Source organism: Tympanuchus pallidicinctus, unplaced genomic scaffold, assembly GCF_026119805.1.
Source record: "Tympanuchus pallidicinctus isolate F22 unplaced genomic scaffold, pur_lepc_1.0 scaffold13, whole genome shotgun sequence".
In the NCBI taxonomy this organism is placed as follows: Eukaryota; Metazoa; Chordata; class Aves; order Galliformes; family Phasianidae; genus Tympanuchus; species Tympanuchus pallidicinctus.
In genome coordinates this window covers 6,660,112-6,902,655 of record NW_026294648.1, presented here as the reverse complement: position 1 = coordinate 6,902,655, position 242,544 = coordinate 6,660,112, and the positions used below count along the sequence as shown (strand labels likewise).

Below are 242,544 nucleotides of genomic sequence, written 5' to 3'. Positions count from 1 at the left end.
CTATCAACCAAGAGCCACGGGGGCCATTTCGTGTTACCTCACAGTTACCACCCGTACGAGCCGTAGTGGGTGAAGGTGCCAGCAGCGAGGCTGGAGGTGGCCAGCGTTTCCTAGCTCTTAAAGAAAAAAACGTCAGCAAGGCTGTTGTCAACAGCATTCACCCTCCTCGCCTTGCTAGCAGGGTTTCCTTCGCACACTGGCTACACTGCCCCAGTGTTGTATGCTGAAGATGAGTCACACTGCAGAAAAGCCAGATGTTCCTATTTGACAGTGTAAGCTTAAATTAAGCACTACAATTCCTCAGTTCTGTAGGCCTGCTTTTAGGTTAAATGTGACTGTAGTTCTGCTTTCTCTAAAACTGTGTTCCACTTGTGTTACCTGTAGGGTCAGTGCATCTCCCTTCTGGCAGGTTTGTGGAGGAGCAGGATCAGGAATCAATAAGGTGCAGAAGGAAAACTGTGACTGAAAAGATGAGAGAGGTAGGAGAGAGAAAAACACAAGCTTGATTTTGAACCCACAGGGGCTGGGGTGCCAGGCTGAGTACTAGCTTAAGGAAAAGGAAAGGTTAAAGCTTTGCAGAGGATGCAAGGGATTCCTGCAGAAGCTGGAAAAGATCCCATGTTACTGTCTTAGAAGTATTTATTGAAAATGACGTTAGAAAAAGTAAAGTTCCTTGGAAGTCATCTTCACAGAATCAAGAAATGCTAAGGTTGGAAATGACCTACAAGATCATCCAGTCCAACCATCCACCCATCACCAATAGCTCTCACTGAATCATGTCCCTCAACACAACATCCAAACATTCCTTGAACACCTTCAGGGTCGGTGACTCCACCACATCCCTGGGCAGCCCATTCCAGTGCCTGACCGCTCTTTCAGAGAAGTAGTACTTCCTAACGTCCAGCCTAAATCTCCCCTGGTGCAGTTTGAAGCCATTTCCTCTAGTTCTATCACCAGTTACACGAGAGAAGAGGCCAACCTCCAACTCACTATAACCTCCTTTGGGTATTTATAGAGGCTCCCCTGAGCCTCCTCTTCTCCAGATTGAACTTTCCCAGCTCCTTCAGCAGCTCCTCATATGCCCTGTGCTCCAGACCCCTCACCAGCTTTGTTGCCCTTCTTTGAACCCGCTCCAGGGCCTCAATGTCTTTCTTGCAGTGAGGGGCCTGAAACTGGACACAGTACTCGAGGTGAGGCCTCACCAGAGCTGAGTACAGGGGGACAATCACTTTCCTGTTCCTGCTGGCAACACTGTTTCTGATGCAAGCCAGGATGCCATTGACTGCCTTGGCCACCTGGGCACACTGCTGGCTCATGTTCAGCATCAATCAGCACTCCCAGGTCCATTTCCTCTACGCAGTCTTCCAGCCACTCTGCCCCAAGCCTGTAGTGTTGCTTGGTGTTGTTGTGGCCGAAGTGCAGGACCTGGCATTTGGCTTTGTTGAACATCTTTGTTGTCTTCCCTTGGAATATAACAACTCAAAGGCAGCTGTAGTGTTTGAGCAGGAGAGAATGGAGTGGTCAGTTGCAGGTTTTTTTTCTTATCAGTTTTACTTGCTACAGGATGGGAGCACGAAAGGAAATTGATTGGAAGCTAGATAGAACTAAGGCCATGATGTCAAAACTATTACTAAAGGAGCAATCTCAGTTCAATCAGATTAGATGTGCATCCCCAACTATATTTTTTTGTTGAATTAGAGCATAAAACATGGAAGCTTATTCCAGCTGCAGGTAGAGGGATCATATCTGATATAGATGACATGATGGATTGGTGATGCCTACTTCAGCATAAAACTTGCCTATAGAAGGTTAACTTGTTATGTTTTATTTAAAGCAAATGGGAGTTGAGAGACTAAGTTTAAATCACTTTGGTACTTTGCAGTATAGCTGCCATGTGGATTGTGCAATACCGTAGGATTTACTGTAAGGTCGAATATTAATCACATTAATCAATGTGAATAAAATTGGAGGAAAAAAAAAAAAGTAGAAAAAAAGGGGAGGAATAAGAGTGAATTCAATGTAAAAAAAACAATTTTACAATTTCTAATGCACTGAAATGTTGGTCGTTGGGAGAACTACACCACAATTTTGCTATAGGTTTGGGATTTTTTTCCCAGTACTGCAAAGTTCTCAATGCAAATATATTTTCCCCTACAATCTTTACACTACACTGATCTATCTTCATATGGTGAATAGATCTTTTCATGTAGATAGACTCCAGGGTTTATAGAAAATATTGTCTGAAGAGAGAAAGACCCCGTGGTTCGGTATGTAAGCTTTCTTTATTTGGCAGCCATCTAGGCAAAAAATCATTCCAATGTAAAACATCAGTAATTCAGGGAGCAGATGATCAGTGCACAATTGATCCATTTTTATCACGGAAAGCTTTGTGCTGTCAATTGATAAGCCCCTGAGTGTCAGCACTGGCAATCGGTAAATCAGCAGGACATCCATCAGAGTACTCCAGTGATGGACCTTAAAGAACTGAAGCAGGCAGTGATGGGACTACAGCAGTGACTTATGCATGAACATGAACCTAGTATTTGCTCCCTAACTTTTCTGAATACGAGGCAACATCAGAGCAGGATAAAAGTGGCTTTGTTATACACTGGTAACCTAAGCAGCAAAATGTTAGAATTATTCAACAAATGGGAAGTGGAGCATATTCTTCCATTTGAAACAAGAGATAAAATAATGCTCCTGGAGTAGTCTCAGAGTACTTGATAACGGTATTTTATGGCATTTGTTTATGACAAACAAATTGTGTTTGTCTCTTTCTTTTCCCCTCAGTAATGTGCTTTGAGTAACCAGCTGAAAGTGTAGAACATTATCAAATGGACAGCACCAGAGGAATGAAAAATACTATACTTTACTTCCATGAGTTCCTACTCTTACAGCAGTTTGCTGGAAGATGAATGTGCAGTGATGTGCAGAGATGGCAGCTGAGTTCTGCTGATCCATGGTTCATTTCTGAGGTAAAATCTTGTAGCAGAGGACTGGGGCAGATGACTGGGGACAAGCACCTGCACCCCGTCTGCAGTAAGACTGAGTGGAGATGATACACAACTACCCTCACAGGGTCCATCAGATGCAGAATAAGCTCTGATTTTTCAAAACCACTTAGTGGATTTCAGTGCCCATTTGACATTAATAACAATTAATGGTCTGTGCATGCATATCTCCTTGTCAGCTTCAAAAAAAAAAATAGGATCAGGGTAGCACTGGATTTCAAACACATTGTAAGGGAAAATATATTTGCATTGAGAACTTTGCAGCAATAAGGAAAAAATCCCAAACCTATAGCAAAATCTTGGTGTAATTCATCCTTAAGTGTTTTCAGTTTGGTAATGTATGTACAGCAAAGGAGAATTACAGCACTTTTCCATGGTAAGTTTAATGTCGTTTCCTTCAATGAGGGTAAATAAATTTGCTTTAAATCCCCTAGGGTCTTAAAAACTGGTTATTTGGTATGCAGTGATAGATGAGGAAAAATGCTTGCTTTTTTTTTTTTGCTTTTTTTTTTTTTTCCTCTAGAAACGTATTAAAATAATTTATTCACAATATAGATAAGTAATAATCCACATGCAGTGAGGTGAGAAAAATCAAAATCTCTTGGGAGCAAAAAAGCAAAAAAGCAAAAAAGAAAAAGAAAAAAATGAAAAAAAAAAGAAAAAAAAGGACCTAAAATCCTTCTATATTCCAAGTGTTAGCAGAGCCAGGTACTGAGCAGGCAAATGAATCCAATTTACACTAATATACCAGCCCAGAATAAATCTGAACGGAAATCAAAGATTATAACAATTCCTATCAGGCTAACTTTGCTATTTTCCACCTCAGTATTACCTACATTTCTTTATGGTGCTGGTTACAGGCCTTCTTTGTTAGGCAAGCAGAGGAAAGTTCTGTGCTTATGTCTTGCACAACAAAATATTCCCATTCAAACAATATCTCAAGCTGGTCACTTTTTAATCAGCATCAAAGAGATTTAAAGTGCCGGAGGAGGAGAATTTTGCACTTTAAAGAGGCATTTTCAGTAATTTGCTAGACTTAAATGAATTCTGATTGGAGATCTTTTTATTAGACAATGCTGCTCTCTCAAGAGAGGTTATGTATTCACGTGGGTACCATCCCTCCACGTGCTATCTTCTTAATTCTCTGTCTGTCTGGGTGACAGGCAGAAAAGGACAAGCCTGTCTGCATAAGACATGGTGGAGGTATTACTTCTTGCAATAAAGCAGGGACCTGTGGGGGAAAATATGACTTTTATCTGAGCAAATGAGATAGCAATTCCAAGCAAAATAACACAGGACTGTTAAAAAGCCTCATTGATAAACCATTTCAAAAGATACTGCAACGTTAGGAAAACTAGGCTTTGTCAATTTAACTAAATATCATGATTTTCAAGTAGTACTGCTGAAACAATAAACCTTCAGTTGGTAAGACAGCTGATCTTGTCTTTCACAATATTTTGACTGAGAAAGAGGAACAATGTAAGTCATATGACAAGTATTAATTGGACTGAAAACTAACCGACAGGTCTCAGAGTGCAATTGTAAGCAGACTCATCACTGAGCACAGCACAGTTTCCTTGCTATGGGTTCTTGACCCTGCACCACTTAATGTGTGATCAATGACCTAAAAGAAAGCACAGAATCATTACTGGTGGTTTGCAGGCAAGCCAAAGTTTGAGACAGGTCACTGATACAAAACCTCATCTGGATCACTTAATGAGCTAAGCCTAAGCACACAACATGTTTTTAAATGCCACCAGATGTAAAGTCATCCACCTAAGAATAGAATGGCAGCTGGACTGCAGGACAGGAGAGAAAGTCCTAGAAAACAGGGATTCCCAAGAGGAATAATCAGGTGTGATAACAGATTCTATCTCTTCCACAGAAGCCAAAAGTAAGCACACCAAGGAAGATGACAGAGGTTTGTACCTCTGTTGTAGGCATGGCTGTGAGTGCTGCTGGGATCCCACTGCCCCTTTGTGGAAAGGAACAGAGGAAGACTTCCAAGGGGCTGGGCAGCAACACCTGTGTAAGAAACACCCAAGAAGCACAGTTCATTAAGAAAAAAAAGGTTAGTGGACACTTCACATGCAGCCTCAGTGAGTGTGCATGAGAAATTTAACATAAAGCCTTCTTTATCTGGCTGAGCGATGTTTGGTAGCTGGGTATCAACACTCCATTGCAGTGTATACACTAGAAAACTTTTAGCATTGGAGTGAGTTGTCCACTGAAATAGCTCACCAGTCATTTGCCTGTTATGCCGGTGTCCATCATTGGTAATATTTAACAATATGTGTGCACTCTCAGGTGCATGAAAGGGCCGTTCCCAGTTCTCTCACCTCCACTTGTAGTTGTAGGCAGTGGTCATCACTGGCTACAGCTTTTCAACACTTTGTCTCACCTTGTCAGCATGAGTCATAGCTGCTCTGAGCAACACAAGGTATGGGGCAATCAGCATTTGCAAATATAAAAAAAAAACCAAACAGCTACCAGAACAGCTTTATTGCTCTAACTGTGTGCTGTAAGAACCGTATCAGCTGCAGAGAAACATAAGCATGTTATGATGCAAGGGTACCTCCAAATAACACCAGCTTATTGCTGCCCCTTGGCATTTTGAAAGCACTGGGTGCCTGCTGGGCTGTAGCTGTTTGTCCAGGGAATAAGGACTCTGGGCAGGTTTTATGTTTTCATTTGTGTTGATAAGTTAGAGTGGAGGATTTGTAAAGTGGTTTTTTTTTTCCTTTTTTTTTTTCTTTTCTCAATATTTTACTTATTGTCCTTAGGAGAAAAATGGGAAGAATAAAAAAGGGGAAACACAGGACAGGGCTGGGGGAAGAGAAATCTTCTGGGTGCCTCTCTCCACTGCCATCTGGTTAATCACACGAGTAGCAGGGGGTCCCACAAAAAGCTGATGCCTCTTCCTTTTTGCAGCTGTTTCAACAGCAAATGATAATTCCTCTCTCAATGTTTTGCTCTTTCTGAGAATTTAAAAATAACTTGCCTAATGAAGCAGTGCTGAGCAGCTCATGTGTCCAGACAGATAGGAGTGAAATGCTTTGGTTTAAAATGCAAAGTCGTCTGTGGCGGCAGTGCCTTTGAACAAGTTCCCCAAGGCCATTTTACAAATAATCCCAAGACCAGCTGAAATTAATGCAGAAAGAAATTCAGAGAATTGCAGGAGAATCATGTTGGAGGGCCTGGGATTGGGGAAGACAGTCCTGGATGAGCAGTTATCAGGCCCATCCTCCAACACCCCATTAGCAGAGCTGCTTAATTACTCTGTTGTGGACAGAGTTTCAAGTAAGTGTTCTGTTGCAGGGACATCAGGAACATGAAAGAAAAGTGTTCCTTGTTCTGAACATTTCATGAAAATCAGTTTATCTGTCCTGCTGATCCCCAGTTAGAGCAATGAGAAGCCAGAGGCTGCAAGCTGAGGCATCTCAGAAGAGCCTCACATGAAGGAAAAAACAACCTGGAGATGTAGGTGCTCCACTGCAGCAGGACACGTCTGTTTGGCCAGGAAGGCAGCATTGAGCATGTCTATTCAAAAGGACAGGGCATGTGAGAGCTGTGAAGAATGAACAACTGTGCATTTCCAAAAGTAGCTGTAGAAGTGACTAGAAAAATTAGCTGGGCATGGTATTTTGATGATCTTAAAGGATTCTTGCAACACAAGCCATTATGAGATTCTATGATATGCTGGGAGGCAACCTAATGCTATGAAGAGACAGGCACAAGTCTGGGAGATACTTGGTTTCTTAGCCTGTGCCAAGACTGGACACGGAAACCCCTCCCCTGCCCCTTTCTCATTTTTTTAGCTGCTTGGATTGATTTTCAGCATATTGTTTTCTTGTTCTTCAGAATCAAATCATTTACAGTGTGAGTCCTCGTAGTTTCAGGCTTGCTTGTGTGGGTACCATAATGTTTATTAGAGAGCATATGTTATTCTTTCTAATATATCAATGATATAATCTTTTTTTTTTTCTTTTTTTCTTTTTTTTTCCCAGCTAGTTGAATGATTATTACATTCTTCAAACCAATTCTCCTTTTTCTTTAATTGCTTCTGATGCCCTTGGCCCTGTGAAACGACAGAGTCTGTTGTTCAGTGAGTTACGAGATCATTGATCCTAGAAGCTGGTGGTTTTATTTGGGCCAGAGAGGATTTGGGAAGCAACTGCCAAACAAATTTTCCAGACAGAAACTCATGCTACTGCCTATGAGAGCCTATAAGTCCTATATGATGAGCAGCGTGTCTGCATGTTTTTATTGAGTTTTCTTTAGGAAATGCCAGCTCTAGAGTGTAATTTGTCATTCCATTGAATCATGTGTCAAATATTCTGTAGTATAAAAGATTAACTGAAGCCAAAACAAAAGGATTGTGTGTTTCTTCGACTCTGTGCTCGTAAAAATAACACAAAGCAAAGGAAGTCCAGGGACTTCTGTCACTAAGATGCAGCTGCTCAAAGACTGGGAGTTTTCTCCCTCTGTTCAGAGTAATGAATCACCATCACCTCAGCCTGGACCTCTGAGGACACTGTTCATAGCTATTGCCCAGGCACTGAGTGTCACAACTTCATGTGCAAATTCTTTATGCACGAGCACACACATCTGTGCAAGGTTGAGGCTTCTCTCTGCGGGCTTACAAATTACAGCACAGCTCCTTAGGACAAATGGAGGTCCAGCTCACAGGGAGATTTTCCATTAGCAGCTGCAACTGACCTTTTGTCTCCTCAGGGGGGAGAAATCCCAGAAGCTGTGTCTGCACTGTGGCCTCCAACAGCTGCTGATCACCACTGCTGATCCTTGCCCCCAGCAGCCGACTCAACATACCACTGCTGTAGCAGTTGCTTACCATCAAAACGTACCCCTTATCTCTCAGCCTGCAGTTTGTGCTCTTTCTCTTTATTGTCCTCATGTAATCATCAGACATTTCTGGGTTTCATCATGATAAATACCAGACTGTTGAATCTCTAGAGCTGCCAAGAAATGCATTTCAGCATAGCAGAAATAGAGCTGCTTTTTTTTTTTTTTTTTTTTTTCAATTGCTTCCTTTAGTTTAACATTTATTCCTGGTATTGTTGTCCCTAAAAGGATAAATAGGGCTGCATCTTGCTAGCAAGTTACTCCAAATAACATGATGTACCAAAGGCTATGAAGACTAACTATATTACATAGAGATAATAATGTAAAGGGTATAATAACATGCTATTATCATACAGGTGCACTGCAGATTTAAATTAGATTGACTCATCTGCTGGTTTTGCACCTTTCACTGCTCAAAATTGGCAGATATTTTCCTCTGTACCATCAGTGCACCGAAATAGGAGCATGTCAATCACAGCCCTGCATACTGCATGGTAAAGGCTTTATGATCACACTACTCTGCATGATGTAAGGCATGAGAGATCCTGGTCATCTTTGGTAAAACATCTGAAGGTGTCTTTTCTATCTCCAACTTTCTAAATGCCATGGGCTTCTCTTTCCGTCTTCACAAAGAAGACAGGAGATGTGCAATGTGCGAGCAGATAAGAAATACACGGCACGTGATAGACAGGTTGGTAAGTCAGGCATTACTCAGGTTATTTGCTCTAGATCATCATCTGAGGGAGCATTCAGCAATGCTGAGTGACTCTCTGAAGTGGGGATGCTTTGATAGACAAAACCAACTCCCACAGACAATTGCTGTTTGCTGCTGCAACAACTTGTACTGCAGTTTCAGACAGCAGGACAGACAGTGCTCAGTCAAGCTCAGTTTCCTCTTTTCCTCAATTCCAGTCCCCACTTTGCCAGCCTCCAGTCAGCGTTCCCAAGCCACTTCTGCCACACAACCTAGCTATAACAATTCTTGTCCTCCAGAGAACATGTTCCTCAGATAATTTTCACTGTTGTCTGCAGCTGCATTTATAGTCACCCACTCCAATTGTTATTTCCACTGAAAGGCTAGAAGCCTAATCTTGCATAATCATGCAGTCTAGAAGATCTCTAAGTGAATTTTAATGGTAAAGGGAAAAAACAGTGCAGGTATATAAAGGAATTAGAAATAGCTCTTATACTTCATGTGGGAAAAAAAAAAAAAAAAAAATAGTAGAAAAAACCCCGTGATGCATAATGGAGCAGAAACTCACCTACACTTGTCTCTCTGTGGCACAGAGGCCATGCCCAGGATCAGACCATGCTGTCCTTTGGCTGCTGGGGGAGCCTTGGGATGGCTCACCCCAGGAAAGTTTCCTGAGCCCTTCTGGCTCTGGTGGCCCTTCCCTCTCCAGGTGTCAAATTGCTCCCCTTTATCCACGTTAAGACAGCTCAATATATGAACTTGAAAAGGAAAATCTAATCAACACAGCGTATGGTATCTCATGGTACCAGAGACAGAAAGACTTTGATTTTAGCACACCATTTCTTCCTCCGAGTTGCATTCATGCACACTGCAGTAAAACAAGTAACAATAGTAAAGCAACAGTAAAGCAAAGGACAATCTAAGACCTGGATTCAGTTTTCTCATGAAAACCTGCACTTCCTTTCAAGATCATCCCTACAGCCCAGAGGAGCAGGAAATGATCCTCTTTCCTGCCAGTATGTATGAAATAAGTTATTATCCAGAGTCCAATCTCCTGTTCTTGAGCCATTCCCAGGGGCCATGTTAGCCTCAACACCGAACACCTCTGCAGCTAGTGACAGTTCCTATGCTGACCATACAGCTCTGCTATCCCAACCCAGCTACGGAGCCAAGACCATCCCGAGATTGTTTCTGTGAGGCTGCTTTGAATGCTGTGGCACCTTTGATCTCCATCTCGAGTACCTTCCCAGAGCAGACCTACCCTTTCATTCCTCCACAGGCAGAAGCTGTGGGTAACATACATCTCAACTTGTTTGACTTCTGCCAGCAAAACGACAGAGGCATTGCTATAGGATTCCAAATGGCATGAAACCTGTCTATGTCCTTAAATGTAGGGATAGAGACACTCTTGAGCAGAGCTGGAGGGATAAAACAGCAATGTGTGGCAGAAAGCAGTGGGTTCAAGGAGACCCCAATTTTCAGCTGCTGTCCCAGGACTTGGGATGATGATTCCTGACCAGCGCTCATGGAGGAAGTTGGGAAGAAGGGATTGAGGTTGTTCAGGAATAGCATAGGGAGTGCAAAATGAAAGGACAGCAGAGGGTGGCAGACAAGAAATGTTTGCCTTGATAATGCGGAACAGAGGCTGTGGGAAAGCATTCTGGGGAGGAGGAAGAGCACAGATGTTCCTTTCTTTTGGAAGGAACCAGAAAGATGCTGTGCAGAGACAGAAGCACAGAAGGAGGGGAGTGTTTGAGATATAGTTTTTTAGGTGGTAAGAGATAAAAATGGAGGGGGTATTCAATGAAATGAGAAAAATAAGGATTTTGCAGCTTGGCAGATAATGAAACCAAAAGAGAAGAGGAATAAGCTGGCCTCCCCAGTTACTTCCTCACACCCAGGACACAGGCAACAGGGACATAATGACTCTTATGGTCTGGGAGACATGGTGCAGAATGCCACCAAACACTGCTAGAATACTTCTCTTGCATTGTGAGGATTTAGACATTTTCCCTTTTTTTCAGTTTCTTCCAAACATTCTGAGTCTCATTTCTTTCTCTCACATCTGCAAGAGTTTATGTCTTCCAAAACCTTATAGACAGCTACCACATCTTCCCTCGCATCATTTACTATGTAACTTCAGCAAGGAACAGTAAAATGACAAAAACCCAAAGAAGCAGAAAGGCAAAGAAGCAACACAGACGTTTCACTGCATTTGGCAGTAAATCAGTGACTCCTGTAGTTCAGACTGGTATCACTGTTGTGCATTTAAATTACACGCACTTTCCAGGCATGCAATAAAATAAATGTCACAGCAGATATCTCAGACCTATGTGTATTCAGAGCTTTAGAGCATCCCAAACCATCAGCAGTGCAGGAAAGCAGAAGTGAAATTTCAGCCCCACAGCATGGTGGTCCCAGTGCTGGTGGGAGCAAACTGCTCTATGGCACCGATGCTCCTGCAGAAGCAGAAGACCAGCTGCTTGCTGGTGTCAAACCTGTTGGAGCTCTGTGTCTCTGGAATCTCCTTTTTCCCCAATTAAGAGAAATTTATCAGGGAATTCAAAAGCTATGGAAGTGACCCAAAGGCAGGCTGATGATGCAAATTGTTGAAGCTCTCCTTCCTTAGGAAATCAGCTTAAAACACTAATGACTGGAGAAACTGCTTCACAGCCCATTATTTGGTGGCCATTTACATTTCAAGGTCTCTATCTCCAGTGAGAGAGCATGTGTGAATCTTTCCTTTCTCGTAATTAAAGCTTATGAGCTGGAGACTCATTTTTAAAGTGCCTTGTTCTATTGATCTGTAATGCCACTTTAGAGGTGAAAACTAATTATATTAGATTTTAATCAACTCAGATTTGGTCATGGATAATGCTTTCAGCTGGAGGAATCGAGTTAACTGTCTCTTGGATTTTCCTATTTACATTTTAACTGCATTGTGCAAGAATAATGTAGCATTTTCATTCCAGAGGAATTAGTCACTTTCTGTATGTAGAAATCTTCAGCATGGAGTAATCTCACACATATTCAGCCAAACAGGTAAGCACATACTGAAGTCTACAATTAAAATCCTTAATTAAATCCCTAAATTAAGCACATACTTAAATGCTCTGCTAAAGAGCGATATAATCTCTAACATGCTTAAGATAAAGTGCATGTTTAAGTGTTTTACTGAACCAGTGCAACACAAAGATGTTTGTGAAGTAATACTGCTATAGGTGTAACCCCCACTGAAACACCTGCGACTTGTCTGTGAAAGCCTGCGTGCCCTCATCAACACCAACTCCACACGGCTTGCGCTGCTGTTCCCACCTGCAGTTTGGGACCTGTAAAAGCCTATGTGGCTGTGGCTGGGTTGGAGGGAGTTTGGTGGTCCCTGCAGAGCTGGAACCTGTCTTAGCATGGCTGCCAGCATCCCTCCTTGCCTCCAGGAGGCTGACATGAAGCAAGTCTTATCTCCTGTAATTGCTACAGCACATGTGTTTTCTCTGTCAGATCCCAGTGCTGCTGTGTGTGCAAAGCGCAGCATATTCCCACTTCCCACTTTACCAATGCAGCATGCTGGTAAACACATGAATTGGTTGTTTTTTTATCATGTGTTCATGGTATAAGCATTAGGTTTTGGAGGCGGGACTGCTGGAAACAAGCTGCAAAAGCCTGTTTGGGTACAACTGTGTGTGAAACTGGCCTTTAAAAATGTGCTTTACCCCTCAGCTGTTCAATGGGCTTACAACATCATTCGTTCTGTTTGCACACAACTACTTTGGTAGACCCCCCCCTCCAATCTCTATAATACAGTCCATGAAAGCATAGCAAAGGAACTACTAAAACAACATACTGACTTTGAGGAGCACCCTAAACATTGTCAGGTTCAGCTTCAAACATCGATGGGAGGCAGTGAGGTTCCCACAGGTGCTGCCTTATGTATGCAGGAGGAACTGCATCTGGAGAAAAGGCCAAGAAATTGGATGTTTCCTAACAAATACAATTCCATTGAGATTTAGGGGTCAGAAACTGAAAGAACTTTAGGACTGGGGCTGGAGGAAGCAGTAGGGAAGTCAGAGCAACGCTTTTAATTCCAGTGAGCAGTTTGATTTGGCTGTGCAGCATTTCGTGGGTGTTGTGCTTGGCAGCACCTCAGCACATCCCATCCTGTGACTTCCCCTTGTGGAGTGGCCCCTCCATGCCCACAGTGAGAGCCCAAGTCCAGCAGCCACACTGGCGCTGTTGGCCATGAATCACAGCAAATCCAAAACTCTCAGTCGCCTTGGCCTGATGCTGCTCAGGATTTGGAAAGCATTTGCATTCTCTCTCTTGCACCTTGATGCCATTAACACTGTCAGGCACATTGCTGCATGCACAATGTCTGTTTTCTGTGCAGGACTTGCACTCGTGCTGGAACTATCTCCAGAGTGGTAGCACTTGTCCCGCTCAGGCCAGTAGCCCCACCACCTTGCACTCATCAGAGAGCAGAGACCAGCCAACAGTTCCGACTCACCACTCTGCATCTGGCATCCCAGCATTGGCACCACACAACGTGGGAAACATCAAGATCTTGTGCCATCACTTTGGGCTGCGCTTCAGAGGCAGTGCTTGTCTGCGGCTGTCCATGAATCCAGGCAGCTGTCTGCTCGTGGAGGTGCCAGGTCTGACTGGTAGCTTCTCATTCCCACGTCGACAGACCCGAGAACCCGGTGAGTGCTCCCTGCCCACAGCACTGTACCCAGCTTTCTTCCAGCAGAAAGAGACAGCTCACCTCATCATTCCATCAATGTGAAGTGCTAATGAAAGGAATGGCAATTTAAAAAAGTGTTTTCCAAGAGACAAAGAAGCCCAGGCAGCCTGTGCTGCAGGGAACCACTGTGCCCTGGGCAGAGCTGCCCCAGGAGGCAGATCCCTACTGCTTCCAGCTCCTGCCCAAGGTTCCATTTTCAGTGCAGAAAGCCTCAGGTGGAGAAGCAAAAGCCATCCGAGCAATTTTTCCCATTTCTTGCAGTCCTCTGTTGCACCCCTGTTTCCAACGTGATTTATAGTAATTAATGTGAGCCCAATTAAACCAAAGGGCTGAAACCACGAGTGCGTGTGTGAGCGGCAGTAGGGCAGTTATTGATTTGTTTCTGAGGGCAGCAGTTTGTTTAAAGAAACAATTTCTAATATTCAATAAACGGCAGTTTTAATTTCTTCTTCATACATGATCTTAAAATGAGATTTTAATTTTTTTTATTTATTCCATAAACAATATAACAAAACTCAGCAAGTTAACAATATGACATTTTCACCATACAGAGTCAGTCACAAATATTTAAAACCTTTGCAACAAGAACAACAAAACCAAAAATATTACAAGAATAATTTACAAGAGGATCTATAAAACAGCAAAGCGCTCACAAATTTTCCAGTTTCCTTTACACAATATCACTACACTCTTTCACAACATTTCTTTTTATTACAAAATTTCCAACAAAAGTTTAATTTTTTCTTTGTATTTTGGTTTTTAAAACCAGAAACTTTTAAGTATACATCCTTTTATTAACACCCGAAGGTGCAAAAAAAGGGAAACCTCACACATACAAACACTTCACAGCACTTTTCTAAGAAAAATATACACTTACAAAATATTTTACAAATTGGCACACTTAAAAATATACAAGATTTTGTAGGCGTCTTAGAGTGATCCTTAAGAATTATACTTCAATTGACTCTACAGAATATTTATAAAGCTTATTCTAAAAGAAAAAAGGCAAATAATTTCCAAACATGTTAAAATTGCAGTGTAAAATGTTAAACAGAAATGGATATGTTACATTCATAAAAAGGGCCATTTAATATTTCTTAAATGCTCGAGGGGGATAAAAGTTTTCTTTAGCACCATAAAACAGTAGCAACTTACTCGCGAGGTGCCTCTAGTTCTATGGAAGTTAACTCAAGGAGCAGTACATTCAAATCTCTGTAGGCAGCAGTCAGAACAGCCGCAGCCGGCGCTGTGGGATGTGAAACAGAGCATCTCCTTCAATTCCTACCCTGCTTCCCACGGGGAGTAAAAGACAAAAGGAGTTTAACCAGAATCCTTTTTTTTTTTTTTTTCCTTTTTCTATTTTATTTTAAAGTCTTCCCTTTGTGCTTTTGAAACGTTCCTTTTTTTTTTCTTTTTCTTTTTTTTTCTATCTATCGAAGGGTAACGGTGAATACAAATTTTATTTCTTGTTTCCTTTTGCACCAAGTGTTCAAAGGCTCAGTAAACGTGTCTGGCAACCCAAGTGTCCTGTGGGAAGGAGGATATCCTCCTTTTCTAGATCTGAATTCCCTTAGATGGCTCTTACTCCACTGTCATTAGTGTCACTTGTTTACCTGAGAAACAGATTTGAAAAGCCTTGCTTCTACCACAGACATTGTACTTTGTTTACTCTATATATTCTTTTTTGCATTATTTTACACGCTGAAGAGATAAAGAGGCACATTCTCAAATAGATGTCAGCGCCTTGAACCATGCAGCTGCCACCGGACTGTGGGAGCTGCACAGGCAAACTCCAACACGCTCAGTTGAGAAAGTAAGACCAAGGGCCTGATCCTGCACCGACTGAAGTCCGTACACCTGATCCTTTTCTCACTTACGCTGACTTCAGTGGAGCTTTCTCTTGGCTCACGCCAGAGCAGACTGCGGTCCAGGAAAGCACTCGGGTGAGCAGTGGCCATTTGCTGCACGTGCTTCTTGCCCAAGTACTTTGCTAGACTGGGACCTCACAGAAGGAATAACGTGGTCCAACAGGCATGGGATTAAAACTCTTAGAACGTCTTGATTTTGGTTCCTGGCTCATTTGAGCTGTAATGCCAAAAACACAACAGTGATCTTGATTTATTTAAAAACCCAGCTGCACGGCATCTGCTGCACAAGTGACTGCACTTGGCTTTGCTCTCCATGCGGGGCTGGGCTCAGCAGGACAGAACCGTGCGGCATGGCTCACCTCCCTCCATCAGATACCTTGCTAAACCTGGTCTGTAATTCACAACTCTCCGTTTTTCAAGAAAACCTCTTATGCTTCGAAATTAAAAACAAAAAGCGAGATGTAAACCTGTTGGTTTTTTGTTGTTGTTTTTTTAATGATTACTTGAATCCCCATTGTTGATATTTTTATATTTACAAAACCTCTATATGCAAGTACCTCCAGCAAAACTGTGGCTATCAAGGGTAAGCTGGCTGCTCTCAGCTTGCTGTAGGGTTTCTCGTGGAAGGACATTGTCCTTGCTACGTATTCCCCAAAGGAGAATGGCTGCTTTCTCTGTCCTGTGGGAGACACGCTCCATTGAGGATCGTGTTAAACTGCCCCGCTTGGTCTCAACCCACTTTTACAGTCATTTTTTGTAAGCAGCCACTTTCTTTCTAATTTTGCTGCTGACTACAGTTTGCCCAGCTGCCGTGGTCCAGCACGGCACCGTTCAAGAGCAAAGCACTACACATCAGGGTCCCTTCACACGATGCCTCTAAAGCAGGGGTCGAACAAGATCAAGTAGAACAGACATCCTAAGGGATGATGCAGAATAAACATCTTTGTGTAGCTTGAATTAATCACCCTGAACAGCCAGGAGCCTGACCAAAGATGGCTGGAAGTGCATGGGGGTCAGCCAAGACAACAAGTTTTGGATGGGAAAGCCAAAGCGAATGAGCCTGAGGGGTGCACAGAAAGAGGGTGGAGGAAAGATGGGACAAATATCCCATGGCTGCAAGCAGCACGTGGAGAAATGAAAATTGAACAATCCTGACAAGGGCAAAGGGAAAAACTGAAGTTCTGCGACAAGGAATGAGGCAAAGGTGGGAGTGATTAAAATCCTGAGGTAGTGATAGGCAGGTGGAGATCAAAACCAAAAGGGAGAAGGACAAATGTTTGGCTTGTGGCAATTGCCCAGATTTGGTAATTTTGGAGCATGTTGACAGGGGTACAACCTTCAGACACAGAGAAGGCATCAGGGGTCTTGAAAATTTCCGTGGTCAGGTATGTGGGATGGCAACCAAAGATGGCAGAGAAAAAAAGGAGTGAAGGGAGAGCAGCAAGGAAGGCAGCAGGCATTTGTAACTAACACTGTCCTGAAATGTCTGGCAGCTGTGTTATTCCTTGGTTTTCCGTATTTTGGAGCACCTCTCTTAAGAATAAATGCTGAGGCAGATGGGCTTGTTCACCTTGGAGAAGAGAAGCCTCTGGAGAGACCTCATTGTGGCCTTCCAGTACTTAAACAGAGCTTATAATCAGGAAGGAGACCAACTTTTTACACACTTTTTACAAAGGGGAATGGTTTTAAACTAAAAGAGGGGAAATTTAAATTACATGTGAGAAGGAAATTCTTCACTTGGAGCTTGGTTAGGCCCTGGCACTGCTACCAAGAGAGCTGTGGGTGCCCCATCCCTGGAGGTACTCAAGGCCAGGTGGGATGGGGCCCTGGGCAGCCTGAGCTGGTGGACGGCAGCCAGCCCATGGCAGAGGGCTGTACGATGGGCTCTGAGTTTCCTTCCAACCAAAGCTATTCTATGATATACAATAAAATACCCGATATGTCTTATGATTCATATTCGTGCCCTAGTGCACATTTCTCAAATGCAATAAATACTGCTGCCTGTTCCAGTACAACTTACTTTGTTATGGATCACACAGCTTAAACGTTCATCATGAAGAACACAGTGTTGTCCAGTGGCCAGTGCTCTCAAAGCATGGTTCTGGATCGAAAAGAAGGGAGATGCCACAGCCTCACTGCAAGCCTGATCTGTCTCCACGGGAGCAGTGGCTGCAATACACCAAAGAATGGAGCCAGGGGTCCTTCAGTGCGCAGGACGAACACATTGAGGGCTTGGATCCAGAATGACTGCATGGATAGAAAAGACAGCTACAGGGGAATGCAGGAGAAAGCACTGCGGCACAAGTAAGCCAAACACCCAGGGCTGGAGCCCTTGCACAGTGCTTGTCTCCAAGATTCCAAGCACCTTCCAAACTCCAGAGGCAGGGCAGGATCAACACTCACTCCTGCCTGCACCACCTGTTTTTTCATTAAATAGAATGTAATGTGATCGTTGTGCTCTCTTGTTGAGGGTGACAGAACACTGGAACAGGCTGTCCAGAGAGATTGTGGGGTCTCCGTATCTGGAGACATCTAAAACCCTCTTGGATGTGTTTCTGTGTGACCTGATCTAGGTGTTCCTGCTCCAGCAGGGGAACTGGACTAGATGATTTTTCAAGGTCCCTTCCAATCCCTGATATTCTGTGATTCTGTGAATTGCTATACCTCAAGATCTGAGAATCCGCAACTACTGGAAACACTTTGATGCCAGTTTGACACTTTGCATCTCCAAGTGTTCAGTGAGGAACAGTCCATGTTTTCGCTAAATCAACCCAAATCTTCTGTTCAGCCACTCCTGATGCTTTGGCTTTCAGCATGGGCTTGTACAGAGAACTGAGTCTAGTCCTGTGATATGTGCAACACCACCTCTATGCTTGTGAAGCATGAGAGTGATCTGTCGGCTACATTAAGGCTCCATTTCCTCACCCCTTTCTATTGCGTGTGTCTGAGCCTCACACCCCTCTGCTTCCAACAGCTCCCAGCTAGCAGGTCTCTTGCATATCAAGGTTTCATAAGAAATCAGCAGCAAAATGCACAGGCTCTCAGTTGCACAAGGAAGAGATTGTTTGTTTGTTTGCTTGTTTTTGTTACTTTCTTGATGGGCGAGGGTGCAGTGAGTAGGGTTACAGATAAGGCCTTTCAATAATACATTTAGCATTCAATACTTAATGCTGTCGAACAAAGTCCAGTCACGTATGAACCGGCCCTGATCAGCGAGATCACCAATAGTTCTGATTTCCTCCCTACGTTATGAATTGAATCAAAGGAAAGGCTCAGAGTGGCATTTAAACCAATGATTCTGATTTCAAAATGTCAAACTATACTGGCATTGCAAGGTTAGACATTTAGGAAACACCAAAGATATGAAATGAGAGCGCTTTGGACAGGCTCTGCATCAAAAATATTTAAGAAACTACTCAAAGTAAAAGTAAGTAGCAATAAATGTATGAAACATATTAGTTCCGTTTTTATAATTATTTTAGAATTTATCCCAGGTTATTATAAAATATATAAAACTGAGATACAAAGAATTAGCAATGTAACTTTGCATTTCAAATGCTCTTCAGCTACAGGTTTTGCTTTAAGAAAACAGACACTTGAAAAGCAGCTGTTTCGTAGTCTCTAGATGCAGACACTCGAGTTCCTGTCAAACTTACCTGGAGTGTTTTCTGAACTCCTTCACCATTTCAACTCTCTCCTATAATGAAACTCAACATTTCACCATTATGTTTTTCTGCTCATGGTTTTAAAGAGAGGACATTACAATTTCCCAGCATCAGTTTCAAAGTTCCTTGTTTCTTTTTTTTTTCCTTTTTTTTTTTCCTTTTTTTTCTTTTTCTTTATGAGCTTTAAACCACAGGGTGAATCCATGAAATGAGGTAAGTAAATTTGGCACACTTTTAGTTATGTCCATAAAACTTTTGGTAAGTTGTATAAGTGAACAATATTGTTTTCATTGTGAGTTACAGGTGCTTTCAAAGGGGGTGGTTAGTACTTAATAACTGGAATGTATCTAGTAAAATCAAAAGGCATAGCTGCAGAAAACACTCACAACCCAATGTTGATAGAGAAGTAAAAATATATACAATACAGTCACTTGTTCATAGTTTGGCACAATTTTTTGTTGTTGTGGGTAATAGTGCATAAACTACTGTACAACAGTATGACTTTTAAAACAGTCTTTCACAGAGAATACCAGATTAGGTTTGCTTTCAAATAATAAATTCCCACAATTTCAAACTCTTCGCTTCAGCACTTACATCTCAACATACCACAAGGCATATTTTGAAAGGAGCGAACGAAAAAAAACCAAATGAAAAAAAGAAACATCAAACGTCTTTTTTCTAGAAAAGGGAGTCTCTTCTTCAAATACAGGAAAAACCAAAAATGTTGTTTCTGCTTTAAGAAGAATGGAGTCTGATTCCCTGCAGAAAAACCAAACATTTTATGCCATCTTAGTTAGCTTGTGTGGAGTCACCACGACAGGATCAAATGTGCTAAACTCTGACACAGGAGATGAAGCTTTATGATGCAGGTTAGGAGATAAACAGCAGAGGGGGCTAGAAAGCACTCAAAATTGCCACATGAAGCTCAATTATGAATGAGTTTTCATTTTCAAACTAAAGAGCCTTTAGTTTAGAGATCTTGGCTTTTGGATGCATAACCTCTTTTTTTTGTGTTTTGTTTTTTACAAAATGTTCAAAAAAAAGTCTTTCCTTTTCAAAATCATTAAAAAGATCGCGTCATCTTCCCCCCTCCCCCCCAATAAATAAGGAATTAAAAACTGAAGAAGCCAAACAGCAGAAAAGAGTAGCCTTGTTAGTGTTTTGTGGTTTTTTTTTTATAACCCCAGCCAAGCCAGAAATTGGTCATTCTTTTAGGTAGCTTGCAAGTAATAAGTATTTTCATGCATTTAAAAAAAGAAAAAAAGAAAAAAAGAAAAAAAACAACGGAAAAAAAAAAAAGAAAAAAAAAACCAAAATCTGTAAAAGGGGAATGTCTTTTTCATGCAACTTTTGCTTTCAGGAAGGAAAAAATGAGGAACAGCGGGCTTAGCAGGTAGTAGGAAAGTTAAAGGGGCATTCCAGCCAGTTTGGTGCAGCATTACCTCAGTTTCTCAAAAGAAGCTGTCACAGGTGGGTCCTTATGGGTCTGTTCCCGGTCTGTTCGCTTTATCTTACAGTTCTCATCCCTCAGCGATTTAGAACTTGATTTATGACGGTACAGTTTTTTATGGGTAGGTCCGTTATTGCCTAAAGTGCTCAGGTTACTATAGTTTTTATCAAAAAAGGGAGAGTGAACGTCTGTATTGTACCCAGCTGAACAGTTGGGGCGACCAGGGTCGCAGGTGGCTGCTTTGCCGCTTTTACTCGAGCCCTTGTTGTTCGACTTGTGGTTCTTTGCCACTCCCGGCGAGCTGCTGTTCGCCTTCTTCTTAGACTCTTGGGGCGTCCCTGCTAAAATTTTAAGAGTTTTCAGTTTCAGGCTGTTCGACTCCGGCGATCGGAATATGTCCGGCACGCTGTTATGGTTGACAGGTCCCCACAGGGGCTCGATGGAGGCCATCATGAACCTCTGGACGTCTGCCATTCCCGAGGCGATGTTGGACAGGATGTTGGAGGGCTCCTCGAACTCCCTCTGGTCATCATCCAGCAGGCCTGTGGTGCTCCCAAGGCTTGTTTCTGACCAGGCGCTGCCACCGTCCTTCCCCAGTGCCCATTCTCCAGCCAGGCCGTTGTGCTTGCCCAGCTTGCCCGTGGCGGGGCTGCTGTGCTGAATGCCGTCAGCCAGCCCCTTGGGCGCCGAGGCTGGGCTGGCCAGCTGGCTGACGGCCCTGCTGCCACCCACTTGGGCCTTCTCGCTGCTGAGGCTCGCCGCGTTCTTCCCCTTCCTGGTGGATTTGGGTGCCTGCCTGGAGTTCTTCCCTTGCGGCTTATCCGTGCCTTTGTTGGTTTTGGGAGATTTTTTCCTAGTGGTTTTCTGGGAAGAGCTTTGGTTTGTACCCACATTCTTGCTGGATGAACTTTTCCTCTTAGATTTCGACACTTTGCTATTGGTGCTAATTTGACCAGATGGCTCATTAAATGTTGACAAGCATGGTCTTTTTTCAAGAAGGCTGACAGAATCTTCATCGTTGAACATATGGAACTGAAACTGGTGATTATTTAAAGTAAACCCATTATCTGCCTGCTCCTCGGTCTGCAGGACCCCGCAGTTCCACTTGACCTTCTCGGAGCTGCTCAGAGCAGCCTGGGCACTGTCCGGGAAGCCCTTAAGGGTGCCCAAGGGCTTGGTGTCGGAGCCAGCTATCTGTGGGGAAAGGTTGGGAGTGTCTGGAGGGGACATCTCCGAGAGCGATGACTGGCGGAACTTATCGGGTGTGAAGTTGGAGATGTCTAAAAGGTCCGTGGACTCCTTCAAAGGGGTTATTTCATCTATGCTTTGCTGGATCACTAGCTTGGGACTGCAGTGGGCCAAGAAATCGTCATTAATATCATCGTCACCATCCTTTTCGCAGGACTTTAAAGAGCTGTAATTGCTAGAACTAACTGACAATGAACCCACTGAATCAAAGCTAATGAGTCTGCCATCATCTGTACTTAGTGTACCTCGCTGGAAATGAAAGCGCCCCTCTCCATTATTAAAATGACACGACTGATAAGAATCATCAGGCTGCACTTGCTGGCTATCTGGCATGTAATTTTTTTGGTAGAGCAACTTGCTGCTATTCAGATTGACTTGAGGGTAGCTAGAGGCCGGGAGGCCATCAGTGCCTGCTGCACCACCAAACTCGCCTGTCAGTGCTGCGGTATCCTGCAGCTCGCCAGCGAATTCCTGCCGGTTGCCCCCAGCAGCCTTGCTGGCCGGCCACACGCTGCCAAAGGTGCTCTGCTCCATCTCCAGGTGGCCAGGAGACTGCTGCAGCTCAGACTCAGACGGCGGGGACAGCACACAGCTCTGCGACGGCTGCAGGGCAGTGAATGGTTTGTCTGCTGGGATGATGCTGGGGAGTGGGTGCTGCTGCTCAGAGGGATGCTGTGCGAAGTATGAGATGCCGGTGCTGCTCGACAAATCCGAAGCGTCCAATAGTGTCTGCAGATACCCTCCGGGGATCAGGGGTACATTGGTAGTGATATTAGCAGATGGCAGAGGCTTGTCTGAAGAGGAGGTGGATGGTAGGAAAGGAGAATTTTTAGCAATCTTATCCTCATGGCACTCTGAGAGATGGGAGCTGTCTGAAGCACAAGGAACGTTTTCATCCTTCAGATGCACTGCAGAGTCCTGGTTTCCCAGAGCTGGGCAACCCTCCGCCACACTGGCAGCAGCTTTGATTTTCTTACATTTCAACCTGGCTTCACTTTTGAATTTGATCCGGCGGAGCACTTTCCTCTCCGTCCCCTTGTATTCTCGTTCCTGCGATTTGCATTTCACAGCAGCGATGTCCGTGATGTCATTTACGTGTAATCCATTTGCACAGCTGGGGGTGGCAATGGCTAACGCCTGCAGCCCTTTCAGGCCTGCATCCTCCTTACTGCTGCAAGGCTGCTTGTGATCAGAGGAGCAGGAGCCCAGCTTGTTCACTGACTGCTCAATGGCTTTAATTCTTTGAATCCTGTGCCTGTTTGCTAGCTTGCATTTTCGCTTCCGTGGGTGAGGGAGGAACGAAGCATCTGAACCGTTAAGATAGAAATTCTGCTTGTGGTAGAGAGATGATCTGAGCAAATCCAGCCGGCTCTGCTGCCTCTCCTGCCAGAAGCCCTTCAATGGGGCCAGCTTTTCGTATTTACTGAGCAGCTCCTCGTTCAGGGTAACAGTTGTCTCGTTGGCATCCACTTTGCTGAGCTTCACCAGCATATGCTTCTCCCCTTTAAACCTGTTAATGATGATGTACTTGATGATAACAGGGGGTTCCTTGCGAGAGACTTTTCGCCGTTTCTTGGGGCACCACTCGTCGTCATCCTCCTCCTTGGGCCCGTCCGGCAGCCACTCCTTCTTGTCCAGGATCTTCTCGTTCTCAATGGAGTCCACGTCATACAGGTAGTCGTCACTGTATCGCACTTTCCTCTTTGCCCGCAGCCCATAGTTCTGCTGGATGAAGGAGCTGGAGTGGTCCCGGGACAGGTACCGGCTGCAGTCCTTTATATCCCGCAGCACATCGTAGGAGGACTCTGTGCATGTGCTGTCGTCGCTGAACTCCCCAGAGTCCTCTGTGGAATTCACAGAGTCCAAGAAGTGGCTCCTTTTAGGGCCCACGTACTGCACCACCTCCGTGCTGTTGCAAGATTTATTTAAGGCAGCTTTCTCCTCCTCCTCACCATCCTCTTCCTCGCCGTCCTCCTCCTCTTCCCCCCAGATGATGCCTTCTTCGGACTTGAACTGAGAAGGGTCGGTGGCACCACCGGGTCCCCTTTTCAGGGTGCTCCTGCTGTCCCTTTTGGTGCAGTTGCCGAAGACGCTGGGGAAGAAGTTGAACTGGGCATCCTCTTGTAGGGCGGTGGTCTTCTCCCGCACGTTGTCCTGGAACGACTCGTATCTGATCTTTAAGGAGCAGACGTCGCTTCCCAAGGTCGAATCGTCATCATCAAACATGTAGTTATCCACATCTTCCTCAGAAAACAGATTTACAGAAAGCTCATTTTTGGAGCATAGGTCAAGCAGCTCAATTTTACTTTCACTAATGAAAGATTCAAAATAGCCCCATTCCTGGTTGGGATTTGTTAGTAAGGGTTCCTCACCATTGCATTTGTCTAATAGTAATCCCTCGTAATAATTTTTCTGAGTGGGGTCCTCTGAATCACTGTCAGATTTTTCTGCATCTCTTTTGTCCGCTGCCCTCGATTTATGCATAGGGAAGCTTAAAAGCTGGTCTGAAAGCAGTTGATCCCCATATCTCATGGTTTCTCCTGTGCTCATGCAGTGAATTCCTATATCAGAGACCGAACAGGTGTCATAATCCCTATTTATATCCCCCACTTTCAAGCTTATTCCCGGCTCCGCATCAATGCCGTCCTTTGATTCAATGAAGCAGCCCAGGCAGGTCCTGCTCGGCTGCATCAGGCAGTCTCCGGTCAGGGCGGACATGCCTCCAGGCTCCATCATGCTGAAGGGAGCCTTCTCACAGTCGCCCGGCAGAGACCAGGAGCTCATGCCCTTCGTCACGCAGGACGTGAGGGAGATGGCGTGTGCCGAGGAGTCGTCTGAGGTGTGCTCAGGGACATCGGTGAGCCGCAGTGGGGACGGCGGGCTCAACGAGCAGGGCTTCTTGGCAGGCAGGGCTGGCAGCACACGGTGGCACGCCTGGGTTTCCTTTGGGGCTGCTGTCAGGGCTGGGAAGGCGTCGGTGGTGTCGGCAATACTGTATGGCCTCTCCTCGCCGTCCGAGGTTCGTAGCTCTGGAGCAGTGGGAGGAGAGGAAGGGAGAAAAAGAAGAGTTTACAGATCTTGCAGCCCCGTCACCATGCTCCCCCTCTAGCTGGGTTCAGGGGGGACCTGTCCCCCTCTGCAGGGTTGCAGGCTCCTTCCCCCAAGATCACACTCTCAGAGCTAATTAATTTCATGATGTACAAAAACCAAAGAGGTAAACAATCTGCCCCCCACAGCCAGCTGGAAGAGGTACAAGATTATGTTTAAAAAACGGAAACCATCCGTTCTTTCCTCCTAATATACATACTGTTACCTGGATACTCCCTTTCAAATCTGACAAGGTTATTAAAAAACAAAACAACTCTAATAAAAACGTTCCCATTAACATTTACAAAACTAACAGAAAAGTGAGATTCTTAAAGAAACAAAGCATCCTCCTGGCAGTGCCTGCAGCTGAAACGCACCTGAGCTGCTGCAGGGTCACAGAGTTAGGGCTGCTTTAAATCCAGAAGCCTTCCTGCCACTGTCCGTGCGCAGGGAAAGCAGGCGGCGGTGGAGAGCTTAAAGCAATTATTAGAATTACTGCTGGTTTTGCAATTCTTTCCATTTTACCTAATCTTTAAAATGTCTTTTGCGTTCTGTAAGGTGTTTTGTTTGTTTTTTTTTTAGCTTAAGGATTTTTATTTTCTTTGCCTGATAGTAGATTTTTATGGCAAAGTAAAATCATTTATCTGGCTTCTGGCTCAGCAGATGGTACGACCCTTGAAATGGAAATGTCTTTTCATCCATGAACATGCTCTGATATCTCCATATTAAAAAAATACACAAATGTGTAATTCATAATAACCAGAGACCTCTGCTACCCTCAAGGTGACTCCCAGTGCTCACATCACGGCACGTCTTACCTGTTAGGCCATTTCATGGAAAGCTGCAGGTCTGTGTGGCAGGGCCCTGCTCTTTGTGAGCAGAGGAGCACTGAAAAGAATGTGGAGGGGCATGGCCTGGCCCCACCAGGAAGAAACAGCAGCCTCTCCAGCACAGCTGGGACTGGGATGCTCACACAGAGCTGGCAAACATGGGAAGGAGCTCCTCGCTACACAGTACGGAGCTGCTCTGCTGCACGTGTTCCCCAGAATCCCACCGATGTGGCCCCGAAAGCTGCCGCTACTTCTGGGCTCCTGGTAGCCTCAGGAATGGAGCCACTACTGAAGACTTAAGTCAGGACAAGGAAGCTACAGAATAGGCTTGAACAACTTTAAAAATGCTAAGCAAACCAAATCAGAAATCCAATGCAATGCCTGTATGCATCCTGAAGAGACAGACTTGCTGGAAACTGGTGCTGTCTCCCTCCCTCAAAAAGGGTTAAAAACCAAAATAAAGCTCATTTCGGGTTCCTCCCACCATTTTTAGATTAGAAATGCAGAGGTGGTATCTTTTTCCTTAAGTAGCAAAACAAATTAACCAATGCACTTCCACCTTACAAGTGAAAAAAAATAAGAATCAGCTTGGAGCTGAGAGGAAGCATGGAAAATTTGAGGATAAAAGAAGACTATGAATGCTGCAGCACTTGAAGAAAGGGGGAGGCGGAGAGCTGAAATTCAGTCTTACACAGAGATGCTATAATATAAAATATACTGTCTGTAGGTGTGTTTTTTTAAGGTTTATACTTGTAGAAGTGAACTTAACTCTTGTGAAATACAAATACCAAAACTTGATTTTGTAGAGGTTTTATTGTTCCAAAATCAGGCATGCAATCAGTGAAACTCCAAAGTAAATAACACTCCAAGAAGACTGCAATTAAAAAAGAAAAACACTGGAACACCAAAAAACTTTTTCAGCTTTAACTCAACAACTGCCCAAAATCAGACAGTCAGCCTTAGCAGAGGAATGCTGATCATCCCACTATGAATCAGCCCCAAAAGGAGGCCCATCCCTGAGCGTGCATTACAGCATCCTACGGGCTGCTCTGGATTAAGCCCAAGCAGTGCAGTGAGCACCAACTTACAGTGAGGGTGAGATGATTCAAGAAGCAACACCCCTATGTCATCAATAGGGAGGTGGTGGCATTAGAGCAACTCGCTGCTTGGGATTCAGCAGCAACTCCTACACGACAATGTTTAATTAAGATCTGTTTAATTGAATTTCATAGAAATGGTGTCAGGTTCTAGAAATCACCTCAGTCTTTAATGAGGAGGTACTGTCTGCCAGATGAGACGAGGGGAGCGTGGCTAGAAAACCTCCTTGTAGCTCCTGCAGGTGCCACAAGCTGTGGCTGTGGCTTTACATCCTGCCTCCATGTGTGAGGCATTTCTGAATGCGATGGGCTGGTGAAGATAGAGATCTTCAGAACTGCATCGTACAGGAAAGTGCAGGCGTACTCTTCACCTGCCTCCAGCACGTGTTGTGGGGACCTCAGGGCACCTGTGTGTCTGGAGTTGCTCCAGGTTTTAGTAATGAATGAGAACAATGTTTGCTTCTGTGCATTCTCACTGAGTAAACCTCACGTTGACAAGACAGAAGGATTTGAACGCACACGGCGCTGGAGAACAGAGTACTAGATATCTTACAGGGACCAATTTACACACAGTGCAAGATTTGTAGGTCAATACAAATTCTGAAAAGCCATGAAAGTAACCACAAAAACACAAAGAACTGAAAACACTGAGTTCTGCTTCAACACCAGACTGCTGCTGCACTTACTGCGGCTAGTGACAGGAAGGCCAAATAAACGACACAAAGAAAATGCTCTGAGGAATTTTATTTCAATCGGGTTTTCAGGCAACACAGCCCCTGCTGCTCCAACCAACCTGGTGTTTTTGAAAGCAAGTAAGGAATAGATTACGCCAACATTAGTCAGATAGTTGGGGCAGGCAGCTAGAAGAGGCTGGTTGGTCCCAGCAGTGCTGCAGAGGCTCCCAGGATGGTGACCATGACCAGCAGTACGACTCCTGCACACAGGTGTTACAGGCCAAGCGATGGGCTGCAGAACAAAGGTAGCACTGAGCTCCCAGGTCTGACCTTCCCTACCGGTCACTGCTAACCCAGCTCTCTTACTTCTGCCCAAGCTCCAACTTGCCCTAAATTTGTAGGAACCGAAAATCCTCCATCAAATCTGCCTGAGAGTGGCTTATGTAATTGCGAAGAGGGGGAAAGATTCCCAACAGAGGGGATACATAATCTCATAAGACTTTTTTCCCTAGGAAACCAAACTAAAATCTATAATTCAAACTGCGTGTGCACAAAAACATTTCCAACCATGCATATGCATGGGCAAAAGCAGTACTTGTTGAGACCTAAAAAGCTGTACATCCATAGCTGGAGTACAGAAAATATCCATTTCCTGTACGGCTCCGCATTGTAGAGATACCTGCAAACCACTAGAATTAAATACATGAAAGGAATTAGAAAAATAAGTTGGCTTGTGAGTTGTCACTGCTCCCTCACGTGCTGTAATTAAGTTCCTTACCATTTTCTTTCACCCCATTAATCAGGATAGTTTCTTGGTCTTCTGAGGCACAATCCTGCTCTTGTTGGTCATCCATCAATTTAACCTCTTTCTGTTCATTCCATGCCCCACTGCATCTGGCCAACCTGCACATTTCCAGAAACATAACCACAGTCAGTACAATTCCCAAAATCAGCTCAAGGAACCGTGAATAAAAAATAACGACAATAAAAATAAACACACAACATTACATGCTGCCCTTGCCCTGCTTAAGAGGACAAATGCTATTTATTTAGGCTATCGTATTTTCATTTTTCTACTCCAAAAGCCAAGTCCAACACATTTCAGCAGGGTTAAAATGATATATATCCCAATTTCCTTCCTCAAAGTCCCGCTTTAGAAGGTGGAGTGGTGTTCTACACTTCCAAAGCGCCTTTCATGTCACCTGAAATTGCTTTGCAAAAGCAGGCAAGCGTTATTATCCCTGTTTGGCAGACAGGTTAGCAGACACACAGAGAGGAGGGGACTCGCCCCAGGTCTGACAACAGCAATTCTATGGCAGAGTTGGAAGAAAAACTCAGATGTCCCAAGTAATAACAGCTCCGCAAGCTGCCAGATAGTACTCTCCTCATCCAGGCACTGCCAGGCACGAGAAATTTCACCTAAGGAGCTTTCTGGAATAAGTATCTCCAGTCTCATTTGTCACTGAAAACACTTCTTCACCATCAGAACTCCTTCCTCAGAGAGCTGCTCTCGTTCCCATGCCACCTACCAGCACTCACAGTCCATAACCATATTAAAATTCCTCTTGGTCCCATTTGCATCCATCATTTCTTGGAGGCATCAAACCTAGGATCCAGATCAGGACCAGGTCCTCTCCATTCCTCTGCTGAAAATGCCCCATGTTGAAATCGCTGCTGCCCAAGGAGAGGAACATGGTGTAGTGGAGACACAGCTGAGTCCTGGCACAGGCAGCAGGGAACAACCAGATGAGCGGGGACTGGACCACTTCAACCAGAAATCACAGACTGAATCTGCCTGTAACTTCTGGCAACCTGAACTCAACTTTCACTCTCTCACAACAGATAATAGATGGAAGCACTGGGCTTTTTTTTGTTTTTAAATCAACATTTGTCAATGCCTCATCTTCCCACAGTACTCACTGCCCTGGGTTCAGCAGCCAAACTTCATTGATATTCAGATTTGCAGTGAAGCCCTCTTAATTAATGTGAAATCTTTACAACCGTCTTAGTAAGCAAAACCTTCACTGAACTTAAAGATGTTGTGACACCAAGAGTAAGATAAGAATAACAAGCATCAGTAACCCAATTCCTTTGCATATTTAGAAGAATATTTAACTAACCCGCCGAGTTTTACTGCGATGCAAATCCATATTTCAAAGCTCACGACAAATCGCTGGCTCCAGTAAGCCTTCTCTCCCTCGCTGGCACCCTGGGCTGCCACCAAGGCTGACAAAAGGCAGCTGAGCTCAGCTGAGGAGCTCCAAGCTCCAAACCACACACCAGGCTGGAGAACTTACGTGTAACTTGAAGTAGATTAACTTTTAAGTATGAAAGCTGCTCAGTGTTTTTGAGAAACGGCCTATAACATCATGCCTCCTTAGTAACACCGGCCTGTTGAATGGGAGGCTGAAGCAATAGGTGGGCCAGCAAGGCTTCTGGGAGCTGCTGTTAGTGGCACGAGAAAGCTTTGTGAGAAGGAAAAGCTGAGTTATTATTTACGGATACCCAACAGACTGTAATTTGCTAGATGGGTTTTGTACATCTTCATAGTTTGCGAGGTGCAAGAAACCTTCCATGTGAACTGACTGTAGGTGGGTCAGGCTGGAGTCCAGAGTACTCGGCTATGGATGCTCACACATCTCAACCTGCTGCTCACGGGTTCGCCTCAAAGCACTCAAAGAGCATTTGTGGATGATCAGACTGGCATCTTTACAACACAAACAGATCAGCATTCCTGTCTACTCTGATCTCTGCTGCCTTTCTGAAGCACAGAGGTAATGCTCCAAGAGAGTTTCATCTGTGCCAGCTCATGCTGGGGCATTCTTCCTTCCCCAGGGAGCAGGACACGGCACCCAGCAGGCACCCACTGTGACTGCAGTCCCTCTGCTGGGCCCCAGCTGTGGGGCTGGCTGCACTGTGGCACGCTGATAATTCTGCTCGTGGTTTTTCCTGATGGTCACTGGCAGATGCAAAGTGAAATGGAGAGGCCATGCTGTAGCACTTCACTGGTGACACTCTGTACCTGAGGAATTTCCACACTTTCCCAGATTATTTTTTACCTTACTGACATGCTGGCCTCCCATGCACCTTGTAGTAATGCACGTGGTACCTTCTGTGCTGTATAAAATGAACCACCTTTTGCTCAGTTTCAGCCTGCAGTCCTAAAAGGATGGGCTCAGAAATATGGCCTCAGTCCTAGACAGGACTCTGAGTATGGCTGCTATATAGATATTTAATAATAATAACATTCATCAAGAGAGTCACGGCAATATTTCACGTGATCCAAATACACAATGTAGATGAGGATACTACCAACCCTTTCTCACTGTTCACTGTGTAACCTATAGGAACCAGGCTGAAGGACAAGAGATGATCCAGAACTTGCTGCAGAAAGATTAATTCTGCACATCAAGTCTTTGCTTAGCAGCAAAACAAGATGAGGCCTATGGCCACATCTTCCCTCTACCCACATCACTCAGAAGCACAAGCATCATCTCTGCACCGGTTTGCTGACCTGATTTTTTGCCAGGGTTTATCTGTTTATAGCAATTTGGTGTAAAATGCCACATGTGGCCTGTTTTCAACTGGTAACATAATCATATTAAAATAAGAGCTTGCGATGAATAAAACATAATACAAAAGCAAAAACAATGATTCTCCAATAATGTGGATTTGTCTTTTGCAGTGCACAAAAGATGTCCAGAGAGAAAACTAATGTGGACATAAAACACCAGCAGGCTTACAAAGAAGGATCCCAGGCACTATTAGGAAGGCATCATCCTATTGCCACTGGGACTTCTTGAAGGAGACAGGAGCAAGGTCTTACGTGTGTGTTTGCAGATGCGTCCCTGCCTGCTGGCTGCTTGCTGCTGGGGTGTGACTGTGGTTCGTGCTGCCCTGGGGCTGCCTGCCAGCTGCGCATGTTGGAGGTGGGATCTGCAAGCGAGATGTGAGGGTAGCTTTGCTTTCTGACCCTCATCACTTCTCACCACGTGTCACAGGCAAACCTCATGGAGACAGCGGGACTCGCTGTGCAAAAGCCAAGCTACAAGCAAGCAGGCAGTTGGACAGTCAGAGACAGAAAAAGACAGCCTATAGGTGGGGAACCTGGGTGATTTTTCATCCCCTGTTGTAATTTTTTGGGATGCAAGTGCACAGGAGGGAGGGAAACGCAGAAGGAAAGTTTCTGGTGGATGTAAACCAAAGACTGGAGAAGACAAAAAGGATGATGATATGCAAGAACGAAGGAGCTGTGCCTGCAGACAACTGCTTGCTCGACTGAAGTACCTTGAGCGTAGAGCTGAGTTCTAGAAACGAGCTGGAAAGAATTGAAAGGAATTCAGAGAGGGGATCTTCAGATATGGCTGAAGAGAGATGAAGTGTAAATGAAACAGACAATTTAAGGTTTGCAGGGACCTGCTGAACAAGAGGACCTCTCCAGAGCACTGTGACAACAGGTCAGCTCCCAAGGTGGACAGGGAGAAACGCCAGCAACTGTGAAATAAAACTGACAAAGGGGCTTGACGCAAAGCAGAACAAGAAGAAACCGAAGACTGGGAATAACAAAGTGGAGAAGAACAGCTGGGTCTCCGGTAAGAAAAGCTAAACCAACAGAGAGCTGGGGTATAAAGGTGATCGGCAGAGAATATAGTGGGTAGCAGGAGAGCTGAACAGAGCCATATGCAGACAGAAGAACAAAGGGGAGAGGCTTCGGCTTGCAGACACCATCCAGCCATTGAAGACACACACAACTGAGGTCACACTATTATGAAGAAGCAGCAGGAGGAAATTCAGTCACTAGCTTGAAGTTTATGAACTTGACTGGAGCTGGAGTGGATGGAGGAAGATGATGGTGAAAGCCATGGTGTCGGACAAACTCCAGCTCTCTGGAGGAGGAGAGCAGGAGCACGGCATGCCAGGCTGGGCTTCAAGGGCAGGCAGGGTGGTTCAGTCACAAGGAAGAGTTCCTAAGGACAGCCGCGTCCTGACTGCACCGTGTACTTTGGGATCTGCTAAGATCACAGCTGGCATAACTGAAAAATGTGCTGGCTATGAAAGGAGATGGAAAGAAAGGAGTTGCAGAAAGCAAGCACTGGAGCTGGAAAATAATCCAACTTGCTTTCAGCAAGAGATGGACAAATTAATGGGCAGAAGGACAGGAAACAATTGCCTGTGATAGCAGCACACAGAACTCCGTGACCTGGAGAAATCCCTTTCAGTCATGCAGCTGATGTCAGCGGAAGGACTGCAAGTGCCTCAGAAAAAACTTCACCACCACAGCTGAGAAAATTCTCCCCTTCTCACGTCTTCTGTACATTTTCCCACTACTCATGATAACAGGGTTGTGCAAAAGCTGTTAGCAACAAGATCGTGTGCAGATGTCTGGCAGAACACCAACAAACACCGAAAGTGGATCCTCCCATTTACCTCCTGTCACTTTGGGAGCAGGTCCGTGGCCTTGGAGCATGTGCTCTTCAGCTCAGCTGGCCACATAACCCAACACTTTTTTGCATTTTTCTTTAAAAACCCACCTGATGATTGAGAAGCCTCATGGGCGTCACTACTGCTGGAGCATCTGTCTCAGAAGACAAACGCGGTCAGAGTAATGCCCAAGCTGAGGCTCCGTGAGCCCCCTCTGCTCCTGGTGACATGGCAACAGCCCAAGCACACTCAATATGACACATCTTGTCAGTTAGCTGGAGTAAAATGAATGTATTTCTTTGGCTATGAATTCAACAGAGTAAGTATGCAAAGCAACAACAACACGAACAACACTCCCTACAGGAAACAAAACTGAGGGGTGCCAATTATTTACCTACAACAGAGGAGGAAATGCTCGAATTACAAAGCTAAAACATCTGGGCATGTTTCCATGTTCAAGTCAAGCAAAGGACAGGCTTTATGTGCACTTAGAACAGACACATTTTTATACAGCCTGGATTTAAGCACTTTCTTACTGTATCCGTTTTACAAGGGTGAAAGGTTTACACAACTGCGAGGGAAAAATGCCTCGGCTCAAAGCTTGTCCTCTACAAAGACAGCACCAAGCTGCTTTGCTTCTTTCTCACCCCAAAAACACCTTTTTCCCCAGCAGGGGAATCCTGAAGGCTGTCTGCACAGTGCACATGTGAGGGTCCACCCTTTGCTGCTGCCGGAGGTGCTGTGGGGTGAGGACGTGCCCAGGGGCTGCCATGGAGCAGCCCTGCAGAAAGCCTTCCTCCTGCATGTGCTCTCCCTCGAGTGGCAGTGGGCTCTGGCTCCTGAACTCCTGCAGCAGCAATGGGTCAGCAGTAGCCTGGAGGCACTCAGAGCTGGCCATGCCTGCCATGGAACCAGTGCCTGGTGGCGTGGATGATGCCCATGGCTGTGAGCATCTCCTCGTTCAGATGTCCCCAGCACCAGCATCATCCTGTTGGAGCTTAATATACACCCGAGCAGAGAAAAAAAAATCCACCAGGTAAAAATAAACAGCCTACTAGACTGACTGAAAGCCCACCTACACAAATGGGAATTGTATTAGCTGGACTAGATTATGGGTTAATGATAGCTGTTCCATAATTAAAGTTGTGAGAGTGTTTCAGCTTGAAGCTGAATAAACAAAAGGTCACAAGCATCCAGACAAAGCCCAGCGTGCCAATTCCTATTTGCACACACCTTTAACAAACCAAGAGCTTTTATCTGTTGTAGATCATGAGGGTGGATGAAGAGGGAGCATCCACAGTGCAGGAAAATCTTTTTACGGAGAAGTGGGGGAAGAAGCGAAGCAGAAGATGTGGCTTTTTTCTGCGGAGTTGTGAATAAGCGCAGGTGTTGGAACGAGTTCTATATATGCGGTTAGATCGTTCAGAAAAAGAGCTTTAGAGAAATTAATTACATGTCAGAGCCTCTGACAGGTCTTTTAAGAATTATGATACTTTTGAATGAAAACATTATATACTTAAAAAGAAATACCATGTAAATGTCTCTGAGATATTTACATTCAGTGGAGTAATAGTAGAAAAGAATTCAGCTCTCTCCGCAGTACAAATGGATGCTGAACATGCTGCGCTTCTCCTAACAACATCTTCTGCCCTTGGTGGACTTCATTAACTCTCAGGCAGAATTAAAAGATCGAGTTCAGGGCCATCTGCCACGAATCAGATGCAAACAGCAGTAATGCTCTCTCAGAGTGCTCCCCGGGCTGCAGCCCTGACCAAAGCAAGGCCACTGTGCTGCACGCTTCCTCTGCGCTCACCAGGGCAGCGAGGCCTGCAGAGAAAAATATCTTCTTGATATTTCTCTTTTCCCCATTCTTTTTGTCCCAATAAAATCTGTGCACACCATACGACAGAGGAAAAAAACCCAACGCACTATACATGAGGTTTCCAGAACCAGTATGGTTCAAAAGGTGATGTTCCAAAGGAAAGATACTGTGGGAAATGATCCTCCCACTCTGCTCATCATGGTGCCCATCGTGGCCACCATCCCCAGGCTATGGATGATGCCAAATTTCAGGGTCCCAGTTTCAAAGCTAGAAAATTCTCATGAGGAAATCAATCTCCGTGTAGTTTTATCCACTTCTGTCCTATCAATGATGATGACCATGGGAGAAAAGGCCGAGTGAAGGAGAAAGGCAAGACTGAGGTCTTAGAGAGTTCATTCCGGCAGCAAGACATCTAAAGCCTGCAGAGGTAGGGTTCAACAGAGTAAATGCTAGCTGCGAATACGTTCGGCAGTCTAGATATAAATATGGATAAAAGCCTCCAATTAGGAAAAAAATGGGAAAAAATGAAGTTGATAAAAAAAGAGCTTGCAGAGAAAATGGAGAACACAAAAATCATGAGAAGAAGAAACAATTTAAGAACTCGTGTGTTCCCAGAAGGTGTAAAGGATGGATGGCTTGTTAATATTCATAGCAAGCCTCCACTTTCTTCTCAGCTGAAAGCAGATGCAACAATTATCACAGAGCCCGAGCCCCAACTCCAGCAGACCCTGAGACACGATATTAAGAGCTGACTATTTTAGAGGAGATTCTGAAATAAATGGCAGTTTCTGACCTTACTCTGGGAGGACTTGAGGTGCAAGTGTTTCAAGACCTGTCACAAACAACTTTAAGGAAAAGGGAAGGAAGTGAACAAAATTATAGCCTTCCTGACACAGCACACATAAAATACAGAAGAAGCTTTCTCTGTAAATGTATTCTCACACATCATGAACAGCAGTATATCATAAAGGGAAAAAGGCAGCAATTAAAAGCCTCAAGAAGCTGAAACGCATGAAGGAATGTCTGAAATACAGCGCGTTTCAGCTTAATGGTAGAGAAGGGATTGCTGCTAAACCCAGAAGTACCAGGAGATGAGAGCGGGCTGAAAGGGTGGTACAGTGTGGGTGTGCAAGGGGATGGGGTGAGGCTGACGGGAACTGGGGAAAGCTGGAACCGTGTGGGTAGAGGAACATGCAAGCAGCAACATGGAGACTGGAAGAGGCTGAAAAAATGGGAGCAGCAAAGACAGCCTGCGCCCAGCAACAAACAGCAAGGAGCAAGGGGGATGGAAAGGCAATAGGGAAGTGCAGACCTGCCCTCAGAGCAGGGCAGTGCTGTGGAAGAGGAGACCGCTGACCCAGCCCAGAGAATGCAAGCGAGCAGTGGGAAAGCTCATGATTTAGGTAAGCAGCAAAGTGTGAGGCTGAATGCATCCGCAAGAGAACCCAGACACCCTGCACCATGGTGCAGGCACACAGTATTGAGCTGATTTGCTCAGTAGCTCCATGAAGGTCACAAATAACCTGGGCTCATTATTTTCTAGCAGACCCAATTTTAGGAATTAGGAAATCAAAATGGAGCCAATGCTGAGGAAAAGCACAGCTCTGCACTACACTGTCCCGCACTACAACATCCGCACAAAGATTGTCAGAAGTATCTAAGAGCAAATTGCTAGGAAATGCTTATGGGAGGCTGGCAGGGCCAGGACAAGAGGGACTGACTACACACAGCTTCAAACCGCAAACCGCAGCCGCCAGCAATAAGCCACAAAGCACAACGTGGGCCAGAACGGGGAGAGGCCCTTTGTGAAGCACCTCTGCCTCACTGCCTGCATTTCCCTGCTTGTGCTCAGCCTGCTGGAGCCCTGGCCATCTCCGTATGGCCACACACAGACCACAACATCACTCCTCTCCTTAAAAGCAACAGATTTCTGAACATGTGGTTCTCACTCAATCGCCGGATCTAAAGTTAAGATGAATCAGAAAAGTTAAGGGCCCACATTTCTGAGAAAACGAGGCTAGAATGATTAAAAACTCCAGCTCCTGTAAACCTGCAGGGGTTGAGAATGCAGTGAGATGTGGGGGGGTTAACATTACAAAAACACACGGACCTCTCCAAAGCTAATTATGTACCAGTCTAGCCTAAAACAACAAAAGCCATTAAGGAATAGTTCAGGGAGGAGCTTTGTTGATGGGAAAAATTGCTTCAGTTAAATAATATTATTTTACCAAAATTCTCATTCTACTGCAGTATTTATGTATAGGTCTACAAGACAGTATCTTAAAAGCTTAGCAAAGCCTTCCTGTGAACCTAATCAGGAAATACGAGCGACCAAGGTCAAGTACATTAATATTACTGAAGGCTTTCTAAGAAAAGAGATGCTTCACGGTTCCCTGCACACTGATATTATCAAATAACTCAACTGAAGAACGGTGTGTAAAATGTTGTTTAAAGACATGGATTAATACAGAGCCAGAACAGCACGAGGAAACACATTTCACAGAGGTATGCTGAAGAAAAGGCTCCGTTCTAAACGTCAGGATTCCCTGCTAGAAAAGTTTCTTCTTGCTGTTAACAACCTGTTTAAAAAAAAAAGAAAAAAAAAAGAGAGAGAGAGAGAGAAAAAAAATCTGTATGAATTTGTAATACATTGAAGTTTGGACTAAAGAGGGCAATTAAGCTGGCTGGTGTTGGAGGAGGATAGGAAAGCTCATCAGGACAGCTGCAGTAACCCTAGCGAGGTAAACGTCTCTTTTCCAATACTTTCAAATTAGAAATTTTATAGTGAAAAAGAAATCTTAGAAGAGCTCATTTTTTCTCTTATTAGCAATTAACACACATGGACGTGGGATAAAAAGTGCTCGTTTATAAAGTCCACAGAATTTTCCTAAAAGCATGGGTAGCAGGACCACAAAACTGAGTGCTTGGATGAGGCAGGGAAGGAACAGAGTTGCCACGAGGCGTGGAAGGGCTCCTTCTTACTACGGTCACACAGGGACCATTCAGTGCACATGGAGACCCTTTTCTGTGTGGATGCTGTGCCCATGTGTACCCAAATGCATCATCTGTGCCCAGCTGTGCCACACTCACAGCACCATCCAGGCTGCAGGGCTGCGGGTCACAGCAGCCCTCGAGAATCCAGGAGAGCCAAGCTGCTAGGGGACAGGCAAAGGCAACAGTGGTCCCCAGAATGGTTTCACTTCCCTCCTTCACACGGAACCCCTCAGATATTAAAGCTGATTTCTTAGCCAGTCCTACTGGGTCCCGCAGACGAGGTGAATGCAGGAGGGACGTGCACACAGCCCTGTGCAGCACCCACTGACCTGAGTGTGTTTCATGGCAGAGCAAGTGGGCTCAGCCAGCTTGCACAGCTGGAGCACCTCGTCCTACAGGGAAAACAGCTTCAAAGTCTCATCCCGTGATGTGCATCTGAAGGAGCTAATGCTTCTGACTAAAAAGAGAATAGGGGTAGGTAGGAAAAGCAAATGATCAAAACACTTATCACACAGTGAAAAGAAGTTATCGGGCCTGATAAGGTGTCTGAATTGATGATGATTATAAGATACCATCCATTTTTAGCTAATAATTCAGAAAAAGGATGAATTATTTGAGGAATAATATGTGATCATTTATTTAAAGACTTATTATAATGTATATGTTCTAGGAAGCAGAGTTAGGGCTGCATGAGCACATTAACACTTACTCGTCTGGACTGCTGTATGTTTAACCAAAGGCAGAGATTTCATAGCCCTGTATGAGGCTTTAAAACCAAGTGGCTGGTTTAGTTTATAGGGCTCCTGCATTTATAAAACAGCAAGTGATTTTACAAGGCTGTTTTATACACACTCTAGTTTTCCTCCACTTCTCTATTCACATTCAATAAATGTGCCAGCATTCGCCTTTGAGAACTGGTTCATTTATTTAAAATTCCCAAACAACCCCATCCACAACTCCGCATGCCTTAGCGGTTCACCCAATTAGTTGAGAGTGTCAACTAAATATGAAGATACGTCTCTTAATTTTCACTCAGAAAGATGTTGGGTTCAGCCCAGCACTGGGGGCGATTTCTGAAGGCAAAATCCTGCCTTGGGAGAGCCTGCAGCTCCTAAGATATCGGTCCAAATCCCCGTCTGTATCCAGGTAACAATTCGGAATGCTGATATTTAAGAGGAGAACTATCTGGACAGCTGCCCCAACTCCCTAGGAAGCAATGTTTAGTTAAAGTCTTGGATATCACTGAAAGAATATGTGGAGATGTCACACTGCGGCTGAAGCGTTTTTTCAAGTGCTGAATTATTCACCCGTGAATCTCTGATGTGAAATCCAAATGCTCCGGTACTGCCCTGGCTTTAGACAATGTCTAATTCCTTTCTGTGTCACGGCGGGGTCCCTTCATCAGCCTTCTTTCATCTCTAATCACAGTGAGGTCATGGATTATTACTCATATTCACCACACAGCTCAAGTCGCCGGGCCCAGGACTCTCAGTGCTCCGCCTGCTCCAGCCCAACAGCACCAGCAGCGTGCAGCACCCCGTCCGGCCACCCTTCTGCAGCCAGGAGGATGTCAATATGTTTCCCTGCTCTTTCCCTGTGAAAGCATAGCGGGAGGAAAAATCATAAACAAAAGCATTTATCAGCTTTTGCTGGAGGTGTTGCTCTGCATATCGAGTTGAGCGGCTGCGATTGTTTCATTAGGAGGAGCTGGGTTACGTCTGCGACGTTAACGAGTCTTGGAGAACAGAGGGAAAGAGTACTACAGGCATTGCCACAGAGAAGATAAATAGGTACGCATCCTGTCCCTGACACTAGTCAATACATCACAGCTTTATTCACTTAAGGCAGCCACGAAATCAATTCTTCAGTAAAAATATAAAATTTGTATCCAAATCTGTGCTCACTGCATTAGTGAGGCACGAAATGATGGAACAGGAGGAAATCCACGTCTATGCAGCAAGCTTTAGGTCCGCTGGTTTGCCTTTGCCTCATGCAAAGCCCCACTAAGTACTTTGTTTTCCACGAACCATCACCTTTTTTCTTCATTTTTTCTGAAAACCAAATAATTCATCTCTGTTCAGGTTCCTCACACAGCCACGTTCTCAGCCCCTCGAGGACAGTACCCACTGTGGCTGTGAAAAGATCTCAGGCCAACCAGCAGCACTGATACAAACCACAGGAACTACTAGAAGTAAAAAACCCTTCTCTTTGAAAATGCTAACAAAGAATTAACAGAACACATTCTAAACCAGTCAAAATCCCAGCTTCATTCTGGATAAAATTCTGAGCCTTGCACCCTAGAGAGTGAGACAAGGACAAAGCCAAAAAACAACAGTCAGTTCAAGTGTAACCCCAAGGGTGAAGTCACAGACCCTTTCAGGCTGAGGTTCTTATTCCCCAGTCTGCAGTTAAAAGATTGCAAGGAGATCTTGGGGATCCCATGCTTTGTGCAAACAACTTGAATCCCGTTTCAGATTTTCCAAACTGTGTAGTGCTTTTTGGACAGCAGCCGTCAATTACATGGGAGCTTTCAACTATTTCAAGCTAAAATTGATCAGCAATTTTTGAAGAACGCACTGCAAATTGCTCTGCTAATCACAGCAACTCAAGCCATGCAACTGTATTAAAATAACATCACTGCTAAGCCAGAAGCCAAAGGCAGCAAAGAAATGCTGAGTACAAGTTTCCTGCTCCGGGTTCTTCATCTTGCCCACTTGTATCTGCATGCTGTCACCTCCGTGGCTTTTTCTTGGTGATATTTCGAGATTCCAGATGGCTGCTCACCAATTCAGTGCTAACACCACTTTGTGTTTCAATGATGCTTTAGTGGGGCATGCTTTCAGAGGATGGCCTTGGTTTGGAGCACTGAGTACTGACCTCCCCGGGCTGCCGGCACGTGGCACTTACCAATAAGGATCTGCAGCCATACATTTTTACAGCGCAAGCATCAGCTGCACCTGGAAAAGACTCAGCTGAAAAACAACAGGTCCCTTCAAGGAAACATTGCCGTGCAGAATAAGGAGAAGATATTAAATTCCTTTCATGCTAACTTGCCTCCAAGCCCTTTAATGGAGACCAGGAGAGATGGAGACACCACAGGTACACGGGTGGTTTGCTCCTGGGTGATGATGTCTGCTCTGCCTCCCTCCCAGTACTCCAACCCTGAACTCCAAGAGCACTGCAGAGACGAACAATCGAAGCACCCAGCCTACAGCGTGCTCTAAAAGCACCTTCTTCTTTCTCTGTGTATTATTTTCCAGCTATGCAGTTAAGAGGAGAAAGAAATCAAGATGCAGAGCTTCATCCAGACAAAGCAAACATCGGCCAGATGTGAACCCAAAGCCAGTTCCGGTCATGCCATGCATCCTCATCACTGGGTACCCCCATCTCTGAGCATCCCTGTCACTGGACATGCCCATCACCAACTGTCCCTGTCACCGAACCAATCACTGCCTGTCCCCATCACCCAGTGCCCTCACCAGCAGGCACGGGCAGGAGAACAATTCCCTTGCCACCAAGGTGACAAAGAGAAAGGTGGCGAAGGAAGGAATAATCACCCAGCACTCCCCTGCATTTCACTTACGCTGGTGGAAAAGTCTCCACAATGGATTAAATCAAAGTCCGTTGCCAAGTTCAAGAACACGTTTAATGCAGATCTATTCATTTCAAGGAGGGTCTGCACAATGGATAGCTTTCCCCTTCAAAAATTATTCAGACCTGCACGCTTCCTTTTCATTCTTCTGTATCTTAACATTTAAAAGAGAAATACAGCATATTTGTAACTGGAGAAACATTGCACAAATCATAGCTTGCTGTGAAAGTGTATTTCACAAAGACTTTACATGGTAAAGGGACAAGGACTACTTGTTGATAAATTACTTTCACTCAGAGAGGAGTGGCATATTTGTGTGCACTTAAGTGGTGCCACTGTGGAGCAATTTGATGGAAGTCCAGTAAAATGTGGTGTGCAAGTTCCATTTAACCTCACTTACATCAAATCAATGGACAGGGATGGTGTTGGTGGACAAAGCAGAGCACAGTGTATGCATGCACCAAAGCACCCAAACACCCATCCTGAACCATCCCCTATCGCTCCCCTCATCCCTTTGGACCTGCCCACAGAATGAGGAAGCAAGCAGCTGCATACTGGGGACAAAGTGATGCCCCACAAGGGAAACTTATCAACCAGCAACACAGAAATTCAGTACTGAAGTGGAGCCCGAGCTGTATCCACAGCTCTCGTTTAAGGCAATGTTAGCACAACATCCTAAAGTCACTGAGGGGATTCCTGTCCGTCACCACAGAGAGATGATGCTGTGAACGACACAGCAGGCAGTGCCTGATTTTTCAACCTGGATCTTAAAAATGGGGATTGGCACGTCGAAGTCCATCCAAAGGACGGAGAAAGGCTGCTTTCACAGCAGGACAAGGCTTGCAGCAATTTAAAGTGATGGCTTTTGGCATGCCACATTTGAGAGGTTAATGGAGAAGGTATTGGATGGCATGTCTCAGCCAGTTTGTTAAACCTACATGATGTCCCGGTGCACGCTAAAAATCTCTGAGCAGGAACCGGTAAATGGGCTGCAGCAAGCTCCGGGCTGCAGTGCTGAAAGCAGACCCAAAGAGATGTGAGCTGTTTCAGAAAGAGCCAATTTACCCCAGGCACGGCAAGGCAGAGCTGGCAGCACCAGGTGCAGCAGCAGCTGCGGCCGGTCAGCCCCGTGCATGGGGACATGCAGAGCTCAGAAGGGCTCAGGTCAGGTTATCTGGCCTTATTTGAGGGTTTGTTGATATTTCACATCAGGTATGAACTGCCTGAGAAAACAGAATGGTTTCAATGGCAAGCAGAGTGTGACTTCCACCCTGCAAGTGACAGCTGGGCTCACCTCCAGTTTGATATGCTTTCATAGGACTCTGTGGGATGGCAAGTTTGGGGATCATGGGTCAGGTTCACCCTTACCTAGAAAAACAACAGTCTTGACAGAGGAGTGGCTTATTATAGCAAAAACTGATTAAATAAACCACCTGGTGAATAATCTGCAACACATCCTCATTGCTATTTGGCTGGGAATAACCTTCTGGAAATGACAGAGCACCCCAATGCACAACAGGTTCAGGAAGCTCCAGAAATCCCAGATGGCAGCATGATGGCTCTACAAAGCCCAGGGCTCCCATGCGTCTGCATAGACTCTGTGGCTGTAAATCCTGCTCCAAGGGAAAGGGCACAGGGAAGAAGTGTGCACAGAAAGATCCCTGAATGATGGAAACCTGCATTAAGAAGCGATGCAGCCCAAATGCAGATAGCTAGAGGGCTTTGGCTGAGTGGTACTTTTGCAGAGGGACACATATGCAGCATCAGTGAAGGAAGCCCACCCCAAGCAAGCAGGGAACCACAGCTAGAAGCTTAAGCTAACTAAAGGCATCTCCAAAAGCTGACATCACAGAACATGGCCTGGTGTTTCGGTGTGTACCAAGGACATGCCCTGCCAGCACAAAGTGGCTCTCCTTTAGGGTCAGGCACAGGACCAGGTGCTGTGGGCACAGTGCTGTATCCGTCTGCCAGCTGACAAATGCCCACAGCTCCAAGAGCTGCTCCGAGAGCCCATCAGAAATCAAACCTCTTTAGCCTGAGGGAAATGACACATGTTTTGTTGCACAATCTCCATGCCCATTATGCCCATTACTGAACACAGGTGTCACTGCTGGTTACCTCCACCCGCTGACAGGCTGTGGTCCTCCCTGCTCTCAGCAAGCAGCACTTCCATGAATAGTGAGCAGATCTCTGGGTTGAATGCTGCCAGCAGGTCAGGTCACTGCTGCAACTCCTCTGCCTGCAGCACGCTGTTGCTTTTCTTGGTGTTGATTCGCCAATATTTCACTAATACATCCCTGATATGGGTTCTTTGTATAGCTCAGGAAGAAATGTCACAGTTACTCTTGCTCTTTAGATCCGATTGTGTGCGGGAGGTGAAGTGCCACTGAATTTATGCTAAGATTTTAAAGGATGCTATCAATTTGAAACTCACAAAGTACTTCAAGTTTTTTCATCTCAGTTAACAATCTCGCAGCACTGCAGAAGTGAAGGGTTTCAAACCATCTAAATATAGTGCTTCCCGCTCCCTGGCACCACCATCTTCACCTGCCTGGTGCTCTGCCAGCGCTTACGCTCCTGGAGTTGGCAACAAGGTGACAGCATCACCTGCAATGCAACACTGTGCCCGGCCCGCCGGGCTGCAAAGAAGCACTTAAAATGTGTCCCAGATATGGCCTGGAGGCTCAGACAGCAAAGTCACATAAACGGAATAAAGGTTTGCGGTCTTTTAAATGATGCAATTTAAGCCAGTCCTACAAGTGCTGCACACAGAGGGATCGGCCCCGTTCCTCCTGCAGCTCTCTGCCAGCCTGGCTGCACATCACCCCAGCTCATCCTCCCGAGGCTGTGCTAAGCACTGCTCATCTGCTCAGGATGCCCAGCTGCAGGGCACCGAATCATTCCCCCTTCTTACAGAGCTCCAAATGAAACAAAAAGTATTTTAGATGGCAAATGGACTTAGAACAGTGTGCAAATAGGTGTAGATTGCACCAGTCCATTATGCAGAGGTCCCTGACCTGTGCTGGTGCATGTCATCATGCTGCAAGATACAGGAAAGCCGAAGGAATGCAAGATTTTCTTTGGAAGTCTTGAAAATCTTACAACATGCAGATGTGCATCACCCATAAAAATATTCCACAGCAAGTTAAAAATCTCTCTTATAAAAACACAGCTCTAAAACGCTTCAATGGATGGAAACCATTTTTAGTTTTTTTTTTTTCTTAAATTGCATCTGGGCTGACAGCTTGAACACTGAGCTGCAGCCCGTGAGACAGAAATACCAACTCCGTGCTAACAGTAGAGCTGCTCCCATCGCTGTAATGATCTTAATCAAAGCGTATTGTGATAAAAAAGGGATTCTGGTTTGACTGCCTTCAGTGTGCTCTAGCTATCTGAGTGTCCAGATTCCATATTACTCAGGAAAGCTGCCTCAAAGGTTTTCCAGGAACGGCAGCGACAGCTTTTCAAGGTGCCAATGGCATATCTCAGTGCCGGGTGAAGAACAGCCCCTGTGCAGATCCTTGCTGCGTGCGGTCCCCAAGGCACACAGGCAGCACCCAGCCCTGTGGCAATGGCAACTGGAGCCCAAAGTAACAGCACAAACCATCCCTGCTGCGAACATGCTGTGCTCTAATTTGTGGCAAAATGCAACAGGTGCTACAACACAGGCGGGGGAATGTGAGGAGGAGGAGAGCAGCGCAAATGGGAACAAGCGCCTGGAAAATGAGACGTACCCAGGGAGATGCTCTATTTAAGTGCTATGCCAGCTAAAAGTTAAGCAAACAAGCTGATGAAACAAATAATGCATTGCTACCTCCCACCTGCTGCTAGATTCCATGGCAGAAGTGGGTCACACAAGTGCAGGTACTGATAGCAGGTAATAAAATACTCTGTGTCACGAGCTGCTCTGTGAGGCGTTACCTCTGCCACATTGCCAAGGAACAGGCTGGTTTGTGGCCAGGGCACCACATCTGGGTATTCAGCCAGGATATGAGCAAAAATTTCTTCTCAGAAAGAGTAGCGCTGCATTGGCACAGGGTGCCTGTGGTGGGGGGGTGACACTGCCCCTGGAGGTGTGCAAAACCGTACAGATGCAGCACTGAGGGATGTGGTTAATTAAATGGTAGTGATGGGTTGACAGCTAGACTTGATCTGAGATGTCTTTTCCAACCTTGATGATTCTACGATATCATCTCATGGGCTCCAGACACAAAGCAGCACTGCAATGCCAACAAGGTGCAGCTGGAAGGCACCGGGCATGCAGGCTACCCAGGCCTCCCCCTGGGGCCGAGGGCTGCATGCCCCATTTCCACGCTGACCTGCTCTCTTCTCACAGAACTGGTTTGCACTGGAGGGAGCCCAATTGTGGAATTGTGGAAATTTGGCTCCATGATGGCATTTCCCACATCCTGCTGTACAGCCAACTATGAAAAACAGGAGAAATTACAGAAATGGAGTTCCCTTCATGCTGTCTCTAAGCACTGACTAATTACCACGGTTTAGATAATAGCAACAGCTCCTGTGCAGAGACAGGAAGAAAGGTATTTATGGGCAGCCCTGAGACGTGGCTGGGCCATTACATTACAGCTGCAACCTGTGGCAGCTCTCCTCTCTTTGCAAGGCACAAACTCTATCCTTTCCTGATTTGCACACCAATCCACCTCAGTGCATGAAGCTGACCTTTATTTCACTGTACCACCAAAGGACCTAACAGGGTTCCGTTACCTGAGTGTGCAGGCACTAAAACAACTCTGAAGATTGCTGGTTGCAGAACAACTCGAAACAGAACTTACATTAGATTGCTGTGAACTAGTACAAAAAAAGAAAAAGAAAAAAAAAAAAAGAAGTAATTATGCTACTGCCTGGTAAGCTGTGATTCTGCGCTGTCTGGGCACAATCTTAGGATTTATTGTTAGGCACACGAGACCAAAGCAGAGAGCAGCAAAGGCGTGGAGGTGGGGTGGTCCACCTTTCAAGCCTCCACGTGAAAAGCAGGTTTCCTTAGAATTTCACAGCCTCGCAGACACAACCAGAGAGATTCAGGAGACACTCCTGCCCTTTCCCAGCAGCTTATGTATTATTCCTTAAAAATAAAATAAAAAAGGAGAAGAAAAAAAAAAAAAAAATCAGAGAAATGCAGTGCCTTCATTCCCTTGTGTTGTTTAAAGCTTTTCTCATGGCACCACACAATGAGCTTTCTTCAGGAAGTAGAGCAGCAGCCTTGCCTAACTGCAGCGACACAGTTCCAGCTTCAGTGCTTTGAGAAGGTGCTAGGTAAAAAAAAGAAAAAAAAGGAGAAGGAAAAGAAACTAAAAGAGAGAGAAAATGAATGAGAGCACAATAGGGAACATGAATTGCTGAGGGAGAGAGAAAAAAAAAAAAAAAAAGGAATCATGTGTAGGTATAATTGCAAAGCACCAGCACGCTTCTGGCGCTGGGGAAAAAAGGAATTGCGGGTGATTCGGGAGTATGACAAAGAATCCCTTCAACAAGTTGTCTTTTATCACAACTTTGCTGCTATATGGCTACACTGCAACAGGGAGAAATTGCATCATGTCAACAGCAAGTTTATAGAGATAAACTGACTGAAGACAGTAGCAATACGCTGGCAGTTACTTTGTGTTTTGCTTATCGCACCGCAATAAATTCACTGAGAACAGCATAAACAGGAGATTAGAAACAAAAATACGTCGTGCTCAGGAAAGCCAGCTCCTCCACAGTCTCCACTGCGGCCCAGCCATGGATGTGGGCTGCCCTCGGCTTCCAAACCTCAGGCCTGATGGAGCCTCTGGCCCCTCCAGTGCAGGCTGGGGCTGCAAAGGAGCCCCCCACTGCTTCAGCCCCTGCACTGCAGCTCCGCACTGCTGGGGCTTCTCCAGCATGGCTCCTGGTCCTTCTGGTCTGGACACAAATAGTGAGCATGCAGTCATCAGATTCTTTTGTTGCATTCTGAAAGCTGGGACTTCTAAGTTTATCTCAGAAGGACATTGGAAAGATGAATAGAGAGAAATTATGCAGAGAAAGAGAAAATATTCAAAGAGTAGAATTATGTATGCATAATTGCCTGGCTCCCTGGGGTGCATGGGCGAGTACACCAAGTCACTTTGTGAAATCATTCCCCACAACTCCTGTATCCTAATTATAGTGCTGCAAGTGGGGAGAAGCTAATTTTTCAACAGTCCTGACGGGGTAACTGGAAGAGCTGAGAGGACACAGTTAACCCCTCGTCTACCGCAGGCCTGCAAGCAGAGGTGCAAACACAGAGAAAAGCAGCGTGCAGGAAGCTCACACCCCAGGGCAGTAGGATCATGTAATGCTGTCAGCGCTCGGTTCAGCACTCTTGGAGCCCAGCCAGGCAGCCTGCATGACCAACCGAATCCTGGTGCCAGTTAGGGGCAGCAATGCAACCACGACGACACGTCGGACAGCTCGGCATCAGCCACGCGGCAGCTCTAGCAATCCCTGCTTGGAATCTGCTACCTCTTCTGCAGGAGGGGCCCCGTCCCCACGACAACCCAACCCAGCCACCCACTGCTGGGGCTGAGCCAGTGCAGAAACCAGCCGGCTGCTGGCACCGCTTAATGCACACTGCAGGTTTACACTCACTGAAAATACTCCTGGAAGTCCCTAAACTCCCCTATTTTGACTAAAGCTGTCACTACTATTTTGACCACAATCCCTCTAAATTTCTTGTGCTTGTTCTCATTTACTACAAATCCCTCAGAAGGTTGCAGTTAGGATTGTTTTTCCTTATCGGAACAGATGCAGGTACATAATATTAAGAAGAAAGATGCAACTGCACTCCATCTACCCATCTTGAGAAGGCAAGGACTGCTTTTCCTTGGCCAGCCTGTACACAGTACCACCAAAAGCATGGCAACGTCACGTCCAGCTTCCTTGCCAGGGCTGGCAGGGATGAGGCAGCAGGCTGGGTGACCACTCAATCCCTAGGAAAGCTGTCTCCAAACATTACAGATACTCACAGGATTTAAGACCAGAAGGGACCACCAGCTCATTTAGGACCTCCTACCATAATAGACAATTACATTTTGCCCGGTCACCTCCTCATTGAGGCCAATTATTCATTCAGAGGTTAATTTTCACAAAGACAGGTTTGACTTCAAGCACTGATCTCAGCACATGAAGAACTCTTAGTGCAGCCTTGTAAGTGATGAACCCTCTGCCAAGCCCATGTTAATATCTAACCCTTAAGTTCAAAAAATTAAATATTTGAGCCAAATTGAATAATTTTGTCTTTTTTGCCAAAGTAATAGACAACTTTATTACTTAATCCTCTAGCATTGTCTCAAGCTCTTTCAAATTACTGCCGTTTGAATGTGATCTGAGCTCTCCTGTGTTTAACAAACCTGTGAGAGCCAAACTTCCTAAATACTGAAATCCTTGTCTGGCCAAGAGCCACAAAGGAACAGCTCTGGGCATGCAAGGGATAGAAAGCAGCAAGAAGCAGACCTGGGTCCTGGGAGGGTGGCTTAGCCCCACATCTCCACCAGGCAGTATAATGTAGGGAAATGAATGACTACATTGTACTGAAAAAAACTAAAATCAATACAGACTGGAAAAGATTTTTATCCTCTTGCATATTTTCTGTTTCTTTGGAAAGATCTGTTCACTCTGGAGAAAAACCTCATTAGACATGCGGAGAACCAGACCTGCAAAGGACAGCAACGGCCACTGGACTTCTCAGATGAGGAGGTTCTGGTTCAGAGCCTTTCCTGGGGTGATGTGGATTTCACACTCTCCTCAAGTGATGCTGCCTTTGTTAACCTCAATGACAAGTGCTCCACCTGCCCAACTCAGGCAAGCACCTTGTGTCATCCACCCTCATGTCCTCCCCAGCAAGGGGAAGGCAACACGACCACGTAAACGACATCACCACATACAAGGAGCAGATTGGAGATGGCATCTAGCTGCAGCACACAAGGTCAGTGCTGCAAAATACAGATGCACAATACTGTCTACACAAATGTATCTCTCTTGCCCTTGGGAGAACTCCGAGGATAAGAGCATTTAAAAAACAGATGCAAAAAAGAATCAAAAGATGAGAAGTAGGGCTGGAACCACAACAGGGTAACAGGAGCAGCTCACCTCTCGCTCGGATCTGAGCTCAAAGCAGCAGCAAGGCAGGAATTTCCCGACAGATGGTTTATTGCTGAGCACGTTTCTGAGCCTGCCGTAAACATCAGCAGCACGATAGCCTCCTGCTTGATGGTGCAACATAAATGACAACACCTAAATGAAGACTTGAACTGCTGTCTGCATTGAAAAGTGGTCCTGTCTGAACCAAGACTTGTAACTCAATTGCTACAAATTTATTTAGGTTCTCTGGGTGAGCTTCAGGAGTGTCAATACAGGACCCATCAGCCAGGCTAACTTCCTATCTCTATTATTTGTCAAAGGCCCAAATATGTTCGCAAACTAAAGCACGTACATCACAATGATGTACTCTATATTCAGTTTGCTGCAGCACTATCAGCAGACAACGGGGAGGTTGGCTGGGCAGAGTGATTATAAGGGTGAGGCCACAGACCTCCATAATGCCAAACATGTGCACTCCTTGCTGATAAAGGGAAGAGCTTTAGGGAGGAGCTGTAGGTTTGGGAGACATTCCTGCACAAATCAGCTCAACCACTTTCAGCATAACACAGGAATGGGTGTGCAAATGTTAGAAGGACACAACCAGGGTATTTGCCACGACATGCATCATGGTGCAATGGAAAATGAAAAATGGGCAAAGAGGCTGTAACTGCAGGATGCAGGGAGCATTGGGCAAGGGTAGCAAAGAGGAACCCTGGAAGTGCACTGCAGGACCTCAGCAATACAACTGCAGTTACTGCAAAGTAAGACATTGAAAAATAAAAGCCATAATGGAAGACCAAATTCAGGCAAATGCCCCCCAGCTGGCCATGAGGATGTCAGGGCATTGAGAACAACACCTCTCCATTTGCTTAGCCAGACCCTTGGCACCTCCTGGGGACAGACCATGTGCAACAGGGCTTTACTGCACTGTTCACAGCTCTGAGATGCTCACCCTGTAAAGCGTGCTTCAGTTATGGCACATCCTCAGCCATAAGCACAGGGCAGGCCTGCAGGAAGGGAGGATGCATCACTCCTCAATACTTGGTGTTGCAGTTAGGCACGGATGATGTTCTGACCAAAAAAAAAATAAAAAAAAGGATCCAGATATAGCAGCACTTGATGTAAATGTTGCTTCAGAAGAGCTCTTGTATCAGTATCTGGAGCGATGAGGAGTTTTTGGGGGGGAAATGAGAAACAAGGAATATCATGAAGTACTGGAAGTGCTGTACCAGCATTTATATAATAAAGTGTTTCTCAAGGTGAGACTTAATACTATTATCTAGAAAGTTATTCACTTTTTCCGAATCTTCTTTCCATGGCACTTGCAAAGCCCTTTTCCTATCTGTGCAGAAAACTGCTGCGGATGCATACAAAGACAGTCCCTGTGTGTATCTCACTCATGGGCTCCACAGTGCCTTTAACTTCTGCAGCCAGGGCAGTGATGTGGCCATGGTCCTCCACCAAAAGCCTCATGTTCTTAAGAGGGATGCACTCCCAAATGCCACGACCACGCACTGCTGCCAGCCTCCCACTGGACACTGCAATGGTTACACACCTGTGCTCCCCAACACTGCCAACAGACCTGAAAGGGGCAGCTCTGGAACACCTCCAGTAAAGCACAACCACGTCACCAGGAAAACAGCCCTCTCAGGACAGGACAGAACTGCTGGGAAGGCAAAGCCATTGGTGAGCTACATACAACAGCAAACCCAAACTGCAGCACAGCAGCAGAGCTGGCGAGGAGCCGAGGCACACGAGCTCAGCTTTTGGACTGGGTGCACAATCTGGCACACATCAAAGATCTGATTCACACCATCACATAGTTCTTAATTTCTGCATTGAATTAAAAAAAAAACAAAACAAAAAAAAAAAAAAAAACACCAAGAAATTGACAATCTTCCCCTGCCTTTTGCCCAGCAGTGATCAGTGCAAGCTCCCAGTCCTGACTGGCACAACAGACAGTGCCACAAAGGGAAGGGATGTTTAGAAAACGTTTTTAAACAATTCAATTTTAAAGCAATTTGTGCGCAGTGGCATCCGGCATTCTTGACTGCAGAACAGACAGCAGGCTGGATCAATTGTGGGGTGGAGGTGGGTGCAGGAACGCAGGAGCAGCAGACTGTGGCATTGAGGCTAATAGCTTTGTAGCAATTTATTCAGTGAGAAATGCTGCACAGAGCAACGCGGGGGTCTGCCAGAACGCGGGCAGAGAGGACTGGGAGGGGCATAGGCCCCAGCTCCAGAGTGGCAGAGAGCAGAAGGGGTTGATACTGAGCACTCCAGGAAAAGCAGGCAGCTTACAAAACAAAAGGAGTGACAATTAATGGATCCAAGCAGGCCATTTGCAAAATAAAATCTCACTGAAGAAATGTCATGTGAAAAAAAACCAACACGAGAAAAGCTTCAGTGCTGTCATAGCATCACTTCATGTCCAGTGCTTCCTTATGGTTCCTGATTCAAGGCTGTGCCACCCCTAAGCAAAACCATGCTGCCAGCAGGGAGCAGGGCTCTACATTTTCATACCAATTGCAAGGGAAACAACACGGAGACATCTCCAGCCCTGCCCCAGCTTGGTCCCTGTCACCTCGTCAGCAGCAAAGCCCGACCTGCAGATGTGCCCCAATGCTTCCTCTCCTGCCTGGTAGCATTCATCCATGCTTTGCTGTTGTGTTTAAGGCATGGACAAGGAGAGGTAATTATGCAATAGAACAAAAGGAAATGGCTTTCTGGAACCTGGTTTTAACAAATGAGGAAAAAAAAAAAAATCATCAAAAATGCCCTGTGATGCAAGCTCGAGAGCTCTACATCTTGCAGACAAAATTTGCTTAGAATCGCTCCTGCTGGTGTTTGCAGCCCAAGGATAACGTGATGCTCTTTCCACATCGCGCTAGCTCCATGCCCAAGCACATATGGTCTGGCTAAATAAGAAGCCTTGGAAAGGCTGTCAACAAGACTAGGGGAAGGTGTGCATCTGCGCAGAAACATATGTGTGCCCCGGCACTGCATGCTGAGCCACACAGAGGCTACCATGCCCAGAGCCCCAGTGCCACCTGCCCAGCTGTGGCAGCAGCACGGCGCAGGAACACCGATTCTGCCGCCATCTGCCTCCACACTCCTTCCCTCGCTGCCATCGTGCAGCAGAGCAGTCTGCCTCTAAGGTCCCTCTTGCCATGGTATCTAAAGAGGATGCTCCTGCTAATGCCACCAATGTGGGCTTTCACAGCATAGCTGCTGTTGTCCTGATTGCGTACCTGCTGACACGACTGCCTGAAAGCTGTGTGTGTGCCTACGAAAATCTCCCCTGGTACTAAAAGCAATGGAATAATCTACTATTGCAACTTGCATCTCTTAGAGAATTCTGCAGTTAAAAAAAAAAAGAAAAAAAGACTGGTTGAATTTGATTAAACCTTTGGAACCTCTCCAATATTTCCAGTTATTCCATCTGTAGAAACACTCTACTGGCACTTGGCACATTTATAGCATTAACTGCCTTCTAAATCAGCAGCAGTTCTGCCTAACAATTTGGCATTTGCACACTGCCTTGTAAATTACCCACCTTACATTTTTGGGTATGAGGACAGTCCCCTCCAAAAAGCCTATTACTGCTCCATAGAAATTCTTGAGGAAGAAAATATCTTATGGGCTTGTTTTCTAACCAAAAAAAAAAGGGGGGGGGAGGATGGCATTCAGTGGGCATGGTATTAATACTGTGGCTCATAGTGTTACTATGGCAGTAAAATGAAACCCAGTGCTACCAGCTGGTTGCTACACTGCTATTAGATCCTCTTTTCTGTTTTTGACCTTTCTAGAACACTCCGAAATACATTAATCTATTCAAAATCCATTTAGGATCTAAAGCACGATGCAAGGTGAAAGTGTTTGTGAAGCAGTCTTTCTATCAGGCAGTGCTTACAAAACAATTGCAATTCCACAGGCAAGGATTTGCTTGCTTTTGTATGCTACTACAACAGAAACAGGAACCAGGTTGGGAACAACGGCGGATCCAAATCAAGCCACAAAGCAGCAGGAAACCACTCAGCAGTATCAGCGGTGATTTGTGCATTTCTTGCTTGAAAACAAGAGCAGGGAAGGTCGGCGTTGTTACCTCTGCAGCTCCAAGCACTTCTCTTTTGTCTACCCAAGTCATCAGAGGCAAAAAAAATCCCCCTTCCCAAACAGCTCTCAGCCCCGAGCTCCTCCAAAAACCCCTTCTCCACATCTGTAACCACACCAGACCCGTTCTTCTTGCGCCTCCCTGTCAACACAGTGTAGGAGAGTCTCCAGAGGAAGGGCCCAGCTCCTGCAGAGCAGCCTCTCCCTGGCCCGCGCTTGGCTGCCTCCTGCCTAGCCAACATGCTGCTTCTTCATAATGGAGGGAAGATGGACAAGGCACAAGTAACCCTCCACTTGCCTTTTGCTTCTGAAATATGCCTTACTGATTTTTACACTGTATGACCCTATAGCTTTAGAAGCCCATTGTCACCTGAGGACTTCAAGATGGTCCCTGTGCCGTGCATCATGACTGCTTGGAATTTGACGCAGAGCTCAGACGCTGTTCAGATCTCTGTGTAAAGTAGTACTGGCTGCTATTGTTGGGGCTAAAAAGGAATTTCTTGCTTCCTACTTTGCAGGTTCATCTCTAACATGCAGAGCTGTACTGCTCTGATCCCATCCGCCACAAGAAGCAGTGACTCAAACTGCCTTACTCACTGCTGATCTTGAAATTAGCAACTTAGTTAATGCTCCCCATGCTAACATTAAAAAAAAATTGCATTTTTCTGTTCTTCCGTACTCTACCCTCTTCCCTCACTTGGCTTGTTTCCTATTGTAACTCCAGGAAGAACTGATTTCCCTTGGCTGCTCTTAACTTCTCACCTAACCACCAGCAGTCGCCTGCAGCACCGAGGACCCACCACCTCCTTACCCACTGTAGAGATCCCCCAACATAATGAGATCCCACTGCACATCTCAACCTGCACTGGCCCTATGCCCTGCTGGCACTGGGTGTCCTGGGGACACCAAGGGACACGCAGGCCCCTGAGCTCAGCCACAAGACCCAGTGTGCCCCTTGTGCCTGCCGCCAAGGTGCTGTCAGAGTGCTCCCACAGCACCACCAGCCATGCCCCCAGCACAGCAACAGGAAGGATCTAGGCCTTGAGGCAAGGAGATGGCCTGAGCTCAGCACTTCCACCAACAGGGCTGCTTGCCAAAAAAAGGACAACCACCAAGAAAGGGACAGCCCTACAGCCCCACTGCACTTGATGAAAATGTCTGCTCCCTCACAAAAAAAAGCCAAACAACAAACCTCTCCCTGCAGCCAGCAACGCATACTAGATGACTGCCTTCTCAACATGAGAGCAAAAGGGCAAATGAATCACATTACACTCCATGAATAAAAGCAGTCTTAATGCAACAGCTACTTAATGACTTTGTTTTCAACATGCCAGGCAGCGCAGCCTCATTTGCATGGGTGCTGAACACCCTGAGTCCCACTGCAGGTATGGGAACCACGAGTCCCACACCTCAAGGTTCCCCCTGGGCCCTCTTCTTGTTCAGGGGCCCCCCAGGAGAGTTTCCTAAGTTAAAAGCTGGCTCAGAGGCGGTTTTATGGGTATGGTGATGGGGTGACAGTTGAATTAGATTTTAGTGCCCTTTTCCAAGCTTCATGATTCTGGCTGTCCCCTTGCAGCTCAGCCAGCATGCAGGGCAAGGGGAGTCGCACCATGCTGTGGGACCAAGTGTCAGGCTTTCCGCCAGCAGGAACACTGCACCCTCCCCTGGAGGAGAGAAGGACCTGCAGAATGCTCTGATGTCTGTTGGTGAAATACATTGGAGGACAATCCTTCCAAAGCAATACCAGCAAATCCTCTGCCAAGTAAAAAAGTCCAGTGTAAACGATGCACTGCCAAAACCTCTTCCTTCGCTGTAAAGTACTGTTTAATTTCATCCCTTAGGCATCTATTATCTCACAACCCATTCTATTTTTCCACCTATTACTGCTTAATTTTCCCCATCCAAAAAGTACGTACAGACACAAGCCAACTTCTTTCACGGCACAACTGTTGATGAGAAACAGGCAGCTGTTTTGCCAGGGTCCTAATGACCAGTCCATGAAGCAATGCTCCCCAGCCCTTCACTACCCCCGTGCAGGAGGGCATAGAGAATCTGAAATCTCTCAAAGTAGAGAATCCGAAGCCCTCTTATGTTGGGGAATCAGCACTGTGACTGTTGGTGAGATGCACCCACAACAGACCCTGGGAAAGCCTGAGCTTTCCAAACATCAGCACAGGACAAATCACAGCACATAGACTCCAGAACTCAGGTCAAAAATGATTGAAACAGTCACAAAACATGCCTTAAGACAGCTGCAAAATATCGCAAAGGCAAAAATTAAGCCAGCCAGAGTGCCTAGTGAAAGCACAGGAGCGCAGTAAAAAAGAAAGCTAGGTGTTGATTCAGGGCTGTGTTCCTGTTCCTGCAGGTATTTTTCATTCAGAAATAATGCAGTCTACAAGCCCAGTTTGGGTTAAACATTTGCTTAAACATTGCTTCTCCTTTTTGCATGAGGCTGTTTACAGCAGCCTTGGGTGCTCAGTACTTGTAGGGCTCACGCTGCACTTCCCATCAGCAAAGCACCTGCACCTCCAAGGCCTTTGTATAATCAGCAAATATACAGATGTTATAATTAAGAAATATACAAGGAAGTTAAGCTAAACAGGTTATCACGCTAAAGAAGAATGGATGGAAAGGTTACCCTTGTCCTGGGCTCACTGAGAAGACTCCAAGAGGCGCAATCTCCGAAAGAGATCCTTCCCTGGTTGTAGTCAGCTCTTAAACGGAGTCAGGAGATGTGGAGCAAGGCTCCACCCTACCAATAGCACAGATGAAGGCAATTCACCTGTGCTCCAAGGGCTGACTCAGTGCTTGTCTCAGGTGGTCAATCGGAGGTTCAGGACATGATTCAGCAGTTCCCATACAGCCCCCCAGATAGCGGGCTGACGTGGGACAAAGGAAGGGCAAGGGAAGCATTTCCTAGAGACCAGCAAGTTCTGGAACTGGTCTGGTACCCCTGGCCTGGACCTAGCTGTGCAGATGACCACCTCCCATTGGGACCCCGCTGCAGCCCCTGGGGCTCTGCCCAGTGTGGTTCTTCTGCTTTGCCTTCACTGAATACTTCATTCGTACTTCCTACCACAGCAAAAGGCATCACTGCCGTTTTCCACTCTGTTGCTATCCTGCCTTTAGATGCTCAATTAAAAAAGAAGCTTAAAAAGCAGCTACAAGCATCAGCAAGCATCAGTGCTTTCAGGCACTCCTGTCTTGTCCAGGAGGTGTTACCGCAGCAAATAGAAATTGCAAGCAGAGGCTGCACGGCCATGAGTCAGGAAGGCAGAAAGGCGTGAAAGCAAAATGAATGGAAAGGCAACAAACCCGCAATATTTCAGTGCTGGCCCCAAGCTCCTGGCTGGCCTCCATCTATCAGCACCATCGGTGCCAGGGAGCTACTGGGGCTGTAATTACTGTATGCCAGGGGCAGCGCCAGGCTGTGGCCACGTGGCACTGCTGGGGTCACCATGAGTGACAGCAAGGGCAAGGGAAACCCACCTTCCTTGAGATCTCTGCGCACCTGTGGGAGTGGCTGACTCCCTTCGGCATTGTGGGGTGCTCAGCAGCCAGTGGGGAAAGGGCTTTTTAAAGAGATGTAAAAAGAGGATTTGGTATTGAAACACATGCCACAGATGGTGTAGCAGACGAGGATTAATTCATGAATCATATTTCTTAAGTGATACAATCTCTCTTTTCACTTCCATGCTTTCCCTTTTTGACTCAGAAGTGGGGATCTGAGATGCCCTGCCCAGATATGAATTTTGCATGAACAAACACTGCAGGGGAAAAAAAAAAAAAAAAAAAAAAGCAGCAATAAAACAGAAAACCCAGATGTGCAAAGTGAAGTCTTCAGATCCAAGCAAACGCATACCCTGTCTGTCTAGGGAAGAAGGTGAGTGGAAACACGATGCGTACAGGATACGTATCGAGTGCGCTGCTGGCACTGCATGGAGCAAAGGGCATCAGTCACACTGCATGGTGCAGGCGTCCACCATTCCCAGCTCACTCAGCTTTCTCCCCTGCAGAAGGTGCCGCTACTCCTGGCTTTCATCACCAATCCAGCTTTTTCAGTCAGTTTGACAGAGCAGTTCTGTATATGCTTAACAGCTTTGTTACGCCACCTCACTCTTACTGGTACAGCTTTACCCTGAGCACAAAGCTTTAAGTTAGAATAAGGGTGAAAAATTACTTACCCTTAAATTACTTCAACCTTTGTCTGCTTTGTGTGTGATGTGGGCTTCTCTTTTGGTTACTATTTCCAGATTTGGTCTTTGGGTAGGTGAATGGAGGAGGAGAATGAAAGGAGTTGTATTTGATGACGATGGAGACTGCAAAATAAAGAGAAGCACTTTAGTGCGGAACAGGCCTTTCCGTACACACACATCAGATTAAATTAAATTAGTGACACCTACAGAAATGCTTCCTGGTGTTTTTATGCACAAGTACAGACATCACAACCGCCAAAAAGCAGCATTTCCCAAATCACACAGACACTGCGCTCGGTTGTGGAAAGAACCGGGCTGGGGCTTCCACAGCGGGACGCAGAACCACGCGCTAACGCAGCAGAGTACCAACACAGCACCCAACAGTGCTTCCCATAAGCAGTGCAGTGTTCAGCCCCTGCCCACCGGCCTCGGCCAAACCCTAAGTGTGCTAACGAAGGCAGGAAGCTTTTCCATTCTGATTAGCAGAGAGGGGAAGGGAAAGCACAGATGAATAGAGCTGCTTGAGGCATGGAGGACAGTGCAGAAACAAGAAGCCGGGTCTGCTAACCCAGAGCCTCCACCTTGCCACGCTGGGAGCGCCCAGCAATGCATGTGTTATCGTTTCTTCCAGTGCTACAAAACGTGGCACCTGGTGAGAGGTTTGTCTGGAAACGCAGCTAATGCAAATTACTGGTGGGCAGCAGAAAACGACCATTTCCCATGTGTGTTTAACGTGTGTAGCAAGTATGTGAGCAACATTGGGAAGCAGAGGAACCTGGCACTAGAGGAGACACGACACATGGGATCTCTGCAGTGGGACTCCACCAAACACACAGCTTGTGTAGGAATAACTCCCCTGGTTCAAGCCAGCAGGTGGGCCCAGTGAGGGTATGGCCACAGGGCAGCACCCTGGAGACTGGGGCTGCTGGGGGCAACTCAGTGCAGCCCCGAGAGCACGTAGAGGGAAACCCGCAGGCAGGAGGATGCTCAGCCAGAGACCATGGATTCATACAGGGAACAGCAATCAGAGGCAGACATTGGTGTGCAAGACCACATCTGTGTACAGCGCCCTGTTTGTCACCAAACACAAGCGTAGGGAGAATGCAGAGGGTGTTTGATCTCCATACACACTGCTGCTTAGTGAGACAACTGCATGACCTCAGGTGGCCTTGGGCTGCCTTGGACAAAATACGATGGGTGGAGGCAAGCAGGGAGAAGAAATAGCTTCTCCTTTTTCATCATTGGAAGATTTTCTGTATAGCTAGCCCTTTACAGACTGGTATTTCAGATTGATCTTTAGGGTTTGTGGTGGGGAAAAGGAAGATGGAGGAGGATTTCAGCAGGCTCAAAGCCACGGGCACACTGCAATTTCCCCTGGCAAACTTCAGCTGCTGGCCCAGGCAGGTAAGAGTGCAGAGCATGCACCATCCCCGCTGTCACTGCAGGTATGTGCTGCCCAGAACGAGTGGCAACACTGAGAGATCTGGGTTTGGGATTTGAGTATAAATTACAGAGTAACATAAGAGAACTGAAGAGGCAGCTCCACTCTTTCCTGCATTGTCTCTTTCACATTTATAAGCCCATTCCATGCCTTCCCATTTAGCTGCTTCATTTTGGCTACTCGCTGCACCAAATTGTTCCACGTTCACAAAGCAATGAAACTGAATAAATAATCACAAACTCACATGCAAGAACTCTGAGAGCTGCAATGGAAAGAAGAGAGGGTATCAGCAGATAGAGACAACTCGGAGGCAACCTGAGGTTTGGTATTCTGTGTCAGCCTGACACACAGGGGAAATAACCCTTTAATCCAGTGCAGTGTATTTCATTTACTGTAGTGTTATCCAGTTCGAAGATGTTATGAAAGGAATCCCCAGAGAGACTTAAGACTTCAAAACCAGCCTGAGTTTGAACTTAATTCCACCGTTGCAAAGGCTGCAGTCGGGGAAGATGACCTTTTCTGTACCTTGCATGCCAGGAGCCATTCTGCCTCATAATGTCACGCCAAATTAGAATATTCCCTTCTTGTTTTATGCGGGATTTTGTTTTGTCTTTTCTTTTTAATTAAAAGCATCTGTCACTATTAATGAAACAGCAAAAAAAGAAGAAAAAAAAAGAGAGAGAGAGAGCGAATCAACCCAAGCAGGCGGCAGGTGGTGGGGCTGAGAGGTGGTGGGGTGGTGCTGGGGATCCTCCTGCCTGAGGAAGGACAAAGACACACTGAAGTGAGGGTCTCCAAGCTGCTGAGCTCCTACTGGCCTCACCTGCAGAGAAAGCTGAGGTGCATTTTCAAGATGACCTTAACTCTGGGACAGCAGAACAGAACGTGAGGAGGGGTTGCGTCCTGGGCTCCCCTGCAGCCCCTCGGTGTTGTGACCCTGCAACAGTGCTGAACCTTCCTCATGCACCAGGACCATGCCTAAAGCTTGCATCCACCACATCCATGGGCCTTCCTACTGCGAGGTGAAAGGCCAGCATGCACTCACTGCGGCTTAGCATTCAGATTTAGTGTGTAATTAAATGTAAATGTGTGTTTTTCAAAATCTGCTCTCACGCAGAACAGTAAATTAATTACAAAAAGTCTTCATAATGTGAAATTATTTAGCCCGCTATATGCAGTACAAATAGCTTTATTATATCATTAATAATTAGAAGTGTTCAGTCAGCACAGTTGAAAAAAATGTAAACGAAATATGTCAAGGATACGTTGCTTTCTATTCTTCCTGGTTTCTAATGCCTTATTTCATGGTAGATAAGTGAAAAATCTCTTTACCTGACTTAGTGAGAAGCTCATTTATTCATGCAAATTTAAAACTGAGTGTCATAATACAATGAAATTACAAAAACATATCAAGAAGAAGTTAGCGAGTCACTAAATTTAGCTCCTCGTGGAGCTCAGCTTGCCTTGCACTGCAGGTTAGGGACCAGCTACCATGCACACATACACGCAGTGCTCCAGAGCCCTGTGCAAGGGCAGGGATGGCACTGGGCAGGTGTGCTGCCTTCCCCTGCCGTGTGGCACTCCATGCTTCACCCCAGGATTGGAATACACCGAGCAAAACTCATTATGAAGCAGCACAGTGCTGCCCATGAGCAGCCCGCAGCCCAGGCAGGACCACTGGCTGTGCTGCGTTACCTGCAGGCAGAGCAGGGACACCGCAGCCCCATGCCAGGAGGGACCTGGGACATGGAGGAACCAGTAGGGGGCTGAAGGCTGGGACCCCAACCACTGCCCCCACAGCGCGATAGGAAGAGGAGATCCCCACGCTCCTGAGGCAGCAGAGAGACATGAAAATAAGACACCGTAATGAGAAGCAGGACGAGAACGAATGGAAAAACATCAAGTTCCATTAAGGGCTGTGTTAAAGCTTTGTAACAGTCTCCAGACAAGCCCGCTGATATTCCCGAACCTTTATCGATCCACAGGTCAAACCAGAAACAAAAATATCTATTTTAGAAAACAGTGTTTGGAGCTTTTCATGCATCTGCATCACGAAGGCATCCTTCCCTTCCTTGCTCTGGCACAGCAGCCCTTCCCCACACCTCACTGTCACTGCCCCGTCCTCCTCCCACAAAGCGCAGCCCCTTAGGAGGCAGGGAGACGTCCTGCACAAGGGCTGCAATTGAGGTGGTGCATCCTGCGCCCATGCGGGGTGCGTGACACGGTGCTCGCTGCATTTTGCTCTCTTAGATTGCCACAGTTGTCAATTTTATTTTTATCCTGAGTTAGATATGAATCAGGAATTGCAGAAGACAAAACAACACACTGCAATCATCCAGCGTGCCAATTAAGCTAAAAGATACCCGGGAAATCAAAATTAAATGCCATATCTATGAAAAGAAACAGACAGCTTCCTCAGAAACAAAAAAAGTCATATTCCAGGAATGCATTTGTGGCAGCCCAAAAATGGATCCGAAGCAGTTCTGCAACTTACTGTCATCCCTCACATCTGCATACTGTAGATCTTCATCAAATTGTGTATGTTTTTGCACATTAATCATCAAGATTTATTGAAGTTGATTCCATAAATTTCATTTAGTTGTTCAGTGCTGCTATTTGTTTCCAAGGCAACAAACGCACTTTGCCCAAGCTGCACAGTACATCATGGCTGTTTAGGATTTGGGGGTCCCTGCCCCTCGTGGCGCCCACCATCATCAGGGATGGTCTGGATCCACACGCTACTCCCAAGCAAAGGCAGCACCCAGCCAACAAAAGCCATGGGCTCTGCCAGCCAGGAGGCGGTTCGCTTGGCACATACAGGGCCATCCTGAGGAGGAAAGCAGTGTTGGCTTAGTGCTGCTCCCAGTGTGCTGGCGAACGTGAAACAACCTCATGCTGCCCCCTGAACCTGCACAGTGACAAGGAACACGCTTACTGCTGGCCTGGGATGCAATGATACTTCAGCTGTATAAACCCACTGCTCTTATTCTTGGGCACGCAAGTGTTATGCTCCACGCATGGCATCCTTTGCACAGCCAGGGATGTCACTGCAACTACAACAGCCACCAGGTCTGGGGGCCCAGGCTGGTAGGTTCACCGCTTTGCTCACAGCCATGGATTCTGATGTCTGCAAAGGAGCGCGGAAAGCAGCCTGTCCCAGTATTAGCTTACATGAGCACCAGTGAAAGGCACAGTAAAGATGTCACAGTGCACAGCACTGGAAGTGCATGGTCCTGCAATTGTCAGCCAGGGGATATTGTATCCTCTAACCAGCAGCAGGCAGAAGATATAACCAGCCACAGGTAACACCTGTGTATCATAAAAGCTGGTGTTTATACCAGGCTTTGCAAGCACTGCTGTGCTTCTCATAGAGCTCCCAGCAAGGCCACAGGGACCAGAGTGGGGTGCACTGAGCAGCAGCGTACAGGGCCAGGTTGCAGCATGCTCTCCCCAGCAGGAGCCAGGGAGCTGTGCTTGCTGCGTGCTGCTCCCTCTCTCCTCACAATAAACACTGCCTGTACTCTGAAGCACTGCTCGCGAGCTGCCAGCCAGGCAAAGCCACGTGAGTGACACAGCATAGGGGTATCTCGCTGCCCCTCGCACCTTCCTGCTTGTGGATTCCATTCCTATGAACTAGCAGAAGATAAAAAAGCTCAGAAAAAGGAATCCCCTCTGTGGCTATTTACTGGGGTGGCTGCAGCAAGGGCAGGCTTCTACCTATGCAGTGGCAGCCCTAGCCAAGCCTGCAGCCCAGCTCCATCACATTCAGCACTTTCCCTACTCCAGAACTCTCTGCAGGAGGAAGACTTCTGCTTCTCTCCCAAATGAAGGTGTCTGGACCTTGGTCACAGCCAACTGGGTGGCCAAGCAATGAGGTCACCTCCAACACAATGCCATGTGGGTTCTGGACCCACCGCCTCTCTATGGGCTGTGGGAGAAGGCCCAGCAGCAAGCTATAGCCCGTAGCATGCAGGTGGCAGCTCCCAGCCTTGCCAGCCTTTCTGTCCTCAGCTCCATGCCAGGCCCAGCTCTGCACAGCGCGGGGCCACGAGGCGGTCTAAGAGCTTCTGCTCCCTCCTGCACCCACCCATGTTTGTGGGAGAATGAAGAAGCTAACTCAGGGCTTTGGTGAGACGAAAGGAAAAGCCTTAATTAAAATCAGTTTTAAAACGCATAGAGATTTTTTTTTCACCTTGTTCAGATTAGCAGCCATCCTAAGAGTATGCTGTGAATTGAAATGCACTGCTTCTCCTCAGACACTGCTGGCTTTGCAACTACAGGAAACCCAGGCCAACCTAACAAAATATACGTGAGAGGAGAGTACACCTCACAGTAACCACAGTGATTCAGGCTTCCCCTAAAACACAAGTAGTGCCCCTCTTGTCCAAACTTCATCTCTATTAACCCAGCTCTGAGCAAGCCCTCCTGGAAGTGAACCACTGCTATTGCGGGGCACAAGCAGCATTTTTCCTTGCGCAAGAAAGCCAATGGTGAGGTCTGACAACAGAGCCATCGCACTGACATTCTATAGGGCAGAAGACACCAAAGGGTGTAACTTATTGAGAGGCCCCATGCTGGGGCTTTTGTCCCATCCCAGTGCAGGAGGGCTGGGAAAAGCACGCGTTTCCACAGCGGGCTGATTTTTAAAGAAAATGAATTCCCAAACGAGAGTCACTGAAGCTCTCTGAGCGTTTGTAGCACTCACATGAATCTCAACAGAGATGAAATAATGAGAGATCAACAGTGCATGATAAATGCAATTTATCATCCCGGTCCCACAAGCCATTGCTCAGCTCTCCCAACTGCCGCACGCCCACTGCCACCTTCTGCAGCGAGGTTTTGGGATAACAGCCGAGGAGCCGAGGCCATCACCTCACATCAGCATGTCCTGCAGTGAACAGCAAGCATGGAGAGGAGCAGTCTCCATAATCCCAATTCACATTGCTCTTGCAAAATCCCTTCCTGCTTGGTTTGTCCAGCAGCTCCCATCCTTGCTGTCTGCATATCACCTGTACCATCAGTCTGATATCGAGCTTTCTTTAAGAAAAAGAAGAACCAAATCAATTTCTTGGGAGGATAAACTTGCAGCTAAAGGGAAAAACTACAATTACACTTTCCAGTCATGAAAAGTAAATCAGATGGCACTGAAATCCCAGCAGAAAACACAGATTAATTAAAGTCTGCACTTTCTAAATCTGTTATTCAACTAAACACAGCTGTTAAAAAAATGATGCCCTTGCTGTAATTTTCACATACATTCAAACCACTGAAATCCAGTGAAAAACACTATTAAGTGCATTTGCTTAGCTATCGAAGTTACATGGGCAAAGAAACTGCAGTGTGACCCACTGATGGATTGGTCTGCTCCATGCTAGACTTCTTTTGCACATGCCCCATATGAGGACACGGGAATTAGAGATGGAGACAATGACTGACCCTAATGGGCTCCACGCGGCCAGTTCAGATCCTGTTTCCCATTGCAGATTTCCAGCAGTGGGGTAGACTGAAGGACCTGACCACCTGAAACACTGTGGCCACTGCAGCAGGCCCACACCAGCAGCCAAAAAGGCCCACAGTTGTTGCCCTAGAGAGCTGCTGTGACAGCCCATGCAGCACTTTGGCCACCTGCCTGCTGCAGCCTGTGGTGCAGGCAGGGCACAGCTGACGCCGACGTGCTATCGTGTGCAAAGAAACATGACAAGCCTGAAACAAAAGCTGCGCTTCTGTTTTCCGCCTCTCCAAGTCAACATCAACGAGCAAAGTGGAGCTCCTTGCTCTGTCACTGAGAGAAGTGAAATCGCCCTGATTTGAATGCAACCTAAAATGCACTCTGCAATTCAACTCAATCATTATGAACTTACTTCACAGCCCCGGCACAGCTGTTCCTCCCCTCTGGAAGAGAAAATAATACTTGAACCTTGCTTCCTTTTAAAGAGGGAGAAGGCCTGGGAGAGCCCTCATTTCCTCTCCATGTTTCTGAAATCACTGTAGCTTAAAATATCATTAGCGTCCTCTAATACAGTAATATATTAGTATTGGCAATAACTCCTTGCCTTCATCAGTCTGTAAAGCCTCTCCTCATTTGGACTTGTGGTGGCTGCAGCAAATGGCATCTGATGGCGAGCGTTGGGTACAGCTGAATGCAACGCTGTGCCGCATGGGACACCGCCAGCACGGGGATCCACACCAGGACATCCTGTTGGGAGCAGAGGACGCTGACCCATCACCTTCCCACAGAGAGGGGCTGCCGGACTCGTGCCAGCTCAGGGCTGTGGCCATGGATTGGCAGTGTTTCTGTGATATTTCTACCACAAAGGCAATGCCCATCACCCTGTGCCCAAGGACACCCAGCAGGCACCAAGCAGCAGCAGCAGCTGGGACAGTGGTTTCAACTCGAGGGGTAGGAGTGCTGACCAGAGGTTAGCCAGCAGGATGAAAATGTCAGCTTTTTCAGGTATTTAAAAAAAAAAAAAAAAAGGAGGAGAAAACAAAACTTGATGGGAAAAAAGCCCTGCAAATACAGGGGAAAATGTCCAAGGATCAAGGAACTCCCAACCTGTACACGGCAGTGGACAGTCAGCTATGTGTCACGCATCTGCACAAACCAGAGCAACTGCTCAGAAACATCATGGGATGACGCCAAGAACCTCTCACCAGGCTTTAATGTAGTTCTGAGTATGACATCTCACCTCACCTGCTGCTATTGCTGCTCCACTTCATCCACCTACTGCCTGCCTACCTACCACAAGTTCCTGAAACATGAGAAGCTACAAGAAAAAACAATTAAACCCAGGCATGCACCAGTAAAAAAAGAACTATTATTTTTGCCAGGAATGAGCAAGATGCACCGGTAGCAAGGTACTTTCTATAATCTTCTATTACAGGGTGAAGGTTTTAATAAAAAGAAATAAAAAGAGCTCACATTTTGATCTTTTCCCAGAGCTAGACATGGTTTAATTAGTTTGATCTCATTATGTAAACTGGAGAGGAAGAAAGAAAGCCATTAAAGCAGTATCCCATTGGTGAATGAGACAACCTTGACACCAACCAAGATGTTTTCCTGGAGAAGCTTCTCCTGCTGTGACGCAGATCCCACCCCTCTCCCAGTCCCAAGGCCTCCCCAAGCCCACTCATGCTCTGCTCCCTCCCAGCTGGCACTGCAGTCAGCAGCATTCCCAGGGAGATGGGTGTCACTGACTGGGTTGTATTCAGCCCCAGATCATTCAGTGTATTCCTCGGAAAAGATCAACTGGAACTAAACACTGCCATAATATACCCCATCTGTTAAAGTAGATACTTCTGTAATAACTCATTTAGAATTCAATAAGAAAAGAGAATTACAAACAAGGTGTCCATAATGAGCCTCAATATAATTATTAAACCAGATAAAGTAGGCCTGGTTTTCAATACAAGAAAGTTATTTGTACCTTAATGATAATGAAATGTAAAAAGCATCTGTAATTTCCGCTGAAATGTATTGCAGAAAGTCAACTTAGTGCACGTCACTTTGTTAAGACTATTCTTATTATTGTGCTTGCAATGACAGCAAAATGCTTCTCAGTTCCAACTCCTGGGATGTATAAAAATATGATTAGAGCGCTATAACAATACAACAATGGATTAATTTGCCCAACCATTGCATTTCAGATCTGACAGAATTTTATGATTTATTTTACCAACTGAAAGGTGGTTATTTTGGGATCCTGCCTCATAACAAAGCAGCGCAGTGCAGCCTTCTGAAATCATCTTTCTGCTCCAGCACCGCCGCAAGGTGACGGCGATGCCGGGCACCCAGCACTCCATGCCCGTGCCATGGCATGCCACAGCCAGGACACGGGCTGGGCTGCCTGCCGCCTGCTCACAGGGCACACGTGGCAGTGGTTCTTTGCCCAGTGAAGCCATGCCTTGAGTAAATGGAGCTGATTTGAGGCATGCTGAACAACATTACCTAGGTGAGGAAAGGAGAGCATAAAGAACTAATCAGTGTCAGACAGTACCACTAACAATGTAGACCAAAAGGTGCTGAGAAATCTGGCATGAAGGGCAAGCGATATAAAGGAAAATAATTAATAACTCATCTGCTGAATGTCATTGGGATCCAGCCTCTACAACTGCAAGATTAGCGGAGAATAATCAGAGATTATTAGCAAATTCATGTGCTCACTCATCAGTTAAATTGATGCAGTTTAAAAGCAGGTAGAAGTTGCCATTTTGGCCTAAGATGGGGACCAGAACAGAGTTTTCTAACACAAAAAAAGCCCCTAGACCTCAATCACAGCGCTCCTGAAAAGGAAGCCAGTGTGTGCTGTGGGCAGGAGGGGGAGGAACAGCCCAGCGCACAGAAATCCCGAGGAAGCCGGCACTGCGCACAGCAGCGCGTGCTGCGGGCAGGATGGGAGCAGGGCTCGCTCTCCTGCATTTCCTTCGCTGCTTCCTTCCAGGTGCCCCTGCCCTGCTCCAGGCACCTCTCCCATTCACTCCTGAGTGGAAGAGCTCCTTTATTTGCACTCCAGCAGATGTGCCACGCTCCCACCTTTTTGGCAGCTCTTCCCACAGCACGAGTGTTATGCTGCAGTCGTGCAAGCATGGTAAGCCTGCATCAAATCTGTGCTGCCATGCACAGATTAACAAATACTTCCTTCACCACATGAGAACAGTTGGCAGGTCTTGGTCTAATGCTGTGCTATAGGAAAAGTGTTCCAGCAGGGCTTCAGAGACCAACCATGCTTTTTGGGAACACCACCCAGACCCACATGTCCAAAGCCAACCCTGCACGTGCTGCATGTCCCCATCCAATGGCACTGCTGGGGCTAAGGAGGAGCAACAGGAGCAAAACATTCCTGTTAATCACAGTGGCAAGGCACAGAAAGGCAAAAGCAAAAGGATCCTTCTTCTGCCCATGTCTGCTGCCTCCAGCCAACGCACCACACCGCAGCCTGGGGGCACACCACACTGACACTGCAAGGATGAATGCAATGTATGCCTTCTGCAGACTTATGCCATCACAAGCAAATAGAACTACTACTTCATTTCAGGATCACTGTTTCGCTAATATCCTCAGCTTTTAAGCAATGAGACTTATTACGGAGCAAATTGCCCAAATCTTGCAACAGACATTCTTTCTCCTAAAGGAGATTTTTAAGGAGTAAGAAGATTATTCTCTCTTGATATTCCCACACAATTCTATTTATTTTGCAATTAACTTTTATGCTTATTATAAGGTTTTGGAAAAGTGAACTTGGCCAAGTATAAGCACCAGATGCCCTTTTCACTTGAAAGCCGAAATAAACAGTCCAGAATATTCCAGGTAGAGAGGAAAAACGATGGGGTCAGGCTCAGGAGCTGTCAAGACATGATGATCATTGTGGTCCTTTCCAACCTAGGCCATTCTAAGTTTTCTGAAGTATCTCAAGCTCCAAGCTGTACAAAAATACCCGACAACACAGAAAGAAAGAAAAAAACTGTAGAATGATCAAGTTCAAGATTTGGTTCCCTGCAGGGTCTGGGGCAGGGGAGCTGTTACTGGGAGAGGCTTCCAAGCAAGATGTGCAATCTGCATCTCAAAATGGACACTAGGCAAGAAGGATGGGTGTAAAATCATCTGATCTTTGAGGATACCCTGCAGCTCAGATCCATTTCTGGTATTTCAGAGGGGTTTTGGCCATCCCCACCCTGAAGATATACAAACTAGATAGAGGGATGCCATGCATTTCAGAAAGGAAGAGGAGAATAGAGAAGTGCACGCATGCATGTGCACACAACATCTTCTTAAAACTCTTTACTGTGCTTCCCACATGAAATCATATGAGCTTCCATTCATTACTAGCAAAGTTCTTGCTGGATTTGGATGATTGCCCAATTGCTACTGGTGCCAGAAACCCAAAACATCAGAGGGGTGATTCATCTTATGCTGTGACAGCTCTGGAACTGGGCTAAGGGGAGGGGAAAAACAACACACAAAACCCCCAAATACAGTGATTGAGCCCTCTGTGTGCTTCCTAACCACCGCAGCAGTGAGGAAGCAAAGAGGAAGGCAGCACGCAGCCCCCCAGTGCACTCCTGCACTGCCTGCCTTACCGGAGGGAGCTTCTCGCAGCAGCAGCAAATACAGCTTCACCTGTGCTTTCTTTGTGTGCCCCATAGCAGCCATTCACCGTAACAGAGCGAACCTGGATGTCCGTGCTGGCCCAAGGTCTTCCACATAGAAGCCATTTAAGTCTTGTTTATGCGGTGCTCACTCATCCAAAGAGTTAGCAACAAGAGAACAAGAGGGGCTTTGTACCTCCAAGCTCTGCTATGTTAAAAATTGATTTAGCATAATGGTTTCAAAGAGATTAAAATCCAATTTTGTAAATCAAAGCAAGAACTGTACTGAGTCACTTCTACAGAGGCAGAGAAGAACCTGCTGAATTCTAAAAACGACAGTCGCAGCCCTGATCCTCTATTAACGCGGGGAAAGTAATTAACCAATCTAAGCAGCAGTTTAATAAGCTGTATTTTACTGTATGCATCTGTTCTTTATCCTCACACCAATAACAAGATGTGATTTTTATCTGAGGTGTAAAAGACAGTCTGGAGAAGGAGAAAAGCAGCGCCTGGGTTAGCCACAGCTGCACTGGTAGTGTCATTCCGAGGCTAACAGGAGCTGCCTGCTCCTCAGAACATGTGCTAGCATTTGGGATGAAGATTTGAATTCTTCTGGTTCTATAAACTGCTTTAGCATCAAACTTCATTAAAAAAAACAACAACAATAACAACAAACAAATGGGTAAAACAGGACAAAATGAGATAAAATAAATGGACTGTGCAGATGTCCTAAGAAGAACTCCAACATAGGAACTACCTCCTTCAAGGAAAATACATTTCCTTTAATACACTGGATGTGCAGATCTAGCTGTGGAGAAAAAAACCCACACATTCGGAATCATTTATAGCAAGCATCTTTGATGGTTATGGCATCTTTTGAAGAGAGATGTAGAAATACTTAACAGGGCCTGATGTGCACCACGCAGCATGGAGATGCTGTGTGATGCAGACAGCCCAGAACTCATTAGATCCTTTAAACAAATTTCGCAGCATTTCTCACGAGCAGTACAGACGTCGTATCAGTAATTCGCATTGGAAAATGCCATCTGAGCTTTAAAGAACACCTGAAGCTTTACAGAGAAATATCAGAAATCACAGACATTCAAGCTCATGTATTTAAACAGACAAGGTGGAATTTGTGGTTTTATCATTTTGTTTTCTTTTAGTGGGACAATAATGGCATTTTTCCTGGGTCGCTTTTAATGCAGAAGTTAGCCTTATTTACTAAATCAAGAACCCTGTGCTACTACATGGAAACGTTCTGCGTCTATCAGCATTCATTCTCCAGTTCTACAAAATCCCAGTGGACAGACAAGAACTTGTCCCAGGGACAAATGCAGGGATGCCTGGGAGGCATAGAAATGGGCAGGAGGGAGAAAGCCATCTCCCCCAGACACTAACCCACTGGATTTGGAGCTGGGAGCTCTGAAGAGCAAGTTTCTGAAGTTTCCCATGAGCACAGAGAGACGAAGGAAATTCCAAGAGCAAGAAAGGCTGGGGCAGCCAGCCAGCACAGCACCACGGGCCCGGCCAAGGGGATCTGCTAACATGGGGATAACTGGCAGTAACCAGGAAGAACGGCCAGCACCTAACGAACATGCACAGTCACATCATGCAGCCAGGAGCAGGACTCTCCTCCTTCTCCTATAAGACTGTGAGAAACACCTTGAGAATGCTGCCTCAACGCACATCAGTCCCGCACTCTTGTTCCTGTCTTCCTCATCAAGAGCCTTCAGCACACAGAAGCAGCTCTGGTATTAGTTTGTGGAGAAAATGCTCTTGCAGTGCAAATGACTTGCTGGAGGGCTCCCTTTGGGGAGCTGCTGGCTGCCATGCACCAGGGGTATCCCAGACTGTGACCCACCATCACTAGCACAGGAACTTTGGCTCTGAGGGGGACCCAAAAGAGAGCCAGTATGCAAATGAGAAAAATGAATATTTAAATAAAGCATCCATTAAGAACAGATTAACTCTGTCAATCACTGTTCACTTTTGTTTTCTTGTGTACACACTGGAGAGGTTGCACAATTACCAGTTTTGGCTCTCCCGAGGTGCATCTAGTTCATGCTGTATCAAGTACAGCTTCCCAAATCGTTGGGTTCTTTCAATTGAAGTGCATTTACCTATGTAAAGGAGAATAAATTGCTACTTAAACTTTCTTCACTCTGCTGCAATTTACAGCCTTTTTGTGCCTGCCCTGTTCAGTTTTCCCTTCAGCATCCCCTTCATTTCCCTGCAAAGATCTGGCCACCTCCTGCTGCAGGGCTGGATACCACTGCAAGACTGCGGGGACCCACTCAGCCCATGGTTTTCAGTGCCTGGCAGGCAAGGAACCGAGATTGCAAGGTAATTGGTGGCATGACACAGAAGATCATTCAAAATGACTGAGCACTCATGGATACCTGCAGAATGTGGATAACCAACAGCTGCAGCTACACTGCTCTTTGGGATGCAGTGATGCAGGAAAACAGCCAGCCGCCTGCCCGTGCCCAGGGCCTGCCAGACAAACTGCGGGGAGTGGAGGGCAGGGTTGCTGGAGGTGCTTTTCTGCCTCAGCTGGTGTGAATGACCATGGCTGGGAGGAAACACCGTGGTGCTTTGTGACAAGCACTATGCTACCAACCTGGCCTCTTCTGAACGTCTGCATTCTGTGTCCTGCACCCCTATAGGGGCACAGGGCTGCCTGCCGTCCAGCACCCCAAACCTCCTGGAGCTGCCATGTTTTACTGTTCCTTGCCCTGTCAAAGGGTGCTCTGGTGCAGCTTCTGCCATAGTAAAGTTGTGATTATCCCAGCGCCTTGCAGAACCAACTACTGCGCTTTGCCAACTTCCCAGCCCGCCAGTGCCGGAGCCAGGCTCCGCTCACACACCAGGATGAGGGCACACTGCAAAGTGTGATTCCCAAAGGCAAGCAGCCTGTCACCCTGCAGATCAGGCGCTCACTTTCACCACTGCTTCCATTTTGTTGGCAGAGTCAAGTGAAGCCCCTTCTCCCTTAACCTCCCACTCGCTCACTCCAAGCACTCACCATGCTTCCCCCGCTCTTGCTCCCAAACTGCACCAGCTGTTTGTGCTGCTCCCCGGCAGGACAATCTGCCCATTTCCCTTCGCCTTTAATGAGGAAAAAAAAGAAAGCGAGGATGCAAGCGGGGGAAAAAAAACAAAGGCAGTCAGGAATTGGCATCTCCATCAAACACACTGTCATGAGTAACATAAAACCAAACCAACACAAAGACTCTCGGCTGTGTAAACATGTGTTTCCCAGAGTTTTGGAGGGCTGCTCAGGGGCACGCTGCTGGCAGGGGCTGCCCAGCCCAGGGCTCCCTCCTCCCACAGACAGCAGCACGAAGCCCCCAGCCCTGCCTCGGAAATTTGGAGAGCCCAGATCTGATTTTCATCTACTTTGTTAAATTTCTGCTAATTGCTTTTAACGCACTTCCTCCGCCAGAGTGTTTATAGCTTAATTCCTCATGGGCATTCTTTCTGGAGTTTTACTAAGTACAGAAGGAAAATGGAATCTAACCAACATGCCAGTGATGTAATTGCTAATGGCCTCTGTAACAAATGCACACAGGGTTGTGTGTGTGTGTGTTTTTTTTTCCTTTGCCACCAACTGCCTTCAGCACATTTTGTAAGATCATGAAAACGAAGCCAAGGAAGCTGCAGTCCTATAAATACTATGGAGCAGTGAGGCTCAATATGATGTAATGCAGTCCAGTATCTTATAATTAGCACGCTGGAAAGTACACTGCAAAGACATTGGACTGAAATACTGAAGCTCGAGCTTTAATAAAACACACATCTTCCCATCTAAGACTAAGATATATTGTCACCGCAAGCTACGGAACTTGAGATCATCTCCAGTCTTCAGCAACCCACAGTTAAGAGGAGTTAATGCATTTATGCATCTCAGACAACAAGGGCGTAAGATCTATAACCCTAAAACAATATTATGCATAGAACACACCTTTCATCATTACACATTAATAGATTTGAGAGGGAAAGTTGGAGGGGTGGTGTTACGTGTCAAAATTAATTATAATACCAATAAGCTGAAATTCAACAGGGAAGATCGGGTTGTCTGAATTATGGTGTCATCAGCACTGAAAAAAACATCAACTAGAAGAGGCTGCAGCCTTTTGCAGCAAATCAAATTAAAAACATCCCAGACCAACCCACTGCAGAGAGTTTCAAGTGACGAAGGACGGTTCCAAGGCAGCCTGAACGTGTCTAGGATGCAATTTGCTGCTCCAACTGTTAGTGAGTTCACTTAGGTCTTGCTTTCTACCACGGGCTTACTAAAATTTGGGACCAGTGGCCACAAACTATGTCAAGTCAAGAATACCAGCCTTGTCTGCTTCCCTTGTAAGTTAAGCCATAAAGGAAACATAAGCTCCATTTCCACAGGATGTCCTCAGTATCCTGGCAGCCACAGACCAACCCAGAAAAAGGAACTCCACCAATTCCCCCAGTGCTGACAATGTGCCATGTGGCAAACAGGGAAGAATACCACGATTTATGCAAAGCTATTCCAGCAAAACCAGAAGAAAACAGCAAGAACCTCCTCTGTGAACCTCCCCCAAACCCAAAGCATTCAGTATGTGTGTGTGAGAGCTGGGTTACTAGCAACAATACTGGGAGCAGAGATGAGAGCAAACAAGTACTGCCTGGACATTTAATTCTCAGAGTCAATTAAATGCTAAAAACAAAATTCCGCATGAGTTAATGCTGGACAAAAGGATTAAGGAATGAAGGACTTATTTATAAACATACAGACGAAAACCTGGTTAAGAAGGAGTAGGCGAATTAATAAAAGAAAAAAATAAAAAGAATAATTCAAATGTGGCTAAGAAAGGGAATTCCTTTATTAAATTTGTCTTCAAAAGTAAATTAAGAAAAGATGCCTGTGCTATCAGAGAGCGACGGCGAGTTTGTAAAAATAGCCACTACTGAAGGGGAGAAAAAGGGAGTATGTGGAAAATGCAGTCATCTGCCAAACTACTCAATCTGTGCAATTAACCACAGGAATCAAGTGTTGTTAGTTGTGAAGAATTACTTTTTAAAGGGAAATTTAGCAAATTCCTTCAAAACATAAATGTAATACCTAAGTTTGAAAATTACTTCAATGGATGGATGCAATTAACTTTCATTCCTAGTAACAGAAAGGAAAAATACTAAGAAAAAAACCTCTCTGTTGCGGGTAGCAGCTCAGCAAGCTACAAGAAGTGCAAATTTGCTGAGAACACCTCGTTATACACATTTGGTTTGTTAGAGCAAATAATTTATTTAATGAAAAGAAGAAAGGAAATGCCACATGGATTACAGCAGCATTTCTGAGGCTCGGTCCTGAAATTAAAAGGAAGAATCACGCAAAATGTGAGCATCCTCGAGTCTCCCTGCTGCAGGAGGAACTGGGAGGTGGTGCCTGTAAGAACTGAATCCAACTGACAGTGATTTTTGGTCCAAAGGGCAGGGTTCATGGAGAACCATAGCCCAGGGACGCTTTTCCACTGGCACCTGAAAGCACTGCTTTGATTGACTGGAACATCTTTGATAAGGAAGGTGCCCACCTTCTCTCAGGACCGCCCTTATCAACATCACTCCTTGTCCTCTCCGGGAGGAACTTCCAAGCCTGCCAGATTTGAAAGAAGACGGAAAAAGATAAAAGAATATATTATTATATATGTAGATATTTCTGTTTGGAAGAGTAAACCTAATATTGAACAGGACGTTGCCCAAAGTCCAGACACACAGAGATGGAGATGCTGAGAATGCAGCAATGCAGGCAGGGAGGTGCAGAGGCAGAGGGCAGGAGGCCCAAGATGAAATGGCAGAAAGATGTGGCAGCTAAAAAGACAGCTTGATTTCAGAGGCAGAAAACACAGGAGCAGGGATCACATAGCAGGACGTTGCAGTCTCCTCTCTCTACAGATGTAATTAATCCATAAATGGAATAATGTATTCACTTCTGGACACCTCATTACCAGAAAGTCATTGACAAATTGAACAGCATACAAAGAAAACAAAAAAAAAAGTCTAAGGGTTCGAAGGGAAAAATTTCTAAGGAAAGATGAAAAGATCTGAATACATCTGGCTGCAAGCAAGAACCCAGCATAGCAGGATAAGATACGTATCTGCATGCTTCAAGAGTGTAAACATCAAGCAGAAGAAACCAGCATGGGAGGCTGTTAGGAGGAAAAACGGAATGAAATTACTAATAAAGAAAGCTTCAGATGGAGATCTCCTTGCCCTGTTAAGATGCACAGTTAGCTCTCAGGGGATGCAGCACAAGTGGCAGTGCAAGAGAACAAGGCTGGGCCACACAACATCTGAACAAAGGTGCAGTGCAGAGAGCTGTGCACCGACCAGGACTGAACTGGGAACTTCTATATCTGGTTTCTGACATCAGCTTCTCTTATTTTATAGAGTGATACAGAATCTATTAATGGATTTTCACTTAAGTACCTTAATGTGAAAGCAGGGTCAGGACTGCCAATTGAAATGAAAGGCAAGGCACATACGCATGGCTCCCCAGAACTGACCCCAAACTAAAGGATTTACTTCCATGCTCACTCGCTCTCCCAAAGCTCCAGCTCACTGCTCATGGCAAAGCATGCTGCAAAGGCAAGCAAAGGGAAAAACAACGTTGGCCACGTTCAGGGTGAGGTAATGAAAGCTGATGCATCGCAGCCATTTGTCACCACATCCAATGGATGCTGCTTTAAATAACCCCAAACTGCTCCTGCCCGTGCCACCAGCCCTGCCAAGAAAACAAGCTTGCTTATCAATCCATTTGCCTGTGGAGATCCTGCTGGCTCACACTGAGCCCTTAAATCTGGAAGCATTTGATCCCAGCACATGGCTCCTCTTCTGCTTACTGAGCATACCAAGTAACTTGAGCCAGCGTTATATCAAAAGCAGACAATTTAAATTAGATTGAGCCAGACCTAAGCCTACAGCATCTTCTAACGACTGCTGTCAATAAACCAGCCTTGTGCGCACCTTCTGCAGCACAAACAGCCCACAGTAAGGACAGCAACTTGCTAAGCAACTCCCCTTTGAAAATGCTACTAGGAGGAATGGTAAACTTTTGTGATGTGAAAATACCAGTGTTTGTTGCTTGCAAAGACCAGATTTACAGTGAGCCTCAGCCAAGCAGTTTGTTTCACACCTTCAAATTTAAAGGGAACAGAGTTTTCCACTGGAAAAAGCAGCCCAGAAGTTGCAATAAAGCAGACACAGAAACGTCAATCAGCGCCGACGTGGAGCTGTGAAAGCTTCCTGAAGGAAAGCACAGCAATCCTGCAAAACCACCACCCAATGTAAGGACAGCAAGTCAGAAACAAGTGCTGCGCTTAAGAGAACAAGGCAGGGGACCTGGAGAGGGCACCTTCCTCCACCTGTCCTCAGGATAACATTAAATGCAAGGAGAGCAAGACTGTGCTGCCATGAAGGGCAGGTGATGCATGAGGTGACTGCAATGGTTGCTCCTGGCAGCCTCCCATGACAAAGCTCCCCTGGTTGCTAACAGGCCTCCTTCTGCTTTTTTTTCGATTGTTAAACATTCCGTGCAGCACAACCAAGTTTCTCCGTATCAATTGTAGGCTCCAGAAAACAAGATGTTGCAATGACTTGGATGACACAAAGAATATCTTGCTGTGTCCTTAGGGAAAGGAAAGAGGAGAGAAAACACACAGGAAAATGTACCGGTTCCTGTATAAACCTCCTTGCCACTGCAGGCAGATTTGTTTTTTCTACAATCCCACGTGCAGTGCAGCAGGAGAAAGGCGGCGGCAGGGAGGACTGCTCTCCTCCTCCAGGAGGAGCCAACATGAAAATTGGATAATTTTTCATTATTTCACACCATTAAATGGCATGGGACCAGGAAGGGAGAAGCAGCCTAAGAAAAGAAAGAAGGGACAAAGCATAAAAAAATATGAAAGGAGTGGGAATTTTCATTCAATCCAAAATTTTTTTAAGTATCTGAGCGTTTTCCTTCTGAGTTCTTTTTTTTTTTTTTTTTGTCTAAATTTCTCATGGAGCTTCAGCAGCAGCTTACAGCAGCTCATGTCACCCATCAGGAAAAGACAGCAGGCTCGGATTAATTTTTGAGGAAAGCTGCTTTCATGCCAATGCACTTGGCAACGCAGAACACAAGAAGAGCTATCCCAAAAACGCGGTATTTATGAGAGGAGTGGTTTCTAAAATTGTTTTCACTATGGATACCAAGAAGCAGCACCTGACTCCTCTCTTGTACACAGGTTTTCATCTGATTACCTTCAAAGGTGACTGGAGCAGCTATTTCCCAGAGCCCTGTGCAGAGCGGTCCCAGCCGGACACTCGCTATAACTGCTTTCCAAAAGCCATGGAGATGTGTTGCACATCGAAAACACACTTTTATACCTCCAGGAAAAAATACAATTTTGCCACCAAAATGGAGAGATTCTCTTGGTGTGATCGTGGTTCTAAGATTTAATTATCTCAGCACAGAACTGCAGGTATCAATGCTTTGGAGACAAAGAACAAACGGGGCAATTATTCCCAGAAGTCCTCCTTTTTCCCTCTAATAACAGTGAGGGTTACAAACACGCCAAGATCAAAGAATGTATAATAAGGAAATTTATTTCCAATTGGGATGCATGTAAACCTTGCACTAAAATGGTGGAAGGACAGCAATGTGAACCTCAGCGGAGCTGAGATTAACACACGGCTAAGGATCACACAGACCATCACAGAGCCACGTCTGAAATGACAAGGAATGGAACTAATAAGCATCCTCCCAACCAACACAAACGCTTTGCCTCTCCAGCTTCCCACTGAGCTGTGCCATGCACACCCACCTCCAGCCTTGTCAGCAAGCACCAGGACATCCCAGCTGCAGAGTGGAGCTCTGGGTGTCTCTGGGTCTGCCCTGTCCAATGGCAATGGACTGGACTTCTCCTTTGGTGACTTGCATGGTCCTAAGACACCCTCTGAAATACTGACTTGCAGGGCACTGCCAGTTTGATGCATGCACAACACGAGGTGAGGGGAAGCTGCAGGCAGCAGCTGAAACCCTCAGCCCTCACCTATCCAGGCTGTATGGGGCAGTTTCTGTGCTGCAGACACCAACAGCCACAGCAGCTTCTGTAGCCCCCATCTCCTTGAAGAGACAAGGCTACCCATTACTTAAAAAAAGGGGGAAAAAAAGAAAGCCAAACTACACACAACCACGCAGCGCTGCGGCTTACTCTGAGACTAAAAATACTCATGCCCTACCTCCTGTACAGTAAGTCTCCATTGGCTTATTTTTTGCAATACCTAGTCAAAATATTTTAAGACAGAGAAGACAGAGAAAGTGTAATTCTGTCCAACAAGGTGGAGAATCACCCCACATATTCCCATGGCTTCAATTCTAGTAGCACGTCTCCGAGACACAGCACGCTGCTCTCTGCTCCGGAGTCATCAACATCTTATCCAAGCACCAAAGACATTCTTAAGGAAAGATGTGAACAGTGTAAACCGTTGGAAGTTTTATACTTTTGACGTTCTGAAAGTTTTGGAAAAATCTTTTTAAGCAGATTTATGTTTCCCTGCTATTCAATTTACAAGGAGAACATTTCACTCAAGCGTTCAGGACTGCTACCTTCTCAATGAGGAGCCCACCCATATGCAGAAAGTTACTTGGAAAACTCACTAATGCAGCAACATACGTAGTAAAATGAACATTTGATTCAACCCATACAATTTTATGCAAAGTGTGCATTTTCGTAACGATGGACATCGAATCATAGAATCATTTAAATCTGAAGGGACCATTAAAGGTCATCTGGTCCAACTCCCCCACAGTGAGCAGGGACATCTACAGCACCATCAGGTGCTCAGAGCCCTGTCCAGCCCAACCTTAAGTGTCTCCAGAGACAGGGTCACCACCACCTTTCTGGGCAAACTGATCCAGGTTCTCACCTGCACCTTGCACACACCATAACCATACCGTGCCACAGCCCTGTTGGCCATGGTCCTGCCCGTGCAGCCCCAGTATGTTCACTCACCTTTACTACAGAGAGCGCTGGGCTGGCTCTGTGTGGCTGGCTGCATGTAAATGATAGGAAGAAGGGAGGGTGGGATCACTTGGATTTGGCTGTGTGCAATACAGCGTGCTCTGTAACACATGCATGTTCCTAAAGCTGTGTTCTCAAGTTATTGGTTTTTTTTTTTTTAATTTAAAAATCTGAATTTTTCTGAATTTCTTGCAAAAAATTCCACCCATTGACTACTCTCTGTTTGGCAGAGAATGCAAAAGGAATAAATAGAGGATTCTGGTGGGGGAGAAAGAAATATTATGTTGCATCCAAACCATCCATCCCATGATTTCACTGGAATAGCACTGCAGAACGAGGACAGCAGCAGCTCAACAGCCAGAACTGACATGGGTGGCCGCAAACAGCAGCACGTGTCCAGCACTTGCACAGCACTCACCAGCTTCTTGGCATGCCACAAGGAAATTTCAGCAAAGAAACACAAGTTCTGAGCCACGAGAAAAACAGAAAATACTGCAGCATGGGGGAGACGTGCAAAGCTCCTACTACCAGACTCTGTGCTCCACTGATTTACTGGTGCACACTACAACCCCACAATAGCAGAAGCAAGCTGGCAGCAAGCAGCAAACCTCAGCCAGGAGGCACGAGGATCTGTTTGGAGTTTAATCCCATTCCCTGGGAAAATAACTGTGCTCTGGCAGAGGACAGTGTGGGCTGGCACAGGCAGGGCTGCTGGGGGGACCAGCAAGAGCAGCAATGTGTGGGCATCTCCCAGGATCGGCCCCTGCGGCCACATGCTTTCAAAGCACTGCAGTCCATGGCTGTGCTCCACCTCCATGAGGAGTTGGGGGCTCCTGGTGCCTTCACACCCAGCCAGGAAAGGGACCAACACAGTCTGGAAAGTGCCACATCCAATGGACACGAGGTGCTAACAGCAGTGCCCACCCCACGCAGATCTCACCACGTCCTGTCCCACGGAGCACAGAGGATAGGTGAGGCGAGGGGGAGGACTGCTAGGGACATGGTGGAGTGAGGAAAAGCCCCTGGCAGTGCTATGCAGGGCAGGTGGCCACCGCGGCCATGGCTCAGCACAGTCACACTGCATACAGGAGTGTGATGCTGCTGTGAATCCTGCCTGAGCAGCTCCCGGCCATGCAGTGCTGCACACCTGAAGGAGAGAGGCTCTGGCTCTGCCCTTCCTTCGGATCTGCTCCCATAGCACAGAGCTGCCACTGCCACAACCTGAAGTGGGGAGTGCTGCACCAGAGCTTGGCTAAGAGCGAGAGCCCAACAGCACTGCTTTCTGTTGCTGCCTGCCCCTGCTCCTGAGTTTCCCAGGGAGAGCTACTTACTCCAAACTGAGCCTCTCTTATTATGAGGACAATTCTCCACTTCTCCCCGGGGACCAGCCACACAGAACAAGCTTTCTCTGTTGTTGTCGTTGCAGCTGCTGTTAAACTGTGCTTGCCTATCGATCTGCGCCTGGAAAAACTTGAGGACGCGCGCTGTTGGCCCAGCCCTTCCAGAAGGGCCCATCAACCACAGCTGCTGAAGGACAGATCCTCCAGCACCTGTGTGGGGCTGCAGAGCAGCACCATGGGAGGTGAGAACCCACCCGGCTTCCCCCACACCGCTCTGGGAGCAGAGGCAACTCTGGGTGCCATGCTCAGGCCATGCACAACAACACCAGGCACTCCTCCTGATCCAAGAGTCATATGTTTTTCACTTCTAATTTTTGTCTTTACACGTGGAAAAAAGAGAGATCAACACTAAGGGCACTGATTTCCAGACCCCAGCTTGCTATGGAGATTTTAAACAGTACAGTCCCCAGCACAAACCAGTAGGCGTGCATCCATGCCCCTGCTCCCAAAGCACAGTCACTGCCAGCAGCAAACAGACAGAAGTCCTGCAGCCTGCAGCTCGGCACAGCTCCTCCCAGCCCAGCACAGCCCAGCAGCAGGGAGTGAGCGATTCTCCCTGGGGGTGAGCACTCAGCCTGTGCTGCCAAACTGTGAGGGAAGGGGGGGAAATACCATGGCAAATAGATCTGTCCATTGTGAATCATACAGGATGTGAGCAGTGCTCAGCTTCATTGAAAGGGTGCACACCTAATTTGACACAGAAAAGCAGCTGCGTGTACATGAGGGAAGAACCATGCCCGGTATGGATGACCCACATCTGTAAGGGGCCCTGATGACCAATGAGTTCTGCATCACACTGCAGCAGTTTCCTTGAGAAAGAGCAAATAATGCACGGAAATCAAGTGCGTCGGTTTACAACTCAAAGCAATTTCATCCTAAGATAAAGATTTCCTGTCAGCAGACAGATTTTCCTACATTAACAAGGACAGACAGGCCACGATGCAACAAGCAGTGCAGTTCTATCTAGTACCATGGATGTGCCCCAGGCCCCCAGCCCCTGCAGCACAACAGCGGTGTTCCCAGCAGTTCACACAGCCCATGAAATCAGTGGGTGCAAATTGGAGTCTGGCTGGGAGCTGCCCACTGCAGCAGAGCCTGGGGCTGCCCCTATGCTTCTGGGTTATTCCTTCCTGGGAGGATCCCCCTATAACGCGCACTGACAGCCCCCAAGTACACAAAGGAAGAGCAGAGCTGCTGGGCTCTGGACCAGCAGTGGCTGACCAGGGGAGAGCCACGATGGGTTAAAAAATTTGGAAAATAAATGTATTTGCTAATTCATTTTCATTCTGCATGAAAATGCAAATTGGGTGCAAAAAATAAAACAAACAGAGAAGGCCTAATTACTTATACAGGCATTTTAATCAAACAATGAATAGCGCACAGCAACCTTCTACATCAATTAATAAAGCTGGCTTCTGCGAAACAAAAGAGTTACACCATGCGGCCTAATTGCAAAACCCAGCCTGGAGCAGCCTTCCTCCCCCGCCCCACACACCTGGCCCAGCACAGCCCCGCTGCATTCCTGCACCAGCGCCACTCGCAGCCCCGCTCCCCGTTTACAAATTCATTACAGCATCACGTTTGCTAATGCCTCTGACGGAGGAGTGGCTGTAATGCAGCACTGGGAGGCACAACGCAGCTCATTCAGCACGGGGCTGGGGCCGGCTCGCTCTCTGCGCAGGAGGCAGCTGCTTCCACTTAAGCTTAGCACATTTCGGGAGATGAGGATAAAATAGGAGCTATTAGATGTTTGCATTAGATGCCAGGGAGCCACCTCTCTGTTTTGTATTAACAAGCATGCTTTACAACCTATTTCTTCATGTCTTACCTTGAGCTTCACTTGATCAAACATCACTCACGCCGTAACATATGTGACCGAACTGGCTAATGATGAGCTGTCACCTTTCTGACAAAGCGGTGCCTATGCCTGCTGCAAGCAGATCTATCAGAAGCAGCCCAGTGCCTTGCGGCTCCTGGCACAAGGTTTGCCATTGCGAGGCTGCAGACAGGGGACTCGGCAGCAGCCCTGTGCAGGCAGGCCGTGCCGAAAGCCTCGGCGTCAGGCGTGCTGCTCCCCGCACTTGGTAGTGTTTGGGGTGCAGAGATGCTGCTGGGTTATTTTTAAAACAGTAACAAGAAGCAACACGTACGTTGTCAACCCCTCCACCCCCAAAAGGCATTAACTGCGAGCTCTGCTGGGGGAGGTGGATGCTTTAGGAATCCATCGCTCTGCCAGTGCACAAATTCAAACCCACAGCTTCCAGCCTGGCTCCTGGCCTGGCACGGCGAGGCACAGGCAGGTCAGGGCACATAGCATCCTGTGCAGTGCCACAGAACAGCTAGATGTGACACAGCTAGCCCTTCTCCCCCTCCAAAAAAGGGGAAAAAAAAATCTCTCTGACATAAAACTCAATGCTACCGACACATTCCCTTTTGTCTCTTCTAGCACTGCCAGGCAAGGGATTGATAAATTAATTTCAAAAATCCCATGCTGGAAAAATCCTATTCGTTTAATAAATTTGCTCGAAATATTAATCTAGAGACAGTTCTCTGTGCTTTAGGAGTTTGGGGAAGGTTCCTTCTAAACCTGAGACCTATGTTTACCATCAACACTGCACTTCTCAACAGCTGGGGCAGGCTGGGAGCAAGTGCATGTGGCAGGTGGTTTGCTGAGACCGCCTGCATTTATCTGTGTTTGGAACTCTTTCACCCAGAAGCCAGGAACTGAAGGGCCAAATCCATACGTGGCACATATAAAAATGCTACTGAAACTCTACTCTGTCAGAACAATTGATTTCTGAAGCTTATATCAAATGTAATCAGATGCAACTGAAGCTCAATCATTCATTCTTTGTTATGTTTAAAAATTTTTGTTAATATGTATTTGATTCTCCTAGAGAATCACAAAAGTGATTTCTGCCCTAAATTTGAGTTCAAACTATAGTCTTCAGTTGCATTTCCAATGACAACAAAAACCAGAGTCAAACACCACTGGAACATGTGTGATTCTACGTGACGAGGGCCAGGAAGCAGAAAATGTCCACTTCTCCCTCCTATCCTGACACTGCAATTGTGGGAAATGATGTAAATGCAAAAATACACGAGTGTTTCCCAATGCTGGGCACGCAGTGTGGGCCAGTCAGTGCCACCAGCTGCATCCCTATGCCCTCAGGCCTTCCTCCACAGCCCTTCTTCTTCATGAGCACTGGACAACAACATCCATGCTAGAGACACACGGGTCCTACAGTCAGACCAACACGACACCAAATGCCTCCCCTCCTATAGATCCTGTAAAGATTTTTCTGCCTGTAACATTTATTAGAGTCCTTTAACAACTCGAGTAATGATTCTCTAAAAAATAAATAAAAGTAGTAAATCATTTTTATTGCAATTCCTTGCCTCTTTAGAAAGATACAGCATACTGACAAATAAAATCTACCTACCGAGCAATGAGACCTGAGATGAGACCTGGTGAGAAGTGAAATAACAGCTAGAGAATACATGTCTTCCAGAACCAAATATCCCCAGGGACCTTACATGTTAAAAGCAACAACACTTGCAATTTTGGATATACATGTTTGAAACGTCCTTCCAGCTACACCACAAATTTCACAGGTAAGAAAAACATAACAACGATGCTCTAAGCAGCAATACAATTCAGAGATGCTACAAACAGGGCTGCTTTCTCAGCTACCAGCATGACTTCTCCTCTCTGTGATTTACAGGTACTTAATAACAAGTAGGTTAATGAAGCAACAATACACTGACTGCAGAGCGCTGATTAATACAAACTTCCCAGCATAGCGAGCCAAGAGCCAACTCTGTATCAAGGCAGTGTCCAAGTGGTTTGTCTGGGTTTGTTAAACAAACCAAAAAAAGGGAATCCAGGGATGTCTGCACTGATGCACTCAGCTTGTGAGCATCCTGAAGCTCTGCTCAGAACTGCCTGGTTGGAAAGAGAGGGGACTACAAGAAAACAAGTGATCTGAGTTGCACGATGCTGTTCAGCAGTCGACAACGCACTACCAGAGGTCTCAGCCCTGCTCCTGGTGAGCAAACTGTTGTACAAAAGTAGCCGTTACCTAAGATAACTGTTTGCATCTAAGGTAAAAGAACACTGGACTGGAACCTGCAGCATTAAGCCCTTGAGACTGCAGCCACCACAATGCCTGATTTGCAGTGGGAAAAAAAGTCACAACTTGATGATGAAGAAAGTACACCAAGTAAGAATGAACTCTAACTACCCACTGCATACTCTACACAGTCAGACTAAGGGCTACTGGGCATCAAGGCACTGCTGCAAGCTGGCTCTTTGTCACCACTGAGCCCAGGACTGAAGGGGGAGCAGGGACCAACCGTATGGTTGTTCACGTGCAGCCTGGAAACCCTTCCCTGCTCCGTCTGCTCTGCCTTCGTTACCAGCACATAACGCAACCTGTAGGACTGCAAAAGCTCCTCCGCCACTGAAGTCATCTGCTCCAGTGATCTGCACACTGAGCTTGTCACTGCAGACCCCAACTGGCTGGGGAAGAAAGTCACCAACAACACATCAAGAAACAAAGCAAAATGAAGTTGGTTTTGATTTGGCTCCAACCATCCCCACTATTTGGAGACGTTTTCCCTTTTTAAAATGCATGCCTATCATCACTTAATGAAAAGGCACACACTAGTGGGAAACAATGGGCAGCCTCAAATAAGAAACCATGCGTTCCATCTAGCCTGCTGCAGCTCCTGGCATTCACATGACAACACCTCAAATTTATGACAATAAAAACCTGCGCTTTCCATTCTCACAGTGGGGTGCTTTAGGTGCACTGGGATGGAAAGAGAGGGCTGCAAACCCATCCTCAAGAAAGAAAAACAGGAGGATGGAAGGCACCTGAGACAGGTGAGCATTTATTTGTTGTGACTCTAGTATTATTAACAGTAGCAGTAGATTAGCACTGGGCTAGCATCAAATGCAGCAGCTCATTTACAGTGGCTAACCAGAGCAAACAGGACAGGAGTTTTAATGATGCAGAGAAGTCTGCAGCTTAAGCTGAATTCTAAAAAAGATACCAGAAAGAGTGAAGCTGTAGAAGAGAGAACTACTGTTCTGTTCCTACGGAGAAATGCTCCCGAGCAATGCTGGCACTGGGATCTCTGCCTCCAGTGCACCAAGCCGCTGTGGCTCCTTGCAGCTCAGAGCATTTCTCTCCCAACATATAAACCAAGCTTTTGCAGATGATAGATGAAGGGAGGGGAACAAAGCAGTGAAAAATAATAATTAAAAAACAATAATCAGTGAACCAGTTTCTTAGGGTTCACAGAGAATCGTTCAGGCACAGCCCATAGGACAGGGTCCCCCTGCAAGCATCAATCTGCAGGTGGCAGCTGCGCTCTGCTGTCATTGCATCCTACTACATTTTTTTGAGATGCACTCTCCTATGCACCCTGTATATCACTGAGTATTTAGGGAAGCGCTGGCAAAGGTTACCCTGGAAGTTTACCTCTGAATGAATACTGCTAGGAACGAAGAGCAAGCAGATGTTGGATGACTAACTCAAATCCACTTGAACAGGATTTTGGAACAGTCAAAAAAGAAAATGTCCCCAGGGGATTCATCTAGATGTTATGTTCGGCGCAGTGCATATTCATTAAAAGCACCACTGCTGGTGTAGGTATGCGCTAGCATAATATTGTTTTAACACATACCAAGAGCAGGGCTGATGCATCTCCAGGTGCTCCAGAACCAGGGCTGTCCTGGTGAAGCTTTCAGAAAGTCTTCAAGGCAGCATCTTATTGCCAACGTTTTAAATTGTATTTTGCTGCTTCTACTCTGTTTTCATAAATAGATAACTGATGTTTCTCTTAAGCAGGTCTCACAGCTACAAGAGGATGAAGGAAATGATTTGATTCTCATCGTCCAGCTGGAAAGAGTAGGCTGGAATGGAGTGCACTTGCGATTTCCAATGCCTGAAGAGTGCTAACTAAAAGCAATGAGGAAATGGAGATGAAAAGAGTGGCTGATATGCATTTTGTCTCCAAAGTGGTGGTAAATGCTGGGTTTAGCCTCACTGCAGTTGAAATGCTTGCTGCAGAGAAGCCAGCCCTGCTATGCTGAACCTGTGCTACACAGCCTGCAGACAGAACTGGGGCTGGAGCCATCTCAGCAGGCCACAGTCGAGCCGGGTGACACTGGAGGGTGAGAGCTGTGCCCCCAGCTCTCCACCACTGCTGTCCTACACAGAGATCACCTTGCTGGTTGTTTAAGTGTCAGGACTAGCACGGGTTCAGACCTGCCATATGAAGAGCTCAAGAAGTCAGTAATGAACACAAGGAGCTCTGCACATCCTGACTTACTGTTCCCATTTTCAGGCAGGTGATGTGCCATCCAGACAGAAAGCTGAGGAGGACCATTGGTGTTTTCCATGCTGCACAGCCCGTGGTCTTCACTGCACCATTTCCTCCCAGGAGTGCCAAAGAGCACTTGGTTGCTACCCCTGAGTACATACTTTCCTCCTCTGCTGCCAACGCTTTCTGACCCCTCAGGAACTTCAGTGGAGAAGCAGACACGTTTAGCCCCACGACAACGCTTTGCAAAAGAGTGCATTTAATCAGCTCTGTCTTGATTTATGTCTGCTTCTTATGAGGCCCAATTTCCGACGCTGAAATTCTGATTTGCTATCACAACCTTTAGACCTACAGCCAAAGAATGTCATTTTTAATGCTGGTCATCTGGCAAACCACAAAGAGAGCTCACAAATCCAATAAAAGAGGTCTAAAAAAAAAAATCCACACAACAGTTCTGGCCTGCTGCATAGCAATGGGGAAAAGCACATAGTAAATCACCCATTTGATCATTGGGCAAGGGCCAGCATTCACTGAGAACCTGGCTGCCAACAGCACTTTCTCAGATTCCTCACAATGGGCTGCTTCAATTTGTTTTTTTAACTACACAGAGGCCTGACATCAGCTTTGCTGGCAAAATTGTCTCCAAAAAGTGACCGAGTACCTGGTGTGCTGCAGCTGTGTAAGAACACACAAAGGATCGAATTCAGCAGAGTCTCTAGGATCCAGATTTGTGATAATGAATCGCGTTACAAATTAGCTGTAAGCAAAAAAGACCCTGAGCTATCTTGAAACAAGAAAGCAAGGATGAAGCAGCAAAGCCTTTGGTAAGACTTGTGCTATCGCGCTCTGCTTTGTGCCTTCCTATCCTGCTTTTTTTCACCCCTTTCACTCACTGAGTCTCCTCTGGTTTGGGGACTGCCATCCAGCATGTGTATCCCAGCCACAGACCCCGTGCTCAGAAGGCAATCCCATCACCACGTCTGCCCAGCCTGCACCAGGAGCAGGTGCGCAGAGCTCATCTGCGTGGCCTCAGGTATTGTTCCAGTGTAACAGAAACAGAGCCCTATACAAAACAAGCTAATGGATACCCATAAGGAGCAGAAACAAGATGGAGAAAAGGCAGCCGCACTACTTACACACACAGCAGTACACCTGATCTGCATTTTATATGTATGTAAAATGAACTGAACAGCAAAAGGCCAAACAAGCCCTGTCTTCACATGACTGTATGTTTGTAGCACCTAGGTGTGACTTGCCAAACACTACCTGCATGGAATTCACGGCTACAGAGAAGATCAGCACAAGGTTCATGGTGCTGCTCCCTCCTGGGGAAGCAGGGCATGCAGCCCCCCCAGTCCACCTCAGCAGAAAGCACAAGAGGAAACAGCTTGCAGATGAGCTGAAAAGCAAACACTGGAAAGCACGAGTAGACTTCATGCTACGGAGCCGCTGAGCACCATTTGTTCCCAAAACAAATGTTCCCTATCTTCAGTGCAAAAGGGGCAGGGGACACACTGGGTTGCAGGTAAGGCTTGGACAAAGGGCTACACTACTTGCTAATGCAGCTCCTGTATTCTTATACAAATACTGACATGTCTTTAGGAGAAGTAACCTCATAAATGATTAAAAAAGGTCAACCCCTGCATGCAGCCACCTGGATGGCTGTGTATTTCAGCTCTGATTCTCTCCCCTCCATGCCCATATGCTGCTGTTTGCCCCCCACCTCCATAACACCAGCACCTGGCATAATTCTTCACTCTTATCCTCCATGTCACCCCCAAAGCCTGATCTGGTTTCCTATGCATGAAGATGAAAATTATATTAAACCGCAGGGAAAAAAACCACCACTACCAGCCATGCTACAAGCAGGATTTGCATCTCATCCCAAACCTCTCTTGCACCCAGAGCATACACTTTACAGAATTCTATCCTGGCATGACTTTCATCCCTCCCTGCACACAGCACCTACTTGTCTTGTGGTGTGAGATTGAAGTAGACAAGTGTGAAAGAATCATATAGGGCTCAACATCATTAGGCTCATCCTGAAAGCACAGGAGTTGACAGGTCTGAGGAAGCAACTCCCTATTTTCCCCTGGGGCTCAGATTTGGGGGCTTGGAGGTTGGGAAGAGAAAGGAAGATCTCTGCAAAACAAAACCAGGCAGGCTGTCTGTGTGTCTTTTTCTTTATAATCTTGGGGCAGCTGTAAGGCTACCAGGCAGCAAAAATTGTAAAGAAAGCCTCAAGTTAAACATAAACTCAAACTGCGAAGACACAATGAAAGTTCAGCGTGTTAGAAATAATGTGCTGGGCAAAACATTAACACATTTACACATGGAAGTTGTGAAAGAGTCAGAATCATCTTGTTGAAAATGTATCAGTCAGATGAGATCTGATTTTAGGGCAGAGTCCTGCAGATACAAAAAATAAAAGCTCTTGGAAAGGCCACATCACACAAATTTCCACGTATTCTCTGCTAAATAAGATGAATATCCTCCCTCCACAAAACTGTGCTCCCTGGCAAAGTGCCCAGGTTGAAGTTGCTCACAGAGAATGAGGTCAAAAATCAAATGCCCCAAAATGCTTTGCTTATTAAGCAGGCTCGGCTGCACGCTTTAGGACATCTGGCCTTAATGCAGGCCTGCTGCATTTCTACAAAACAGACAAATAAATAAATGAAAATCAATAAAATACCCTCTACCTTAAAGCCTGTAGCAGATCAGGTTTGCCCAAAATGCCAACTAGATATTTTCTGATGGGATCCATCCCAAGGTCAGGACGCACCCCTGGCCAAGAGCAGTGTTTGGAGCCTGTGACCACTAGCGTGTAACCACAGCTCAGCCCTGTCTTCCGCAGCATCTTGTCCAAAGATAACCAGCGTCTCTGAAACGAGAGCAGCAGCTTAAGGCATGTGTTGTTGCTGGATTGTTTTGTTTTTTTTCTTCTGCTTTTTAATTTATATGTGGAAATAAGTGTGAACTGCTGAAGATCAAGTCAAACCCATTCCCTGCAGCTATTGCCATCCAGCAAGCAGGCAGCTCCATTCTGCACCCGCTGTAACTTCCCCCCGGCCTTTCAGCTCGGCCTTGCTCAGACAACTTTGCAGTAACTCAATTGAGAGAACACCAAGGCTCAGAGTGGAGGAGAAGGGCTCAGAATGGAAAAGTCAGTGACACATAACCAGATTAAATGAAGCATGGCTTGGACACACCAACACCATCCATCTGCCTGAGACCCAAAGCGCCACCCTCCAAAAGTACACCCTTATAGTTCCACGGCCTGTTTGGCTGCTGGCTGGGGAAAGCTCCTGCATGGTTGGCTGCACTCATCTGTTGGAAGCAGCCAGAGCAGAGCAACCAGTGCTACAGTTCCTGCCCTGCTTCTGAGGCTGCTGCCCAGGCAGCGCTGTGCACAGCAGCCTTCACATTTTGCTCTCAAAGCTGTTTTGTGGGGCTCCGAATCTGCATCCGATGGGGACTGGGATTGCTTGGGACAGAAAGAGTTGTGTTAACTGGGAGCATCCTTGGGGCTCTGGGGTGCACTCGCAAAAGCAAGGCAGGATGCTGCACGAGGAAGGGATGCGGCTGTACCCTGCTCAGCTCAGCAGCAGCAGGGGCTCCTGTGATTTCACAGCAAGTTCTGTTGTATTTGTCCTAACACTTCTGTTCAGAAATTCCTTAGGATGTATTAAAAAGCAACTCTTTTTTCCTAAACAATGTTTCTGACTCTCGTAGCTGCAAATAAGATTGGAAACACAACCAATGTGCTTCCCAACAGCTCACAAAGCAGGTGAGAAATAAAAAGTGCAGTTTATTGTGCTTTAAAACAAAAATAATTAACAAAACAAAACAAAACAAAAGAAAAACAACAACAACAAACCCACCTGATCTGTGGGAGGCTACTTCATGATTTTTTAAGTATCCACACCTGGCATACTGGTCACAATGGGAATACATACTGACTAATTTCCTGCCCAGTGTCAGCTTTCCAGATAATCCCAAAACAATGACTGTAACAAAATACAAGCGTTCCAGATCATCGTTGTGCCTCAGGTATTAAACAGCACCAGTGAATAAAAGGCAGAATGAATATTTTAAGGGGCTGCAGGCAGCAAAAGCAATAGGTGGGGATTAGAATTCAGCCGTCCCTGACCCGGGCTGCACAAGGCACAAAGCAGAAGCCCAGCCGGCTCGAAGGCCCCAGGAGGACCTCCCTCTCCCACCAGAGCTATCCCAGCTGTGCAACTCCCACTCAATGCACAGGAAATCTCTTCCCCATCATTCATTGATCTCTGATGCACCCCAAACCTGATTTTTAGAAGCCTTGCTTGTTAAAACTAGACAGGAAGAAACTCTTCTTGCTATTAAGGTGCTCGCCAGAAAACTCAACCACTAATACATCTGCAGCACAGAAAGCCTCTCCTGAAACCTTTCATGTGTCTCTCTACACGTCAAGCTCCTTTTCTTCTTCCTTTTATCTTCTTATTTAGATAATTCTCACTAAAAGCAAGGTGGCCGTTCCTATGAAATTACCATAGCGTCTCTTGATGGACTTTTAAGATATCTCTTGTTTGTTATACAGCGCTTGGGATGTGTTTTGCCAGGAAGCGAGATGTTGTTTATTCCTGTATTAGGAAGACAAAGTGTTTCCCACTTAAGGGCTCTGGCTCAACGCTGCGACACAAAGTGAGTGGCATAACTGAAGGGAAGAGGCTCCTTACAGCAACTGCATTTCAGTTTCATTGATTAGCAGTATTGCAAGTGTAAGGAGATTTAATGCCTAGCCCAGTGTAAATTGGATTCCAATTGCTATCTCTGCGTAAAAGGGGGTCTCACATAAGGGATTAAATGCAGGCCAAGGTTTCACAATGAACCCACTGGCTCATTCACAATCAGCTTTGTGTACTCATTAGAAAAGGGAGCTAATCACCCCAGTTTGTGCTGGTTTCAAAGCTGTGAGCACAAAAAGCTGTGACCTCCCACTGCGAGTCAAAGACAAAATATCCCGCACCCTCCATCTATGGAAAACTCTCATTTCGGACCTCCAAAATTCAACCTTCTGATGGGCCCACAATAGAAATTAGCTATGGTCAGCAACATTCAGTTACCTCTAACATCCCAATTATATCGCTGAGGACAGAGGATGAATGAGGAAAAGCCAACATCTGCCCAGTACAGAGCTACCAGTGACCTAGTTTCGTCCCAGCTTGTGGCTTGTTTGTGAATGTATTACGAGCTTGCACAACACAGCAAGCACATAAAAGTCCCAAGCAATCTCACAGGTAATCACGAAGACGTTCTGCATTTTGAAAGGCATACAGAAATGTATTCCCACGTGGCACAGTGCAGCAAACCAGAGTTAAACCAGATGGCAAAACAGAAAGAAGGCAGCTTTGCCAGTGGAGGCAAGGGACAGCTTGTGGAACACGCCAGGAACGAGGGTTTGGCTCCCAGCTCACCCAGCGCCCCACAGGCAATAAGCCATCCAGGTCACAGAAGTCGTAGAGAACATAGAGAAACAGCTGCATCTGTACAGATACAAACTTGTGAAATGCCAGGCCTTGCAGGACGTTACACTGGCTTTTAGCTAGGCTATGATCCTTCCTCCCCAGACTCTCTCCTATTACAGAAAGACCCAAGCCTAAGAAAAACCTCCAAGATCCAACCTGTCTATAGACAAGGAAAATATTTATTAAACAATAATAATAACCTGTTGATAAAAAGCAGCCAGAGTACCCTATAAGCATTTCAGCTGGATCATTTTTGACTTTTTTTTTAATGCAAGGAGAAAGCCAAGGCCAAACCCAAACAGCCAACCCAGCAGTGCTTTTTTTAATACAAGGATAAACCCAAATCCACCAGAAATAACACACAGTCTTCACAGCATTAGAGTTGCAGTGTATGGACCTGTTTTGAGTTACCATGCCATTTAACAATACTGTAGGCACTGATTTATCATCCTAGGAAGTCACTGCTTAGCTTGACATTTCACTAACACGATGCCCTTATGACATCCTGAAGCACTTTGAAAGAATTTCACCTCACGTTTATGCAGCTCAGCCAGCACTCTGCAACAAGCAAATGAATCTCTCTGCTTCTCCATCGGTACATCCATGAGATTCTCCCACCGAGATGATAATTCCCAATCTGCACTTATTTTCCAGATCATCAACTGGACTTCTGCACAGCTTACAACCTGGTCTTTGGCATTCTCAGCAAGAACTGCATTAGGTCCAATGATCGTTATCTCCATGACTTCAATTTTCCTCTCAGCCTCTTGCAATCTTAAACCAATGCTTTCCAACTCCTTATCCACTGCAGCATGAATAGCATCTCACTTTTCTATAATGTCTGCCAACCACTTAGCAAGTCCAGCGTCGCTTGATAAGCCAAATCCATGCCTCCTGACGGTATGAAGCTGCAAGCAGTCAAGCCTGCAGACAAGCTGCAAGCAGTCGCTTCCCTGTGACTTCTGTCACCTAAATTCAGGGTGCACAGAGCAGATTTCGTATAGGCAGATATCTTCAGGGTGACAGCAACAGAACTGGAGGGAACTTCATGGAGCTGTGATAGGGGAAGGTTGGGTGGAGTGTCAGGAAAAGGTTCTTCACAAGAGGGTTGCTGGGCATTGGAACAGGCTGCCCAGGGCAGTGGTTGCAGCACTGAGCTTGTTGAGTTCAAGAAGCATCTGGGTAATGTTCTCAGACATTGGGCTTGATTTTTGGGTGGTCCTGTATGGGCCCAGGAGTTGGACTCAGTAATACTTATGGGTCCCTTCCAATATGGGATATGCTATGGTTTTCCTTCACAGCAACAAACTCATTGAGCAATTTAGAGATCAACTGACATCCAGCAGCCAGAGCTGGGGAGCAGCCCCGGCCGCACACTGCCCTCACTCCAAAGGACAGGGTCAGCCTTCCTCTACCTACACGAACCCACCCTGCTTCTTGCCACAGCCCTGCGAGGAACCCTTCAGGAGCTATGAAAAGAAATTCTTTAAAACAGAGGTGCTTGGGTTGGGGGTGGGAGGCAGAGCGGAAGGCAGGGGCTAGAGAAGACACAGTCTCACTTCAGAAATCCAAATACATTAGACTAAAATCTCTTTCTTCCATGACGTGAGGCACACCAGCAGCAGAGAACCGCACACAGTCTAGAAAACTAATATCTGAAGGATTCAAACAGATATATGTGATGCATCACCCCTCAACCAGCTCTGAATTACAGTTTGCTTCACAGGGAACAGAACAGGGAGGGGTGGGAAGCGCGCGGTGATGGAGGACCAGGCGAGGTCAGCACGCGGTGCCCACAGCTCTCTGCTCTCCCCACGCTGCTGCAGCACAGCCCGCGCTTGCTCCTCTTCACGTGCCTCGTGCACAAGAGGCCTGCGTTCAGCTTTAAAAATAACAACAGAGCTGGGAGAAAGGCACGGGGATGCTGCTGGAGAGCCACTTCTGGAAGCAGCACAATGAATCTGAAACGAGGAGAGGACACCGGGACGGAGTGTCTCCAGATGTGTACAGCACAGGGCTTCACGCAGCCGAGCAGCACGGAGCTGGCACTGACAGGCAGAGAGCTGCAAGTTCTGTTTTTTATCTTTCCTCTTTGAAGAGCCACGTAATTGTTCTGACTAATAACAATGGACCTGTACTGCTTCCCCTGTCCTCGGAAGGAGCAAAATCGGGTTTGGCATTTGCAATTATGTAGGCTAAAATAAAAGTTATCAAATGTCACGCTGAGAGAATAGAGGGCACGATCCCGGGCTGCGCTGTGTGCTCCGAGCCTCGTTCAGCCCAACGACTGTGCATCACTTCTTGATTTTGGTATTTCATTTATATGCTTGAAGTCACTCTCTCATGTCCAAAGGAGCCACCACGCCACACGGCCGGAGCGCAGCCTGCAGGCAGGGAGGGAAGCATCCCCAGCAGCCTGCTGGTATTCACCCTGCCTTCAGATGGGCATGTGACAGAGAAGGGAATCGGGGTCAGACAGAACCAATTAGGCTCTAAGAGTCCAGTCCTGACTTACACCCTGAAGGACTCCAAGGCATTTGTTGCCAGAGCTAGTGGATGTCTCATCCTATTTACATAATATATGACCTAATTTTGTGTTCACTGAGTATTTAATTACAGCCGATTGAATACTAAAATGGCTCAAAACACTCTCAGCACTAATAATTAATATTTTAATTGTGATTCTTTTGTTATTTTTTTTAACATGCAACACTGACTTTAAGTGTTTTGAGGAAGAAGACAGAATGGAAATGGATAGCTTTCTCTGGAGCCAGCCCTGAACAAGCAAGCGCTCACTCAATGTGGTGCCCTCCTCTTCCTTCACAGAAAAGAAGCCAGGAGCTCAGTACTTCACACCACCCCAGATTTAATGACTCCAGCCCATTTTGTGAACTGGAACCCCTGCCACCCCCATCAGTTCACTTATCCAGCTCCATCCCTCTGGGATGGGGCCTTGTCAAGCCGCAGAGCATCATCCACTTGCCTCAGGCAGAACCAAGAAACAACTGTGTTGAAAGGGATTCAAGCACAGCTGCTCAACAATTACTCTCGAGGCACAAGACAAAGTGTCTGTATGATGAGCATCTAACTATTCATCAGTATTTGTAAGAGACTTAATGGGAGCCTCATTAATAAGTGTGCATTTCCAACCATGCAAGGTTGCACCACCAAACCGTTCACAGGCAAACCAATCATTAATCCTGCCTGTTCCTTGCAGAAGAGAGGGGATAACTTTATAATATTGAATTTCAGCTAATCAAAAGACTTCGTAAAGGAAAGACCATTTAATCAAGCCAGTTTGAAATGTTTCCAAAACTGGTTTACACTTCAGAGATTGTGATAGATAAAAAAAGAGGAATGAAAAGTCAGCAGAGGGTCTAATAACAGTAGGACTGCTCATACACCTGGAGCTGAAGGGCTCGAGGTGTTCTTAATGCATCAGGAACATTCATGGCATCACTACCAGACCACAGCAGAGCAGCAGCCTTCCTGCAGCACATCTCACAAAAGCATTCTGCATTTTGTTCCCCAGGTGTGACTCTGAAAGTAATAGCAAGTCACAAATTAAACCATACCAACATTATTTGAAAGCTGCACTCCCGTCTAATTAGGGGTTTTTGTTTGTTTAAGAAAAAAAAATTCACATTCACAAAAAGCTTAACTAAAGGATAAGGGCCCTTTGTTTCTAGACTTTCTTTATTAGTGCCAGGTTCAAAAAAAAAAAAGGGCAAAAACAAAAGAAAACAACTCTAAAAGGTCGTCTAAGCAGAGGTTTATCATAAATAAAACAAAGCATTAGCCTGTAAACCACAGCTCCTGCAGGGCCAACAAGTGTTCAGTACATATGCTGTGTGTTAATTCCACCCAGAGTTAACCACCTTAAACCAAACAACTGGAAGACATTAACTGTTATTTCACAAATTGCACTGTTTTCTAGTCATAGAATTGTAGAATGGCTTGGGTTGAAAAGGACCTCAAAGATCATGTAGTTTCAACCCCTCTGCTATGTGCAGGGTCGCCAACCACTAGACATGGTGGTATCACGGTGGTAGTAATGGTATCACTACTACAATGATAATCTCCTCCTAATTCTGCTGAAAACATAACTGCACCATTATTGGGACATAAATGACTAATTGCATACCAAAAAAACCCCTAGAAAGTTGCAGAAAGATCTTATAGCTTTTGAGATCAATAAAATTATTATGCTCAGCACTTCTCTCAAGACATTTATACCATGTTTATCATCTTGGTATCCAAGTCCAATACAAGAAAAGCAAAAACTTGTTCACATGCAAAATATTTAATCTTCAAATGCTTGACAAGCATCAGCCAGTACTCAGAATTCCCTTGTGACATATCTGAAGGAGCAACCTAAGAGCTCAGGTTAAAATGCCATTCACAGAACAGGACTTCTGTACCACTGATGAGCTTTGGCAGATGTCAAGCATACAAGTCAAAAAACAGGTGAACCAAGAGTCCCACATGCTTGATAGCCCCCCAGATCTGCTGGTATGCCTGTTCAGAGCTTGAAGCTGCCCTCTGCATCCCCCCATCCTGAGCTGTCCCCTACTATGGAGAAGAAGAGAACTGTCCCCATTGCCCCCTCCCACCTTCTTGGTTTTCAAAAACACTTTGTTCAACGTTAAACTCTCCACATGCACTCTGTATGGCAGCTAAAGCACTTACCTCAGATTTTGGGGCTCCATCAGGAATTCAAGCACTTGCAAACTATGATGTTGCACATATTCTTTTATTGAATTTAATCCCAAATGACCTCTGACACCAGAGCCACAGTGACTAATTGAGTAATTACCGGTCAACATCTCCGGGCACCACTCAGTACAGCTTTGGGAAAACAAGTTGGAAACAATCTTAGGATTTCAGTCTTGTGGAAATCTGGTCCAGCCTAAGTTCTCCACTCTGATTCTCAGGAGAGATGACATAGTGATGACCACATAATCATTAAATGCCTTTTGTTTGAATATAGGAAAATCAGCCTTAAAGGTGAGGTAGCTGCAGACAGAGAGGCAGAACTGTCAGCAGTGAAATACAGATCTGCTTCTGCAATCATCTGACAAGATATGAGACAGCCCCCCCGATCTGCAGGCCAGGGAAACTTCAATGCAGAAGATCAACACTGCCTATAAACACCCTTTAACACATTGTCTTTATTGTTTCTAATTCCTCAGATTAGATTTGGTTTCATTTTTCAGTGGAAATTAGATCTTCATCAGCCTTGAATGCTCATTCTCCCCCTACCAGTTACACATACTTATCTATTCGTCATTGCTGGGCCGTAGCGAGGGTTGCTTGAATTCCTCTTGGAAATGAACAGCATTTTGTAATTACTTGTCTTGATTAATAAACAGAACCTCAACAAACATCTAATTTGACTTCTAACTGTGAAGCCTCTAAATAATCTTATGTTTTGCAAAACTCCAGAACATTGGAAAAAATAAAACAAAAATCAAGAAAACTGACTCTAAGGACTTGCTTTATTTTATTTATTTATCCAGTATTATTCAAATCCTTAATCAGACATTTTCTGCAGAGGCTTTATTCATCTTAACAGCAAATACACAACGCGACTCCATATACTAATGTTAGCCACTAATTAACTTCTCCTGAACTCATAACTTCTGACTAGAGTGGGAGCGCATTTCTCCTCAGCAGACCAGCTATGAAACTTCCCAGCCTCTCGAGTTTACAAAGGTCTGTAAATATTTCTGGGGGAGGAACACACGTGCTATTATCTGAATCATTATGCTCACAAGATAATCTGAGAAGGAAGATTCAGAGGAGAGCAGCTAACAAGCGGGGAGGAATTTCTAATCCCTGACAGTTCTGTGCTGATCGCACATCGCTGCTCCCTTTGGCTCAGAACAGGGCTCTCCAGATTTGGGGGACTGAGGAGGGTGGGGGGGAGATAGCAGGAAAGAATAAAAACACAAAGATTCCTTTGTCTTCAACAGATTTTGTTGTTTCTGTTTAGTATTTTAATGAAATATTCACTGTTCTTGTATTCATGCTTTAATTATTCATTACTGAAATCAGCTAAAGAGCTGTGGCACTCTGAAATGCAGTTCTAAAAGCGATACCTTAGAGCTCCACATTTACTGCAGTTCCGTGACTTACATCTCAACCTGCTCTGCTGGAAGCCATGAGGACCTTTCCCTGAGCCAGGCCTTGATGAACTCAGCCGAGACACCAGCAGGCGAGGTGAGCTCCTCCTGTCCTGCCACCGCAGCCCCAGGCAGCAGCACAAGCAGGCTGCAGGCCACCGTGGGCCACCCTGGGCCTTCCCTCATTGAGCTTCATGCAGTTGGCAATTGCCCAATCCTCCCCCTTGTCAAGATCTCGCTGTAAGGCCCCTCCAGCCTCCAGGGGGTCAACAGCTCTTCCCAATTTAATATCATCCGTAAACTTATATAGAATGCATTTAGATCCAGAGTCCAGATCATTTTTAAAAGCAGTCAAGAGAACTGGCCCCAAAATGAAGTGCTGGGGAACCCCACTAGGGACTGGTCACCAGCCTGACCTGATGTAACCTCGCTGTCAGCCAGGATCCAGCACCCAAGCAAAAGATGATCACCACTCAGAAATCTTTAAATGGAAAACAGACACCGCTGGCACAGACACCAGGGTGTCCCCTTCCCAGCCTGGGAACAGGCTCTTGGAGCAGCCTTTGCCTTTCAAGGCTACCACCTCCCTGCAGTCCCTGTGCTTCAATTCTGCAGCACACCAAGTGCCAGGAATGGGACTGCTAGCTGGCGTGTAGATGAAGCATCGTTTCCCTCTACACACAGAGATAACAGTAAAATAAGCTGTGCTAAATGCAAATGCGAAGCTTCATCCTGAATGTTTTTAGAACAAGAAGTGAAGCACGGACGACACAAAAACCTGTTGTGTTGACAGCACTTCACAAAATTCACAACAAAGTTTTTGACTAACATTTCTTAGTTCTGCACAAGGGAACCCAGGGCTCTCACCATCTCACCTCCACTCACACGGGGCACTGTGCAAAAGCAAAGTCCGAATGAAGGTCTAGTTTCTGACAAATTGCAATGGGCAGAGAAGCCCTATCACCTGCCACAAGTCTGAGAGCGTGTTCTTCTATCTGTCCTTTAAACAGAGCTCGTGGCAGTGACAATGGCAGTGCCACAGCCTGAGTCGCAGCTGCTGGTGCTGCACAGGCACGGAATATAACCATGATTTCAATCAGCTCAGAGACCAATCTGGTATCACTTCTGAAAAGAGAGCAGAACAGAGACAAACAGACCACAGTGGTCAATATGACAGTCATTTCCCACCTAGCTTAACTGTTGTCAGGTATAGAGCATTTCATTTGTCTTCCTTCTCAGCAGCACAGGGAAGTGAAGGAAAAAAATACTATGGTACTGTGCAGGTACTGCACAGGAAGAGAAATCAAGATGTTTATTTGAGTGTTTAGCAAAGGAGTGATGGAATTTGGCAGCACAAGCCCAAAAAAGGCTGGCAGAAGGATGATAGGCATGATCAAAACAGAGACAAGTGAGTTGTGCCCAATGTAAGGGCACAGAGAGGCCCAGATGGTCAGTGCTGTAAGCTCATGTGCTGCACATCAGCTAGGCCAAGGACAGGATGTGTTTCTGTTCACCTGCAGAAGCACACCTGATGTCTCCTGGCAAGGAGCAGGTGGACTGGGCGTCAAGAGGCTGAGTCACCTCCCCCACTGCCTGCTGGCTCCTTTCTGCTCTGCTTTGTAAGTAAAGCAGGATTTATTAGCAGCTGGAAAGAAGGGAAGCAACAGTGGGAGGCCAGATCAGGCATCTGGAGTTAGGGAGACAGGAGAGTGAAAGGCTCTGAAAGGTTGCTTATGCAGGGCATGGAGGAGGGCTGGGACTGGGATTCCACATGCAAAACTCAGGTATTTGTTTTTGTGAATTCTTTTTTCCCAGAAGGAACGGGGGAGTGAGACAGCCAGAAAGGCCCGTGTGGCTACAAAAGAAATAGCACACAGATAAAACAAAAACAAAACACAAAGAAACAAGAAAAAGATTGCTCGCCCTCTCAAAAGGCATTGTTTAGTTTAACTAATATTTTCTCCTGCTGTACATGTATCCATCTAAATACCTAAATAAGCATTTGCTGAAAAATGTGCTGCTATTATTTCTTGAGCATTAGGCACAATGTAAAATTGGACCCTGAGAGTAATTACGAGGTTCAGGATAATGCTACTATTATTTCTGGTGCTCAGTTTCTGTAAATAGTGTCTAATGTACCTCAGAAACTCGCTATTAATCACAAAAAATAATGTCTCTCTCTAATTCATAAACTGCGATTGCTAAATACTTTCAGACTGGTTTTTGTTTGCTTGTTGTTGTTTATTTGCTTGCTTTTTTAAGAACTCAGATTTTCCGTAACACCTGGAGGGCTCCTAAGGAACAGAACGAAAAAAAATACTTTGCATTTTCAAAATTGAAATTCTGGAAGAGGCTCTAAAACTAACACCAAACACAAATGCATTTTGGATTTCAACCATCTTAACATTTTTAATCTTTACCAAGTTCAGTACATTACATTTCTTTGACAACTAATCAATCAAAGGCATCATACCTTCTGCAAAGCTGCCAATTTAGTGTCATTTTGCCCTCTCAATAATGATTTATTTTCTACAGAAGCTTCCTTGTTTACTTTATGTAAGTGTGTGTGTATGTGCATGTGTGTATATATAGATAGATAGATAGATAGATTTAGCAGAACAGATAGGGAAATAAGAAAAGAAAGCAGCAGCCAATGTAATACTACATTACTCAGCAGTGCCAACAAGGAAATCCACGGCTTCCATGGATCCATCACTTCCAGTCAACAAATCAGCGAGGACATCCCCATGACTCAGCATCCAGCAAGGGAAAGCAAAGAACTGGCTCCAAAAAGGGCTAAGAGACTCTGGAAAGAGGCCATCAAAGACCCACCAGCAGTGATAAGCTGTCCTGGATGAGCAGAGAGGAGCAGTCAGCATATTTGGCAGAGGAAAAGCAGGAAACAACTCGGAAATACCGTCTGCTAGTTGTGCTCCATGGGGGTAGCACTACCAAAAATAAAACCATGGAGTACGTAACTGTTTGTCTATGACATGACACAAATGTCAGAAAAAAATAAAGGAAGAGTGTAAGGACAAAACTGTATTAAAAACTAACAAGAACAATAGCACAAAACTACTCAAGGAAACGTGGTTCCCAAACCACAGCAAATCTCCCCCACAGGGGAGGGCGAACATCAGGGGATGCCCACCAGGAGCAATGTTGGCAGGGGAAACCTGGCCAGCAAAGGTAGATCCTTCTGTCAAGTTCTGCTCTTCTCAAAAGCACAAGGGTTTTCAAAACAAGATTGATTTCCTTAATGGGAACAACAGCACAGACTAATTCCATTATTTTCAATGGAGCTGAATTTGAAAGGTCTATTCACATGTAATGGTACCTTCTGGGGAAAAGGCAGCAAGCAAGGAATCAATTTTACAAACCACAGTGATTGAGTCCATTTAAAAAACAACAAAAACAATCAAACCTTTCACAACGATTCAAAGAACAGACCTCTGAAGCATCTGATGGCCAAGAGCAGATGATCCTTGCAGCAGCACAGTGGAACCTTCCTGCTGCCTCTCAGCCCTGCATGCCCACAGCCTTTCCTAGGCCGCAGCTGCTGCCCACTGGGCATCACTCCTATCAGCACTTTTCTCCATGCGGAATGCTGTCCCAGGACAGGCCCCAGCTAAGTGACTGGAATTAATGGTGGGGGCCATCCCTGCATGGCTCCAGATACTGCTGGCCAAGGAAGGAGGGAGAAAAAGGGCTGAAAACAGAGACCGAGCCTGCAAGCCTCCCCCACTGCATAAAAGTAAAACCATCCTATGCCACTGCAGTATTTCTCTTAACTGTCTTCAAGAAGAATCCATGTATTCCAAATCTGAGACATGAAAACAGCTATTAGAGATGTGAGAGAAAGAAATAGGGAAGGGAAACTTCTACCCGTGGCTATAAAAGCTTACAGCCACTCTTCAGCTTGTTGGCAGAAATCTATAGCGATGGATAATAAAATTCTGAATGCAAGTGCCCGGCTAGCAGAGGCATTTCGGCACACGCCAGCCTCTCGGTTGTTATTTTTCAGAGGCTATTCATTCACTCAACCAAAACTTGCCGGCTCCCTCAGCGCACTGCTAAGAGCTGCTGGTAGGTTTGGGTGGGTTGCAGTGACCTTTTCAGACCACATTAGTGGACATAATTTGCTGAACTAACATTCCCTGCTGTTGCTGTTGAATCTATCAAATCATTTTTGAGCTACCATGCAATCTTAAAAGCTTGTTACAACCCACCCTGGGCCAGGCTTCAATTTAGTGCGGCGGGTGCTGAAATTCCACACCACCCTGCGAGCCCTGCAGACAGGCAGCACTACTCAAGGTGCACGCTTCATTGCACCCGTGCCAAGGAGACAATTCAACAGTCCTGGCCCCAGCGGGTCCTACAGGACCACAGGTACCTCTGGTTTCATGAATGGAACTTAGATACAAATACTTCTTCAGGAGCCCTGATGCCCATCCGACCAGGACATGAGCCAGAAGGGTCTGTAACCAGCAAACTGTGCAGCAGTCACATCCAGAGCCACACCCCATCGTGTGGAAGGACAAAGAACAGATTGGATATTACCTTCCAAAAACCCAAAGCATTTACAAACTCGTATTTACCCCTCACATAAAATCTGTGCTCTACGTAGCTCAGGAAACAACTCATGGAAGTGGGGCTTTTCTTCCATTAACAGCAAAACAACTCCACTCGTGCGGTCCGGGCGCACGGCACGGGCCAGCAGGCTGCCCTCACAGCTATTCCTCCTTCCTCTCATTCTAATGAGCCTTGTTTACTCCAGTTGCACACACCTCCAGACACAAATGGCCCTTCAGCTACTGTACATCTTATTTGTCCTTGCTTCTGCAATAAGCACTCACATCAATGAGTGTTTAAAACAGTGCAAAATTCAAAAGAAACTCCCCTAGGTGGTCTATGCATACAAATAAGTATATATTTTGCTTTTTTCATAAAAAGACACCCTGCAGGTTTCAAGCTTCTCTCACTGCAAGAGATATTCTCAGGCAACAATGCTGATTTGGTGTAAGCTGATCCGTATCACCGAATCCCGCCTTTGTTTTTGGCAGTCCCCTTTCAAGGTGACGAAATTAAAGTGAAAGTCTAATTCCTAACAGCCCAACACAGGGGCAAAGAAATCTAAAAGGCTAAATATCATGAAGCAAATGAAGAAAAGAAATCCGTGCTGCTCAGAGAACGTCACTGGTAATATCAGGGCTGGGAGGATTACACTAGCCCCAAAGCTGCATCAGATTCCTTCAAAACAAACACATTCAATGGACAAGGTTATGGTAGAGCTGAAAAGCCTGCTTCCCAGGCTCAGTGCATTAGTGATGAACCTGCTAACATGAACACAAAAGGGTCAGATCTTGTCATGCAATACAATGGGTCAGCCCAAAGCACCTGGCCTGTCACCAACCTCAGGACTTCCAAAAACCGTATGCAGAGAGACATGAAAAGGCAAATGAAAAATATGCCTACATTCATTTTTAGTCTATAGGCTTGAAATTGTTAAGAAAAAATATTTGCTGTCTGCACCTGTGTGAAATTGTGATTGCGGATGTAAGTGCTCTCAGCACCACGCACACTATGGCACTACCACTGCACTAATCACTGCAGGATGTTCAATAGTCCTGTTCAAATGCAACTGAAAAAAAGCAAATTTCCTAATGCAATACGACTCCAAAGAGTACCTGATGCATCTTTCCCTCTAGGCAAATTAAGGCCTTACCAAAATGGGAACTCAGGCACATCCTAAAGTAGGACTTCACCAAGTTAGCCCATGCCCCACACAGTCATAAAATCGTTAATACTAGAGAAGATCTCTAAGAACATCTAGTCCAACTGTTGACACATCACCACGTCCCTCTGTACCATAGTTACCCTTTTCTTGAACACCTCCAAGAACAACACGTCAATGCATGCTATTCTAAAAACTTCCATTTTTTCCATAGGTAGATCACCTCAGACTGAAGAGCTCGTAACACATACAGGCTGTCCTTGACACCCCAACTTCCTCCCATACGCCTCAACATCAAGCAGAAGAGCCAGGGCAGCCCTGGAAGGCACAGCCGGACCCTCGCACAGCAGCAGGTCTGGGAAGCCAGATGTGCACGTGTGGCACCCACTCCCCTGCCCACACAGGCTCCTGCTCCAGCCCCACCTGCCCTCTGCCTTACCTGAGAGCCCTCCTCCTGCCTTGGAGAAGCCAGAGAGCAAAGCCACACACGCTGCCACATCCACAGCCCAGCAACAGGCAAACAGGGCTGTGCAGACAGCACATCTGCTTGGGCTCCTGCAAGCACAGAAGGGCTGACGTGGATCACGGTGCAGTGACAGAGCCTGGCAAAGCCTCTGAGCCAGCGACAGGAGCGAGGAGAGGCCCGCAGAGGTGCACTGCCGGCTCTGCAGCGAGCTCGCGTTGCAGACTCAAGGCCAGACTGCTGCAAACTAAAATAGCTGCTGCATAAAAGGCACAGCCAGCTCTGCATATTCAAGATCAGAACGGAGATAAATGATGAGATTCTTCTGTGCTATGCACAAAAGCCAAAAATCACCAGTGCATTTACAGTTCAATATTCTCCTAATCCCATCTTTATTTCTAGTGCATAAATAAAGCTCATTACAAATGATTTTCTTCAGAAACCTACTAGCAACCGAAAATAATTCATGAATGTGCTGTTTGCATTTATACATCCTTGACACCCACAGTAAACATCAAAACAAGGAATTCAGTCACTCAGATTGGTTGTAATACATAATTTCTCTTTTCTTCGTGGATTCTGTCACAGCTACACCCAGCTAACTACTGCAGCAGCACCTCTCATGCCGTAGGTACACGTACTTACACATACACATGCATATTTCACAGGAACTCCTCTCAATCCACCTTGCTTTCCTTCCTAAGCACAGGCATTTTGTGACAACGCACATACATGTATTGAGCAATGCCTTTGTATCAAAAATAAAAAATATAAAAATAAAACCAAGGAGGCTTTCTTTCTTAGTCTTGACAAACCTAGAGCTGTATGCTTTGCTTTGCTCCAGAAGAGCATGGGGCCAGCTCTCCTTGCTCACAGCATACTTTGCCATTTGTCCACCTGCTGAAGCAAACTGCGTGTCTCTGGTGGGTGTGCAGGCAAAAAGCAAGACTGCAGAGGTGATGCTGATGGAATGGAGGAATCCAATGGGACCACAGCAGCCTCTCTCGCATCCCAAGATCTGGAACACAACCCACTCAGGCAGGGCTGCAGTGGGGTCTGCATCCCAGTGACCTGCTGGCACCTCCCTGCAGGCACCATGGAGCAGAGCTGGTATAGATCTGGGTGGACTTTGCTGCTTTTCCTTCCTCAAGAGCTTAAACTGGATAAAGACATTAACAAATTAGAGACAGAATTTCTACTATTATTATCCCTCAAGCATGCACGCCCCCAGGAGCATACAACAGCTTGCAGACCGAACACAGTCTGAGCAGCACAGCCAGACCTGTGCCATCACTGCACACCCTGCATGACACCAGAGATGCCCAAGGCAGGAACCACTGCAGTGAAGTATACTCACCACCCTTACCCCACACAGAGAGCAATGGATGTGTACTACCTCCAACACACTCTTAGCAGCAGTGCCCCTTCAACACAAGGCACAGCAGAGCCTTAGTGGGTAACAGCCAATTACAGAATGGCTTGGGTTGGAGGGGACTTCAAAGACCATCTAGTTCCACTCCCCCACCACAGGCTGGGCTGCCAGTCAGGCACTAAATCAGGTTGAGTTGAGATGCTGGAGATGCTGACAAAGAGGAAGAGATGCACAGCGGATCCACAGGGTTGTAGTGCAGGTGAGAGCCTGGAGGCGGAGTAGGAGACAGTTTGAGGCACAGGACAACCACAGTGGGGCCAACAGCTCTTCCACTTACACACCTCCTAAAAGCCACGCAAAGGTGTAGGAGCCAGGTGTCCTCCTTGCCCTGCCCCACAGTGCCTAAAGTGGTTGCCTTAAATAAAGCAACCACAGCCCGTGCTGCACCAAAAATGCCTTTCTGAGGGCTTTATGCCTGTTGCAAGAATCAGACACAAAGAGGAATTCTTATTACCTGCTCTGCACTGAATTATACATACACAGTCCTCCTAATTGCACGCACAAGGTAAAATTAAGCATCATCAATTTTCTTCAAAAGGAAATGTGCATGTCAGCCGTACGCCACCAACCAGTAGGACTTCCCTGTTTAGTTCATGAATGCAGTTATTTTATGCAAAATTCAGAGTTTGGTCTGAGTCGCATAGCAATTTATGGGGAAAAAGAGAATGCCTCAACTTCACAAACAAGCAGTCTCTTTGCCCCTAAATTAAAAAAAAATATATCCGTCAAAAAATAAAGCATACAACATTAAAAAAAAAAAACAAAAAAAACAGCTGTAGGGCAAATTTAGGCAACCAAGAATAAGAGCGAAGGTTGGAAACTTGCCACTAGTGGAAAAGAACGGATACAGCTTATGAAATAACCCCACTGCTTCTGTGTATATGCGTTATTTCCAGTTTGGCCTCCCTAAATTAATCAGTTTTAATCTTCCTGCTAAACTGGCACAACGTTGACTTCAGCTTTTTGGTGTCCATTTGTTCTACCACATGACATCACGCAACGCCTGCCAATAACACAGAGATGCCTAAAAGCCTTGAAATTCTTGGCTTGGGGACTCCAGGTTTTCTGAGAACTGTTAATTTACTTTGGCTTAAATCCTAGATTTTGGCTCCACTTGAAAAAAGTATTTCTCACACAGTAATTAAACTTGTAGTGGACAACACCAAGGCAATAGGAGACAAGCTCCAAGCAGAGCGCCTAGTCACATCCTTCTGAGGTTTCCCTTCTCATAGCCATGACAAGGAGGAGGAGCTGTGCACTATGAGTGCAGTTTAAGTTCTAATGAGACAATTATGGAACAAACTGTGTTTGTGAGACAAAACTTTATATATTATTACACAATCACAGAAAGCTTGGCTGTCGGTTAAAAAAAAACAGCTGACATTCAGTCCACGTACAACTCTGAACAAGTCATTAGATGATACAGCAGCACTGAATCCTAAGCAGCACATCACTGCATCCTCCTGGTGGTGCAGAGCAGGGGCAGCCCCATCTCTGCCACCACCAGGACACCAGGGCTGGGACAGCACACAAACTGCTCTCGGGATGGCAGGGACACGGCCTGGGCCCTCAGCCTGCTCTTTGCCAGTGCTTAATGGGAATTTGGCAGCATTTCACTGCACTGCTAGGGGAGGAGAAGAGAAATGGCACACAAGACTGCAAGTTCAAATACACTGCAAAATAGTCTGCAAAAATAGCTGGGCCTTGTAAGAAATATACCTCTCCATGGAAACCACCAGACGCTCTGAATTCTGGCAGACTAGAGAAAACGGGTCTGTATTATTAAAGGAAATGTCTGTGTATTTGGGCTTTTATAATTCTAACCTTCGGGAAGAGTGGCAATAGCTGATCTCGGGAACAGGCCGTATGAATTCCTTAAATCCTCCCCTCTCCGCGCGGCACTGCGGCTCCCAGGGGACGGCACGGGCAGGGGGGCACGCGGTGCAGTTCTCGGCAGTGCTCTTAATTACAGACACGGAATGGAAAGAAGAGCAAGAAAAATACACCCCGGGGTTTTAAAACACCTGTCCGTACAAATAACACCCCCCCGTATATTTAGATGTGGAATGAGGTGTAGCAGTAGTACTGTAATACATTAAAGAAAATGATGTATATATTACAACATCTGTATTCCAAATCTCCAACACTCTAGCAAGTATAAGATAGGCCATTATGATTCTCTTCCTCATCCCAAACAGTTTCTACTTTGGATGCCAGGTGGGGAACTATAGATTAATTAACTCCCAACTGGCATTGATGGGATAATTACACTCGTCTGTCTGTGAATCTCACCATTTCCAGCCGAACTGCCACACCTGAAAGTAAATCCTAACGCAGAAGCCCCACTTCTCCACTGAATCCACCAACACACTGACCTGTTACCTATGGAGGCTGGGATACGCAATTCAGAATAAGTTAATAGAATATTTTTAAAGAAATAAAAGTGCTGCAGCCTCAAAACATGAAAGGGATGGGCTACAAAGGAACACTCATATAGAGAGCAATTATATTTTTGATATCTAATGGTTCTGCCTCAGGAAGCAAGAGCTGGCTAGCATCAAACTATATAAAAGAAAGGATTATGGGCTCACGAAAGAAGAATGCCATTTTGATTTAAAACCCAGCAAAGCATAGTGCAGATTTGTTATTTTAACTCACAGTGCTTAATTCCTATAACAAGCCAGAATGCCATTAAGGATGAAAAATACATGAAATACTTATGGTATGAGAAATTAAAAGTAACCTCACTTTTCATCAATGACTGTTTGCTGAATAGGCCGTTCTTTGCTTCTTGAAACCATCTTGTGCTTTCACAGTACATCTCTGCTGCACAATATTTCAACAGGGAAAAAAAAAGCTGTGAATTCATTTCTGAGTACCTGCTACTCCGCTGCATCTCCCGTCACTGGTTTGGGAGAACTCCCAATCAAAGGACTGCAAACTCTCCTCATGACTTCCCTACCAGCATCAAAAGCAGCTCCTGTATGAATTTGTAAGATTTCTTCCCCATAACACAAAAGGCTCTCCTAACCTCACCAAGCCATCTCTGATTTTCATCCCTCCTGATTCTGCTGTGAGCAGATTTCTGTTGTAAAGCACCACAGTTTCTCTGGACACTTCAGTCAGTCTCACAGCAGCAGCAGTAGAAGGCAGCCAGCTGCCAATTCTGCCCCTTGCGACCAGGATGAAGGCCCTGCATCCCACCTGAGCTCCCAGTTCAACGAGAGCCACCATCTCCTGCCTAACCAAGGCCTGGGGCTAGGACTGGTGCACAGCTACGTGCAGCACAGCCAGCTGCACCAACTTACATCACCACACAGCGTTCACAAGGACTGCAGAAAGACCCCCATTTGATGCAAGGAAGGACACCAAGCTGCTGTCTGCTGCTGCAGTGCCACACGTGTTACCAAGCTACAGTCACACAGCCAAATTTCTGCTGCTTGCAATGAAGTCCTCTAAATTCAGACTTTCATCACACATGAGAGTGATGAGGGATGCTGCACTCCCTGACATACCGTGACACTTCAGTATCACCTGACAGCCTGTGCACTTTCCTTCTCATTGCCAGGGCAAGAACCGTGAGCAATCCCTGCAGGAAAATGGCCTCCAATGTAATGCAACAGTTTCACCTCAAAATTCAAAAATAATTGTAATATTTAGAACAAATTTGTAAACACTGCAAACTTGTTTGTGAAGGGAAGTGGTAAGCTAACTTCCATTCTCTCCCTTTAGGGCAGTGCCATGTATGCCGATGCTGCTATATATGCCATAATCAAGGTTTTGAAATAAATTCCCAACATTTAATCCACATCTAGCAATCATCAATATGGGATACATACAGAGTTTACACAAAAAGATTTAGTTTGCTCTCAATTCAAGAAGTTACAGGATACTCCCTAATTATTCAGAATATTTTTGCAGCATAACATCTCAATCTGCTGTTCTATTGCAGGGATTCTGGTCTTAATTTTGGTTTGAAATGCCTAGTGACCAAGAGAATTCAGACACTGTGCAAAACCCATTGGTGCTTTCTGTTCTAAAGAAACGGTATCTTTAGCACGCCTAGTTTAAAAGAAGAGACACGCAACACAATCAGCTATGGAAATTCATTCTTTGCGCACTAATCCATTAAAAGGAAAGAACCACAACACTTCAGTTTTAACAGGCAGACACAACTGGGCTACACTGTACCCACACCATGGTCAGCCCAACATGTCATCCACAGCAAAGACACTTAGCCAAAGTTATCAAAAGCAGGGACTTCCTTCAGGATCTCTCCTAGGACGGGGTTTTTGCTCACTCACTTACAGAACTGCTTATGAAAAGGTTTGGGGGGGATACCACCCTCTGTGAGGGTGGTGGAGGGCTATAAAGATGATGAGGGGCCTGGAGCATCTCCTGCATGAGGAAATGCTGAGAGTCCTGGGGCTGTTCAGTCTGGAGAACAGAAGGCTGAGAGGGGATCTCAGCGCTGTTTATGAAGATCTGAAATGTGGGAGTCAAGTCGATGGGAGCACACTCCTGCTGACCCGCTGCGGGGAACCTGCTCCAGCAGGGGGTTGGACTAAATGAACTCCAGAGGTCCCTTCAATTCTGTGATTCTGTTTGCTCAAAACATCACATTTTGTTAGGTAAACTCTAGCTAAATAAACACACTGGCAGCGCTAGCATTTGACACGATTGATAATGCATTTATACAAGCTCCTGTGTCAGTCAAAAAAAATCAATCCTGTGAGGTACACGTGCTGTTCCTCAGGAAGAAGGATCGCCTCCTGTCACACCCCATCCATCCCAGCCCACCCAATTCCTCCCCAAATGCCATTTTCACCTGTCCACTCACTCGCTTTCCTCTAAAATCCCATCTTCTCCAAGATTAATGGAGAGCAGCACAGCAAAAGCCAGGAAAAAAGATTTCTGCAAAAAATCTCAGAAGCGGCATCAGCAACAGAACAAAAACCACACTGGTGAGAGATGCAACACAAAAACACCACTTACGTTCTGTTACAAAATAACAGCTGTATTTCCTTATGTTATATCTCTTGCCATTAATCTCTGTGGCCATTGCTTTCTTTTTCTTACAAATCCTCCTGAAAAACCTATCTCTGGAACTTTAACGCAGCCAAAGGGATGAAGCAAATAAACAAAACAAAACTGATCTGGAAGTCAAGCCATCCAGCAGCCATTTAAGAAAGAGCACTCCCTTTTCCTTTCTCTACATACAGGGCACCACGTTCCCAAGGATCTCCCCAGCCCAACCTCACCCCTCTGTAGTGTGATGGGCTTTGATGCACTGTGTGTTCTGAAGGAGCAGGCTGCCCTGCTCTAACTCAGACTGGCACCTGCAGAACAGAGAGGGCACTGCACAAAGGTCTGAGGTCCTGATCTGGCTCCTTTAAGCACGTACCCATAAAACAGGAAAACTACTTCCCATGACTACCCCTTGGAGTAAAAACCCTGATTTTGTGTTTCCTGAAAATGTAAAAAGTGTATAAAGGGTTTTATGACTCTCTTTTAGTGTTTATAGGCATTTTCAGAAGGAAGAGAGTAAGTGGCTATCCAGGAAAACAAGAAAAAAAGCCATCAAAGCCTCTGACTAGTAAAAACCTTGCTAATTCCTTCAAATCACAGTAACCTTCCATGCTGGGTGAAACCACAGCAAGTACGTCACTTTCAGGGAAGAATATAGTTCTCATTTGGATGTTTCTTGTCAGAAAAAGGAGATGGTAGAAGAGGAAAGAAAACGTAATGGTTTAAACTGATGAAGTACATTACTGAATGGCCATGCATTAATATAAAGCAAATATTTCAAGACAGAATTTGAAGGATAAAAAGAGCATTTTGACCTTCTCTAGTCATTTACTGGGAATGAAGTTAACTTCATACTTTTGTGCAAAGCGAAGTCCATCTCCACTCAGCTAATCTGGGTTCTTCTCTGCCCCTGAGCCTTGACAAGTCAGCAGCAAGCAGAAACCTGACTTTCAGCAAAACCTTCTCAATCCCCGTCCTCTCCTGCTCAGAAACTTCATAAAGAAAGCCCCTATGCAGAACGTTATTATGCATGAATGGGGATGCAGGTAGAGGGGCTGTGCTTTCTCAGGTTCACCAGTAAAGAGACCCTTCACAGCTCTGAGGCAGGTTGAGAGGAAGGGATTCCAAGGGAAAACCAGCCTTCAGCCAGCAAAACAGGCAGCCCAGGAGCCCCAGGAAAAAATCTTAGAAGGCTGGAAGAGGAATGGGAACACCTTGCACCATTTTGTATTTCAGGGCACCTCTAAGTGTTTAATTGTCCCATGGCTATTTCCCTAAACCCTTCACCTTTGCTGAGCAAAAACAGAAGCAGCAGTGAAACACCTCTATGGTTCCAGCTCCGATTCACAGAACAAAATTCATCCTGGCCAGGGGAATGAAACTTCTGTGCAGCTAACAGAGAAGTTTTGCTAAAGGGTGCAAAACAAGCCAGCTTCTCTGCTGACTGTGTTCTGCTAACAGAGAGTTCAAATTTTAGTTGTCTGCATTTGTAGAAGCTCCCAAGAAGGCGGGAGATAACTGAAACACAGACTGCTTATTCACACCATTCTCATGCAATCTTCAGATTTTAGCAATTAAATATTTCACACAAATTTATTCACCCCTTTCAACTACCTCTGCAGTTTCAAATAGTGGAAAAAAAAACAAGGAAGAATTGCATCCACAAAAAGACAGCGTTGTAGCTGCATTTTTAAGGTTTGTTTTTATAGGCTCACTGGGTATGATGGTATCACAGCTCAGAGCCTGATGTGCCACACATCTGAAAGGCTCATTGGAACAGGCACGCAGCCTCATAACCTACTGATGCAAACAAACCAAACACCGCTCGCTGCCTCACGCTTAGGAGAAGCTTGTCAGAAACAACTGGAGTCAGCAACACTCAGCCTCCTCTCTCTAGGCTACAATCCACTGTTTTCTAACACTAATCCAATGGCAAATTCCAAAGCCGTGTGCAGGTTGCTCCGTTACAAAGTCTGCTTCCAGCAATCAGATCTCCGTGCCTGCTGAGCTCAGTGCAAGCCACGTTCACAGCACAGATGTAACGCCCAGCTCCCCTTGCCCAGAGACACGACAGCGCTGGGGAGGATGCTTTTGGTAGCTTCATTTTATAAACTGCAAAGCTAAGACAGTGAGCTGACGTGACCTGACCAAAATTCATCCTCACAGCAGCAAGGACAGAAAACCCAGCAGGCCAGAGCTTCAGTTCACCATTTTATGCTTTGAACTACATCCTTCAATGTCCAAAACAAGGCAAACTGTCAGCAGCTCAGACCATTTTGCAGCCAATTTTAATGGGTCTAAAAGCCTCTAACGTCAAAATAAGCATTTACCTAAAACTATATGGTTTTTTCATCTTTTTCCTTTTTTTTTTTCTCCCCAAAAAGTATTTAAGTCACGAACATTCATCAGCATTCTGTCCACTGCCTGGGAGGGGAGGGAGGTGCTCAGCACCAAAGGTATAATCAAGTGCTCAGATAGGCTTAGCTGTTTTAACCCCAGACATCTGTAATAAAAGCAATCACAGCACCAAACTACTAAGAGGAGCACTAATGAGATTATCTGTCAACACAAACAAAAGGATAAATACAAGCAAAGCTATCGGTCCCTGGAACCTAATTCTTGTGTGCTTAATCTGAGACTACGGCAGGGGGATTAAAGAACTTGAGGATCTAATAAAAAGTTATTGATTGTAAAGTTCTTGTTCTAAAAGAGGCATTTGTTTATGGTTTAAGCTAACCAGTGTATGCAGTAGATGGTGGCAGCAGGGGATTGATGCTGAGGATGCCACACCATGGGCAGCGCTGACCCTGCAGGGCAGCAGAACTGCCACCGACCCACAACACAGCTGAAGCCAAACACATGGCTGCATTCAAACCCCCCATTAATTTTGCCAGCTTTCCTTGTGTGAGCAAGACCAAAGCCAAAACCCTTTTCTAAAGAGCACCAGGAAGCCAGGGAAGCCCTGAAAAGCTGCGATCTGCGCAGTCGCAGTCAAAGAAAAGCAACCCAAGATGTCTGTGTGTGCTGGCAGATGCACACACACCCCTCTTGCTGCTGCAGGCAGCCCAGGGCTGCCAGCATGGCTTTATTCTTCCCACTCTTGCTGCAAACCTTGCCAGCTGCCCTCTTACCTCTCATGAGCTCAGTACAGCTGCCACAGCTCAATCCAGATGAAAGGTTTGAAGCATGACACGGAAGCATCTCCTGCACTCCACTTCCAGTCTAATTAGCAGATTCACCTGAGTGCACGAGGGAGGAGAAGGGGGCCCGGGTGCATGGCAGATACCAAGCTAATTTGATAGGACTCAACTTCTTATCCTATTAAAATTGCAGTATTTGGGTGCTGGCAGAGCATGCCGACCCCATGTCCCCAACTGATTGCTCCTGAGAGCTTATTTCTTAGGTGTGGCTCCCACATATGCTGTGATCAGGAAAATATTTTTTCTTATCAGGATGGGGTCAGACTCTGGTTGCACAAAAGGCCCCAGCGATGCCTACAGAACTGATGGGACAGCCATTGGGAAGGCTGGTTCTGATACAGGTACCAGCCTATGTCTCACACAGTGGAATTACTTCCCACACCCTAGTTCTGCCCTGGAATAGCAGAAACCCCACTGCTAGCCAACACAGAAGGATCTGGGATTCCCTTCCACCTTTTTAGAAAGCTGTTCCCTCCCCACTGTTTTACCAAAACCTGGAGCCCACCCCAGCTTCCCCCCCCAGGACAGAGGATGCCCAAAGCAGCAGCTCTGCAGCCCTACGCAATAGAACCTGTGTGCATGGCCGAGGCATTCTGCAAGCAGTCTTGCTACCCACCTAATGCTCACTTAATGGAAGTGTTCACAGAAAAACACCACAAGAATTTTCAAATAGAAACAATTAGCTTTCACCGTAATTTGCTTCTGCTTCCCCCTATTTCTAAAGCCGTGTGCTCTGCTTTAATATTAACCCTTGCTTGTTCATGAAAGCCCAGTGCAGGGGAGTTAGCCACACAACTCCCATTAAACACCACAGGAGCAATTAAATTCTATGGTGAAAAGATTACATTATGAGCCATGAAACTTGGGGATAGCATCCTTTGTTTTGTAAGTGTCCAGTATAACAGCAAAATGAGCACCTTTCATCACACCAAAGCTATTTTCGCCAACTCTCTATTTTCCAATCCATTCTCCCATGCATCCACAAACCTCAGCAAGGGACTAGTGCTCAGATCTGTAAGGAAAGCATTCACTAAATCAATCCCCTCACCTAAGGGGCTCCAAGCGTGCTGCAGGCTGAGCCTCAAGAAGCTGAAGCGCTCAGGAGGCCAGAAGGAGCCCAGCCCGGGCTGGGGAGTTTTCACCAGCCCCGAAATGTTGAGGGGCACTCATTTCAAAGTGCAGCTATCTCAGGAATGACTGCACCTTAGAAACACCTTTGCACTGGGAAGTCTGGGCTTTCCAAAAATGAGACGGCATGTCCTGCCTTTGAGATTGTGTGAAACAGCAGAGCATGAATCTCTCACTGTGCAGTGCCTCGTGGTCACACGGCTGCTTGTGGCCCAGGGCAGGCACTGCTCACCACGCCTCCATCATGCAGAGCAAGGCGAGTGGCTGAGGACAGGAAGCACAGAGCAATTCCCACGGAACAAGGCTGTGTTTGCAAAGGTGCCCAGGAGACTTACGGCTCAATCAACACGAGATGGGCATACTCTATGAGGCAAAGAAGAAAGGGAACAACTTCTTATTAAAACACAGCATCTTTTTGCTGTCTAGCACTGAGCTCCACAAGACAGAAGGTTTTTTCCTTCCTCTACTAAAACCCTAAAGAATTCCGTGAAGAAACAGTCCAAGTTTAAAGACTCCACATCTGACGGCGTCTAAGCAGAGACCACTTATGTAAAGAAGTGCAGTCCCCTGTGTACATGCTCTGCTGCTCAGTCTTTAAGAGATCACAGGACCCCTGCCTCTTCCAGTGCAGATTTGATGGAAGCAGGCAGCGATGCAAAACAAGTGGGAAAAGCCTTGTCAGCCCCAGTGCAGGGCTTTGCTGGCAGCGCTGGCAGGGCAGGCAGGAATCGATCCTCATATTGCTGCAACATCTGAGTTGTGTAAACAAGATGGCTGATGTGCAGCAAGAGGTTGAAAACTGAGGAGGACCGCTCAGAACCTCGTCTGGATCACTCCTGACAAGCTCAATGCCCGGCTACATGCGCCAGCCACCTACCAAATACTGTCCCAACAGAAGGGACACACAAGCTACAAAGCAGTGGGTTGTTTACACCATCAAGATGCAAACTGTACCAGCTGAAGGATTTCTGGAGATGCTCTTTACAAAGCATATTATCTCAGAGTGGCTATTGAAGGGCTTTTTGGGAAAGGCTTCTGGTTGTTTTAAGTATACAGAAGCCCAGACAGCATTACATTACCAAATTACTGGCATGTGTCTGGGTTTGGTAAGACGCCCACCAACACAAGGGTGTTTGTCCAGCAGATGTTGCAGTGGGACCAGGGAAATGCAGGAGGTTCAAGCTGGTGATGAGAGAACTCCAGGGTAAAGAACTATTGAGTGAAAGATCCCTTTTTGCTTTCTGCTCCCCAAGATCACTTCAAAGCCTGCAGGCAAGCGGTAATTCCAGCCATCTCCAGTGACGCAACTGTGCGTAAGGTAAGGGCTGTTACCACCCCCCAAGCAGCAAACCACAGGCACCTGGTAGCACAGCCACACGTGCACCCTGCTGCAAGGAGCCTGCAGAGCACGAGCACGTCTCACATATTTTGACTCGACTCCTTCCTCCACACAAAAATAAACACATTTAAAGATGAACTTCAGAAAGAGGTGAAACCGCATGTCGCAGCTGGCTTTGCAAACTGCTTGGCATAGGTGAAGAAAGGTGTAAGTTGGATCCTGCACAGCTACTGCGGCACCAGAAAGAGGAGAACGCTCGCTGTGTCTCTGCTTTCCACAGACACAAAGCACAGCATAAAGTTTCCCTCTCACAGCTGTACCACACGCTCCTTTTTTTTCCTGTGAGCTCAATTAAAGATCTGCGCAACCTGCCTACATACAAAATTCAGTAGCCTGTAGGACTTTGAAATGCTCCACAACCTGGTGTGGAACAGCCACTGGATCATTAATGCCCTGCTTCAATGTAAATGTTTAAAAACAATGTGAGAATTTAAACGTGATCTGCCTCTGCCAGCCCTGCTGCCGCGCCGCACAGCGCCGCACCCTCAGCACAAGGCATGGCCACAGCCTGTCCTGCTAACAGCACAGAGCCCCGCCAGGCCCAGCACAGCAATCAGGAGGATCCCAGGCAGCTAAGCACTTTGAAAACCTTTTTTCAAATAACAGTTCATCCTCGTGACGCTCCTTTAGCTTACGTGTGAATTGTTACCCCTCCTCTGCAGCTGAGATGCTACAAGGGAGTGCAGAGGAAGGCTAAGCTGGGGGCTGCAGGCTGCCAGCGAGGGACTCAGAACTCACATCTTCCTTTGCCTCTTTCTCCAAGAGCTCTGCAAGGTGATGAGAAGCCTACAATATCTGGGGCTTGTTGGGATGGCTCTGCTCCTGGATGCCAACCAGGAGCAGCCAAGATCTGCACTAATTTCATAAGTACTGATTGGAAGAGAACAACACCGCCTTCTGTAAAGGTCACAGGCTGCACAATCACACATTTTGCATGGCAGAAAGGGATTTCTGTGACACAGCAAACAAAAGCAAGGAGTGACAACCACGTACTCAAATTTTGCTCCTTCTATGTATCTCAGGTAAAAAGGAAAACCACTCCTCTCTCTGTGTTTTTGGGAAGGTGCTTTCTAAAGCAAGCTTTGTATTTTCACCAGTAGTTCTCTTTTTCTTTTTAAATACATTTTGATTAAAAAATAAAAAATAAATCACCTGAAAGCATATTCCAGATTTCAAATACTGTATCAGCAACAATGGAAAATAAAGGTTTTGGCAAAAATATACACTCCAAGCATTACCTTTTTGATTGGTTGAAGTCATTTACTCCAGTAACACTGTCATGCTGAGAAAACGATCTTTTGTCTATAAGCAGTACACAGCTATTAAGCATTTTAGCACATAAGTACAACATTTTTCTTTAGTCTGCAGCTCGGCAGAGACAGAAATGTGGTGTGAGAAAAAAATCAGCACTGGAGTTTGGGTAGAGAATTCAACAACAAACATACAGCCAGCAACGAGAACGGAATGAAAAAGCTCTTAATTAGGAGCACAAATGGACACAGCGATGGTGATGCCACCTGTACAACACACACCTTGGGTCACCCAATAGTAAGTGCTAGTTCCTAAATACCAGACAAGAATTTGCCCAACAAGTCCCCTACCCAGAAACGCTGCTTAAATAATAAGTAGCAAAATACAGATTTCTTGGTTTGTAAGTCGTCATTACCCAGCAAAACAACTCTTGGCTTGTTTTTCCGTTATACAATAATTTTCAGAAGTCAAAAACTTGAAGAACCTGAGCAAAAAAGGCAGTCCAAGCGGATGCCCATCTGTGGCAATGCTGAGCAGCAGAATGGGGAAGGAAGAGGGAAGGAAGGAGGAGCCAGAGACATCCCTCCCTTTACTCTTCTAAGGTGTAAAGCCTTCTCCGTCATGACAGATTTCTTTAAGAAGCTATCACACATTCATAACACTAATTGATTTTCATAGAGAAGAGAGCAGATGAGGTCTCTTTGGGAACTGCCTGCTACATTTCTGCTTGAAAGGAGATCACTGCTGGTGTGCCTTAGCTCCTTCATAAAAAATTTAATTAACAATATCTCCAAGAAGGAAACCACAGTTAGGTCTCCAGCTATCGTGTGACGGCCGGCACTCCGACAACCACAGCAGACGGCACCTGTGAGCAGCCAGCACTGAGTGCTCCGGGGGAGCAGCAGGACATGATGGGATGCTGGGGAGCACGAGCTGCCCGCCCGTACCTGGCAGCAACACACTGTGCTCCTGCTTGTGGAGGTGATGTGTTTCTGCCTGCGAACCGGTGGCCGTGCCAGAAAGCAAATGCTCAACAAACCGTGACTCCAGGCCATGAGCTTTACAAAGATTCCATTTCGGGGACAAGCAGAAGCTGTGCCATGAGCCCTCTGCTCTCAAATACACAGAGCCAAAGTCACTTCTGGACTTTGCATATGTACCCTGGATTCATATACAGTGCAAGGAAGCATACGTTTTCCTCAGAAAACTGCACAATAATTAACACCAATCTACAGGATGATGGGCTGCACATACCCTCCATGCTGTATTTTCAGCATCTGTTTTGTTATCCTTCAAGAACTTCAACCATTGCAGACACGCTACCAACTTGCTTGACTTACTATCTATAATGTCAACACTGAGAATGAACATCATCACTGTCAGCTAAAGAAAATGAGGCAAATCTGAGGGATTATGGCTGAAGCTGGCACTGAGAGCAGAAGCTCAGGGCTCCAGAATACTTAATTACTTCACATAACAATATATACATATATACATATTTTTTTGCTTAGCAGTGTTGAGATTGCAACCCCAGATGACAGTCTCCAACCTTGGTACTGAATCAAACTGTAACAACCACTTTGATTCACCTCAGAGGAAGCTGTATTTCAGTCTTGGGTAAATTTATCCTTAAGAATGAGCTGTAGACTCCAGCTATGTTCAAGTATTTCTGAAAGGAAGGCCGGGGGAGGGAAAAGAACATTACATATACACTAACTATCTACCTATCTCATCTCCAAGACAGCTGGCAGCATTATCTTCCTCTGGTGGTTAAAAAAAAAAAAAGAAAGAAAGAAAGAAAAAAACAACCAAAAAAAACCCTAATGGGATGCAAGAAGATCTATCTTCATACACTGAGTTAGCATAGACAGCACAGATCTATTCAGAAGGCTTTGCCAAAGTGGCAGCCTGGAAAAGCCAAGCTCCCAAGCACCCTCTGGCTCCACGGCATGGATCACGGCCACCAGGAAAGAGACACCAGAAAAAGCCATCCTACCTCCAACAAGACATGGGACCACTGTGTGCCAGCCATATGCACGTGCTACGTGTTGAGGTGGAAAAAATGCCACAGGTCCCAACATTTATGGGATATGGAAATACCTCGGGATAAAGAGCAGTCAGAAATGAACAAAATTAAGAAGAGACGACAAAAAATCATTCAATATTTGAAAATCAGATCAATATGTTTTTGTCAGGAAGGTAAAAAAATAAAATCAAACCACAGCTTTTAATTGCTGTGACAGACATAACGTGATATACTCCATTATGCTCACTGCTGTACTTCCATATGAATACAAACCCTAGTGCTGGAGGTCTGTTCAAGTCTGAAATACGGCACCGAGAAATCAAAGCCCCGGGATAATTTGAGATCTACTTCATGCTACATTCCAAAGCAATCACACTGCTAATAATGCACATGCACATATTTTATTGCTTATGAAAAAAACTAAATAATACTATGCCTTGCAATTGTTGATCGCTGATCCCATCCACATGTGTAGGCTGGAGATACCAAGAAGTGACTCGAAACAATCAAGGAAACGAAACCCAAAACATGCCTATTGACTGTTTTTAAGGTTTAGGAACATTCTGAAAAAAACTTATTGGGCAGATTTTATGCCAGTTTATACATAATAACAGGCTTCAATTTCATCATTCTCAATCAATGTCTTGAGACTTATTATTTTTTAAACAGACTTAGACTAGAAAATACCTGTCTTTAGACTGTCTTTAGACTCTAGACTTTAGACCGTTAAAATGTGAGTTCTGTCTAACAAGCGACTGCAGCACCTATTTCTCTATCTTCTTATTTATTACGCAGAGCTGTCCAACGATAAGGAAGACGTGTAAATCTAACATGAAATATTTATGTTTGGCACAACATCTCCAAGAAGAAAAAGTCAGAAATGGGCTGTGAAGCCTCACTTTGAGAGGAAGTGTAAAATAGAGGTTAGGCAGAAAGCACTCTGAAGCAGGTTCTGCTGGCCATGAAGGGTTAAAGCAATTCCCCAGTGCACACAGAACGGTCGGAGCCCAGCCTGCACATAACCCAACATCTGAGGGGTCCATCATTTAAATGCGTGCAAAAGTTTAGTGAAGGGAAAATAATGTCAGCCCCCAGAGGCCAGCTGACCAATGATCAGCAGTAGAATTCAGTATTTTCCCTCTGCCTTACTCTGGAAAAAGGAAAAAGAAAAACCAACAAACCAATGAAACTAAAAAAGAAAAAAAAGAAAAACCAACCATACGCACAAAACAAAGCAGAAAAAAGCAAAAAACCAACCACAACACTGCTGGGGGGAAAGAACCATATGCTTTCCTGTAATGCTAGGGGATGGAAATCCAGCGATTGAAGAGTTAAGAGACGCTCTAAAAGTAACTCACCCTGATATGCTGAGAATTTGCTGGGATCTCACCGAGAAAGGGTGCTTCTTGCACACCATATGTTCTGTAAATGCTCGTAACAACACAGAGGGGAGCCGGCGATGGAAATCCACCTTGGCTGCTGAGCTTCCCTGCTTCTTCTGAAACAACAACGGCCAGAGACCAAAGCCATGCTCAGAGTCCTCCCAAATCCTCTGGCCCTCCCAGAGCTGCTGCATCCCCCCAAAGCTCCTGCTGGGCTCTCCTGCCTGCCTTGGGCTGTTTTATCCTCCTTGCAGCCAAGCTCAGAGCAGATGCCCAATCTCTGCTGCCCTCCTGCACTTCTCTCTCTAAGTCACCGCGCCCAGAGCTCATTATTGATGAAAAACACATCATGAATACAATCATGTAATGTTATTGGCCATAGCGCATAACAGTATCTGGATGAGATTATAAAATAAAAGGCAAATTGCCTTTTTAAAGTCTACTATAATTTAAGGGACTTAAAAGTTAATTTACATACGTTAATATAAGTTAATTTACGTCTGTCCCACTTTTGCCCTAAGAATTCAGGAATAACACTTTTTCCAATATGAAACCTTTGTTCTCCACTGCAGCTGTGTGTGAAAATCTGTAGGAAGTAGGAAAAACTCTCTGAATGTACTTATACAGATACCTTCACCAGAATATTGGGAGAAATACAAGGACTCTGATGGTCTTCTCTCAGTATTGCTTACTTTAAATGCTGCTCACAACACTAGGAGGTAAAAAAGCATTCTTACAAAGCATGAGTTTGGAAGGTGATGGTGTTCCTTTGCAAAAACAACCAGCTGCCAAAACTAGCCACATATATTTTTCTTTCTCTGCGCCATAACTATGTTTATCAGGAATACGCCTTTTAATTAGAGCAAGAACTCAAAAATTGGAGGCCATGGGCCTGCATCCCCCAAACCAGCTGCACAGCAGATAAAAGCTATCTGCTGACCAGAAAGCTTTGACTGCCTAAAACCAAAGAACCCAGCCAAGCCCCTGCAAAGCCCACACCATGCCCTGCTGCCTGGTCTGCCCCTGCACCCCAGTGAGCTCTGCACAGCTCAGCCACAGCACCGGGTGCCCGTGCTGAAATCTTTTCTTGTGATTACTTACCTGAAAATGTCCTAAGTGCCAGTAATTAACTTCAGATGCAAAAATTCCATAACACGCTTCTTGCAGAAGTATATAGAAATATGGAAATGTGAAAGCCAGCATCCACTTGAATGTAAAAATGTTCACTGCAGGATGTTCTAAGAGCTTTTCAAGCTAAATTACCACCTGCTAACGTAGGCAATATGACATTGTTGAGGTGAAGTGGCCCAGGGGCAGGAAGAGGCTGGCCACTTACAAATGGGCTTATCCTTACTTCCCAAATTCAATACATTGATGTATTTAGAGTTAGTATATCCTTCAAGATGAGTCTCTACAGCTAACATCTCATCCACCATACACTGGGCACAAACTGAATTAAGAGATTACCACGCATACTGAAGGCCATACAAATATCTACAAAGACTAGAAAAAACATCATGCTGAAAAAGAGAAAGATTAAACCTAACAGAGAACAGAACGTGCCAACGCAACACTGCTGCTGGAGAGCAAACCAGCACCATCAAGAACCACGTAAACTGAGGATGCCATGCCCTGCCAAATACCCATCACAACCCATCACGCACAAGGGGAACACCCAGTGCAAAAAGGTGGGAAGTGGGGAAATCGGAGCGCTGCACAGCAAACCGCCGGCCTTGGCCAACGTGCAGCAATCCCCAGGGAGACGAGGGAGGGCAGCCCCAGCCTGCACAGACACAAAGCTGGTGGCCGCCGAGCAGCAGCACGGAGCGTTACGGGAGATAATGCATGCACACAGCACGCACGCCTCACTCAAACTGTTTATCAGATTGTAACAGCACTGCGGCATCCAGGAGCGTGGATGTGCTGTTTTGTTCACATTTTAATGTGCCATCTTGCAGTAGATGCTTGCACAGCAGAGTAAATACAGTCTCTATATATACCCTGTGTGGGCGTCAGGGGTTATTTCTGACTGTCTTCATTACACTTCAACGCCAATTTAAATGCAAAAAAAAAACAGAAAAAAAAAAAACAAAAAAAAAAACACCTTCCACAATTCTCAGAGTGATTTCAGTCTGATTTTTATAATCATTTCCAGAACCTTTTCATTCTGCAATTTCAAACCCTTATTGAAAGCTCTTGCCCTTACAAAGTTATCTTTGATGCAAGTCAAGCAAACCAGACGAGCTAGCCCTTCTCCCCCTTCCCACTTTGCTAATAAATGCAGACACAAATGGCATTCGCAATATTTAGCCTCAAGAACAGTTTAATAATAATGCTGTATCTTGCTTTATACGGAGGGAGTTAGAAGAGAAACTCAAAGGCTAAATAGGTACACATATTGTGCTTCAATTGCAATAAGTAAATAGAGTTGAACTGTAGAAACGTAGCAATAGCAGAATCTGGAAGATGTGGGTTCTGGTAGCCCTCAAGCTAAAGCCCATTAGGTTTTGTTACATAGGTCCTTTGTGTACTTTTGTGCTGCTCTACCAGTTAAATCGACCTCTGCAGCTGCACGTGTTGCATTTACTGCTTAATGGCTACACATTTTAAACCTAACTTAGGATAGCAAGATGTAAAAGATCTGAGAAATCCCCTCTGACCTCCCATGAGTTCTGCACCTTACCCATGCCAAGGGAGAGCTTGGCACCACAGCCCCACGCCTTAAGCAGCACCTGTGCAGCAGGGCTGGTGTCTGCAGCACTGTGCGGGGCTCCACCTGCACCAAACAAGCCCCCAGCCCAGCATGCAGGCAGCCTGAAGGCTGCAGAGGTGGACAGAGTGCTTGGTGTGAGATCTGCCTGCCAGGAGCCACCTGGATTTGCTCAGCACAGCCTTGCCACAGGGAAACGCCGCGGAGGAGCTGAAGGGAAGTTTTCACCAAGTTCTACGTATGTAGATTTTTCTGGAGCTTCTAGGAAGAAGAATTAGTCAGTCTGGCTACAGGCCATAAAGCATAATTACTTATGTGAAATATGTTTAAATATGTAACTACAATTGCTAATAGGAGAGCCTCGCACCATCCATACAAAGGGATTCCATGGACCAGCAGCTCAGACATGGCAAAAAGCTGAAAATCGTCCCCAAAGGAATAACCTTCCTTCGGAAGACAGGCTTCAGAAACGAGCATCGCATTGTAACACGGATACAGTGCTGAAATTTGGTCAGGCACCAAGAAGGAAGGAGGGCAGAACGGTGCGGTTTTGGAACGCATGGTGGATCAGAGAGAATGGTTTGGGTGCCCGGCAGGAAAGGCAGAGAGGAACCTGAACACACAGCCACAGCCAGTCTCCATCGTCCAGGAGATCCAGCAGCCAGCAGAAAGCAAGCTGCCAATGGTGGAGGGAGAAACCAGAGCTGGAACCCTGCAAAGCTCAGGAGACACTGCCGAGCAGTAACACACCTCCAAGACATTAAAATAAAAGAGTGGTGTATTAAGCAATGTGGTAAATGCAATTTGTCATTTAGCACTGTGAATCTATGGATTTTAATGACAGGGTCTCATTTACATTTAACAATCAGTGTACTAGAACATTTCTTGGAAACTGGGGATATTTTCTTGTCTCAGTAGGAATACATATAAAATTCTTGATTAACAATTGAGTAGAAAAGTTCTGCCCTGAAAGCTTAGGCCCTTGGTTTCTCCCAGGTGGGATGACTACCGGCAGGCCAAGCTCCAACCCTGACTAGAAAAGCTCTCCAAGATTCAGTTGTTTGTAATAATTATGTATTTAAAATCTCTTTTGCAAAAATAATATTTTAAATCGCCTTATATTCTCCTGTTCACTTATACCGCACTTCTGCTTTAGGAAAAAAACATTAACAACACATCTTGTTCTAAATGGTCCATTTTGGATGTGACTTTCAAATGCACTTACAGCAAGTTAGGAGCATAAATCCCATAGATACTCTGTGATGTTTGTGCCCTTAATGCCTGTAGCCATTACTGAAAATCTCATTCTTTTCCAGAGCTTTGGAATTGTTCCAGAGGTCATATGCAGAGAAAGAAATGGCAAGTGTCAAACAGCATTGTATATATATACAGCAATGCTATGCAGCTTTAGGACAGGAAGAGTACAGAATACATGCATTTAAAAACATAATGGGGAGCTTAGGAAGAAGGGAAAGACTCAAGTCAAATTTAACCAGTAAATGTGGGGATAAGGTCAATCTCTGCTGCACCCAAGCTGTCAGGAATGGGATTCTCCTTCACCATTCTCCTGGCTCACAGGACTGACTGCAATGAGACTGCGTTTCCCAGAAACACCTCCACGAGAGGCCCTGTCCCAGCCCCTACGTGCCAGAAACATCTCTCACTTTGCCAAGGATGACCAACCAGCCCTTCGTTTCAGCTCAACTACACAGTTTAGCAAGTGAAGTGCCTATTTATTGGCAAGCCACACTTAGCCTTCCTTGGGTGGGGGAGAAGGAACCCCCAGTGCGAGAGGAGCAGGTGAAGGGCCCAGCAGCTATGGGAAGCCATGGGATGGCACTATGGGACCGTGTGAGCATTTCTGCTGGAACACTGAGCTCTGTGCCTCGCGCTGCCCGCACTGCACCATCCCTACAGCTCGGGGCCACGGGCTTCCTTCACCCCATTCTACTTTCTGCAGAAAGGGATGCAAAGGGCCATTAAAGGGTGTTAAACACAACAGAGCCACAGCCCCCACTTCAACAGACACCATGGCTAAAAAGGATGAGCGTTTAGTCACACAGACGTGTGATGTTTCCTGGTTAAATTTTTACAGGTCACAAAAAGAATTTTTATAAAGCAAAGTGCACAGGAGATTGTTGGTGGCAGACTTGGAAGTGGTGTTGTGATCATCATGAACAGAGAAAAGCAGACTAGAAAGTTTCCAGAGAACACCAAGTAAGACTCACACTCCCAACATCTGCTTATAAACTGCTTACAATCAAACTTTTTACAAAGCTTTCTCACTTTTATTCCCTCCTCCTCCCTTTCACACTACCACTTTTGGCCAATTTAATTCCTTGAACAGTTTACTGGTCTGACTGAGTATTTGCTGAAGCTAACAATGAGCACCATGTGGCTGCATAACAAGAGCAGGGCCGTAATGCACAATATGGAGTGCACGAATGGCTACATTCTGCAGCATGCACAGCAGGTGGGGATGTGGCCCTGCAGGGCTGGGAACAACTTCCTCAACTCCCAGCCTGCAAGGCCATGTCCAGCAGCTCGCCCAGCTCCTGCTCTGCAAGGATGCAGTTTCATCAGTTTGATGGCAGTTGTGCAAGTACAGCCTGTTCCTGTGACACAGCAAGCAGTGTGACCCATAGCTACACTGCACCACTTGCTGCAGCTGGAGGGCAGTGCTGGAGCAGCCACCCCTCACCAAAATACCTGCCCATGTATACAGCCAGCTGCCTGCAGGGAAGATAACTGACCCCTGCTTTGAGCTAGAAAAACAATCATCACGTCTCCATGATGTCTCATACCCTGCAAACCCAGTATCTTTTCATGAGAGACCTGTGAGCAGCCCAGCTCTTGGAGCACTGCCAATGAAGTCATGGGGTTCAGGCAGGGTCCCTGTGCTTTGCAGTCCTACCAGGTTTGTTTTGGCTTCCCAACATGCACAGGTTAATCAAACTTGGCAGTAGGAGCTCATCTCCACAATCATTAACAGAAGTAGGTGGAAACCAAACTAAGGATGAAAGTGGAGGCTCCCAGGAAGCCACCGCGACTTCCATGCACAGACCAGGACAGCAGCAGCAAGGCAGGTGCCACGGGGCAATGTGCTTTGCATGTTGGCATTTCCCACTCTCATGGAGCCCGCCAGCAATCCAAGAGCAGCTTCCACCCAGCCAGTCACTGAATTCATGACCTCTTTCCACCCGTTTGGATACCAGCATGTGGGTGTCCTGTGCTAACAGCCCATTCTGTGGATGAACGTCCTCAGTGAGGTGAACCACGGATTTTGTGCAATAACACAGATCAGTGCCGAGCACTGTTTCAAATGAAGGTTTTGGCGTGCAGCACAGCTTTCCATCATTCAAGCCATCACTGTAAGAGCACCGTACCCAAACACACAGGAGAGGTGCACTTCCAAGGTGCACTCATCGTGGGCTTTCTTTTTACAACTATACCTTTGCTTTACACTCTTAGGAATGATTTGAAATTAAACATCAAAACATTGCATTACAAAGCACCAGTTTTGCTAACTTACAGTGGATTAACAATGCAGACATTCACCTTATTCCTTTGAAATTACAGAATATAAGAGTTCTAATGAGTGTTAAAACATCAAACAGACTTATTCTCTGCCTTCCTCCCCAGAACAACTAGATGTTGCACCTTGTTCTTATAACACAGAGGCAATCCACACAGCTTTAACACTGCTAAAGACCACTTCCAATCCAGTTATTTTGGCCCCATCATCCTCATGCTTCACCTGTAGCACTTGTAGCACTGACCCAGACCCACGAGGCTTCCCATTGAGTTCTGTGGGAACCAGGCTCCCACAGACACTCAGATCCATGGCTCCTGAGGGCACCTTCTGCAAAGTGCTGGTCTTAAGGGTATTTACTGCTTATGATGCCATAACCTGCAACAATATTAACACAGCATTTCTTCGTTCTGATTCTGCAGTAACACTTACCTGACATCGGTTTTGAGGACTACAAGTTTCTGGAGAAGGGAAATGCATTTCACGATTCATGTTGAGCTCCCATCCCACAGCAGGCAGCAGTTCTGCTGCTGACCTGTCCACATTCCTTCAGCCCACCCACCTGACTACTCAAGGCTCTTCCCACCATCTACCCTTACATCTTACTTTGTAATGCTGTTCTAACTGTAAGCACGCTGTATGTTTTTATCTGAACCTCCTTTCCATGAAGTTGTCTCTACACCATAATGAAGTCTTCTTGTTTAATCTTATACTACTTAATCTTATACCTCACCTTGTGAAGGGAAACAGAAAGATTTAAATAGAACAACCTCATTTTCCATTCCACTCCAATAAAAAGCCCGTTTTCTGTTCTTGCAAGATACAAGCTAATACTAGATAGTCCTGGATACCGAAGGCTATCATGTTCTCTAGGTAAACATGGAAAAAAAATAAAGATGTATCTCCAGGATTTTGAAAAGACAGCAAGAATTGGACATGAGATTTTCTTAGCCTCCAATGAAAGTCCTGGATATGATTATTAACAACACACAAAAACAGTGGAAGATGAGAATCAATGGTTTCATTTTATCGTACAGCCCGTGCCCACACAACCAATCGCCCAGCTAACCTCCAAACAGCTTCTCTTTCCTGCACACACTGCAGGAAAAACAACGTGTGCCACTGAGCCCCTGCACCCCAAGGCCACAGACCACATAGCATCTTACTTGGAGTCTCCCTTTGATGCATTTACTTGCATGTTAGCAGTTTGATGCATGCTTCCCAGAAAGTTACACGTTGTGTATTTTTAAAATGAAAGGAATTGCACTTTTTTTCATATTTAAAAGTTCCCGACTCACGTGGCTGGGTGGAGAGCCTATTCTGGAACTGTAAGGCCTGACAGTCCTTGACAATATGGTTGCCTTTCGCACACCATTGTCTCATAATGCAACAAATCTCACTTGGAATATCTTCCTCTATGCACTGAGATGTGTGTAGTGCAATAGAGAAAATCTGATACAAGAAATACATAAATACTATGCCTAGAGAAAACTATCTTATGTCTTGGAAACCATACTCCCTGCGATAGACTCAAGAGACAACTTGATCTTCGTTTCTGGTAGAGGAAGTTGCAAGGAATGACACACGATTAGATAGGCAGCATGTAGATACGTGACCACAGACAGAAGGGTGAGAGCTGACAACCACAGTCTCCATGTTTCAGAGTCAAAATGCAGTTAATAAAACACTGAGATTCTAACTGAGAGTTAATATTCCACCTCGAATGGCTGCGGAGAAAGTCCTGAATGCACACCCTGATCACCCAACAGTCGGAAAATAAGCAGAAGATCCTAACATTTCTTACTGAAAAATGCAGCACTTGAGTTTTTTTTAACGCTTGTGTTTGTGTGCTTGCTGTTTTGAATTCACATGGAGATCTGCTCCAAGCAGAGAGCTGCCTCTCTCTTTCTGAGCTAGCGTTTGCCAACGTCCCTTTCTGCCGTTCTGCATCGTAATTCCCCCTCCCATTTACACACCGTGCTCACGAGCGCTGCCATTCTCCTCCCTCCCACACGGACACTTCTCCTTGCACAGTGGGGCACATGAGTCAGCCCAGCCATGTGGCCACTTCCCATCAGGGAACATCACCAGCACCCAGAGGACACAGAGGATGTATTTTTAATTCCTGACTACCGCTCCGCCGGCACTGCTTTCCTCGGCACATGGACAGGTGCCCACACCTTGGAGCTCGATCTGACATACATGAGGCTGCCAATGCCAATTCCACGTACCGTCCGCAGATGCTCACAGCCTACCAGCGCACGCTCTGCTCCCGGGAGAGAAAACCAATGTTTTCGATACAACGCAGCCTCTCCTCTGCAGGATGCAGCTCTTTGCATACATCTGCTAACAACATCTCGGTATTTCTCCACCCCCTCCAACGTTCCTCGTTTTTGTGGAACTCACCAGCATTTGTTCTGGGATCTAATTAAGGTCCCTTATCACCATGGCAAGAGGGGGGCAAGGGCTAACAAAACAGCATTAATGAACTGATTGTTTTCACTGGGCACATACACTGTTATAATCCCTAAGAACAGTATGTATCTGCATTTGGAGAAAAATAATCAGATGAAGTCTGTGTTGTTTACATTTTTACAAGAGCTTAACTAGAAGCTCATGTAAAACTGGCATAATCTAACAGCAACCAAGAACTTATTTTAAAGGGAGATTTATGCTGGTTAGGACAGACAACTTTATCTTGTTTTCTCCTCCGCACACATGCAGAAGTCTTGTGTCTACCATCTGAGCCTCTTTTGAAGAGATGAGCTTCCCGTAAACTTCGTTAGTTAGATGCAGTTCTAATAGATAATTCTGAACCTCTTCCCACCTTTCTGGGTTATTAAATCTATTAGCATCCCAGGATAACATTATGTAAGCACTGCTCATCTCCATTATGTGGCAGAATTAGAAGAGAACCGTTAGAACCAAGTTTGCCTCGTTTCCATCTCATCCTCTATATGAACTCAGACACCAGAAGCAAAATCACCTGCATGGGACACTGCTTTTGAAACTGGAGACAGAGACGAGAAGGTGGAGAGACCAGGAGAAGAACAAGTCCACAAGGAGGACAGTACACTCCTTTCAGGTGAGCTTAAGGGAGAAGATACAGTGTGTTCCTTCCTGTAAGCATTAATTCTACGTTCCCCATTGGATTCGTCTCCTTGTTCTTTCCCCTCGTTTTCAATCCAACTTCCAGTCGTCTCTGAGGATTTGGATACCACCCACAGTCAACCCAGACCAACCCTTGGAAGGATCCCCTTCAAGAAATGTCTAGTTCAAGTGCTAGAGAAACTGTTCCTCATATCTCTGCTCCATCTGAGTTTAGGTTCAACTGGCTCCCCAGATGCCTTTAAAAGAAACTGCAAAAATGGGCCTTTTTTTTTTTTTTTTTTTTTTTAATATATATATACAGGAAATCAGTTCTCACCAGCAATAATGCTCAGAAAGATCTCTCTACCTTTTACTGGAACAGAAAGCTTCGGAAGAATAGCAAGAACTTCTTAATTAAGTGTGATAGTTCCTTTATGTCATTTTGCTGCTCACAAAACTTCAAACATTGCCTTTTTTTTTTCAGCACTTAAGAAGATGCAATGCAAAATGTGCAGGGTCTGCTTTATTCGAGAGCCCAACAGTTGGCTGGTCCAAAAGGCTTCAGCTGAAGCTGTGCTGGGGCCACACACTCTTACAGAAGGGGCCTGTGGCCAGCATGGTCGCAGTAACACTTTGCATATGAAATGCAAACTTGCGTATGTTCACTGCTTCAAAACACGAGTCCAGACCCATCTTCTGTCCTGCCTGCTTGTCAAACACTGTCCTGCACAGCTCAGCCTAACCTCTAGCCAACCAATCACCTCCTGGTGGAAATGGGCTCTTCTGCTGCACACTCAGCTGAGCATTGAATGCTGCAAATAACGCTCGTCACGGGTTGTTTGTTCGCTCGTCCTCTCTGCAGGAGCAAAGCATCTGCAACGGCTGTGATGGCTTTTAATAAATGCACGTTTGCTCTCAGCGTGGCACGAGACCACAATGTACGACCGATACAAACAAATGCAATTCTACATGTCGATGTGTGTTCAGTGAGATGGCAGAGAAGCAGCCCTCTCACCACGACAGTTAGTTGGGAAGCTGTCTGCACAGCCCAGACTTTGTGACCCAGTGTGTGGCACTGCTGCAACAGGACCAAAAGACCAACATGAGGTGACTGCTGAGCACATGAGATGGGTGCACGGTGACACCAGGGATGGCGAAGAGATTCAGAAGAAGGCTATTCATCTCCAAACACTGATTTCAGAATCAAGCTCCCTGCAAACTGAAACCTACTTGACGTTGACAAACACCACGTAATTATAACTTGGGCCTCCTGGCTTTATCTAGCCAATGAAATTCAAACTCCAGGAGTCCTGTGCTCACTGCAGATACATTCAGAAAACAACGTGCTGTATTATGAATGCAATAAACAGACCAGTGATGAGCATCGCTCGTCCCTGACAACTGCCTGTGCTGATGAATAACACTTCAGATGGATTAGATCGCCCACTAACTACAACCACCATCTTCCTATGTCCAGAAGCCATGTGCTTCTCTGATTAATTGCTCAAAACTAATTGCCAGATATAATTTTGAGCCAGCAGCGTCTTCGTGCCTTCCTCTTCCCTGATCCATTCCCTACACAGGCAGCTCCGTGCTGAGCAGCCTTCCCCATTCCTTGCACTCAGGTATGACTTCCCAGACCTGACTTCCCTGTGCAGCTTTGGAGCAGATCTCTTCCAGGCAGCTGACATTTAAATAACTTCTGCATTGACTTTCCTCTGCCGCACCTCAAGCCCTTCTTGTTTTCCTTATATCCATATTCCAATTCAGCTCTGTGCAGCTATGGTAGAGCATATCAGAACAGAGCCTGACTGGTAATCAATGAACACCTCCATGCTGCATCTCCTCGGATGCACAGCACAGGAGATTCTGCTCTCTTCGTGCACACATTTGCTGTTTTGGATAAACTTAGAGAAGCAGGAGAAGGTTCTTCCCAAACCTGCAGCATGTTTCAGACACTGCTAAGCCTGTGAACTTTCCTTTAACTCGCATTAAACCGATACAACTTTTAATTAAAAAAGTAATTTTGAAAAATTGCTTGTGCGGTGCATAAGGTGATGTTCAGACAGCATCACTGATCCCCAGAGTTCTGCAGCCTTGAGTTTAATAAACTGAATTTTCAAAAGTAAACACAGCTTGCATCAGCACGAGCCTTCTGCTTTGGGCCCAGATTCTTCACCTGCGTGGCATTGCCCCTCAGAGCCAGCCCCAGCCCCACATCCCTGCTGCACCTCTGGCCAATGGGACAACACCACCCAAACAAAAACCCAACAGGAACATGCTCCTCAGGGCAGAAGCCAATCCAAAATACCCTCATCAGATTTCCCTCCATACAGTTTTTATAACTGTTCACCTGTTCTGCTCACAAGGGTTGTTAAATAACTCATTCCACTCCTCTGCCACGCCAGAAGGGCTCTGTTTCTCCCTGGGCTGGTTGGCTCCCTGACACAGCCCCAAGAGGTGGGCCATGGAGCAGCAGCACTGCGCTGACCCCAAACACCAGGAGCTTGCTTATTAATTCAACGTCATTAAATATAAATACAGCGTTTACCACTTTCACCCACGCTTATTTGCATTTCTTTTTTTTTTCCTTTTTTCTTTTTTTTTTTTTTTTTTAACTTTAATGTCACTAAAAAGGGCAAAACGAGTCTCCCTGACATTCCCTTGCCTATTCCACCAGGACACTGGAGGGCTGCACCTAATTTCTTGCTGCCTGTGGAACGTAGTGCAGGTCAAGGTCAAACTGGCTGGGGCCCTGGGCAGCCTGATCTGCTGCTTTATCCAGCATCGGCAGCCCTGCCCACCGCAGGACTTGGCACTAGATGACCTTTGAGGTCCCTTCCAACCCAAGCCATTCTATGGCTCTATGATTCCAAACAACAAGTGTAAATACTTCAGTGAGGTCTGGTTTTAGGCTACCTGACAACACGTACAACAACTCCAGAAGACACAACACTCCTTCTCTATCTGAAGAGCTCTGCTCGGCAGATCAGCCTTTCAGAGATGTGCTAGTTTCAGCTGTAACAAGCTCTTCACACTTTTTGTAACTAATGGGCTCCACATATTCATCTCCAAAGAGCATAAATTCCCTTCCTCCCTTTCCCTTTTAAATAAGCCAGGCAACATTACAAAAAATAACATCTGTGCCGCAGTTATGCAAGAAGCAGCATGATCACCATTAAATTGAACACTATAAAAATAGCTGAATTTTTCAAAATACATATAAACAAAGGTCTGCCTTTACACCCTGAAACCAGGGACGTTATCACTGCCACCTCTGCTCCTTGCTCATTCTGAGCTCCCTGTTCCTCACTGGTGCTTCGTGGCTGCGGATGGGAAGTTCCAACACAGGTGGTATGGACAGCACGAGCGTACTGATTCTGGATGGAAAGGGCTCGAGTGTGTCATAAGGAGATGAAGAATCCCAAAAGCAATTTTAGCATGAGTATTCATTTTATTGGAGTACGCAAACAGTGCTACGCATTTTCTTGTAGTAGTTAGCAAGCATTCTCTTCTCATAAATATAGGTCAACAGAGCTAAACTCTGTTTTTGCCTCAACTCCCACTTTAAATGCATAAAGAATTAGATTTTTAAGGAGCGGAATGAAAGAAATGGTCTATTTCATGCTATTATGTGCCCAGCCAAGGATCCCAATGGGTTTGTTTGGGCTTTAAAAACAAAACAAAAAACCCTTGGCATTTGTCAGACTAAAACCATTTTTCTTTGGTCTTTGCACAACCATCCTTTCCAGATTTGAATAAATAACATCAAACAAATTCTTTTGACTCCCATTACCATGAAGCACACAGAAGTTGCTTGAGGAGAGACAGAGAGATGCGGGGACACGCCAGACAGCAAGGAAAGAAGAGGAGCACCCCGCACCACGGCCACACCACACAGTACAACACCCCAGCACTGAGTGGCCACTGGCATCCACTCCCCAGCCCACAGTGCTGAGGGCTGGGTTCAACCCACGGGAACAACTGTGTGTTGTTCCTCTGTTCATTCCCAGCACCACAGCCAGCTGCCGAGGTTGGAAGTGAACCTATGGCCCCTTCAAATTCACCCCAAGCCAACTTTTAGGGGATGGCACTCACCCAGCATTTGGCCAGAGGAAATCTGAGCACACACGTTGTACATGCAGAGGTGAGCGTTGTAAATGAGGGAGGGAGGACAGATGTTACGAATGAGAAAAAACCTGATAGAGGGACTGGGATACCATGCTTGCTCAAGGTGTTAATCAGAAATCAATAATTCCATCCATCCCTCGTACAGTGGTAACCACAGTCCACAGCTACCCTGCTCACACAGTGCCTAAGAACAGACCCTGCACACAGAGGCGACAAAGCACTGCATCCCAAAGCTGGCACAGCTTCTGCACCTGGACACCAACACTGAGCCCATGGGAAACCTACATCCAACGCAGGGCTGCCCACTGCAGCAATACATTCTCAATCATTCTGTTCAAGTCAACCCAAAAATATATTCCTTCAGACCACTGACTACCTGAAAGCACAGTGCAAAAAGGCTGTGTGTTAACTGCTAACACGGGGACAGGGCAGCTCAAATGGAGACAGAACCTGGCAAGGAATTAGTTCACATTAAAGAAAGGAGCAGGCACAATAAAGAAAAGTGTTTTTGCTGCAGCACATACTGCCCATCGAGCGATAAGCTAACCAGACAAATACGACAATTAAGCGAGCGAAGGTTACTGGGTTAGGACAAATTATTGTCCTGCAGGAGGTTCCAGCTGACAGCGTCTCCACGGATCACCCAACTGCTCCAGCTCTACTTCCAGCCCTGGGGGCCAGCGAGGGTCCAATGCCCCAGCACTGCCCACATCAGCCCACGTACCGCCGTGCGAGCTGGCAGCGCCTACCTGATGTGTTTCAGAAGCAATACATCACACGCACAGGGAATCTAGGACAAGCTGCGACATGGACAGGTGGTTTTGATATAGTGGGCATCCTTGGATAGATATAAACAAACCATGGGAAATCACCGCCAGCACTCCCCGCAGAGGCAGCGGGAACACGAGATTTGTGTTTGCTTCAACACGAACTGAACAACGGCGGTGAACGGCACGCTTCCCCTGCTGCCCTTCCCAAATTTCTACCCACCTCTCCACATTAAGGCATGGCAATCCACCGCGCCAACCTGCTCACACAGCGTGAGAATCCTGACGCAGTGATGGGAAAGTGTTATTATTTTATATATATAAACGTATAGATTCAGCCAAAATGCTAAAAATTAAAAAAGAGCTTCAGTGGCACTTTTGAAGAAAGTAAAAAAAAGAAAAAAAAAGTAAAAAAAAAAAAAAAAAAGGCTTTGGAAGCTTTAGATTTGAAGCTTCACAAGCTTCTTATGAAAAATGCAAGCTTTGAAAAACTTCTGAAGATTTAATGTTCTTACTCTGGGCTCTTCTACTGCCAATGGACTATGGATGCTGTAACTAATAAAAAATAATTAATGCCAATAAACAGGCTTTTCCATAAAGCCTCAGCTTCTCTTCTCCATCAAAGGCCCGAGCCATTCACTGGCACATTGTGCAAAGAACAAAATCCATGGGGCCCCTCCTGCCTACACGCAGTTCTCCAGCACTACAGCTCAGCACCAAAGCCCCTCATCCAGCCAGAAAGCTGAACACCAACAACCCCAAAGCTACGTGCCACGCACACAGCCTCTGCCTTGCTGGGAATCAGCGGCCGGTCCACGCGGTCCAAGGAAGCAGAAGCATGCACTGGGCTGTGCACTGAGGGATGACTGAGCTGAGCCACCTGCTGACACAATGACCTCGGTAATGGCAACGACCGTTCGGAAAGGTGTTGGAAAGGGTCTGGTGTATGGAGCAGGTGAGCAGCACCAGGCCTTTCAGACCGACATACCACGGTCATACTGAAGGACAACAGTGGAATAACTGGAAAGGACCCACCAGGAACCTCACATCCACCCACATTCTTAAGGCACAGCACAAAAATTATTTAAAAAAAAAAAAAAAAAAAAAAAGAAGAAAAAAGACAAATGAGACAAACATGATCAATGAATGGAAATTGCCAGCAGAATTTTCTATCATGGGAGACTATCCAGACAAGAGCTTGGATATATCACAAATTTGGGCATTTGTAAGAAGAGTTGCCAGAGCTTTGTTAAACCAAGCAGGACTGCAGGGTGAGCTTGTGCTGCAGCACCAACCCCTCCTAACAGCTGAGGGTCAGGGCTCTGCCCAGGCTCAGGGCTGAGCCGTGCTGTGCAGGGCTGCCACAGTCCCACAGACACAGCCCCAGCTCAGGGCCGCTGCATCGCCCGCCTGGGAGGGATACAGGAACACCCGCAAACGAGGAATTGTCGAGATTTAAAGTTTTAACATGAGCTAGCAAACGCCAGGGATGAAAGAAAGCCTGGAATGAAAGATCTCCGTGACACCTGCTTTGAATATAAAGGGTCTGCTACAAAAACATCGGAGACCCGCTGGTCTAGAGCCTTTGCTTCGTGCCATTCCCCAGACGTCAATTTGCAAGAGATGCACACAAAAGCAGCATTACACAGATTACATGCTATTCCCCTGAACTGCAAACAAAATCCACCCGGCGCTGCTGCACCAAAGCCACCCTGCATCCGCCCGCATGGAGCCTTCATTACGGAGCAGGGATCAGCGCTGCTCTGCACACGGCAGCTCCCAGCACCACCTCTCCTGCAGCTCAGCTCCTCCGGATTCCAAATCTCTGCACGTCCACGGCTGCAGAACCACAAAGCCAACACTGGGCACCAACAGCCGGGCAGCTCGTCCTGAGCTCATGCACCCTGCAGAAAGAAGCCATGCCCAAGTGCGGATGCTCAAACCAGCTCACAGCCTGCAGCACACTCATTGTAACAACAGCCTCAATATACAACAACGAGCAGTGCCAGCACAGTGAAGGCACCTGGAGTCTGACCCCTGTGGCAGGGTCGGCCCTTTGCTGGGACAGGCAATGCTCGGGGCAGCATGTTGGCTCACTGCCGGCTCTGCCACAAAGCCAGTACCTGGCAGAACACAGAGAACTTGCTCCAGTGGGGTTGGAAGTGCAGAGATGCAGCACCAACAGAAAGCACAACCTGCTGACAGGTGAGAGCGCAGCACCTTGCATGTAACAGGTGGATTTCACTGATATTATTTTGCTCCTAATTCTCCAAGTATATATATATTGGAGAATATATATATATATTATATATATATATAATTCCTTCACAGATCAACAATGGAGAAGCAATTGTAATCTTATGGTGTTTGACATTCACTTTGCTGCTCTCAGGGCCAAGCACAGAAGCAACATCTGCAGCACTGCACAGGACAAGGGTGAGCTCTGGCGTGCACACAACTCTTCCCTCTGAGATGGATTATTTCACAAAACCACTTTCCATTTGCTTGCAGCAGCGCATAAAGTTTACAGGGACCATTCATCGCTCAGGGCAATGAGCACAGAGGGCCCACGGCTGCTTTCACCTCAATGCAATGGAGGAGCACCACTGCTTTCCTGCCCTGCCGCTGGGTGCCAGCCCACACGGGCTTTGTGTGGGGACACTTTCTCCCTCCTGGTTCCACATCCCATACCCCATTTTCCAAAAGCAGAAAGGAAAAAGCCGCACCAAGCCACCCACACAGCACCAGCGAAGAGGAGGACCCACCACATGCCCCACACACCACACTGCTGACCGCGCTCAGCTACAACAGAACGACTGTGGCCTTCTCCTTCCTTTATACCCCAGAGAAACCTTCAGCACTCAGAACCGACCGTCCAACGGGCAGCGGGAGCCCCTGCTCCAAAAGGCGACAGCAAACAAGAAGAAAAGGAGAGGGAGGGAAGCCCCTGGGCCCCGCAGCGCAGCACAGGGACGGGCAGGCCGGGTCCCGTTCGGCTCCATTCATTTGGCCGAGCCGGGCAGCGCCGGGGCCGGCCGCCTTTCCCCGCCTTTCCCCTCACAAAGGTACCGCACGCTGCGCGGGCCGGCAAGGCTTGCTTTCTTCCCTCGCTCGGAGCTTTTACGAAATAATTATTCATCGGCCCCGCCGCCACGAGCGGAGCCCGATCGGCGCAGCTCCGCACGGGCCGCCGCCACCGCTCAGCTCCATCGCCGCCCGGCCCGGCGGCGGTCCCCGCGCTGCCCCTGCCCGGCCGCAGCATCCCGGGCACGGCCGCCTCCATCCCTTCAAAAGGAAACGAAATAAAATAATAGAGCGTTGGCGCGTGGCAGATTTATTCACCGAGCGGGCTGATTTATTGAGCAGACTTGACACACATCAAACCCTACTACGGGCTTACATAATTGTTATCCGCTCGCGGCTCCGCTCCTTTTGTCAGACGCGTTCGGGAGAAGCGATGCGACAACGGCCGCTGCCGCAGCCCGGCCCGGCTGCTCCCCACCCGCGGCGGAGCCTTTGTGCTCCCGGCCGTGCCCGGCCGCCCCAAAGCCCAACGCGCGGAGCCGAGGCCGCTCGCGGCGCAGGGCAGGGCCGGGCCGCTCCGGGGCCGGGAGACGGCGACCGCCGCCCGCGACCGCGGGGCCGGAGCGCGGCGCAGACAATGCGGCGGCCCCGATCGCGGGCAGTGCCGCCGGGCCGCTCCCGGTGCCCCGCTCGGCGCGGGGCCTACGAGCTGCAGAGCCGCCCGATGCCACCCGCGCGGGGGACCGCGGCCGCCGGCGTCCCGCGTGCCCTGCACCCCCCGGCCCCGGGCCGCACGCAGCCCCCTCCTCCTCCTCCTATCCCTTCTTCTCCTCCTCCTCCTCCCCCGCCGCCCCCTCCTCCGCGCCCCCGCCCGCCTCGCGCCCCCCTTCGGCCGCTCCCGCCGCCGGGACTCACCTCGACGCCGGACCCGCGCGGGAGGCGGCCGCCAGGGGCCGGGGGTCCCCCCGCCCGCCCGGCGGCGGCAGCGGCGGCAGCGGCGGCGGCGTTGTTGGTGACGGCGTTGGCTGCGGCGCCGAGCGCTGCTCCATGCGCCCCGGGCCCCGGCGCGCGCAGGTGGACGCGCCCGCCCCCCCGCCCCTCCCCCGCGCGCCGGCCCCCGCCCCTCCCCCTCCCCGCCGCCCCCCCCCCCCCACGGCCGCCGCCGCCGCCGGCCCTCTGCGCCCCGCCGCCCCCCGCGGGCCGCACGCCGCCGCCTCCCGCCCCGACGCCGCTCCGCAGCCGCCGCTGCCATTGTTCCCTCCGCCGCGGGACCGCTGCCGCCCCCCCCGCCCCGGCCCCGCGCCCGCTCCCCACCCCCCCCTCGCCCCGTCCGCTCGGCGGGAGCGCGCACCGCGCCGCCGTTGGGCATAAAGGGCGCGCGGCCGCGGCCCCTCCGGCGGCGTGGCGGTGCGGGGCGGGGCGGCTCACCTGGCGCCGGGCCGCGGGCAGGTGCCGCCGCCTGGGCCCGCCGTGCCCCCGGCGGGGAGGGGCGGCATCGCGGCGCGGGGCACGGCCGGGCCGGGCGCGGCTGCGGGAGGGAGGAGGGAGGGACGAGGGAGGGCGGCCGCTGCCGCACCGCGGCGGTGCTGCGGGAGAGGGGGAGCGGCGGCGGCGGCGGGAGGCGGTGCCGGGCCGCGGTACGGCCCCGGTGGGCGCGGGGCAGCGCCGGGAAGGAGGGACCCGCGGCATCGCCCCCGCGGCCCCGCCCGCCCCTCCCCGAGCGCCGGAGCTGAAAGTTGTGCACCTGCGCCCGCGGGGTCAGCGCGGGGCTTGGGAAACGGGGAGCGGACCCGGAGCGCGGAGCCGCTGGCGGCGGGGAAGGAGGAGCGGCGTCACCGTGAGCCTTCGGGCTCCGTTACCGCGCGCCTCGGTATCGAGCGGAGGTTCCTACGTTAAAGTTTCCGCTTGCGCCTCGCGCGGAGCGCCGCTGCTTTTCCATCCCCGACGCTGCACGGGGACTTTATGCTCCCACAGGTCGGGCAGGTGCCGCCGGGACTTGCAGGTGACGCTATGGGGCACCGGAGCGCCCCGAGCTCAGCGGCCCGCACGCCTGGCTTGGCGCTGCGCCGCGGGCAGCCACGCGTTTGTTCCTCGGGAAGAGCCGCGCCCAGGCCGTGCCGCACACAGCCACGACCGCCCGTGCAGCACCCCGCACAGCTGCCTGCCGTCAGTTTCCCTCCCGGCAGCAGCACGTCGCTGCGGGAGTTGCAGAGTTCGGTCCTCGCAGCTTTGTGCATCCCGAACGCCCGCCCTAGCGCTGCCTTTAACTTCACCCAGCACGTCCTTTTCTCCGCAGAAAGATTAAAGTAACAGAAACGAACGTCAGCTTTACAGGCACGCTGACGTGATGGAAGCGCAGCCACCCGCCCTGGCTGGAGGGTACTGAATTTTCAGACTGCCACTTAAGAGCTAAGGGGATCTAAGAACAGGTGCTAAGGGAGCTCCTTGTGGCAGAGTGACCCCCCAGCTGCCACAGAAGGAGAGATTGCCATCCCCCAGCATGTGACACTGCCCTCCTTGCACTGCTAAACCTCTGGCATAGCTTGGCTGGAACGCAGTCACCCCAGCTGAGGCAGAGCAGATGCTTACACCTATCCTCTTCTCCCTCCTCCTTCAAACAACACCCCCCTGCCCAGCTGACTCTGCTTTCAGGCACTGCTTGTTGGTCCGCCCAAGAAGGGAAGTCAAGACTTGGATGATGGTAACAGCTACATTCACACTCCAGAGCCACAGCTTCTTCTTAGGTGCCTGGGAGAGACACACAGGGATGGAGAGGGTGCAGGAGGTGTGAAGGGATGTGCTGGAAAAAACAGTCCCTGGAGAGGTCTGTTATCCAGACGCAATTGCCCAAAACGGTTCTGTGTAGGGACGGAGGCAGGGGCCGGGCTGGGGAGAAGACAGCAGGCCCATAGCTAGAGCATGCTGCATGAAGGAGTGGGTTTTGTGCCGTTAGCAGGGGAAAAGCAGTTGGAACAGGAGGCACTCCATGCCCAGGGCTTTGGTTCAGGCAGGTGACCCTGTCGCCTCCTTCCCCCAGTCCTTACATGTGATTCAGTCCTGACTGCGGGTGGTGGAAAAGAATTCCGAGCCTCCAAACAGTGATTCACTCCTATTGAGGCTGAAGCAATTCCTGAAGCAGAAACAAAGCTGGGATTATGAACTGCCACATGCAGAATGGCTCCTGGCCCGTCACCCCTGCAAGCTGTGCAGCTTTATCATACAGCATGGAAATGCAGCACTACAGGGTCTGTCACTAGCAAGGCCACGGGTGGCAGAAAGACTCCTTCCACATTCCCTGATGTTTTTGTACCCTTTCCAGAATGCTGAGGAGCTGGAGAAACACAACACTGCTCAGCCCATGCCTTCCCTTTGCCCTGACCGGTGATATTTTGGAAACACTGAGAAAGGTGAAAGTCAGAGCCAGTAGGGAGACAAACTCCTGCTGTGCCATGGTAAGGCCATGGAAGGAAAAAAAGTAAGGAGGGGCCCAGATTTGTTTTCCGGTCTTCTCTGTTCCTTTACACACTTCTTGTTCCACTGGTTAAGCGCCCTCCAGCCCCCCCAACACCCCTCCTTCACACCGCCATCACAAGGCTGAAAAACCCTCCTCATTCAAGTCAGAAAGTTCCAGCAGATTAATAACCTCTGAGGCTCCCATGGCTGAATACAACATTAAAACTGTGTTGCTAATTGGCTCTGATCTCCCAAATTAGTCAATACCTATTTCTCTATTTTCTTTCCTCTCTCCTTCCCAACACTTCAACTTTAAATCACAGATCTTGGTTCAGATCACACATTTATCTTACCATGTTCCCATGGCCAAACACCTGATTATTTGTGGCTTCTGAACAGGAGGAAATAAAAGCACACATTTGTGCCTTGGCCAAGAGGAACACTCTGCGGACAGAGGGCTCTGTGTTCTTCCATTTCCTTGGCAGGCCTCACACCCTTGGACATTTAGGGGAGGCTACTGTATTAGCAGAGGAAAGAAAAAAAAGAAAACCACCAACCAACCAAAACACACACACAAAAAAACCCAACTCAGCAACTACAAAAAAGGCTTAAGAACGGTCTGGTGTATTTGCAACGAACCAGAGCACAGGTTAGAACAAAATCTGGAGAAAGCAAAAGGATCAGGATATGCACAAGGAGGAAGCGGAGGTGAAAGAAAGTGGGACCGACACACCAAACAGCCCCTGCTCACCAAATCTACTGCTCGGGCAGCGATCCTTGGGCCAGCAAGAGGCCAGCTTGCTGTGCATCCATCGTGGATTTGATCCACTTGCAGGAAGTCAATCTAATGCACCGGGTTACGGGGGATGCTTCTGCTACGTGCACAGACCGGTGAACCGCAGACAAGCAGTAGGTGGTTCTGGCCCTAACCACTGCTTTGGCCAAGCTGCCGTGCATCTAAAATCCTGGATGAGCACGGCAGAGTTGAGAAGAGCTGGTGAGAACTCCGTGCCAACAGATGGCAACTCAAATTCTGTTTAGCCTTGTCATCTTTCATGTTACGCTCCTGTCTCCATTTGGGGCGGGCTGCATGGAAACAGGAGGCAAATTGCATTTCCTTGTGCATCTTGGATGCACCCACATGAATAGAAAGGTACAAATCCTGGGGGTTTACTACCTGTTTTCTTCAGGACCACAGTCCATTAAGTACAAGAAAAGCAGCTTCATTAGCATGCGTTAACCAGCGACTTTCGTATTACCGCTACTGTCTCCAATCAAAGAGTCATTTATGGAAAACAAGGGCAGAGGGAAGAAGTTGCTTTGGCAGCTTTAAGATTATACACCCAAAGCTTTATACCCTCTGTCTTATATTTTTATGTTAAAGCATCATGAGATATTACCATATTTTTCATTATTATTTGTGGCACTAAATACTGAAGCACACAGTGCCAGATGGCTAATATTCAGAATAAAAATAATGCAAGGCCAATCATGTATTCATCCCACTTTCCTAATGCACACAGCTAAAATATTAGCAGGCTTAAAATCTGTTTGGCTTTTTTTTTTTTTTTTTTCCTGAATGTAGAAGAATAGCACATTACAGAATTATATGCAGCCATATAATCATGTAAGTGTGCATGAATAAAAATCTGAATTTCCATTTTATCTGTGTTACAAGGATCTTAAAGCATGGGTGCATCTTTCACTTTTTAGAAGGTTATTTTGCCCAGTAAGGGAAGCCAAATAGTTCTGAAATGCATTTGGAACATAAGAAAAATCTTTTCCCAGTGACTGTTACTGGTATGAAATACTTTTTTTTTTTTTTTAATATATAAACAGCTTGAGTCCTAAACTTAACCAGATGGAAACGTGCCTACAAAGAATTGGATCTAATTCAGCAGAGACTGACAGCCAATAGATGAGCCAATTTAGACCATCATATGCCAAAAATGGTCAATCATGTTATCTTATGTGTGACTCTACTCTGGCAGATGCCTACTCCATCCAAAGGACTCTAAGCATCTTTTTGGAAGACAGGATTATTTTACACATGCTTCAGAAACATCATAACAATGCTTGATTTTTCTGGAAATATTCCATTTAGTTTCAGCATTTTCACAAGGGATTTTTATTAATGTGAGGATATATGGTGTTTTAATCATCTCCTCGCAGAAAAAATGCTTTCCAACCCAACAAAAACCAAGCTGCAGTTCAATGAGAGTCGCCTATTTATTTTAATATCAGTAAAAGGAAAGTTTTACACCCATGCAAACCAACTTAGCTGTCTTCCTTGGGCAAAACATTTACTTTTGACAGTAAAAAGAAACACAACTAGAATTACAGATTAATACGATTCTCTCATCTCTCATCAACTTCCCCAAAATAAAGGCTAAGGTAAAAATTAAAGGGCATTTTTTATAGTCAGAGGTGGTCTGCTTGTTTTGATAACCCAGTCGCTGGGGTATCACATTTTCCCTCCAGAGAGATGCTGAAGGTCTGCTGTTCATCTGCCTCAGCCTGCAGCACAAAAGGATCTTTTACCATTTCCACCACAACACTTGGCTCCTCCTCTAGGAAATGCAGGGCATGCATGCTTGCTTTTCTTTCTTTTTTTTTTTCTTTTTTTTTTCCATCTTGCATCTACTTTAAATAAAAACAGTTAAAAAAAAAGGGGGGGAAATCCTTATTCAGTTATTAGCCTGTCCTAAGGGCATAGGGCAGCTCGGTTAGCTCTACAGTGCATCACATATCCTGGAGTAGCTTGCTGTCAGCGTGGTCTCTGTTCAAATTAGTCTGATTTTCAGCTTCGCACTGAAGCCCTAGGAGTTCTCAAGTGATGAGATTTCTCTGCCCTTCAGTTTGAAAGCTACACAAACCAGTGTAAACACTGACGGGTCATCTTCTTTCACAGGACACTGCAAGGCCTCACCATAAAGAGATTAATGCCCTCTAATCTATCGTTCCCACAGAGAATAACGCATGCTTTTCTCCCAAAGAGGAGGCAGCAGTTCTGCCAGATAGCCTGTAGTTTGGGATCTTCCTGACAATCACATGCAAAGTTGTGATTTCATTTCATACAGTAGATAATGACAGTACTGCCTAAGTAACCTGAAGCAAAAAGAAGCTACGCAACTGATCTACAGGATTTGTGGCAAGCTCTCAATTGCCAGCCTTTACTCACAGCCTTCTGTGATGGTAGTACCAAGATTTTGAGACCCACAGAACCTAACCTTGACTGAAGTCCCAACGTTTGGATGGATTTAGAGGTCTTCCATGAAGGACAAATGCACACTCTCAGTTGTGTGATCATACCTGTACATTATTCTTGTTCTCTTCAAACACAGTGGCTTTCTTTCCTGTTGCAGATTACAAACGTCTGGTCAAACAGCAAGAAGAAACTTAGTAGTAAGAACTTCCTTCACATATTTACTCTCATTACTGCTAACTGGTGTATGATCTGTGACTCAAAACTATGGTGGCAACAGTTGGATAATTCACTGAATACCATGGTTTTTTTTCACTCCTTTGTGGCCATGTTCCTTTTTTTAGAAAAGAGCACCATCTGAATTCAGTTGGCTACGTTGCCACTAATATGGTAAACCAATGTTTTCTGAAGTTCTGCACAGCCATTCTAACAGCTCTTGTAACATGTTCTGTAACTTCAGAACAAGTGTGCATTAAAACAAGCTGGTGTTGCCTTCAAAATATACCAGAGGGAATCCTGCTCTCTGCCAGGAACCATGCACTTCACTCAGAGACATAACAAGATAATTTACCAAGGAATCCTTTCTTGCAAAGAGAGACAGCTCTTCTACTCGACTGGTTACACTTCGACCATGCAAGTTCCGTGCCTTCTATGCTTAGAGGACACACACGCATCTGTGAGCTCACACCACACTTACACTGACCTATACTAAAACTGAAGTTTTAGCACTAAACTACTTTTTAGTTGATTTCAAGCTTTGGAGTGCGATGTGGTCGTTTATAGAGAAATCCACCTGGATGACAACATGGTCCTAGAGTAAGACCTTTTGCCTCCGCTCCGGGACGCGACCACTCCATTTCCATGACCACCTGCATCTCCCTGCAGCCAACAGGAGCACAACACGTGTCTTCAACACATCACAGGCAGTTTGTACCGACTTTTCAACATTTTCTAGTTGATTCATATTACGAGTTCCAGTTGTCAGCAAGCATTGCAGCCTCTTAGTCTTCTGCTCATCACATTCTGACTGATGCGAGCTGTCAGACTAAACCCAAACTGTCAAACAGCTGTAATTTGCAGATGTAGTAAAAGAGCTTAACATTCCTTTAAGTACATTAAAGTACATTACATTCCTTTAAGTAAGGTTCTTAAGAGATGCGTCCAATCAATTTTAAAGCATATGCAAGTTAGCACAGTTTTCTACATTTTTGTTTTTTCACCCCTTTAATACTAGTAAAGCAGCTTTAGTCTAAATCAGAGACGAGCCTGTATTTCCTCCAAATAAATTCCCACCAACTCCTTGATATCAGAGACTGAAAACAGCCATTTATAGGATTTGTTTGTCTAGACACCTATCAGAATCACTTAAACACTTATTGGCTAGAATTAAGACTTCTTTCCAGTAGACCAAACAATAACTAGAAAGTTTGGGGGCCTTAAATGCAAGCAAAACCACAACATAATCAATATAAAACACTTTTTGACAGCTTCTGGAGTTGTTAATCTATTGAAATCAAAAGAGAATTATAGAAAACAAGTGTTATTTGCCTTTGACTTGCTGTAAATTACTTTTATGCTATTTACAGTAGGTAATACATTCAGTATTGCAGTCTGCCTTAAGTTGTTTCCTGTTCCTCCTTTCATTAACTCTGGTCTCTATGCTTACCTTTAGTACATATATATGCATTCAAGGCCTGATGGCCTTTTCTGTATGAATTAGGAACTGAGTGCTAAACATGATTTGCACACATTGCCTACAAAAATGATATGTAGTACACAGATTGTTCAAAAAGTAATGCCTTCTATTTATTTCCATGCAAACTACAACAGAAACAAAGGAACAACAACACTATTTGATAGAGAAATTCTCAGCTACAGAATGCTTTTATTAAACACAGTCACCACTCTTCGCCAATTCGGCACAGATGAGCTGATCAAGCTGCTCTCCATTTTGTGGTGTTACAGCTTGTACATGGCCATCCAGAACGTGGCTTGTCCTTCACATTGCTGTTACCACTGCTGCAACCACCTGCCTCTGATATTGCGGGCCAACGGAATAAGATAGGAGGCATTACTTTTGGAGCAATCCTTGTATTTTAAACTTACCATTCCAGTGCGTGTTGCACACAGGGCGTACACACAGGATGCTGTGTAAATAAATATCTCCAGACTGTGGCTGAGAGCTGCTGCATCATGGCAGAATCCAGCTGTGTCTGAGAGAACTATGGTTACTCGCATATGAACCCAGTACATGGAACACACAGAGGACACAGAGGAAGCCTTCGAAACCTTATTTACCTACAGCCACTTCTCATTACAAGTACCTGGGGAGTTTAGAATCTAATAGCTGATGGAAATTCCAGCTGACGATTTTGCTGGAGGCATTTAAAAGAGACATCCTAGCATGTTATAAGCTGTCAGCATGCACATGGATCTCTTGTCAGGCAACAGGTGAGCCTTGCCTAACTAGGGTTCAGTAGGTATGATTTCAGAGCTCTGCATGTAGTCACAGAAGGTTTCCAGCTGGAGACCTCTAGCATCCAAAATTCCAGGGGGACTGACAGGAAAGCACAAAGCTGATGGGACCTGAGTTCTGAGATACAAAGATACAGCACCAAACACATTTCAGCACAGGTAGACTCTTGGTAGCAGCGCTAAGCAGAAGCGCAGGGTTCTGGCAAACACTATTTTTGGCGGAGGTGATGTTGAAAATCATCCCTTCCACGCTGTCAGAACTGTGCACACGTATTGCTCACTGCCCATTTTGGAAGCACAGCTCTGTAACCTGATCACACACAGATACTATTGAGGATTGGATGCCTGTACAACCCAAACAATACGGAAGAGCAAACAAAAGCCGGCACCAAGGCGGCAGGTCACAGATTCCTCATATTTCAGGCTACTTGCCCTCCCAAACCGGAAGAAGCAGAAGCTGTGGCAGAGCTCCCCACGCAGCACTCGGTGAAGAAACCCCTCCTGGCAGGACAGCTGCTGCCCGAGAGGTCTGATTGCAGCACCATGGCCTTCGTTGTGCAGCATCCCACTGCACAGGTCACCCACTAAGTTCCTTTGAAAGTAGCACGTGAGAGAAAAAGCCCAGCCCTATGTGACAAGCTGGTCGTGTTTCCTCAAGCTCACAGACAGGAATTCTTTTAAGGGGGAATGATAGGAGAATTCTAGTCCAGCTATGGGGATAGCAAAGGGAGAAGAGGTAACAGAGCAAAGTAACGTTTAAGAAGCTGCAAGGAAAACTCGAGGCCAAGACCAGCCGTTAAGGAACCAGTTTTAGGAAACCCTTCTCCCCACTGCTGTCCAGTAATGCCCCTCCGAGTTTCTCTTCGTGAGCCATTTATATTTAAATACTGTAAAACACGCACACAAAAAAAGCATTACTGCTCTGTCCAACATAGGGTCATTATTTTTACCCTAAAAAGTTCAGAAAGCTTGTTTGCTCAGGCAAGGGGTGTTCTCAGTAACTGCATTGGAGTCACTCTGTGCGGCACACACACTGAATACCACTGACTGCAGATTGATTCCCTCCACACCCTCAAAGGTAAACTTCAGGAGTTCCACAGTACAATTTTACAGGTTACCCATCTTTTCGACTCCTCAGCTTTAAGCCATTCTCAGGTATATACACACTCTCTTTCTACATTATAGATACGCAGGAGTTTAAATTGAACCATTTCGAAGTCTGAAGTCTGCCAAAGTCTCTCTCCCTCGTCAGTGGACAGACATCTGTGACACCTGCTATGTGGGAGAGCTAGCCACAGACACGCGACATTCATCTACTTCACGCGTCAGCTCCCTGATGTAAGCACTAATATATTACTACTCAGCACTTCAGTGCCTTTGTTAACTTTCAAAGATTTAATAAGCTGCTCCATAGAACTTCTTTTCTGCTGAGACTGTGGGATTGTCATTAGTCCCAGTTTGGTGTGTATTTTTCTGGTCCAAACACCCAAAATCCATTACCAGCTCAACATCCCCACACAGGCTTTGAAATAAACCCAGGTGAATTCTGCACAGGACAGAAAGAAATACAGCAGCCTAAAATACCTCTGCTTTGTCCTCTCCTTCTTACATCCTGTCAAATATCGGATATTACTTCAATCACTTCATAGCATCAGCAGCTCATGTCACTCATTACCATTTACAAATTCTGCAAACACTACGCATTACTGTAAAACATCTCCTGCTTTTCCTTCTAAATAAGCTCTTTTTTCATTACTATCATCGTTTGTCTTCTTAAAAAGCCTGGCTCTTTTTCAAATCGCTGAAGAAATGAAGATTTTTACACTCACGTGAGAATACCTGAACACGTATTTCCATTTCAGGAGAAAGCAGCACAGCCCTTCACATAATTCATGCATCAACTGCACATGAAACGCTCATTCCTAATTACAGACTGACCTTCACATTCCATTTGCTGCAACTAGCTTAAAATGAAAACTTTTCATCTTTTCAACCTCCGTGTTTCAGAACACGTATTGGTGCTCGCACAAGGCCAGTAAAATCCTCAGATGACACTTGTAGAGCACTTTACAATGCATTCAAAGGACACAGTACAAGCTGATATACTGTGTTCCAGCCTGTTTCTTCCTCTCCATAATGAAAGGAAAGAAAATCTCTTCTTTTCCCCCCTCTACTCTCCAGGATAAGGCTGATAGCTTTACAAGACACATTTTAAGTTGGTGTGACATAAATGCTTTACTTGACAATTTTATAAAGGGCTACAAAGCATTGAAAACTGGAAATGAAATATGGGGGAGCTGAGATGTCACATTAGTCTTTCAACAATGGAGATGCTATTTTAAATTCTGTCTTAAGACACAACTACCTTACTTTTTTTTCCCCTCAAATAAAATACCTACTGTGCAACTTAGCACAACAGGCACGTCTTAAGGAGATCATACAACGAAGCACTAATATGTCTAAAGTTGTGATTACATTGTAGCCATGTATAGGAGCTCGGTTAATTCATAGGCTGATTTCCATCAGCCCTACTTTCACCACATCTCAGCTGTTTAAGACAGTTAATCATAATTCACCTCTGGGACATGCCTTCAAGTCAACATAGGAAGCTACGTGGCCTAGCAGGCAGCCTACCAGCATAAAGAGCATATTTTGGGTAACAAGGACCCTGACAGGTTGACCAAATGCCATCTAGAAAAGCACTTTGCGTCTCATGGCGTTGTAGGCTCCTTCCTTACACACCCACAGGACAACACGCAGCAGTACTTTGTATACAGCACTGCTCCCACAAGGGTACCTATGACCGGCGACCCAGGGTCAGGCAGGCCAGCTTGCAGAGGACTGTTTCTCACTTCAAGCGCCACTGTGGGGCTCTGGCAGTGCCCTGGTGGGAGACAAAAGGGAACAGGATGCTGGGTTGGCCTTAGAGCTTTCCTTTTAGGATCACAAGGTTGCTTTGAGCTTCCATGCTGCTTCTGTCTTTTCCCCGAGTTTTGTTTCAACACCTGCACAAATTGATCAAAAACCATAATAGGGATTTTAAATACATTTTTTTCAGGCACTGACCTGAGGATTTTCTAAAATAAATAATAATTATTTAGCAGTGCTGTAACGTAGCACCCACATTCTAGAATTTCAGTTCTACAGGCTGCTCAGACTTCACAATTGACCTCTCTCATTAATGAAACCGTCATTGAAATGATAAGACAACTGTATGGCAGAGTAGTGCCAAATCACATCACTTTTAATCATTATTTCACAAAGATGCCGTGGCTCCTTCCAGAGGTACAACAAACACATCGGCGTGCTGCCATAAACACCCAGCCGCCATCGGATCTCCTGTCCTGCACACTGGCTGAAGCCAACCCTCCAGCAGAAGTCAGGGCTGAAGGCAGGGAAGGGTGTTTAGATGCCTGACTACCCAAAATAAACGCCGCGTTACATTTTTCCCCGCTGTGAAACATTAGATAATCAATAGAATACTAAACTGTCAGTTCTGCAACCATTGTGTGAACACAGATGGGATGTTAAATGAGCATGGTAACCTCAAAATGATTCCTAATTTATGTGAAAATTAGAAAACGCTAGATTTGTAATTACTGTTTTCCTTGATGCACGCATGCAACTAATAGAAGTCAGCACTAACAGAAGTTAGATGTACACGTGAAGAAAAACAACATACTCCCATTACAGCTCTTTCATTAATGACTTCTTTTCTTGTCAGTAAGCATTTATACAGCATTCCTGCAAAGGACTGTTAAAAGAGTCAAAAAGAAGCAAGCGAACCCTCAGAAACAACAGTTGGAAATTCATCCAGTCACACATGACCAAAGCAGCCTGCTCCAGCATCTCATGTCCCTTCCTTATGGCCACACAGTGCTCAGTGACATCATTTTGAGACAGAGCAACACAGGACCAGTGGTTACAGCAGCTCACATCCACACAGTGCAGATACATTACAAGAACTATCAAAGCTACACAAATGACATTTCCCTCTCTCGTTTCACAATAAGAAACTTGAGTTATGTAACATGAAATCCAGTCAGAAATTAGACACATTGTCACTCCAAAAGCGGGCTAGGGCAATTTCTTAAAACAGATCTAGCTCTAATGCTCTCTAGTTCAGTGCTAAGGGAGTAAAACAGTTCACTATGCTGTGTTTTTACAAATGTATGTTTAAGAAAGAGACAGGCAAGCTTTTCAGCAACAACTTCCACCTCACCAGCATGCTGCATCCAACACGAGTGCCCTTCATGAAATCCCTACAGTTGGACACGACCACTAAGACCACCCAGCCCAACCACCCACCTACCACCAATCTGACCCACCAACCTCATCCCTCAGTGCCACGCTGACCCTTTCCTTAACACCACCTCACTGGGCAGCCTGTGTCAGTGCCTCACCGCTCTGTTCTTCCTAATTCCCAACCCAAACCTCCCCCAGGCACAACTCGAGGCCTTTCCTACTACTGTTACCTGGGAGAAGAGGCCAACCCCCCCTCTGCCAACAGTCTCCTTCCAGGGAGTTGTAGAGAGATCCTGCAACTCAGTACACTGAACTTTAAAAGGCTGTAAAGCCAAGGGAAACAGGATTTGTATGTACTATACAAATTCACCTTCCTGATTGATTATCTGCAACACTTTGCCTTATGCTAGCACACAGCCCTATAATCTGTTATCATTTTCACTGTCATTTCCAAGCACTGCAAACAACTGCCAATTGGCTAAAAGGGTCAGTTTGGAGCTTCCCTTTCTGGGTGGAAGAACCACACTCCCATTGCTGTTATTTAAATAATTTTACCAGGACAACCATTTCTATTCACAAAGATAAATCCTTTATTCAATAACAATTATCTACACACAGACAAACAACAGGAGTCAAGGTAAGAAGTCTTCCATCAGGATTTTTACACCATATGATCTTAAGCTAGTTCTTTTTGCATATGTATCAGCTTACTGTACAATATATATTTTACACTCCTGTTCCAAAAGGAGATTTAAACATAATTTAAAAACTAAATTTTAAGAGATTTGGTAACTACTAATCCATATAATAGCACTGTTGAGAAGAAACTGAGGGATCATCTGCCAGGAGTTATGAATCTCCATTTCTGACAACCAAAACAAAATTACCTCTCCACCAACCATTAATTAGCTTGCTCACCTGGAGTAAGAATACCCAAAAAGTGTATTGTCCTTAGAAGTTCAAGCACAGGAATTCAAATGAAATTGGTAAGTTTATAGTTAATAGACGACTATCCACTGCAAAAGCAGTTTGTTTTTATGCCCATTTTTACACAAACATTCTCTCTTTCTGAAAGAAATGTGGAAAAAAAAGATGAAAAAACTTTTTTTTTTTCACTCTAAAAACACAAACAAAGATCTTACAGTGGGAGAAGGCAACTTAAATTTTGAAAAACAAAACATCTGGAAGTCTGGGAACATTTCAAGAACTTGAAAAGCTTCTATTTAGAAAAGCAATGTTCCAAGTGACAGAAAAAGGGTGACAGAAAAGCAGGATTACCAAAGTTCAGAGGTTGTATCCATTTCCTGTAGAAATTGTAAAGCTTTTTAAAGAAATATCATATGCCATCTTGACAGTCAGAGAACTACAGTCAGCCTCCAAAGCCAGGACTCTCCCACCATTGTGTTCTAAATGCCTGCTTAGAATGGTGACATTTTGGAGCCATTGTACACGAATGAAAATCCTAAACAAAGAGGTCTGAGCAAAAGTTTTACCTTCCAGCACAGGTCCACAAAGTACTGCTACCACCTCCCCAGTCCCCCTGCTCACAAGCTGCACGTCACTCACTGTTCTACTCCTGCATCCCTCTGATAGGATTGTGCAAAATTGCCAACGCCCGAGAATCCTCATTCGCTCATTTACAGCTCTATGAGTTTTTCTGCCATTTAACTTGGGAAGGCAATCAGGAGGAACTTTTTGTTTTTTTTTTTAAACCAGTAGGGTTTTTTTCTTCCATTTCTTGTGCGCTGTTACCAAATTTACAATGGAAAACACATTTTTGTAAGCTGTGCCTTAAAAGCAGACAGACAAGCACATCACTCAAAGCCAGGAAGCTTTCAGATATCTCCAAATCTCACTGCAAAACTCTTCCCAACAAGTACTCTGTGATACCATCCTCTCTCAGGAAACACCTTTGTTAAGAGCTCTGCTTCACGTCTCACAAGCAGCAGCACATGGGCTGGCATAAAAAGTGATGGCAGAGACAGGCAATAGCCTCACAGCTGTGACAAACCCACTGCCAGTTTAAATAAAGCCTTGACCACTTCTCGTATTTACCATCTGATATCAATCCTCATCCCCAACATGTAATACTAAAATTCTTGGTGTGCTTGCAGACTCCATCCCCAGTGATCACAAAACACATGGGCCTTCTATAATCACTTGATCACCTGAAAAGTTACCTTCACAATCAAATTTGGCATTAAAATGGCTTTGGGTTCAGACTGTTTAGATGCTAGTGCTTGCTTCTGTGCTCTCTTCAGTCAATTCATAGACCATCTAAGCCCTGCAATACGCGAAACTGTCCATCAAGAAAAAAAAAAGTAAAAAAACACTTCCTTCAGACCTCTGACATTTCCAAAACTTCACCTTTATAAATCAGCCACACTGCTGTTAGAAACTAAAAATAAATTAAAACAAAAAACCTGGTGAAAATAAAATGATAAGCGACTGGAATTCCGAACTATCAATTCATTAATAAGGCTCCATTTTGCTTCTGGACTCCAAGTATGAAAATAAGAGTCTTTGCATTTGATACAATCTTAAAATTATTTTAAACTGCTGATTGATAACAGATTCTTTTCCCCCCATCATTTTAATAGAGAGAAAATGAGTGACTAGCAGAAAAGATAACAAAGGTTTCAGTTCCTTTAAGATGCTGTTCCTGTATTTGGTTTCAAAGATGGGCTTAATACAAAAGAATAAACACTATTCAGAAATAAACTTCAAGCAGCATCAAAATTCAGTGCTTTGCAAGTGCCCATACTGAGAAATTTTGCATAATTTTACTAACACAATTATATGAATGTAATTACACTGGTGTAATTTCTTAGAAAAAAATAAGTTGTTTTGCAGCATCCAAGAGAAGGATTTAAAAAAAAAAAAAAAAAGCAAAAAAGGAATTATAGGAGAGTAGCTAGTAAAAAATAAACATGGTCAACATGCCTGGAGAGATAAGGCCTAAAGCCACAATCCTGTAGCGTCCCAGGAATCACAAAGACTGAGGTTTTCTTGACACCGAAGAAGTTCTGACTATTGAGGTCTGGAGATGACTGCAACACTTCCAACATTATCCAGGTCATTTTCTCCCACCAGTGACAACAGAAACTCCTGACAGTTCTTACTGAGTGCCAGCCGCTCCCTAATGCCATGACTGAAGTGAAAAAGAGAACTGCATTCTGCTTTGCCTACTCAAGCAGATGTTGAGGATAAAGAATCCTGATCTTGGACTTCTGCTTTTCATTTAAATAAAAGGCAAGGTTCAGATTCTTGATATTTGCAGACAATATTTTGCATGCTTTCCATGAAGTGACATGATCCTTTGTCAATCCTAGATTTATGATAGCTCTTAAAAACACTGAATTCTCTTTTGAAGGAATACATTTCCTGATGGTCTAGTAGCACAGGTGTTTTCTGAGGTGGATTATTCCAGTGCTTCAGTTCCTACTAAAAACTTTGAATATTTTGTTGATGCTTTTCTTATTCTTTACAGGAAGGATTTCCTACTAGACCACCACTCAAGAATTCAACCTGCGTCTTCCTCAACAGCAACTGAGTTCAACTTAGCCCAATTAAAACATGACATTTATCAATCAACGATATTAACAAATAACGTAAATCAAGGACAAGCCTGTTTGCAATTTAATAATCCATCTTGAGCATCTACCAAAAGATCTGACCAATGCCTACAAACTGCCATAAATTACACTCTTAGTTGAGACATTTAAAGTTTATGAAAAAGCTTTGCTCTTACAGATGCCAATGAATTTTAGTTTTGTAAAGATGCAGAATTACAACTCCTTTGGTTGAAATTACGCCCCTCAGAGTAACTGTAAAAACCAAAAACTGCAAAACCCAGGAGGTTTTTGAATGGTGACTTAAAAAAACCAAACAAGAGCCGCATGTCACTGTTTATGTTGTGTAGAAAGATTAATCCAGAATCATACTTAGCACGAACAGTTTCCACAGCCTTTCACACTATTGATAATTTCTTCTTGCAGTTTCTTCCTTTCCTCCTCTTTAGACATCTGGTTATTTCTCTCTCCCCAGTTCGGATCATTATGACTGTTCAGTACTTTGCTGCTCTGCGTATGCCACATTTCATAATAGAGAGTGCTAGGACTTGCAAGAAGGTCTGCATGTCTACCACGTTCTGCAACTTTACCCTGCAAAAGAATGGGAGTGAGTGAGTAACAGTCCTGCCAGACCTTTAGGAGTACAAACACTGCCAACACTCGGGCCAAAATTTTACAATAATTCTTAATTAGGAGAAGCAGGGACAGCACTGAAAAGCTGAATGCGCGTGCACTGAAATACATGTTGTTATGCTGTGTGCTGAAAACAAGGAGCTGAGCTCTTCTCAAGCAGGAGTGCAGATGTCTTCTGCCCACCTGGACAAAATTTAAAGCCCACCAACATGAGAAAGTTTACTATCTAAACTGAAAGTGCTATTTTAAAAAAGCACCAAACGCTGTGTAAGAGGAACAGCGTGATCAACTGCTACCAGAAAAAGGCTCACAAACCTATCAAAATAAACAGGTAATTGTCTTGGCATGGTAAGAAATAAGCTACATTGAAGCTAAGAGAAAAGAGCATGCAGAGAGGGAATTGTGCTAATAAACAGAAAGCATTTAAAATCAAATCCTAGAGACAAATAGCATAAATGGTGCTTTTAGATGGGTGCTCAGTTGCTTCTGTCATTTTAAGTGCCATCATGAAAACTGTGTGCATTTAGTTCATCTGTGCTCTTTGTTTTGAAGAGCAAAGCTGATTTATTGACTATCATCATGGAAATAGGAAGGAAGAGTTGGGGAAAATTCAAATCCTACAGCCACTGAAGCAACAGTGCTCTCTAGAAAAAAACACCCAAAACCCCAGCCCCGCCAATCTGACTCTTATCTTTCTGATTTGAAAGATACATTTACATTTGCTGACTTCAAATTAAAATAATGTATTCGTTCTCCAGCTATTCTTTCTTTTGGGAAAAGACAGCTACATGGATTTTGTGTTAGTTCCAAATTCTGATTTACAATTAAATCTACCTCCTTGTGACAGCAGCTGATGAACATGCTGGGAAACAAAATTGGGTCTTGTCACTTTTATTACTAGTCGTGCTGGTGGAATCTGAACAAATACACACTTGACCAACATAACTGCAGGATTTCTTTTTAAAACAGAGTGGTTAACTTAGAGAGTTCACTGTAGCAGAGACTGGGCTTTTCAATGATTAATTTTTATTTCATTTTATTTTTTCCCAATAAACCTCAAACAATCCCTAGAAATTTATCTTCTCCATTTGGCTCTGCAGCATGGAGATCAATGTAATTAGTAGCGTTTGTTTACTCACTTAAAAATGATTCTGATTTTATCTAGGCAAAGACACTCAAGTTGTAATGCAATACTTGCACTAAGCAAAGCAAAAACAGCCACGGTCACCTCATCACCTCATTTCAGTCACTGAATGAGCACAGCACTTGTCCATCAAGCTGGGGCAAGAGGCAACTTTCTGCTGAGCACCAGTGCTGCCTCCTGAGGCACTGCCAACTGAAAAGTAATGCACCACACTGCCTTACTCATTTACAATCTCTATCACACTAAAATCATTCATGAAAGTGAGCACCCTAGCTGTTTTACAGCTCTAGGTTGTGCTTTTATTTTTAATTTAACAGTTACAGGGTAGCACAAAACACTTCTTCAGAAGCTGTGAAAAACTTGCATTGAAAACAAAAAGTTGGAGACTGCCTTGTTACATGCTAAAACACGACTGCAAGATGTAGTAACGTGCAGTTACACCAAGGATGCACCTTAGAAAAAGCTCTTTCTGCAACAGCCAAAAAACCAAAGTGGAAGAAACAAATTAAAGAAGTATTATAAATGAGTTCCACTACTTCACTTTAAGATTCGTGTGAAGCTGAGGTTGGTACAGCAAAGATAATCACAAATGTAACCCTCACATAACATTTTGTTCTAATTCTCCATGAAATCATCTAATGCACTGCAGGAATGATTTATTTTCTTCTAGATACACACATTTTTGTCTCTAAACACATCTGTGGTCACAAGCTATATATATAGTATATATACATAGCAACTGAAATAAAAGAATGCAGAAATATCCTTTATATATCTATATCCAGTTACAGGCAACTGAAGAAAATGAACATAGGACAGAGTGAATATAAAGCAGAGGCTGAACAGTGGTATTAGTAGATCAAATATTGAAACTTTTCACAGAAGGGAAGCATACAGGAAAGGAATAATTACAGTTTTCTGCAGGAACAATAGAGAATGGGGTTGAGATTTGCAACAATTAGATTGAACAATCCTAAACAGCTTTATCTGCATGGAAACAGAACACATAGGACTCTCTTTTGCCCTTGAAATGAAAAAAATAATGAATCTATTTGAAAAAACTGGCACTCACTGAGTAATGAGAATAAAGCATAAATTGGTTTCATAATGGGTTCCCCCAATCTGACAGCAGCATGTAATAAATCTGATTAGAAACACGTAACATTAAGCCAGTCCCAAAGCATCAAGTGAAATTTGCCAGAATCCACATAAAGAACGTGTAACTAAAATGCAAATGAAACAGAAATGCATGCAACATAGAAGAGCTGAACGTGCAAGTTTCTGTAACTAAAACTGTCAGTTGCAAAGAGAGCTGGATTTTCCCAACATGGCTCATCTCCACAGTAGCTTGGCAGAGGTTGGTATTTCACAATGGACACCAACCCTCTAAAATGACAACTGAGATTATGGGGGAATGACAGTTGCCAGCACCAGCCTCACCTTATCCAGCACAATGATTTCATCTGCATCAACCACTGTTGACAGGCGGTGGGCAATGAAAACTGATGTCCGGTGTCTCACCACATCCTTCATAGCACTGAGAATATTCTGTAAGATTAAAATACAGACATACTTTTACATGCTCCTAGACTGTATTGAAGAAATAAAATCTGGAAATACACAAGTTACTGAAAATGAACAGTGAGAAATTCCTCTAGTACATCTAATGCTATACCAACAAGAAATAGCTAAGGTTTACCTACAGAAGAAATAGAAAGAGTCCAAGCACAAAATGAGGTCTAATAAAGTCCTCATACATGAGGAATGGAAGAGGAAAAAGAACAAAAAAGCCTTCATTCACAAAAAAAATAATGCAGATATCCCACAGTACAAAGCTTTACTTGATTTCAGGAAAAGCTCTGCTGCGTAGCCATGCTACAAAACCAACATAATTAGCAGAAAAGACAAAAATAATAATAAAAACGACTTTCCAATTAAGGAAAGTTTAAGAAAAAAACCCTCTCAATGCCATGTCAACATAGATACACTTCAGGACTGCTCAACTGTGTTCCATTCCAAACTGCACTCAGATGCAAGCAGCACCAACTGGGGAGTTTGTGTCCCCACTACAGTAAGTGAAATGCCCACTTATTTCTGACAAAGGCAAGCATTTTGCAGGGAAAACATTCCAATTGAAATGATTCATTTTCATTGGATGTCTTTAAAGTGCAGCTTTGCTGCAAAGCTTTCAGCTTTATGATTCTTGCCATAAACATGAGAAAATGAAAGAAAGAACCAAGCAGAATTGCATATGTTACGAATGTTTCTCATCCAATGAGGAAGCTGCACTATATTTGAATGAGGTGCTATATAGGTGTACAGTTAGTACTCTGATTTCCTTACACCTGGAAAATGAAAGTAATTTAGTGATTATACGTCAATAAATTCGCTCAATAATTTGCATAAGTGAACACAAACACAGCTCTAGCTCTAGTTTCTGATGACAGTTTGTGAAATTACTGCTGGTGCTGAGAGTTGTGTGTTTAAGCAAAGATGTAGTTATGAAGCCTGATGCAGTTACCGTGGTAGTGTCATGACATCTATGTCACAACACTCTGATGTTTCACAGCCCTTCCTGTGAAACGAATACAAATTAATACCAGCGCTGCAGGTTACGCCTACCTGATTTGCATCTCAGAAAGATGCTGCACAACAAACAAGAGTTTCTGCTCTGCTCTACGTCACAATTATTTATAAGATGATTGTACTGAATGCTAAACATCATCGGAACAGCTTTTAACATGAACTGGAAAGCTTTACACATAGTCCCTGGCCACACTGGGTATCCACAATGGCATCGAGAAAGGAATGTTTAATGGTGAATAAGACTTCAACAGTATAAAACAGAAGGTATACCCAGAGATACAGCTGATATCCTTTCACTATGTCTCCAGATGGGCAGAGACACCTCTGCTCTGGCCTTTAAGAAAAGGGACCAAGCATAGGATCTCTTCACAGCAACCCTAGGAAAACTAATTTCAGCAGTCTGACAGTAAGAACAGAATTCTTTCTGAGAGGGAACAGACAAGGAAAAAGCATCAGAATCAGACATCGTTACACCACTTAAGCTTTACATTTCTTTATCCCAATTTACCTCTTCTGTAATTGAATCTAAAGATGATGTCGCTTCATCATAGAGAAAAATATGTGGTTCCTTTAACATTGCTCTAGCAATTGCAACTCTTTGCTTTTCTCCTCCTAAATAAAGTGGGGAGAGGGAAGGAAGAGGGAAAAAAATGAAGTTATAACTATGACCTGCAGGATATTCCAGACTCAACAGCAAACATGACTGTTTTGTTGTTTTGTTTCGTTTTTTCAGTATAGATCGTAGCTACTACTGATGAAGGTTCGTGCATAGGTTGTGTAAGGTAACACACAAGGTCTCACACTCTGGTAAATCTAAAGTGGTTCAACATGGCTTACAGTCTTAGAAAAGAACATCAGACTGTTTCATACACGCTACAAGGCAAAAGTCTCACACAGAGAACTAATAATGGCAGTGCATGGTAACTTACTCCACACACCAATGGGCATGCACCAATTTGCCTACTCTAAGCTAATACCTCATGCGTTATACAAACAAATATACATCCCATTTTCTCTCACAAATTAACCATACTCTGATCATGCCTGCTGTGTTTTATTCCACACATCTTGGATGTGTATTTTTGACTCCTTCAGTTCTCTCCTTCAAGTTCATCTATCTTTCTAGTCCTCTATGGCCAAACCCAACAGCTTTAACAAGCAAATTTCCATTTAGGAACACAATTAACACAGTACTGAAAAACACCTTCATTATGCAATCTACCGCCTTTTGGTTTTTGATACGACCAATTTTCAAACTTGTTTCCTTCCTTCACAACTCTTACAGACAGCATTTACCCAGGAATAACTTGGGACAAGTTTTACAGACAGGAAAACAGGTGCATTTGAGAGCTTAAAATCTGCAAAACATTTGGCATGCAATACAAACATTCACATTCATGTATTTGTCCTCCATTGTTTCATTCAAGACTGTGAAATATTCCATTTAATATAATTACATTCTTGTTAATGCTCCATACCTATTAGGAGAGAACATGCTTTAACAAACCATTTAAAAGGCTGATAATAATCCCGCAGTTCAAATTTTATCTGGCTTCAGCAGAACTCAGTAGCAAATAGAACTGTACAGTTTGCTCAGTCTATTTTAATGTGCTCTCTCTCTCTTTTAAAGCATAGATATTGACAAGCTGTGAGTTTTAAACATGATTGAAAGTCACACAATGATAACAAAATCCAAGGTCTTTCTTTACATTAGCAGAATGCAGACTTGTTTCACATTCTTCTCCATTCACACTCAGGGCTGCTGCAGTGTTTTGTTTTGCTCACAGAGTTTTGTGTTTGGGATTGCTACAGCTCTATCTACTAAAAAACACCAAAATGCATTCTACTCGAAGAAGCCCAAGCTACTATATTTCTGTGTAAACCACAAGACATTCCAAACATGTAGTTGGTCAAATCTTCTAGAAATTACTGCTTTTGGGAGACAGGCAGCAGGACAAACCTTTCATCATTATCACTGTCCTCTGCAGTTCAGCCAGTATCTATTTTATATCTTCTACTCACTCATCCAGATTTGTACTTCACATTTTATTTCCCTTCTAACCTTCCCCGTATGTCTTTTCACTGATGTGCATGCTTTCTCCTGCACGTACTTTCTGGATGCAGAATGTGACCTCCGATCCTGTTTCAGAGAAACCAAGACTGCAGCAGCTGCAGAGTAAGAAAAAGCCACATAGAGCTTGCTTTCTTTGCACGAGGCAGCATCGCTGCCTGAACCTGTCCTGCTCCTGGGCCTCTGCCTCTGAGCCCACCATGCCTAACCAGTTCCACATCCTCTGAAGAGGCAGCATTGTTCCTGAACACTCTCAGTACCTTGGAACATCCAAGCTCACAGAGACAGACCTGACCCATCTTCTCTATAGGGCCATACCTCATTCCCAACAGAGCCGAACAGTCTCACACCGCTGCTCCATCCTACATGCAAATGGGAACGGTTGACCCTTATGCTGTGTCTTGAGGTGGAAGAAAATTAACCAGCTCTGCCACACAAGCTTACACGTTTGCTATGAAGTAAGGCTGTGTACTTAGGAGTTATTTAAGACACATTCTTCACGTCCCCACAGCAAAGTGGCCTCTGCTCAGGAGATATTTTCTAAGTTACTACTCCCTGCACACAACTCAGTGTCATGCTATCCTGTCAAAATCCTCCCAGGCATTTTTTGGTGAACTCAGAGTTATCTAAAAAACTTCAAGCATTTTTAAAAAAACAAAAAGCAAAGCCAGGTTGTGATACTGTTGTTCTACACCGTATGGTTGTGCTACTTTATACGGGTGCATACGCAGCTACAGAGGAACTTGGACAACCTAAACTTCAGAACTAAGGTCACATCATATCAATCCATAGCTCAAAGACACACAGACATCATTTCCATGTTGTTTCAGATACAGTTCAAAACAGTAAGACATGAAGGCACTTCCAACTGTTAACAGGCTGCAAAGCTACTACGTTGTAACAGCAACATATCCCACAGCATTACAACAGCAGAAGTAAAAAAATCTCACTTCCAGCTGCTAGAAGTTTCAATTTAAGAATTCAAATGGGGAAGGTCTATGCACTTAGATAAGCCTTTAACATGCAAAGCACACAAAGTTCCCAATTCTATTTGCACGCATTCCACTATCCAAACACATTACAAGACCGATACTTTTCTGCTTAGATGAATTCTACATGCTTATATATCAACTCATTTAATACTAGCCCCTGAAAATGCCTTCTTTTAAGTATCAAGTAGACTACAGTTGCCCAAACCATGGATTTTCGTATTAATGTTCTAGCTCTGCATTCATATTGTTATGTAAATAAGCTAAAAGCAGCTTTGACTGAGAAATAAGTTATGCATTGACCTTCGAGGTAACAGAAGGGATGCAAATGAGCATGCACACTAAATGACCTACCAGAGAGCTTGAGTCCTCGTTCACCAACCTGTGTGTTGTAACCATTAGGCATTCGAAGGATAGCATCATGGATTCCTGCAAACTTGGCGACCGCATACACCTCTTCTGGTGTAGCACTGATATTTCCATAGAGCAGGTTGTAATAGATAGTATTATGGAACAGAACAGCATCCTACAACGTGGAAAAAGCATTTTAAACAAGAAACCATGAATGATAGTCCAAGAAACTTCTAACATCCATGAAAGAAATAAGTACAGAGTAATCTGTATTTTTCCAGAAAGCCTAATGAAATTTTGGGGAAATTTCCAGCTCTAAGAAGCTTCAACTCATTTCTGGAATTGGGTCTATACAATGATGCACAGGAAAATGTTGCAATATTTCCAGGAAAAAAAAAAAAAAAAAGCAGAGAGATTTTCAAAGGAACGAGACAATACCACTGTGAGAATTACCATTACGACAGGCTATTTGGGAAGAACTACCATAGAATCATGGGTTGAAAAGGACCACAATGATCATCTAGTTTCATCCTCCCTGCTATGTGCAGGGTTGCCAATCACCCTGATGTGGCTGCCCAGAGCCACATCCAGCCTGGCTTTGAATGCCTCCAGGGATGGGGCATCCACAGACTCTCTGGGCTGTGTTCGGTTCCAGTGCTTCACAATCTTCTCAGTGAAAAGTTTCTTCCTAGAATCTAACCTAAATCTCCCACCTTAGTTTAAAACCATTTCCCCTTGTCCTACTACTATTAACACAGGTAAACAGTCATTCCCTCAAAAGATGTTATACCTGAGGTACAACTCCTATTGCTTTTCTCAGGCTTTCCAAACTGACATCTTGTATATTCTGTCCAGCAACATAGATGTTTCCTTTCTGGGGTTCATAGAAACGAAATAGTAATCTCACAATTGTGCTTTTCCTGAAATTGAAAAGGATTGAAGCTGATGTTACGCTCCGTGTTTGTCACTTATAATCTCCAATCAAAACACTGCCACAAACAGAAATAATAAAAACCAAAACAAGAACACGGTTAAAAAACGCCAATCAATGATGCAGAATTTCGTATTTAGTCCATTTACCCACCCTGACCCACTACCTCCTACAATGGCCACTTTCTTTCCCGCAGGAACTTCAAAAGACACTCCAGCAAGGATTTTCTGCCCCTCAAGGTATTCAAAATGCACATTATCAAAGGCGATAGTAGCCGTCTGTGGTGTGATCTGCAGGGGTGGAGCCAGTTCTTTGTCCTATTAAAAGAAGAGTGCTGCTTTATATGCTGCCCAGGAAGTATCTCAAGCAGTTCAACAAGCTTAACTAACAGTCAATCTCCTAGCTTAGGAAAAGGCAAACAGACACTCTAGCTTGGATGTGTTTAAAGTAATTATATTCAGCCACAAAAGCAATGTCGGTTTGTTCCTCCTTTTCTCCAAAGAAGGCAAAAGTTTATGTTGTAAACGCTCTGCTTCACAACTTCTTCTGCAGTAATAAATTCTGCATCATTAATTACAAATAAAAATGTAAGCACAATGCGCGAATACTTAAATTAAAACCCAGTACAAAGACAGCTTCCACAAAGCAACTTTTGATGTCACTAAAAGGTTCTGCAAGTGAAAAAAAAAAAAAAAAAGCAGCTGCTATCGCACTAGCTGCACTTAAAGAGGATACAGAACAGCATCCTTCCCCAATATCTCTTTCTTGAATAGAAATTAAACCTGAAAGGTAACAAACAGAGTGAAATGACAGTGTTGCTAGAAAACACCCCTGCTACACATCCATATACTTTAAAGCAAAAGGAGCTACTACTTACTTTGATTTTGGTATCTACACTGAGAAGGGTAAACAAGGTATTCATATCGATAAGGGCTTGTCTTGTCTCTCTGTACACTGTTCCCAGGAAGTTCAGGGGAAGAGAAAGCTGGAACAGCAGTCCATTCACCATTACTAGATCTCCAACAGACAGGCTGCCTTCAGACCAAATGGATATGAGAGAACAAGGAGATGCAAGACGTTATTTGTTAAAAGCACCACGGTATTTCTAAGAAAGACCAAGTCTATCAAGTCCTTTTATCCCATTTCTAAAATCAGTTTGGATAGCAAACAAAATCTTCACAGAAAATCGGATTTTATATTGGAAGGTTACTGTATATATCTCTAAAACATCTTTAACAAAATCATACTCGTTACTGTATACATATCTCAGTAACCGGTATGATTATGTTAAAAATGTTTTGGAACTTTGGCAGTCAGAGAAAGAACTATTAATGCTTCAAGAGTCTCCAATATTCTCAAGAAACGAGACTCCTGGACTGCCACATCAACCACAGATCAACTAACATCTCTATTATGAATTAAGTAAAAGCAAATTGATTTTAACTTCAGACAGGCCAGTTACCTGCAACAATGCCTTGGCTAGCAAGTACCATGATAGCCGTTAAACCGACACTAAATATAGCACTTTGTCCAAAATTCAGGAGAGCTAAAGTAGAGGTAGTCTTCAATGAGGCATTTTCATACATCTTCAAAAATCCATCATACCGTTGGGCCTCATATTTTTCGTTATTGAAATACTGCAACATACCCAAAAACAATAAATGTGACATTCTCAATCGTATCAGACTGTATGCAGCATCACAGCCAAACATCAGCTACTATATACTAAAAGGAAAGTTAATGTTCCACATGGACTAGGACATCCTTGTAACACTGACAATTGCAAAGTTTAGAGAACAGTAATTCTCACACTATCGCTTTCTTCTTCTGTCTGGTTCTAGTTCTCCAGCTAGCAGTGTGAAATCAGCATAGGTGTGCTCAGTTTCAAAACTTTGCACATGATTTTTCAAGTGAAGCAGCAGAAAATCCAATAGAGACTTGTTCCTTGGTGTGAAAATTGCAACGGCACGGTACAAAATAGCAACAGGTGATGAAAACAGTACACATGGTCATTTGAGAAGGCAATATGTAGCAGACTGACGTTCAGAAGATAGTTTTTGGAAATGAGTCTTTAAAACAAAGCTTACACTTCCCATTAACTGATAGTTGAGGCAATTCAGTCATGAAGAACTTATCACTCTTTGGCAGCCGAGAGATTTTTGAAGCCCCACTGTCAACCTTCATGATACTCTACCTACAACTTCCAAGCAGCACCCTTGAAATGAATGGTTTTTATAAACATATGCTATAGTTCCAAATATGTAGCCTTATAAAAGATAAATCTTACGACTCACTTTGCTAAGGCTTATAGAAACAAGAGCCCGGCAGGAATGCTTGATCTTACCTTCACAGTCTCATAATTCAGTAGTGAGTCAATTGCAGCATTACCTGCATCGTTATCTGCTTTGTTCATTTCTATTCGAAACTTGGTCCTGCAAAATGAAGGCTCAATACAATCAAAAGTTCAGGCTGAGGCAACACTAAGCGACGAATCTGAGGGGATGCCTTACCTCCACTGTGTAATTCCTATCGTGAAGGCTGCATATGCTCCCAAAGTCCCCAAGGTAACTAATGCAAACTCTGCTCCACATTTGTAATACTACAAGATTTAAAAAAAACAACAACACGTAATAGTTTTAAAAGCTGCACCGTTTCCCAAAATCATGATATTTCAGCTCCAGGGGCCCCTCTCCAATTTAAACTAAAGACTAAATACAGGCATAAATTCAAAAGGAAAGGAACAGGAACAGTATAAGACAAAAAAAAAAAAAAAGATGCACAAGAGCTAGTGAATTACAATACTGTACTCGACAGTTACTTTTTCTGTTATGTAACATAAACGTCGATTTTTTTCATAAATATTTGCTTTCATGATTCTTATGTAGATTTGGATAGAAAGCTGAAGACAGCAGGAGAAATAAATGGCCTTGTGAAACAGCTTGCAATGCTTTTTTTTTCCTATCTCAGAGCACATAAGGAGAGAAATGTCAGAAGAAATTCAGGCTGGTTGGCCGTTAGCTTAATTTGCAACTTCCATAGGTTATAAAAATTTAACCCAATATAAACAACATTTTTAAGTTCCTTTGTTACATTCAAATCCTTGAAAAAAAAAAAAAAAAAAAAAAAAAGAAACAAAACTTTTAATTTCTAATTTAGTCTAAACTGCATAACTAAGACTTAGATTTTAGCATACTAATAAACAAACACTTCAAGTACAGTAACTATATTTGAAAACTGTGTATTACTTCTCTTTAGAGTAGCTCTTTTCAGAACCAACTAAATTCAATAATTACTTTCCCTAACACTTTGCAGACTTTGCTAAAAGAAAAAAAAACAGTGTTTTACTACTAAACAAGACAATTCCAGCTCATGAACACACTTACCAGAATTCCACTGACCAGTGCCACTTCAAACATGGTAGGTCCCAAATTAAATACCAGCGCACTGAGAACAAAGCTGATGCCCCTCGTTCCTCTGTCGATGGTTTTTGACAGAGCTCCAGTTTGCCTACTTAGATGGAATGCTAAATCCAGGTTATGAAGATGCAGAAAAACATTCTTTGCTATCCTTCGGATTGAATTTTGAGCCACTTTCCCAAATACTGCATTCCTAGCTTCATTAAATAATGCTGCCCCAGCTCTTGAGATGCCATCTAGAAAAAGTTGAAAAATTTAAAAAAGAATTTTTTTCGAATCCTCTTTGTGCATGAAAACATATAAGATTCATTCTTAACATAGCTTCAACTTGTTTTTCATTTCAAGTCTAATTTATATTTAATTGGTCCAAAACTTAATGTTATTTTGCATTTATAAACCACCGCATGTGCATTTTAGATTAGTTCCATTCTCAGCTGGTCTAAGCAAAGGGTAGAATTTATAATCAGTGACTGTTTCTATAAGCATTATTTCATTTTATAACTGGAATGTCAGAAGTAGACTCACAGAACATTGGATGTAAGACATCAACACAGAAGTCACTATGGAATAACTACCTCAGACGCTTTGCAGTGCAAAGGTGGGAAGCTCTGCTATCCCTCTACCTTGGCAAAACCAGCAAATATCTGTCTACAGATCTGGGAATCCCACTTACAGCCTATGAGAACAGCAGTTGCCACAGTTGCGACCGTGTTGGGTGCATCGCTCAGGTTCAGCACATTTCCGGATACCTGGTTGAGGTTGTCTACTGCATATTTAAACATGAAGGGAACCAATATATTCATAGCCTAAAAGCAGAAGAACACCAATTAGTCTGTATGCATTAAAACACACCTATGCCACATGAATATTTTTTCTGAATTAGCTGTACTGCTACATTTAGCTCTTGAACACTTTGTGCTGGTGGTGCAGCTTTCTGCATCTCAACTACAACACCCTCCAGACGTCTTGACTCCCAGTACTGCAGGGTCATCTGTGTCTCGCATGCACACAATCAGTTTCCATCCAAAAAAAACCAAGAAGCCACCCACCCCTTGCTACCTCCAGGTCAAAGATACATTAAAACAAAGCTCCATTTAAACCAAAGGAAAGAAGTCAGCCCACTCTATACCTCAATATTTAAATAATGCTTTCCATTCACAGCATTAACTTAATATCTGCACTAATGCCAACAGTGACAAGAAAGGCTTTCTATAACCTACTGTGAATTACTTTAGCAAAATGAGCTTTCAAACAAAACACCTCAGTTGGATCCACATCAACCACATGGTATCAGTTGATTTTTTTTGAGAACACCAAAACCCAAATGAATCTAAACAGTGATGTCTCCTTTACATCTGAAAAAGGTACAGTTACATGCATCAACAGAGCAACTTCCAGATTATCTTTTTCCAATTTACCCTTGAACAACTGGAGTGTAGAAGAAAAACACCGACTTCTAAGCAAGCATAAAGATCTTAAGTCTTGTTAATATTTCATTATTACACCACTCATTTTCACCAATAATGAAAAATACCACTAAATTTAATTGACATAATTCATCCAAGCTGCTTCTACCTAAGATTCTGAAGTTATTAAAGGTTCCTGGCAGTTGAACAACCACCTTAAAGTCTTATAATCACGGACGATGTTTAAAGACTTTACAGTTAGCTGACTTGTTTAAGGGATTGTTTTTTTTAATTAAGGTAATAAGAAAAAAAATGCAGGCAGATGACAATTTATTTCACACAATAACAATAAACAGACTTACAAAAACATTTCAGCTCTCTCCACCAAATGTTTTGTACGCCCACTTAGATCTCAATTGTATTTAGGGACATCAGTCACAGATGAAAGTCCATTGAAAAAAATGAAGTTAACTGGATCAAACTAGGTTTCATGTGAAAAGAGTGCTAAAACCTTTTATGAAGTCAGTCTAAATTCAAGTTGGAAGGGGACCTCAGACCTATCAAATATTCTCGGTGTTAAAACCACTGTAAGTACTGAAGAGTAGTGCTTAACCAAGAGAGAAAACTGCATTCTTGGAAGCGAGTCTTTAAACTAAAGGTTAAAGAAAACCATTGTGTTCATCTCTTTAATTTACTGTCTAGTTTTTAACATTATTTTAGGCAAGAGCTTCAAACACAAACAGAAGGAATTCTCTCTCTCCTCTTCCTTTCTTTCTCTCCTCTCTGAAATATACCAAGCAAAACAAATATATAGAAAAAGACAAGAAAGCTCTCAGCACAGCATACTCCATACAATCCCTGAGAGAAGACGGATGAGAAATGAGACACTGAGGTGAGATTATTGCTGATCAGCTCGTGGCTGAAAACAGAAACCAGGTCATCAAAGATGAGGTCCTGTTTCAAATACACTCCTCTGAAATTTACCCACTGCCACCCTGAGCGTCATTCACAACAGCCCTGTTTCCACAGAGCTGTGGAAATCTCCCTTGGCCAAAGAAAAAAAAGAGACAACAAATACCACCAAACAGTCAGTACACAACAATGACCGATAACTTCAATTATGCAACAGCAGAAGAACTGGTTACTGCCACGGTGTGCTTAAATGCTAAACACAGAGCCCCACAAAGAACTCAGAATGCATTAACAGAGATCTTGAAGCTGTACAACACCGGAATCCAAAAACCCCACTGCCCCCCACAGTATAATAAAAAACCAAGCTACTTTTCCCTTCAGAGTTACTAAAACTCCATTTTTGGCAGCACTTTTTTCTTAATAAAGAAGAATACACTACCATCAGTGTTACAGTGATGACCAACCTGACAAGGTGCAGGTTTTCCTGGGAGAGACCATTCAGTGGAAAATAAGCGCATTGTAATGCAGATTGTCCTCATTTCCTGCAGGTTCTCACCGATCTCTCTGCAGGGATTTTACTCATCAGACAATGCTGCGCTACAGGTAGCTCAGAAACAGAACCACAGATACATTTTGAAGTCCATTTAAAGAAAAAAAAAAAACAAAAAACCCACCACGTATTCTATAAACTGCAGTTTCCCTTCACAATTAATTTAACCTAACTTCACAGAAATATCTTCCTTCACATCAATATAATTCTGCCCAATAGAGTATTAAAAGCCTTGTCTCAGGCCGTAGTTGTTCTGACTCCTGCAGGGTAACGTTTGAATAATAGGCAGCGCAGTACTGCATTTCATTAGCCATCACCACAGTCTGCTTTCCAGTCAGAAAGAGAAAAAAAGTTAATCTCAAAAAGTATACTGCAAGAGAGATGAGAGAACATGATTACGAACAAGCCTTTCTTACTCAATCTGCGAAGTCAATGAGATCCTGTTCACATTCACAGAATCTAAATTTGGTCAGCTTTTTGCACAAACTGCAGCTATCCTTCATAGCCCGGATCTGCTGGCACAGAACACAAAGCATTTAGCACACCTAGGTACACCAGGAAAAACTCCTGTGCACAACTGCCTCATGCAGTGCACTTACAGAGGTTTCCCTCCTCTTTCCGATGCCTGAACACTTGGTAATAATCCCCATTTAAGTCTTTTTTAAGATATAGATAAGAAGTGTTCGCATTTATAATTCTGAATGAATAGCTAATCCCTGTCTGAACTTATTGGCAAGCAAACAGCACCAATGAAGTCATCTCAGCTTAACAGTCCACATTTAACAGCAGGTTATAGAGCAGTACATCATGCTTAAATGGTTCAAACTTTTTTTTTTTTTAAAATGACTGCACTGTTTTAAGCTGATAATGCACCATCATCTCTGCTCCCATGCGAGACTGTACTACTTTTAGGGCAAACAGTCTTATCTTTCATTTTGCTTTTTCCAGTACTTCTTGTTTAATAAAGATGATGAATTAGTGACAGGCTGAGCTCCAACATGATAAAACCGGTCTACAGTGTTGCCAATAATCCAATGAAAAACATCAACATGAAGACGACTGAAGAAGAGAAGGACCTGGGGGTGTTGGTTGATGCGCGGCTGAACATGAGCCGACAGTGTGCTCAGGTGGCCAAGAGGGCCAACGGCATCCTGGCCTGCATCACAAATAGTGTGGCCAGCAGGAGCAGGGAGGTGAGCATCCCCCTGTACTCAGCACTGGTGAGGCCACACCTCGAGTGCTGTGTTCAGTTTTGGGCCCCTCACTACAGGAAAGATGTTGAGATCCTGGAGCGTGTTCAGAGAGGGGCAACAAAACTGGTGAGGGGTCTGGAGCACAAACCTTATGAGGAGTGGCTGAGGGAGCTGGGATTGTTCAGTCTGGAGAAGAGGAGGCTCAGGGGAGACCTCATTGCACTCTACAACTTCCTGAAGGGAGGTTGTGGTGAAGAGGGTCTGGCCTCTTCTCCCAGGCAACGAGCAGGACACGGGGCAATGGCAGCAAGTTGTATCAGAGGAGGTTCAGGTTGGACATAAGGAAGAACTTCTTCTCTCAGAGAGTGGTCAGGCACTGGAACGGCTGCCCAGAGGGGTGGTGGAGTCACCGTCCCTGGCAGTGTTCAAGAGGCGTCTGGACGAGGTGCTGCATTATATGGTTTAGTACTAGTGGTGGCAATGGTGATGAGGAGACGGTTGGACTGGATGATCTTGTAGGTCATTTCCAGCCTTGTGATTCTTGTGATTCTTGTGACTGAGTTTACCTCTGGACCAATATAAAAGTACTTATTCAACATCTCTAGTTGAGGAAGTATGAACAGAAAATTCCATCCCGTAAGGCAAGATAGGTATCAAAATCTAGAAAATAAGGTCCAAATGAGGGAACAACATTCTAGCTTCATGCCTTCTTCACATTCACTGATTATTTACAGCACACTGTTTCAGTAAGAATTAAAAAAAGTTTAGAACTACTCATCCACAATTTCTCAAGAAAACTAACAGTTTCTAAAGGTTTATTGTAATTGTCTAACTCCATGTAATCGCAAGAAGAATGCAAGCGATGATGTGCACTCACATAACTGATCAGAGATGTAATTATCTTTGCACACAGACAACATCTACAGTACCACACTCATCTGTTTAGCCAAACAACTTGTTCTCCTGAAACTTACAGAATCAGAAGTCAGTCGAAATGCAAACAATCTGAAAGATTTCTCTGGCTCATGAATAACACATGCTTGGTGTGACCACGAGGCCAAAAAACCACTGCAGAATGACAGAGGTGACAAGAGATTCTGTCACATCCATTTGTCTAATCCGGCTCCTCAGGAGTCAGAGCACTTTTACTTCTTGTGCCACAGAAGAAAAAGGGAAGAAGAGAAGTAAAGGATTTACTGTACATATCCCAGCAGACAAAAAATGAGGGGGAACGTTGAAAAAGGAAAAACCATAAAACCTGTGCAGGCTAATCTATGTGTCTGAAAACACAGATAATGCCTTGTGTTCTCTTTTCACCTGTCTTACTGTTGCATCTTCCACATCACACAACTCTATATAGGCTATAAATATTTAAGATAAAAATTTAAAGCATGTCATAATATAACAAGTCTTCAAAGGGAAAAAAATACCTTCCTAGCCCTGGAGCAGACTCCATCCTGTCAACTCTCAGTCATAAAAAAGCTATACAAACAGCTCACTCTGAAGGCTAACAATACTACTAGCACTTACGTGTAGACAAAGAGGAACCAAAAATCACAATAATCTGTTCAATGACAGGCAACTGGGCCCCACTAAAGGAGTCAAGACAGATTATAACTGCAGGCTCTTCGGTAGCTGCACACACACACTGGCTTTTGTTTTGAAATCGAATTTTACTGAACTGGAAGACTGAAAGAGATAAGAAATAAGACAAATTATTTCACAAACAGCAGAAAAAGACAGGTATGATCTGCAGCTTCTTTCTGTTTTGTGGGCAAGTCCACAAACTGGCATGAGGTCATAGATTTTTTCCTGTGGCTGAGGATTGCTGTGGTAATTTCGCACTAAAACTGAAGCTATCCTACAGCCTCTTTCTCAGAGCCACAGCTCCTATCTTTCCTTAAGAAGTGAAACTTTACTGTATATATAGGTATAAAAATTCAAACTCCTTTGTCAAACCTAAAAGAAATTGGCCAAAAGGCTTAAAAGAATTTCTTGTGATGGAAGGTGACCAGTAACAGGCATTGTGATCATGGGGTTCTCTATGCAAAAGCCCTAAGAACAAGCAACCTTTACAGCACATGCATAGCAAGGATGGAAATCCTTCAGATGCAGACAAGTTCATAGCAAACAAAGAAAGCAGGCCAGGACTGCAGCAAGGAGAAAGACACACTGGCATTCTTGTACTGACAACTGAATAGCAGCGAAACTTTAACTAACTGCTTGTGTGGTCTATTAAGTACTTTGTAATTAACCCCACAAGCAATCTGAACAAAGGGTCCCAGATCAGATAATGAGGAAATCGCACAGGTTTTTATGTGGTCCATGCAATTTACAGGTAAGCTGATTTGTGTTTAATTTTCTGTAGGACCAAGTGACCTTTAGCTCACCATGGAAGAAAAGCAATGTTCAGGGCTCAGAGATACAACACTTTCTATAGCTCTGCAAATCTACTGCATGTCAGTTATGCCACAATTACTGTGTGCACGTGAGCACATTTAAAATATGAAGCAATTCAAGAAAATTTGCCCCACAAAGTAAAAGGAGATATAGTGCAAGTGATGAGGGATGATGTGTTCAATTGAAATTATTTTTATTTTTGAGCTCTAATAAAGCTTTGCAATTACAGAAAAGCACAGCTAGAAGATTTCCACAAAAACTTTTACCCCAGAGATATAACATACATCTGTTGAGAGCTTACTTATTGTGTGTTTCCTAAACGAAGCTCTTCTTTGCCATAACAAACATTCTGACAAAACACTCCTAACAGTCACCTCCTAAAACCCTGAGGAAAGCTCAACAGCTTTTCTGCTCTCTCCCTTCAGGAAGCTGTATTGAACATCAGTGCTTCCAGGCTAAATTAGAAGTAGGAAATTTAAAAGAACAGTTAGCACATTCCAACATCCATTTACTTCCCTAAAGAGCAATTATTAAATGCTTGATTTTCTGACAGGGTACTGGGGAAGACTTGTCTCTTGCAGCAGATTTCAGTTTCAAACCAAACATTTCGTTTGCATTCTGACCAGCTGCAATTCAAGCCCAATATGACATGGCATGCCTAACTAGGAATCAAAAAAGCCAAAATGCCTAACTAACCTCTCCAGTGAGGAAGCACTACTATAATAAACTCCAAAGAACAATTATTTCCAAGCCTAAAGAAACAGAAAACCTTGAGGGGCTATCTACCAGGTACCAGGAACCTACCTGGAGATCTCCATGATTGAGAATAAATGCTACTGCTGCTACAATGGACATTACTTGTAGTGAAAGAAGTTTTAAGCAACATCACTAATGGCTCAGACCACACAAGAAAAACAGCATTCATTAAGCAATAGGGGGAAGAACTCCACGGCAGCCTTCAAGCAAATGAGAAAAAGTACTTTAAACTTCTTTCAATATAGTCTTCAGATTACTATCTGTAATACCAATAAGAGACTTTAAAAAGAAACTCAAGCGTCTGTAGATGGGTGTACTGAAAGTAGATCACACACAAGCTTAATAAACCAACAATTTATAATCAGTAGAACATTATTGTGAGGGCAATGACATGGTATATTAAAGCAAAACACTCTCAGCACATTCATTTGGACCAGACAGCTTCCCAGATACTTTTGAGTATACACAAAAGCAGTATTTTATACAGAAAGGATGGAAGTTTGCTTGTACAAACATGCCATATTCTGCAAGTCATCACCTGCATTATCAGCAACTTCCTGAACAGCAGCACAAACCAAAATATCTCTTGGAGACAGTACCAGCTACCACCTGATAGATTGCTTCTACCAGAAAGTGCTGTACACCAAAAGATTGGCCTTTCCTTTTCAGTTCAAATAAATGAGCACATTTCTTTTCCAAGTACTGTTTTATCACCTACATAACTCAAGTTTGTTTCTTTGCTCTTTTCACAACACAGCAACGTTGCTGAACACTGATAAGGAAATACAGCAAGACTAACTCGAGTGCTGAAACTCACTGCTAAGCAGCACCTACTTCACCTTATCCCATCAAGTTGCTAATATTAGCCTCATGTTTGGTAAAAACTGCCCTATTTAGAAGGAAGTCAGTTGAGCCATATGTCTCAATGATGCTTACAAACTTTATTTCAATATCTTAACTAAATGCTTTGATGGTTGTTTTTTCCAAAACACTTTTTGCACAAACTCACATTTCCCCTTCCGATTTATTCCCACAAGGTTTGCACTAAATTTAAATTATATCTTTCACTAATCTGTGGAAAGGTTTTGCACTCCTATTTCCTTCTAACAGCTAATAAACGTTGACTTCATTGCAGCAAGAGCTTGAGTATCATAACACAGTGAAACACTTGTTCTTACCTTTGCACTTGCTAAAAACCCCAGAGATATGGCTACTCTGGCTCGCAGGTCTGGTCTGTCTTTGGGCCACACATAAGACAGCATCGCTCTGACAATCTTCTTGGCATCTATCTCTTTCAGCTATTGAAAAGATCAAACAAAGGCATCACGTTATAAAGAGACTCCCGCAGCAAAATAACAGTGTAATTAAGAATTAATTGTGTAGATTTGGATAACTGGTACTTTATTTGATAGGGACACCGTCCACAACGTTTGCTATCAGGACCACCTATTAATACTTTGAGCTGTAAGTTTTTAGGTTTATATACATGACACCAATAAAACAGATTAATTGTTCTTAATTAATGTGTTCTCAAGAGTGCACGTAAAACAAAAATGGAACAGAGAAAGACATCCAGAGAAAGACATCCAAAGATATCCCACCAAACTCCACAGCTGAAACAAAGCCAAGCCAGAACAAAAGCGCATGCAGTGCACACGCAAGTGGCAAAACCTCATTCTTTGTGTTGGATACCCTAGAGTCAATGTCAAAGGCACAAAGGTTATCTAAAGCTGAAGGGAGGGCAGCAGGTAGCAGCTGATCTCTCTATTTCAGGCAATATTTTGGAACTGAAGAGGAAGAAGAAAAAGTCAGTCCATACTTTACGGTGGTTTTTCACTACAGTAGCCCATAGAAAGGGGAATTTTACAAAGTGATTTAACACTTCCCTCACTAGTTCATGTGTCTCACATGTTAGGACCTCAATTCTGAGAACAGAGCTAATTAGAATAAAAATCCTCTGTTAAGGTTTAGCGTGAATGAGTGAGAAAGGAGTTCTGTTAAGAAGACAAGCAGTGAAGCCAATCCTGTAAGTGCAAGCTTTTAAAAGCTTGGGGAAGTTCATCCCAGTGTTCGTAGTCACTGACTTCAAAGACAACCATCAGGAGAAATATTGTATATTGTCAACAACTGCAAATATATTTGAGCATTACAAAGCGTAAGCACATTTCAAATGACTTTAAAAAAATTGATATAATCAAAGACTTGTAAGGGAACTGAGGATGCAGAATTATTTCTGCTTTGTCCTACCCGCTGAGGACATGGAGGTATCAGCTACAGCACATACATGAATCTTTCAATTTGAGCTAAGCATATGCATAAATAGCATTTCAAACATTCGGAAAATATCTTTGATCAGCTCTTACAGATTAAAAAGGAAGGTAAAAAAAAAAAAAAAAAAAAGTGGTATCCCATTAATACAGAAGATGCTCGCACAACCAGTGCAGTTCTCATTATATGCTGCTATAGGATACTCAGAATATGTACAGAAAAGCTATTAAATGAAAGAAGTACATTGGCTGCAGACAAGGAACCCATTTCAGCTTTTTCATGGCTCTGAACCGCGACAGAAGTCAGAAGCCAGTGAGTCAGTTGCCAAAGGCCTTGCAAAGGGACAAGAAGAAATATCAAAGGAGAGGCAAAATGCACACGCACTACATCAAAGTTTACCATGAAATAAATGTTACTCCTGTACAGAAACGTAAGTTGAAAATTGAACTACGCAAGTGACAACATTAAGAATTAAAATGAGCAATCTGCTTAATGGACTCAAGTTCCTTTTAGGTTTTCTGTGCCATATAACTGCTAAGAAAAAGGTGTTTACTTTAACCTTCTAAGTGGCAGTAACATTTATATTTTCTTCCAAGGCTTATTCCTAGAGAAATGGAAGTGACAGAAGGAAAAGTATTAGGTGTACAATAAGCAGGTAGCAAAGAAAAGCCTTTAAAAAAGCAGCTGCAGCCTGTTTTTTAAATACTACAAAATACTTAAAGACTTATTTGTGAAGGAATAAATACTGCCTCTCTTCCTGTCCCTGACTGTTCCAGATTCTACACCTTCTAGAACACCTGAAAATATATATAATAATTTCTGTTCATAATCTCCAAGACTACAGAGTACTGCACAGCATTCAGTGGGCTGGCCCTGTGACTTCATGTATGAAGTTTATGCTAGGAGGAAGATCCATCAGAAGCATGATGGACAAGTGGTAGCTTGACTTGCATTTAAGCTGTCATTGCTGACAATGGAAAAAAAAAACAGTTCTGGCTCTCTGTGTACTCACTCAGGAAGCTGTACCACCATCTGCATTGTACCAGCACAAGCTGTCTCACATCTGCATGAGACAACTCCACAAGCCATGAACTTGATTGCTTGATCCCTCCTTTGCTTTTCCATCTCTTTGCAACACTGAACTCTACAGTCCCAGTCCATTTCTCAAACCAACTTTGGAGGCCATGAAACACCTCAATGAAACTATTCAGTTATGCAACTGGCAGAAAACTATTCAGTGTTTGTTGCTGTGTTCCAGCTCAGAAAGGAGCCAGACGATTCTGCAAATTCAGTAGCATGAGAAGAAGCTACTGAGAACATGACTGAGAACACGAGATCATGACTTCTTAAGAAAAAAAATAGATTGCTTCAGCTTGTGGTAAGCAATGTGCTTTGAGTGAAGCAGCAGCACTATTTCTCAGCTGAGCTACCTCACACTAGCTCACTACCTGACAGTACAGACACTTATCAAGCAAAACAGCAAAGTGAGGTAAGATTTCTTTTCAAGCTGCCATAACAACTTAAATATAAGTCAAACAAGCTTTGAGGAAAAAAAGTACTTTGTCTTCTGTCTTCATACTGTCTGTCCTGCTGCAGAGGGCAAGCAGTGACTAGCAAACCAAATAGCAACCGAGTGAAATGGAGGTAGGGGCAGGTTAATTATCTGCACTCCAACATGACTAGCAATGTTTCCATAAGAAAGTAATATATAACTGCTTAGCAACAAGTCAGACATCACAGCTTTTATTGCTGCCTGTTCTGCTGACAGAAATCTAACACACACACCAAAAAGACTGAAAATAGTAAAATAATGTTACTGTTTTCAGTCTTCTGCACATTGGCTAATGTTGCAAGTAAAATTTACTTTATAACAAAACAGATGTGCAATCTTCCAGTTATTTGTGAGATGAAGGTAACACCTACTGCCCTTCACACACATTTTTTTGTTCATCCCTAGCATTTAGCTCTTTATTCCCTGCAGCTGGTAAAGGAGGGGGAATTTAAAACATCAGTCCCCAAATCAGTTCCTGGAACAAACAAGCTCATCTGTCAAAAATAAGCAAGCTGGAAGAGATACAGATTTAATACTGCTGGTGTGCATTATCTCCAGTTTTTCTAGAAGTTTAATTCTAGGGGGAAAGATTTCTCATTGTAATTGGAGTACCAGCTCTTTTATGCACCCGAGCATGCATGGAAGAACTACACTGCCACATCAGATTTCCTACATTTTTGCTGAGAACCTCTCAGTTTTTGCATCCATGGCCACTCTTTATTTTTCCTCTCCAGACAGGTGGTTCAGTTGAAAAAGACCTGCAGTTTGGGGAGCAGCTTTTTAAATAGAACAAAAACAGAGCCTTGCAGCAATCCTGAAGACAGGTCAGTTGTGACGCTGGGTACGTGATTTGCAACTGCACCATACGAAGGCAAGTTTGTTTTAAGTGTACATTAAAAATGCTTTACATGGACATGTAAAAGAAAAAGAAAAAAGAAAAGAGGTCTTGACAGTGAACAGACAATATTCAACATAATCAGAGAAATAAAAATGTGAGTAGGAAAAAATAACAACTAAGCTCAACAAACATATGAGAACTAGAGTACGCAACAGGGAGCGTAATGCTCCCTTCCACTTAAAGGAAAAGTGCAATCCATAATAATCATATTCAAGAATATATACAATTAGGATAATTAGGGAGATAAATAGCTTCCTAGCTTTAAAGTATGTTTTTCCTAGGAAATGTGTCAAAAGAGCCTGTACATGTTGCAAGTAGGGTTGTAAAACTAGTCTGAAGTTCAAGCTACATGCAGCACCTGTAATGCTACCAACTGAAAATGTCTGACTCTTCTGCATCCCCCAAGCTTTGTTCAGAAGTGATCACAGATGCTTGCTAAAACAAACTGGTTATAATTTTAGGTTATGAAACTCCCTCTTATTGCAGGAGCAATAAAAGTTAGCAAATTGCCTCCTGACTTCTGCTTGCAGCACAAACAGGTCGAGATTAAATGAAGGGGTAACTTTTAGACCAAAATTTAAGATGATCCATTCCTTTACAGCTACAGGAAAATGGACTGCCAGAGCTGCCAGGCTGTGGGGAGCAAACTGTTAGAACAGGTAAGCGTGAGCAAACCAGCCCTGAAACACCCAGGATCTGCACTGAAACACATTGTCATCACCACAGCCTTGGCTGGCCTCAAGAAGATTCCATCAGAGGGTGTTATAAACCACTGCACAGCACCGTTCTGCAAACATACACAGCATCAGATGCAGAGCAAATGCAAAGACAAAAGTTATGTAACTCAAGCTCTTTGATGTTGTAATTTCAAAAAGGCCAAGTTTACATTGCGTTGCTTTAAGCAAAACCCTACCTCATTTTCTAACTGCAGCCATTTGTGTTAATGAAGACACTGCCTCTCCTTACATACCTATCATTATTTTAACATACGTGCTTCCCGATTATAAATGTAGTCGAAGCACACCAGATGCATCAACATTAAATCAAAGTCGAAACACATGCACAATTTAGTTTTTTTCCTCCTGCTTTAAGCGCAGTTTCACCAGCTAATGCGCAAACTTGTATCCACAAGCTAATGTCAAGTCACAGGGATAGATCGTTTGCAAAGAACACCAGACCACATTAAGCTACAACAGAACATGCTTGGTATGAAAAAAAAATTAACCTGCTGCAGAGAAGTTACGAAGGAATGCAACACTAGCATTGAATTTTAAAGAAACTAAAGAACTCTGCCAAACATTCATGATAATGCTCTTTAACATCTTTATTAATGACATCGATGAGGGAATTGAGTGCACCCTCAGCAAGTTTGCTGACGACACCAAGCTGAGCGGTGCGGTTGATACGGTGGAAGGAAGGGATGCCATTCAGAGGGACCTCGACAGGCTGGAGGGCTGGGCTCGGGTGAACCTGATGAGGTTCAACACGGCAAAGTGCAAGGTTTTGCATTTGGGCCGGAAGAACCCCAGGCACCCGTACAGGCTGGGAGGAGTGGGCCTTGAGAGCAGCTCGGCAGAGAAGGACCTCGGGGTCCTGATGGACGAGAGACTGAACATGAGCCAGCAGTGCGCTCTGGCAGCTCGAAAGGCAAATGGGATCCTGGGCTCCATCAGGAGAGGGGTGGTCAGCAGGGACAGGAAGGTGATTGTCCCTCTCTACTCGGCTCTTGTGAGGCCCCATCTGGAGTACTGTGTCCAGGTGTGGAGCCCTCAGTACAAGAAAGACATTGAGATCTTGGAAAGGGTCCAGAGGAGGGCGACTAAGATGATCAGGGGGCTGGAGCACCTCCCCTATGAGGACAGGCTGAGGGAGTTGGGCTTGTTCAGCCTGGAGATGAGAAGGCTGCGGGGTGACCTCATTGCAGCCTATCAATACCTGAAGGGAACCTACACCCAGGAGGGGAGTAAACTCTTCAGAAGGGCTGACAACAGCAGGACTAGGGGAAATGGATCCAAGTTGAGGGAGGGAAGATTTAGGTTGGATTAGGGGGAAGTTCTTTACAAGGAGAGTGGTTAGGCCCTGGAACGGGCTGCCCAGGGAGGTTGTGGATGCCCCGTCCTTGGACGTGTTCAAGGCCAGGTTGGACGGGGTCCTGGGCAACCTGATCTGAATGTGTACGTTTGGTGGCCCTGCTAGGCAGGGGGGTTGGAACTACATGATCCTTGAGGTCCCTTCCAACCCAGGTGATTCTGTGATTCTGTGATAACTGTGTTAATGTAGCTCTTAGATTAAGAAGTAAATAGAATCTACTGTTCTACAGCATTCAAACACCTATCAACAGTTCCAATGATTTGCTATTTGAACTCTACAGCATTTTTAAGAAAAAAAAAACATAATAATGAAGCAATTTTTACCCCTTCCTTTGGATCTGTGTGAAGCCCTCCACCTGCATGTCCATGCCAACACATTCTCTTTTCTATCAGTTGCAAGCTTGGAGAAATCTGTGTGAAAAAGAGAAGTTAATTTGCAAGAACCTCAGGAAACAAGCACTTAAAAGCCAACAGAAAGAACAACCATAAGTCTGTTTTTCTCCCCTCACCCTCCAACTGATTCAGCTTACATTAATAAAAGATCCTGCCTCAAAAGCCTTGCCTTACTTAAGGAAACAATAAGAGAACTATAAATCTAGCTGTATAGCAAAGGAAACGTTCCAATTAGCCAGAAGGTAAAGAAAACAGTCTTAAACATTTATGTAAAAATGACACCTACAACTAAGAAGTAGAGCAAAGAACACTGAAAAGAAGTTAAAGTTTTGGAAGATAAATGTAACTGAACATGTTAATAAATAAAGTGGGACATAGTTAAGCAATAATCCTCTTTTCATGTACAAAAATAACAACTCTGCTGAGGGGTCAAAACTCACTTCCCACTTCTTTCCTATCAGGCTGAGAATGGCTCACTGGTACCGTATGACAGATGAAAGCCTACAAGGCCCACAGCGCCAGCTGCAATTTGGAACAGCGTGCATACATGCAGCTGCAATACAAACCTGCTTAATAAAAACAAATGCTCCCTTCTCCTATCACATGAGTAAGACAACTTGATAAATAAATACAGATAAAAACTCAGAAGTTATAAATCCAAGCAGATGCACTATAGAGAATAACAACTTGCTATGACTCCAATTACAATGGGCTTGCCACAAAAAAATAGATGCTAAAGCTTATTAAAGAGGCTGCATTTTGTTCAGAAGGTGTGCAAGGTGTTTCCAACTTCCTTTCAGCAAAAGTTATTGACAAACTCTTTAGGAATCTCACTGTATAGACACAGTGTGATACCAGAGCTTGGAGCTCCCCAAAGCAAAGTTTCACATTTTTCATATTTTAAAGAATACTTCAAAGCTTATTTGACACAGTCAAAATACTCAACAGATTTTAGCTTAACTCTGTTCTATGAGCATTGTTTTGCTGTTGTTTTTTCATAATAGAATATAAAACACAGATACATTTTAACTTCATTCAAGCCAAGTACACTGCTTCATTATTCCATGAACCCATTAAAAAAATGAATCTTCCTTAAGCTTACATCAGCACTAAAGCAAGCAGATTTCACAAGAATAAGAGCCTGACACCCTGTTGTTCACAACGATGAGCATAAATTTGTAAAGTTCCTTGATACTTCACAACCTAAGCAGGAATTTGAAGTAATAAAGCCCCACGTACTCATGGAAAACTCATAGCTTTCTAGGCATTGCTATTTTCTATGCCTAGCAGCATGAATTGAAGTAAAAACATAAAATTTGTGAATTGATAACAATTCTTCTTTATAATGTGCTGTGTTTTGGTTTGCTTTTAGGGATTCAAAAAGGCTGTGAGAGAAGTGCAGAAGTCTGAAACTTCAAGATGACTTCTTTTCATGAGGTGGAAACGTAACTTTCATTTAACTTGCTGTACTTCAAAATTGTAAGGGCTGGGGAGAAGGGAGAATATGGAAAGTCTCTCTAAGGATTTCTTCCTCCCCATGAGTAGGAAGAAGAGCAATTTCTACTTACATCTGATATCTCCAATAACGGCCTTGAATGACCTCCCATCAGAGTCTGCCATGATCTTCGTTTGCGGATTGGTGGAATCTACAGAATAAAAAAGAGAATAAAAAAATGTAACAGAGCAAAGCAGAACATGCACTTCACATTCAGATAATATTCATCTGGTTTAAGTAAACAAGCAGAACATGGTAACGAGGCAGATGGCTTTCTTTTTTTGACAACTGGCCACAGGAAAAGAGAATGAAAACTGGTGGGGAACTGCTATAAAATAGATTACATGCAACCATCAAGAACTCTAAATGACAATTAAATTTTTCCTTCTCTTAATACTCAGCCCTATCAGGTTTTGTATCATGAAAGTCCTCAAGTCTTCCCTTCTCCTCTCATTTTAAATCTTCTCCCAGGTTGTCTTCTGACTTCTTAAAATATTCTTTTGTTCTATTTTACACAACAAATTGTTATGCTTATAGGTTCTGCCACTTCCAATCCCCCTCAGCTCAGCTGACACCACAAGGCCAATCACAGCCTACAGCTCTTCCCTGGGATGCATTAGGACTGCTAGAAATCACAGCCTGGCTGATGGCAGGTTTCAGGCAGGCAGAACACAAGGTAGTCACCATCCACAAACTTGTCAGTGCATCTCATGGGCATACTGCTAGGCACCGACTGCAGCATGCTTTACATGCCACACTGAGAGCAACTAATTTTCCATAGAAGATTCTAAGGACCATTTATTTTCCCCAGACAGATTAACTGACAGTGCTTCCCAACAGGGAAAACAAGTACCTCTCAGTTAGCAATGAAGATTCCACAACATCCCTGACATAGTATTAAATGTTTTACTGCTCTGTTCTAACAACATACCTCGCATATAAAAATACACACACACACACAAATAAATAGCAAAAACTGCTCATCACCTAGAGGAAAAGGACAAATGTCATCACATAGGACACACTTATTTCCAGCACCTCCATTCTACAGCAACACACGCAGGAAGAGCAAACATCAGAACTGTACACTTATCAGAGTTCATTGGCCTGAGCGAACTGCCCTGATGCTTCCCAGACCAGAGCTGAATTAAGGAGATTCATCTGTAAGGCAGTTCATTGTAGATAACCTTGTCACTTGCTGTCAACACAGTAGATTCCATCTAAACAAACACGCTCTCCATATGAACAGTGACAGCTTCATAAACAGAAAACGTAATGGGAGGAGACAAGGGATTTGAGAGACCTCACCATGTCCCAAGTTACTGCAAATTAATGTAATTGCTACAAAGGCACTGTTATTTCAGATAAGGCTCCCACCAGCACGCAAGAGGACGATTAAACACTCCTTGCAGCAACCACCACTGCGGCACCTGACAGCAACCTAGGACCTAACACCAAATGAAGCCATGCAACCAATACAAAAGCAGCAGCATTCTCTAATTCAGCAAAGGCAGTTACAGTATGCAGACAGCATACTGACGTCCTTGGTGTCTTTATGCCAGCATTTATACTTCTTTAAGCAAGTGATGCAGATAAAGGACTGCTGAAATACCACTCATAGAGAAGGGTAGGGGCTGATGAACCAACTGCTCACCGCTATGCTTTGGCTTTTCTTAAGACACCACAGCTGGAACCTCTCCTGAGCACTATCATTCTCTCCTGCTTGGCTTTTCAAGAAAAAGAATGTATTAATCCTAAATATTATCAAACTTGATAATAAAAATGCATTTCTGCTGTCGTATATTCCTAGCACATGGAAACAGACAACTGACGCCCCAACAGTTATTGGAAAGAAGCTAAGTACTGTTCTTGGAGAACGTACTAAGGTACCACAAAAACATTTTACTAATGATTTATATCCTGTGGCAAATCCACAAGTTTTCTTTTGATGGAAGTACAGGAGAAACATCACAGAAATAAGTTCTGCTGAAACACCAACAGATCTACCTCAATTACTGCACTAGGCAGTAGTGTTGACTGGGTTGCCAGTAGTTGACTGGGACTATGAACTGCTACAGGGTTAGCAGATGAAGACAGTGACAAGGACATACGATTTGCACAAGATATGTGGGGAAACACGTGCCTGCAAGATTGCAAGTTCCCCTCTTCTCTCAAGCTCTTATTAAAAACCAAGACTTCAGCAATGAAATGAAGAACTGAACACTGACAAGGTGAGCAACTTGGTCCAGTGGAAAGCCTTCCAGCCACCAGAGCATTACTAACAGAACAGGAGCAGGGCTGAAGCTTACACTGTTACTCTCTACACACCCCTTAAGCAGACGTAGCACTCCTCTGTCCCTCACTACTTCCCAATAAACTGAGACTGCAAAGGAAACTTGGCCCTTATCGCTGCAGGTAACAGTAGCATCTCAGAACTTCACCCAGCACAAACAAGTCCTGACGAGTTCAGAAGTCAGGGAACTACGTGGGGTACCTCAATTCTGGCGCTTTCTAACTCTGCACCATTAAGTTCCCTTAATGTGTTTGTGGATATGATTCTGTATACTCTAGAGGATGAAACAGATGCCTAGCACTGATTGCACATAAAAGTCATATTGCTGAAGTGTTATGACTGTTGGTGGTAGTTTAAATACTATCAATGCAAAGAAGCAATGGGATTAGACATACCGGCACAAGGTTAAACCCACACTTAGGAGCTTCTCTGTGGAGAACATAACTGCACTAGCCTAACAGGAATTGGCTTGTTTTCTTTTTTAAGCTAACTGTAACAGAAAAGTGAAGGTAGGACTCAAAAACCTGTGCAGTACTCGCATCCCAGTGTGAAGAGTGACACACAGCAAGAAAGGAAGAGATGAATAGCAGAGGAAAACAAGAAAAGACAAAAGTATTCTGATAGGCAGAATCATTACCTTTACAAATATAAACTGAACTGTTATAAGTATGAGCAACATAAACTTAACTGGAGACATATCTAACACCGTATGGCTGCCCTGCACACACATCCACAACAAATGAAACTGAGAGCATTAACAACAGATTTTAAACAGATGTCAACAGATGTGAAATGATGTCAAGATGATAAACATCAGTATAACTTCACAAGATCAGGCTTCAGGTAAATAAGTAACTTTAACCTGCAACTCCTTACAACTGCTTTCAAAGCAAGGGATGCCATTAACTCATGCACAAGCATGCACTATCACAGGCCACGCAGCAGGCTGGGAGGCCAAGATAACACAAGAAAAAAAATAAAGTCCCTTCTACTTTCTGCTGTTCCACTTTACAACAGCTTCCCAAGTCATGCTTTTTACAGCTGCTGAAGTTATCACTGAAAGAAACTCCTCAGTATATGCCTTGACTTCAGCAGATTCACAGTAAAATAGTTATCCTTACTTATAAGCTGTTGCATCTTTTCAGCTCAGTGTTATTTTTCCCCCATTTAAGCTTTTATTTTCAATGCAGGGCAAACCTTATTACAAAAGCAAGGAAAACAACAAGTTTCCTAGACAGCATAACAGTCATGTCCCTTCACTTTTCAAAGCCCATCGGGGCAGTACTCAGCAGAGGTCTGACATTCAGAAAAGGAGGTCTGACACCTTGAACCACTGGAGGATGACAAGAAGGAACTACATTTATGGATACACAAATTTATCTCAACAGCAAATTGATTCTGGTCAGAGTTCCACAGTATAGACAACATCTGTACAGTTCCACAATATTTATGACATCAGCTTTGCCGACTCCATCCAGCTCAGCTCCAGCTCAGCTGTTTTCCTCTCCAGGATACAAAGGTTACACATCCTGTCACTCAGAAAAGCAAGGCAGATCAAACTGCTGAAACACAAGTGGGAGGAAAGAAGGATGTGGATTATCCAAATAAGTCTGTTACATTTGAATATTAACAGGTCATAAGCATTTACATCACAATTACTGCCCTTACGCTCAACAAGCTAGTGCAAGAGCTAACCCATACTTGATACCTACAGAGGGCAATAAATGTCACAGAAGAGCTCTCATACATGCTAAAACTGTATACACCATATGAATACGGTACGTGCACAACTCACAACATTTCACATGAAAACTAAAATATTCAAAGGATTAAAACAAGCAATTATACACATCACAATGCTTACGTTGCTGTTTGCTTGCTGTGACATTCGAAATTCCTTTGAATACTGGACAATACTAGGATATTAACATACATAGGAAAACACTTGGTGTGCATCAGCTTCAGCTTCTCATCTTATACAGGTTTCAATACTAAAAGCCTCCCAAACTTACTAGCTCAGTCCTGCTCATCTCTTCTTTTAAGTAATATTAAGTTGATTGCCATCTGTAACAGAACTCTGCCTGTCAGAGGCAATAAATCAAGGGGACACTAAGAAGTTCGTCATAAACAGCAGTGCTCTTGGAAGAAGGATAAAAGGCTTAAGGTTATTATCCAGCAGAACTAATAGCTATCTGAGAATTTATGGAAAGTTAATTCATTTGATCTCTGAGATGCACTTCCTTCACTCACATTGAAAAACACATATGAATTATTGAAAGCCGGCCTCATTCAATTTGAGATATGTACTCAATTCTTTACGTGCAATCAAAATCATTCACTGGAACACGCTGACAGAAAGAATTCCAATTTGTACCTTAGTTACAAGTGCTCGTCTTCAGCATGAAGCTTATAACATACAAAGACAGCTGTGGCAACCCTCAATGTAAGAATACTGTCAAACCTGTTGCATACCCCTTCGAAATCAGAGAAGATGGATTTTGCTCTGGTACTAGCACATTTTTAATACTGATTTTAAGGATGGAAACTATTTAGACTACAGAAACTGATCTGATGCTTGCATTTAACTTAATCCCTGTGCAGAATTAAGCAGGTAGCAGACTAGAGCGTGCTTTACTTTTAAAAAGTTAAACTACCAGAAGTGTGGGAACAAAATTACTGCCCAAACACTGAGAAACAGATGGGGATAAGTAAGGAAAAAAGGGAATAACAAAGAGCTGACTGCTCCAAAATACAGAAAAGCAAGCAAACCTAGACTGAATGTGTATTCAACCATTTGCAAAGGAGCAGTTAACTATGAAACTGTTCTCTTAAAGCAGGTCTTTTAGTCCCATGTTTAAATGCTGAAACTAGAAGGTAGCAGACCACAAAACCGATGTCAGACTTGAAAGCAAAGCCTTACCCTCCCAATTTAACACTACCAGCAACTTCCCTACGAAAAGAACCTTCGTAGTGGAACAGCAAATATTCCTGAGCAAGCAAGCTGCAGAACTGCTGAGGAGAGGCCATAAGCCACGTGCTTTAGAAAGCCAGCTGGAAGGAGCCCTTCCAGCACGGGGCTCTTTGACAACAAGGAACTGCACGGGCTGGGAAGCAGGGCAGCGTGCTGCTGTCTGACACAGCACAGTGCACCCAACACAGCCCCACAGCCTGTCGCATAACGCTGATCCTTAACAAAGCTTGCTGCAAAGAACCAGAGGCCAGCCACATTCACAGGAGGCAAGCGACGTAAGAAAGCTCCGTACTGCACTAGGCATCAGATTTTACCTGCCACAAAGCTCTAACCATCTTCGGAGCTCAGCAGCGGCAGAAGTTTTGCCTTCCATTACCACAACTCACAGCCAAAAACCCAGCCCCTCTAAGGCCAGGTTTCACTCCTAGAATCCCGTGCCGGCCGCCAGCCCGCAGTAGCACCCAGCCTGGAAGGCTCAGGCCAGCCCCAGGGTCAGGTCAGCACAGCACGAAGCTCCGCGGCGCGCTGCCCTCACACAAGGCTCACGGCTGCTCGAGGTGCAGCCCGGGCCGCGCGGCGCAGCCAGGTACCGAAGGCCCAGAAGACAGAGCCTAACGGCACCCCTGAGCTCACGAGGACACAAGGCAACCAGCCGCCGCTCGCACACACCGATTTCGAACTCTCGGCCAGCGAGCGGACGCGGTGCCCAGGACAGCAGGACCCGACCCCCGACGGCAGCTCCGGCGCGGCGTCCTCTGCGCCCAAAGCCTTCCGTCCTTCCCTTCCCGCCCGCCCGACCCGGCCCGGCCCCACGCACCGTGCCGCTGCCCGGGCCCCGCCGCCGCCCGCTCCCCGGGAACCAGCCGTGCGCGCAGGCGGCGGCCGCCGGAGGCCGCAGCAGAGCGATGGCGAGGAGCACCCGGCGCGGGTAGGAAGCCGCCCGCAGCAGCAGCACCATCTTGGCAGCGGAGCGCGGGGGGTTGTGGGACGGCGGCGGAGCGTGGGGCGGGGCGGCGGTACGGCGGCATCCGACGGGGTGCGCTCCCGCTCGGCTCGAGCGTGCGTGGCGGATCTCGTCTGACGAGGAAGCTGGAACTTCGTTTTTAGTCGCGTACAAATTTCTTCTAAGCCGCCGGAGCTGTTGCCCTGAAGGAGAGTCCTAAGCTCTTTTGCGGGGGAGAAAGGCAGAAAGACGGAGAGGAGCAGGACGGCTGGCTTTAAGCTGATTTTTAACGAGGCGGGGTTTTTCCTGCCCGCGCTTTGATACGAAGCTTTGCTCCTGACCGGGATTCCTTTTAAACGGCACAGGCGACTTTTCTCTGCCGCTAATTCTTCGGCTCGGCGCAGCAGGAACAGCGCCGCCCAGCGGCAGCGCTGGCACACATCGATCCCAGGCTCGGGGCTGCCGCCCGCCTCTCGGTGCGCCCTCGATCTGCTGCCTTTCCAGTGGAGATCCGCAAAATCACATCTATTGTCGAACCTCACAGTATCACACAACTGTACCTTTAGGTACAGGTACCTTTTCTCAGGTAAAAGGAAACGAGAATAACAGGTTACCTACACCTTTACGCTGAGCCATTTATAGAACCTGTTACATGCTTTCCATGAGACACACTGGAGGTGGAAAATGAGCATTTTATCATTCAATTAATACTCCCTTTAGTACAGGCTAGCACTAACTTTTGTCTAGTATAATTTTAATACAGTTCTCAAGCGAGCACTAATTACATAAGAAATACATACATTCCTTTCATGAAGTACAAGTGAGAATTTAGCCTTCTAAATGAATATTCAAAATGAAGTTCTGTCATTCATCTAATGCTGAAAAAAGCACCCACATCAGAAGACTGGTGGGGAGGTGGTGATTCATTTTCAAAAAACAATCAAAAGTGCTAAATATTGAGCTTAGTTCACTGATAACTAAGGGGTGAGTATACATCACCCTGCTATAAACGTGTAGAGAGGGTGAGAAATTATGAGCAATGGTAGGAGGAGTACTGGATCTAATGGGATCAAATTAAATACAGGGAAGTCAAATATCTGGCAAAGAAGTATTTAGACGGGAATGAGATGGGCAAAAAACAAGATGGGACAACTGAGAGAAGAAAGGAGGGGCCATGCATACACCTTACTGGTCAGAAATCAGAATAACAAAGCTCATGACGTAGACCCAGAGAGATAGCAGGAGAGGTTTGTTGGTTTTTTTACACCATTTCAAGTAGCTTGCCATGAAAAATATATATATATATATGCTTCTCTGCAGAGTTAACTATAGAAGCAGAGGATCTCTTTGTATAAGTGAGACAAAAATCAATCTCTGCTCAGAATAAACGACAAAAGAAGCTTAGTAGAAGAAATAGAAGCTCCAGGAATGGTAACAACTCATCACAGAGGAGACTTGTGAATAGAAACCTAAAAGGTCTCTAGTCTGGACATTTTCCACACCTACTCCCACAAAATATTATGTTGCCAATACTAAAATTCTAACGTATTAAATGCTAAAATAGTGTGGCAAACTAATATTACACAAATCTGAGGGGTATACCCCATAGTATGGCCACCAGTCCTTCCATGACTCGTACAGTCAGCAAACCAGGCCTTAGGTATACCCTAACATGCTGTAATGTGCTTTATCTGGGATGTCTCAGTAACCCTCACAGCAAAGTGAAGATAAAAAATAAATAAAAATGAAGACACCCCTGACATATTGGGTGTTGGCATGAAGACTAATTTGCTCATGTTTTCTCAACACTTTGAAAGCATCATCTGGCTAATAAAAGATACTGTAAGTGGGTACTTAGTTTTCCCCTGCAAGAAACACATAAATCCCTCTGTGGAGGTAGTACATATCCCATAAAAATAAAGGCATTTCAGAGTCAAACATTTGAATTAATTTAGTCTGTTTATTTCAAAATAGATGAATGGAAGAGGAAAAGTAGCCATAATGGATTAAAAAAAAAAAATACATTTGCAGATGGATTTGAACTGTGAAATGCATTGCACAATGAAAGAATGAACTGTAACAAAACAGAAGCTTTTATCAAAAGCTATAAAGCTGATTCAGATGATTCCCAACAAGTATATTAATCCAGCTCTTGCAAAGCAGCTGTTGTTATCACAGACTCCCCAATGCCAAAGTGGATACCACAGAATGGCTTAGGTTGGAAGGGACCTTACAGCCCATCCAGTTCCAGCACCCTGCTGTGGGATGGTTGCTACCCAGTAAATCAGGCTGCCCAAAGCCCCATACAACCTGGCCTTGGATGCCGCCAGGGATGGGACTTTTCTGAGCAGCCTGTGCCAGGGCTTCACCACCCTCTGAGTAAAGAATTTCTTCCTAACCTAATTCCTTTTAAGCTTATACTCATCCTGGATGTGTATGATTATGACTGTGTTTTAATCCTGAACAAGAAATAGTAATAAATCACATGCTTACTTGTAGTTTCATAAAAGACAGAGTTGGCAACTTACATGGAAGAAGTTTCACTGTGTAAAGAACACATCAAAATAGAGGAAATATTTCCAATAGGTAAACTGCAGGTTTGTGACTTCTTTCTACTGATGTACCAGGAGAATAATTAAGAAACCCCATTTTTCATACAGGCAGAAGATGACTCCAGCTTACTCCATCTAAGGAAAAAAGCATTTCTAAAGACAGTGTTGAGATATGCTAAACCCTAGGAGGAGTACTAAAATGAGTTGTGAACCCAAAGTTACCAATCACAGGAAATTCTTGGAAGAGAAAGGCCTGAATGAAAAGCTGGGGACAGCTTGGGTACACACATTCCAACTCAAGATTCCCTTTAGTGATAGCTAAACCCAAGACATGCATTTCACTTCTGGATCTCAGCCACAAAGCTATGACACCATCTGTCAGCTGGATTGCTGGAGGAAGCAGAGAAAATCTCAGAGCTGATCTAAGGCACTGCTAGATATAAGTGTGTTCTTAATATATTGCTTCCTGCCTGCCTCTAATTATAGGAACTGTGTTGTTAATATATGGACTTCCATATGCAGTTTGTTCCTTCGTTTTTACCTTGTCTTTACACTGCCTTAGGGATAGCTGCAAGGTATTTGGTAAATACTCAGACATCTCCCTGGTACAGGCACGACATGATAGTCCTCAAGTCCATCTTACTGCTCTATTTCACAGAGCCTGCTGTGACTTCCAGTTTTTACAGGCAGCTACACAGCTATAGGCATATCCCCAGTAAGCTTAACAAACCAATTTTGGAGCTGGTAATAGGTGTTGATGTGGAAGAGATGTCTTTCTGTGATTACTTTCGGTATAAGCTCATTAGCATTCAGTGAGACAGTTGAGATGGTGCATGCACACTGAGGGATCACAGCACATTGAGAATTAGCAAAACCGCAAAGGGTGTAACTCATTTACAACTGGACTGCTCTAGCACTTTCATTATTGCACTAATAATGAGTAGGTTTTATTCTTTCAGGCAGAAAAGATGCACCCTTAGCAGTATGCCTGACATTCTTCCAGTTGTGCCCTAAACAAACTGGCACAGTTTTGCTCTTTGTTCACAGAAATAAACCTCACAATATCCAGTTACGTTGGACTCCCGCTCATTCCTTAAGCATTCCAGTCCTTCCATAAGAAACCTAAACTACACTGCAGCAAGATATTACAGCTCTCGAGCATCATGCCCTCAAATCTCTGTGTTCTCTGTTTCCTAAGGGTGGCAGCTCTGGCCTCATTTAGATCCTTGCAGCTTTGACAGCTTGGCACACATACACGAAATGTCTTAGCCATGCAACTGGAATAAAACTATCTGTAAAAATTCAAGGCTATGCTCACAGAGATTTGCACTGTGGCAGAGAAGTACTTGCAGGGGAATATGCATGGTAGTGAAATCCTGAGATTTACATATAAAATACCAAGATGGTGAATATGCACAAACACAGAGGCTGAGCTTACGACTTAAAATCCAAATGCTGGAATCAGCCACTCTGATGGTACAGGAAACTGCACATAACACAGCAGTTAAAATATATGAAATTTGTTTTATTATTCAGTTTTAAATTTTATTTAAAGGCACATAGTATGATTATAGCACTGGAATGAACTTCATTAATTATGACGAGAACTTATTTCTTCCAGCTGTAAAAACACAGCATGATTTTGTGGAGACTATTTACTGGAGTAGACATGGCACTCAGGGACATAGTTCAGTGGGCATGGTGGGGAGGGGATGGCAGTTGGACCTGATGGACTTACTGGGTTTTCTTCAACCTTAATGATCCCGTGATTCCTATATAACTATTAAATGGTCCCCTAAGATGCATAGAATCAACACTGAATGCTAACTGATCTGTATGCCAAGGGGAGACCAACGCTGTATTTTATGTGGTAACACTGACAATTCCAATGATGATATGCATTAGGTTAAATTAAAGTGCCCCTACTTGTGGGAATCAAAGTGAAATCAGAAGTCAGGCTAGAAGATATACAAAAGCGGTGATACTCGGTCATACATATTGGAAGTTAATGAACACAAGGAGGGGAAGAGGGAAAATTAATAGGAACAAATTAAAGCAGAAAATAAAAATGGGAAAATAGGACAAGGTTGTGAGGGGAAAAAAAAAAAAAAAGAGAGAGAGAACTCTTCACTCAAGGATACATAAAATCAGTTTTGACAAGTAGAGTATGTGCTGAAAGACACAGTTCTGATTTCGAGATAGTGATTCTCAGGCTTATTTCTTGAAAAAATGTGATCTGCTACTCCTAAGACCTTACCTTTAAGAAGAGAGTAGCTCTGCATACATTTAAGGTGCAGTTTAATTATGCTTTACAGTCAATTAAAAGACTAGCATAAATGAACTGTGTTTTGAGAAGTATGCTTGCACCACAAGATGGCTTTTGAGCTTTCTTCTTTAAAAAGTTGTTTTTGTTAACCTTAACGCTAAGCAAGAATCAGGTACAAAAACTGATTTACCACTATGACAGCTGCAATGTTACACGAACTGTTCTACACATTATTTAAAACGCTTCGTATCACCTGCACCACAAATATCACAGGGCCACAGTGCTGTCTGATATCCTAACTGGAATGCCAACCGCTGAACAACGTTGCTTAACCTCTCGCAGTAGAGCCACAAGCACCCTCATTACTGGTGACTAATGATTTGAAGTACTTCCATTTGTCTTGCTCGGAACACTTGAACAGAGCAGGATAGCACTAACACTAGGCTACAAACATATCTTTTGAAAAATTACACCCCATTACAACGTCTCAAGACCAGCAAGAAAAGAAAAATCAACCCAGTCTAGATTAGTAATTAAAAATTTGCATCTCAGTGAAATATTGAGGTCACACTGATAACTCATACAATAACCTATAATCAGCAGCACAGTGTTCCTTTATTATTAGGTGGCTGATCATTGTTTCAGCTCCCTAAGAAGCAACGAGGAATAATTTGATGACTCACTCATGTTTCTGAGGATTCCTTGAGCTGTAAATGCCTCAAGCATGAACAGCTTCACTAGGCTGTTAGTAAAGTAGCTTACGAAGCAAAACCATGATTTTTCCCCAAACAAGGATAGTTTGTTTATGCTTTCCTTCTGTTATTCTTGAATAGTTGTTTTTTTCATAAATAATAAAGAACAGCTAATTTTTTAAGCATACACTGAGGATCAGCATCAATATACGAGCATTACACACTATGTGAACCTAAAAATAAATTCTCCTGTTAGTAATGAAAGCAGTGACTAGAGCAGATGGCTAGTCTACAGTGTTATACAAAAAAATGGAAGATAGCACTCCATTTACTCCTAAATGATAGCAGAACATGAAAATAATTTTTTTCATATCAGCACATTTTCCAACAGAGCCTCACTAAGAATGGAATTGCAAATGTATGTAATGCAATGCATTGAAAAATAATCAGAGCATTCATTTAGCAGCAAACAGTGAATTCATTACCAGCTTGATAAGAGACTCAGTCCTGCGACGCACGCTAACATAACTGTATTTTTAAAGATATAATCTGCAACTGTGTTTTTGTATCAGCATGAGAGAGGATTTTTAAGCACAGATCTACAGGGAGGGGGAAAAACACTCATTAAAGCTCTTGCATGAATTAGTCTTTCCAGAAGGCAAATTCTTGTAATTGTCACAGGGAATTTAATAGGGCTGTGGAGTCTATGGAATGCTGTATGAAAGCTGCTATTAAAGATCGAAGAGAGAATTAACTCATGCATTTATCCAGCAGCCAGCAATGCTGGCCTGATGAACACTAGGATGCTCCAACTCTTGCAGCTTCCAAGAAAGAGCAGGGGCACCAAGGTCTCACCCCAGCACACCCCATGCTGGAGACTTTCCAGGTCATAAAGGCTTGTTTGGCAAAGGCTGGGGGGAACTCCAGCATTTCAGAGAAAAGGCATCCAGTTGACATGCTGGCAAGAACTGCCTTTCAGGAATGTCCACTGGGAATGAATGGCATTCAAAATAACTGATTACAAATGCTGGTGCTTTACTTCCTCTTATATATACCTAATAGCTCACAAAAGATGTTAACTCTCTGTGCACTGGAATGAAATCAGACCTAACTCACAGAGGGTAACCCTCCCCTTGCAGAACTGCTGTCCTGTAGACGGCTGTTAAGGTAAGAAGTTCCTGCAACCACAGACCCACCTGTGGGCAACAGAAGGGTTCCTCATATATGGTTCAAGGAAACAGTATCTGCAAGTTCCTTACACAGTGTTATAGTGAGAGTCAAGCTGATGGCATGCACTGCGCCAGGGGTGAGAACTGGGCTTGTCCAAGCGTGGGGAAGGAAAGGCTGAGGGATTATGCAATTGCTGTCTTCAATTACTTTAAACACACCTATAGAAAAGGTGCCAGATTCTTCCTGCAAGTTCACTGAGAAAGGACAAGAGGCAACAACTGCAAGTCATAACAAGAGAAATTCCAACAAGATGTTGGGGGAGGGAGGAAATTACAGTAAGAATGGTTAAGTTCAAGAGTGAATCAATGAAATCTTAACTCCTGCAGATACTGAGTCTGTAAAACACTGCGATAGGATCACGTTTGTGTGGTGAGCAGAAGAAAGGATTAACTTCATTAGTTGTGCAATGCTAACAGCTGTAGCCTGCATACAGTTTGTCATTTCTTAAAAAAAAAAAAAAAAAAAAAACAACAAAAACAAAACCAAAACAAAACAGTGCTATTCCTCCTCTGAATCTTTACCAGGGAATGTATGGATACAAAATACTTTTATTATTCTTTACTTCATGCTGTCCCCTCATGCAGTTACAAACAAACCAGGTGTATTAAATGGATCACAAACTCAAGATAGAAATGCCAAAAATATACTGACTGTGTATAGCAATCACCAAGAAGAAAATAGGTACATTCAGGCTTCACTGTGCACCTTGTCTTAGTGTGCTGAGAACTGACTTTCAGACACTGAGGGCAATACTGGAGAAAATGTTTAGAAGCACTGTTTTTGCCCATAGCATAAATGAACTTGCCTTCTTAAGGGACTAAATCTCTGCGGTATCTTTCTTCCCTTGCATTTCACATATTGTCTTGTCCTCGGGGGACCAGAAGCATTAACTTTAAATATGAAGCAGACAGTGAAAGTCTGATATACTGACATTAATTACTGGCCATGCAGTGTCACCTAACTAACAGCTTGAATTTTAGAAGTTTCGGTGCCTGGTTAAAAATAAGCACTCAGAGAACAGTAACTAGGATACAGCACAATTTACATGTGTTTGAAATTTGAGTCTTGACAGTTAACTAACCTAAAGTCAAAGAAAAAAAAAACACCAAATCTGACCTGACTGCATGAATGTCAAGAAGATGGAATTTAATATATCATCTTATTAATCCTGTAAAACAGTCCTTTTATAAATAATTCTATGCCTAGTGCACAATCCCTAGAATATGGGTAGACCTTGTTTCTATTTCAATCTCTAGACACACATACTGATTAAGTTAGGCTTCCAATTAAATAACCTCTGACTTCCATTAACACATGCCCTGATCCTTCATTGTACCACTCCAGCTAAGCAGTCACCTGTCTTACCTCTGAAATTCATCAGGCAGGGCTGGCACAGCACGATCTTAGAAAATGTCTTCTCAGGTGGCAGCATGCAGGCACTTGAGATTTTGGCCTAGAAGAGGCAGCATCAAATTGGCAAGCATCAAAATCAATGCTGAGAGCACTTGCCTGAAGGAAAAAACCATACATGTGAACTTTCTTGTGTATTTCATCCCTTGTATGACACTTCTGTTGATGTCAGCAACAAACTCAGTGAAAATGCAATTGGTCTTTAATTATTACAGGTGCTGTATTTCACATGCATCGTGGTAGCAACTCAAGGTCCTTTCCACAAGGATGAAACTCCAAATAATAAACTATCCTTAGGTTCTGTCTCAACAGGTTTATTCATATTAACTTAGATATAATACAGGCACAGTGAAAAGGACTAATGTCTGTGGGTTAGAAATTTATCACACAGAATGGCCCGGGTTGGAAGGGACCTCAAGGTCACGAATCTCCAACCTCCCCCTGCCACAGGCAGGGCCACCAACCTCCCCATTTAATACCAGGCCAGGCTGCCCAGGGCCCCATGCAACCTGGCCTTGAACACGTCCAGGGATGGGGCATCCACAACCTCTCTGGGCAGCTGTTCCAGCACCTCACCACTCTTGTAGTAAAGACTTGAATTTAGTTAGCTGGAAGACTGCCACAATGCCATGATGTGACATGAGGGCAAAACCTGCTGCCCTCTCAGTTTTATGGCACTAGAATGAGCTCCACCTGTGCTGGTGTCAGAGACTTTGCAGTTATGATACTAAGTTTTCAGACTAGTGTCCCATCCTTCCAAGCAGCTTTTACTTGTATCCTCCTTCCCTGACTTGTCTACTTCATAGATCGCAGTTTCCCAACAGAGATACTACTTAGTTAAGTAATAAAGCATTAAATTGTTATAGATAACCCCCAAACATACTGCAAAATGCTTCTTACTCTCTGGCCTACCTTTTGTTTGGGGCCTCTGTGTTTTGCTAGGCTGGATGGCCTGCTACTTGAGACTTTGGCAGCAAGTTATCTCAGCTTAACGGTAAATGGAGTCAAACCAGAGCACAGGAGATACTGCCCTTCTTTTGGCTTTGCCTCTCAAAAAGCTGCTGCTGGTTGCTGCTAGATACATCCGTCTCTCATTTTGCCCTGTAAAACAGAACTAAAAATTACATATATTTCCCACACACGTTTATATATATATCAAATGACAAAAGAAGATGAATTGTTTCTGAAGCCTTGCACAGGGGGAAAAAAAGACTAGAAAATGGTTCATGTAAATCTAACAACTGGTCATTTATATTCAGGCGAAATCCATAGTTGCATGTCCAGCCTTCCCTAAATCATCTGTTTTCATCTCCCAGTTCCTACTGCAGGTTCCAGTTTCCCAGCACTCAGGTCGTCTTTCAGTCTGTTTGCTCTCCAGTGCTGCTCTTCTTTAACAAATGTAAGGGTCCCTGAGTCAGCTCCAAGTCAACCCAACAGAGACTAATACTCCAATCCCCACCACTGAAAGTTCTGTCTGCTATCTAGGTTCCATTTTCATAGTGACCTTTGCCAATACTCACAGCGACGTATCTATAGGTACACTAAGTGAACGTACACGAACGTTTGTTGGAGCAGATGGCTTCGCAGGCTGTTGCAATCCTTCCACCTTCTTATCAGCTTTGTCTTCTGTTCTCTCTGAGCTACATTTTCAAGTCAGCTGCAATCCCACAGTAAGTTCTCGTTAAGTGTTGTTGTTTCAGCTCTGCAGAGTTCCTGCAGGTTTGGTTATCTGTTAACTAGACTGACAAGTTAATTAAGATGTGCCAAAACTTTGATTTTTATTTTTATTTATTTATTTATTTTTTTAAATCCCCTTCTCCTAACAGACACCTGCCTACAAAATTACTGATATCCATCCCTTAATTGCTGCAGGATCAGTGCTCGAGTCAAACGAGAGGTGTGTGTTTGTGCCTCCTCCGGGCTCTGCCACATCTCCACCAGCAGCAGCCCCTGCCTGGAGCTCACACGAGCACACCATTCCCCCCACTAAGAAGGGCATCACTGAGCCCAAGCTGTTTCCATTCTGCCACACGACTTCTGCACCAGCTTAGCACAGAATTTCTCATAGCTTTCCCACTCACCAGAAAGGTTCCCGACGCAGGGACAATAGCAAGTACGGGTGAAGAAAGCACGGGACACAGCGCAATCAGCGCTTCATATTTAGAACCCGGCAAGGCCCGTGCGAACACACGGAGCAGCAGAGGCTCACTTAGGCTTTGCTCAGCGCACCCGCACGGAACCAGCGAGCGGTTCGTTCCCCCGCTGCAGCCCGCACGCCCGCGGTCGGCCGGGAGCTGAGGGCAGGGCTCTGCTGAGGGCAGGGCTGAGCCGCCCCAGGGCAACGCTTTAAGTAGAGCCGCAAAGGGCCCGAGCACACGCTAAGAAACGTTCCTCCAGGAACCGCAACCCACGCGGCCCTCGTCCCACAGCGCGGCATTACAGAACCGCCCGCCACGGCCACCGCCGCACCGCCGCCCCCAGCTCGGCAGCGCCCCGCACCACCATGAGCGACGGCGGCGGCAGCCAACGGGAGGAGGCGGTGGGCGGGCCGTTCCCCCGTCCCCGCCCCTCGGCGGCGGCGCAGCGGGGCCGGCGCGGCGCGGCGCGTGGCGGCCACGGTCGGCGCGGGGGAGGGGGCCCCGGCGCATGGAGGCGATGCCGTGCCACAACCAGCGGCTCGGCGCGGCCGGCGGCCCGCGGCCCCAGGACGAGCAGACGGCGCCGGCGGGCGGCTGCTCCCGGCTGATCCGTTTCGCCGAGCCCTCCGAGGGCAGCGGCAGCGGCAGCCCCAGCCCGGACAGCAGCAGCGCCAGCAACGGGGCGGCGGCGGTCCCCAGCCCAGCGGCGGAGGAGTGCGCGTCGCCGCTCGGAGCGCAGCTGAAGCTGCTGCCCATGAACGATCAGATCCGGGAGCTGCAGACCATCATCAGGGACAAGTGAGCGGCCCCGCGGGGCTGGGACGGAGACGGGGACGGAGACGGGGGTGGGGTCGTACCCGCGCTCCCCCCGGGCGGCCCCGTCCGGCGGAGCCGTTCGGAGGGCCGCGTGCTCCCGGCGGGGCTCCCGCGGCGCTGCGCAGCGCCTCCCGCGCGGCCATTGCGGTGACGTGCCGCGGGGCGGGGGCGGCCGTTCCCCGACGCCGTGTGGCGGCGCCGCGTTCCCGGCAGCTCCGGGCGGGGCCGTCGCCCGCGCGCCCCGCGTCGCATCCTTGCTCCCGGCGCTCTCCCACCGTTCCGGCAGCTCCCGCAGGATGCTCGCCGCTCCGGCCGCTCGGGGAGCGCCGCCCTTTAACTGACGGCCGGCCCGCTCCGCCCCCGGCCGTGAGCCCCCCGTTCCAAACCAGAAGAGCAAAAATGAATGCAAAATGGTGCCCCTGTGCCGAATGTGCAAAGTGAGGTGCTCAGGACATGGTGATTCAGTGCGCCGTGCTCGGCTGCCCTGGCAGTGGGAGTGTACCTCCCTTGGTCACGTCTGTATCTGCTCGGCACATGGAAGGTGATACTATAGTGTATTAAATTTAGCGTGCAACGTAAGACAAACATACATAGCGGGCATCTATTAAAAGCACGATTTGCCCGCTGTGATGCGAGCACCACCACTGGACCCAGAGGTGAGCAGCGTGGGTTGGCAACGTTCAGGTTCAGAATGAGCCCTTGTGCCCTGCATCCTGCTGCCTGCTGATGTCAGCAAAGCTCACACCGCACGGCCGTGCTTCTGCCCCTCATTTTTTCTGGCCACCAGAAATTAACACCTTTATGATATGAGGTTTGAAATCTGGTGACAGCTTTCCAGCTGCAGCTGCACAAAGGCTCTGTCGTTTTCATAATTATTTGGGTCTCATTTTTGTGCATGCCTCTGCAGTTCTGTGTTGTCTTTCGTCCCTTCAAAGCCGGGCACAGCTGGCTAAGGCGGCTCTGTGAACCGGCTGTGAGAGCATCCAAGTCTCTCTGCAAGGTCAGGGTAACTAAAGCCTGGTATCTTGTATTCATTCATAGCGTTCATTCTGAATGTGCATCGCTTTGCAAACAAAGGTGTGACACAGGTGTTTCCACCCTTAAGTGGAATTTAGGTAAATTTTCTGAAATGCCACAGTCCAGTCTGGAGAAAACTCATAATACACCACCTGCACTCCTTGCTACTTGCTGTTAGTTTTCTGGGTTTGCGCTCACTACTATTGGGAATATGAATCCCTTTCAAAATCCTAACAGAAGCATTTTATATGATGGCTAGGCTTGTCTTGTTTGGTGGGTTTTGTTTGAGTACTGGTTCCGATTAAGTCAAAGAAGGAGAAAATTAGACAGAGCCTGTCATTCCTGGAAAGAACAAAAAGAGTAACAAGCAGCATTTGAAATAATGAATAACATGTAGTGCACAAGGAGAAAGATGAGGCTGCCAGTCTGCTTCAGACTGTCTTCTAGCATGGCTAGCTGTGTGTGCACAGGGACTGGGCATGCAGACGTCTTGGCTTTCACTCACATGAACATAAGATGTTGCAGAACCTTGGGGTTTGAGTGCACAACTCTCTGTACAGTGTATTAGGGTATCATAGTTTGACAGTGAGAAGGGTGTAACTGCTGTGCATGTGATGTTAATTTAGAGGATTTTTGTAAGGCCAATAGACTGTAAACATCGGCTCCTTGACCACAACGTCTTGACATGGGAAGCAAGGTGTTAAAACTTGGTCTTACTTCTCTCTAGCTTTCAACGTGGCATATTTGCACAGTGTGCAGCAGGAAGAGGTGAGCCCATTCTTCCTGTCTTCTGAATGGGCCAGAAGCCAAGCAGGCACGTTGGCAAGAAGTTTCATCCAAGCTGTAGGCCAGCAGAGAGGTGTTTTTGTGGTGGTATTTGTGCATCCCTGCTCATTTAGTCTCAAGTTCACTGGTCTAATCTTATGTTTTCGTTGTCCCATGGTTTCAGTGATGTAAGAGCAAGCGAAGCAAAGATCTCCTGCTTAAAGATGCGGAACATTTATCAGGCTGCTGAGATCTGAGCTTCTGAGGTGCTGGAGCTGAGCTGGAACAACCACCAGAATATCAGCCTTATGTTTTCATGCTTTAATTGCTGCTTACACAGTGCAGCAGCATTGCCAGCAGAAAGAGGCCAGGCCCTCGGTAGTTTCCAGCCCCTCAGCTTCCTCCACCCACCACAAAACCCATGAAGCAGGATCTCTGCAGGATGAAGTTGGAATCCAGCAGGAAACTTTTATATAAACTGTCCCTGGAATATACTGTCCTTGAAGAACTGCCATAATTAAGCAATATCCTTAAAATTATTCCCCGATTTAAAACAGAAATTGTTCCCTTTTTCAGGACAGCCAGTAGAGGAGACTTCGTGTTTTCTGCTGATCGTCTGGTAGGTGAAGCATTTCTTCTTCTTGGTGTTGTGCTTTGTAACTGATAAAATGGATCTTTCAGGCAAGAATAATGGTGTGAGAGGAACTTCTCCAAACTGGAAACTGCTACTGGGCTGCAACGTTCTAAAGGACTTCTGTTCCTTGTTACAGACTCGTCTCAGAGGGTTCCAGAAACTGTTGATACCAAGTACAACTGCCTTAGGACAGCAAGAAGTAGCAATAAGAGAAGACTGTTTAAAAAGAGATGCGCAGAGGCTAAAGATAGCTCGGCGTTAGTGTGAAAAAGCACTTCTGATCTTGTGAACAGATCTGTACCATTTCCTGCAGTCTAGATATTAGCAACTGACTGCATGCAGAAGTGCCTCCTGGCACATATGTGTGAGATGAGCCGCCCTGTGTGCACCCACACTGGGCATCTGCCTTTAACCATGGGGTAGATACTGGCAGAGAGAAAGCAGTTTGAAGGTTGTGTGTATTGTAGGAAGTCAGAACAAAGATTGTTGGAATGCAACATTTATCTCGTGTAAATTAGGTGCTTACAACACCCACTCCCACACCTATACTGGTATTCCTGAGGGTTTCCTGTTTGCAGATGCACACTCATTAATGAGAAAAGCCTTTCTTTCCTCCTCTAACAAAGATCAGTTCAGGGAGCATTCAGCATCTACCAACACCAAACCAGACAGGTTTAGCCCAATCTTAATCCATGCCTGATCTTGGCTTGCTCAGGGCTTCCCTGTGCCCACAGCTGAAGGCTGTGACCGCAGCACGTTTTATCGCTGCAGCTTTTCTAGCTTTCCCCTCTACTTTTCCCTTCTTGAGGATGTTTCTGACATTCCCATTCTCCAGGAACAGTAAAGGCCCAAGCCAACAAAACTCATCCCTGTAACTGCTGGATCAAGTCACCAACTGGAGCATCCTTCTTTGCCAATAGTGCTTCATAAGGAACAGGCAGAAAGTCACAGTCCCAGCTTTGTTCTGTGCCAGCAGTTCTCAGCAGACACTGTTTAAATAGACATAATGTCCTTCGTGCTGTCGAACAAGTTGGAACAGCACAGGAAACATCCACAGCTTGTGAAAGTCTGAGCTCAAGTGTGGGTCATCCTTCCTGTTTTTTTTTTGTTTTGTTTTGTTTTGTTTATTTTGTGGCTTTAACTTCTTCATTTGCTCAAATGTGTGAATAAGATGAAGAAAGCCAACAAAGGCCAACATCAGCAATGCCACACGTTTAAAGGGTACAGATCTCCAGTCCGGGTGCCAGGCCCCTTCCCATTGAGTACTGCTGTCAGTAGGGGTTTCTGGCTAATGTTCTCATTTTACCTCCCACTGGGTTCCCACCACATAAGAACAGCCCTTCCTGTCAACTTTAACGTTGGTGCAGAAGGAAAATGAGAATAAAATTAAGCTTGCTGCTAGCTGGCAGTTGCTAGTGGGAAGTATTTTGTAAGGTGACTTCAGGAAGAGGGCTTAAGGAGTAATTTTAAAGGTGATGGATTGATAGTGGTAGAATTTTTTTCTTTTGCCAGTTTCTTACAGAAGGGGATGGCATGTAAGAAATATTCAAAGATACTTGGAGTACAGGTTAGCAAATGGCTTCTGAAACTGACTGCCAGTGTTGAGGTCCTGCAGCTGCAAGGGAGAGGTTAAAGTCTTGAGGAAGACAACCCATCTTGTGTCTGTGAGGGAGAAGCAGGTGAGGGAAGGAAGCCTCTAGCGCAGGAAATGATCAGTCATTGTAACCTGTGGTAAGAGATAGCTGAGTAGAGTGCCCTGAAGGTGCTGCATGATTGTGCTGAGCTCTCAGACCTGTGCTGCCCCGCAGCCACACATTGCACAAGCACAAGCGTTTTGTTGATGACACCCATGCAGGATTTCTGTAGAGCTAGTGAGATTCTCACTAAGCCTGAAGCATTTTTACTGAGACACTTAAGAATTTTTTTATGAGGTCTTGGTGGGAGGTACCCAATAAACTGGGTCCAGTCAGATGAGTGAGTGCTGCATACAGCTGAGCGGGAGCTATAGCAATGTGCTGTGGACTAAAAGAGCCAGTAACAGGATGAGGAGACGTCTCCCAGAGACAGGATGTCCTATGTTCAGTTTTTGGCAACGACTGAGCAAAACTGACTTGACATTCAGGGAGGTATTTGTCACCTGCGCTGCCCTGCAGCCCCCAGCTCACAGCACTGCAGTGCTTTTCTGCAGAGGGCAGCATGCAGATTGTTTGGTTTTGGGGCCTGGGAGAGGAGTTGGTTCCTTCCAGCAGCAATGTGTGGTGCCGAATGGGTCACCTCACCTTCCTGCCCACCTCTCCCCATAGCAAGGGTGTGTGATGCACACTTTGAAAATGGTTTGAAATCCTGAGGTGAGAAGAGGTGTATAAACATGGAATGATACCGACAGTCCTGCTGTTCTGCCTTCCTTCAGCTTCTGAGAAAAACTGCAGCATAAGGGGTAGAGGATTCTCTTAGAAATCACTCTTATCTAAGAAATCAGTGCAGTTATCACCTACAATGCAGTTAGACTACTGTCCTCCCACCAATTAGGAGAAGGTTATGTTGGCTACTCCAGTATTTAGGTCAGTTGGAAGGGACTTTCAAAGGTTGTCACCCAGTCCAAATGAAGCTTTAAAAATGATTTTTTTTTAGTTGATTTAAATTCTAATTTACTGGAATTCCACTGCTTTGCTTTTCTCAAAACTGCAGGCAGGCATAAGAACTGTGAGGCCTAACTGCTCCAGGTTACAGGTATCTTTTGGGGTGTCTCTTCCAAGGTTTGTCTGCTCAGAGCCTCACCATCCCTACCTGCACTGGGCCTGGTTGCCTTATGTAGCAACTGCACCTCTTCTAAATGCCAGTATGATCAACCTGCTTTCTCTGGTTGCCTAAATCCAAATTCCTCTGCTCATGGACCCTGAAGGACTGGTCAAGCCTGATTTCTTCAGTGGTATTTAAGTGTGGTAAGGTGACTTTATTCATGTGCTTAATTGGCCAAGAAAGGGCAAGTTCACAAACATTTTAACATCCTCAAGGTGTTTGTGTGGCAGTTAGCTGAAACTCCTGTCTGTTATAAGCTCTGGCTTTTGCTAGCAGTTTTAACAGGTCTGCTAATGAAGACTGAAAGCAAACAGTATTTTCCTTGCTTACTGCAGAGGCAGTCTTAAGTATGTAATTGTAATTAAATGAGCACATTGATTATATAGTTTTGTGTATCAGCATTAAATGCATAAACAGAATTTTGTAAGCCTTGACATTTTAGTGACAATTGAACACTTGTTTTAGTTCCCTCACTCCCTCCAAAATAAACCTTTCTGTTTTCCTTGTTATTGCTAACTTTTACTCATGGTTTTAATATCTGGTCAAACTCCTCCACACTGGGACCAAAGCTTCACCTCTCCCTGCTCTTGTGGGGCTGTAGCAGTACATGCTCAGCTTCTGCTTCTGAGCAATGGCAGCCACATGGGGGGAGCAGAGCTGCTGGACATTTCATTACAGGGAGAAGAGGTGGAGATTATTGTAGCTCAGTGTGAGGGCAGCAGAAAGTGTAGCACAAACATAAAGTTTTATCAGCACCAACAAGTTAACAAAAGAGTCCTCCCAGCCTCTTCATAAAACATTGATACATGTAGTAAAAACAAGGAGATTTGTAATCTGACTGTAGACCTACACTAGTTCATCTGCCAAAAGTTTGCAGTAATGCGGACCGATGCCAGCCCTGTCAACAAGAAAGCAGTATGGGAAAAAAGTTTCTTCCAAACCTGACTCGGGAAATGTACCAGAAACCTGAAATTAAATGAAGGATGTCTTGGTTTATGCAAGATGTCTGTCAGTTGTAGAACACTGGTGCCTTCCATTTGTGAATTACAGTGTCCAGAACTGACTGAAGCAACAAGTCTGCTTTCAGACAGGAGTATGATGGGAAGCTGCCTTCCCTTCATGGAAAAAAAGTGGGCCGACACTGCAGAAGGGCCCGCTTCCTATGTGCAGTTTGCATCAGTGAAAGCAGTGGTTGAGTTACCTGGCTAAACTTGTGAACTGCTCTTCTGCTCCTTGTAGATGTGAATTGAACCCCTTCACTGGCTCTGCCTACTGCCTCTGAACACGGCTGTCACAAACTCACCCCTGAAAAAAGAAACCTGCCATACTAAAATTGCTAAAAACACCTTCAAGGCTGGATTTTAGTTTAAGGGACCTTTTCTAGTTCCTCGTGTTGTATGTGTGTGTGCTAAGAACTGGGGTGGGATGGAAGAACAGAGGAATCCTTCTGGTCTGGGCTGTTTCAGGAGCGCTGTCTGAAGCGAGCGGTGTACTCGTTCAGTCCCAGGAGCAGTCACCTCATTTCTGCCATTACACAGTGACTTTTGCTTTAATAGATTTCTCTGGCATGGCAGCAGCTCTCTTTGAGCAGTTCTGGCCTACGAATCTTTGGCTCACTAGCAGAGAGAATTTTCTACATCTGTAATTCCCAGAGCATCTTTCATGGGCTGTCATTCTGGGCCCAGATGAGCACGTTTCAGTGCCTCTGCCTGAATACAGCTGCAAGTTCTCTGGCCTCTGGAGGGATGTGTGACTTACTTACAAACTCTGTTTCCAGCAGAGCTGTCTCTGCTGCACTTGGGCCATCCATAAAGCATGGAAGCACAGCTGCTTGGCAGTGCACTCGTAACCACAGGTGCCAGAAGGAAAGGGTGGTAAAGAGACTTGTTTTTGGGCACTTGGTGGTGTATTTACATTGCTACAGTTCCCTTGCCTGTCCTGGGCAGCCCCACTGCAGTTGCTGCACAGAAATGTGGATGTAGTTTGGAGCATAGCTGATGGGGAACTTAAGGGGGAATTTTCCTTTTTTTTGCAGTAGTATTTTCTATGAGCAAAGTGGAAGTTCACATTGGTGGTTCATCAGCACTGGTGGAAGATTGGTCCCTCATGCCTTTATCTGCCAGGTAGAAAACAAGTCAGTTTTATCACGTCATTACTGATGAATGCTCCTCCTGCCAGTTTTGTTTCTCAGTGCTTTCATTTGATTTGTGCACATACACACACATTGCTCCGAAAATGTCCTTTAAATCAGTCCCTATCTATTAGTAAAAGAGGGTTTTTTTGGCCGTGAGGTGTTCATCGAGTTCTTGCGAAAACAGCTAGCATTTCTTATCTTCATAGATAACAGATCCCTTCAAGCTGTTTTTTTTCTGGTTCTACAGATCAGACTCGTGGTTGAAGAGGGACTGAATCAATTGCCATACACAGAATGCACAGTGACCACTCCAACAGGTATGTGGGAAATTACTCCTCTGCCCAGCAGGACTGGAGGTGGAAGCTTAATCAATGTAACAAAGCACAGAACTATTACAGAAGGCTTGAACAATTTAACATTCAGTTAGAGTACAGAGTTAAGGCCCCTTCAAGGTATTAAAAAAAGCTAGAAAATGCGTAACAACACAGCTGAACAGAACACAGCCGTATAATTATCTTACTAAGGCTTTAAATTGGTCTTGCAAAACTGCAATGAAAATTTCCCGTTGTATATGCACTATCACTTTACTTGCCCACATTGTAATGCTGAATTAAAACTGCTGACGTTTCACAAAGTACTCTACACAAGTGATTTTACCTTGTCAGCCTAAATCTGCCCTGTTGCAACAGGGAGCCAGCTGGGAGTGATGGTAAGCAGGAAATAAAAAGTGGCCGTGTTCACATAAGAGGAAACTCACTGCAGTACTTTTGGTTTGCTCCTATTAACTGTAAAGATGCAGAAGAGGTTGCAGATACTCAGGTAGCAGAGCTGCTGCTTACTACGTGTCAACCACTCCAATACATGCTCTGAGCCTGTGGTACTGCTGTAAGAGAGGTACTGCACCAGGTGAGTCCTCCTCTCCCTGAGGGTTTCACTGGTATTTATTCAGGCTGAGAGCAGCTCTGTATATTGGTGCGGTCTTCCCCTCTATCCTGCACAATAAATCATCTGCATTGTTTATCCTACTTCTAGTTACAGAAAAGATGGGCTGAAAGCACTCCATTTGAAGCTGGCTAAAGTGTAGGAAAGAACTCAGAAAGGCAAAGTCACTTACCTTTGCTCATTTTAAAGTAGGTCAGCAGCTACTTCTCAAGCATTGGCTTCACATCTTTTCCAGGTCAGCTGGTGACAGGTAGTTCAATGCCCGTCAGCTTGTCTGCATTACACAGTCTGACTGGCAGTACCCCTGCAAGTAACACCATTCTGAAGCTCAGTGCTTCTTCAGGGGGCTGCTTGCCTGGCTGTGGGCAGCGAGCAGCTTGGACCTTGCTGTCTGGCCACAAGTCACGCCAGTGAAGAAGCTGTGTTCTGCCATCATTCCTGGCCACACCATCGAGTCTTACCCTCTGACACCATGTCAGCTCTCTGTTGGTGTGGTAGCCCTTCTGCTCAATAGCTGTACCTGGTGAGGAAGCTGAGAGGGCCTCAGATGTGCCAACTCCACGAGGAACAGTGCCTTGGAAATCCAAACACTTATGTATGAATTCTTGCTCACCTATAGTGAACTCTTTTCCTCCAAGTATTTGTAAGTTGCTGTCAGCATAGCAATTACTATTCTTTAAAGCTCAAAAACAGAACGTCCCTCAAGTCCATTAATTAAATACTCTTGCATCTCCTTTAAAGGAGCCTTTGGACTTTTCAGGCAGGCATGGGAACATGCAGAGTCCATATGTAACATTGCCACATTCTTCACAGCAATGCCACTTCTGAAGCAATTTACAAGTAAAGAAAGCACAAATTTTTTAGTAGTTTTTGGTCCTGTTCCCATTGTTGGAGGACTGCAGGGTGTGGTGTGCAGATTGGCTCATGCCAGTTGTTGAGATACATGGAGCTCAGCACTGTCCCCTCGGTATGTGGGGGCATCTCCCTTCCATTCACACCAGGGTCACTTAAAATAGCGTGCCCTGAAAGGGCACCAGGAAGGGACAGAAGGGAGCAATCATTGCCACTGACATTTGGTTTCTTTCCTCTCCTAGGATACAAGTATGAAGGAGTGAAATTTGAAAAGGGAAACTGTGGAGTCAGCATAATGAGAAGTGGTAGGCAGATTTTGGTTGTTGAATGAGTACGAGTTATACATCTCTAAAACCTGTAAGCAACTTCTTTTTGAAAAAGTGCAACCACACTTCTCTGCAAACAGTTTCAGCTAAACCTGCCAGTTACCATTCTTTCTTAGGTGTTCTTGATCACAGAATGTCAAGTAATGTTTCCTCAATATTTTATCAAATAACTGCAGCAGATTTCATCTTACTTCTTTTCTAACAACTCTCCTTCCTTGTTTGTTTCTGATTTTTTCCTCCTCAAAAATAGCTCTCCAGATGAGTTGTGCTCAGTGATGACAGGGACAGTATTATTGTGTTTGAAACTTTGGGAATCCCCACAGGTTCCCGTGCTGCTCTTCTGCACTGCAGTGTCTCTGGGCAAAGCTCAAAGGTGTTTTCCAAACCACGTGTAAATTATGACGCAGTTTGTTTTGATGTTTCCACCTTGAAAACCTGCTTAGCACTTGTACAGAGATGCACTAGTATGAACTCATGAGATGAGATACTAGATGTACATGAGAACACTAACACCTGGGAACTAAGTAACACTGAACAGACTTTTTCTGTCTAAACAGAGGAAAATAAAATAGCTTACAGTCTTTTAAAAACTTGGAACCAAGAAAAGCTCCTTTTGGGAGCCCTCCATCGATACAGTATTGGGGCTGTGTTGCTTAACTGTAGCATCTTGTAGCTGTGCTCTTCCTTAGCACATAACAGTTTTTCCTGCTGTTTTGAGGCGAAGCCATGGAACAAGGTTTACGGGACTGCTGTAGATCAATCCGCATCGGAAAGATCCTCATACAGAGCGACGAGGAAACTCAGAGAGCAAAAGTGTACTATGCTAAGTTTCCACCAGACATTTACAGGAGAAAAGTTCTTCTTATGTACCCAATACTAAGTAAGTATCCGCGTTATGTATGGCTGGGCTTGCCTGAGCAGCGACGGTTCTGTATTTTAAAGAAAGTTTCTGAATTTCAGGGGCTTTTATTGTAGTGTGGTTTGATTTAGGTGACAGAGCAGGGATTTGGTCGGCCTGCATTAACGTGACTGCAGAAATCAGTTGGGTACGGCTGAGTGGGAGAAAGGCTGATGCATTACAGTCTGATGGCAACATTTAGAAAACTCAATTTCTGTGAGAAAAGATTCCTTACAGTATTTTTGTTACACTATTAAAAGAGTTTTTTGATGAATACTCTAATTCTAAATTATTTTAAAATTAAATGCAATTAAAAATGTATCAGGACATCATCAGGATGAAGTAACTTTTCCAGTTTAAGATATAATTCTGTTCGTGCACACGGAGCTCTTAATTGCTATTTTAGATGAGTGTTCCTGCCTCAGGGCTCTAATAAAATCCACTGACTTCAGCATTTAAGACCCGGTACAGTCAGTTATTTTAATGTAGAGATGAAGTTCCTTTGTCAGGAGACCAAAGTCTTCTATAATTAGTGCTTGTGAAGTGATCTGGTCGCCCAGTGGGAAAGGACAGCATCTGCACTCAGCCACACACCAGCACTAATGCAGACAACTAACCTCAGCTGGCTTAGGGTGAGTGCTTCAAACAGGAGAAAATCTTCCTTTTTCTTCTTTTAGGTACTGGTAATACTGTAATTGAGGCTGTAAAAGTTCTTATAGAACATGGCGTACAACCAAGTGTCATTATCCTGCTAAGCCTATTCTCCACACCTCACGGTAAGTTGAGGGGCTGTGAGGGGCAGAAGAGGGAGAACAGGTACATTTAAGTGAGGATTCCTAAAGCCTGTGCATTCCTACAAGCACAGACTGCAGCACTGCCACCAGGTAATGCAAACCTTCCTGCTGCTCTAAAGCACAGGAGCCCACGGATTGCATTGGGCTGGTCTGCCAGCTGTTTGTGTGAAGTAGGAACATGGATCTTGTGGGTCCTCCTAAAAATTGGCCACGGCAGAGATTGCTATCAAAAATCAACTGCGCTGTAACCACAGTGGTGATCAGATTGGAAGTTACATGTGTGGTAAAGAAGATTAAAATCAAATAAGAAAACCCAGAACAGTGCACAGCATTTTGCAATTGTAGGCAGTCAGCGAAGGCAGAAATGAGACGGAAGAACAGAGGCAGAGCCATCCACACAATTCTGCTTATCATGATTTAACAGGTGGGGCTGAAATACAGCTGTAGTGCCACGTTCATTACTGCCTTTCTCTTTCTCTCAAAAGGTGCCAAATCTATTATCCAGGAATTCCCAGAGATCACAATTTTAACTACAGAAGTTCATCCAGTTGCACCAACACACTTTGGACAGAAGTATTTTGGAACGGACTGACACACTTGGAACAAACTGATAATGACTGTATGATATTACATAAGAGGTTTTGGGGTATTTTTTTTTTCTACATTTTATTATTATTTCTAGCAGAGTTGGTTGAGGGCACGTTTAAAAATCTCTTTGGCCAAAGGGGGAAATACTTGACCTAGATTACTTCTTGTTGGTTACTGCTCCAACACAGAACCAAGTGCAGTAACAAACACCAAATCATGGCAAAGTCAAGCATCTTCATGTTGTACTTGCATAAACTGCTACACTCTCTGCTTTAATTTATTTATTCTTCTATAGCCTGTTTTGTGGCTGCTTGCAAGAGCAAAATAAAACAATTATGTGATCAAGGTGTACGCTTCGTTCTAGTGCTGATGTTTCCATCGCTCCAGGTTGGCCAGCACAGCCACTCTCATTACTTGAGAATGATGGGTGCACTTGGAACTCACTGTAATCTTTAGCAGCCACGTTGCACTCCTGGCAGTTTTCATTTGGATGGTGGCCAAAACTAAAAGATAAACACCTCTGAATTTTGATCTCTGTGTATTACTTTCAGAAGTAGGACATCTGCAGCTGTCTTGATCAGTGGTACTGAAATAATAATCTTCCTGTTGCTGTCCGTGTGCCCTGTCTGCAAATGAGGTGGGAATTAAGAATGGGAGAAGCACTATTTACAGAAATTCTACTTCTACGGTGCTGAAGTTTTTCTTCTTAAAACATCTGTGGTTCAGTCTGTCTCACCAACCCTTCTACAGAAATGTGAACTGGCAAAAAGTTGGGTTCAGAGAGCAGCAGGGCTCAAAGTCAAAAGAGAGATGCGGCCCCCTTTGATTTGCACTCTTCCAAAACATTCAGGGCAGGCTGTATGAATCAGATTAGACATTCATCTATTTGCCAACTCTGTCCTTCTGATCTGTGGCAGTAAGCACAAAATATGCAGCAAGTCAACTAGCTAGCATCTCATTTTAATCTAACTTTGAAAAACGGACAGATCAAAACAACACAGTCTGTTACTCCTGTTACAAATGTCCATCTTCTAGGAAATGCAGGATTATACTGCGCCCTCACAAGCCCATCACAAGCAGGTGCTTCTTACTTCTTGTCAAATGGCTGAAGGTAAGCATCCCACTGAGTGGCCTGGCTGCTCCAAACAGCGCTGCTAAGACAAGGAGGCAGGATTCTCTGAATCCTTTTCTTGGTACAAATGAGCCTTCTCTACTCAATAATAATTCCAGTTAATTAAAGTTGTGTAAGGCTTCCAGAGATAGCCAGTGCTCGAGGGAAAACATTGTAAGACCTAGGAAATAAGAATTCACAAGTATAATAAATTAACCAAAAATGGTTTTAATGCAGTCCTTGCCTGCGATACAGTATAAACCATGCAGGCTTTCTAGTATAAACCATAATAGAAAATGACAAAGCAGAATGTACAGTACATTCACCTGTAGAAACCATACAAACACGTGGAAAATGCTAGTGAAACATACACAAAACAATCATATTAAAGACATTTGTTGGACAGTAAAAACAAGTATCCAAAGCTTTTGTAAAAACCCCTTTGATATCAAAAGTATCAATGCTGGCAACAGCATTAAACTCCTGAACTCTACACTAAACATCCACATGCTGCCAGCAGGCTGTTTGCAACGTTCCCTGGAAAACATTTGCTTTCTACAAAATTAAGGGATCAAACCACAAAGCTCTGAGTGTCATTCCATTATTGAACAGAATAGTGTTAGCTATGCAGATCTTACAGGCTCAGGATTTTTATAAATACCAACACCAGGCCATACTGGTTACCTCCCAAGCAACTGAAAGCAATAAATCAATAAAAGGAAGTTTATTATACTGTTCCAAATAATTCAGCAGCTATTGGCACAGAGCCCAAGAAGCCAGTTGTCCTTGATGTGAAAAGCTCTCTACACTACAGTGGTTTACAGAGAAAGCTCTGGCCCAGCTGAAGAGGTAGTATCTTGGCTCTCAAATGGAGCTGACTAAGTCCCAAAGCAGCTGTAGGTTCGTGTCCTGCTTCACGCAAGGTTTCCGACCAAATCAAAACCATCCATTGACACTAATGAGCCAAACTGCTTTATTTTAAAGCAACATAAAAACAGCTTCTAATGCTGAATTCTAACATACAGAGATTTGAAATCTAATCCTGAGAGTTAATTAAGTTTTATCTTTGAGTTACCCATTTTCAAATCAGACAAATGATTCCCAGCTGAAGAGCAGCTGAACAGAAAGAGTAATTTACAGCAACTTCTCTGTTTTCTATGTTAGTAGCCAGAGGGAAGCTGGGACAGGGAGCACTGGAGGCTCTCAGCTCCAACACTGCAATCCCAAATCAGTTGGAATAGCTCAGGTTGAGACATGTATCAGTGTGCACAACAGTCCCACCTACCTCCTCACGTAACCTCTGAGCCAGAAATACCTCCTCTGCTCCTGCCTGGAGGCCACATCCACACCAACCCAGGAGCTTCATTACATCAGCACGATGTCAGATGCTGATACAAGAATCTGATGCTTGTGCACATCCTGGGTCCTCCAGGAACAGGCAGGGAAAAGAAAATAGGCCAACGTTTTCAAAAAACCATGGAATCTCATTTCTCTTAGAGAGGAGAGTGGTGATCTGAGGAGTGCAGCACACAGCTCCAGTTCAGAAAGGAGACAGAGAGGACAAACACATTTTTTCCTCCCTGCGCTTCCTGTAGACCCAGCAAGAAGTTTAAGCCCAATAAGTCCTGAGATGACAGAAATGCCAGCAGGTGTAACACCTCTGATTTACATCAGCTGTTTGATATTAGCATTTGATGCAACCAATTGTGTTTGTTTGTTTTTTTAAGCACAGTTGAAATAAGAACCAAGGATGATCCCTTTATCCTTTTTTTTTTCTTAACAGAAACCTACTTTTTTTTTTTTTTTTTTGAATAAAACAGTGGTTGTTATTCACTAAAGCTTTAGCAAATACTGCTGTAAATCCTAAAACCTTATGCAGAAAAAATACACATTTCAAGCAGCATGAAGGCATAACCAGCTTATGTGCTCATACTAGAAAAGTAAACTTACATTTTACTTCATATGGTTTACAATTCAAATGGAAGCTACAAAACAAAGATTTTTAGGAAACAGCGAAGCAGTGCAGAAAGTTGCTCTGAGCAAAGCAAGCTGAACACAAGGAATCACAAATCAGTCCCTGACGAACATGAAGATTATTACAAATAAAATACACGGCCCAGCTGTTCAAAGTGACACCACTCCCCTTGTTAGTATCCAAACAAAACCGCATGAACAGCTGAAAGCTGAGATATTTCAACTACATATTCAGGAGGAAGAGCAAAAGGGAAAAGAGAAGAAGTAGAGCAAGAACAAAACTAAGGGCAGGCACAGTTCTCAATGTTAATTACCAGAAAAGGAAATAAGCGTTAAGCAGGAAGGGTACATCATAATGCCACAGCCTGGACATGCTCATCACAGCCCAACTGTTTGACAGGCCGTTACTTTAATGAAAAAAGCCACTCTACCATGGAGATGCTTTAATTGGTGGCTTCAGAACAAGTGCTTTGTAACAAAACAGAAGCTGACAGAATTGGAAAAATATCAATAAAATCAAGCTATTTTCAAGTAGTATGGATCAATTTTGAAACTTTGTACCAGAAGAGTCACGGAAATGAAAATGTGACTCTGAGTTAATTAATTCTGGCTTAATAAACAACATCAACAGTACCTCCTTAGCCTGCTAATTCAACACTCTCATGATTGAGCCAGCTATGCAAACAGCAAATCTGTGCTGCTGGCTTATCGACTGCATCGGAGGCAGCTGGTCCCTGAATGCATTGCAACACATCTTCCTTTATATCTAACTAGGGGGAAGAAAAGGTTAGTTTCTACTTTTCCCTGACATTTTACATTCATATTATGTTACAGAGTTTACACATTAAGTTTTGTAACTAACTACTAAGTTGTGCTTTCAGTCCAGCATACAGAATATAAAAACTACAGCTCTTACAGATTTTGCTGAATCACACTTCTGGCTTGTTCCAGGAAGTAAACATTCATTGCTGTAGTGCTATTAAAAAGCTTCCCGGCCCCATCAGCTACAATACACTACATGCACTAGTACAGCTTACTAACACAAACAGTACTACTCCTTGATCAGAGGAATACAACCATCTTCTACTCCAAAAACACTGTTCTGATTCAGCAAGAGAAAAAAGGTGCAGTGCAGTGATGCTTACCACAGTCCTAATTCCCTGGACAGCACTCACCAACCAAAGATAGGACTTTGCACAATACAATCCGCAGAGGCATCAATGTGATGCCTTCTCTAAGAATATAGCCTACCTGAATGTAAATGGGAGAGATGGGAGAGGTGAGGAGGTGGCTGTTAGTGGTGAATTATTTTGGAGCGTTAGCCTAAGAGAACAGGGATAAGACAGGGCAGCAGGTACAACAGTGCAATCCAGCAAGAGAATTCTTTCTTTCACATGATGGCACCCACTTGGAAAAGTTCTCACTCCCACGATAGGAAGCATTTGTAAAAAGCTCAAATAGAGACCATGAAAGGCCAAAGGCAAGGTGTGTCATCCACAGGCACCAAGCACTGCTGTGCCCGCAGCCTGCTGGCAACACAGAGTGCTCTCCCACCTCCCTTGACTACACCAAGCTAGGCCAGCACCATTGTTCTCCACAGACAGATGCTTCTACAATTCCTGGCAGTCTGATACTCACTGAGGACAGAAGTTACTTTGGGCCTCTTCCACAATGTATCACACAGACCGAGCCCACGTACCAGTGAAAGTGGAAATGCATTTTACCCATCCAAGAGGTACGTGCACTCAGCTGAACACTTCAGCTGCTCTGTTACCTGCAGCAGTGCCTGCAGACAGCCTGAAGCATTTGTTTCCCAGTGCACTTACCTAGCAGACCTGGCAGAACTTGCATATACTACATTCTTTGTATGCAACTTTAGTACAGAATCTAAGAAAATAAAGTGAAATAATAAACTAAATAGGAACCCAGCTTTAAAGTCATAGGTAGCAGGAGGCGCAGTCAAAATCACTGCTTTTATACTGCCCAGATCTCTAACTAACATGTTTCTTAAAGCCCAAAAATGTGAAGTGAAAAAAACAGTGTTCTCCTTATTAGGTCATCTGCAGTGACGTTTGAAGCATCAGCTGCAGTAATGCATGGAGCAAACAGATCTCAGCAGCAATATCTGGAGAAACAGTTTTTCCTGCAGGGATCCAGCTGCTCACTTACAGCTTTGGTGAACACCTCCCAGAATTCTCACTGCAGCTTTCTGCATCAGCTCTGACCCTGGGAGGCAGAGGAGCTGCACGACTGTTCTGCTATCAGTGGGGATAGAGTTGATTTTTCCTTCGTAGTGTCTGTCACGATGCAGTGTTTGGCTTTAGGAGAACAGCAGTGCTGATAGAACACTGATGTTTAGTTGCTGCTGAGCAGTGCTGCATGGAGCTAAGGACCTTTCAGCTTCTCTACTCCTTGAATTGTCCTGACAGTGAGGGGACAGAACCACAACAGCTGATCTCAACTAGCCAAATGGATATAGCATATCATATAGCATCATATAGTGGAAAAAACCTGGAAAAATCATGGGGAATTGGCTGAGCGGGCAGCTGCTGCTCAGAGACTGATGATATATCTATAATTATCATTACTGTCATGCTTTTTTCCTCTTCCTTTTCTTAATATATAATTTGTATCTCGATCCATGAGTTCTACTTCGTTTTTTTGTTGTTGTTGTTTTTTGTTTGGTTGGGTTTTTTCACATTTCTGTCCCCCATCCCACTGGGAGGGTGTGAGCAAGTGGCTCTATGGTGCTGAGCTGCTGCCAGGTTAAAGCACAGCACCGACTGCCCTGGAATTCAGCATACACAGTGCAATTAGCAGAGCAAGTATATGTCTTTCAATTAAGCAGAAGAGAACAAAATGGAGTTTGTTCAGTCACTCAAACACACCAGAGTTTTTTCTCCTTCAGTTTCACATTCCATCCTGAAGCATTCAAAAACCTGAGTGGTGCAGATACTGAAGTGGCCCTGAGCTATCACACTGTTGATCACTTTTACCTGCAGGAGTGTTTGTGCATCTGAGCTGCTTTTAAGAAAAAGGAGAATTTGCCACAACTAACTATGAGCAAGTCCATTTAATAAGAGCAAGATGGGGACAGATGCCAAAGCATCGTTTAGGTAGTTAGAAACTTTTAAAGCTGCTTCTAAATCTGAACTGGATAGCTGCATTATCATAAAGATATCTGTTTCAATAATAACCACAAGACAAAAATGGATTTTACTTACTAACTAATGAACAGTGCTGCATCTAGACAGATGGTGGGGATGCAGTCCACAGTTCTTTTAGGTAGCTTTTCTGCTGCTTTGCTTGGCAGAGAAATGGCATTAAAATAATGACAGGGCTGTATACAGAACCAAACCTCAAAAGGACACAAGATCCTGCTCAGAAAACCCTTGTAAATCCACACAGCTTCACACAGCTCTGATATTCCTATCTGAAAATCACACTTCAGCTGGCAGAATGGAACAGTCAGCAATTTATCCTCCTGATTTATATACAAGGAATTTAGAGTTTTAAAGGCACAAATACACAAGTAACAGTGCTAAATTCCTACACACTTCCTACAGCAAATAACTGGCACTTCCCTTGCATGATCCACCTCCAGAATACATTTTACTAGAAACGATGTGATCAATTCTAGTGCTGCCTTTCACAGCTTAAATCTGAGCACGAGATTCATTCACAAGAAATGCGGGTTGAGATTTAACAAGAAAAATAGTTTCAGTGGTCAACAGCCACCTGGTGACAGAACCACCCAACCAAAGCAGCCAAAGTAGGGACACTCCAAGAACGTTCCATAGAACTCTGAGGAAAAAGGAGAATAAGTTAGACAGGGAGAACTCACCCTAATTTCTGAGAACTAAACCTCAGCAGTAGCAGTTTTGCTGAGTCTATTGCCTGTGCTACTCCTAAGTACAGCCTGATGTATAAAACGCCACGTCCAAAGGGCACGGTTTATATCCTGCAGTTAAACATCTACTCATCAACAAAACATCTCCACGTGTCTCTTCTGTGCCACTAACATACTGCCACTGGTAGCACGACAGAGGAAACAGAGGAGTCTTAATCTGCAGCCAAGGCCTTTGTCACCAACAGATACTTAGATCAGATGATTTCTCATGACAACTGCTTCTGTTGTTAAAGCAGATACAAACGGGCTGGAGAACAAACAGAAAACCAGGATAGAAAATGCTAACAAACGATCTTAAAAGTAGTATACCAATTCAGCAAACATGCACCTTGTTCCAACACGAGAGATGGAGTTGCCAGCTCTAAATCATGCAGATAAAATAGTGACTTGGATCTAGAAAAATACATATAATCCTGCCAGCAAATTCTCAGTTCCATTCCTCACAGTAAGAATAACAATACATTCCTCTAATTGCAAATGGAGCAAAATAAAGAATCTAATCACCTCTTGGTCCTGAAAAACCTTTTAAATATCACTCAATACATCTACTGAGGAAGTATGAGATAATTCAGTACATCACAAGTTCAGTGTTATGGGGCTGAAATCACCTTTGTGGAACAGACACTCCAAGCGCGACTGTTGGAGCTAAATATTCAGCACACATTTCCAACTCCTGTGCTTCAAATCTACATCTTCCTTTCTGATTTCACAAACAAGATTTTCCTTGGAACAGGGGCCTGGGAACGAGTTGATAATGCTCTAATTACCATGCAAACACTGTCCTTTTAGCCCTAGGAATTAATGCACCTTGAGCTGCCTAAGATTCCTGTTTGCGCTTTAGGTAACTAAGCAGGACTGAAGGGCACTGTAACTCAAACTGTAAGATATTTACACTGCCCCAGAAAAAAAAGCATCTGTGGCCACAATATTCTTGAATCTTGATACTGGCAACGTGATTGTTCCGTTTCCATACACAGTTGCACATGTATATATACACATTCAGTGCTTTTTCTTTCAACACAAATGTATCAACTATCAATTTAGTGCCAAATTTAAGTGAATCTGTATCTCACTGAGTGGAACAGACTCAGAACTTTAAACATATTAGAAAACGCCACCTGGCTGAGGAGGTTAGAGCATCAGTCTCAGTGTAAATACCATCCCCAAGAATATTATGGCTTGGAAGAATTTTGAGAACTCAAGTCCCTGATGCTTGCAAAACGAAAAGGCCTTTGGAAACGCACTCGCATCAATACTTTTTTTTTAAACCTATTTTGAATAAAAAATATATATTATTTATAAAATAAAGAGAGCAGGCCAAAGAAGATTGGCCAGAATCACTCTGTAAAACTGTTCTGTTCACTCCATAACTTCAACTTATAAAGCCTTGAAACATCTGGATTGCAGGATTTCTGGAGAAGCACTCTAGAATGCAGATTCCAATCAAATGATACTTCTTGATGCTTTTACATCTTAAAGATCCACTTTTCTTCTGCCTCTCAAAACTGAATTCCATGCAGAGAGAAGGGATGTTGACTCCTGAGAGGGAAGCTGAAACGTAAATGAAGAAAAACATGCAGTGTAAACACTGATTTGATGAAGAGTACGTGTCTTCTAATCCCAACTTTCAACATCATTTTAAAGCCATGCAGAATCACAGGGAAAATGCTACCTTTTCACTCTGAGTGGAATGGCAATATATAGTTCTCAACGGCTACCTACAGAAGAAACACCATTTTTATTTTTTTTCTCAGTGGCAAAAAATGGAATTGCATCTACAGTGTGCAAGAAGCCCATTTGTAAAAATCCCAAGTTGTTCTACTAATGTGCAGAACTAAGCAGTGGATCACACAGCTTTACCATACAACACCGAGTTATTTACGGATTGTGAAGGATCCTTTTTAGGGATCAGAAGGATCGTGAGGCCCTGCTTTCATGGTCTGTATTCGTACTGAAAATCAAGATCAAGCGAGCTTTTGCCCAGAGCAAGTAGACAAGTTCTACCTAACTACTCCACCTCCTGCAAGAGGGATAGTAGAAGATACCCAGGGAATCTTGGTCAGCAGTACTCCACTGTGGAAATACCTCACAGTGACCAAAGAGGACACTGTCTGCAGCTTAATGCAGGAGTACATATTCAGGATACTTCCCCACAGCTTTGAAAGTCAGAACAAATTACTGTTCTGTATTAATGCTCTGGCAGCAACACCTTCTACAAACCAGATTATCTTTGTATCCAAGTTTCTTAAGAATGAAGAAAAACAAATAGAATAATGGCTGATGTGGGCACTACAAGCTACTTTCATTTATTCCCAAACACGTGGAGCACACAGTGTGGTTGTTCTCAACCTCGGTTTCTTTCTTTCAAGATTGTATCTCCACCTTCCCACACCTTTCATGAAGCACAGAACAGACTCCCATTCTTGTAACCGAACAGCTTAGGGGAAAGAATAAGTCCTGCTGCATTTACCATAGGAGCTGCAGGGTGTGTATCTTCCCTTACAAACTGCTTTTGGCTCTTGTGCAAAACACTCAAACATACAGCCCAGGGCTACCACTATTTTTTGTTAGGTTCTCTTAAACAATGTATTTCTGAACATACTGGTGAAATACTACCATGCATGGTTTCATCAACACGATATTGTGGCAAAGGAGCATCTGCCCCTCCATGGGCGCACAGCTGCACCAAAGCCTTTGAAGTGTTAAATGACTGCCAAATGCCATGAGAGGTAGGTGACTGCTAAAATCAAAATCTGTTCCAGGTTACCTACCAGATTCCCTGCAGAGCAGCTGTTTTGAAGATAACAAAGAAATACTGACCTTTCTGAACAAGCCTTCTACTGCTGTCGTTTTCAAACCGCTATGTCTCCCTTTCTATGGCAAGGGACGCAGCTTCACCAGAATCTATACAATGAAAGACAAAGTAGTTAGATAAGGAAATCTGTCTTTCTCACTACAAATATATTTGTCACTAAATGTGGGAGACTGTTTTAAAGAATCACTGCAAAGAAATTAGGCAATCGCTTGTCAGAGCTAACTGAATGGCAGTTTTTTAAGAGAGATTACTTTATTATTGGCTTCATCTGTTTCATAACCGTATCACAAATTGTAAAGCTGCTACGACAAATAAAAATCTTTCTATTTTAATGAAACATTTCAGACCATTCTGATCAGAAAATTATATTGCTTTACTTCTATTGTGCGAGATGTAATCTGGACACTCTTAAGCTTAGAGCACTTCATTTGCTGATGCCTTACCAAAAAAGAAAAAAAGCAGTGGTGAGAAAACAAGAAAAACATCATTTCCCTCTACAGTGCATTCTCCCCAAACCCTTCTGTCAGAAAGGAGTGAGGGCACGAGAGCTTAATGAACCAGGAAATCATCTTCTCTGAATACAGCTGCATTAGTACAGAAGTGGTAGAAACACATGACAATACACTAACACACAGTAATGTACCACTATGTGGAATATATCACACGTTCACGATATTTTATTCCTAAACGTTTTCACTTGCAGAATAAAAAAATGAATGCAATTCAAATCAATTGGAAATCTGAAAGTAGTTCAGATCAGATGTCAGCCACAGGAAGGCAGAACAGAAATTTCTACTGTGAACTTACAGAGAGAGATGGAGGCAGTCAGGCATGGTTAATCTGGTGAAGCAGCAGTTCGGGGTCAATCTAATGGCAGTCTGCAACTACTTGTAGACCGTTTGAAATAGCAACTGGTCTGAAAGCAGCTCCTACTTCATATTTACTGGAAATAGCATCCTGCTAATTGCAGGCAATAATTACACTTTGCTCTACTGCAGAACTGTATTTTGACCGTAATTAATGCACAATAATTCCCAAGAAATCTGTATGCAAATCTACGTGTAATCTATATGTAGATCTATCTTCAGAGCCTGCCTAAGAATGAGGGAGATTATCGTCTCGTGCCTTTCCACACCTGCATGGTTAAGTGAAACAAACTGCCTAATCAAAAAAAAAAAAACAAAAAAACCAAGGCAAAAAACCAACAAAACCCAAACAAACAGAAAAATCACCCAAACAAACCACAGAATTAAAAGGCACCCAACAAAACCCTGAAAACATGCAAGACCTGTAGGAAAAAGATCTAATTCCCACACGTATATCTTTAGAGTTGTTCCTCTGACTGCTTAAACCATATTGGTTTTGCTAAATATATTTACCCACGAATTTGGTTAAACTGATGCAGATTCCTCTGCAGGTTCTCCTTCACAATTTAAAATTAGAATGCAGTCACTGACACAGGGTTTAGCTTTGCTTTATGTTCATCTTCTGCCAGACACAGTTTAGATGTTTAAATCACGCCTGAAATCCAGAGATGCAAATCCAGCCTTCTGTCTGCGTTTACTGCGTCGCACAATGCACTGCTTTATTCCCTGAGCCACCTCTGCTCTCTTCCAACATCTAAGCAGCTTTTAAAATTTCTCGATGGACAGAAATATAATCCTTACAATCACAACAGATGACTTCTCTGCTCAAAGGATTGCTCTGCCAAATTAGCTGGTATCTCAGGACATGTCGCTCCTTTAATTAGGCTCCTACCAATTTGAATTGAAATTCAAAGCAGATGCCTTCAGATACCTGAAGCTTCATCGGCATTAAGAGAGATCATCAGCTTCCACCTATTGCTCAGGATATGTTGGCTTCTGCTGGAAACATGTAACTTACTACAGATAACAAATTTTTGGAGAGAGAACAATTTGGGAAAGATTTGATTCACATCCAAGCCTTTTGTACAAGCTAAAATGAAACATATAATTAAATTATTAATCACTGTAAGAGATGTTGCTATAAATGTACAGAAATGGCTGTGCTATCCTGAGCTCCACGAGACAAAGAGTGCAAGCATTCACAGTACTGACACATCCACATCCTCAACCAACACGTCAAATGTATTATAGATGAATTCTTTGAAAAAATGATAACCTTATAAGCTGCCAGCTTATGATTTGGAGTAGCACTCTGGCTAGACAGATTAAACAGATGCCCGTGAATAAGAGATGAGCATTAATAAATCTGTAAAAAAATCAATTTAGTATGTCTTTGGAAGCAGGTGCTTTCAGTCTCTCACTAAGAAATGAAAAAAAAAGTTCCCCACAATACTTTTTCCCATCTAAATGAAAGACTGAAAACCTTAGCAAGTCAAGGTACACGTAACAGAAACCCAAACTGTAAGGACACACTTAAATATTTGAAAAAAGAACAACCTTGTGGATAAAATGAAGAAAATGAGAAAACTGTGCCCTTGAGAGGCACCATCTTGAGTACTGCATCCGGATCTGAAGCCCCCAGCAAAAGAAAGATGTAAGAGCTGTTGGAATGGGTTCAGAGGAGGGCCACGAAGATGATCAAAGGGCTGGAGCATTTCTTCTTCAAGGAAAGCTTGAGGGATTTGGGTTTATTCAGTCTGGAGAAGGCTACGGGAAGACCTCACCGAAGCATTCCAGTACTTTAAGGGAGTTAATAAGCAGGAGGAGGACCAACTTTTTACATGGTTTTACTGTAACAGGACAAGGGGGAATGACTTCAAACTAAGAGTGGAGATTTAGATTAGATGACAGGAAAAAAATGTTTACCCAGAGAGCAGTGAGGCCCTGATGTTGGCTGCTAAGAGAATTGTGGATGACCCATCCCTGGAGATGTTCTAGGTTGGATGGGACCCCAGGCAGCCTGATCTGGTGGGGGGCAACCAGCCCATGGGTTGGACCTAGACAATCAATAAGGTTCCCTCCAACTTAAGCCATGTTGTGCAAATAGCCCACGATGAAGCTGCCTCACCTCCTTGCTTTCAGTTGGGCTTGTTTGCTCCTCAGGAATCTCCACGTCCCCTTATGTTCATCAACCCTGGTATCTATGCGACCTGATTTTAAAACGTCTTCATGCAGACACAAAATAAGTAGAGTGGAAGTAATACAGTGCAATAATGCAACTGGGGAGGAGAACAACACAGGTGCTTAACCGAACTTCTGCACTCTGCCCTTTTCATTATTTCTATGGCAGTTCGCTCACACTTCTGCATGAGCAAATTTCTGCATGGAGTGAGGGACTGATGAGGATAACCTTCTCTTCTCCTACTATATAACAGTTGCATGAGCAATTAGAGGTGGAACTCCAGGAGACAGACTCCTCTGAAATACAAGAGAACAGCTGGTTATTATTCTGAACCTGATGCAGCTGGCAGTGCAATCTCCTAAGACTGCAGGACTGAAATTGCACAATCACAGAATCACCAAGGTTGGAAAAGACCTCCGAGATCATCCAGTCCACCTACCACCAGTATTTCACTTCTGAACCATGTCCTTTAGTACAATATCTAATCATTTCTTGAGCGCCTCCAGGGATGGTGACTCAACCACCTCCTTGGGCAACCCATTCTAGCACCTGACCACTTTTTTGGAGAAGTTTTTCCTAATATCCAACCTGAACTTCCCCTGGTGCAACTTGAGGCCACTCCTTCTCATCCTATCCCTATTTACATGGGAGAAGAGACCACCCCCACCTCACCACAATCTGTTTTTTGTACAGATCTATGAGGTCTATCCTGAGCCTCCTCTTCTCCAGACTAAACAGTCGCAGCTCCCATATCTGAACTTTTGTGTTTACTCAGCTCTTGCTTTGTCTAGGTGATGAACATCCAGATGGCAGGAAAAAGAACCGACCTGGTACCTGTCCTTATACATCTCTCCCTCCCCAAAAGCATCTTTTATAATGATAAAAATGACAAGCACACATTTCTTATCTGCACAGGGAGAACAGAACATTAATGAGTCCAGAGAAAAAGCTCCAAGAGTTGTATTTGAAAACAAATTAAACAAAAATATTTTACATATTGAATTGTTGTTATTGAATTAACTGTGAACCTACCTGGGGGTCATGAGAGACACAAAACCTGCAGAGTGCAACATTTGGGCATCCCTGTCTGCTACCAAGCTTTTTGCTGAAAGCTCATGTGCCTCACTGTGCTTGTGATGCTGAATTGTGGACAGGCTGAAAGCTGCCTTTCTACTGTGAGCTGCTCCAAGACCCACAGCAGCATCCAGTTGTGAACCATACACTGATAGCTAGCCATCCATTCAAGAATGTGTGCTCAGCCCATTTTCTAACTTTTGTGTCTTTATTCTGTCTCAGGTTGGCTTTTATGAGACAGTACGACATTCTAATTCTACTACTGTTACAGTTTTACAGGCTCTTGGAGTAAAATTGCAAATCATTTTTCACACTGACAAAGACCAGCTATTTCACAAGCACTACAAAATGTGGAACTTCATCTAAGCTCCAAGTCCAGATTCTGGGATCTGACTTGGCCAAAGCTCATATCACTGTCAAACATGTTCATAGTTACGGATTTTTTTATTCAGAGAGTTTTTATGCTTTGTAAAACTTGAAGAGCTTCAGATTAATTTCTGAAGGAAATTTTAAGCATCATATGTAATACACAGAGACACCATATTCTGTTATTTTTGCAGTCAACTTGTGTTACCTTATCACTGCCAAAATATACTGAACAAAACAGGAAGAACAGATAGTTTTCTAGCACACAAACACTAACTAATTAAAGCAGTTTATCTGAAGTAAAACTGAAATGAATCTCTTCAGATCTAGTCATGAAATCCTGGAGAGTACATTTTCCCAGCAGTATATGCAGCAAGCCTTGGAAAAACCACAGGTTGTTTATTTTGCAGTGGAGTAACTTGAAAGAACAGCTGCCAGTAAGACCTAACCAGAGACTGGAGTGCAAATAGCGTGCTGCTTGGATGAAACAGCTCGTCACACAGTACTGCACACGTGTACAAAAAGTCACATGGAAAAGTCTTGCTTCCCCTTTTAACCAAGAATGTTGGTTTCCTCATGGGTTCCTACACATATGCTGTGCTCGTATCATTAAAAAGTATACCATGACAGGGAATGTTATTGCACAGTTTCTGAAAGCCATTCTGAAGCAATAAAATGACCATGGAAACAGTGTCTCTGAACAGTACAGCAGCAGTATCTGGTTCAAAAAATACACTCGCTTGATGTGCTAATTACTGTAAACTAAAGATCAGCCATACTTCCACCGTTCTGTAAAAATGAAAAGAACAGTGCAATTATGGTATTTCTTTTAAGAGTATCTAATTGTCTTTCATAGAATCATTGAGTTGGAAGGGAGCCCTAAGGGCCACCTGGTCCAACCCCCTGCAATGAGGGACACCTCCAGCTCCCTCAGGTGCTCAGAGCCTCGTGAAGCCTGACCTTGAGTGTCTCCAGGGATGGGGCACCATCACCTCCCTGGGCAACCTGTGCCAGTCCCTCACCACCTTGATTATAAAAAACTTCTTCCTTACATCCAGTCTAAATCTCCCCACTTTTAGTTTGAAACCTTTCCCCTTGTCCTATCATAACAGACCTTGCTAAAGAGTCTGTTCCTTTCTTTCTTACAGTTCCTTCTTATATTTACTATATTGGTGCAGTAGAGTTGCTGTCAGTGTTATTGTTATTACTATAAATCTGGATGGCATCCTTGGTCCTTAAAAATATAACCAAACACGAGCTCTTGCTTAACTTTGTGGCAGGATTTTGAACTCTTGAACACTGTCTCTAACATTAACCCTGATATTCTGATACATATTGTATTCTCCAAAGACCAAAGGTTTGATGATAAATATGTAAAAAACCCCAAACAAATATCACCTCAAGTTCAAGCAGAGAACAGTAATTGATCAGAGAACTGCAATAAGTCATTGAAGTAATTTTGGATGTATTTAGCAAAAATCAAAGAATGGATTCACATATAAGGTCCTTTTCCTAATAGGATATTCATAGGGTAAAACGTACATAACCATTTTGGAAATGGATCCAATCTACTGCATAAACAAGGCAGTTCACCCAGAATTGCATATGTTTATTTTATGAAGATGATGTAGCACGTAGCTAGGTACTGTCTAACCCACAGATGTTACAGCATCAACACCAAATGAATTTCTCTACTACTGTACTAAGGGTGAACAAACAAAGTATGAAGTAGCTAAATGTAAAACCACATTTGGGTGCTTGCATGCATACTCAAACTTTCAGTGGATAAATGCACATAAAATACTGGTCTTTTCATTTTTATAGAAACAACCTCATGCCTACAGTAACCGTGCTGCATACAAGGGCATTTACACATAAATACACCCTGTTTGTGGAGATTTCAATTCCTGTCTGCAACATCTAAGTAACAACCTCTGAGTACATTTAATTGTAAGTACAAAGCCACAACTACATTAAAAAAAAGGAACTGGCTTCAAAGTAGGGCTTATTTTCAGTCTGTATTCATTAGTCAAGTCAGAGACACTTAGTGATTTAGCCAATGCTTTTTTTTCATTTGATTAGCTGTTGTTATTCATGCATTAGTCACTGAGGTCAAGACACAACTCATTTCCTTCAGGGCTACCTTACCATGAGGCTCCTCATCTATTCCGTCATCTTCCCACTGCTCTTCATTTGACAGAAGAGGATTCTGAGCTTCACACAAAGCTCTCATTGGAAAAAAATGTCCATCACCCTGGCTGCATAGCAAAAGACCGAGAAAGATGCTGTGAATAATAGCAAGCAATTCTCAAGGATTATAATTTCTACCTTTTTATTTGCAAACAAAGTTTTCTTTCACCCAAACATCTGATATTTACTTCATATGTTATGAAGTTTCGAAAAGCACTGTATTTATTTCTTGAGCCAACTGAGATACCAAATATCACCAGTGAGCAGTTTCAAACCTGAATTCCTGCAAACTCTTCAGAGACTGAAAGTTAAAACCTGCAGTCCAAATGAAGTGATTTCAGCAGAATTTACATTCCTAACTTGATCAGGTTCCTCAGACATAAAGGAAAAAACTTGTGGCCAGCTAGAAGCGAGGGGAGACTGAGGAAAACGTTTATGTTTAAGGAATGATGATACCCATCTTATCCATTTATACCATCGACTCTTCAGGGCAGAAATTACACTTCCACATTCAAATGATGCCAAGTAGAATATATTCCCAATCTTAGTGAAGTGTCATTGAAGGACAGGTGAGACTTAGCTGTAGACAACATGGAAAGAAAACCCTCTGCAAAATTCTAAAATTGCAAAAGTTGTTTTTGTTACACTTTACAAACTATGAGTTCACATGTCTGGATATCAAGCAAATGATTGAAATTCAAATTCATGTAGTGTAAACAAGAAAAGTTAAAAACCAGATGTTACAGTTTGCTCTTCTCCATTCCACAACACCCACATTCCAGCAGTGTAGAGGAGCTACAAGTTCGCTGAAGTGCCTTTCTCTTCTGATGAAACCATCAGATCTTTTCCTTCACCCAAGCTCAGTTAGCTGGGTGTTCTCTCCAGAATTACTATGCTCACTGGTAATGTGCCTCTGACTTGCATGTCAATGTTTTTCATTAATGGAAAGGTTTGCTTTGCTGATCTTTTCTCACTGACAACAAAAAACAGATGGCAATTGGGATGCAACCTGGTCTTAAACTTACACACCACTACTTGAAAAAGTTGTGACTTGCTGTGCTCAGTAGTTACTTTACATTGTGTCCAATAACTAAAGCAATTTGAGTATACTTTACTATTAAGTAAAGTCTATTAAGTAAGTCTATTAAGTACTATTAAGTAAGTCTATTAAGTGCCAAAAACCATCTTCCCCTAAATTAAGCAGCATAAACTGTTTCAGTCATAGGAGGCTGAAAGACAAAAAACCCAGCATCTCTAAATGAACATCTATCCACAAGTCACAGGAGTCCAGAAAGATCAAACACCCTGTGCAGTGCATTTACCTGGCAGAAAACTTTCACTTCCAGACTTCTTGTGTACAGGATTAGCACAGACTGTGCTGGCTGGTGTTTTTACAGCAATGTGCAAGAGCAGCCAAGCCACAAAGTCACTGCCATCATATACAAGGCTGTATTAGAGATTTAGAAGTCAATCCCTTGTATCAACTTTTTGCACGGACTTGATTATTCCTTACCTGGAGGCAATAGGTAGTAACCACAGCTTTTTTTCTTCTCCAAACACTTGCTGAAGATTTTTTACAAAGCCAAGATTGAATCCATTTTTATCCGGGCCATTCTGAAATACTGGAGTTGAGAAAGCCTCTACGTATAGATATAATGTCAGAGAAAAAAAAGAAAATCAATGCCAACTACACTGAAACAGACTGTACATTGCAGGCACCTGAAGTGAGCAGGATTTGCCAGATTACAAACTAGCATTACAAAGATACAAAGGGTTTTCATTTTTTGGCAAGACTGCAAGACTTTCAAACTGAAGGTAGGAATTTGGTCCTGCACACAACTGTATGAAATAATCAAACAGACTGATCTACAGAGGAGAGTTAAAAGACCTTTGCATGAAACTTGCTGAACTTCAGTGGGTAGAAATTTCTAAATAAAAACATGCAGAATTAAGTAGGTCGGTCTTAAATGCATATTTCAGAAGTGGCACTGGGGATTTAAATCGACTCATTCATTAACGATATAATGAACAAGCACTGGAAAGAACCATGCACAGACTGAGCCTCTGTCACGATGAGAAATAAAATTAGTAAAAGGAAAAGGGGGGAGGAGAATCTAGAGGGCACTAGAAACAATTTCATCTGCCTTCTAAGCTGCTGCAGAGGTCTGATGTTTTGGGCTGGATGAGCTTCAGTGACCATCAAAACGAGTTTAAAAGTTAATAATTATACAAAATCTGAGTATTTGCTTAAATTCTTGTCTCTGTGTTTTCTTACAGAACTTCATCCAAAAATGTTTAAGAAATAAAAGACTTAGCTGAGGAAAGAAAAAGAAATCACTCGATAAAACCATGCTGGTCGAGACCTTTGTTTCATTGGTATAATTTTGTAGTCCTAATTTCTTTGTCTTTGTCAGTGAGGATGGACATCGTTTTTCCCAGCTTTTTTTGGCTGTCTTAGAATGCACTCTAGCATAAGCAACCATTACTCCTGAAAAGCCACACTCATTTCACAGCAAACGTAGTTATGCACATGCATAATTAGACACTTGTATTTTAAGGCTCTAGTTTCCCTTACAAAACTTTCATCACACCAGTTAGAAACACAGCTTATTTGCAGTGATAAATTTCTACAGTATTGCTCCAGTGCCCTACATCCTCCTCCCCTCATAAGCCAACAGGAATATACAGAAATAGACCAAAAATGTGTGTTCTTTTCCCCCTCTCCCTTCATATAGCAGCACTTAATACTGCATCTCCCCTAAAGAAGACACAAGAGCCTTACCTAAAGTAGATCTGTTCCTACTGACAAGCCAGCAATGGTAGCCAAACAGAAACATGAGGCTAACAAAGAACATAACCGCCAGAAAGAGAAGGAAAAGGATATGAAATTTGGAACGTCCATTGGTCAGTTCACCCTAGAAAAAAAAAACAACAAAAAAAGATCAGCACAGGACAAGTGATAAGAACAAATAAGAGCTGGACATTATTTGTTCCTAGTGAAGCTATCCTTTAAAACTCCTTTTTTGTTGTATCAAATTTATTTTAAAAATGTTGCACCTTACAATAAAGAGCACAAAGAGACAATGGAGAAATGACCCCATTCCTTTCCCATTCCCAACCAAAGCTGAAGGAGTGGTGTTTTGATACCTTTTGTATGCAACAGAGTCAGTACAGTCAGCTTCCCACCTGGGCACCAGAATGTTTTGTATCCACAGTGCAATAGGCAGGGACAAGCTCTTGAAAGTCTCATTTCCATTTTGCTGAATGCTCTGTGCATACATTAAATACTGCACCACTTCCAATATAGGGGATGGCCAAAAACGTGAGCTTTTCCACAGCTGTATCAATCAAGTAAAGTTAGATCTGAGTAGATACGGTTTGGAAAAGTCGAAAACCAAGCAGGATCCTGAAAGCAGAAGAGACACTCCATTTCCTTCTGTGTTAGAAGAGTAAAGTGCCAGAGATCTTCATAAGCATACACCTACAGATGGGCTGTGAGTATCCCAAAGATGAAAAAGATTACTTCTCAGCTTATGCACAGCACATGTCAGAGAATTGAAGACTCTGTGCCTTTCTTAGCATTACTAATAATTCCTGCTACTGCCTTATGAGTATCACAAGAGGCACTTTATGTAGGTGATTAGCTGTTTAAAAACCAGAAATTACAAAGTTAATGCACAGCAAAGTGAAGTTACTTAAACAGTGCCATACAGGGTTAGCAGCACAGGGGACATTAAAGCAAAAGGTGTAAAGAGATACAAGGGCAGTCTCTATTGGAGCTGCCAGCTGGCACTGCCTGCATACAAATAATAACTGATAACTGCGTAAGAAGCATGCTTTATTTCAGCCAACTTTATATTAAGCAAAGAACAATATGGGAATTAGAAAATGAACTTTTTTTGGCGTTGCTCAGTATATATGTACAGATCAGTGCCAGGATGTTACACTGTGGGATCAGAGCAGAGAACTGATATTCTTCGAAAGTCTGAAGACCATCAGTTACTGTAAGCAGTATGGTAGCAACTCCAGGCTCTGCACTCTGCACCTCTTTATTTGCTCTTCCCCTAAGGGCAATGGGCCTAATCTTTAAAACAACAATACACACAAAGTGGAAAGAAATATGCCCAGGCAGTTCAGGAAACAACATAAAAGAAAACCACCCACCCACAATTAATGGCTTCCTGGTATAAGACAGAAATACACAGGAGGTATTCTTGTAACCACTTAAAAAACACTGAATGTTGACAGCTAAGAATTTCTACCTAGAAGATAACTCTTTCCATATCTAGGAGAAATCTGTTGTTAATGGCTTTTGCTTTTTGCTTGTATCTTAAAACGAGGAGGTCTGGCCAGCCAACAACAGCTGTATTGGGATTTGGGAAAATTAACCACATTCATGTCTAAGGTTAGTCTAACCCAGCTCAAGCTGTGCTTATCCTGTGCAACGCCTCTGACTTTGGTGGTATATCTGATGATACACCCCAGCGTATGTTGGAAAACCACCAGAATATTTTTATAGACAGCAATCCTGAGCTCCCATTCGGTGAAATGTGTCTTCTTCTGAATGACATTTGAATTTTTTAAGCTAATAAACTTGTGATAAATTTCAAAAGAATTTGAGATGCGTATGTTTGAACACATTTGTATAAGAAAAGGAAATAACTTCTTTCTCCAGAAGCTAACTCTACAAAGAGAAATTCCTGAAGATGATTTTCTTTGTGCATTTCAGACATACTGGAAGTTAAATTCAAATAAAGGCTGCAGAAGAAAAACAAAAAACCCCACATATGGAACTAAGACAGCCCCTCCTTTGACTGAAAGCAAAATTGTAGTGACTAAATCCCACCATACTCAGAAGATGAAAAAAAAACAGATTCCAGACTTACTGTCCAATACTTAATGAAATATTTGAAGACTGTTGCAGCAATATACAAGCAATACAACAGAGAATAGGCTAAGAAGAGTAGAAAGAATTTGTAGTTAGAGAATCCAATGCAGTTATTCACCCTGGAGAAGAAAAGCAGAGTTGGAATCAGGATATATACAGCACACAGTCGTAACACAATGAATACTACACTGGGCAGGATGGAGGTTACTAAGCCTCGCGATTACACAACACAATTTCATTAATAAATAGCTCCCCTTAGCGTCGAAATGAAACAGAGCTGAAACCTGTCAGCTTCTCACTTGAAAATTTGTTCTGCCAAGTAAAAGCACAGTTTGTATTTCTGAATCTTATTTAAAGCTGGCACCACTGGTGAATTTGTCGCAGAGGCGGTTCCTAATTACTCGTTTCTTGTCTGCAGAGGTAATCAGATCTGGAATTTCTGTTACCTTCTATTGGTGCGCAAAGCTCAGGAGCCAGACTCACCACTTGTTTGGTTACATACAACACAAACCAAACAAATTTCACTACAATTCTCCAAGCAGGGCAACTCCAACAAACAGCAAGGGAGTGCAGAAAAGATAGGAGGCATTTGTCTCATAAATTAGGTTCTAAAAACCCTCTAATTTTAAGAACATTACAGATGTTCAGGTGGGGAACCGTCTGCATTACTTTTCATTTCTGAGATTTTCCTTTCTTTATAAAAAAGGAGTTTAAGAGATTTAGTGACAGCAATTCTCAAAAAAAAAATAAACTTCACGTATCCAGGAATCATTCTACACAAACTTTGCCACGCACAAGTGGGCAGGCATCAATTCAGAAACAAACCAGGCAAATACTACTGATGCAACCACCAACAGCATGCTCAATTATATCACCAAAACTAAAGGCTAAGTTGAAGTTCCTTTACAGTTTGAACAGTAAGATGGAATTGGCAGTTGGGTTTTAAATTACATCTACACAACTGTCTTTTACACACTGTTAATAGAGAGAATGTGAATGATTTGTCTTTCAAAAATAACATACATTTAATATTTTATAAGTCTCCCAATGTAGAGGTACATGGTCTGAAGTGAAAGAGGCACATAGAAACCATTCTATGAAAGAAATGGATTTAAATAGCCCCCTTTTCCAGAAAATGACAAACCACGATCTAGAACATACCATGGGCAGTGATGATCCATCTTTAGGACACACCTGCACGAGGGCAAAAAAAGAAAAACTGATGAGTTGTGTTTGGTAGTGATTTGCCAACTGCAGATCAATAGCAAAAGGCTGTGAGATGTTTTGTATTTCTGGGATGGGTCAGATTTCCACACGACCCAAGCGCAGGATGACACTCCCTCACTGATGTTTTTTAAAGTAGGTACCATTTTAAGATGGAACACTGATTACTTTTTCACGATCTAAAGATGACTTTGGTGTCCTGCACGATAAACCAATGAGGATGGTTTCTGCCCACGGCACTTAAAACTTCTGCCAAACACCACATGAAAAGGCCCAACGTGATAAAAAGTGAAAAATCACACTTTATTTTGACCTGCTACAGGCAATCAGTTATTGCTGATATATGAAATATCTTTCACTAGATATTAAGCTTTCTATCAACTTAATGTTCACAAATTTGTAGGTGTGGGAATTGCAAACACTTCAGGGACACATGCTAGTGCAAATACACTGCTGACGAGCTGGAACAGAGGAACCTTTACAATCAAAAGGTGTGTGAACAACTTCACTTTTTCTGTGCTGTAGGAAGCCTGCTTTGCAGGGGGGTTGGACATGATGATCTCTAGAGGTCATTTCCAACCACTACAGTTTTGTTATTCACAACTCACATAACTTCAGTGAAAAACAACCCATCAACTTACATAGCACAAACAGAACAGTGGTGGCAACGATCTGGTTTTATCAGCTGGCATCTATCACAGAATCGAATACCTGAAATTAAAGACACATTAATACCAAACAATATAAGTGGGGTTTTTTTGTATGTGGTTTTTGTTTATTTTTTTTCATATTAGCACTCAGCTCTTTTTCAAAATATGCATGTTCTTTCCTTTAACATTTTAAAAGATGAGTACATCTGCAGGTCATAATTAGATAAGCAATGTTCATAGTTCTTATAGAGACCAGCAGACTTAGGGAACCCTCACTGTAAAGCTTATGATCAGCATAAAAGCAATAAAAGAAAACTGTACACACCTCCACCCAGCTTCTAGATTTACCCAGACTTTAAATACATTCCGTTTTGATAACTGCAGTTCTTTACTTCAGAATTCTTTGGCTTGTTTGCCAGAAGCAAATAGGTCAGAGCCTCCAACCTGAACATGGATTTCCCTGAAGCTCTGAAAGGAGTGCAGTATGCATTTCATCACAGAACAATTCCATCAACGGATTTTTGGACCTTACACCCTGAATCTCTAAGCTAGACTCCATCTTAAGTAAAAATCACTACAGATTTTGGTATTATGCTATCATTACTATTACTAAACTAAGACAATGGGAGTAGGCTGCTGAATTGTAAGTACAAAGGACAGCATCTTGCTCTCAAAGCCAGAACACACTACTCCAGTGAAGATGCGCTGCAGTCTCAGAGCCTTTTTGTTTTCCCAAACATAAAACCTGACAGATAAGACACAAAATTCTGAGTACAAGAACCATGCAGTGTATGCGGTGGCATCAGGCTGACCGTACAGTGTTCACTGCTAGCACATGCTACTTTAGTCTGCTTGATTAGATTCAGAGCAACAGAGCTCTCTGCTTTGCTGACCTCCACTCCCCGTTCTCGTATACACTGGCAGCTTCCTCGCAATTTCAGCAAGAATTTGCCTCTGCACCTCTGGCCTTTCTTCATTTTCATAGCGTTCTTTGTCAGCGTAGGACATGTGGTACTGGAAGCAGAAGTCATGAGAGAAGCAGTTACTCATGGGGAGCGGAGACGGTTTCTCAAATACAGGCAAGACTAGAAACATTTTGTCTCCCACTCCTTCTAACAGGACTACTCCAAAGGGAAAAGGTGTGAGAAATAAGGGATGGACAGACAGGCAGCACACTGCGCAATGCATCCAAAAGAATTGCAGAAGTGAAATTAAGATCACAAAACAACACATTTGGAACTGCTGCCACTGCTGCTGCTTCAGACTACCTTTTTTCATGAATAACTTTAATAACAGTGAAAAGAACATCCTAAGCACTCTCCTTATGAGCAAGAACCCGTCCAACCTACAGTTTTCTATTGCTAACACTGAAATTATATTCTTGTGATTGGGATCGAATTATGGCAACGTATATTGGAAGTGCCACACAAACATCACCCTATTCTATTGCTCTAGTAACAGAGCAGTAATAGAATAGACACAGTAATAACCATGTCTGATTTAAATCCTGCTCTGTGGGTTGTCAAAGAATTCTCAGAACAGTAAAGGACTCAGTCTTCAGGTCACTTTAAGTCCCTTTCCATCTCCTCAGCAAAACCAATCAGTTGTGCAGATCAATTTGACTGTAGGATTTTTGAGTTTTCTTTAGCACCCTGCTTTCACTCTGCAATGAACGGGAAGTGCTGGGATTCTTACCTTTTTGCCTGGCTGAACCGGGAGAGTAAAAATAGACTTCCAATATGTCCACACAAAGAGCACAAAGAGAATATGGAATATTATAAGATAGGCCACTAAAACAAAAAACAAAAAACAAAAAAACAAGAGCAGAACAGTGACTTCGCAAAAGTTTTGCTTATGATGGGCATAATTCCAATCTTTCACAACAGTTACACAAAAATGGGGAAAAAAGGAAGACTTCTACTAGCAGCCAGTATTAGAACACAGCTAAACCTTACGGCCAAGAGGACAGCAGAATTTCAGGGAGCTGCAGCTGTAGTTAGGAATTACCCACCACACACACTTCCCCATCTTCACCCAAGCCACTTGTAGGAATGAGGAGGAAGACAGCTATGGGAGATCACCCCGCAGGGCACAGCAGACTTGGCTGCTGCTGAGCAGCACAGAATCTCCAGGTCTGGGGTTCGGCTGCATGGAACACGCTTCCATCCACAGTACTTTACTGTAGTGCAATGCTCACCCATGTGATGTATTTTTCACCACTTAGGACATTTGAAAAGAACTCTAGCGGAGCTTTTCATCACCAGAAAAATCAGATCTCTTATTCAACGTCTTTTAAATTTGCCACAGTTGATACAATAAAACAAAACAGGAAAGCATCCCTCAAAGTAAGGAGGAGTAATCTTGTGATTACTGAGAAAGCACAATAAGCTGCTGGATGAAATGTGGACCCCAGCCTGACTCCGAGCAATCTTAATATACAAACTTGATTGCAAAGCCTTTGGATTCCTGAGGCATAGGGTGCTGCAAAAAGTCAAAGCAGAGCAATCCTTGAGCTACACAAACTGTTCAATTATTTCTGACTAAAACACATCAATTAGAAGACAGTTTTATCTAAACATGCTATATAATCACATCATCTCCATTTTATCTGCTTCACTTAATCTTCAAACTCTAGCAAATTAAGATTGAACTACCGCATGTAAAAAGATAAGTCTACATGCAAGCACTTCCAACTACACAGACTGACTGAAAATGCAATTGGTATACAGAGGCCAAACACAGCTTTGAGAGTTTCTCAGAGTGATGTGCCGGGATGTGGAACTGATCACACGAATCAACGACAGCTCATCATTCTGAGATGCAATCCTCATCCCACACGCAGATGGAGCTCAGTTGATTTAAATCAATATTTAAGGAGAGAAATCTTGCAACCATTCAGTGGTGTTGATCAAGCAGCATAGCGCCCGTCACAGGAAGCTGGCCTGGAGATGTGCAACTATACCTGGCAATGACTACTTTCTGCTGGATGATCATCAACACCGTGCTTTCCACAGCTCCTCTGTAACTGTTTCAAGTACTGGGACATCTCTCAAGTGAAAACAAGAAAGAGTGAAAGGGCTTGCAGCCTTTTCGTGGTGTTGTTCGTACACTGAGACTGAACAGGGGCATCTCCCACTGCATCCCAAAGTTACAGCACAACGATGTGCAACTACAGGCACGGAACGCTACAAAAGCATGTTAAGCTTGAGAACCATTGCTGGGTGCTCTGGTTTGTTGTTTTGTTTGTTTATTTGTTTTCTACACAAAGACTGAACTATAAATAAAACGTGCATACCTTTTTCTGCAGGGTTGCTGAGAGTAACTGAAAAAGAAAAAAACATGCTTACAGAGCGAATAGGAATCTCAGGTATGTTTGTGCCAAATGATGTTTCTATTTTAAATACGTTTGTTTTAGAAAAACAACAACAACAAACAGTTCCATTTCAACAGAGCAGACAAGAAAAGTCTCACACTGAAAGCATCCCTAATAGTTCTTTGTTTACTCACAGATGACATCAGATGTTTCAATCACTGTTACCTTTGCTGTATTTTCCCTTGTTATAAAATAGATATAAATTTTGCACATATGGTGCCCTGCTGCTGACCAGATAAGCAGGTTCTTCCAGCACCTGCCCAAGTTGCACCTTCAGCAACCAAGTTGCAACTTATCAGCCTGCTTCCTGCTAGCCTCAATAGTTCACAGTAAACCATGCTGCACTCAGTTCTGCATAAATAAAAATGAGAAATTGCCTTGGCTCTGTTCAGTCAGCAGAGATGGAAAGATGGATGCCCTATAATGACACAACTGTTTCTATCACCCCTACTAACAGACATTTCACAACTCTTCCTCTCTTGGCTGCAATCCTGACAGTCTCTGCTAGTAGAAGTACCTGGAGCAAGCAGCCATGCGTGCTGCACAGAGCCTACCAACACCAGTGGCCTTCTGGTGGGTCACTGTCCAAACTGAACAGAAAAGATAAGGCTGTGGTGGCCACAGTGACCTTACAGAAGGAGGGGAAGGTCACCTTGCTGAACAGCAACTGACAGCACCTTCCTGGGCTGAGCCTTCACTCAGACCTTGCCAGGCTGGAAGCGATGGGGGATCACAGCCTTAGCTAACAAAAGTAGCTTTTCTCAAAACCGTGCTAACAAACAATTTTAATCTGCAAGCTGTTTGACACATAAAAACGTAAACAAGAAGAAACAAAATATTTGCTGTGTACTGCACCATCAAGATACCTAGAAAACTTTAGCATTTCCTTTCACTTGTTGCAAATCAACCTCTGAAATGCACATGAGCTTTTCATAAATACTGCTTTGTTCCCTCCAGCAATCCATGTTGTAATAGCTGCACAGCCTTCCTAATTTGCTCAAGAAAAGAGCAAACTCCAAAGCAAAGACTGCATACAAGCTTTTATCCCAAGTTCTTGCTCTTACTGGTACAGCAACCACCAACCTGGCACAGAACCACAGTCCCCTCTGGAGTGTCAGCTGTTGCCCACACCAGTGGCTGAAGTTCCAATCCCAGTACTGTGAGCTACCTCAGGACAAAGAATAATAGAATCACTTGAGTTGGAAGGGAGCCCTAAAGGCCATCAGCCCAACATCCCAGCAATGAGCAGGGACACCTACAGCTCCATCTGGTGCTCAGAGCCCAGTCCAGCCTGACCTTGAGTGTCTCCAGGGATGGCGCACCACCACCTCCCTGGGCAACCTGTGCCAGTGCCTCACTGCTCTTACTGTAAAAAAACTCACTCTTATATCCAGCCTAAATCTCCCTTCTTTTAGTTTGAAACCATTTCCCCTTGTCCAATTACAAGAGACTCCGCTAAAGAGTCTGTCCCCTGCTTTCTTATAGTCCCCATTTAGATACATCACTCCACACTGTTTCCAGCCCTCAGCACAACTAAAGATAAAGATCAAAAATTAAAATCACGTGGCTACTATTTGCATGCCTGCAACTGCTAAAACAGCAACAGACGGTGTTCAGAACTTGGACAGAAAGGAAGCCCTGAGCACTGGTTGTCAGGTACCTGCACATGCCAAGAATCAAGGTTTGATTCCTAAAAGACTTCATTTACTCTTTTTGACTTCTGCAGAGATTATATCTGCATGTGCAAACGAAATGCCTGAGAGAGAATGACAAGGCAAAAGCAGACAAGTGAGGGCAGAGCAGCGGCTGCAAGATGTGACCCCAGGCCGCACGCTGGGCTCCTGCCAGCCTAATGCGTATCTGCAGAATAACACAATCCCAATCCAAATCCCATCTAATTCAGCAGAGCCTTTTCTACCAGCTGCACTGCGACCCGGAGTCAAGCAGTGTTAAGCACTACTGCAATTCCACGGCACTGCAATCAGAGTGTCCTTCAACAGACCAGAAGCTTTTCTGATTTGTTTGTCCCACAGCCTGGCCAGCAGCTGCAGAGCTGCCGGGTACCTTCAGGCATCCGGGGAACCATTCCACGTGGATTTGGAAAGAAACGGCCAGCAATTGCAGAGATGCCACAGAATATCACGGAACACTAGGGGCTCTCACTCTACCGCTCGCTGAGACGGATCACAGAAGCTGCTCTTCGCCCGCTCCAAAAAGCAATAGGGCTGCCAAAGCAATAAGGGCTAACGGTGTGAGCCTGCCGTGCCACACCGGAAGCCGACACATCACAGCTTACGCTGTTGCTCCGGGAACTGGCGCCCGCATTTACCGGACTGACGGACCGGCAGAGCGCCGCCCGTGCTGCTCGCAGCCGGGCTGCTGGGGGCGGGCAGAGGCCGCGGGGCGCTCCCCTCCCTCTCCCGCCCGCCGCCCTTCGCTCTCCACCCGGTGCCCTCAGCCCGAGCTGCACTGCGCGGCCGGCGCCCACACCTGCTGCTGCTGCTGCCGCCGCGCGGCTCAAAGCGAATACAGAAGGGGAGAAAAGCCAACTGTTTCGCCTGTGCTCCGCGCTGACCTGACCCGACCCGACCCGCCCCGCCGCGCCCGCGGCACCTGCACGGAGGCACCGGGCGGCTGAGCCCGAGGCCCGGCGCGGCCGCGCTCCCCCCCCCCCCCGTCTCACGACCCGCCCCTCACTCAGGCACAGCTCGCAGACGTAGGCGTAGTAGGACCAGAGGACGACGAGGGTGATGATGAGGACGGGCACCCAGGCGAACGCCCGCTGGCAGCAGCGCAGCCCCCGCGACAGGGCCATCCTCGGCCCGCCCGCAGCGGGCACCGGCTGCGCGGCGGCGCTCGGAGCTCGGCTGAGCGGCCTGGCGGCGGGCGGGCGGGATTGGGCGCGGCGCGGCGCTATGGCGCCCCCTGCCGGCAGGAGCGGGCACCGAGCGGGGTGCGACGGCGCCTCCTCTGGAACGAGCCCGCGGGTGTGACCAGCTGATCTGTCTCCACAGAACAGCTTCCTCACCACCGTGCGGGGCCGCTCACGCGGTACCAGTCGCAGTATCTACTTTCTTGCCTTAATTCAAGCCTTTCCGGGCACTCAGACTCGATATCCGCGCCTGGCCCGTCCGTGGAGCTGAGCCGCCGTGCCCTCTGCAACCCGCTGACATTGGCGTTGGATG

At 44.6% G+C, this 242,544-nt stretch overlaps 4 protein-coding genes and 1 long non-coding RNA gene across 6 annotated transcripts; 1 reads left to right on the top strand and 4 right to left on the bottom strand.

The window, feature by feature from the left end:
• Positions 1-18,965: 18,965 nt before the first annotated feature.
• Positions 18,966-140,206, bottom strand: NEXMIF (neurite extension and migration factor). Of its 2 annotated transcripts, none has more exons than XM_052673152.1 (5): positions 140,121-140,206; positions 57,452-57,586; positions 28,004-28,128; positions 20,282-24,566; positions 18,966-19,598 (listed from the first exon to the last, which is right to left on the bottom strand). In XM_052673152.1, exons 3-5 carry the CDS (start codon positions 28,077-28,079, stop codon positions 19,430-19,432), a joined length of 4,530 nt encoding a protein of 1,509 aa, XP_052529112.1. In that variant the 5' UTR covers positions 28,080-28,128; positions 57,452-57,586; positions 140,121-140,206; the 3' UTR covers positions 18,966-19,429. The 2 variants fall into 2 exon arrangements, with proteins under 2 accessions (XP_052529112.1, XP_052529111.1); XM_052673151.1 differs by lacking the exon at positions 140,121-140,206 and adding an exon at positions 139,608-139,685.
• A 12,430-nt stretch (positions 140,207-152,636) lies between these two features.
• On the bottom strand, positions 152,637-189,918 carry ABCB7 (ATP binding cassette subfamily B member 7). Its single transcript, XM_052672730.1, has 16 exons — positions 189,758-189,918; positions 183,750-183,827; positions 182,113-182,199; positions 176,159-176,278; positions 168,437-168,569; positions 167,731-167,999; positions 166,858-166,946; positions 166,692-166,779; positions 165,810-165,984; positions 165,225-165,382; positions 164,501-164,664; positions 164,207-164,336; positions 163,420-163,591; positions 160,514-160,617; positions 158,860-158,967; positions 152,637-156,233 (listed from the first exon to the last, which is right to left on the bottom strand). The coding sequence occupies exons 1-16, from the start codon at positions 189,896-189,898 to the stop codon at positions 156,015-156,017; spliced, it is 2,235 nt and encodes a 744-aa protein (XP_052528690.1). The 5' UTR covers positions 189,899-189,918; the 3' UTR covers positions 152,637-156,014.
• A 7,190-nt stretch (positions 189,919-197,108) lies between these two features.
• LOC128075746 (uncharacterized) lies at positions 197,109-200,482 on the bottom strand. Its single transcript, XR_008204092.1, has 3 exons — positions 199,589-200,482; positions 198,946-199,134; positions 197,109-198,076 (listed from the first exon to the last, which is right to left on the bottom strand). It is a non-coding gene; the product is annotated as an uncharacterized LOC128075746 (long non-coding RNA).
• Positions 200,483-200,649: 167 nt separating this feature from the next.
• UPRT (uracil phosphoribosyltransferase homolog) lies at positions 200,650-213,085 on the top strand. Its single transcript, XM_052672732.1, has 7 exons — positions 200,650-200,969; positions 203,346-203,388; positions 208,584-208,653; positions 210,373-210,435; positions 211,175-211,336; positions 212,032-212,130; positions 212,634-213,085. Exons 1-7 carry the CDS (start codon positions 200,680-200,682, stop codon positions 212,738-212,740), a joined length of 834 nt encoding a protein of 277 aa, XP_052528692.1. The 5' UTR covers positions 200,650-200,679; the 3' UTR covers positions 212,741-213,085.
• Positions 213,086-215,551: 2,466 nt separating this feature from the next.
• ZDHHC15 (zinc finger DHHC-type palmitoyltransferase 15) lies at positions 215,552-242,237 on the bottom strand. The gene is made up of 12 exons (XM_052672731.1): positions 242,057-242,237; positions 239,282-239,308; positions 237,682-237,776; positions 236,880-237,000; positions 235,978-236,047; positions 235,274-235,306; positions 234,111-234,231; positions 232,007-232,139; positions 230,738-230,864; positions 229,183-229,292; positions 222,552-222,635; positions 215,552-221,282 (listed from the first exon to the last, which is right to left on the bottom strand). The coding sequence occupies exons 1-11, from the start codon at positions 242,172-242,174 to the stop codon at positions 222,592-222,594; spliced, it is 999 nt and encodes a 332-aa protein (XP_052528691.1). The 5' UTR covers positions 242,175-242,237; the 3' UTR covers positions 215,552-221,282; positions 222,552-222,591.
• Between the last annotated feature and the right edge of the window lie 307 nt (positions 242,238-242,544).

Coding starts and splice junctions, on each gene's coding strand:
- ZDHHC15 (XM_052672731.1), bottom strand. CDS start 242,174: ATGGCCCTGTCGCGGGGGCTGCGCTGCTGCCAGCGGGCGTTCGCCTGG. Junction 237,001..237,681: donor CGGTTCAGCCAGGCAAAAAG/GTAAGAATCCCA, acceptor TTCTGCTTCCAG/TACCACATGTCCTACGCTGA. Junction 232,140..234,110: donor ATTTCATTAAGTATTGGACA/GTAAGTCTGGAA, acceptor TTTTTTTTCTAG/GGTGAACTGACCAATGGACG.
- NEXMIF (XM_052673152.1), bottom strand. CDS start 28,079: ATGGATGACCAACAAGAGCAGGATTGTGCCTCAGAAGACCAAGAAACT. Junction 24,567..28,003: donor TAATGGGGTGAAAGAAAATG/GTAAGGAACTTA, acceptor CCACTGCTCCAG/AGCTACGAACCTCGGACGGC. Junction 19,599..20,281: donor GCTTCTTTTGAGAAACTGAG/GTAATGCTGCAC, acceptor GTTTTTCTGCAG/GGAATCAGACTCCATTCTTC.
- UPRT (XM_052672732.1), top strand. CDS start 200,680: ATGGAGGCGATGCCGTGCCACAACCAGCGGCTCGGCGCGGCCGGCGGC. Junction 200,970..203,345: donor CAGACCATCATCAGGGACAA/GTGAGCGGCCCC, acceptor TCCCTTTTTCAG/GACAGCCAGTAGAGGAGACT. Junction 210,436..211,174: donor AGTCAGCATAATGAGAAGTG/GTAGGCAGATTT, acceptor TGCTGTTTTGAG/GCGAAGCCATGGAACAAGGT.
- ABCB7 (XM_052672730.1), bottom strand. CDS start 189,898: ATGGTGCTGCTGCTGCGGGCGGCTTCCTACCCGCGCCGGGTGCTCCTC. Junction 183,828..189,757: donor GGGGCCCGGGCAGCGGCACG/GTGCGTGGGGCC, acceptor TTTATTCTGTAG/ATTCCACCAATCCGCAAACG. Junction 160,618..163,419: donor ACGAGGACTCAAGCTCTCTG/GTAGGTCATTTA, acceptor CACTTTATTTAG/GAGGAGAAAAGCAAAGAGTT.